We start from the raw sequence: 244,580 nt of genomic DNA, 5'->3' as shown, positions 1-244,580 counted from the left end.
GTAAGAAATTCTCTACTGTGAGAGTGTTGGAACAGGTTGCCCAGAGAAGCTGTGGCTGCCCCATCCCTGGAAGTGTCTAAGGCCAGGTTGGATGGGGCTCAGACTAACCTGGTCTAGTTGAAGGTGTCCCTGCCCACGGCAGGGGGGAGTTGGAAGCAGATGGTCTTTAATGTCCTTCTAACCCAAACCATTCTGTGATTCTATGAAAACCTGTGTCCTGTCTCACAGAGGCAACCCCAGCCCTTTTCCTCCTCCCTGTGCTTCCATCCTGCTTCTGCCTCCCAATGCACCCACAGTGATGAGGGCAAAGCTGAAGGAGGCCTGGCAGACCCCAAAAATAAAAGATGGAGTCTGCCTTTATTTAATTCAAAAAATTACAACCATAGGCTTCTATAAGAAAACCCTGGCCACCCTCCCTGCCATCCCAAGGACTTTAACAGAGACCAGGGAGAGACCCCTTTGCAGGCTATGACCATCTGCAACCTGTCCCTGCAGCTTGTTTGGTCACAGGTTGGACTCAATGACCTCAGAGGTCTTTTCCAACCTGATTGATTCTGATTTTGATTCTGATTTAGCTGCAAGTTGCTCCTCCCCACCATCATCAGCCCCCCTATTAAACTCAGATTATAACCCCTCTTACAGCTCTCCTCTTCTTCAAGACTTCAGCTCCCAGCACAAGTTTTCTTCCCCCGCACTGGAGGGATTTCTCTTGCATGAGCTCTCAGCTTCTTAGTGTTCCTCTTCTCCTCCAGAAGTTCTCTCTGGGTGTCCTCATCTGTCCCAGCAGTGCCAGCAGCCACCCACACCCCACACCAGGAAGGTGCCTCTACCCCTGGTCAGACTCTTCCCACAGAGCTTTTTGCATTTGTCCTGTCTCCATCCTGGGCTCAGAGGAGGCAAAATTTAGGATGGGTTGGGAATGCAGCTTCAAAGGAACCTTGGGAAGTGTTTTAGGACATTTGAAGCAGCTGGGCTGGCATGGGGGAGGTGCCTGGGTGACATGTAGGTGGACACTTCAAGCCAAAAAGGGTTTCCACCCACCAAGCCCCACAAACCTCAACTGCCCTCAGCCTGCAAACCACAAAATGACTCCGGACACTTTGTCGACATAAGATACCCTTTATTAAACATACTCTTAAAACCCAAAACATGCTCAAAGCAAAGTCGTAAGCAGCAATCTGGTTTCCTTCCTTAAATCCCTGACTGGTGGATCACTGGAACAAGGGGCTGCCCCGTGAGACAAGGGGCTGTTCCCTTTCACCCCACACTGCACTGGCAGCTCCTGCCTGTCCCTTGTCCCTTCTGGGGTGTCACCCATGCCCAAATCCCGTCTCTCCTGTGCCACCCAGAGGATGGATTCTTTGCTCACAGCCAGGCAGCAGCACTTTACTGGGCCACAGCATCCTCCTGGCTCCTCTCCATCACCACAGGCTCACTGCCAGCCATGGTCGCTCGAGTGAGGGGCAGTGCCCACCCACAGTGAGGGGTAGTGCCCACCCACAGCCACCCGGGTCTGCAGCCACCCCATGAACTTGCTTGGCCACTCCTGCAGCCTTGGGGACACACAGCTTGGAGCAGCCAGAAAACCCTCCCAGTCAGTCCCAGGACCTGCTTGCTTTGCCCTGACCTGCTGGCAGCCACAAGCACCATCACAGCCCTGTGCCAGGGTGCCAGGCCAGCTCTCCTTGTCCCCTTGGAAACCATGAGGAAAGCTAGGCTTTGGTAGATGAGCCACTCCTGGAGCATCAGCCTGATTTTCCTGCCCCTGACTGTGCTGGAAGGTTATGGAAGACGTGGCCTCCCTGGTTTTCTCAGCTCAGCATGATGGTGAACCTCCAAAGCTCTCCTTGTGCCCAGAACAATACTGGTGGCTCCCTGGGGCTGGGACACCCACACCCAGGTCCCCACAAGGGGGATGCAGCCTGTCCCCAAATGGGACACAGGGCTCGTCCCCACCACTGGAGCCCCCCCTGCTGTTTGCAGCTCCCGTCCCACATCCCACAGGATGGCATTTTGGAGATGTCATTTCACATCAAGTACCCAGCCCTGAGTTCCCAGGGAGGAATCTGGGAGCTATTGAGCTTCCAGGAGGTATGACAGAGTGCCAGTCCAGAGGAGGGAGCAGCAGGATGGCTGACTCCAAACCCACCTCTGGCAGGACCCACATCAGGACGATGGAGTGAGCAGTTCCCTGGCTGTGAGCCAGGCAGAGAAAACACCTCCCAGGCCCCCAAAGGGCTTCTTTCCCCTTTAGGAGCCACAGGCACCAGCACAGCCCATGGTCTGACGTGGGGATTGGCAGTGGGGACCTGCTTCCCACACACTCCCCACAGGGATATTGCTTTCTGTGGATGAACATCTCTGTCCTAAAGTGGCTCTGAACTGCAGCATCCTCCTGCAGAGAGGAGGTGGCCCTTGCTATCACACCTGCACGACAAGACCAAGTGGGGAAAAGGGAGGCTCAGCCTCCTACCCTGGACTGCCCAAAACAGATCCAGAGCTTGGGAGATTGGGTCTGATGCCCCTCAGAGTGGCTTCTGACTGTCCCTGGTGTTCTCTGGAGCGAAGCCTGGCCTCTGCCAACAGCCCCATCAGGTCCCCGAGGTCTGTGGCTTCATCCCTATCCCTTTGCTGTCCCTGTGTGTCTGTCCCCCGGAGCAAAATCTGCTTATGCTGCTGGCCCAACCCTGGCCAGAGGGATGGGGATGGAGGGATGGGGGGGCAGCTCCCGCATCCTCATCCACCCCGTGCTACAAAGTGCGATGGGAAGGGCAGGATGGGTGGGACGAGGGTGACACTTTTGGCACTTGTTCCAGAGAGAGGGCGCAGCCCTGAGCCCTGAGCTCACAGCAGGGCGGAAGACAGTGAGGGTAAGTTAGCAATGTCCCAGGGGCTGGTGACCATGCTGGGGGTGGTACCACGTGCCCTGCCACCCCTGCCACCCTACTCCATCTCCTGGGGAAAAGCAACCTCAAGGGCCAGGCCCTGAAGCCCACGTGCTGCTCAGGAGGAGGGCGGAGGGAAGGGGAACTGGGGGGCACCATCACTGTCAGTGCATTAATGGGGACATCCCATGGCATGGGGACAGCCCACGCCATGGCAGGGGCATGGGCCAGCAAACCTGGGGGGAGGCCAGCCCTCCATGAAGGTCACCAACTCATGCACTGAGGATGCCAATGCCACCACTCACCCTGAACGCACACCCCTGAGCACCATCCTCCCATCATCCCCATCCATCCACACCTCAGGACCCCTTTTGTGGGCTGACCCTGTCCCATCTGCTCCACACGCTGGAGGAGAGGAGCCCGGGGGTGTGAGATGGCCGGGGGCAGGAGGGGACCCCAGCCTGTCCCTGTCAGGGCTGGAGAACGGGAAGGTGCTACTGAGGGGCTCCAAAGTGACATGGCTTTAGCCCCCAAGGAAAAGTCGAGGTTACCGTCCTTTCTTTTGAAAGTCAGTCCTGGTGCAGCCGAGGGGTGGAGGTGGTGACGCCCTTGGCACCCGGACACCAGGGTCCCTCTGGGTGGGTAGGGGGGTCCGTGCCCCCTCACACGGGCAGGGTGGTCGCTGCCTGCTCCAGGTCTCGGGTGCCGGGGGGGCGGCGGGGCCGGGGCGTCTGCTGCAGCCGCACGTTGTTGTTGGTGGCCTCTGGGCCTGGGGGGAGAAAACAGGGGTCAGGGGCTCCCAAAACGCACCGGTGCTCTCAGCTCATCTTTCCACGGGGGATGCAGTTTAGTCTCCCAAGTAACGCCCACCTCCCCAGATCCCCTTTGGGTTTTGGCTGCAGTGAGGGCTGGTGAGTGCCTGCACTTACCTCTCCAGGCTGGGGGGGCCCCTTGAACCCCCGGTTTCTCAGGAATGCCGAGGGCCAAACAGAAATCACAGCGTGACCGTGGCTGGGTTTGAATAACCCAAACGAAGGGGGCTGCCTCTGCCTGCCCTGCCCAGCCAGAGGGCACATGCAGACGCCCTGTGGGGCTGCAGGTTGGGCACGAAGGGATGTCACCGTGGCCTGGACAGTGAGGGGGTTGCCAGCAATGCCGGAACAAGGGGCGCCAACCCAGCGCCAACCCCCCCCAGGGCGATGGGGCGCGAGGCGGGCGCAGGCTCTGGGGGTCTCATACCTATTCCTCAATGTTAATGGGGCAGGAGTCCGGCACGGCGGCTGCGTGGCAGGAGAGACCAGAAGGCACATGGTGAAGGCGGGAGAGGCGGCAGCGGCGCGGGGACATGCACGCGAGAGAGCAAACGGGGGGACCGGGGGGGACTGGGGGTCTCGCCGCCTGCGAACGAGGCAGGGAACTGCCACCGGGCACGGCGTGAGGGGTCCCTCATGCGTGGGGCCTCCTGGGGTTTCGTGTCAAGAAGAACTGAGGGGTGGGCATGCTTATGGTGCGGGGCAGCAGGGTCCCTGCATGACTCCTCTCCGGCTGCAGGCTCCCTCCAGTTCAGGCAGCACCCTCCAGTTGGGGCAGGGTGAGGGCAGAGGCTTGTGTCCCACCACAAACAATCAGGGGCTTAGGAAGCGGGTGCGCCCCTAAAGCAGGGGGCTGCACCCACCAGCGAGGTTAAACCCTGTGCCCAGAGCAGCTCTGAGCCAGGGGGACCGTGTGAGGGCACGTTAAGGCCAAGGGCTGAGGCTTTCCCAGAGGGGGAGCAACAAAATCCTGCTGCCTGCTGATTTATGGGAGGTGACAGCTACCATTTCGACTGGCTTTTCATGGTGAGCTCAGGCTGGAGAGCGAGGCATGTTAAGTCTGCAGATCCCGGAGGGAATGGATAATTAAACAGGACCACATGTACAAGCACACTGAAATCCCATTAAGAGCTTGATATTGCCTAAGTCACTGCAGAGCTTCAGTGCAGAGACCCAGCTCAGTGCACCCTTGGGAGGCTGCTGAGGAGCAGGGTTGAGGCAGCAGGACAGGGTCTGGCCCTGAAGTAGGGTATCAGCCCCATGCCCACCTCTTGGGCTGCAGGAGGGGTTTCCCCTGCCATCAGCAGCCAGCAAACCTGTCCTGGGCAGACCAGCTCCTAAATCCCATCACAGTGAAACCCAGTCAGCTCCCTTGGTCTGCTGTGGGATCACTCAGAGCATCTGTGGCTTTAAATCAGCAAAAGCTCTCAGGGGATTTCAGGTCTTCTGCAGCAGCTCCCCAGCCCTCCCACCTTGGTGCCAACCTTTTCAGCAGGAGCCTTCCCCCAGCTTCTCTTTCCAAAGCTGTTTTTGCCACCCTGTCCCCCAACTGTGGCAACAGCCAAAGGATGCTCTGAGTCCTGTGGACAGCCCCTGTAACTCCCTACACACCCCACGGCTCTGTAGGATCCACTCAGGACACAGATCTGTATGTTTTAGTCAAACCTCATGTCCTAAAATCCCTCAGATGTGGTCTTTTGCCTCCTCCCAAAGCTTTTTCCCACCAGATTGAAATCTGCAGAGATTTCACAACACCTTTGAGGAACCACATCTCCATTACAGAGAAGGCAAAAATATAATTATCAAATCTCAGCATCACTCCATGGGCTTGGAGGCTCTCCTAGACGTGGCCTCTCGAACACCAAGGATCTCAAGGCTAGTGTGTAACTGTCTTCAAAGGTCCCCTAAAATCAGTGAATGGGGTTGTCATGCACTGGGTACAAGACCTTAGAAATTTTATGAACAATACAGCCAAAACAAAACCACAAGATATGGAACACCCCCAGTCTGTCTCACTGTGAACCTAAAGGATTGTAAATTGAAAGATACAAAACTGGTCTTATCTCCTTATGATATAGAATCTGACTGTGTCCTAGAGGGTTTAAGCATACTCTCCATGATTGCCCCCAAAACTACTCCAAAACCTATAAAATTGCTCCTGAATGTTTCACTGGTCAGACCATATGAGGTCAAACTGGTTGGACAACAACAAGCATTGTTTCATCCTGGTTCCTTAAAGAGAATAGAAATGTCCATGCAGACCAATGTTTCTACTATCAGACCAAAATGTTCACCTTTTACAGGCACCTCCTCTACTGGATGGTTTTCCTCACTAAACCAGAGGTCATCACCTCTCACATCTAACCAGTATATTGGGAACTGGAAGAGGGATGTTGAACAATATTGATCTGGAAACTCTGGCTAATAAATTGGGTACAACCATTAATGATTTGAGCACTACAGAGCAACCCTTAAGGTCTTCCTTATCCTCTCTCTGAAACACACAGTGTCACATTCAGCTATCTTTTCTGTCTCAGAAAAATATCAAAATGCTGACAACCAACTGACTGATGCTCTGGGAATTGCTCAAAGCAAAGTGCCTTCAGCACTCAGCTGCATCCCAGCTCAGTTGTGGCTATACTTTATCAATGCTCTGATAATCAGAGAAGGGAAAAATGGACTTTTATTTTGAATTCAACTGAAATTCCAAAGGTAATTTTGGACAATGCCATTGCATTTGAGAGGGAATTTCAATCCTGGTGGTCTTTAATCAGATTTTCTTATCTCCCTGTTGCTAATAAGGCCACAGCTTTTGTCTTAGCAATATGCAATGCTTCAGCCTATACCATACACTCCATTGTTGTGCTCGTAAGGGAACCAGATCCACCAGAACATCAAGCACAGGCTTTTAAAAACAATCATACACACACGGCAAATCATTGATGTGGATGGTTGTGTGGTGAGATAATGACAGGGGTTTATATGTGAAAGTAATACTTTGAAAGCCCAAGATGCCTGTTTGGACACAGAGCTGTGCCTGTCATTTTGAAATGTCTCCTGACACTGATCCTGAATCCATCCCAGCATCCACAGAACAAGGGTGTGTATGTCTAAGAACCCCTTGTGATAATTAAACAGCGGATGACAAAGATACAGCTTTGTAACCACTCAATTCTATATACTTGTAACTTTACCTATGGAGCAGGATGTGACTTCAACTATTCTCTACCAAAAACTGCACCAGAGCATACGTGACAACATCGTGTTACATGACACTTTCCCTCCAACCACTCCTGGGATGGACATTACCCTGGTTAAAATCTGTTGGAACATCCTGATCTATACAAACTGGTACAACATCTGAAAAAGGCAAGTTGTAAAACATTAATCACTGTCCATCGTGATGTGGAAAAAACACATCATGTCCTACAGTGAGTGTAAAGGGATGGAGAACATCACTGGTGTTCTTCCCACCGGCCCCTCTGCCATCCTCGGGGGACCACGGGCAGCCCCAAAGCTCCCACTCTGCACCTCCTCTGCCCCTGGTCCTGGTACGAGTAGCAATTCCCTGCTTTTCCCCGCAAATGCCGAGGCTGGATCGCCCCTCATGCTGGCGGCAGGGCAGCTCCGTGCCGAGGGCTCCAAGCAGCACAGCCGCCGGACACAGGGACACGTGTGGTGGCCAAAGGATGGAGAGCCCATCCTTGGCTGGGCTCGTCCCAGGGGCCAGATCCTGCACTCCAGCCCAGGCTGGGGGCACGGCCAGTGCACTCCTCACAGCAGAGCAAGAATCTGACCCTGTGCTGGAGCCGTTTGGGCTGCAAAGCTCCCCCTTCCTCATCCTCCCCCCAGCACAACCAAGGGGGATGCAGTCAAGGATGGCTTTGGCTGGTGCCACAGCCAAGAGATGCTTTGCCAGGCTCCCCAGCAAGGCAGAGGTGCTGCTGAGATATCCCCCCCAGCTCCCTCCCCAGCCCTTCTGGGCTGGCAGGGCTCGGGCAGCTGCTTCCAGAGGGTGATGGAGGGGACACAGGACTTTTGTGGCAGGAGCCTGTTCCTCCCCAAGAGCCTCAGCTGTGTTTCTCTGGCACAGAAACCACTAGGAACAGGCAAAGCAGCAGGAGAGGAGGCTTTCCCAAAGGAGTAGCGGGGGAAAAAGGATTTCCCTTCCCTCCAGTGGGTTTCACCCACCCTCTCGGCTCTCCAGCACCTGCTGCAGGTCTTGGACCTGCCATAAAGTTAGGCAAAGGGGCAAGGCAAGGGCAGAGTTGCTTTCAGCTTGTCCACAAATGTATTGATGGAGACCCCTTGGAGGGCTTTGCCTTGTTTTTTTGCCCCATTTCTCCACACAAGGCTGAGGAAGGATCCCCAGCCCACTGCTCCCTTTGGCCCGTGCGGGGACCAGGGGTCACCAATACATTTGTCACCTTTGTGCAACTCTGGGCAGGGAGGGGACACAAGCGTGGGTGGAGAAAACCGTGTTGGCACAGAGCGAACATGAACTTTCACACGGACAGAGGAGCCTGGGGGGAAGGAAGAAGAGAAAAAAAGAGATGGAGAGAGGGAGGGAGGAAAAAGAACTGAAAGGAGGGTGGGAGAGAAAGCATGAAGAAATGGGAAAGAGGGATGAATGTGGGGCTCTCTAGAAAGATGACCCGATTTGACATGCCCCATCTCCCTGGCCTTGGAGGAAGAGGAGGAAGAGGCAGGCAGCTCCTGCTGTAAGGCTGGACTGGCTGTGGATCACATCCCAGTGCAAATGCTGCTGCTCCCACCACGAGCCTGGACCAGGCTACAGTTGTGGCACCTCCCCAGGTGCCCCCTGGGGTGCCAGCAGCCCCCTAGCCAAGGGACATAGCATCCCATCAAAGCAGGTCTGCAGCCCCCTGGGGACATTCCAGTGGGGACAGGCCACCCTGACCTATGGGTGGTGACATGCCTGGTGCTCAGCCCTGCAGTGAGGTGGGGGGGGGGGTGCACTGAGAACGACCTGGTGGGGATGGTGGTGCCTGGGATGGTGGGAATGACGGTGATGGGAGAGGAGGGATGGACGCAAAGGGCTGGGGGGATGCAGGGAAGAGTGGGACTGTCCCCCCCCACCCCAAGTTCATGTTCAGCAGATGGCCACTCACCAGGTAAGCAGGCCTCAGAGCACAGTTTATTGTCCAGCGCTTTCACGTGTGCGATGCCCATGTCATTGTTATTGTCACACCTCAGACCGAGGAAAGCGCCTGTCCTCGGGCCTGGAAGGGAGTTAAGGCAGTTAACGGTGCTGGGGCTCCACGCTGCCTTTTAGCACTGGGGGGTGGGCTTTCTGGGGCTTTTCCTCTCCCCTCCCCAGCCTCTTTCAAAAGTAAAAAAAATAGATAAAAACAATGCATCCAGGTGGGAGCGGGTGAAGAGCGGACAATAACTCCTGGGCACAGCCCGAGCTGCTCCTTTCCTCGCACGGGAGGGCAGCGGGACAGCGACGATGCGGCGATGGGCACACGCGGGAACTGCCCAGGGTTCAGCCAAACCTTCCCCCCAGCAGAGCTGAGCGGTCCCTGGTTGGTAGAGCCAGGCCATGGTGGCATCAATCACCTCCTGCCAGAGCCTCTCCAGCACCACCGGTGCGTGTGAGAGCCGCGTGGGTGCCGGGAGGAGGCAGCAGCTGGATGCGTGGGGCAAAAGAAGCCGTAGCCAAGCTTTTGCAGGGAAATGGAGGCTTTTGGGGCTGAGGAAGGTTAACTCTGCTTCTTAGCATCACCTGTACAAGAGATCAGCCCCCAGTTCCTTGCCTGCATCCATTAGATGCAGGCGACTGAACCTCAGGAGGGATGTTCCCAAATAAGCCCCGCTGAGAAGGGGAGCAGGACCATGTCCTAAGGAGAAAGGCCATCCTGCTTCCAGAGTTGTTGGAATGCCTGTGGACATCCACCACAGCCCCTAGTTGTCCCTACGTGTCATATTTGAGTCTCCCCATCAGCAGGAGCCTCTCTTTTGTGGCCTCTCAGGCCACATTTTGGGGATGGGTGTTCCTGCTTTCCAGCTTGGCTCAGTGTCCGGCTTGGATGGGGAAACAATTTTGGCATATTTTTGCTAACAAGAAACTTGCAAATATGTAAAGGGGCACACCATGGGCCTCCTTATTGCCCAAAAGCAATCCAGGGCAGTTGGTGGCTGATGGCACCTCTTTCCTTGGCTATTTGACCTCAAGGGAGGAGGCAAGAGGAGGCCTTAAGGTGCATGTGTTGACTTGTGAAATCACACCGAGGACAGGCCAAAAAACGTGAGGAAAGCATCCTAAGGGGAACAGCTTTGCAGCCTCTTTCCTATGGGAATCAGCCCAGACATTAATCCCTACAGGAGAGGCTTTCAGAGATGCAAGGAAAACCTTGTTGAGGGGGAAAACACAGAGAAGCCTCTTTCTTACTTGGCTCATTGGAAAAACCACTGGATCCTGCACATCAACCATCACCTGCTCCATGTCCTGCACTGAGCTCACTGGGGTCCCCCACAGCCACCTGGCTCCCCCACCCACTGGAGTTCAACCCACCTGTGGGTGACCCTGTTGTGATTGATGTTTCCCTGGCTGTAGTGCCTGTGGAGTCACCCAGGGCTGTCCCTGATGGCAGGGAGGGGAGCTGGGGACAACACAGCACCCGCCACTCATGGCTGCCCACTGGTGACAGCGACCTGAATGTGAAGGGACAACAACAAGCCGGGGCCTTTTACCGTCTTCCTGCGTGGGAGAGGCGTCCTCATCCTCCAGCACATCGTTGCCCTGCAGCACAGGCGAGAGGTAGCGTTAGCCAGGGGTTGCTCCCAGGTGTCCCTGGGGGAATGTCCCCAGCCCCGGGGGTTCCATGGACCAGGAGGATGATCATGGCCAGGGGACAGCCCCACTGCCCCATCCATCCCCAGGGCAGCCCGCAGGGACATGGATGTGTCGGCAGCTCCTTCCCCATCCCAGCCCCAGGGGAATGTGGGGCCAGCTGCTCAGCTTCCCCCTCGGTGGGCACCCGGAGACGGATGCAACTGGGATCCCCCCTCCACACTGGGGGTCACCACAGCTCCCAGTCCCTCATGGGGTGGTTACAGTTACCTCGGCATCGAGCTCCTCGGCAGAGATGCTGACAAAGTTTACATCTGGGGACTCCACAGGCGTTGACTGCGGGAAGAAGGAGGGAAAGATGGAAGGAAAACCAAAAAAAAGTCTGGTGCCAGTGAGTTTGGAGAAGAAGTTACATCCCATGGGAAAGCTCTCCAACCTGGGGATGATGGGCACCATCAACAACCCCCCAGCCCCTACCTCTCCATCAGAGGCTGTGACGCTTGCGGCCGCGGGTGAGGGGAGCATGTCCCCCTCCTCCTCCTCCTCCTCCTCTTCCTCCTCTGTGCCAGGAGCAACGTAGGAGCCAGACATGGAGGACACAGTGTCGGTGCTGAGCTGGGAGTGCTGGCTCTGGGAGGAGGCCATGGACATGACGGACTGTGCCAGGCTGCTGCTGACGGGCTCTGGGGGAGAGCAGGGGCTGAGCGGGGCCGCTGGACCCCCCCAGCCCATCAGTGCAAATCACAGCAGAGCACCTGCTAATTAAAGAGGGGGTTAACGAGGAGGAAGGACTGGCTGCATGCCATGGAGATGGGATAGGTGCAAAGCTGCCAGCAGTGGGTTCTGGGCCTCACAGCCCCCTGTTTCTATGGGGTGACAAAGCAGACGTGATCGGTGCCTCCATCAGCCCCATCTCCAGGTCTACGAGTGACAAAGCAGAGGTGACACCCTGAGACTCCATGCAATGTCCGTGGCAGGGTAGGAAGGGCCACGGCAACCCACTCTGCATCCCCCTGCAGTGGGATGGTCCCAAGACCATGATGCCACTCTCCTGCCTTGCCAGCACCCCCGAGCCCCACTTCTGAGGGAAGGCCCACCTGTACCTTCCGGGGACGAGATGGTGGAGGAGAGGGGTGTCCCAGTGCATGAGGACTGGTCAATGGCTCCTGATGATGACAGGGTGAAGTTTTCGCTCTCTGGTGTCGCGCCACATTCCTGGAAGAGGAGCCCATGGGAAGAGTGGGATAGGAGACATTCAGAGTGGATTAACTGCCTCACCAAGGCATCCTTACAGACGGAGGAAGAGCCAGGAGGGGTAAACCCCAGCCACACCCTCTGGTCCCAAGCCTCCCCAAACCAGCTGTCCTTCCAATGCCTCGACTCACCACCAGCACTCACCTCCTCACACCGGGCTGGGGATCTCCTCCTGGACACCCTCGGCTCCGACTCGGTGCACGACTTCTCATCCTCCTCTTCAGGCAGGATGGAGGAGTTCTGCGAGACGGACCTGACCAGAGAGGGCAAAGCAGAGGGCTTCACCCCTGCCCACAGACCCCCTGAGCCCTCCCAGCCCCCTGTGCCCACACTGGTACTCACTTGGAGATGCTCTTCTTCAGCTTGAGCCCCGGGGGGCCGCAGTCGGGCAGGCGCTGGAGGGGCGAGAGGGCCCTCAGGGCGGGCAGGGGGCCGTCACTGCCATAGGAGGGGAGGGTCCCCATGCCCGGGGGGTCCCCCAGGGCCCGCAGTGGCAGAGCAGCCGGAGAGGGTGTGAGCGGCCCATTGAGGGCCTCCAGCAGCGACACCACCTCATAGCCAGGGGGAATGTTCTCTGAGGACTGATAAGAGGGAAGAGACAGGGTGAGGATCCTCCCTGGGCCATTTCTCTGCATTCCCTTGCTCTCAGCAGGATGAAGATGTCCCAGGGAGAAGATAAACCCAGAGAACAGACACCCAGCCAAACACCCGTTCTTTGTGCAATACCAACCCTGCATTTTGGTCAATTTGCATTAAACAAATAAGCCTTTTCCCTGGAAAGCACATGGATCCCCAGACATTCCCACCCTGATCTCAGCAGGGTGGAAGGGGTGGGAGTCCTGCATTCAGCCAGGCACTGACCGAGTGCTCCTCAGAGTCCGAGGTCTGCGAGGCGATGATGGGATTGAAGCTGGTGGGCGAGAGGGGACCCAGCTTCTTCCTCATGGCTCGGATTTGAAGCAGGGCTCGGAAAGCTGCGGCAGCAGGGGAGAAGGGTGGGGTGAAACCCGGGTGCTGAGACGAGGCCCCTCAAAAAAACGCCACCCCGTTTCCCAAGAGGGGTATCCCCAGTCTGCACGGCGTCACCACACGTGGGGCTGGAGGGACTGCAGAATGAAGGATGGGAGATGCCAGCCCGTCCCCAGAGATACCAGCCTGTCCCCAGAGATGCCAGCCCGTCCCCAGAGATGCCAGCCCGTCCCCAGAGATGCCAGCCCGTCCCCAGAGATGCCAGCCATCCCACCCAAGGCAGCAGCCCCCGGCCCTTACGCAGCCTGCAGATGGGGCAGTTGTTGGCCTGGTAGCGCAGGGTGTCGGCGCAGGTGTTGCAGAGGCAGAGGTGCCGGCAGGGCAGGATGAGGGTGTCACGCACGTCCGACAGGCAGACGACACACTCGGCGCTGTTATCGCTCACCTCGTCCTCGGCCACCTGCCCCGAGGGGAGGATGGGAACTGCTCAGGGCCCTCAGGGTCCCCAGCCCACATGGCACAAGGGTGAGGGGCTCTGAAATACTGCCTGTGCTCAGAGGTGAGGTCCTGCCCGTGTCCATGGGCTGCCTGCTCTTGAAATACACTCCTGGACCTTATTCCTCCCCTGCTGGAGGCTGGGAGATGGGGCAAAAGGAACCCCATAGGAAGATACAACCTTCACCCCAACTTTTACACATATAGAGCAGAGAGTGAGGCACATCCCATGCCTTAAGCCCCACACTCCCTGTCTAAGCCAGCAAGATCTGGCCATCACCTTTCCACACCACAAAGTTTGGGGGGAAAACCTCAATCCTTGAGCTTTCTGCCTCCAGCAGCTTGGATGCCAACACAAAGTGTCCCCAAACACCAGCAGCTCTGTGCTGTGCTGCCAACTCTTGCCCTGAGCATGTTTTAGGGACTGGACCTGTGCTAAAGGAGTGGAAGAGGGTATGAGGGAAGATCCACAGGATGCAGGCTGGGGGATGCAGGGACATACCTTGGAATCCTGTGTGTTGTACTTGTTCTCAATGCCATAGATCTCCTGCAGGAGGTAGCTCACACCATCCACCTGCAATCCCACGGGGAAGGGTGAGGAGCAGAGACATGCATCGATTCTCTTTGCATTGACACACTCAAAATTGTATCCAAAAACCTTCCCCGGAGGCAGGGGCAGGGTAGGGGCAGGCTGCTGCCCACCCCAGGGTTTAGGGCTCCCCAAAAGTCCCTCAACACCTCCTTGCAGGGTGTGCAGGGCACCTCCACTGCCTTGGGGACTTCCAGACACTCACCACTTGCTTCTGCTTGAGGGGTTTCACACAGAAGGTGCCATCACTGTGCTGGAAGGAGGAGAGAACACAGGAGGTGGACTGCTGTGCTGGAGCATCCACCCACCCTGCAGCTGCCACTGCTCCCAGCCAGTCCATCTGGCAGGAATTCTGGCTTTTCCTGACACCCCAGAACCAGGTAGCTGTGGGATGTCACGGGCATTGCAAAGCTGGAGACTTGTTGGAGGAAGGAAGATGGAGTTGAGCCCAAATGCCTCTAAAGTGGGTGCTTAAAATGAGGGAATAGTGCCAGAATTTGAGGAGCAGCCCCAAAACAGCCCCCGCCCAGCAGCACCATCTTGAGCCCCTCAGGGATTCTCCAGGCTCTCACACCTGGTGGGTGAGGGGGTAGGGGGGGAGGATGGCCTCAGCTTGGCACTTACCTTCTCAAAGGTGGCCAGCAGCACATGGCAGTGCCCGATGTGCTCTGCAAGACACAAAGGGACAGGCAGGGCTCAGGTGACAGGCAGAGCCACGGTGGCAGCGAGGAAAAGCAGGAGGCTCTGCCCAGTTGGCATCACAATGCCAGCAACTGGGAAAGCCCATCCCAGCAAGGAACCCCCTTCTCACCCTCTCCTTCATCCACCACCGCCTGCACCACCATGGGATACACCTCCCGGTCCAGGTCGAAGCCCAGCTGGAGAGAGACAGGAGGATTGGTGAGATGGAGGTGGGATGAAGCCTCTGTCACTGCTACATCACTGTACTCAGCCCCACAGTGGATGCTGGGGCTGGGGGGACCCACCTCCTCCTCGCTCCACTCAGAGGGGTCGATGGTGTGGGAGGGCACACAGAACTGCTGGCACACCCCCCGCTTGTAGTGCACTGTCTCCGACTGCAGGCTGTTGTCCCTGGGGATGTAGCTGTCCCATGGAGAGAGGACAGAGTCAGGGCACCACAGCTGTCCCCACACTCCCCTTGGTCCCCCCAGATCATGGAGACATCAGGAAGATGGGAGTGGTGGGGAGGTCCCCTCCCAGATGCTTCTTGAGGCTGAGGTAAGAAGTCCTAAAAAGGGCTAAAATAATCCACAGGGCTAAAATAAACACAGGGCAGCTAACACAGCACAAGAGGGGATTCAACCTGGAGAGGACTGGGAGGGACAATGTTTTCTCCTGGGCTCCGTTTTGACCTGAAGGTAAAAAGAGGGAGCAGGATGGGATGGGGAAGAAGGTGGCAGGAGCTGGCAAGGAGCTGGTGGTGACACCTGAGGGGGAGACAAGGAGCCCCCCCTCCATCCTCAGCACCGCCAGCAGCTGTCTGGTGCCCTGAAGAGGAGAGACGCTCCAGGAAGGAGAGGTTCCAGGCCCAGCAGCCAGGGGCACACACTGGGCTTGGGGGGACACAAGCCAGGCTAGAGGGGAACATGGGCCAGGCTGGTGGCTCCTCACCTGGCCACCCCATTGTGAAACTCCTCGGTTGCCTGGTAGTAGATGGTGATGGCCACGCGGGTGTCCGTGTCGAAGGTGAACTCCACGTTGTAGTGCACCTTGGCTTTGCTGACTTCTTCCCCGGGGGTCTTCACCTCCTCCGAGCACCTGGGGAGCACAGAGTGTCCAGGAGATGGGCACCCCTCAGGAACGGCTCGGGGTGCTCCAGGACCGGCCCCCTCAGCACTGATGGCCTCAAGAAGGGGCTGCTGCCCTCCCTCAGGGGAAACTGAGGCACACCAGGAGCCCAAGGTCAAGCCTACAGGCTGGGAAGTGCCGCAGACAGATTTCAGCCTAATCCCGAACCTCACAGCCCTGCCGCAATCCCCAGCCTCCCTCCAGCAAAGCCTTTGGAAGGTGGGGGAGGAAGAAGCAGCAAAGCACTTCAAAGGCAGCACTAAGCTCCTTTAATCCTGCGGCAGTGCCTGTGCTGGCATGCGGGAACCGGGAGGGGAAGGGCACATTTGGAGAGGCAGGCTCATCCCTTCTATCTGCCCGTGCTGAAACGAGAGCAGCCCCGTGCACATCATCCCCTGGGAGCATCCAAGCAGACCCTTCCCTCCCCGTGGCCGTGGGGTGCCCGGACTCACTTGACGAGGCGCAGGGTGTCCTTGCGGATATTGATTAAGCTCCTGAGGGTCTTCACGGGTTCCTGAGGAGGTGGAGCAGCGTAAGGGAACTAGGATGAGAGAGACACCGGTGAAGGCAGACGCTCATGGGGGGTTAGAGTGGCTGCGGACCCACCAGTGACCCAGACCCAACACCCTGTGGAGGGAATTGGGGTGGGCAGGGGTGCTCCTGCTGGCACAGGCAGCACGGTGACAAGGACATCCCTCGGCAAACAGCAAGCCCAAAACCCCCTGCAGGGACAATTTCGCTGGGGAGGGGTCACACAGAGAGGGGTTGTTCCTTGTCCCTTCAGCTGGAGGGTGAGGAGGATTTAGGGCACAGGCAGGTGGCTGCTGATGGATGGTTAGGCTGCTGGATGAGGCTGGGTAGGGGGAGGCTGAAGCTCCCTCCCTGCCCACCAGCCAAGGAACAGGCACAAATGTTTCTGTTTCCTCCCTGGGATGGATGGGATTTGGGTGGTGGGATCCTTTCCAGCCCCATGCCCAGAGCAGGGAGCCAGTGGGGCAGCTGGGTAGGACAAGGCAGGCAGCAGCATCTGTCCTCCAAGGTGACATAATCCTTCCCAGTCTTTCCTGTCCACCTGCACAGGGGCTACAGAGGAGAGGGGACATAGTGGCACCCAGGGGACACCCTCTCCTTGGCACTACAGCCACCCAAAGGAGACCAAGGGCACTGGGGAGGGGATGCAGGACCCACTTCTCCCCTCTCCATCTCCATCTCCCAGGTGGGTTGAGGTCCAGGAGGGATCAGCCACAGTTAAGGCCCAGCTTGTTGCCTAGCTGTCAGTGCGCCAGGGGACAGCCAGGAGGGTGTCAGGTGCCATCGGGGAGGGCAGATGCCCAAAGAGCCTCAACTGCTGCCTTAGGAGAGGGAATAGTGTTCCATTGTCCCCCCACACCACCCCCAGCCCAGAGAGGAGGGACAGCAGGGCACCCACTGCACCCCAATACTGAGGGGACAAGATCGAATTGCAGGTGGCACGTGGGGGTGGCCTGCAGCGATCCAGGCACCCCTTCCCCATGTCCCTGGTGCCCTCACATGGGAAATCCATAGCCACCTAACCTGTCCCCAAAGCTATCATCTCCTTCCCTGACCCCAAAGCCCTGCAGAACAGGATGGATGGGGCTGAGGAACCCGTGCTGGGCTCAGAGGGACAGGATGGGACAGGCAGCTGGCAGAACCCAGCAGGGCAGGGACAGCTCTGCCCCATCCCTCCTCCACCACCCCAGCATTACAACATCCAACCATCCCACACAGCTCCAATCCCACTGGGGCCATCCGAAGGTGGATTAAGGCCTCGGCTGGATGCAGCGTGGCCGATGGCACCAGAGGCTTTGGAAATGAATTTCCAGCACTGTGGAACTGCGTCCCACTCCTCTGGTCCCCTCCAGGAGGGCAAAAGGGCAGCAGAGCCATTAGCCCAGTGTTAACGAACTTTTTAATGAATCGCTAAACGTGCACCTGCAGAACTGTGCACCTGCAGAGTCCCCCGTGGCAGCTGGAAAGGAGAAAGTGAGAAAAGGCCTCCAGGCTGGAGCTGAGCCATGTCACGACATGTCGTGTTGTGATACATCCCCTGCTATTCAAATTAACAAACTAATTAAATCTTGCTCGCTGGCACCTCTGCCCAGCTGAGCCATACCCAAACCAGCCCTGGCAGGGAAAGCACCCATGGGTGCAAACCCCCTCCTCCTGCAGCACCCCGGGGGTGGGTGGCAGAGGAGGGAGGGGGCAGCTGAGTCCCCTGGGTGCCCCCCCAGGGGCCGTTGGGCTGGGCAGGATGGGGAAGTGACACAGGCAAATTTTGTGCTGCAGAAACTGCTTTGGGCTCTTTCACACCCACGTATGAGCAGCTCTTTTTGGGGGGTGGCTGGATTTTTAATTTTTTTTTTCCCCCCCAAGTTAAATTTTGCAAGCTGGATTTGCACATCAGAAAGGGGCCATTCAGAGGACGTTTTGCATCTCCTCACTTCAAATCAAGTTGAAACACAACAGAAAAAAGTGGGTAACGGTTGTGGTGAAGAACATTATCCACGTGTCTGTAGCAACATTTGTTCCAGGCCAGCTTCTGTTGAAGTGAAAAAAAACCAGCCTCAAAAATCTTTCTTGGGGTTTTTCTACAAGCAGAGCCTGGCAGGTTTGTGTGGGCAGGGAAACCCAGTGTCACGTTTCAACGGTCCCAGGCTTCCCCTGTGCTCTCGGGGTGCCACCAGCAGCTTCTCTGCTCCTCAGTCCCTGCATGGTGGCAGCTACTTAAACTGCAACGCCCTTCCCAGCCCCTCTGGAACCTGTTCACAGCTGGAAAATCCAGATTATCATGCATCCATGGAAAGGAGAAGCTGCACAGCCTCCAGGTGCTCTGCACACCCCTGTGGCAGCAGTGCTGTTCATAGCTCAGACAAAGTGCTTTGCTCAGAGAGGACCTGGGACACAATTTTTCCAAGACCTCCTGGCCCCTGATCCTCAAGGAACCCAAAATAAATCCCCCACAAAAAAAAGCAGTGGCCATCTCCGATGTTTACAGCCCAACCAGGGCTCTCACAGGAGTCCAGAACATGAAAGCATCGCAAGCCAAGAAGCATCAGGACAGGATGCCCAAGCGTTGCCTGGAGATAGGCTTGGACCAGAACCAACATAAATCCTCCCTAACCCCTCCCTGAGCCCCCAAAACTGGCTGACCTGAAAGCCCAGCCCCAAAGCTCTCCCTGCTCCCCAGGCAGAGGGATCCTGGTCCCAGCTCAGCAGCCCAGGGCCACTGGTAATTAAGCCGGAGCAGTGAAATTTAGCTCGTGACGCCGTATTAATTCTCTCTGCTGTTTCCAAGCTGCTCCTTTACCTTCCCTGCTGCTCTGCTGTCGGGGCCACTGACTCAGGAACTGCTCACTGGGCAGTTTAGAGGCTTTTACCGTAATCAAGAGGATTTCTCAGCAGTCACTGCTGCAGAGAGACCCCGAGTGCTGACTTCTCATTTTCCAGCAAAGAATAGAGGATGGAGAAAAAGGCTCTGCCTTTGCCCACCCAATGCTCACGGGATTCGGGGGTGCTCCTGCCCTTGGCTCTGCCAGGATCCCTGCTATGGCATAGCCCAGGGCTGGACACTTCCCCACTGAAGGACTGCACAATGCTGCCAAAATGCTGCCGAAGCCAATTCCGAAGAGGAAACAGGAACCTGGCTGGCAGCAGCCTCGTCAGCCCAACGTGGAATATGCGGCACTTGAGAGCTGAGCCAAAGCATCAGGCAAGTTTATCTCAACTCAACAGAAAAGCTTTAGAGCCTTTTAATTCCCCACCTTGAATTTTTTTTGATGCTTGACCCCCCCACAACTGCTACGGCTGATGCTGGTGAGCTGCTCTGCTGAGATGGAGCCGGGGACATCACTGCCACGGCTGAACCCTGCTCTCATTTCCTCCCTTTCCAAAGGCAGCAAGCTCAAAAAACATCTCCAGGAGTGTGGGTTGCAGGTTCCCCCATGTCCTGAGACCAGCTGGAGCTGGGAGCACCCAGCACTGCAAAACCCATCAGTTCTGCCCACAGCCCTCACCAAACCCCCCCCTTCCTTCCCCCCCTTTTCTTCCCCTTTTTCTGCTAGAGCTTGGGAAATACTTTCACCTTTTCCTGTCCAAGATACTCTACCCTGCACCACGACAGCACTGCTCCAGCATGCTCCCCACCCATGCCCTCTGAGCTGGGATATGGCTCCTGGCTGAGATGGGAAAAGCAAAAGGAAAAGCAGATCTCAGAGAGGGAATCAGAAAGAAGGAGCTGGATTAAATCAGCCCATTCTCCCTCACCACTGGGGGTTAGTCTCCAGTGGATGACAGGCTGCAGCAAGTACCCAACCCTTATATTACACATCAGAGAATCCACTCAGGCCACCCCAAGTGTGCTTGGCTGGCTCTGCCCTTGGAGGGGGACAGTCAGCAGCCTTATACCATGCACCCCATGACACACACAGCCGCTGACATTTTGGGAAGGGGTGTGCCTGTGCTCCAGATCCCCCCCAGCCCCGTGTCCCCTCCAGTACCCACCACCACGGGCCGGTTCCCCAGGAAGTTGAGGTCGCTGTTCTCCCCGAAGAGATACCCCTCGGGGTGTGTGGAGTCGAACTTCTCGCCTCCCATGATGAAGTGGTTCGCAAAGTAGCTCCCTGGAAATGAGAACACAGTGAGTGCCTCAGCAGAGGGGGAGGAGGGGGCTTCAGCCGGGCGATGGAGCGGCACAAAGCCACCGGATCGATGGCTCTGAGGTGACTTTGTCCCCAGGGTCACCTTGCTGGGAGCCTTTCAGGTTGAGCTCACATGCTGACAGCCCCCAGGCAGGCAGAGGCAAAGAGGGAGCTGGCCAAGACTGCCCTGCACCCCCTCTTCTCCCTGCTCACATCAGCAACCACGGCCAAAATCTGGGCAGACAGAGCCAGGATGGGGAGAGGCTGGTGCAGGGGTCTATTCCCATGGCAGCACTGGACCCGGGGGCTCCTCCACCCTGTGGGATTTAACAGGAGCAGATTCACACCCCAGAGCTTTGGCAGCTGCAGCACCTGCTCCCCTTTCCCTTCCCAGGAAATCCCTGGAGCCCCAGCGTGGCCTGAGCCACCCAAGGTCATCCCGACCTTCAGCCATCCCTGCACTGGTAGGGGCAGCCGGATCCTGGTCTGTGAGGAGAATGAGGAGACAGCTCCGGGGTGGCAGAGCCCGAGGGCAGCTCCTTGCTAATCCTTGGCATAAACACCAGCTCATGCCCAGAGGAGGCAGGAGAGGCAGCAGCACAGCCTGACCTGCCAGAGAATCCAGAACCTTGCAAGTCCCAGAGGAGCCAGGCCAGCTCCCACATCCCCAGGGACGCTGCCAGGAAGGGGCAGCATGGACCAGGCACACAGCCCTCAAAACAGGCAGGGTTGATCCTGCCCAGAGCCCGGCAATATGGACCTTGTGTGCCACCCAAGGCAGCATGTCCAGACACAGGCACAAATTTGCTGCAGCTGCCACCAGGAAGGTGGGCAAAGCACAACTGAACCAAGTTCCATCAGTTCTCAGCTTGCAGCCTTCTCTAGGAAGGGCTCACCTGCAGAAAGGAGGATTTGGGGTGGGCTGCAGACCCTCCAGGAGCTCAGCAATGCCCTTACAAAGTGCTCCACGTTGCCCTGATGAACACTGGGCAATGACCAGTGTCCCTTCTTCTCTTGCAGGGTAAACCCGTTCCCTAAGTTGGGAGTAGTCCCCAGGTCAGGCACTTCTCCACTGGAAGAGATTTTCCTCCCAGCCCAGAAAGGAGCTGACTGGTGCCTGCTCCTTGTCCATGAGATCTGGGCTGCATGGGGAAAGCATGTTGTGGTACAGGACCCAGCTGGGCAAGAGGGTCGGGAATTGAGATGGGAAAGGAAGGGAAAGAGGGAGGTGGACAGGGATGGGGCAGCAGCAAGGGGTGAGCACAAGCACCTGGGAGCCAGGAGAGGCAGCGGATGTAGGATGGACACAGTGTCCTGCATCCCAGTGGCCACGGGGACAGGGTCTGGCTTGTAAAAAAACCCAAACCCACCAGCACAGATCCATCCACAGCCCCCCTGGGGACACCCCAAAACTAAACCATTGGGGTCCACAGACAAAGGAGCTCAAGCCTGGGCTGCAGCTCTGCTCGGGGGACTGCAGTCAGAGGCTTCCAGTAGATGCAGGGACTGTCCAGGGCTGGATCAGGCTTTAATGCTGCATTTAAAAACCAAAGCCAAGCCCAAAGCCCAAGGGGAGGAGGAGCAGGGATCCAACACCAGGGCAGGAGGGGTGAGTGGGGCCACAGAGCTTTGTCCCAAGGCCCCGTGGCACTGGGATGCCTGGATGCAGCGTGCCCGTTAGCAAACGTCGACCATCAATTATTGATGCCTGCTGCTTTCAGGTCCCATTTTCCATGTACATAATTTATAGGCAGCTCGACTGGAAGGATGCAGCCACGTGGAAAAAAAACAACCCCAAGAGCAAAGTGCCTTCGGAGCCGCCTGAAACGGCACAGCCGGGGGAGAATGGGGCCATCAGGAGCTTTTGCTGGCGCGGACTTGGGGCAAGAGCAGGAGATGGTAAAAAAAATAATATTTAAACCTGAAGAAAAGTTGCCCCAGCATCAGGAAAAAGCTGGAAAATGGAGCACAAGCTCTCTGTGATGGCCCCAGCCATAGTTTGGTGGGTGCTGGGGGCTCCTGTAGGATGGGCAGAGTGGGCAAGGATCATGCTGCTGTCGCCCAGTCTCCCTGCCAGGGATCGGAAGCATCCCTGCAGGTTCCCAGCACAGCCCCAAGAGGCTTCAGCTCCCCCTTCACAGCAAACAGCACCAGCCCTGCACTCCCTTCCAGGGAAGGTCCTCCAAACCCCTTGTCATTTAACAAAAGCCTTGAGTTGTGCCAGGCTCTTCCAGGGAAGCACCAGGGAAAGCCCAGAGCATTGGCACAGGAGCGTGTCGGTGACTCCACGGGCACTGGCAGGTGGCAGAGGAGGGAAGCACCTTCCCAGGCACAGCCACCTTATTATCAGCTAATTGTAAATCCTTACCCAACGCCTACTCCCGGGGAAGGAGAGCCTGTCAAGGACGGTCACATCTCAGGAAGGGCTGCTGGAAAGGAGGAATAAATCCAAACTGCCTGAGGTTCCTGGCAAAAAAAGTGTGTCCTGCACATCTGCCAGCACCAGCACACAGGACACATCTGGCACCAGCTGCCAAGCCCTTTTCCCCACGAGTGCCAGGGATGCCACCCTGCTCAGGTGCACAGAGAAGGGCGAGAACCCCACAGGCACAGACCCTGGTGTGTGCCATGGCTGTGCCTGTGGCTCTGGAACACAGTGGCACATGTTCTGCACTGTCCCCTGAGCCACCACTGCCCTGATGGGGTCTTGCTTAGCTTTGGTACTGCAAACTCTGGCTCTCCAACGTTACAGGTCCACTCTCCAAAGCAGCTAAAATAGAACAGCTCATTCCCAGCCCATCCACACACTCCCAGGGAGGGAAGGACTGGGTTTGCAGTCAGCCCAGCCGGGTGGCCATGGCACAGTGCTGGCACAGGGATACCCTGCAGCAGTGAGTGCCAGCATAGGGTGCTGTGATGGTTAAAAGGCTCTGGGTGTCCCTGGGCAGCCCATTATTTAATTCAGTGCTCTAAAGCAGGCAAACAGGACCAGCAGCAGCTAGAGGTGATGCCAAACCCTGTCTGCAGCACTGCTGCGTCAGCCCTTGCCCGCCCTGGCAGTGCCACCACTGAGTCCCCCAGGACAGGGGGTGTCACTGACAGGTTAATCCCTGTGCTCCTGTGCCAGCCAGTGCCCTATTCATGCCCCACATGCCCCAGGGGAGCTCGGTGCCAACCACAGCCAGTGACAGGGGCTGCAAGTGGGGGACTTGCCCCACAGCCATCCCACTAGCCAGGCAGTGGGCTCCATAAACAGCCTGTGCTGGCTCTCCCTCCTATTGCCTTTAATAGCCACTGAAGTAAACCCGAGCCTTTGTTTCAAAATTCTGGCCTAATTAATCCCATTTACACCTTGCCTGGAGGGGATGGGACCCCCAGGATGGGGAGATGTTTAACTGGGACAAGACACAGCTGCCCTATTCCCACGGGCTGCACTGGCCGTCCCAAGCGAGCCTGCAGCCCGACGGACAAAGCCACATCCACAGAGAGAGGGAAATGCCCCAGGGTCCATGACATCCCACTCCAGGGCCACGGCTTCCAAAGCCAGCGGCTGTTTCCAGCCGGCATTGGAGGCGTGAGAAGCGCTGCCGCCACGGAGGAATCGGCTCCGCCACCCGGCACATCCCCCCTCTTCAGGCTGCCGGCAGCGCTGAAGGCAAATCCCACTCGGATTAAAGGCAGACCAGCCATAATCTCCCACTGCCACCAGCCTGCCCTCGTCCCAGTGCAGATGGCCATGCCACCTGAACACCTCCTGCCCCTGTCCCCAGCCAGCACCAGGACCATTCCCCGTCTCTGCCCAGGCCCCACCAGTGGGACCAGCCCAGCTGAGCACATCCAGGAGCCCCAGTTTCTCCCTGGAAGCCGGAGTTAAGCATCATCCTGGTGACCTCTGCCAGCTGAGATGAGTTTGGAAGTGCTCAGCTGGGTGCACTTGCTCCCTCAGAACAGGGCACAGGACTTGCAGCCTCCACCCTTTCATACCCAGACATTTCAAGGGCCCCTAAATAAGACACAGTCACAAGGAAAAAACCCTTAATTAATGGAGCCGCAGCCCCTGCAAAGAGCAAACCCATGGATGGGGTGGTCCAGCTTCACCTGGCATCAAGGTGACAGAGGCCTTGAAACCATGTAAAAGACGGAGCTGGAGAAGCCCACCAGGAGGCCAGGCTGCCAAGGACCGGCCATCTCCAGCCAGCTGTGCAACCTATTTTAGGTTAAAATGAAAAAAAAAAAAAAAAAAAAGACAAGCGCAGCTTTCCAGGACAAGCGCAGGGTTGTGTTGGCTGTAATTCTTCCTAAGGAGGTCTTTAGTTGTAATTAGCGAGCAATTTGTCACAGCGCTAACGATCCAAGCATTTACCTTATCCTATTAACTACCAAAATAGTTGCCTATTAATAATATTCAGTGCCGCAAGGATCCTGTGGCAATCCCGACACACACACACACAGGGAGCTCCGGGGCAGCGTTTCGTGACTGCCGGTATTTTTGCGGCTTTGAAGCACTGCCGGACCCCATCGCCTCCCCCCGCCGTGCCCCCCACGTGCCCACCCCCGGATACCCGCTCAGCTGGTCCTTGCAGGGAAAAGTGAGGCATGGAGAGGAGGGACGGATTCTCCAAGGTCACGCACAAGGTTTGAGACAGGGCCAGATTGGGGAGCAGGAGATGCATCATCACCGAGCCTCCAGGCAGGGAGGGGAGCCGGGAAGGCAGAGGCTGGGGTGCTGCTGTGGGGCAGAGCCCTGGGAAGGAGGGATCCCCTCCAATCCCTCCCACCCCAGCCTCCCTCATTCTCCCGGGAATTTAAACCCAGGATTTTCCCGAGCAGCCAGCAACGGATCGACAGGCTATAAACACAAAAAGCGCCTTCAGAGCCCGGTGTCGCAGAACACGGGTACAGAAATAATTACAATAACAATGTCATTAAAGTCGCGCCAACTCAGCCAAGTTTGGGAACCGGGCTGGGCTGGCAAAGGGGCGCCCAGAGTGGGGTGACCCCATCCCTGCTCGCACCCAGGGTGTCCCGGACCAGACCTGGATTTTTAGGGTGCCCCTCCCATGTGTCAGGGTTTGCTTCGGGGTGTGCAGGGACACCCCGGCCCGGAGCAAGGTCGTGCCCCGTGCCCGCCCGGCTCGCTCCCCTCTCCCTCTCCCCCTCCCCATCGGCGGCACCGGCACGCGGGGACCCCCGGGGGGCTCACCGGATTTCGGGGGGTATCTGTAGACGGAATTAGCGGGGATATCCACTTCCTCCACCCCTGCGTTCTGCCGGCTGGTCAGAGCCCCCATGGCCGGGCCGGGGCTCAGCGGGCGGGGGGCGGCGGGGTGTCCTCCCGCCCGGGACCGGCACCGGGACGGGGGCCGGGACCAGGGCTGGCGGCGGCCCCCGCCCGCAGCATCCTCCGCTCCGCTCTGCGCCGCGCCCGGCGCCGCCTCCGCGGCACCGCGGGGCTGCGACACACGGGGCGGGGCCGGGAGCCGCGACACGCCCCGACCCGCCCCGGAGCGGTCCGGCTCGGCCGTGGGGACAGGCGCTGCCCCTGTCCCCCCGATCACCCCGTGTCCCCCCCTCGGGTGCCACTTACCTGTCCCCCGCGGTGGTACACGCGTGCCCACAGTGCCACCCGCCTGCCACCCCCTGTGTCACACAGATGTCTCCAGCACTCCTCAGTGGTCCCCCTCGCCATTACCTGCCGCTCCCAGTCACACCACCCAGGGACCCCTGCCCACCCCAGTATCACCGCCCTCCTTGCCCCCATCCCCACCAGTGACACTGAGCAGCACCCCCAGCCCGGGGACCCCCAGGGACAGTCTGGGCCTCTGAGGCTGGTTCAGGGCATGATCCCTCTGTTCCTGTGCCCCCTGCCGCTGGGGTGGCCCCTGGGAGAAGGACAAGCCCCCCCCTTTTCCCAGCAGGTCACAGGAGGAAGGAGTCGGTGCAGCTGTTGGCACAGGGGCTGATCTCCTCCAGCAGCACCCCAGGGCTGCACAGTGCTGGGGGGTGGAGTGGGGCAGGTTAAAAGCCCCCCTCCAGTGCACACCTCCGTCTTCCCCATCCTTCCCAGCTCCGCTCCGCACCAGGAGCAGCTGCATCTGCCAGGCACAGCCTCTGGAGGCAGGAGCTGCCTGTCCGCTCCAGTGCACCCCAACAGTTCCCCCCAGTTCCCCCAGCATTGTTACTGGGAAGCACTGGGCAATTCCTCATTTTCCCCTTGGAGCTGAAGGGGAAGGATGGACCCTTCGACCGGTTGCTTAAGCCCACCGGTGATTAATTAGCCCGGCAGCACAAGTTAGCGGAGCATCACATGATTTTGATTTGAGTTGATAACACGAGTGCTATAAATATCAGACGGAAGATGTGCAGAGAGGCGGATCAGCTGCCTCGATGGCCTCGGCTGCTCAGTGGTGATGAGCAAAGGCTGTCCCCGGGGCTCCCCCCTTCACCCCCTCCCCACAGAGGGACACACGGATCCCCCTCCCCGACTGCTTCCTACACGCACAGCCCCAAAGGCAGCTGAGAAAAGCCAAAACAAAGAGCAGCCACCCACCATGGGAAGCCCAGGTGCGGCTTTGTACCCCCTTTGTCAGCCTGTCATTGTCACACCGGGAGCCGCAGCCCCAGCAGTGACACCGTGTCCGTGCTGTCACAGGGATGTCACACCTGGGCTGGGTGCCAGTGGGAGCATCGGCCAAAGAAAAGGACTTGGACTCCATGATCTTAAAGGTCTTTTCCAACCTAAGTAGTTCTATGAGGGGCAAAGGGCGACATCAGCACTGGGAGCCTGCTCCAGCTCTCAGTGCTGGCACCCACCCAGGAATCCCGAGACCCCAGGGGCTGATCCCCGCTCACCCCAACACACATTTTGGGGAGCCTGTTCTGGACATGAATCACTTACAAACGCAGCACATCCCTGCACTGCCGAGCTGCCAGCCCCGCTCCCCTGCCTCGCTCCAGCCAGCACTGACAGCGGGAAACACGAGCCTGGGAGAGGGAGCCAGAACATTTCATTACCGGCACACACCAGACTGCAGGGTTTTAGTGCAGACAATAATTCAAAGTTATCCCCGCGCAGATCCACAGCCCAGCAGTCATTACAGGCAGAGCTGCTGCCTGCACGCAGGGCTCGTGTTTTTTTTTCCCAGCGATTACTGCAGCAGAGGATTTTGTAGGACAGTGCCGCAGTGGAGCGCGGGAGCACTGGCAGGAGCTGGGTGGTGATATGGCTTCGAGGGCAGGTTCCCTCCCAGCTCTGCCCAGCCATATTCCCAGATCCCAGCAGACATAAAGCCGGGACAAACCCCAGTGGGGCCAGAGAGGGAACCCAGAAAAAAACAATGTTTAACCCCAAAATGCACCTGCTGCTGGAAAAGAGGCAAGTCTGAAGCTCACACTGCCCTGCTGTGGGGCTTGGGGTGTGCTTTTGGCAGGGAAGGAGGATCCTGCTCCTGCCTCCTTGTGCTGAGAGGGAAACTGAGTTACAGGAGAGCACAGTGGTTAAGGCTGAAGAGAAGAGTGAGCGGCTCATCCACGGCAGCAAACGTCTGTCTGTACACCCAGTCCATTCCCAGTGCACTCCCAGTTCCCCCAGCAGTCACTGACACTTGCTGTGGAGCCACCAAGCCCTCTCCCCCCCCCCCCAGGCTGGCTCTGCTCCCAGCCTGTGCAGCCCTGCAGGAGGCAATGGCTGGGGAGGGGGTGTCCCTTCATTACTGGGTGCTGAGCCCACACGAGGGCTGCTGTGCCCTTTGTTCCCCAGCTCCTGGCTGGGAAGGTGCTGGGAGCCCCCCCTTGCCTGGAGGGGTGACTCCAGACTCCTGGGGATCCCAGCTGGGTAGTGGGGGGATGGAAGAGCATCTGGGTAGGAAGGGGAGACAGCCAATCCTGCCCTTGCTGCAAGTGCTGCCCCAAAAAGGGGGTTCATTTTCGAGGACTGAAGGTCCTGCTGACTTTTCCAAGTGTCAGAAACACTGTTTTGTCACAGCCTTGGATGCCAAGAGCTCACGAGAAGCATTCCCATGGGTTTCCCAGGCAGGCACTACACGAGGCAGGTTCCTCCCAGCTTTGCTAACTCAGCTCAAAGCTGTGCACGAGTGGGTGGTTTTGGCAAGCAGGAGGTTCTGAGAGCTCTCCAGGGCTGCATGCAGGAGGCAGGTGGGTTTGGGATTCTGGCATCTGGAATTGCTCCTCTCACTCCTCCACCTGCCTCAGGGCTGGCTTTGCCCCAGGAGGATGAAGCCACCTCCAAATTCTCACCTGGGCAAGCAGGGCCCTCCATAACCATTGCTGCAACCCGGTGAGTGGGATCCCCCTGAACATCCTGGGATGGTATCCAGCCTGGGGAAACACACACTGGCATTGCTTCTCCATCCCATCCCTGCCTGCTGGACCTCACCTCCATGGGACCACAAGGGCTTTGCAGAAGCCCCACATAGACCCTCACACACCAACTGCTGCTTCAAGTTTCCATCCCTCCACCTCCTATTCCCTCTCCCTTGGCTGGCTGGTCACCACAGCCACATCCAAACTTGCAATGGCTCTCTTCAGCTCAATATATTTTCACACCGTCCATTTGCAAAGTCCCTGGTTTGTTCGTTCGGGGTTTAAATGCCAATTTTCCTTTTTCAATTAAAACACTTCAAGGCACTTATCACACCTGTCCCACTCAGTCCCCAAACCCGGCAGGGGGGAACACCCAGGGGGGGAGCTCACCCTTGCAGGCTGAGACTGAAGCTGAGAGTCATGAGAATTTTAACCATTACCAAAAAATCCCAATGCCCCCAAAACTCGGAGGTTCCCTGAGCCCCTCATGCTGAGGCCTTCACAGGAGAAGGGTAGGGGGATGAGCTGAGGCTAGGTCCTCCCTCCTGCCCCCCAGCATCAGGTTAGGGTCCCTGCCCCGGGGGTAACAGGGAAGGAGGGCAGGGAGGGTGCTGGGAGAGCCTTGTTGAGGGAATGGAGGAGCTTCGCTGGGGGGAGCCAAGCCAGGGGCTTCAGGGAAAGTCCCCACAGGACCAGCCCCTCCTGCCCAGGGTACCCTCAGGGCAGCAGACCCCCCCTTCAATGAACTCCTACCTCAGTGAACCCCCTCCTTAATCAGCCTTCCCTACAGTGAGCCCCCCTCCCCTCAATGAAGCCCCCGCTCAACGAGTCCTCCCTACAATGAAATTCTCCCTCAACGAACCCCCCTCAATGAACCCCCTCTCAGTGAACTTCCCCTACAACGAACCTCCCCCTAAATAATCCCCCTAACAATGAACCCCCACGACAATGAGCCCCCTCCCTTGACAAACCCCCCTCTCAATGAACTTCCCCTACAATGAGACCCCCTCAATGAACCTCCCCCTCAATAACCACCCTTACAATGAACCCCCCACACTGTGACCTCCCCCTACAATGACCACCCCACAATGAACCCCCCCAAAATGAGCCCCCCCCCAATGAATTCCCCTCTCAATGAACCTCCCTCTACAATGAGCCCCCCCCCTCAATGAACTCCCCTCCTAATGAACCTCCCTCTACAATGAGCCCCTCCCTCAATGACCCCTCCTACAATAAGTCCCCTTCCCCTCAATAGGCCCTCCCCTCCATGAACTCCGCTCTCAATGAACCTCCCCCTCAACGAACCCCCTACAATGAATCCACCCTACAAAGAACCCCCCTCCCCTCACTGCCTCCCCCAATGAACGCCCCTCTCAATGAACTTCCCCTACAATGAGACCCCTCTCAGTGAACCTCCCCCTTAAGAACCTCCCCTTTAAGACCTCCCCCAATGAATTCCCCCCTACAATGACCTCTCCTCCCTCCCTCCCCTCTCAATGAACCTCCCCCTCAATAACCCCCTACAATGATCACCCCCCTCAACGAGCCCGTCCCGCGCCTCTCAATGAACGTCCTCAATGAACGTGACGTCACCAACGCCTCACACTCACACACCCCCCCGCTCCCCACGCAGCCAATCAGCGCCCGCGCCGCTCCTTCTCCGCCTCCCGCCGGCCAATGGCGGCGCCGCCCGCAGCCAAAACACAAGCGGCGGCCAATGGGGGGGCGCCGGCGCAGCTGGAAGGTTCGAGCGGGGCACTGGGCGGGGCGCGGGGCCCGGGCCCGGCCAATGGGCGCGGGGGGGCGGGGCCGCGGCGCCCCCCGCTGCCCGCGGTGTCGGCGGGCGGGCGCGGCGGGCGCGGGGCGCTCCGGGCGCTGCGGGGCCGGGCCGGGCCGTGCGGGGCTGGGGCCGCGCCGGGGCCGCCCCCGCCATGTCGGTGAACATGGAGGAGCTGCGGCACCAGGTGATGATCAACCAGTTCGTGCTGGCGGCCGGCTGCGCCGCCGACCAGGCCAAGCAGCTGCTGCAGGCGGCACACTGGCAGTTCGAGGTACGGGGATGGGCCCCCCCCCCCCCAAACTCTGGCACGGATCGGGATATCCCCTACCCTCTCCCCCTGTACCGGGATACCCCAAATCCCGATCCACACAGCGCCGAGCCGCGGGGCGGAAGGAGGGGGAGTCAGGCCGGCCCGGCCGCGGCCCACGGACACGCGTGGCCGGGTTTTGGGGGGTCCTGCCCCCCCCTCCCCCGCACACACGCGGCGGGGGGGACCGGCCCCGACCTCCGCCGGTTCTATTTATATCCAGGCCGTAACCCGAGCTGCGGTCCAGCGCCCCGGCCCCTCCCTCCCCCTCGATCTGGGGGTGGGGGGCCCGCTGGGAGAGGGGGACGTGTAAACAAGGGGGTTAGGGTGTCCCCCCCGCGCGTGGGGAGCCCCGGTGTGAGTGGGACACGATCCCCAGTGGGTCGGCGAAGGGCAGCCCCAGGCTCCCCCTGCCCTGGGCCTGGCGGGGTTGCGGGTGGGGGGCACCCCTGGATGCCCCCCGGGGGGTGTCCCACGGGGTTGGGGTCGAGGAGGGGGCTGCGGGGTGGGCTTTGGGGGGCCCGTGTGTTCCTTCCCCCTTTGTCTCGGGTGGGCTGGATCTGACAGCTTGTCCCCACAGACAGCCCTGAGCGCCTTCTTCCAGGAGACCAACATTCCCAGCAGCCACCACCCCCCCCAGATGGTAAGTGGGACCCCGGCCCCCCTCCTCACCCCTGCACCGCTCCATCCCCTCCCAAACTCCCCCCGTCCCCAAAAAACACCTTTAAACCTTCCCCCAGGGCCAACCAGCCCCCTCAGCCCCCCCCACACCTACGAGCACCACGCGGCTCAGGACCCCCCAGACCAGCAGCCCCCATCCCGGGGCGGCCCCCGAGGGTCGTGCAGCCCCCCGGCCCGCGGAGCTGTCAGCTCCCCTGCCAGCCATATTGCTCTGCGCCCGCAGGAACACGCAGCCGGAGAATGTAAACACGAGCTAAAATGTCTGCCAGGAAATAGTTTGTCTCCGCGAGCATCGCGCTGGAAGTTCGGCTCCCCCAGCCCGGGGGGGCCACGTCTGTCCCCCTCCCCGCCTCCTCCTTCCCCCCAAACACCACTTGACCTTGGCCGAGGGCACATCCCCCTTGGCCGAAGGGAGGAAGTTATTCCCCTCCGGGTGTTTTGTGTTGTGTTTCTTGGGGTTTTTGAATTATTTTTTTTTTTTCTCCCCCCCCCCCGGTGAGGGAACTGAAAGGGCCGTGCGCGGGGGAAGGGGTGGATGTGGGTTAAGCCGAATTTTCCTCCTTTTCTCACGCTGCCAGGGAATCTCCAGCTGGCCAGGCACTGCCGGCAGCGATTGCTCTCTGCCCCTCGGAGAAAGTCATTTTGCTGGCTGGCTCTCACTGAAACCCCCTTTTATTTTAATTCCCCCTCCCCCCTGCACGTTTTATTTGCCACCTCTGGTGTTTTGCAAAGGAGTCGTTTCATGGAAAACCTCGGTTCCCGGTGGGGAAGGGGGGACGGCAGAGCTGCCGGCAGATCCAAGGCCTGGCTGTGTTTTCACACCAAAAGCCTGGTGGGGCGATTCCTGGGCGGCTGCCGGAAGCAGAATGCAAAGCAGCGCTGATGAAACCCATCCCAGCCCTACCCCTGAGCTCCCCAGGGCCGAGTGAGACCCACCACCCACCCCAAACGTGACACCCCCACCCAGCCTAGTACAGAGGGTCCAGAGCTGGCCAACTCTCCCCCTCCCCAGCTGTGTGTTTTCCTAACACCGTGTGCCCCACGTGGTATAAAAATAGCTTTCACCTTCTCCCCAGATACTCCCACTTTTAGGATTTTTTTTTTTTTGACTGTTTGCCACTTTCCCAGCACCCTGATTCCTGCAGTCTGAAAATGCCCCACACGGCTCAGGGCAGGGGTGAGATGAGGAGCTTTGTGCTTGCGGTTTCTATTTCTTTTTCAAGCGTCAGGGAACAAAACTGTGAGAGCAGCAGCCACAGTTCAGAGTGGGGCAGCTCGTCACTGTCACCCCTGTGGAGGGGGGAACTTCCCAAACCCCTGCAGATTCCGGGCTGTGGGACCGGGATTCCCCAGAGCTGTTTGGGGTGTCATTGTGGCTGCTTGTGGTGGGATTGACCCTCAGAGCTCCTATACAAGTGTGGGAGAAAGAAGGCAATAATTACATGACAATTCTTTTTTTTTTTTAATTAATGTTTTAAATTAATCTGGCAAACACCACCCCAGAAGCTCAGAGCTGTGTCCCCCCTCCAGCATCACATCCAACCTCAGTCCAGGGCTGGTAATTGGGGGGTGTGTGTGTATGGCTCTGGTGGTGGTTGGGGTTTTTTCAAAACAGAGTAAATTACATTTTTTTGGTCTTTTTTTTTTTTTTTTTTTTTGCAACAAGTATCTTTTCAGATGCTGCCAAATGTATAGGTTATTTAAAAAAAAAAAAATAGCTGGATCAGCACCACTTCAAGATGAGCTCTGAAATGAGTTCTGTGGAGGAACATCCCTGGTTCACTACAAACCCATTCAGTGGCAGCCTGGCCGTGATTGCATTTTTGGGGTGCCCCAGCTCTGCAGGTTGATGGGAGCTCATCCATCCCACAGCCAGCACAGAGCACCCCAACTTCAAATAGACCAGCAACCAGAGTTTGGCCATTGCTCCTCTGATCCCTGCATCACTAAGGGTGGCCGGGATGGGGATGAGGGTGAACCTATAACAGGGATTTAGATGTTGGCCTGTGCTGGGGAGCATCAGGGGCCTGCTGAGCACCAGCCAGGGGCAAATCCCAGGAAAGGGGAGATGCAGGAGCTATTCACCATCAGAAACTCCCCTCAATCCCCCGTTGCTAAAGCAGATGCTGCCCAAGCCCCTTAACTCTGTTCAAAGTCCCCACAAGCATCTGACAGGAGCTGTGGCTCCCTGAGGGCCACAGGGATTTGGAACTGGTTTAACACAGAGGGGTGAAGCACTCACAATCCCCATGTTCAGTCATCCTCTGGCAGTGCATCCCCTGCCCATGTGTGCCCTCCCTGCCCACACCCCTTCCCTGTGTGTGCAGCCTCATGGGAGTTTGCACACACACCCACATCCCCCTTTTTCACCCCCAGTACTCAATTTAAGAAGTGCTTTGCTGAACTGGGGGTTCCCTGTGCCAGCCCCTGAGCCCCAGTGCTAGGCTGGATCCCACCTGATGGATTTTCCTCAGCTGGGGAGATTGGCTGGAAAAAGGCCCAAATCCATCACTGTCCAGGTGCTAAATTTAGCTGGATACGCAGAAGGCAGGGGCTGTACCAGGAACTGGGGGGGCCTTGAGGGGTACTGCCTGCCTTTTGCTCTCCCTGCTGTAGCAAGGTGCAAAGGGGAAGAGAGGTCAAGGAACTGGGTGAGAGAGAGTCCTGCAGGGCCGGGGGGACCCCAACACCCTCCCCACTCATCACACTGCATCCTTTTGCATCAGCCCTGTCTCTGCTGCTCCCCAAACCTGCCTCATCCCTGGGCTTTTAGCATCCTGGATGGTCCAAAATGTCCTTCCCAGATTCACTAGAGACACTCCCCAGGCAGCTTTGTGGGAGCCACACAGACCCTCAAGGGCCGGATACCCCAGTCCTGGGCTCTGAGCATCCCTGGGATCTGGGGGGTGCCAGGCATGGGATACAGGCAGGATCCCTAGTGGTGGTGAAACACCACGGGTGAAAGGCGATGGCTCTGGCTCCTGTGGGTGGGCTGGGACACCCCCCCCCCCAAAGCCTCTCTGACTGACCTGACACCCACCTTTCTCCCGTGCCCCGCAGATGTGCACCCCCAGCAACACGCCGGCCACGCCGCCCAACTTCCCGGACGCGCTGGCCATGTTCTCCAAGCTGCGGACCTCGGAGAGCCTCCAGAGCAGCAACAGCCCCATCACCTCCATGGCCTGCTCCCCCCCGGGCAGCTTCAGCCCCTTCTGGGCCTCCTCGCCCCCCAGCCACCAGCCCGCCTGGCTGCCCCCGTCCTCGCCCACCACCCACGGCCTCGCCCACCACCTGCACCACCCGCAGCCCTCCTGGCCCCCTGCCCCCCCGCCTGCAGCCCCCCCACAGAAAGCCGTGGCCACCATGGACGGCCAGAGATAAGACTGGGGTTGGAGGAGGGTTGGGGGGAGGGTTTGAGGGAAGGGGGAGGGGGGTCTGGGCCGCCGGGGCGTTGGGAGCAGGGGCTCGCCAAGAAACGCACTGGAATAATTTTCTAGGTTTTATTATTATTTTTAAGGGGGGGGGTTGGAGCATTTGCTGCTGGGGAGGGCACCAGCCTCTGAGTGCCTCTGCAAGAGTCGCTGGCTGGTCTTTTCTCCTCTCCTCCCCCCCTGTTTTTTTTTAAATATATAACTATAATATATAAATATATCTAATGTATATAAATCCAGAGAGAAGGAGTAGCAGTGTGGAGGCAGCTGCTGGGTGTCTGGGGGGACGTTTCCCTATGGCTCTACCCCCACCTGGCATCCCTACATCAGGGCAGGAGAGGGAAGGGGGGGGACAGGAATAACAAAAATGAATGGATGGAGGTGGCTGTCAGCACCCCACATCACGGCCATGGGGACACAGAGCCACTGGACACCCTTCTCCCCCCAGCTCTGGATTTCCTGGACACTTGTCACAGTGCCCAGAGCAAACCAGCCTCTCCTCTGGCTTTGAAATTCAGCCCAGCTTCTTGCACAGACCCCACCTGGACTTCCCCTCAACCCCATCCTTCCTCCTTCCCTCAGCACCCCCAGGGCCTGGGGAATTATCGAGGTGATGCCCCCTCCGTCCCTGCAACTGCCATACATGGCCCTTCCCCAGGGAGAGTTGGGGGGTTGGGGGGGGTTTTTAGTTTTCAAATCAATCTTGCTTAAAAAAAAAAAAAGAAAAGAAAAAAAAGAAAAAAAAAAAAGAAGAAAAAACCAGCAAAAAAACAGGTTGAAGGTTTTTTATTAATTTAAAAATAATAAAAAAAAATTACCAAAACAAAAACAAAATCACTTTTTCAACACTAGCTGTCCCTGCCTTTTGTCTCTCCTGGGAAGGATGTCCCTGGCTGGGCACTGAGAATGGGGGAGAGAACCCCCCCCGTGCTACAGTGTCACCAGTGGGGACTGCCCCCCCCCCCCCCAGGAGCTGCCCCAAGTCCCATGCTCTGCCTTCCCAAACCACTGCTGCCATCCCCAAAGAGGGGGGCAGAGGGAAGGGAGACCCCCAGCACCCCCAAAGCCATGGAGGTACTGTGCCAGCACAGCAAGGACCCCCTGTGTCAGGGGGTACAGCCCAAACCCCATCTTGTCCCCTCACAAAATCTCACAGCCTGCAAACTGCCCCATCCCCACCCATGTGATGAGCCCCCCAGGCCTCAGCACTGTTGGGGACACTCAGGGGCTGCCAGGCTTTTGGGGAAACCCTGTGCTGGGAGTGATGCCCTCTGACTGTCCCCCACTGCAGAATGGCCACACAAGCCCAATGTGTGGGCCCAAGGCCACACAACAAGCAACTAGGGTAACAACCCCCAAAATAGGAACACAGCAGATCTGGAGATGCCAGGAAGGGCTGTGGGGCTCATAGCACAGTGGCAAAGCATCCCCCAGGGATGGAGAGACCCCCCCCAGCATGGCACAACCTCCAAGGAGAAAAGGCAAAAAAAATCCCCCATCTGGGGCTACTCACCTGCTCCAGCAGCACACAGAGCACCCAAGGAGGGATGTGAGGCTGGTGTGTGTTTAGGGGGGTACAGGAGGGTGAGGGTGTTAACAGGGTGCAGATGGGACAGGGGGTGGGAGGTGCTGAGCAGGAGGGATGATGAGTGCCAAAGGGGTCCCCCCAGCTGGGCCCTATCCTGAAAATGCAATTAGTCCCCAGGCTGTTTCTCAGCCTCTCAGCCCCACCCAGGGGTGCAGGATGGTTCTTTGATGGCTCTGCTCTGGTGCCTGGTGGTTTGCTCAGAGTGCTCCCAGTTATCCTACTGGAGGTGGCACTGGGGGGGACCCCAGATCCTGCTGTATCCACCTCAGCACCCCCGAAGCAGGTTTTGAGCATCCAATTTTTCCCCCCTGAAAAAGCAAACCCACCAAGAAAAACACTCGGGGCGGGGGGCTCCCTACGGACTAAGGTGCCTCTGGAGCACAGTAGGGTGGAAGGGATGGAGTCTGTCTGTGTGGCAGAAGGTTTTTGGGCTTCCCCCTGCAGTTTGGGGAGAATATTCACCAGGAGAGCAAGGTTTCCATGGGGCAGCCCCCGGGGACACACCACGGGGGTTGAGGGGATGTTCCCCGTAAGCCCTGGGTCCCCCCTGGCTGCCTCTGGGGTTCCCCTCGGTGTTTCTCACCCTCCCACTCATCCGAGAGGTGCCACCGGCTTTGTGTCCCCCCCTCCCCCGCGTGTCGTTACCTGTGTGCTGTGGGGACAACCCCGGCCATGTGTCCCCAGCCGTGACACCCCCCGGTTCCCCCGGCGCTGGCACGGGAGGGGCTGGGGAAAGCAGCGCTAATCTCTGGGGGTGGCATAAGGGAAAGGAGGGGGCGTGTTCCCCCCAGGGGGGCAGGGACAGGTTACGGTGCTCTCGTCTGGAGGTGGGAAGCAGCGAGGCTCGTGCCTTCCTCTTTCGGTTGATGGCAGCACTGGAGAGGGACAAGGGGCTTCCTTCGCTTGGAGGTAAAGAAAGCAGCCCGGTGATGCTCCTCCCATGGGATAATCGATAGCAAACCAGCGGGCTTGGGGTGGGATTCGCTTTTGACATTAAACCGTGTCCTGCTGCTGCTCTTCCCACTGACACCCCCCTTTCCCACTGCCTCCCTGGAGGCAAAGGAACATCCTCCTTCTGCTGCACCACTCGGCCCCCCCAGACCTCCTTTGAGGCCACAGGGTCCCCTGGCAGAGGCCAGGGGGTGCCAAGGGGAGCGCGGGCTGACACAGACCCTGGGAGGTGCTGTTTTCAGCTCCTCCAGCAGCCCCTCCTTGTTCAAGAAGGAAATATCCTGATCCAAGGCCACTCCACTCAGGAAGCACAGGTGCTTGGCTGCTCGTAGCTCTTTACTGCAGGTTGGAATAGGTTGCTCCTTCCATCCAGGACCCCATAGGAGTCCTCCTGCACTGCCGGCCCCGGTAGACGATTCCATCTTTGCCCACCAGGTCAAACACGCCGGGCTGGGAAGGAGAGGGGGATGGCTGGAACCTCTGGGCTGCATTCAGCATCCCTAAGCCAGCCTCTCTACTCAGCTCTTCCTGGGGGAACTGAGGCACGGATCCCCCCAGGATGCTCAGCATCACCCTCCCTGCCTCGGTTGCCCCAGCCTATATCCCCGTCTTCATCATCCCTACCTTGCTGGGGTCTGGGAGGAGGGGCTCCATCGGCTGCACTGGGCAGATGCTGGTGTGCCGGCCCCCACAGTACATAGGGGATCTGCGGGAATACCCCTCTGCCTGCTCCCTGTGGGGTGGGGCACAGGGATGCTCAGTGCTCAGCACCGTGGCACCCCCTGTTTCACCCTGCTATGCCAGGGAGGGGGGTAGAGGGGGCTCCCTGAGGGCTCCCGGCTACCCTCCAGCTGCTGCAGGACACCCGTGCCCGTCCAGCCCTGCAGGGATCTGCCCTTTCCCCACAGCCCCGGACGGACCCGCGGCCACGGCAGGACCCTGTGCCCTCCGCAGGGGACGCCAGGAGGCAGGAGCTGGGCTGTCCCAGCTGCAGGGCTTGGTTTTGGGAACTCATTCACAGGAGGCACCCGAGCCCCCACCAAGCCTGAGCTCAGGCAGAGACCAGACACAACTCGCCACATGTGGCTTCAGTGCCATCGAGACAAGAGACCTGGGCTAGACAGGGTGGGGCTGTAAAACCTTCTGACCCTCCACAGCCCCTCTCTCCTGCCGGCGCCCCCGGGCCCCTCCGCCCCCACCCAGGGAAGAGCTCTCCTTGCTGGGCAGGGCTCCCCCACACCCCCAGGGCCCACGTCCCGACCTTTGGCCGCGCTCCTGGTACTGTTTGACGATGGGGGGCAGGCGGCCCGTGAGGCCGGGGGACGGCGGCGGCGTGTAGGGGATGATATCGGAGCGCCTGGAGCGGGCAGGAGACCCGGGTGGAGAGAGCCCAGGGAGGGCAGGAGACCCGGGCGGAGAGGGCCTGGAGAGGGCAGGAGACAGGGGTGGGTGACAGGGGCCAAACGAGCCATCCCTGCCACAGCAGGGCACTGCCAGCACCCCCCTGCCCCTGTCCCACCTGCGCATCCCCAGAGGCACCGGTGCCGCTGATACTCACGGGCCAGAAAACTGCATGGTGAAGGGCTGGTCTCTGGGCAAGAAGTCGGGAGAGGACACCTTTAGGAGCTTCCTAAAATGGGGAGAAAAGGGCTGGGTGAGCTCCGGGGGGGATGCAGCCCCGCCTGTGCAGGCAGCAGCCAGTGCCAGGCACCTCGCTGCAGGGAGTTCGGTGTTCGTAGGGGGAATCGCGGGGTGCTGAGCATGGTTTCTACCCCACCCCAGCACAGCCCAACCCACTGGCTGGTTACAAAATAAAGGGGGGCGATAGGGGAGATGGCTTATTTTCCGCGGGAGAAGCTCCAGCTCATACCAGGCAACAGCGAATCTGCAGAGGGAAGCGCCCAAAAGCCTCGGGTCCTGCCGGTGTCTCCAAAGTGCTTGGGCTGCTCGTGGCTGCCCAGGCCAGGCAGGGAGGTGAGGTGGCACCACACCTGCCATCCCAACCGGCCCTCACACCCCTGTCCTCGCTTGGTCAGTGCTCAGGACCCCCCTGAGCCGTGCCAGGAGAGCAGGTCATGCCCAGCTCTGGCACTGTCACAGCCCTGCCTGGGGGGATGACCTGCCATCCTCTGTCCCCTACACTCGTCAGGAAAGCTTTGTACTCACATCCCAGAGGGCTCCATCCTGAAGCTGCCCCTTCCTTGTGCCTCCTTGGCTGTCCGGGACCTGCTGCCACTGGGAGGAGACAGCACAGCTCCATCACCAGCATCCCCACGGTTCGATCAGCAGGTAAATCGGTCTGATGCCAGGGCCCCACATGGGCCCTGTGGAGGAAACAGGGCCAGTGCTGTCCCCAAAGCCATCGCTGTTCCCGTGGCGCTCACCTGTCAGTCCCAGCCACACTCTCAGCTGGGATCCAGAGGCCCTGTGATGCTGGGTGGCCTCGTGCTGCCTTCATTGGGATGGGGGCATGGATGCCAGGGGATCCTGGATGCACTCTCAGGGCAGTGACACTGCCATCCAAACTCTTTGTCTGAGCAAGCAGAGCACTGTTTCAGCCCCAGCTCTTGCCCCCAAAACTCCATCCCCTTTTCTCAGTGAAGCTCCCTGTGCTGCTGTGAGCTTGGGTTTAAGCCAGACCTTGGTCTAAGGGCAGCACAACGGTGGTGCAGATCCCAGGGGAGGGGGCATCCAAGAGGGAGTACCCAGGGGGCTGGGAAGAGTCTACCTTAGAGAAGCTCATCTCAATTTCTTCGTCCTTGATCCGCTCCATGTCATTCATCTCAGGGGGAGAACCCAGGGGGCTGGGAAGAGACTCTGCCTTGGAGATTCTCATCTTGATCTCTTTGTCCTTGATCTGTTCAATATCCTTCATCTCAGGGGGAACATCCAGGAGCCTGGGAAGAGCCTCTACCTTTGAGATGCTTGTCTTGATCTCCTCATCATCCCCGCTCTGATCCACATCATCCCATCCCACGTCACTTTCCACGAAGGACACTCGGGGGCTGCTCGTGACCCCATGCAGCAAGTTCTTCCCTCTGCTCCATGCCCTTGAGCTTCGAAGAGCCGCTCCCTTGGAGATGCCCATCTTGATCTCTTCATCCTGGATCCGTCCCGTGTCATTCCATCCCATATCGCTTTCCACGAAGGAGACTCGGGGGCTGCTCACAGCCCCATGTGGCAAGTTCTTCCCTCTGCTCCATGCCTTGGAGCCGGGAAGAGCTGCTCCCTTGGAGATGCCCATCTGGATCTCTTCGTCCTTGATCGGTCCCATGCTGTTCCGTCCCATGTCATTCCATCCCATGTCACTTGCCATGAAGGAGACTCGGGGGCTGCTCGTGACCCCAGGTGGCAAATCCTTCCCTCTGCTCTGTGCCTCAGCTGTGGATTTTGAGGGCATAGGGCTGGGGGCCCGGGTATCCCGCTGCCTTGGTGAGGTTGCCCTGAACCTGTCCGTGAGGACAACTGGAAGAAGAGAACAGGGGGAACTCTCTGGGGTTGGGGGAGCCCTGGGGAACACAGCTGGGGGAAAACCCAGCAGTCCACAGGCCCCCTACCTGCCCCACTGTGCCCCTCCCATCCACTGGATCCCCTCCCCAGGCCTGCCCAGACGTACTTTCATTGCCGATGACAATCAGCCCCTGGTCCTCCCAAGGGTGTGAGTGCATGCCAGGCCCCTGCTGCCAGTCCGGGGGGACCTGCTGCCAGTCTGGGGGGACCTGTCCGTCCTCATCCATAATGTCCTTCATGGAAGACTGGAAAGGAAAGAGTGGGATGGCTGCAACATGGGGCTACATTCAGTATCCCCAAGCCAGCCTCCCCACCCAGCTTTTCCTGGGGAAACTGAGGTACGGATCCCCCCTAGATGCTCAGCACCACCCTCCCAGCCTTGGCTCCCTCTCAGCCTTCCCAAGGCTGAACAGGCCCAGCTCCCTCAGCCTTTCCTCAGGAGACAGATGTTCCAGGTCCCAAATCATCTTTGTCACCCTCCACGGGATCCAGAGGAGCACGGACCCCCCCAGCATTGCTGCCCATCCCCTGATGTGGGGGGACAGGGTGCACTGGGGGTGCAGCCACATCCTGGAGCAGGACCCGGGTGTGCTCAGGGATGTACCGTGACAGTGTCCATGACAGGGTCTGTCAGCTCGTTGTGGAGGTTCTCTGCCATATCCTCCAAGTTCGCCTGGAGTGGGGCGAGGAGAGGGACAGGAGTCAGAACACGGGAGCAGGATTTAAAAGGAACATCTACAAATTAGCTCAGGCACAGGGCAGAGGGACTCTGGGCAGGGCTGTGCCCAGGGGCTGTGGCTGTATTGCACAGGTGGATCTTTATCTCCCCTCCTTCCCAGCACGCACGTTTCTTTTCTGGTGGCTGTTTAGTTCACAAGTGCTTCAGCATCCCTGGCTGAGGCAGGCAGTGACCTGTACCACTGGTCTGACCTGCAGGCAGAGGTGCCCTTCTGCCCTCCCTGGGGCAGTACTCTGGGGAGGGGGGGGCTCTGGGTGGGTTGGGCTGAGCTCCCACGTTCCACTCTGGGGACACCCTTCCCATTCTTCCCTCCTGGTGCCCTTCACGCTGGGAGCCACCAAGGGCTGTAGAGCAGGGTGGCAGGGCAACACGGTAAGGGGCAGCTCCCAGGGGCACCACTGGCAGCTCACCGTGTCCAGAGTCTCCTGCATCTTCTGCATGTTCTCCTCCATGTGGGACTGCTGCTCCTTCACCTCGTTGATCTCCACACGGAGCTGCTCGCAAAGAGCCCTGACCTAGGAGAGGGGGATGGCAGGGTGAGCCCCAGGGCAGGGTTGCTGGAGAGCAGGTCCTTCCCCCCCACTATGGTCTGCACAGAGCCAGGGGCAGTGCAGGGCACAGGACAGGCTGGCACAGGACACTGCTGGGCCTTCATCACATATTCAGCTGCCAAGAAGGGGCAGCAGCTGCCCAGCAGCACAACAGTGGTGCAGACCCCAGAGGAGGGGGCTGGGAAGAGCCTCTACCTCAGCGATTTCTCTTTCATTGGCTTCTGTTTTCTGCTTTAACTCCTCAAGGTCAGCAGCCATGGAGGCAGCTGGGGGGATTGTCGGGGTCCCCTCCGGGGGTTCCCCGCTCTCCTGGACGACCAGATCCCGCAGGCCCAGGTTCACAAGCATCCCATTCAGCAGGTTGCGCAGTTGCTCGAAGTTGATGGGCTCAGTCTTGGGCATCCCAATGGCCGAATCCAGCATCTGGCCCAGGGTGAGCTCTGCCATGGCTGCTGACCTGTCCAAAAACACAGACCTGCTGTGAGCAACGGCCTTCTGTGCTACTGCTCCAGACAGGAGCAGTGGGATGGCAGGTGATAGGAGGTGTGGCAGGAGGTAGAGCAAAGGTACGCAGCTGACAGGCTCCTCCCCCTGCGGTCTCCCCCTCGTTCCTTGCTGCATGTGGCTCTGTTTATGGTGTCCCCTGTTTCAAGGCGATGGCCCACCCTGGCACAGGTCACCCATTGTTACACAGCAGCAGCCCAGCCCCCTGTGGAACATCCCCATTGTCCCTCACTGCTGGCATGCCCAGGTCCTGGCAGCCGGTGGAATCCATGTGCCGAGGCACCTCCGGCTTTACCATTTTCAGCTCCAAAATGACCCCGGGGATGGCTCACGTTGGGCAGCCCATGCCCCAGGTGCCCCTTGCAGGGAGAGCTGTGCCCTGTGGAGAGAGGTGATCCACGTCCTCACACATGCTGGGCTGTTCTGGAACACTCTGGGAGATCGGGCCCAGAGAGGTCGCACTGCCAGCTCTTCACTTTTTTGAGATCTCAAAAGCATGACATTTTCCCTTCTCCCTTAAATGTGGGAATGGTGGAAGGCTGATGCTGATGGCATCGACACACGGATTTCCAGCACCCTGCTCCAAAGCAGAGAGCCATACAAGCAGGGAAAAGCAGATAAACACATGCTTCCAGACAAGCCTAGGAAGTAAAGCACTTGAACACTGGGAAAAATCTTTTGAACCAGAGTGACCCATCAGACAAGTCCTTACAAAAATCATCAGCAAGAAACTCTCTTATGAACTTGCAGATTCAACCATCAGGCAGTCAGAGTGCTGACATCTCCCTGTTCCATCCAGCAAGGCTCTGGAGCCTTGAGCACAGGAGGGCTGGGTGAGCTCCTGGGGGATCCTGGCTCCTGGGCCAGGCATGTCCTGCAGGGAATTACAGTGTTTGCAGGGGGAATCACAGGGTGCTGAGCCTGGTTTCTCCCCCACCCCATCCCACCCCAGCACAGTCCAACCCACTGGGGGAAATGGGTTACTTGTGTGTTCCTACCTGGGAAAAAGCGCCAGCTCATATTAGGCAACAGTGAATCCATAGAGGGAAGTGCCCAAAACTCACCACCGTGGGAATTCCTCCCAGAGGCACCACAGCAGCCCAGTCCCATGGGAACTGGGGCAGGTGTCAAGGCCAACATGGGGCTGGGTGCTGTGGCTGCAGGAGCTGGGGGGTCTCTGTGGGGTGGGCAGCCTTTGCCTTTGGGCTCTCAGGGGGTACTCGAGTTTGGCTCCATGAGCTCAGGGACGGGGGACAGGCTGAAGGGGCCTGGGTCTGCCCTTGGTGCTGACCAAGCGAGGACACAGGTGTGAGGGCAGGTTGGGATGGCAGGTATGGGTGTCTGTGTCCTTTACATCACACCCCTGCCTGCCCTGGGCAGCCACTGCATTTCAGAGGGGCTCCATCCTGAAGATGCCTCCTTGAGTGTCAGGAACCTGCTACCAGTGGGAGGAGACAGGACAGCTACATGAGCATTCCCAGGGATTGTTTGATGGCTAAATGGGTCTGGTGCCAGGGCACCACACAGTCCCTGGCTAGGACAGCCAGAGGGAACAGCTCCAGTCCTATCCCCATGGCACTCACCTGTCAGTCCCACACTGTTGCCCAGAGGGTCCGTGCTGCTGCGTGGCCTTGTGCTGGCTGCACCCTCGGGATGGAGGTGTGGGTGCTGGGGGATCCTGGATGCAGGACCTGGCACTTGCCTTTGTTGGATCTCAAAAGGTTCCTCCCCAGCCCCAAGGGTTTCAGGTGCCACGCATCCCACAGAGGGGCTGTGGTGGGATGTCAATCCAGGCTGGCCCTCACGGGGCTCCCAGCTCCTGCTGTTTTTCCCACCACCCTGAACAAGGCCCTTTTCTGAGCAGAGGGCACACACTGGACCAGCCAAGGAGCTGCCCTGGCTCTGCCTATGCCAGGTCCTGCCTCCCTGTGGGACGTGCAGGGAAGAGGAGAGCTGAGCAACCTTGGCAGAGGCCCTGGGGTGTGCAGTGGCTAGAGGTGCTGGGGGCTGCCAACAACTTTGTTGAGCTTTCACTTCTGTATTACACCTGCTTTTACCAGTGATTCTGTAAGTGACCTTAAAACATCCATTCACCACAGTGATCCCAGAGACAGCAGCACAACCCTCTGCTCACTGGTGCTGTGGTTCCATGGTTTCTTCCCAAATACAGCCCACTTAAAACAGGCCTGAATGGGCCAACAGCCCTCGATGAGCCCTGGCCTTGCTCCTGGCAGGTCTCATAAGCAGTTTGAAGGGGAGAGAAGAGCAATACCTCTCACATTTTTAACACTGGCTTTCAGGATGGAGATCATGGTCTGGTACTGGCTTGGAACCAGGGGGCACACAGACATCTACAAGGACTTCACATGCTTCAGCTGATCCTTTCAGTACTTGCAGCACAGCAGTGTTACCCCACCAGGCTGAGGAGCCACACTGTGGCCACAGAGTACAGCTGGGATTTGTTTGTGGTACTCTGAAAATGCAGGAAACCCATCAACAGCTTTGAGACCTCATCCAGCCCTGCACACCCCTCGTGGGATGTGGCTTGGAGGTTTAATCCACGCTGATCCAGCCACTCTGTGCTGAGGAACCTTTGTCTGCCTGGTGTTCAAAGCTTGTCCTGCTCAGTCACTGCCAGCCCCTCGGCCCCATACATATTTTAGATGCTGGAGTGGAAGAGAAAGGTGTAGAACAAGGATAAGCAAAACTAAACAGTTCTTAGGCTGTTGAAGCAACTGCTTCCAGCAGCTTTTATTTGTTCCTCACATCAGCAGGCTAGAAAGCGGTGTAGGTTTTACTGGAGTGTGTTTCTCTCATCAAGGGGGAAGATCACAGTTTGGGAATTTATCCTTATATCATCCTGGAGACAAAGCCCTCCACCTGCATCTTGTGCTCCTTCCTCAAGGGTCCCCTCCACCCAAAAATTAGTATCACTCAAGACAGGAGTGATCAGCAAGTCCTACTTCTCTGTGGGAGAAGGCTGCAAGCCAAGTGAGCCTGGTTACACCAACAGCCCCACTGAACACACACAGCAGCTGCTCAGAGGGTACAGCATTCACAGGAAGCACCGAAATTGAAAAACCTTACGCTTTTTATTGCAGGTTTGGTGTTAGTGTTTTGGAGAGCACAGCTGCATTAGAAGCAGATATTGTTCCAACTTCCCTTCCCCACAAGACTCTGCCACAAACTCGTCAGCCCCAGGCAACTCCAAAAATTGTGCCTGGCTTTGCAGTGCAGACAAGCGTTCAAGGGAGGACCAAGACCCTCATGTGACTTGTCACTGAAGAACAATAATGATCCAAAAGCTTGCAAAATGAAAAGGCCAACACATTAACTAGCGTTCCCTGCTCTGCTGGGAGACACGTGAGCTTGTTCCCAGCTCCCTGACACAAGGATGTGAGTAGCCCTGCGAACGGGTTGCCCTAAGCTGTCCCCTTGGGATGTTCCGCTAACTTAGTTCTGATGAAAGTCCTTGCTCTGCTGTGCAGGAGAGGAGAGGCCACTCACTTGGCAAGGAGCTGCTGTGCTGCTCAGCTCTGCCAGCAGAACGTTCCCTTCTGTGCTCTCGGCTGAGCCACAGGCAGAAACAACCCCAAAGGCTGCTCTTGCTTGCCCACACAGCAATGAACAGTCTCTATTCCCTTCTCATAAGCTGACAGCTACTTCTGTTTAGCTTTTCTTTCCACCCCTACAGGGCAAGAGATATAACACGCTAAAAAAAAAAAAAAAAAAAAAAGAAAAAAATCATTAAAGGAACTTAAAAATTCAACACCACCTCTCTTAATTAAGGTGTAACCCTCCCCATTGCCAGTGGCCTCTTCTATTCAACTGTAAAGTGCTGGTCAGGTTGACTTTTTTTTCTATTAGATCTCATGGCTCAAAGACCCTGAAAACCTCCACGCTCCTACAAAAATAAACAGTTGTGTTATGCCTATATTTTATGGTATTGCCTTTTCATGCACATTTCCTTCTCCCGTGGAACCCAGGACGGGGGCAGAGCCAGGTCTAGTCATCCACAGTGATGTTGCGGAAGAGATAAGCCATGGACTCGCCGTTGTGGATCCGCCGGATGGCTTCCGAGAGGATCAAACTGATATCCACAGTCTTTATCTTGGGGCACTGCAGCTTCTGCACCTCGTGAGGAACCGTGTTGGTCACCACCACCTACGGATGGAAAGGAAAGAAAGTTGTGCCACTGAAACGCTCGCTCTCCCCGAGAAGCCACTCTGGATTAGCTCCAGGAGGGGTGTGCCCCTGCTGTTCCACAATTCAGGGGGAGAAATCCTTGTGGGATTGAAATAAATGGTCTCCCCCACATGACAGTCAATCTGTTGAGGGGACCAACATAACCAGCACTCTCCAACAGCCACCTCCACACAGGCTGATGGGTCACTCAGTTCACAGGATCTGACATGTCTGTTACTAAGGGTGAGGTGTGAAATCTTGTCCTCTTGATGTCCCAACAGCCCCTCAGCAGCTGGGGGAGAGGGGCAGGGAGAAGGGCTGCACAGTGAGATGGCAGCCACATACCACCAGCTGCAGTAAGGGAAGTGTCCATGCAGGGATGACTAACACCTGCATTAGGGAGAAAACATACTCAGGGAAGCAGACCTGATCTGAACAAGTATTAATCACACACACTTTTTTTGTTCCACTGAAGAACCAGCTAACTGAAAGCACCTGATTACACTAGTGATTTCAGAGATGAGCTGTGTGGCATGGGAAGAATAAGTTTGTGAGTTTGGATGTCATCAGAGCCAGCCCCTCCTCTGCAGAAAGCAGACTCACCTCGTCGATGGAGGATTCCTCTATGAGACGGGGGGCATCTGCTGACAGGAGCCCATGAGTTGCCATCACAAAGATCTTGTAGGCTCCACGCTCTTTCAGGATCTCTGCAGCAGCTACAAAGCTTTCCACGTCATCAATGATGTCATCCTGAGGAGAAACAGAAGGAACCTCAAAACCAGAAGTTTACAGTGCCTGCAGGGCAGGAGTGGATCTGCAAGGTACTGCAGCTTTGGCCATGCACACAGATGAAAAATATAATCCCTGTCTACTTCAGCTGCTGGTGAGAAGCAAGGACACCCAGGTGCATGACTTTAATCTGCAAATGCCATTTCCCTATTTTAGGGACCCTTTTTCTAGTGTGGAGAACAAATACTGTGTCTTGGAAACAAATCAGTCCCTGCATATGCACACACACACACAGAGCTTATCATCAGCAAGGTGTTTTTTCATGGGGGTAGGAGCTGCATGTTGATTGCTTACACTGCAGCCTGGCACAGCAAGTATGAGAAGCTCAGCAAGTTTTCTTTTTCATTTGTTGGGGTTTTTTATGGGGGTTTTTGTTTGGTTTTTTTTTTTTTAAACACTTCAGGAGTTTATTCTGCATGTCCTGGATTTATTCAGTATTTGCAGACATCTGACATTTGTAGAATTAAGGGAGCAAGGAGATTTTAGGGCTTAAAGTGCTGAAGTACAAAGGGTTTTCAACAGCAAGCTGAAATAATTGAAGCCACCAGCAAAACTGGAGAAAACAGTGTCTAACAATCATGTTCCCACCCCTACACCAGCAATCCCCCTCCTACCCTCAGGGATAGAGCAGCTCAAGGTAAGATGCTGTGAGGAAGCCACCCCCCAACTGCCCCTGTCACACTCATACCACTATGATGGCAATTCTTCCTCCAACGTCTCCAACCACAGTTATTGGTGGTTTCTCCTTGGCCATCATCACTAAAGAAGAGAAAAAAGAACTCCAGGTCAGTCAGGCTTGAATCAAACACCAACAGCTCCACCACACAAGAGGCTGAACCCCTATACATGATCCTGACACCCACCTCAGTGGGAAAGCACTGGTTTAACCATCATCTTCCTCCTTAAATGAACAGCACTGCTGCACAATGAGGAAACTCTCTGTTTCTGTGGGGACCTCATACTGACCTCAGAGACAGCAAGCAAATCCAACAATCTAACAGGTCCCTGTGCAAGGAGAGCTACAAAGCAGCACTTGGTTTATGGGACATGCTGGTGACTTTCTTTTTCCCCCAGAAAAAGATCTGAAAACAGGTCATGTCTGGGAGCAACAAACGGGATTCTCTGAGCAGCACCTCTCAAAGGGCAGGTGCTTTACGAGCTGCAACTTTTCACCTGCTGGACTCAGCAATCCATTTGCAGGATCAGAGACTTGCACTGCAGCTCTTGCTTTCTCACATCAACAAACACACAAGGCTCTTTCAGAGGGTGTAAGAACATTAATACCACCTGCTCAGGCAAAGAAAGCTTAAGGAAGTTTGCAGAAGCAAATTTGCTGATTTTTTTTCTTTTTAAGTGGATTAATGGAAAGAGCAGGACAAAATCCAGTGGAAACACAGTTGTACAAGCTCAGTGCAACCAGCAATTGGATCAAAAGGGTCTGACAAGGTAGCACTGACAAGCTGTGCTACCTGACACAGTGAAGAGATGTACTAGGAAATAAGGTTCCACTCCCTCCTGACTCTGCTTTTGCACTGACATGGTTTATGCCAAACTACATCCTGCCAAACTTCCAGCAGCAGTATATACATAAAGAGATATGAACCAGGATGCACTGAGAGTGTCCAGATGTAACACAGCCTTCAGACTTACATCAAACAGCAACTGGCCTCTGATACAGGCCAGGGACTTGCTGTCCATCAGCCAAACCTGTCACTGCCACAGGGTGCTGGTTTGTACAGAACAAAACCTGCCAGCATGGAAAGGACACTGTGGTGGGCATACAGGTGACAATCTGGACTGATCTAACCACTGAAGCAAAGAGGAACATCCTGCATTTTGTAACACTTACCTGGCCCATCTCCACACACCCCCCTCCCAAATCTGATGCTCTCTATGGGTAGTGCAGCAAAGTGTCCTACCAAGGCACTTGGTACCCCTCCTTTTGCAAGCTCAGGTCTTGCCAGGATTCTGACCACAGAGGCTTCTCAAGTGCTGAGGAGTTTCAGACAACCTACACAGCAAGACTTTTCTGCTTTAAGATAACCTACTTCGATGTAATACCTGAGCAGCAGGAGAACAGAAGCCATTGCCCATCAAAAAGCCTGTCTGAATATTGATTTCTGCCCTCCTGGATCAAAATAGTTCTGCATGAAACTCCTCATCCTGCACAGCAGGCTGATCCAGTAGTATTCCCACATCTCATCAGTGCCTGGGAATGCTTAGAGTGCAAGCACAGCTGAGTGAGTGAGTCACACTGAGGGATGTGATGAAAGCAATTTTAAGGACCACAGCTTTGAAGATTCATGTGTAGAGCTGTTCTTCACATACACAACCTACTCCACAGACTGGTTCTCCATAAACCTACCAAAACTGTATAAAAGGTGTCCAACAGTTCTGTTTTGACCAAAGTTCCATCACTCATTGCCAGGTTTTGCAGTTAAAGTCACAGCTACCTTGGACTGAAGAGTTAATAGCTCTTCATGGCACAGACTCCCCAGCCTCCCTTGCACAGTTATTTGAGTCTCCTATCAAATGCAATGTCACCTCTAATCCTGAAGGAAAAACATTCTTATGAGAAGGATGAGTATTTGCAATAAATGCAGATTAAGCATCACAAGAGATAAGCAGATCATAAATTTCAATTACAGGCACTACCGACCTGCTTAGATTAGTTATTAGTTTATTATCTAGTTTGGACAGTAATAAAGCTCCTGGTGGGAGCTGGGAAGTATCAAAAGGATTCCACCTGGCTGCCATCCCATCCTCCATGTGTATCCACAGATGAGTGCCATCTCTGGTTACAACAGCCAGGTTAGGGGGAATCTTTCTGCACAAATGGTGAACAGAACTAGAGAGCTGAAATTCAACCCTATTTTACTCACAGAAACATGAAGTTTCAGCAAATCAGTATCCTTCTATTCCATAAAGGAAGCAGACACTTGCTATGCTTAAAGGCTAACATGGCAACTAGCAACATTAGCAGTGCTTTGCATCTCTGTTTTTAAAAAGCTGTATTTCGATTTCGTTTTATTTTTAAAGAATGGTAGGCAACGTGTCGACCTACCCGGATCTTAAAGAGATGTTCTCCCTTTTTCTTGTTCAATTTTCTCTGCAAAAAAAACAGAAACAAAAAATTGCAAGCCAAAGATCCACCCACAACCACATCAAATCTCAAGAGAACTGCTCCGACGTGATGAGAGTTTACACAAAGGTTACTGCAGCCAGTTTCTTCTTCCAAATCTTTGGACATATCAAGATGTGCAAGTCAGAACTGCTATGAGAAGGTGGCTTGAAAAGTGATTCAAATAATAAAGAGCATTTTCCCCTCCAGACTGAAAACCTCTGTTTATATGCAGACAAAAGAGGGTAACAGAAATAAGCCACAGTGGTACTTTTGCCTGGCATAACCCCTTGGATCATGTACAAGTTCAGGTTAAAGAGTTGCTGACTTTTTCTGGAGAGTCAGAAAAGATGCTTGTGGTATCTGTAGCTTCGGGGGGGGGGGGAGAGAAGAAATAAAAGAGAAAAAAACAGACCACCATTTTTATAAAACAAGAATATCAAAGAACACTTTAATTCTGATGTGTGTAACATATACTTAAGTACCACATGTTAAAGGCAAGATTATTACTGGCATGAGGAAACAGCATTCCCAGGTGTGTAAACCTGTTGCTGTAATTAAGCAGTTAAAAACGGGTTAAGAAACTCTAAAATAATTCTGTTTGGAGCTGACAGTGTGCATTAAAGTGATAATCACCAAGAACTGCAAAGCTGCATTTACAACAGAGCCTGTGAGCAAAAGGCTGCTCAAAGAATGAACTGTTTTGTGTAGAGATAGCCCTGGAAGGACAGAAAACATCCCTGTGCCCAGCCTAAACACAGGAAAGATGGGGGTAGGGAAGGAGGAATGGACCTATGGTCACTCCAGTTTTCCCCCCCAAACTCTCTTCCTTCATGGCAGTTTGCTGAGCCCCGGGTTTGAACCATCAGCTCTGAATAAAGTACTGAATTCCAGAGCCACTGAAATGATTTAACAGATGGTGTTCCACTCCTTTTCTCTCCAGGATGAGGAGACATGCAAAGAGTCCACATGCATTTAAGGCACAGCCCTGAGCCAGCTGCAAGCTCTGAGACACAAAAGCCCACAATCAAAGGGAATAACCCCGGAGTGAAGTCCTGTCTCAAAGGCTCTGCTTTCAGGAGTGACGTGGGCTGCTGCTGCTGCTCGAGTGCAGCATTTTAAGTGCAATTAGAAGCACTTCTGGCATTTTTCTGTTGTGGCTCCACACGAATCACAATATCACATCAGGCCACACTCACAGGACAATAAATAAGCCATTACACTGCACAGCACTGATTAATTAGAGGCACATGATCTCTCCCAGAACGGGGAGACAAGGTGCATGCCAGGACACAGGAGCCCAGCCAATTCACTAGGAAGCCCATGAGGAATGGCACAAAGCATAAGCCATCGCTGTGGGGCTCTGGGGCTGCTCCCAGACACAGGTTTCACCTCTCTCCTGGCTGTAACACAACTGCCTGGAGCCTGAACTGCCCAGTCTAGGATGCTCCACAATAGTCTGCTTGTAGCCTGGAGCAGGATGCTACACAGTAAGTCTCAGCCACTCTCCAGAAGTATCCCCACCTGCCTGATCCAGGCCAGCGTTCCTAAGCCAGGCAGACCCAGACTGGTTCTTTTTTGACAATTAGAGGGTTTTTGGGACAGTTTTGGTGTAAGGAAGCATCCAGCTCTGGGTGAGCAGCACATGTCTGACCTTTCATACAGGGGCACAGCTTTGCTCTGCCCTCAGAGCTCACACCACCAGGAATGCTGGTGATGCCACATGGCAGGAAGAGCTGATGGAGGATTTGGTGTGATGTGACATTTGAGGTGGGAAGATGCTTTTCAAATGACTGAACTGGACAAGAAAGGAGGCACAGCAGAGAGGGTAAGTACAGACACTCACAGCACTGCCATCCCCAAACCCCATCTGCATTTCCAGCTCTGTCTGGCAGAGCACAGCTCCCTGTCAGAGGCTGACATACAACCAGGATGCACTAGAAGCTTACAGACTGCTTTCAGACAGGAATTACCTCAGAATTCTGCACCTCCAGTAACAGAGCCCAGCTCACTCAAACCCAGGTATTTGTCAGGTTAGAAAACTGGACAGAAAAAAATCAACTTCCTACTGAGAGTTTTGGACAAGTTTGCCCCAAAATCCACCCCACGACTGACAGCTACCAAGCCTCAGCTTGACTGTTTTACATTTGTGCCTTAGGCATGCAGGGAGGTCATTGGTCAAGTGCTGAGTTTGTGCAGGAGATAAAATAAGAAAGTGGTGATACACAGCAAATTAGTTTGTGTTTGGATAGCTGAGGACTGAAAACAATTTTCCCCTGGAATCATAACTAAACTGGACAAGGACACATTTCTGTATGAGCTGCCATTCACAGGGCTCTCCAGCAGCACAAGCTCTCACAGCTGAGCTTCCCTGAAGTGACATATGGTTGGAAATAAAAACACAAAACTATCAATGCCTCGGTAGCAGACAAATGTCAGCTAGTGATATTTTGGAGGACAGCATCCTCTTCAGAGTAGGAGGGGAGGGAAAAAGGTAAGAGCAACCATGCAAATTCCTGTTCCGTTGGAAGGGCATGAAAAAAAATCCCCTTGTCAGAAGGGGGGGCAATCAAGATGAAGTCCCACACTTCATTGCCAAACCCCACCTGGCCCTCAAGGCCCAAGAGGAGTTTCACCAGCAACATAAGCACTGTTTAACTGATTGTATTCTAGTGAGCAAGGACTGGGGTGATGTGAAATGCCTGCAGTTTTACTTGCCTCTCCTCCACAAGCTGCCCACGAACTGGTTGGATGTTCTCCCTAAACTTCAAAAGAGGAGAGGCTTATCAGTAGCCCCAACCTCTGCTGGTGTAATTAAGTCTGGCTGCATGATGGAGAGCTCCTCACCACACACAGCAGCACACAGCCTTTCCCACGGTCACTGATCCCAACTTCTGTCCTACCACCACATACCCAGAAAGCTTAAATCCTCCCGAGAGAGAGAGATGTATTTTAATTCTACTGTTGTTATTGGACTGCTGCAGGAAAACAAGCAATCCTGAAGGTGGCATTTCCAGAACACAGGTTTTGTCCTTTCTCCTTTGCTGTCTGCTCCCAAATCAGCAGCTTATCAATCAGTGGCAGGAGCTCAGGAAACAGCTCAGCAATGCTCCTGGAGAAACTATTCACCACAAACCTCAAAATCTTGTTAAAACAGATGCTGGAACATGATCACCTTGGCTGCCAGGATGAAGAGAATTTCCAGCAGTAACAATGGCTGCAGCAGAAGGGGGAGATAAAGGCCAGCCCTCCCCTCCACAATGGAGCAGCAGCTCCCTTATTACCTGCACTTTTGCATTTCTTTTGTTTCATTAGCTCAGTGAGTTCTGTTGCTGAGTACTGTAAAAGCATCACCTTCATCAGGTTTGTCAGTCTGACACTGTTGAGCAGGCACAGCCAAGGAGAACAATACTGATGCTCTGCATGGCCAGAAGGAGTTAAATAAAAACCTTCCCCTGTGACTTCTCCTACAACTCGCTGATATCAACCTTTCCACGAGAAAAATTCCACTGGTCCCACTGCCATCAGGTTGGTTATAAACCAAGAGAAACTTCCCACCAAACTTCTTTTTTTTTTCCCCCCCAAGGGTAAGCAGAGAAACTTGATCTTACAGGGCAGCTCCAGGCCAGGGTGCACAGTTGCATTTTTGAGCATTGGAGGGGAGTGACGCCCGTCATCCATGTCCTGCTCCGTGCACTGAGCCTCCCCATGGATCACTGCCAGCCCCAGCCGCAGCCTCTCGGCGTAAGACTGAGCCCTGCAAGACAAACAGCCCGTCAGGAAGGAGTTGGGCTGATGCAGCTTCCCAGCCCAGCCCACCAGGTCTCTCCCAGAGCCAACAGCAAGCAAAAGCTGCACCTCTGTGGCTGTTCCCCAGCAAGAAACTTCATTGGAAGTGATTCTTCATTTGTCCTTAATATCCTAAAGTTCACTCTACCCCTTGGCTCCACCTGGGGCCTCCCGTATTCCTCCATATATCTCCATTCTGAGATAGTCAGGCACTGCTGAAACTCAAGCAGCAAGTCTGATCCTAACCCCAGGTGAAGCACTTTGCTCTGCAGCAGCAGAGACCTCCAGAGTTTACTCCCACCCTCCCATACTTTCCCTGGTGTATTTCCCACCAGCTCAGGTATTTTCCAGTTTAATTTTAACCAGCTAGTAAAGCATCCACTTACCTTTTAGCTGCACCAGGAGATTTGGCTACAATAACTGCGTTTCTGTAATCTGGAATCTGGATGTGACAAAAGGTTATTTAATTAAAGAAAGACCTTCTTGCTAGTAACTGGTTTGATATATGGCTAAATAATCACGTCCACCCTCCTCCCCAGACCCAAATCTTCATTCTTCATTTCTCTCTGAAAGAGAGAATGAGGCAGCTGCACTTGCTTTCAACACCAGTATTTGTGTATTCTGCAAAGGTGGGAATGTTCATGGTGTTTAACCCTCTCCATATGGGGAAGCCTTGCTCTCACCATGTGGGAATAAATCATCAACTTCTGCACATGGAGAATGAAACCTCCATGCTCTGCCCCCAGCTCAGCATTCCCAAACTCAGCCCAAGACAAAGTCTATCAATAAATTCAGAGCAGTCAGAAATCCACCACTGCCCAAGGGGTAAGGGGAGGCAGTGGAACAGGATTTTAAATGTGTTTAGAGGCAGGAGCACAAACAGCATCTCTGCAATGGCACTAACTCTACAGAGAGCAAGCTCCTCTCCTGAGAGTGGTGGAGCTCAATTTCCATCCAGGTACAATCATACAGTGTAGCATCTTCCCACTTTCTCCCCTAAGAAAGAATTCCTTAACAGAAGGATTGACCTAGACTGACAAGACCACCTCTACTTAAGGAGAGGCTCAGTGCTGCTGCCATATTAAGATAAGAGAAGTTGATATATACAGAACTAGAGTAACCTCACTTCTTCCTGTATATACTGAAGCAAGAAAGGGGATGCTCTCAGGTTGTCTACTGGAAAGCTGAAGAAGCCTTGGATTTCCTTTTGATGAAGGTCCATAGTGATAATGTGTGTTAAACCTAAAGGGAAAGAGAAGAGAACAGTTTATGGAAAATATTCCCACGTGGCTGGAGTTCCTTGAATATCTCCATTTTCCAGACTGTTTTAGCTGTTACTCAGACTATTGTGCCATGTCATAAAATAATCATAAACAGATGGATGCAGAAAGTTCCAAGGACATAGAGACAAACAGGCAGGCAGTGTCACAACACTGGGCTGACACTGTATTTCACTACAACACTTCTAGGCCACTTCCCCAGGTGTGAGTTACAAAGAAACACAAGAAAGCCGAAGAAAATCAATTCCCCTGAAGTGGCTCAAGAGCTCAGCAGCACATCCCCACATCTAATGGGAGAAGAACTGAAGGACAGATGCCCTCTGGATGCCCCTCCCTGTGACACTCACCTGCCTTGGCCAGCATGGAAGCCAGCAGCTTGCAGACTATAGAGCCCCTCTTCCTCATTTTGCTCTGTTTGCTGTAGGGGAAGTAAGGGATGACCCCGATGATGTTCCTGGCACAGGAAGTCTTCAGTGCATACGCCATTATCAGCAGCTCCATGACAGCAGTATTCACATCTCTAGGACATTTGAAAAACAATTCCAAGTATTAGCAGATGTTCTTCCAATGCAACTCTTTTTCCATTTATACTCAGACCTCTCCTCACCAAAGTTCCAAGGAAATAATGCTACATCTTAGGCTAATGTATGCAAGACCCAGACTGCAGCCATACAGCTCCTTCCACCACGCCACAACACATTACAATCAACTTTTACATGTACAGGACACGACTCCAGCACTCAAGAGCTGGGGGCTGGAATTTGATTTTATATTCTAACATGAGCGAGGTACATGATGATTTCCCTCCATCATCACACAAAAAAAGGGTTTCTTTAAAATTTATCTTGGAACAAATATTGCCTGATACAGTGTATTTTGAAATAAAATAGTCTTTTAAAGAAGCAGCACACATGCAGCCAACACTTCATCCACACTGGATTTATTAGGGTATTTTTCTTTTTTAACAGTGCAAGGCAGGTTATTTTTCCTGCCTTAAGAAATACTGCATTTTGGAGCACACAAATTCCACATGTATCCCTTTGGTGAAGTCAGCATCTCCACACTCTCCAGCTTATCTAGAGATGGAAGGAACAACAGCACAGGAAATGCTAAGGGACTGTTTCTTGAAAGAAAAAGAAAAACAAAACCAAAAAGCAACATAGGCAGAAGAATCACAGAATATGCTGAGTTGGAAGGCACCCACCAGGATCATCCAGTCAAACTCCTGGCCCTGTGCAGGACACCCCAACAACCCCACCATGTGCCTGAGAGTGTTGTCCAAATGCTTCTTGAACTGAGACAGGCTTGGTGCTGTGACCACCGCCCTGGGGACTCTGTTCCAGTGCTCAACCACCCTCTGGGTGAAAAACCTTTCCCTGATATCCAATCTAAATGTCCCCTGACTCAGCTTCACGCTGTTTCCTCGAGTCCTGTCACTGGTCACGAGACTGAAATATCCCATTTTCAGTTTGCTCCACCATGATGACTGGCATGGCCCAGCAGGAGTGAATTCATCTGCATTTTAATTCATTTTAGGAAGGGGAAGAAAACTCCAAGCCTCTTTAGTTCCTTAAAACCAACACCAAGAGACACTGTCTGCATGATCACAGACTGACTTGAGACCATTTGGGAACTAAGAACACACACACACTTCAGACAGTGGGACAGACAATCCTCCTGCAGCACAGACACCCTTGCCTGGGAGTCTGCAGCCTCCAGTGACACACCACATCCCCAGGCTGGTCAGGAGGGCAATGCTGGGGCTGACTGGGCCATCTTTCCACACAGCAGCAGAGGAATAAACAGCACAGAGCAACCTAAAGCTCTGCAGAGCTTTTTTGGACGTTGCCCAGACATTGCTCAGGACCTGTTTTCCTCCTGAGCACCAGAGACAGCTTCTCCCACTGCTCAGAGACACGACCCGTGACAAACCTCTGACCATTTCCACCTCCCCACCGCTCTCCCTTCCTTTGGAAATTAACCTCCACTTGTGCCTCTTCATTTGTGAGGCTCTGGGTCTCTGTTCTCCCGCTGGCCCCACCACAATGCCATGTACACACAGGAAAGCTTTGTTGGCTCTGCAGCACACAGCCAAGAATTACATAAAACACAGCCCCCTGCCACACAGGACAACGAGCAAACAAAGAACTGTTTCTTCCTTTTGGTGTTTTAGCTGTGCCAGTAGGGCCAGGAGAGAAGAAAGAGATGCTACTATCAGTGTCATACAAAAACAAAGTGGTCAAGTTTAAGCCTATTTAAAGTTCATCCAAGAAATTCATTATTTTTCATCACTATTTTTCAACTTACCCCTTAAAAAAAAAAATAAAAATATATATATCTATTCACATGGAAAGCAGATAAAATAACAAGACTGGGAGAAAGGTTTTAAAAGGCACCTGCAGTCCTGGTGCTGCTGTGGGACCGTGGCAGCCCTATTGAAGTTACTCAAGGAGGAGCAATTCTCTCAGTATTCCAGCAGGATTCCATGCTGGGCTCTGGAAAGCTCCTGCAGACCAGCTGGCACAGGCACTAGGCAGAGGTGGGTGTGTCTGTCACTCCAGCAGGGCTCAGGCTGGGTGGCCTGGGGAAGTTGTTGAGGTGATGCTTCATGCTGAGCCATCACACTGCTCTGCTCCTCTGCAAGGGGCACTGACCCCAACCAAGGACAATAACAGGGGGAAATAACATCTGTGGTGGAACCCCAGCCAAAGCATCTCCAAAACAGGGACCAGGAGAGCATCCCAGCCTCCCTGCTGCCCTCCCCACCTCCTGCCTTGCAGCCGTGCTCCCAGTTAGTTACTGCTGGGAAGGCTGAGCCAAGACCTCACATGGGGACTGTCAGCTCATTACCAGGATATTTAGAGCCAGCTCAGCCATCCCCCTCACCCTACTTTCCACCCCTCTCCAGCAGCCTGGAGCCTCCCTTGCTGCTCCCCATCCCTGTCTAGGACATCCCTGGACATTCCTTCCCTGGAGGCTGAGCAAACACCTCATGTGACACTGTCAATGGACTTTGCAACAACCAGCACCAACACTGAGCACTAAAAGGCTCCTTTCACTTTCAGGGTATCACAAAACCACCAACTTCTTCATTTTTCTACCACCTAAACATAAGCTACTTGAATTTCCCCTCATACAAATGCCAGTCCACACACCAACAGTCTTGCATGATACCTGTCTTTGTCACTTTTTTGTTGTGCTCTAGGCTTTCAGGACAGGGAGCCTGTATCAAATATTCAGGTCTCTCTGTTTTCTCTCCTGCATTTAAGATGCAGACTGAATTCACACTGCAGCATAACAAGGTTGTTTCCCCTCTCTCCTCCTTTCCTACCAAGTCCTAATATTTTGTTTTCTTTTCAAACCACTGCTGAGTGTGGAAGTCCTATTCTTAGATTATTCCACACAGTTGCTCTTTTGACTCTCCTGAAAGGCTCCCTGAAACCCACTAGAAAACTGAAATGCCCTTGAACCTGTCCTCTCAAGCAGTGCAGCAAGGCACAGCTGCAGTTTGGGAATAAAAGATGATTTGGCTGCACAACAGTGGCTCCTACCTGGAGGGCCTTGAACATTTTGGCTAAAAAGGGACCAATTTCTTGGCCCACAATGCCAAATTCAAGTTAATGGAAAAACAAGGGGGTCGACAAGTTAAAAGCAGGGGAGATTTTCTCCTCCCAGCACTGTTGCTGTCCCTAATGCTCTGAGTTGCCTCTCTGTGAACACTCAACCTGTTTCATGTTTACACAGCTCTCAGTTACAAGATATTTCTGAGAACTCCTCACAAGGGACAAAAGAATGGCACCATTCACCGGAAAGGTGATCCTACAGCAGGGGATTTTCATCTTGTGGAGATTTAGTTGCTCCCTGGGGGAGAAAACACTTGGAGCATCTCTCTGGAAAGAGATGAGCCCTAGGAAAATGTTCCTGCCTGCAAGAGGAATTCCAGAAGTGAGTAAGCTGACCTAGTAGTCCTACTGATTTCTTTAACAACAGGCCAAGCATTACAAAGAGGAAATGAACTTGAATTCTCAGAGGCTTCTACTCCTTTGGCAAGCAAGGAAAAATTCTGTTTCTAGGTTATTCTGCTCTGCTGCTTATTACTTCTTGGGATCTCCAAAATCTGAGCAGGATTTAGTAACCTGAAAAAAGCTGTCAGAGCAGGAATACTCTTGTTTTGCTAATTGTGCAATAGGCATCCTAACAATACCTTACCTCTGAAAACTATGCCTCCCCTACCCATAGTTGGTTGTTTTGCAGTTACCATTTAATGTCTGGGCTCCTTTCCCACCACACCAGTGCTGTATCAGTAGTCTCTTCCTCAGCCAGGGAGCAGCAAGGTTCCTGGGGTTACAGCTGGTTTTCTAGCCCCCTGGTTACTTGCAGCACTTCTCTTACTCCAAGACTAGAATAGTCCAAAATAAAAACAAAAAAGGCCCACCATCATCAAGAACTGCAAAAATACCAGAGGGAAGCTGCAGGCTTCCACCTGAGCTAAGTTTCACATCACTACAGCGAAAGGGTAAGAATAATCCAGCCTGTAATTAAAGCCATGGCTGCTGTTTGATGCTGGCTCTGCTGCTTGGTAGTTGAGGAAATCAGCCATCCTGGGATGGAAATGCCAGTCAGAAATCACCAAACAACTGAGCCCAAAAGGCCACCACACACAGAGCAGGGATGTTTCACTTGCAGCCATCAGTCACACTTGTTCCTGCCTCAAGTGACACACTGGAGCTATTTGATGGGAAGAGTCTCAGCTTGCTGTGGCACAATAGATCCTCTGGGAATGTCAACAGCTTAACACTATGTGGGGTCTTAGATGTGAGTCAAAGCAATGACAGCACTGGTAGGAGTTCCACTGGTTATCCTGTGAGTAAACCATCCAACCCTCTGCTGACCCAGGTATTCACAGCACATCCTGGGTGTAAAACTGAGCCACGAGTCCCTTACCTGGGGATTGTCTGTATGATGAAGATATCCTGTCCCCGGACAGATTCTTTTATTTCAACTCTTGTTTCTGAAAAGGATTGGAAACAGAGTCAGTTTTGTTTCCAAACATCAGGCTGACAGTGACAACACACCATGTTTTAGCAGCAACCTTGCCCCCTGGTCAGGGCAGATGAGGACTTGCTCCCTTGCCCTTTGTGCACACAGACCCACTAGACACACAGATGAGCAGAGCACATTTTCCAAAGGCTGGTCCTGGGCAGAGCTGGCACGACATACCAGTGAGTTAGCTGTATTTACAAAGCAAAAGCAGGCTGAATAGCTGTTTCTTATGTTTAGAAGACAATTGCCTAATTCTCAATTAGAGATCCTTTTCGCTCCTCCATGGAGTGGTGAAAGCTGTCAACAGAACATTTGTTAGTGAGCAATGAACCACTCAAGGCAGAACAACCTTCAGGACTCACCAAGAAGGTAACTCAGCTCTTTCACAGCTGAGCATGGGATCAGCTCCATGCAAGCTGGACAGCCCAAGGCAACACCAGCAGCACACAGAACTCCCCAGTTTCACTCCCAAGGTCCAGACATTTCAACAGTGACATGAGCTGGAAGTCTGGGTCTCTGCTGAACACCATTGCTACAGTCCCTGACTCAACTGCAAAAGCTGAGCCCCAAGCAGCTCTGCAAAGCCAAAGCAATGACTCCAGGTTTCCCAAGCACCTGCTTAGCCACTCATATCCCACACAGTCATGAATTAGAGGGCAGGGATAAGCAAAAGGAGAGAAATAGCTGCACAGCTATGGAATTCAAAGTCTAATTGCCTGGGCACTGGCAGTAACCTGAAGGGACTCAGCAGAGAGCAGACTGATGTGCTGTGCAGTGATGAAGAACGACTTCAGACCTTGTAGCAAGCAACCTGATTTAAAACCAACCCCAAAGGGCAGCGAGCTCTCACGAACATGAACACACCAGCCAACCCAACCATAACCGCCCATGGTGTGGCCCATTCTGGCTGCAAGAGCAGCAACACTATCATAAATCCTCCATCCCTTCCTCCCACCTGCATCAGCTCTCTGGTTCTAACCTCTCTTGCAAGTAAGGTAATGGAGGTCTTGAAACAGTAAATGTCTCTCAGCCAAGGTCCAAGAGGTACATTACCCAGCACAGCCTTGAATTCTCACTCTTTAAAGCAAGAGAACAAGTCCTTGCTAGGGCAGCTGTAACCTGCCTGTGGCAGGGGAGGGCTGGAGGAAGGGGATAATTTAAAAGTTCACAAGGCAGACACTTAGAAAGCAGGGCATTACTTTTAACCCTGGAGCTGTTCTGCTAAGCATAGGAGCCAGTAAGATTTGGCAGCAGCCAACACCTGAGGTAGGGCTCCAAAGGAGAGTTTGCTGATGGGCAGACAAACAAGATAACAGGGGCAAACAAGGAACACATTTAATTGCTTTGTCCAAGGTCAGACACAAAGGTTTAGCACTGCCAGGAGCAGCTGTAACATCACAGCTGAATCACTGCACTTATTAGACAGGTCTGGCCGATGGAGTTACCCAGTATTTCTAAGATTACCTCAAACAGTAAAGATTTCTCTCACCTCCATTGGTTTCCTGGTACACCACAGATTTCCCCAGCTCAGCACCGAGACGCCTGGAGAGGAAAAAAAAGGAAATAAAAAATGGAGAAACTCAGCAGTTTGTGATCCAAACCAGGGACTGGACCAGACATTACACACCAGTAAAAACACAGTGTTGCCCAGGAGAGAGCTGAGTGAGCCAGCCAGGCTGCTCATCTTCCCCAGGAGTCTCCTTCCCTCTGACATCCCTGGGGAGGGCCCTGGCACACACCACTCTGCAGCAGGTCAGTGCTGTACTCAAAGAGCCAGTCCCTGTACTGACCACAGGCTGTTTCTCCTGCAGAAAAAGGACACCCCGCCAGCCTGTGCAAGGCCACCTTGGGCAGGGTTTGATGTGCAACTGAAGTTGAATGATTTACTCAGACTCAATTAATGGCATCTGAGTCACTTTTTCTTTGACTCCCACTCTCTTTCTTACCTCTCCCCAAACCTTCCTTCTGAAATAACTCAGCTGACTAAAGAGATTTTAACTTCAAAAATTTATTTTTTTAAATTACTCCTTCCTCTTCTCAAATGTCAGTTCTACAACACTCATCACAACAAAGATTAGTCACACCCCTCTTTTTTTTTAAATTTCTTTCTTGCATACTAATGATTCACTTTGAAGAGCATTTTAAAAGGTTCCAGAAGGCAGACTTCTCCCTCAGGTGACACTTCAGTATTTAACTGTGCTGACAAGTAATCCATTAGTAAGTATTCAAAGGCATTTGTGCTTTAACCATGAGCTTCAGCTGCGAGACTCCGCACCAGTGAGACTTTTGGGACAGATGTGCTGCTGAAACTGGGCAGGATGGGGCAGGTAAATCCCTCCTCTCCTAGGATCTGCTCAGTGGCCTTGCTCACACGCTGGATTAGGCAACAGTTTATGCCTGAAAATACCTTTGCTCACCACGCTGACTACAGCCATAGTTTCCTCTCTGCACACATACTGTATTTACCTGGGCACGGGCCAAAATTTGGCATATCAGGACTGACCCTAAATGAAAGTCCACATTCGTTGCTGGCTTTTCCCTGGTTTACAGACTTCTGCAGTCAGGCCCTCTGTATCTCCTTGCCCAGACTCAGCCTTGTACTTCAGTTGTCACCAAGACTGGGTTTTTTTCCAGGATTCAGAGTGAGGCAGCCTGACCCTGGCGTGCTTCTGTCCCACCAGCTACTGCTGGGCTCAGCCATGAGCCAATGCTGGAGGTCCCAGCTGGAAGCTGGCCTGGAGAACGTGCCCAGGACAGCTGTGATAACAGACACTCCAATGCTATGGGATGTGTTTGCTTAGCTGGCTCTAAAGCACGTATTTGGCACGATCACACTCCCCATCGTGTGTCTGGCAGCACGTTTTGCAATGGCTGGGGCTGGTGAGTAAACTCCCACAGCTGAGAACTGTACGTGTGAGGCTGTACCCAGCCTGGCTCGGGTACCAACTGCAGCATCACCAGGGCAGGGAAGCCTCCCAAATCCCTAATTTGGCTTCTCTCAGCCCAGCTGGGTTAAAACTTGCAGCTGCAATGCAAAGAAATCTTCAGTACCTCCAGTATCTTCAAAAAACAGCTGCTCAAGCAAGGCAATCCTGGGCACCTCCAGGACAGACTCACAGTAAAGGTGAGTTTTGCAGGTGGGAGCTCATGCTGCCAGTTGGGATCCTGCTTCCTTCCAACGATAGTCTGGCATTTACAACCACTAAGCTCAGTGCCTTGCTGCCAAGGCATCCAAGTCCAAACAAGCTCAAGAATCGCACACACGCAACACAAGCAGGTGGAGGGGTGAAATGTTTCATGACTCACACTTGCTCCTCCACAACTGCATGGCAAGTCTTGCCTCTGGAGGCACGTGCACCCTGACTTCACTGCAGACAGCACGTTCCAACCTCACTACTGGGGGGAAAAATTCCATTAGTGAGACCATGCAAGTCTCTCAGTCAGCCCTGAATCTCACGGCAGGAAGGAAAGGTTCAAAACCACTCCAGCCAGACACACTGCAGCAAAACACCCCCTGGAAAGTGGCACTTTCAGTGCTAAGTGGTGGCAAACAAAACCAGCAGATTTGTGGTGCTCGAGGGTGAGTTGCACTAGGGAAGGTTTTAGATGGATATTAGGAAAAACTTCTTCCCTGAAAGGGTTGTCAAGCACTGGCTGCCCAGGGAAGTGGTGGAGTCACCATCCCTGAAGGGATTTAAGAGACATGTAGATGTGGCACTTAGGGACATGGTTTAGTGGTGGCTTTGACGGTCCTGGGTTAACAGTTGGACTCAGTTTTAAAGGTCTTTTCCAACTCTATGATTCCATGATGCATCCAGAAAGAAGAAACCAGAGCCCAGTGCTCCCCTGTTCAGGTCCTACAGCAGTAATGCAGTTTCTGTGCTGCTGAAACAAGAAATCCTAAAGGCAAGTTTGCTGCCCCACAGCAACAGGGACACTGAACAACTCAGCTCGTCAATCCTGGGTGCAGAGGGCGGCAGAAGGGACAGCACAGAGCTGCCACCTTGAAGGAATGGGAGGCAGTGGATTGGTCTGGTCAGACAATAAATCCCAGCTCTGCTCCAACTGTTGCCTAAACAAAAGGGGTGGCAGTGGGAAGGGCAGGAGATAAAACTGCCCATGAAAGTCACAGGTCAGCCCCACCTGCAGCTCCGCAGTCCCATGAGCCCCAGGCACAGCAGGACCCACAGGCAGCTCCCCCAGAGCAGTTCAGGTATGTGCACCCCAGGGGCACACCTTCCACTAAACCCCTTCCTGAAGGCTTCGATTAGCTGAGATATCACCGCTGAAGGAGTCTGATAAACACTGATTTGGCCAAGGACAATTAAGAGGGGACTGTTCGGGCAGCTCCTGTTGTAAAGCAACTGAATTCCAGAGCACTTTTTGATAAAAGGGAGATTTGCACAGAAGTCAAGGGCAAGGCATAGCCTTACCCACCACATAGCCTGGGAGCAGCCACAGACTTCAAAGATAAGCTCCTCCTTCCCACCACCTCTCCCTTTTTTTCTTCTTCCATCCCAACTCTTTTCTCTCTAAATTCTCTCCATCCAGAAGCTCCCCGCTGGTCACTGCTTTAGGGGATGGAGGAATTGAACTGACAGCAAGGACTCTGTTTGCATGTGGCTTCAGGACTAACAGCATAACCACATGAAGCTGGGCCACCACAGTTACTGACCACTGTCTGAAGACACAGGACAAAAAAGGTGCCACTGCAGGTAACCCAGAGCACACACCCCCTGCAGAGACACAGCTGCTCCTGGCAAAAATAACATTTTAGGTCCTGTAGATAAATCACATCTCCAAGCAAAACAAGCTGCCATCCTTGCACCACCTCCACCGCTAAAGCAACTCCTCTGGGCATGACAGCATCTAAGAGAATAACATCTCTTTATGGCTTTAAAAATCCTCCTCAGTGCAATTGGCCACTAAAAATTTATATTGATCTGGAATCTCTCTCTCTGTAAACACTGCTCAGAAAAGATGATCTAACTTTCCGCAGTCTCCACACGTGCCAAGAGGATATTAAGCTGTGGATACAAGAGTGTTTATAAAATCTCACTCAAATTCACATCTAAATGCAAACAGCTCAGAAGTGACCTGTAGTTCAATGAGGAAGTGACACACTGCAGTATTTTAGGAAACACTGTGAGGTGGTATTAGATTGTTCTTTAAAATGCTCCTCTAAAGACTATCAAAAACCACTGTACCAGACTCTTGAGACAAAGGACAGTCAATGAGACTTCACATTCAGCTGAATCAAATTTCAAGAGGCAAATGCACTTGCAGTATTTTGTGCCATCAAAACCTGTTTCAGTGCCACTGAGAAAGGCCCTCAGCCCAGTCTGTGCTTCCTCCTCCCCACTGTGACCAGCATCCAAGACATTTGTAAGGTTTTCTCCAAAGGAAGCTTCAGGGGGAAATCTGTATACAAAGCCCTTAATTACGGTATGATTTTACTTTGGCAATATCCTCTTTGCTACAAAACACTTTCACTGGTCTCAGCTCTGCAAACACCCAGCTCTCCCCACACCTAAAGACTCCAAGAACTGCTGCAGACTCCGGAAGGATCTGGAGCAGAGGATCTGTGCCGTGACCAACCGTGGCCAAAGCAAGTCACAGCCTGACTTTGAATTGCTTTTCAAACTTCTGCAAATCTTTATTTAAAGATCAGTCATGGTCCAGCCAGCACAATGGCAGCTCTGCAGTCTATTTCCTAATCTCCCAGTACTTGAACAGCCAGGAAAGGGAAAGGGAATGGCAGCTTCCTGGACACAAGGCAGTCTGTTCAGATATCCTTAAAACTACCTGAGCTCTCCTTTACCACTCTCCATCCACCCAGCACGACTGGGTACCTGAAGAACAGTCCCTATTGCTCATCTGCCACTTGGATCACTTGTTCCAGCCATGCCAAAAGCCATGCAGCCCAACTACTGGCAAATACCAGGCAGATTTTCCTCTCCTCCTACCAGCCTGCTCCTCGAGAAGGAAATTTCCCTAAAGCTGGTGCTGGCCAGCACAGAAAGCTCCACACAAGCCAAATCTCCTCAGCTACATTATGTGCTCCCCCTAAGCTGCACAGAGAATCCCAAAGCCCAACTCCTTCATGCTCACCCTACTCCAGCACTGTTCCCCACCTGAACCCTCTCCAACAGTCCTGCTTTTTAGCTGGTTATTCTTTTCCCTTTCCAAAATCCTCTGATGTACCTTCACCCCAATATCTATTAGCCTCCTGCCACATCTTCTGAGATGGAAAAGAGTTGGTGTCACCTCCCCTCCTCACACAGCTCCACACTGGAGCTGTTTCCAGAAGGCAAGAACGGGGTTTGGGGATGAGTGAGAGCAGCATTCCAAGGTCTCTGTGCTCTGACTCCCCTCTGCCACCCTCTCAGATGCTGGCAAGATGACCTAAAGGGAAGGGGGACATTACTCTTCCTTCATTCTACCAGAAATCCTCCTTCAGCAGAGGGAGGTTGCTGCAAGTCCTCTGGCTATTTTGTCTCACCCAAAAGCAGGGCTCACCTCTTGACCACAGGAAACACCACCCTGGGTTTAGCATCACCCAGTTCCCTGCAACCAGAGATCAGAACACAAATCCCTGTATTTTCCTCCCTACTCCTCGTTGTTTAGGCTCATGGCATTGCTTTATCTTTAGATCACCAGCCTTTTCCATGCTGCAAAGCAAATGAATGTCTGGAATACTCACATCCACAGCTGGCAATGACAGTATCACGTCCCCCATCACGGAGCTGCAGGAGCACTGGGGACACATTAGCAGCTTCAATCAACAATCACCTCCAACCCAAATACATAAGCAGTGAGCAGAATGTAAAATTTGTGCCCTCTGAGCCAAGCACTGCAGTCAGAGGGAGATCTAAATGCATCTGTTGGACTCCGGAGATCAGAAAGACTTGCCAGACCTCCCTCCCCCCAGTAGCACACAGGCCCATTAGGGATCAGCACTGGCCACAGAAATTATCTTTCTCCCCTGCAAATGCAGCTCATAATCAGGTGCCAAGTGTCCTAATTACAGCAGGAATTTTCTTTCCATCTGGGAAAGAATTTTAAAAAAATAATGGTCCCCTCTTGATTTATTAGATACAAGTATATGGTTTAATTTATGTTTCAGTGGTGCCAAATCTAAGGAGCATCTTCATTATTTAAAGTTTCACGAGGTATTTGGTTCTTATAATCCAGTACCATCTCCTCTCCCTGGCAGACACTGATATCAACCACAGCTCTGAAAACCCAAAGTGAAAGTGAGACTGACCATCAGTCACTGTCTCATAACCAGACAAGAATGCTCAATGGGAGTTGTAAAGATCAGAACTGTGCCAGAACATGACACTCAGAACCAGAAACGAAAGCAACTCGGGAAGTTCTGCAATAAACAGAATGAGGAGACTGACCTGATTTATGTCCCATTGCTCCTCTCCAGGCTTGAGGTTTTAAAAAAGGATAAGCCAGGACTACTCATGTATAGAATTTAAGATTATACCTACAGGCAAAGAGCAACAGAGCCCAGATGGACAGGAGTCTCAAGGGGCCCTACTCCTAATATTGCGTGTTGTTTTAAAGTTCTTTTACTGCTTATACTAAAGGTCATAAAAAAACTTTAAAAAGAACGCACAATATTAGAGGACAAACTCACCCTTATAAGATTGCTCCAACTCTACCTCAAGGTGCAACTGACCTCCCCAGCAAAGTACAGGCTGGGATGTGAGACAGGGGGCAAGGCAGCAGCAACCTGGAAAAACAAGGGATGTATTACAGATGTGTTGAAACAGCCCTTGAGCTCCTGGGGGAGGTCAGTGAAAAAGCATCGTAGAAGATGCTGAAAATACCTTTATTTTTGGGACAGTTTTTACTGTGGGCAATTCTGTGCTGTTAATGGTTCCAGATTTTGCACCCACAATGAAGACACATGTCCTTAAGTCTCAGGTAAGCAGCAGCTGTGCTCTTACCACCCGAGCATCCAACATCCCGCTGTGAAAGCCAAGGTAAAGAGCCCACGTCACCCCTATTAGGAATTTACTTGGTGAAAGACAGCTGGGAGGCCACTCTGGATTTGGATCCTGCTGCATTTCTCCCTTGGAGCATCCCTGGGAGCCCACAGAGGGTAACATCAGCACGTCACCCAGCCAGCCGTGCGCGCCATGGCCCGGGGAACCTGCTCCGTGTCTCTTCTCATTACATCTTCAAAAAGAAGGGAGTTATTTTTAAGACAAAAAGCAAAGAATAAGGATTGCCCCTTTGCTCTTTCAGTCCCAAGAACTCAGAGCTTGTCCTCAGGGGACTTGTGTTATGCTGTGTTGACGCAACAGGACAAGCCTTGTAAAACTCTCTCCCATCTGTTGCAGCAAAACTTACTTTTTTATAGAGAGAGGCTTTAGTTTCACAGTTGTATCAGTGAAGGGAAAGTGATACAGAACTGACCAAGCATAGTAAGAATATATGAGCCAAAAAAAAAAGCTTTCTACTCCCAAACACAAGGATTCCCCTCTCTGCCTCACACCCAAAGAAGTCCATCACTATCATCCAACACACATCCCAGCCAAACAGCCAAGTCAGCTCTGTGGAGATAATCTGTGCTAAGGATTCAACACAGTGTTTATTAAGCTAACGGGACGAATAGCAAAGTGTTCTTGCAGTTTAAGGTGGCAGCACACCTGTACTTAGTCATGTTTCCAATGTAAGCATACCCTTGGAGGCAGGAATGGGACAGAAAGGGATAGCAGAGATGTTGTCAGCTGCAGCAGGCAAACAAGCACTGAGTCCCCTCGATTTTGGGTGCAGCTTCATATGAGAAACAGCAGCAAAGAAACCCAAATCCCGCTTCAAGATGACAGCCCAATATACAGATGCCCATCTCAGAAGAGTCCCTTTAGCTGGGAGTGCCCTAGTTTGAAACAAACTAATTCAAAAACAAAAAGGTCAAGTGCTGGGGGAAACCCAGTGCTCCTCTTGTGCACCAGGAGCCCCCTTTTGGAGCCAGCTGTCAAACCCCTCATTCTGAAGGACCCAGCACATCCATCCTGCACCAGACAAGGTCAAACTCTGCCCAAATCGATGGGTGGAAAAAAAAAAGAGGGAGACTTCTACCCTGAACTAAGCTCCCTTTTGTCAGCATGTGCTGCCCACCTCCCCTACCTCCCCAAAATCCACACTGGTCAGTGCAAGGGCAGGTGCTGTGCCCGAGCTGCACATGAACACTCCCCAAGCCCCAGACAGGGAAGCTGTTGGGAAAAACAAGGTCACCAGCCAGAGAAAAGTTTTGAGCGTCTCCCAAACCTGCTAAAAAACGCTCTCCGAGGTTTGCTCAGCCGAGTTTCTCCTCCTGCCTCCCCAAAAGCAACAGCCTTTGCTGCAACCCGGCCTTCCCAACACCAAGATGGGTGTCAGAGGCGCAAGAGGCGGAAAGCAGCGGGTCCATCCCCAGCGCTGGGTCGGGCTGGGATAACCGGCGGGGATGAGGAGCAGCAGGACGTTCAGAGCTGATGGAGATTCCCGGTGCGAATCCTCCGCGGGCAAAGGTGTCGGCAGCAGATGCCCTGGGAAGGCGGGAGGATGCCAGAAGCTTCTCCAGCCGCTCAGGAGGCGCCTGAGGAGCAGCGGGGGGAGAAAGAAACTTGAAAAGAGAGGGAACTTACTCCGTGATCTTCTTCGCCAGCTCGGTGGAGGCTGCCGTGGAGTTGGCCGAGAAGACCCGGTAGCCACTTCTGGCCGCGTTCATCGCCAGAGAGTCATGCAACCCCCGCGGAGCTCGAAAGTGGGAAAAAACAGATTTATAAGGCAACAACAGCTTCCGTGGCATCCTTTTCTTCCTCTCCGCCGCGATCGCCGCCCCTTAAGGGGTGGGGAGGAGGAGGAGGAAAGGGAGGGGGGGGGAGCCCTTCCCGCTACCTATGGACTTGCTGCTGCACTCCTATGCAAGGAGAGGGTGGAAATTATGAATATTACAATAAAACGGAGCAGCAGATGCCTTGGTGGGGCGGGGGGCTTGGAGGGGTGGGCAGACAGCAGCTAACCGCAACCCACACCCACCCCGTGCCCACCCAGTGTCCCCTCACGCACCGGGGGAGGGACGACCCCCAAAATGAGCGGGGGTAGTAAGGCGGAGAGAGGTTGCCTCGGCTGGGGGAGGTGGGGCGAGCTGAGGGGACACAGGGGGTTTGTGTGTGAGGCAGCAGGGCTGGACAGGGGTCTCTGTGGTGGGATAGGGGGTCACTGGGAGGCGGGGGAATCCTTGGAGCGGACGGTCCCCTCCCGCTCCCCTCACCCAGCGCAGCGAGTTCGGCCACACGGCCAGAGCGCCGCTCCCCTCCGCCGCCATCTTATCGGGGGAGAACCCGCCCCCTGCCGCCATCTTAGGTGAGGGCACCGCAGCCGCACTCCCCCCTCACAGCGTCCCCTCACCTACTGCCCCAGCAGCGCCGGTACCTCGGGAGAATAGCGGTGGGAGCTTCCCTCTTCAGGGGACAAATACACCTCCCGCTCCGCGAGGGCGGTTCGCGGCGCGGCCGCCTCGCGCTTCTGCGCGGCGGCGCCGGGCACGGGTTGAAGGCGGGGGTTAAAGTGCCCGTGCCTAAGATGGCGGCGGAGGAAACGGAAGCGCGGCGGCGGCGCTCTGGCCGCGCTCTATGGCGGGCGGGCGGGCGGGAGGACCCGCCCGCCCCGCCGGATCAAGCCCCTGTCCTGCATCGCTTCCCAAGGGAACACTCGCTATCGGGCGCTCCGATGGCTTCTGGGGAATAGGGACAAAGTCCCTCTCAAGTCCAGGGACTAAACGGCTTAGATAAGCAGAAAAGTTCAGCTCCAACCCCCGTCCGGCAGAGCACTGTGCTGACCTTTCCAGGCACTAAGAGTGTGCTTATAAATATAAATATATAAATACAATAATACGTATTATATATTAAAAATATATATTATATATGTATATAATATGTATATCATATGTTATATACGCTATGTTATATATGTTTATAATATATATGTATATAACATGTATGTATAGGAAAGAGGTGAAACTTGGCTGAACATATATATATGTATATATTTTTATATATATATATATATATGAATGATATGTATCTCAGCCTCAGGAGCTGGGAAAGCAAGGGGAAGTGACACCACCATGAGGATCCATCCCCCTATGGTCAGGATGACTCAGAGCACCCGACAAAGCAGCAGAAATGAGGATATCTCACAGAAATTATACATTGCAGGGATGGCAAACAGCATTAATTTCACCACCAGCACCGCCCCCGTTGCTGGGTTCCCCATGGAGGGGAGAGGTTTTTCCTGGCAGTTTCCTAAGTTGCTGTGCAAAATCATCATCCCTTGTCCTGTGTCCTTATAGCTGGGAGCGGGGAAGGAGGAGGAAGCCTGGTGGGCTTCATTCAGGCCACAGAGGATGGACATTCCATGACTCAGTGGCTCCCCGGGCTGCTCTGGCGCGTGGGGCCGGGTGTGTGACGGCAGCAGTGCCTCTGGCAACGACTCCCTGTCACAAACATTTCATGCTCAGCTGGGAGCTGCAGCATTGCCATCGTTCCCCTTCTGCTGAACACTTCATTAAAGGTTGTCCCTCTCCTGTGTCCTCCGTGCAAACGAGGTGGAATTGCCTGCGTCCCCTCCATATGGCACCATTGTGCCGCCCAAGCACCAGGATGGAAAGTTTCATCTCCCTTCACCACATCTGGTGACATGTCACCTGTCCCTGTGGTGTTTCTCTCCCCACATCTCCCTCCTCCTGTGTCCCCTGCGGGTCCTTCATGCCTGGGCAGAGCAGGGGCTATTCCAGCTCGACTCCCACATCCCAGCTTGTCCCCAAGACAAGGCAAGAGCTGACAGCATCAGCTGCCTGAGTTCATTCCGAGGAGGCAGCACAGCCAGGCGTGGGGTTCTGATCGGGCCTTCAGGCTGGAATAATCCTGGGATGAATCTGCACCATCCATTTGCCAGGCACCCCAGATCCCCCCCCAGGGGCACCCCAGGCCAGGTTTCCCCCCATCCCCACACACAGAGGTGTGTTAGCAGCAGCTGCTCACAACAGTCACAGCACCCTCACCACAGCCCCAACCTCCTCACGGGTGGCTGGCTTTGTCCTTCAAAAGGAGCCAAGGAAAAAAATCTGGGGGGAACCAGAACTGTTTTTGTGAGGTAACAAGTGGGCTGCTTCCCTCCTGCACCCACCTGAGAAATGGCAGCCCCCCAGGGGAGTAGGGGCATTCTCCTGCAGGGACACCCAAACAGGAGGAAACAAGGGTGGGAAGGAACCCTGGCACCACCTCTACAAAACACACAACCCCCCAAAAACCTCCTCCTGCCCTTCTCTTTTAAAGCCCTTCCCTCCTGGCTGCCTGGAATCAGGTGTGTGGAGAAGGAAGGGCTGTTTAACCCCTTCCCAGCTGGATCCTCCCTCGGCAGCCTCAGCTCAGGGATGATGCTGTGGCCTCTGAGTGCCCTCAGCCTCTGCTTTGCCCTCCAGGTCCCCGAGCACCCTCCTCCTGCCCTCATTCCTGCTGCCCTGTGGGGTGCTCAGAGCCATCCTGGCCATTGGGGGTGGATCCCGCTGGCATTGTCACTTCCCTGTGCTCTTTCCCAGCTGCTGAGGCTGAGATGCAACAAGTTTATTTGTTCTGCTGCAGGGCAGCCCCCAGCACAGCAAGACACACCTTGGAGGGGCTTGGTGCCCCAAAATCATCCCGCCCTGTGTTCCTGAGATTCCCCCTCGGTGAATCAGCAGCTTTATCCCTGCGGGGGGAAGGCCCAGCAGCCTGGAGGTCCCACCAGGATGGCTGTTGGAAGAGCAGGGTTGGGATCAGCCCCCGAGGAGCCCGGGGAAGGGTGGCGGGCAGAGATCACGCTGTTATCACTGCCACAACCAGCCTTTCTCCTGGAAAAGGGAACGACTCTGATTTCTCTGCGGGCTGAAGGTCACGCTCGGTTTTACAGCCAGGCAAAGGAGAAGAAAGGAGCAATTCTGTTTACTTAGGGAGTAATTAATATCCCAGCTCCTGGCATGTACAGAGGCAGCAGGAACCTCCCCCACAGCGCGGTGGAGAGCGAGGCTGTGCAGCCCTTTATTATTCCATTATGAGCTGGGCAGGATTAGGAGGGCGGGTCAGGGAACAGCGCCGGCTTTGAGCAGGTTTAGCTCCTTTCCAAAGGCTTATCCCGGCTCAGTCTCACTCTCTGGACACCACGCAGTTATTCTCTGCACAGAGGGGTTTGAGCAATGCTGGAGGGGGAGAGTGGGCAGGGGGTCATGGAGCTTTAATAGCCCAGCAGGGAAAACCTGGGAGGTTCCTTTACCAGGAACTCGGTTCATATGTTGAATTTCAGCAACCAGGGAGGGCAGTTCCTCAGCTCTGCCAAGTCCTGCATTGCTCCCCAGGGACAGCCAGGCCTCGGCGCTGCTCTGGGGCAGTTCCGTGGGGTGGGACGGCCAGTGCAGGCAGTTTCCTGCAGAGCCGGATGAGGTTTTGCTCTTTATTCTTAACCAAGTTTCTCCCTGGAGCCCGGGTGGGGTGGCCGGAGCGTGCCTGGCAAGGAAAGAGGAGCCGTGGGAACTGAGGCGGCAAATCCCTCTCCTTCTTTCCCAGGCCAGAAGTTGGGGGCTGCGGTGGGATGCTCTGCCCCTCATAAGTAATTCCACGCTGGGAATGCTGCCCGCAGGCATCCAGCCTCACAGCAGGGATCACCCCTGGATGGGGATCAAGCCTCCCAGGCCAGCCCCAGCCAGGTGGTTCTCATCGGCAGCCTCTGACTCACCTCTCAAAAATTCCTGCACTCCCATCATGGCAGGAAACCGCTACGGGGAAGTGGTGAAAGCCCAGCAAGGGCCTGAAATTTGGCTTCCCCCAGCTGAGGGGGAGATCAAAACGCCGACTTTGGCCTCAATCCCTCTGACGCCAGGGCTTGTCATCGGAGGGGGGGGCGTCTCGGCTGAGTGAGCGGGGTGTGTGGTTCCTCCAGACTCAGCAGCTTTTTGCCGGGTGTTTGGGAGTGTTTTCCCCGAGGAGGCCTGAGCTCAGAAATATTTTTGAGCAAATAATCAGCTGGGAGGAATGATCTCAGCTCGTCGGCATTGTTCAGGCTTCCCGGTGAGCCCTGTGGTCCTGGGCTGTGCCGGCAGCTGTGGAGAGCTTGGCGAAGGGTCAGGGCTGGGGAGCAGCCGCCCAGCAGGTTGCAGAGCCTTGCTGAGATGTAGGAGCTGCCAGAAAACCCCCAGCTCCTTGGAGACTGGGAATCCTCCAGGGCCAAGCCTTGGGCCCTGAGTGAAGCTGGATTGTGGGGGATACCTGCTGCTCCTGGGTCATGGAGGCAGGGAGAGGGTGCAGCCGCTTGCCCAAGTTCTACAGCAAATCAGCAGAGCCCAGACCTGTGTCCCAGCTCGGGTGGGATGTGATCCCAGTCACCCTCCTGCGGGAGATACCTCTGTTAGTTCTGTCCCCTCCTGCTCCATGCTGGTCCCCTGTGTCAGCACCAACCCCAGGGTCAGAGGGCCTGAGCCGCAGTGCCTGGGCTGGCTCTGCACAGAAACGGCTCCGTGTCCGCACCGGCCGCTCCTGCAGGCGCTGCCTGGAAAGTTCCCACTGCTGCAGTCGGTGCCTGTCCCCCTGCCAAGCCTGCAGCCCTGCCAGCCGCGATGCAGCGCCGAGCCGCGCTATTTATGGCTCCACCTTGAGACGTGTACCTTCAGCGGTGGGAACGATGCTAAAAGGGATGGATCCGGGATGAGTGCATCCCCCTCCCGTTCCCGTCCCTGGGCGGCTGCCGGCAGATGTGGCAGAGCAGGCAGGGATCTGGAGGAGCTGCGTGTCTCGAAGGGAAACGCTGCAGCTCATCTTGCAGCAGAGCCATGTCCTCTGCACAACTCCTCCGGGGCTGCGATGAGGGCAGTGGGATCCCAAAATCCAGGCCTGCCCTGACACCGACTGCTCCAGGTCCGTGCTGCAGCTCCTGGGATCCATCAGCGGGGGGCACGAAGGGTTACAGCAGGGTTGGAAAGCCCCAGCCTCTGTGCTTTCTCCCCCCAGCATAAGCTCCCTGTGGGGTCTAGCTCCTCTAGCAGCTGGAGGCAAAAGCAGAGGAGCCTGGGGAGGGTTAATTGCCATATTTAACCCTTGGCTTCTTGCACAACTCAAGACAAACCTTGTCTGCTGCTTCTGCCTCAGTATCCCCAGACTCAGAGCATCCGCCACCTTCTCCAGCAAGCCAGAGCCACGGTGCTTCAAACACACAAGCCTCCTCTCCCAGATGATGTCTGTGGGGCCTGGGATACCCCACAGGCCCTCCCAGTGATCTCAGCGGTCACGGCTGGGCTGGGCACGCTGCTCCGTGGGCGATGAGGAAGGAGGTGGGGGGATTCTCCACCGGCTGTCTCCGCTGGCTCCGGCTCTGTGCTGCATCCCCACGCTCCGTGCTGCATCCCCACGGCATATCCCGGCGCTCCCGCCCACTCACACGGCCTGTGCCGCCACCCGGGCGGGAATGGAGCCGATCAGGACAAACCTGACTGGCAGACACCTGCCCATGGCACGGGAGCCCCGGCTGCTGAGCACTCCTCGGGCTGATGTTGGGGTCGAGGGAGCTCGTTAAGGTTCCCATAATTACGACAGCCCCCAACTGGTTACCAGCACTAAGCGGGGAAGGAGCCGATCCCACTTCCATGTTAGACAGCGCATCCGAAGGCAAACAAGTGGTGTCCATGCAGGACAGGGTCAGATCAGCCTGTGGCTGCAGGGAGCAAAGTGACCTGCATGGGGCTGATGGTGGCCACAGGGCTGGCCATGGCATGGAGTGGGTGTCCAAGAGTGGCACAGCATCGGGATGGGCTCGTGTGAAGTCCCCACAGACCAGCACTAAGATGAATAAGCTGTGCCTGGGTGTCCCCTGCCATCACAGAGGCTGAGTTTATGCTGGTCCCATGCCCCACTGAGAAAAACCTGGCTGCAGTCCCCTCATTTCCCTGCCCTTGGCATCCCTGCCGTGGGCAGCCCTTCCCTAACCCTTCCTGCGCCCTTTGCCATCCTCGACACCTCATGATAAAGCCACTCTCAGCCCCTTTGCCCACAGCAGAGCCTGGATGGGCATTCCGCTCCTATTCCAAGAGCAGGCAGCCAGGGCAAAGGGGGATTCCTGCCACATGGGGCCGTGGACGGATGTAGTGCGGTGAGGACAGAGCCCAAAGCAGCCTCATCTCCCCGTGGCACCTGCCAGGAGCAGTGTGACAGCTGCTCCCACATCCTCCCAAGTGACTCGTGCCTTCCTGAGCGGAAATTGGGAGCGGGTTAGTCACCAAGAAGGGTGAGGGGCAGGTCAGGACGCTGCACTCTCCGGCATCCAGCTATTTCCTCCCATGACACCTTGCTGAGGAACCTCAGGGCTGTTTACAAACGCTGGACTATGTCATGGCAGAGGCCAGGAAAGTGGCCATGCCTGAATCTCACCCAGAATCAGCTGCGAGTGCTGCAGTTCCAGAGCCAAAAGCATCAGGGCTGGGAGCAGGTTTTGCCCCATCTGCCCCTCTGAGCATCCCTTTGTACCCAAAGAACCCAGAGAAGTCTTTCTGGAAAGCGCAGTGCTCCAAAGCATGGCACCTGGACTCTCCTCTTAGGTCACTCTGGGAAAACAAGATTCAACAGCATTATCTGTCCAGCTGATCATCCCATGCCCTCCCTGCAATGTTTTGGCCAGTTCCAGCGGGTATAAGCAGGGACAGAGGGCTGAGGGCTTTCTGCTAATTAAACTGCCCTAAGTGTGAAGAGCGATGCCCCCCTGAGGTGCAAGCTCAAGGTTAGGGCAGAGCTGCATCCACGGGGAATTGGTTGGCAAAAAAATAATCCTTGTTGGGCTGGGCCAGACCCCCTGGAGCCCGACAATCCCTTGGGAGGGTGAGGTCAGTTCTGTCGCCGGTAAAAGCTGCTGTAAGTGATTTTTGCCAGCTGCCACCGGGCACGGAGCAGATCGCAGCCATGCTGGCACCCTCCAGAAAGGTCCCCTAGGCTCTGTCTCCAGCGCTCTGTGCCCCCAGGTGGGGTTCAAAGCACAGCTCACCTCCCTCCACGGGGCTCCGTGGCCATGGCACCCTCCAACCCTCACGGATACCTGATGGCGAGCCACCAGTCACAGGCAGGACATTGTTCCACTCCATCCTCCCTCCTGGAGGTGTCCCGCGCCGGCTGCCCGCTGTCCTCAGCCCTTGCCGTGCCTCGATTTCTCCAGGCCCCCACTCTGCTCCTCTCTCCCTGTGCCAATTGGAGAGATGCAGAAATGGTGTCGAACGCCGTTCAGCCCAGCGTGGGGGCTCGAGGGACCTCTGCCAGCGCCCATCTGTGCCTGGCTAGGAGTGATGTGCAGGAACCGGGGCTGGGGTGGCTGCCCGGCGCCGCTTTGCCGATGCTCTCCCGGCGTGACCGTGGGCCGGTTCCCTGCCCGCCCCAGTACCCGCGGAAGCACCCACGCCAGACACCCGCCCCGGCAGCGCAGAACCACCCGCGGCAAACCCGCGGCGTCGCTTTGCCCCCGCCCGTCTGCAGAGCCGGTTCCCCCCGGAGCCCTGCCCGGAGCGCGGGGAGGCGCTTGGGGAAACTGAGGCAGCTGCCGGGGGGGCGCGGGGGGTGCCGGAGCAGCCCCGGGACGGGCCCCCTCCCCCGGCGGGGGAAGGGGTGGCCGGGGGGGTGGGTGGGTTAAATTTTTATGAATGGGGCCGCCCCGCCTGCCATCGCCGGGCGTCAGCAGCGAGCGGCGGCGGGCGGCGCTCCCCGGTGCCTCCCGCTCCGCTCCGCACCCGCTCCGCCGATGGCCGCCGGCCGCCGCGCTCCCCCGGAGCCCGGTGGGGGCCCGGTGCTCCTCCAAGGCATCTTCGGCGCGGGGCCGGCCCCCGGTGCCGCCGCCTGCTCGCTGTCGCTGACGGCCCGGGAGCTGCAGGTGCGGCGCCCCGGCGGCTCCCCGGGCTGCTCGGCCGGTCCCGACGCCGCGCTCCGCCTGGCCGACTGCGTGGGCTCGGCCGCCTTCCCCGCGGCCGCGGCCGCCGCCTGCTTCTCGCTCGTGTGTTACCCGCTGCGGGGGCCGCGCTGGGGGCCGCCCGCCCGCCAGCGCCTGGAGCGGACCTTCCGCGTCTCCCGGGGGCCCGACGCCGAGGGCAACCTGCGCATCGCCCAGGCCTGGAGCCGCCGCATCCGAGAGCTCGCCGTGCCCGCCGTGCCCGCGCAGGACGGTGAGTGCCGAGCCGACCCCCCTGGGACCCCCTCCCCGCGCCCCCGGGGCTCGCCCCGTCGGGGCTGTGCGGGGGTCGGGGCCGCTCCGCCGCCCGGCCCCACGCGGGACGGCTGCTGCCGAGCCGGGAGCGCTGCGCGGTGTCGGGTTCCACGGGGGGACACACACGGGGTCACCCGGGCCCCCCCCCGCCCCGAGCTTGGAGGGGACGGGGACATCCCCCCGCGCCGGGGGTGGGGGTCTCTCCCCTTTCACCCTCAGTTTCAAGGGGCACCAGGGACGTGGTCGCACCACAGGGGCCCTTTGCACGCAAACACCCCCCCTCCATCGCTCCCGTTCGATAACTCCAAAGCTCCAAAGGGCAGCATGATCCAAGGAAAAAAAGTAATCATTGCTGACGCAGGCAGGACGGGAGCCAGGCACTGTCCCCTGTCCCCAGCAGGTCCCATCCATCACTTGGGATTTGGGGACAGGCAAACGCTCCCCGGGACCCCCCGGGGCCCAGCGGGATCCCAGGGCAGCCCGGAGGGGTCTGGATTTCTGATCCCTCTTCCCCCGGGAGTTGCCACTGTCTGGAAGGGGAGGGTCCGGCTCGGGGGCCGTGTCCCCCAGCTCCCGCAGGCAGGGCAGGGCGTGCTGGCAGATAGTTGAACATCTGAGCAGAGATTCAATTATATGCACTACTTCATTTATTTGGCTGTCCAGTCGCTCTGATCAGACTTGGAAATTAAGAGGCATGCGGTTAGAGGGATCCTGTCAAATCACATTTAGCCCAGCTCTTCCCTGCTCGGATTTTAAAATGCAGCTTTTTTTTTTACGTGACCTGCAGCTACAAAACAACTTTCTGCTCCTCTTCCTTAAGAATAACAACAATAACAAAAAAAAAAAAAAAAATCAGGTGGAATGGGGTGAGGGCAAAACCAGTTCCCCAGCTCTGTATCCAGACTGAACTCTGCAGCTGGAAGTCTCGGAGCGCTTTCCAACCCTCGCCCTATGAGCAGGCGGTGCGAGGGTGCTGGGGCAGGAGGCAGCTCGTGGCAGGCGGGGGCCCCGGGGGAGCCTGAGGAAGGAGGACGGGAGAAGGCGGTGCGGAATTTTACAGTTATTTTTCTCACTGAGGGCCGGCAGGATTTGCAAACCTCCTCCCACAGTTTTGGGACAGGGCTAAAAGTGCCCCTCGCCCACACCCTGCGCTCGCACGTGCCGGCGGGGAGGCCTGTGCGGGCAGATAAGGCCGTGCTGGGGAGGCTGCCTGCGAGTCCGTGCAGAGCAATCCTGCCACCCTGTCCCCACCCAGAGGGGACCTGGGAGCCACTAGTGATCCTGTCCTGGTGTCATCTCAGCTCTGGCATCCTGTGGGATAAAAGCCCTGCGGAATGCTGCAGCAAGGATGAAGCTTCGCCCTTCTTATTTCACCCCAAGGGATAAACAAAAAGTCTCTCTGCAGTTGATAAACCCCAAAGCTGGGGCTGCCCGTGGAGGGCAGGGATGTGTCCCAAACTGCAGCCATCTGGGAGGGAAGAAACTGCCACCAGGCTTGTGTCCTAACAGGGAAATCCAGCCCCAGGGAGCTCAGTCCCAGCCTTATACCAGGCTGGCACACTTGTTCCTTATGCCCAGAGAGTTTCTAGAAGGATGCAGGGACGCAGTGGAGTGGCTGGGGCTGCAGACGGCGGGGCTGTGGCAGCATGGTCCCATGTGACATGGGGGGATGTGGGCAGAGGGACTGGAGCAGAGTTTGTGGACTGCCAGCAGCCAGAGCCCCTTCCTCCTGCTGACTCAGTGTCTGCTCTGCTCAGCATTTGAGGCTGAAAGCGACCGCAGTGTGCCGGGAAGTGGCTCAGCCTTGCTGGGATGCCAGGGACTGGCCGGAGTTGCGCAATGGGAAGGGATGCTCTGAAAGCTGTGTTCCCTCCGAGCATCGCCGCTGCTGGGCTCCAGCTCTGACCCAGCACCTTCCAGTCCCGCCGTGGGGCTGAGCCTGGTGCTGCTGGTATCACTGCTCCCTCACTGGGATCACATCCCGTCGCTATTCACACCCTGATACCAGCAGTTTGCCCCTTTTGATGGAGTCATGGCATCCTTCTGTGCCCTCCAGGCAAGGATTGGGTCCTTGTGGTCCCAGCCATACCCCACTGCCCAGAGGTGGCCACGGGGCAACAGCCACAGGTCCAGGCAGGATTTTCAGGCAAGACCTGACTGCAGCTCCATGTGTGTGTCAGAAATGATGTGCCTGGTTAACAGTGGGGGCAGTTAAAAACTGCATTTATGTTCTTGAAGTGCCTCCTGCTCTTATTCTGCATCTTCCAAGGTTGGCACCTCCTGCTCTTATTCTGCATCTTCCAAGGTTGGAGGGGGAGAAAGAAAGAGAAAAGCCCCCCATCACCTTCCTTCAACAGCTGGGGTTTGAGCCCAAACCCCTGCGTAGGGGCTCGTCTCTGTTTGCCGAGGGGGATTTAGTGGCTGTGAGGGCCAGGGAAGCTCCAGAGGGGAGGGAGCAGGGCAAGCCCAGCCCTGGGGTTACTGCCTGTTATCCCTGACCCGAGTTGGAGTGGCCTCTGCTTTGGGTGCTTCACTGCTGTCCCCGAGGGAAGCCATTCCCCTCTTGTCTGGCGCCTGCTGATAAGGGACCGGGGAGAGCCAGCCCAGAGCCAGCACCCAGAGCCAGGCTCAGCCCCACTGACGGGGCTTTCACATGCAGATCTTGCCTGTGGACTTGTGGCAGGTCCCAAACAGGTGGCAAGGGGACAAGGAGCTGTGCTGGAGGGTGACAGCCTCAGCCCCCATCCATGGGGCAGGAAGTAATCCTGATGGCACTGAAATCAGCAGAGCTCTGTGTGCTCCCAGAGCTGGGATGGGCAAGGAGGTGGGATGCTCCAGTCACATGGAGCTCATGGCCATGACTGATGTGATGCTGGGTGTCACCCAGGGGAGGTGACATGTGGGGACCTCCATCACCCAGGCTCACCTCTCCCCACCACCGTCCCCAGAGTGGGTGGCAGGAGGGGGTTTTAGCTCTAAAACCCCAGCTGGTGTGTTCAAACAGCTCAGATCACCCCAGATGAGGCAGGGGCAGGCAGACACCCCCAGCCCCCTCGAGTGCCTAGAGGGGGTTCCAAGCCCAGGACAATGCTGGCAAATGCCTCTGCTGTCCTGACTCAGCAGCTCTTCCTGCTGAGTCAGCAGATGCGGCCCTCGTGCTGTCCCACAGAGCCCGTGTGCTGGGGTGGGCACTCCCCACCCCCCTGGGGCCATGGCTTAGGGGGCCCAGAGCTGGTGGGGACATCCCCAAACTCCCCAAAACCGGCTTCACCCTGCAGAGCCAGGGATTTCCAGAGGCACTGAGGGAGCCTGAGTTGCACTGCCCTGCTCACTTCAGGGCTTGGGGTGCCCCAGCAGCACCCGGGGGTCCTGCCCTCTTCGTCCTCCCTGTGCTTCCCTCACAGGGCAGCTCAGTGGGCTCTCCCTGTCCCCCTGCATGGGGACCACTGGGCTTGGGGAAGGTGATGCTGGAAGCAAGCGGCGCAGGGGGGGGCAGAAAAATGAGACCCCTGCCAGGCTTGTAATTACAGCCTGACTGAGGCCCTCGCACGCGAAACCTGAGCCCCGTGGGGAGCAGGGGAGGCAGAAGTGTCTGTCTGCCGGCTCAACTGGCTGTCTCCTGGCCCCTCTCCAACTGGGGGGATGTGGGGAATTGGAGCCCTTGTCCTCCTGCTGTGGAATGGCTGGGATGCTGCAGGGCCCCATCCTGGGTGTAAAACATCCCTGCTGATTGTGGGGGAGCTCAAGGTGAGCCCCTGCAGGCCCCCAGGTCCCATCTCTGCTGCTTCCTCAGCATTCCCAGCAGGGACCCTCCATCCCTGCTCACCCCCCATTGCCTCTGGGTAGGGATGCTGCACAGGGAGCTTGTAGGGATCAGGGAGGGGCAGCAGGGTTTTGGCAAAGCCCTCCCTGGGCAGTGCCGTGACCCAGCACCCTGAGCCCCCTCTCCCCCCTGCAGGTGACAGCTATGGGGTGCTGCCCCGGCCCTGCCGTGCTCTGGTGCTGCTGAACCCGCAGAGCGGCTCCGGCCGTGCCCTCGATGACTTCCAGGCCGTGGTGCAGCCCATGCTGGCCGAGGCTGAAATTGCCACCACCATCTTCATCACCGGTGAGTCTGTCAGCAGCTCCCTCCTCCTCCTCCTTTCCTCCTCCTCCTCCTCCTCCTCCTCCTCCTCCTTCTCCTCCTCCTCCTCCTCCCTTCCCTGGGATCTTACCTGGGCTCCTCCGATGGCCTCGTTCCTCCTGCATCACCACAGCTCTGGGTCCTGTGGGTTGGTTGTGCTAAAGAGGGGTGAGAGCCTCGCCTCCTGAACCCCTGGCTGGGGTCACCATCTGGGGGGTGGCAGCAGGCAGACAGAGGGTGATCTCGAATCTCTCCACTTTCCCCTGCAGAAAGACCCCACCACGCGCACGAGAAGGTGCGGGATGAGGACCTGTCTCAGTGGGACACGCTGGTGGTCATGTCTGGGGACGGGCTGCTGTACGAGGTGAGGGGCACCTTGGGGTGTCTGGGCTGGGCAGAGAGCCAGGAGAAGGGGGGTGCCTGGGGCAGGAGCCAACCTCTGGTATGAGAAAGGCAGGCAGGGAATGGCAAAGGAGAGATGGCACCAAGCTTGGAGCAAAGCAGCCACGGCCTTCGTCCTGGCCTGGCCTGGGACACCATGAGCTCTTTTTCCCCTCGGCTGGGCAGGGGCCACTGGATTCCTTGGGTGCCACAAACTCCTTCATCCCTGCAGGTGGTGAACGGGCTCATGGAGCGTCCAGACTGGAAGGACACCATGAAGAAGCCACTGTGCATCCTGCCAGGAGGCTCTGGGAATGCCCTGGCCGCCTCCATCAACTACTATGCAGGGTGAGTCCTGGCCCCGTGGGGCACCTGCTGTCTGCACTGCACTGGCCAGCACACAGGGCTGTGCTGGCACCAGGTGGGGGAAGAGAAAGGCCATGCAGGGCTCTGGCCCAGGGGGAGGGTGCTGGGATGTCCAGGGGTGCCTGTCAGGGTCCTCACCTACCCACAGGCTGGTATAGAACAGCCATGAGCATGGGATTGCATCCTTGTGTACCCACCTCCCCACACTCCCTTTCTCCTCTCTGGGCTCAGACTCTGGTAAAGCTTTACCCTAAAGGATCCACCCCAGGCACAGCCAATCCTGCTGTGGAGTGGAAGGATCAGGATTGCCGTGACTTGGTACCCTCTTTCAGGAACTGGTTTATCCTTTCCACCCCCAGCTAAACCTCTCCCAGCAGCTGTCCCTGAGGGACTCTGTCACCCAGCTGGGGTATGTCCCAACCATGACAATAAGGGTTTGCAGGTGGATGTTGGGACAGCAGGAGGGGCCCTGAGCTCCAAACTCACCCTCTCCATCCCCTCGCAGCTACGATCACGTCGCCAAGAAGAAGCTGCTGACGAATTGCACCTTCATCCTGTGCAAGGGGCTGCACACACAGATGGACCTGGTCTCGCTGAGCACGGCCTCGGGCAAGCGCTTCTTCTCCTTCCTCGGCTTCGGCTGGGGCTTCATCTCGGACGTGGACATCGACAGTGAGAAGTACCGCTGGCTGGGCAGCGCCCGCTTCACCCTGGGCACCCTGCAGTGCCTGGCCAAGCTGCGGGTGTACCAGGGCCGCCTGTCCTACCTGCCCGCTGGCCCCGAGCAGGGCACCTCCCCGGCCCCCAGGGACCCTTCCACGCCTGTCCCCAACGGCCAGGCCGGCCACGTCCTGCCGCCGGCGGGGACGGACGCGCCCGGTTCCCTGCCCAGCGACTCGCTGCTGGCGCCGCTGGGGCAGCCGGTGCCGGCGCACTGGACCGTGGTCCCCGAGGAGGAGTTCGTCCTGGTCTACGCCATCTACCAGTCCCACCTGGGCACCAACCTGCTGATGGCACCGGCGGCCCGGCTGCACGACGGCTGCATCCACCTCTTCTACATGAAGGCCGGCATCAGCCGCGTGGCGCTGCTGAAGCTCTTCCTGGCCATGTCCAGGGGGACCCACCTGGACTTGAACTGTCCCCACCTGTGCTACGTCCCCGTCCGGGCGTTCCGCCTGGAGCCGCGGGTGGCCGCGGGCATCATGACGGTGGACGGCGAGGCCCTGGCGTGCGAGCCCATGCAGGGCCAGATCCACGGCCGCCTCTGCCGCGTCGTCAGCGGCTCCTGAGCTCCGGGCTCGCCCTCCCTGCAGCGCTGAGCTGCCGGCACGGCCCAGCACGAGGGTGGCAGAGCCTTCCTCCCACTCAGGAACCTCCTCCTCCTCCTCCTCCCCCCGTAGCAATAGGTCTTGGGGGCTGCGGGGCTCGTCCCCTCGCTTGCCCCCACGCTTAGCTTTACCCCCTCGGGGCCAGCCATCAGCGCTGTCCCAAAAATGAGCCACGAGCCCCATCAGGTACTCGGTGCCGGCGAGACGCCAGCGTGTTTCATCCTGGTACGAGGTCCCGGTCCAGGCGGCTGCGCCGGCACAGCCCCGTCCCCTCCCTGGCTCGGACGCACACGGTGGCATTGCTCGTGTCCCCGCCCGCCGCGGAGCCAGTGCCACCCCCCCGGGATGGTCAGGACCAATAGATCTAATACAGGAAACCGACTTTTTTTTTAAAGAATGTTTCTACCCAAAGCTTCCTGTTAGAAGCAGAGTTTATTCTTGTGATAAATGCAATAAATGTCTAGCGTTTGCAAAAAAAAAAAAAAAAGAAAAATCTCCCCCGGGTTTTAAATCCGAGCTCATGGCTGGTGTCAGGGGCAGGGCTGTGGTGCCGTCACCCTGGGCTGGGCTCACACGCAGATGTCAGGACGGGTTTAGCTCAGCGCCGTGGCCCTTCTCTCCCTGGCACCCTGGAGCCAAGACCAGCACGGAGCGATGGAACCAGGGGATGCTCCCAAGGGAGATGCCGAGGAGGCAGGACATGGGGCATTGCTGCCACCCGCCCCGATTTTTGGGGTGTGTCGATGCCTCCGGGCTCAGCCTCACGCTGTGTCTGATCGAATCCAGGGAGCTCAGCCCTGCAGTGACACTTGGGGACATCTTGGGGAAGGTCCAGTGCCTCCGAGGGAGAGCAGGGAAAGGCTCATGGAAGAGGTTCAGGGAGGGGGTCGTTGGAGCCGAGGGGTTTGGCTTTCTGCCGGGAGCAGGGGCCCTGTGGGGCGCTCTCAAATCCCCTCTTCTCGGGCAGCTCGGGGCCAGCTGGAACCCTGCGACAGGTCCCTGCCCGGGGGCTCGCCTGGGGGGGATTACTCAGCCTGTTTGGTATAAAATTGCAGTAATTAAACCTCATTTACAGCGCTCAAGTACAAAGTAGAAGAGTAAACAGTGGTGGCTGTTTGCATTTATTCATCTGCAAACTATGCAATTAGGATGGCAGATCCGGGAAAGAAGAGCACGATTGTCCTCCCCCCCCTGGCCCCACTCGCTCCTGGAGAGCCGAGTTCCTGTCCCTGAGCCGGCAGGGCAGGCGGCAGCTGGGAACCACCTCCCAAAATAAAGTTATTTCCCCCGTGGCTTTGGGCCAGGTGTAAAAACAGGCTGAGCGGTAACTCTCTAACCCTCTTGAGCTGCTGGAGGGACAGCCCAGGGCAGGGGACACACTCTGAGCTCTTGGCTGTGTCTGCCAAGTGACACAGCTCAGCAGAGCGGAGCCGTTCAGGCTCACAGCACCTGAAAGGCTCCCTGGAGTCTCCACCGGGAATGGCTGTGTGCCTCACAGCAGCAGGTCGGCTGCGATCACCCTTGCCCTCCCCTTTCCCAGGTTTTGCTGCACGTCTTTTCCATCACCCATCTGCTTCCAAAACCTGTTGGACAGCAGCAACGGGCTGATCCTCCCATCCAGCCCCTCGCTCCCGGCACCCGAGGGAGGTGGCAGAGCTGCCGCCCACCCCTCGAGAGGTTTGAACAACTCCTGCAAAGCCGGGAGTCTCTGAGTCTCAGCACACCAAGACACCGCTCCTGCAGCCAGAGGGGGTGAGGGAGGGCACCCACGGGGGGCAAACACGGCATCCCCCCCAAGCCAGCCCAGAGCCTGGCACAAGGGGTGCTCCGGAGAAGTGCCAGAAACACAGCAGGGGGTGGGAAGGGAAAGAAAGAGACAGCAGTCAGAACTACTCACAGAGGCAAAATTTAATGGCAAGTCATCTTCCCTCCTTTATTACACCTTGGTTAGCCAAACAAACAAAAAAAAAATCTGCAGGTAAAAAAAGTTTTAATGGTCACACAGCACTTTATACATATATTGTAAGCAACCAAGCATCCACATCTGCACGTGAACGACACACCTCTAAGCATGGCCTCAATAGTCAGGTCTGGGTTTTTTTAAATTCATTAAATACTGTACAGAATCAAGGCTACAAACTGATTTTGTAATGCTTCTTCCCCAACCCCAGCACTTAAAACAGTTACAGGCTGCTCTCATTTGTACATCACACAGTCGTGTAGCCAGTTTTAAGGCTAACAATATGCATCATGCTTTGGCTTTTTTTGTGTGTTTTTAAATTTTTTTTTTTAAGGTTTTAGCCTTTTAAATTTTGTTACCCTTAAATATTACATACATACACAAAAAAATTACATAGCTGCAGTGTGCTCACCACCAACCTCATCACCCAGGAGCTTCACATTATCAAAAGCTTTAGAAAATTTGTAAACCTCTGTGCACGCTTGGGTTTGGGACAGCTGCAGAGAGCGAGCGATGCCGGGGGGAGCAGCATCCCAGTCCAGAAGGCCTCACACACCTCCTCGGAGGGAGCCCCAGCAGCCTGTGCAAAAGCTCTTGACTAGGATCAGAGACTTTTCAGGTGAGGGGGAGGACACGCTGCCTGCCCAGCCCCTGCCCTGTGAGATGAGAGGTGCAGAGAGTAAAGGGGGGGGGGCACAGTGGAACCCTACAGCTCCTTCACCCCCAGAGGGTTTCTCCCTCCCTCCCTGTCCGGCAGGGGCTCAGGGCAGCCACAGCCCGGCACTGGGGACAGAGGAGGTAGTGTCTGTGGATCACCAACCGTGGTTTTGCCTGGAAGAGGTTTAATCATTTGTGGAACCAGCCTCTCTGCCTGCCCTTCCCCTGCCCTGGAGCAGCAGCCTCACCCCTCAGCCCTGACACTCTGGAGACGCCCCCGTGCTCCGCTCAAAGGGATCCATTCATTGCAGAACGTGGCTGTGGCTGCAGCTCACACTGCCCTGCCCAGGGCTCTCAGCACCCCTGCACCCCAAAGCCGGGTCTGCCGGACCTCCCACCTGCCAGGCAGGGAGAGCTCCCAGTGCCAGAGCAGGGCCAGAGCTGCTGCACAGGCGATCCACCCACAGATGGGACCTGGAGAGCTCAGCCCAGGTCTGCACTCACAGCCAAGCCCTGTGTCCTCCAGAGCACCGGGAGCAGCCTGCGCCTTCCAAAATCCCAGCAGTGTGGATGGGGACACGGGAAGGGCTTTGTGCAGCCACCCCTGGAGCATCAGGGGGCAGCTGGAAAGCGCAGGGACCTGGGTGGGGGGATTTGGGCTGGTGGGTGCAGCCCTTGGTGTTTGAGGGAGCAGAAAGCACCATGCCAACATGCGGCATTCTCCTGCTGTTCCTTGTTTCTAACCGAGGCCAGACCCTGGCCTGGGGTGAGGGGAGGAGGCCACAGCCATACTGAGCAAGAGCAAAGGAGAGCTTTGGCTCCATCCTTACTTCTGGCAGAGCCATCTGCTCAGCCCAACTGGTCCCCGGGAAGCCTGGCACCACTGTCTCCCTGTGCAGCTGGAAGGACCAACGGACTCTCCCTGACAGATTCTGCTCCACATGGATGCAAAATGGGTGCCTCTCCAATGCCTGAACACTGGACAAAGGCAGTAGTGCTGGAGTGTGACCTCCCAGCTCCAGAAGCGAAGGTAAGTGTGTGCAGACAGGACCAGAGGCCTCGGGAAGGTGTCTTGACCATGGGACTCTGGCAAGTCACTGCTTCAAAAAGTGCTCATGGTCACCAGCTCAGGCTGCTGAGGCACTGCCTGCCCTCACCAGCTGTTTCCCAGAGCGTCCAGCAGCGCTGTGGTTGGGATTAGGGATAGGAGGTGCTGTGCCAACACTACTGCTGAGCAGAGCTGACCCACCACAGGAAATAGCTGGTGAGGGAAGGAGCTGATAACAGCTCACACCAGTGTCTGATGTAACAGCACAGGAACCACCACAAACTGCTGCTGCTGCAAACAGGGCCTCACCACGACGCGGCAGCTCCTTCCCTTGGCTCAAACGGCTCCAGAACACCTCTGCACAGCTGGATGAGGGAGCAGCAGCCATGCCAGGTCCATCCAGACTCCTGCCAGATCTACGACAGGATCACTTACTGCTGCCTGCCCGGATAAGGCTGGGATCCAGGGTGGGTGTAGTGCTGTGTGACAGCCGGGATGGCTGGGAATGAAAGATGTGGATACCTAAGCAAGAAACGAGGGCAGAACCCTGAATCCCATGTATTTCTAGAAGACAGGCATGCATGGTGGGGAAAAGGGAAGTGTGCCTTACTCTGGAGACAAAGAAGTGGGGATGGCTAGACTTGCTTCCAGGAGAACGACTGGAAGTTGCAGAACTGGATGGAAACCCTGCAGCACTACCAGGGCAGCATGAGAGCCAGTGCAGAGCTCTGGCCCTGCCTACCAACCCCAACAAGAAGAACCTTGTAGCTATCAGTGAACAACTAAGACTAGAGCAACTCTGTATGGTGTAGACAACGCCAATGCAACACAATCCAATGTCTAAGTACAGATAAGCTGGGGTAGACTTCGTAGAACCCATGGGAACGCCGAGAAAAATGAAAGACTGGGAGGGCATTGCCCTTCATTTCCAGAAACTACAGCAATCCCTTCTTCTGGCTGGAACCCCACCAGAAAAAACTGCTGGGTGTAGCACTGGGTGGGAAGAGTCCTTGTGTGGAAAGGTGCCCCAAGATGAAAGTGCAGAGGGAACGTGGCTGCAAGACTGCTTCTGTGCAGGTCTCAAATCTTACCATTGCAGGGTCAAACTTGCAAGAAGAGCACGTACATGGGACAGGGGGAAGGAAAAGGGGCTGGGGGCAAAGAGTTATTCATGCTTAGACAAACCTTTCCTCAGAGGAGCAATCAGGCCTACCACCTTCTTTGGAACAAACCAAGCTGAGGAAGAAAAGCTGGAAGGAGAAGCCAGTTGATTGGTAACAGCATTTGCCAATTTACTTTCTGCTGCTTTCCCTTCTCCCCTGCACCTGCCTGTCCCTATCCTGATGGTTTATTTGTCCTCTGTCCACTCTGGGATGTTGGCCCCTGCTAAGGCAGCCCGGTACTGCTGCAAGACACCGCGGATGCTTTTAATGAACCCCTTGGACAAAGGGAAGAGGGGGAACCCAATATCAGGGTAACCGCTCTTCTCCGGCAGGAAACTCCTGTAGCTCTTTCTCCGTTTCTTTGGTTTCACGCTGGGCTGCGCGGCAGAGTCCTGGGCAGCCTTCCCCTCGTCCGTTCGGTCTCTGGCCAGGTCCCCCCTGGCTTGGCCTGTGCTCTCCGAGTCTGAGTACTGTTGGAGGTCACCGGCGTTGGGCGTCGGGGTCGTGAACTCCAACTCGTCCAGCTCCTCCTTCCCGTCGAGCGCCGAGTCGGACAGTTCGGCGGCCGCCCCCTGCTCCGAGCTGCTGCCGTACTCCGCCAGCGATCCCGCAGCGTCTCCGGGGCTCTCGGCCAGGGCGGCACCGGCGGGGAGGGGGGAGGCTGAATACGCCCCGTTGGCCTGTTCGTGGCTGCGCTCCACCAGCTCGTTGGTCTCCAGCCAGGACTCGATGCGGGACACCAGGCGCCAGCCGTGGCAGCGGAAGTGCTCCCGGATCTCGTGCTCAAAGACCTCCACGGGCCGGCGCAGCAGCTGCATCATGGACTGCACCACCCGGATCAGCGTCATCTCGTTGTAGCAGCGGCTGTTCTCGTAGCCCTCCTGCAGCCCCCGGTCGCTGTCAAAGCCCGCCTCGTTGTAGTAGGGCTCGTTCACCAGGATGAGACCTGCCGGGACAAAGGGACACCGGGGCGTTAAGGGAGGAACACCACTGGGAATTGCCATCCTAGGCAGGCACTGCTGGGCCACGATTGCTGCCAAGGCAGCAGAGAGCAAGGATCAGGCAGGCAGCAGAGGCCAGGCTGAACAACCAGAACCTGCAGGATGCAAAGGACTGGTGTCGCAAGAGGAGCCTCGCGTGATGTGGTGGGGACCTTGGACACTACAGGGAGTGGCATCCAAGATCCTTGGCTGGCAAGAACAGTCCTCTACCAGCATGATGCAGAGGGCACACAACAGCAGAGGTCAAAAGGGCAGCAGGGGAGAGGTTTCAGAGTTCCTTTTCCTTCCCTCCCACTCCTCTCCTTTAAAAAAAACCCACAAACACACCCAAAGCTTTTTTTTCCTCCTCCTCCTCTTAATCAGAACAAAGGCCAATCTTCAGTAACAGGCTTTGAGCTGGCCAGGTCCTGCCCTGTCCAGCACAGTCCCTTCAGACAGTGGAGTTCTGAGACAGAGAATACTGTGACAAGTCACTCATACCAAGATGTCTCTTGCTTGTTTCTGGTCTAATGAAATTACATGTATGTAGCAATGGCACAGGTGCTGCCAGGCTGCTGGCAGCCTGCCACAAACTGCATTAGAGCTGGAGGAGGTGAGATCATAAGTCTCCCAAAGCCCAGGCAGCACGAGAGCAGGTCTTTCTCTAGCACCAAGTTGCTCCAGTAAAACATTTAGTATTTAATTTTCTAAATTTGGATCCTTGGCTTTGTAAATGAGAAAAGGCTTTTCTTGTGGTGTGCTTCCCCCACAGGAGGATACAGGTGGACTGTGGGGGTTCAGGGAGCAGGATTTGCCTGCTGACTCGAGGCAGAAACTCCTGCTCTGTGTCAAAGGTTTCACATCACAGGGCTCCCCTGAACAGAAAGTTGTCCATGAGGAAGCTCTGTGATTTAGTCTGTCTGCTCTCAAATTGGATAGGGCAGAGCAAAGGCCCATGGCAGGAAGCCCTGGGGCTCGTCTAGGCACACCCCTGATTATTCTCTGCTTTGGAAGGAGCATAAACACCAGCATCATGTGCAAAACATGCCCCATGTAGGATGGGCGGGTGACTCAGTGGGGATAAAAAAAAGTCCTGCAAACGAGGCCCAGTTTAGCAACTTCAACTAACTTTGGTAACTGGCTGAGGACACAGTGGTTCACCTTTGTCAGCTCAGAGCAACAAGTAGACCAGCTCTGTGCTTGGCTGCTGCAGTGAGAAGAAGGGAAGGCATTGTGTCAGAGCCCTGGGATGCAGCCAAAACTCTGGGCATGAGAAAAGCTGGCACCTGCTTCCACTGCTCAAGTGGAGAGATAAGGACACTGCTTTGTCCACCAAGGTGAGAGCAGAAGGCAGCACTAATCTGACTGGGGTGGCAGATCCCAACTGTGTGCCCCCCCCCAGCCAACATCCCCTCCTCCCACCACCTCTTCCTGTCCCACAGGCTCAGCAGGAGCATTTACCTTGGATGGAGATGAGTACTTGAAGGAGACTGGATTTACTGGTCCACCTTTCTGTCCCCTGAAATGCACACACAAATGTGTTAAAGGGCTGAAGCACCACCAGTTTGCCCTGTGACAATGGTCAGATGAAGTGAGGCCCCAGTTCCTCTGCATTCCTGTTGCTGACAGCCTGTGGCTCACAGCAGGAACAAGGAACTGACTCCACAAGCACGTGATGTACTGGTGTCCCATCTCAACAAACCATCTCTCCGTTATTCTTTTTTCCAGCACCACACCCCATCGGGCCAGTTCTGCCTGGAACAGTGTGACCCTACACACCAGGCATCAGCTCCAACCCCTCCCCAGCTGCCCTGTCCATCTACCTGCTCATAACACATAATGTCCCTGGCTCCCTGTTTATTCCAAGTTTTCAGCTGGACTTTGTACCATGCTACAGGATTTGTCCACAGTGTGGGAGACAGGGACCTAAGCAACAGGATACCCCCCATGCTGGTGTTGGCATCTCTGCTATGGCACAGCCTGGCTTCTGACCACAGGCTTCTCATTGAGGAAGAACAGGCAAGCCAAATACAGATCCAGAAAAAGCCAAACTATAGCAGTTACCTGCTCCAGGCACCTAAAACAGAGCCCAAAACCACCCGCAGCTCAAGCATCACCCGAGACCAGAAGTCACTCAGGTCTGGTAGGAAGTGACTTGTTCCAAAAGCAGCTCAGCACAACCCCTGCTCCCCACAGACAGGTGGATGACAGCATTACCTTGCCTATCCACGTCCCCAGGAGGCTGACACACACTTTGCCATTGTCATACAGGTTGGGATTCAGTCTCCCACTGCACTGGGAGAGGTAGCGGAAGAGAGGTGGGACCGCGGGGTAGATGTTGGGGAGCTGGATGTCGAAGAGAAAGAGTCCATCTTCATAGGGCGTGCGTGTGGGCCCTTTGATAAGTGCTGAGAAGAGATCCTGTGGGGAGAGGCAGCAGGTCAGATACTGGGAAACATTCTCTTACCTTGCAAGGGCTGTATTTATGCACAGGGAGAGAAGGGATGTGATTAATTCAGGCCTCGTAAGAGTCAGCTCAAGCAACACATCTCAGGGCACCTTCCCCCTAGAAACTGCACTCAAGCCTTTGGATCTGCAGCAGGGCTTCAGGGATGGCCAAAATCCCCAAGCTGCTCACTGCTGACACCAGCCCCTTGTTGGCTGCCTGCCTGTCTTCCTGCTCAGCACCCGGAACCGGCTCCCTGCAACCAGGAGCTCCTTGTTTGGCCACCCTGACTCTGGGAATGCAAAAGCAGCCGTTTTGGGTAATTACAGCCCTGTTTCACATGCTGCACACATTCCTGCAGCTCTAATGCACTGGATTAAGGCTAAGCAGGGAATTCCAAAGAAAGTGATCATCCGGATGCTGAGCCCAGCACTAACACAGAGGCATTTGAGAGCAGGCACTTGCCATTCGATCCTCAAAGGTTTTAACCATGATGCCATCGGGCAGGGAGGTGGCCAGGAGGGCCATCTCCTTCCGCACGGTGCTGAAGAACTTCTTTGCTTCTGGGGGCTGGAACTCCATTTTCTTGAAGGCATGGGAATCTGTGGGGCAAGGAAGAGAACAGGATTACAGCCTGCCTTTGGAAACTGCCACAGGTTCCTCGTGAAGGTAGATCTGATCATGTGTAATGTGCATCGTGAGGAAGAGAGGAGTTAACTTGCTTTGGTGCTGAGCCAGGAGGCAGGAGAGATTATTTGATGTTTCCCACACGGTACAGCAGCCACAACCTGCATCTCCTGTTCTCAGAGTCCTAACACAATGCTGTCCCTATGCCCACAGCCAGGATAATCCCACAAAGAGATGACTTTTTCTCTGCCAAACCGAAGCACAGCTCTCCTTTTTCCTTTACACACACTGCAGGTTCAGAACAGTTTGTCCACCTTTCTCTTTCAAGTCTGGCCTGGCTGTATTGTGAGCACCTTGGGCTCTGCTGTCACCAATGTTCCATACAACCAGATGCTATTTGTTATTTCTGGCCATTAACATTGGCACCACTCACCGACCAAGGACATCCAGCCCAAGAACACCAGCTGTCCCTGCTCTGCTTCTCAGCCAACTCAACCAAAAAAGCCTAAACAAACCCTGCAACTTTCAAGGAAGTCTCTGAAATGGGAAGTGACTGATCTCTGCAGCCCTCCTACATTAGTTACCAGTGTGGAAAAGAGGGAAGCACACTTCTGAGGCTTGAGGAGGTGCAACAGAGCCTAGAGACACCATGACACAAGAGACAGACACCTAGGGACACTAAAAGCCAGGTTTGGGTCCCAGAGCACACTGTGCAACAGAAGTTGTGGTAATTTCTCATCCCTGGTTAATGAGCTGTGGAAACAACCAGGAAGAAAAAAACAATCCAAAAAGCCTTGAAGCAAAGGTTTTGGAGAAAGAAACACTGCAGGACAGCAACGAAGGACAGAGAATCCCACACTCACCTGGAGCATATTCCAACACAGAGAACACTTCTCCCTTGGCACTGGTGAAGGTGACTCCAGGCTTGCCTCCACTCTGCTGGCAGAGCACTGGTGTCTCACTGGGCCACTCTGACCTCACCGGTGTCTGTGCCTCTGCTTTTTCTTCCTTCTTCTCTGTCTCCACCATGGCTTCCATCTTTTCCTCCTCAGCAATAGCCACATTATCCAAGGTCTTCTTGAGATTTTCCTGCAGCTTTTTAATATCGTCCAAGAACTTCTTCTCCCGGGTGGGTTTTTCCAGCTCCACAGTTGGGGAGGTGGGAGAGCCAGTCAGCAGCTGCTCCACAGTCATGTTTTTCAGGCTTTCCAAGATCTTGATGGCCTCCTTTAGCTCCCGGAAGCTCTTTGGGGCTCCATCCTTGCCACCTTTCTCTGTAGCAAGATCTGCAACTGCCATAGCCACAGCTCCCTGGACTTGCTCCTCTACTTTTTTCACCTCCTCTGCTGCTGGCTCCTCAGGCTCAAAGTCCTCAATTTTCGGGTGGTCGTCATCCATGAGGCCATTGTCTGTCTCCCAGCTGTCACTCTCATCCTCCCACTCCGAGGATGCCCCGCTGGTGCTGCCATCCACAGAATCATAGTCCGACTCCTCGATTTCTGATTCGATGTTGTACAAGTGCTAAAGGAGAGCAGAGTTACGTGAGACTAAGGGTGAGGCACAGAGTTTTAGTTGTTTTTAAAAGCAAGCCATGAAAAAGAAGCTTCCATCTGGGATTGGCTGGGCTGTTTCAAACCCTTCCATCTATAAAGGGCTGACTTGCACAGATTATGAAACCACACAGCCCCACTGTTCAAAGTACTGGGGGGTTACTAGGGCAAGTTTTCAGTGGGCTGTAGCCATCCTAGTGTCTGGGATCCAGTCAGGGACAACAGACAGGTGCCAAAAAACTATCTGGATGCCCCAGGGTTTCTGAACACAGAGTTAGTTCAGAAGGTATTTGGTATCATATAAGGAGTTAGTATTTCTGGTCCTGCTTTTGCACCAGGAACTGTGTTGGCATAGAGCCCTAGTTTGGCTGCCACTCCATCCTTCCACAGAGACAATGCTGGAACTAGGAACGCATTCCCATACCAGCTTTCCTTTTCTGTGGCACACACTACTTGCTGTCAGAGCCTTGCTACGCTCCTTTAGCTGTTATATGTGGCTACTGCTTAAAATTCAGCTGGGACAATGAAGCCTCACCCAAGCTGCTGAATAAGCTCTTACATAAAATGTTCTCTTCCCCTTCACTACTGGAAGCTGAACCCATCCCCACTCCATCCAGCCTCACCTTCTACAACCTGCTTTTGCACATGCTATGTCTCTCACAAGGTCCTGCTGCAGAGGCTTTCAGGTAGGAGCACCAACACAGAACCAGGGGAGCAAGAGCACCTTTACAGGGCTGTGTTTGGAGTTACAAGATGGGAGCATTTTATCCACACACTTTTAACACTTGAGTGACAGCCCAAAAATCCTCTTAATGTGGCAAGATATGACCCCAGAGGCTAAAGCACATGGACACTCAGTCATCTTGTCAAAGCCTTCAACTGAACCAGCACTGTTGAGCCAGTCCTGTGCCAGTCAGAGACAGGCAGCCAGTAGAGGTTAGTTGGGTTCAACACAAGTGACTGCAGGCAGGAAAAGCCATCAAAACTCACTGCCCTCAAAGCTAATCCAAATCTGAATTGGAAAGTTAATTAGCCAGTTATGCCATCTTTATTTTTAGAGCCGAGAAAAAGCACCCAGACAGCTTGTCTCTGGGCACATGGTCAGGCATTGATAAATCACGGTTTTACCAACTGATAATTCCTGCTCCTGACATTTCCCTGACTCCCATAATTACGCAGACGAGCAGAATCGAAGGGACTGGCGTGACACAGCAGGAGCTGCTGCAGAGCCCCGGCACCGCAGTGTGAGAACAGCCCTTTGTGGAGCACACATCAGACCTCTGATTGTGCCTGTGATCCAAGCACATGTGACAACAGGGGGAAGGGAGACAGCAGCCTGCTTTGTATGGCTCCAGTCCACTGCCATAGTGCGGGCATTGACTATTCTACTGTAATTAATGCAGAGCTGCTTGGTTTAAAAAGAAATCTTGATCAAGTGCTTTGTACTCGCAAAAGGCATCTCTGCAGCGCAGGCAGTGGTGTCACTGCCACAGTGATGGAGATGGGACCCTACAGATACAGGTCGGCTCCTATCTTTAGGCTGTCTGCCTTAATCCAAGGAAACAAGGAGACAAGACAAGGGATGAAACTGTATGGGGAATAGTGAGTACAATTACAAGACAGTACAACAAAAAACTCAGAGCAATGCAGAAACCACAGGGGTGCAGTGGATTAGCAGTGTGGCTGTATCTGTATTTTTAAGCTTGCACTCAACCCTTTTCCCCTCCCTGCCCTGGGATAGGATTGGGGTCTGATCCCTAGGTTAGCTAAGGTGACAACTTGTGGCTCTAGCCCAGCCCCTGGAGGAGCTTCTTTAGCCAAAAAAACCCACTATGGTGCCATTTCACAAGCAAGACAGAACATGCAACAGTCTTTCAGCAGTGCCTTGGTTGGGCAATGCACCAACCCAGGCTCCAGTCAGAACAGATGATCCCTGAGCTCTGCAGAGCAGTAGGTGCTGGAGGCTAAGAACAGGGCTGTGGGCAGAGCTGTGAGCATGCAGTGCATGTGTGAAGGCAAAACTAGCCTACCCAGGCCTTCCTGTTCTCTAAATTCAAGAGCAGTGATGACCAATTAGTTGCCCAGACCTCCTGACAGCAGATGGATTTTCCTGTGCTAACAGAACTGGGAAGCTGCCCTACCGTATGGGAATGCAGCAATCAACAGAGCAAGATTCGCTTAGCCAATAAAGCTCTCTACATCCAGGATTTAAATCCAAGAGTCGTCACTCAGCTAAAAATTACAGGGATATTGTGAGCTGGAACAGGACCTCACCTGAGGCAGAATGATAGTCTTGGAGTTATCTGCCCACACCACTTCCACCTTACTGCTGACATCCACACGAGCCACCTGTCCAACGGAAGGCTGTGGAGACAAGAGTGGTTTGTCAGTCCCTTTTCTTTCCCAGGCACTTCATGCACAAGCAGGAAGGTTTTAACCAACACATACTCCCTAGCTGGAGAACCACTTAAAGCAACACTTGCATCCTACACATAGAAACCACACAACACTGCCACGGAGATGGGGAAAGTTCCCCTCAAGGAGCAGGGCACCAGCAGGGCTGGTCTGGCAGGAGATCCTGATCTGTGATCAGGACCAGTGGCCTTTCGGCAGGCAGCAGGGCTGGGGCTGTGCCAGCAAGGGACAGGAATTTCATGGAATGGGGGTGCCCTCTAGTGGGGTGCCCTCAGTTCCCCCCTCCCCAGCACCGGGAGCTCCCCACAGAGCACAGGCATGAACAGACAAGTTGCAGCTGCTCAGGGTGTGCACAGTAAGGAGCACCTTGCCCTGGCAGCAGGTTATTTAGGTCAGCTGAGCAGGCTGGGATGTTGTTTCACAGCTGCTGAAACTAGAACTGCAGTAAGGGCTGCACTGTACCTTTTAACCCTTTTTTAGGGCAGCAGGCTCAAAAGCTGGAGGTCTCCCTCCACAGTAAGGGTGTTTCCTAGCAAAGGGTGTATTCTCTACAATGTAAACTGTTCCCTCTTCCTCCCCAGAAGATCCCTCAGCTCAACAAAATTAACATGTACATAACTCAGGTGAAACCCAGAACTCCAGTCTTCTGTTGCCAAGTGAAACTGGTTGCATGACAAATCCACCTTCACTCAGAGCCCATAGAATATCCTTTTATTACAAGTTACTCTGAAATCCTAAGCAAGAGCTTGATTAAAAGCCCTCAGGCTTATGTTCAGTTCTTGTCTCAACTTCACTCTTGCTCTGCTGTAGACTGTCATCAAGGTCAAAGGATTTCAAGGTTACATCTCTCCAGACAGACAGAGATCTGATGTGTTACTCATGACAGCAGGGGACACTGATACGAAATTAGCAAGCTAGGGAGTTTAGGATGCCCCTGTGGGGCCTAAAGCCCTCCTACTGACTCTTTTAAGTGTCTCCACCAATACTTGGTGACAATGTGGTCAGCTAACTGTGCCCAGGACCCACCTCGTCTTCCTTAGCCGTGGCTCCATCCGAATTGCCGATCCGGATCACGATGTCAGTCGTGCGGAAGTGAAAGTCCGGATGATCAGCAATGTCATACACACTCACATCCTCCTCCTCCCCGATCAGCTGCACCGGAGACAGAATGATGTGTCAGCCCCAGGATGCTGCACTGACCCCCACAGCACACCTTCAGCACTTCAAAATACTTTGTGTTATATTTTGTCCATTTTCAGCTGCTCCAACAGCCTGCAAGGAGCTGCTCCTGTCCCTTCCTGTCACCTCATCCTTGCAGCACGTCAATCAAGGCACAACAATGAAAGGAAGCAGATATTCTGTCTCATCTGCTCACCTCACCTTTACTTCAGGTTCCACATCACCATGAAGATGAGACATGCAAGCACAGTGTTTTATTCCCTTCCAAACACCCAGATTTCTCAAAGCAGTTTGCTGGGGCCCAAAGGGTCAGAGTTTACTTTTGAAACGATCCAAAGCAATAGGAAGTATATGACAAAAAACTTGTCACTTAATGGGAAACATCTTTCCTTTGATTTCTCCCGGAGGAAGAGAGCTACGAGCTCACAAATAATGAGAAATGGGTAAAGAGGAGCACAACCCCAGGCCAGATTGATGTTCTGCTTCTGGATGTGAAGGCCCTGCTCAGCTATGACAATAGGGTCCTAGCCTAAGGCAGAAAGCAGAACACCAGTTTTGTTCAAGTCCCCCTCTCATCTCCAGCTGAAGTCTGTTAAGACTCTGGAAAACAGTGTTCCTACAAACCCCAAGAAAAAGGCATTAGGCTGACTATGGGCAATGGCACTTGGCAGAGGTAAGCATGACAACATGCAATAGATTAATCCCCTTTCAGTGAACTAGCAAGGACACGGGAAGGAAAAATTCTTAGAGTGAACTCAAGAAATCAACTGCCCATGAAAGCTTCAGGAAAAAAAAAAAATCTTCATCCATACCAGAGCCTGATGGTTACCACTGGATGTAAACTCTCTGCTTGCTCTTCACTGCCTTGCAGGCATCTATGAAGTGACATCACTCTAGCTAAGCCTCTCAGTCCCAAAAGCACATTGCTGTTCTCATCCTCAAGGACACACTCCAGTACAGAACTGATTCCCACACTTATCTGTGTTTATCTGTGAAGCTTGTGCTTTTTTGTGGCTGCTTTTCTCTTAGCTGGTTCGAGCAGGCACTCACCTCCACATCATCTCCACTGGATTTCAGCTTGAACCACTTCACCACACAGGTACGGCCAATATGGTCCCCAGACTGCACCACTCCATATAACCCGGGGTCCTGGGAGCTCTGACCTTTGGGTCACAAGGGTGGAGAAGAAAACAGACAAATCAGGGAAAGGAGCATGGGCTTTGCTCAGTGACTGAGGCTGTCAGCTCCCAGGCTCTCATGGCTGATGCCTTCCATTTGTGAATGGCACGAGGAAAAACAGTTCTTCCTACACAGTCAAAATTGTTGCCAAACTAGATCGGTAGAGCTGGAGCTGATGGGTAACTTCAGTTTCCTCAGACTACGTCCAACCCAGAAGACCAGTCAGAGTATTACTCATGGGAAATGGCCACGAAAAACAGCCTCTGTTTTTGCTAAGCCAGCTTTCCTGCTCCCCAACCTGACAGTATCTTCTACCCCCACTAGAAAAGGAGTTGAGAGCCAGAATATGTGTCACCAGTATTTCATATCCAAAAGTTCTAAGTCTCCTTGAACTTGTGACCTTCACTAGCATCAACAATCCGTTTGGTGAAGAGAAGGGATTCAAGAAGCTGCCTCTGGATCCCAAAACACCTCATGAAAAAAAATGGGAGAGTCATGATAAACCAGTCACACAGAGAAAGCAGCCTGAGGTGAGCTGTTCATTTCTCCCCTCATTCTGTGAGAGAGCTCAGAGCTATTGGCACTTTCAAGGAGAAGGTGGGCCACCCCTGCTCTGCAGAAATACTGAAAATCCTAGCTTGGCTCCTTGGCATTTACTCTTTCCACATCTTGCCTGCTGTGACAGTTCAACTTTGGTATGTAAATAAAGGCTCTCTGCTGCCATTCATGTTAAGTCAGCTGAATCACTGCCACCCTGGTAGGTGCCCACCTCAAGTGAGCACTAACAGCTACTTAAAAAGAGTGACTGTACACGAGGGGATCCAGACTGAACAACACTTTGCAATTAAAAGCACGTTTGTTCCCCAGGAGCGTTGTTTGGACACCCAATACCTCTTTTGTCCACCACGAAATCGCCGGGGCAGAACTCGTTGTTGTCCAGATGATGGACCGGGATGAGCTCGTTGGAGCGGATGTTTGTCTCCACGGTGCCATCCTGCCACATCACGTCAGCTGAAGTCATCGTGGTCACCACTTCCACAGCAACCCTGGGAACACAGAAAGGCAACGAGTTACCAAAGGGAACGTGATGCTGCCAACATCTCAGCAACGCAAAGGTACACGGATCAGCAAGTCAGGAAAACCCATCTAGGCCCCGTGGAAGCAGCTACACAGCAGGCTTTGTTTTGATGGGTTCTCAATCCCTGCTGCAAGTCTATACTGAAGGAGGACTGACTTTCCAGGGAGCTGATGCTGAGCTCTCTTTTGTTCCTTGTGGAGTTAATTAATATCTACCAGTACCCACTTTCTAGCCCTGGCAGAGGCACAACAGAACATTCAAATACTTTGAGAGTTAAGATCTTCTCCACTGGACCATCTTCCAGCCTGGCAGCTCTGAGGAGTCTTTGAAGCTAGAAGAGCATGGGACTGGAAAGATAAAGCATCACAGCCCTTCCAGAGAGAACAAACAAAACAAAGAAAATAGGGAACACATTGAATATGGGTAAAGTAAAAGGATTTTGTTTAAAAAGAGAAAAGTGTCCTTCCCAGCTGTTCAAACACATACATATGTCTCTGCAGCTCAGAAATTAAACCCAAACATGCCACAATGGACCACATGCTGGTTTTCTGCTGTGGGGCTTCACAGGGATTCTTGAGGAGGCAAAGCGCTTGGGGCAGGAGGGACAGAGCTGCAGCCTAGCTGGACAGACTCTTCTCATGAGCCCTCTGCTATTTTCATCTCTCCTACAGCACAGAACAAACCAAATCCCATGCTGACTTTAAATCTCGCCTTTATTTTGTTGGCCAGGCCTTCCAGAATAACACAAGTGCTGGATTTATGTTGGTTTCAAGTCAAACCGTAAAGACGACACAATAGGCACACAGCTGTTTGCTCCCAGCCCTGCTTTTATGAATGTCAGAGAAATATTTTTAAAGTGGAAATATGAAGTTTCTAGTAGGGCCAGCACTCAACAGCAGAAATTATCAGAGAAGGGTCTGTAACAGGCCAAGTGTGGTGGGTGATATGCCAACAACATGGTTCCTTGGGGGACAGAGCAGCTGAGGGTGGGAGTGGAAAGGCAGGCTAAGCAAGGAAATGACACAGTCCTGTCTGCAGCACAAAAAAAAAAATCACAGCTTGACATTAATAAAAATCCCTGTATGTCCTCACTAAAAGATATCCAGTGGTCCGTGTGCTGCCCAGAGAGCTGCAGCAGGTCACCCAATGATGGCAAAGCCACATGCTGAGCTGGCCCCTGCAGTCAGAGCTCCAGGAGCTGACACATCAGATCTGGTGACTAACTGCAGGCAGCCCATCCACCCTGCATTTCTCAGCAGTGCCTGGCAGCACATCTCCGATGGCCTCACCAGCCTCATCAGAATATTCAAACAGCAACGACCCCTCACACTGAGCTGTGACCAGCTGCCACATATGCCCTTGAAAGTGTCAGCTGGAGGCTCACTGTGTTGAGTTGAAAAAGCCTCTATTTCTTTCTCTGTGACATGGTCATCTCTGCATTTCCTTGTAGGGAGCTGCCCAGATCCAGCACAGGAATCTCTTGGTGGTGCCACAGGGATTTCTCCCCACTGCCTGAATGGTGCAGAGAGCCACCAGGTTCTCTAGCTAAGCTCTCCTTAGCAAAACCTTCAGTAAAACAGAGACACTCTGTGGGGGAGTGAGATGTGAAAAGTGAACCAAGAATCCGTTCCCAGGAACTCTGGCACACACTCCAGTTTTTTAATTTCACTGGAATACTGCTCTGCTGAGCTTTGCGACCTTCACACCTAATTTCTCCAAAACCCACAAGGACTCAAGGAACAGCTCTCCTTACATATAGGCAAAGCTAAAATACCTGCACAAAATGCCAATGAAGTTCATGGCATTCTCAAACTACAGGGTCCCTTCAACACTCAAAGTCACTTTCCTGGGAGAGTTCTCACATGTTCTCCTGCACCAGCTCATTTCTGATGCAGGATCTGTACATAACTAAGTAGCCCAGGGAAGCAGCAGACAGGCAGGCCAGTTGTCAGATGTCTTTGCATCCCACGAAAACACTTCAAACATTCTCAAGTGTGGTGGGGGGAAACAGTTTTCCCCCTGCAGTTATAAAATGGTAAAACCATTGGAATTGGATTTTGGGGCTCTCAAACCATGACATCAAGTTAGGTAAAAGGCAAAAGCCGCTGAGATCCAGCTTTATCTAGAAATGGGCATATATATGCAATGCTCCCTCCTGCAAGCTACTGTAATTCCTCCAAGGCTCTTGAGGAGTGAGTGCACTCAGTTCACTAAAAAACAGCTAATATTTAAAAGTATGCTGTTGGCAAAAGCTGCAGGTCTCGGTGCAGAGGAGGTAAGGATAACAGAGACCACCACAGCACACCCCTCGGCCAGCCCAGACCTCCGTGCTGCTCTGGAGACAGCTCTCTAGGATAAGCTGTCCATTCCTAGCACAGTCTATCCTCAGTGTCTCTGCAGAAGCTGCCAATAAGGTAACCAATTAGTGTCATGTTTAAGCTGTATGATCTTTATTCACCTCTTGCCCAGCACAGATATGCTGTCGATGCCCTGAGGCACAGCTGAAGTAGAATAGCATCAGTGTCACGTCACGTGGCCCCCGTTTCATCAGGAGCTGGACTGAGCCCAAGCTGATTCCACACAGGCCACTGCACAGTCATCACAAGATAATTGCTGGTGGTTACTACCAAGTGCTGTCCTAACTCATCCTCCACCTCCACGAGGTGGTGTTTTACATCTGAGAACTTTGATAAGGGAGATTCTGGCAATTATACGTGCGTTTGGAAACCCAACTCACCTGTCTCCTGGCTTAAACTCTCGTGAAACCTTGGTCTTCTTCTTCTTGTGCTTCCTCTTCAGGTTTTTGATGGAAAGGGGGATGCTTTTCTTGCGGCAAGTGCCGCTGCCGCTCTGGGACGAGGCAGTGGAACTCGCAGAGGAGGTGACAGAGCTCGTGTCGTCAGTGTCATCAGCTGCCTCATCGTCAGCATCCTGCTCCATGGACTGGAGCCGGTAGTCGGACAATCCTTCATCCTTCAGCAGAAAGGGAGGTTGCTGCTGTCGTGCTGCTGCTCCCCCTTTCTCCTTCCCTGTTTCTTCAGGCTGCTCCTCCTTTCCCTCCCCAGGACTCGGTGCATTGTTGGAAGAGTCATCCAGCTCACATTTTGATTCAGGCTTAAGCTCTTCTGATTTTTGGTCAGCAGCTGCAGCAGATTCTTTGTCAGGGGCTTCAGTGGTGCCCTGAGACTCCGGGGAGCAAGACATGATCTTCACTATCTGCTTCTTCAGCAGCCGCCTCACCTGGAGAAAGCAGATGTGGGTCAGAGCCATGCCTGGACACTCAGCAAACTGCCAGCCAGCCTGGGGAACACTCAGCTTTGTGCAAAGCAGCACCCATGGGCCTCTGCACATTTCACCTGCACCATAGTACTCTGCAAACAGGCATCTCACCACTACTCTGCTCTGCAGCAGCACTCACTAGTCCAAGGAAGGTGAGCTTTGCTCCTTAAGGTTATTTTAAGCGTGTTTTGAACTGTTTTGTTATGGAAGGTCACAAGAGGATGCCTAAGTTAATCTGTGTAACAGACACAGCTATGCAGGGAGGTCACCATCCACACTGGTGATATCCTGTTATTCTAGAACACCGTGGCTCTGCAGTCAGCACGTACAAATCATAGCATGACTCACTTGGCCTAGCAAGCAAAGACAACTTTCTTGTCTCACTGTAGCAAAGATTTAACTGAACAGTTCAGCTCCATGAGAAACCTGAGGTCATGCTAAATGAAAAGAATATGTTTTTAAGTCCAGGCTGTCAGAGCACACCTTGACCCCTTCAAGGTGACACCTCTGTGCACAAGGTCCTGTTCATGTTCCCTCACTGTGCTAGCTGCATGCTTCACCCAGTGCAGTCAGACTGCTCTACAAGGTGACTTCCCTGCTGGCAACAACAGGCCATTACTCTTTACAACCATTTCAGGAGTCACATTTCAGACCACATGACTACCAGGAAGATCTCTGCTTTAAAAGCCACAGTGACCAGAAATGCTTAGAGAAGTAAACGCCTCCCCTCCACCCCTCACTCACCTTTTTGGCAACTGATCCTTCACCCAGCACACAGTTCCTCTCAGGGCATTCACAGGTGATTTTTGCAGGTTCCACTTTGTCCGGGAACACATAGAGGCACCTTTCCCCAAGCTGCCTTTGGGCATGGTCAAAGCACCCCAGACGCTTCACCCTGTCAAAACAGAAGGACAGTCATGAACAGAGAGCAAAACAGAACAGAAGCCAGCAGTGATCAGGGCCTTCACAAGGCTGGCGTGACCTCAGGTTGACAGTGCTTCTTCTGGGGTGGCAGAACACCACTCCAAATCATTTCCAGACACACAATTCTAAAGCAGGAGTGGGAATCTCACCAGGGACTGGGTGGGACACTAGTCACTCCCCTCCCTCCAGCTCCCCATCCCAGAGAGAGCTACCAAGAGACATTTGGGGTTTTTTTTGCTGTCATTCGAGAGCTGCTCTCCTCCAGCACATAAGCTCCAGGTAGGACCCACTGCACTGTGTTACTGCTCATCTGACCTTTCTTTTGAGCTTGTGCAGCTTATTCTGGCAGCTGCAGCCTGCAGAGGGCACCAGTTGCTGCCTCAGCACCAGCGTGGTCGGAGCTCCACACCTGAGCTCCACACCTGAAACCCTGGGTTAGGAGATGCAGTCTGCTCCAGGCCGGAGGGAAGGGACAGACACCACTTTCCTCTATGCACTTCTCAGCTGGAGAGTACTTGGAGGGGATTGGCAGGACACCAACCCTTGTGCTAGTAACTCAAAGTGTCTGCTAAACTAATTTGGAAGTTATTCTCTCAGTTTTGAAGCTCTGGAATGTGCAGGCATACAACAAGGTTAACCCACTGGAAACAGCAGCATTGTGTCTAATCAGTTGGTAGGCATATCACCCTTAGTCTGTGCAGGCCCTGGGTGCTGGGAGTGGAAAGAGGTTTTCAAGGGAATCTCACCTGGACAGCTTATCCTGGCTGATTATGGAAGGAGGAGGGCTCACACTGTCAGTACCTCCAGGACAGAAGCTTTTAGTGATCCAAGTGACCTTTAGCTCTACCACCTGTACCTACAGTGCAAAGACAGAAATGGCAATTTCATATTTCAGAGGCCTTCCTAGACCAGTGTCTCAGATCTGAATGCTTACACACAGGAAAGCTGCAAACCTGCTTTTATCATTTAAGATGGCCAAGTGCAGTTTCACCACATCCAGGACCACTACAGTGTTCCCATACCATGGCTGCTGGCCACACGAGAGCTTCTACAGCTTTTAGCTCCAAGAAAAGGCTTGGGAAAGAAGCTACAGTACATACAGATCAGCAGTCCAATGTCACAAAGAGACATGCTAATGGACTTGGAGCTGCTCCCTCTTTCAGCAGTCAGCAATATTTCTCCCTTTTTGGACAGCATGCAACACTAAGTTTCAATAGATGTGCCTCTACTACCCTAATGATCAGCAGTACTGGTCTCCAAATGCACTGGCACACTGTCACCTTACAGGGACCCTTGGTAGGAAAAGCCAAACCACACTCAAAAGTCTTGTCAGTCCACAATGAGAAATTTGTCACCTCAGGACACCACAGCCACAGTGCACTTGTTCTTGGGAGGTTACCATGGCAAGCTGACTCTGCTCCAAACAGCCAGCCAGGACCATGCTGTGCAGAAGGTGGACATGTGTCAGGCTGTCAGTCCTTACCTCTTCCACCACCACTCTGAACTTGCTCTTTGTGCTCAGAACAGGCTTCACACCCGAGAGCCACTGCACGCTAGAGAAGACTTTGGAAGGCCCGATGAGGACTTGCCCAGGATAAAAGCCATATGAATCATCAAAGAAGAGACCCTGTGGGGGGAAAGGGAGGAGGAAAAAACAACATAAAGGACTCAAGATTCCAGCATTTCTCTCCTTTGTGATCAGTAAGATTAATCATAAAGGTAAAGTCTGCAAGATGCCCATCTCCTAAAGCTCGTTCTCTCCTGAAGTCAGCCCAGCAGTTCCTATAGCAACTCACTCTGTCACACATCCAAATGGGACTATGACTTGCTGGGGGAGAAGCAAAGGCACTTGCAAGGAACAAAAGATGCATATTTCCACACAAAGGTTCTCAGTAATAAGGTAGCCAAGGTAGGTTGAGTCCTGGGCAAGGACATCCATCTCTTTTCCATGCTCTAATTCAAGCACCTACAGCTTTCAGAGCCAGAGGATGTTTGCCTTCACTCCTCTGCTTGTCAAATTAAGTGTGTAAGTATTATTCCTGTCTTAGGTGGATTAGCTAATATGACAAGTTCTTTGAAAACAAAACAGGACAGTAAACACAACAATTGCTTTTCTAGAGCTCCTTCCCACTGCTATTCAGATTCAGAGTGTGGGGGCGGACAGAGCAGTTTATGGTAGATAAAATACTGAGCACAAAACTGTATCAAGTCTTGTACTTTGTCAGAAAGGATAAGAGCAGTGTGACAAGATCTAAGTCAGGGAAGTATCTAACACAAAGCAATTCTGAGCACAGGATCAAGAGTAACACTGGAGACAACTCATGTTTCAGACCAAACCACAAGTCCCCAGAGGACTATGTACATTTTAAAGGCAGCCTGACTCGAAACAAGCCATCTCAAAATTGGGTAACCAGAAGCTGAATGTTGCCACAACATCTATTTAGCAAGCAGAAGACATACTGCACAACTCAAAGTAGCAGAGATGAAGGTACCGGAGAATATCGAGCGACAGACCACTCCTTTTCTGTACAGAACAAGAAAACCACAACAGCACATCCTATTGAACTGATATTCCATTTACTGTTCAAGAAACAGGCATCAAATTTTAGAAGTGCAGTTTTAGATCAAAGGGATCTTTGCTTTGAAGGTTGGGAAGGATAAGAGCTGACTGCATTGTTAGTTCCTAAGAATTATGCACCATCCTCTGTCAACTCCCACCGCTGCTCCCAACACAACCAGGCCCTACTGATGTCCTTTGGAAGAACGAGTCAGCTGTCATCAGCCTTAGAAGGTGAGAGAGGTTAGATCCCATCACACAAAGTGTGTTTTACCCAAAAGCCAGCAAAACCTTCCCTGCCATTGTGATTTGGAAAATGCCAGTATGGTGGAGGGTCTCCATTCAGAGAATGCCATGGACTACAACAGACAGTATTGTATGTGACCTGGGAACACACCTGTTAAACAAAATGCCTTTTTCCAGAAGAACAGTTTTGAAAGCAGTAAATGGAGTAAGAGTCTTTTGAAGTATGTGCTGATAGAACAAGCAGTGAGTGAACTGCCTTGACACCAACAATCTGACAGCAGGTTATACAAGTTGTTTACAAAGAAAGTAGCTGGATATATTAATTGTAATACCCCTTCAAAACCTGCTCATTACTAACATTACCTTTAAACTATATCCTGTTACTCTTACTTCAAGTGAAGATTAAGTGAAGCTTTTTTCAGCTGTTTAATTTTTAGGATTAATAAATGCCTATGAATTTTGCCTCCTCCCTCCCTCCTGTATAAAAAGTTTAGAAGACAAAGTTGATCAAGAAGACTCTCAGGAGAGCCAGGAGCTCACCGAGTCACTGACGTGAGGACAGACGTCATACAGCTTGGCTCCATCTTCTGTGCTCATGGAACACCTGGAAAGCAGACAAGAGACACACAGTCACATTTCCAGAGCCATCCTCCTCAAAAGCAAAATGCACCCAAGGATCTGCCACTGCCTGAGCAAGTCTGCCCATACACCCAGTGGTGTATCACTAAGCTTTTATGGTTCAGAGCAAAAACTAGTTATAGACAAACTATAAAAGCACTAAAGGTACCTAAGGGTCCCATTTGGCATGCAAAAATCCCCAAACTAATGACAGGCAGGGTGCTGGCAAGATCTGTCTGCTGCAAATTTGCTAGTCACACCACGCTGGAACCTAAAGGCAATTTGGGTATACTTATTTCAGTAATAGCTTCATTTCCAGAGTGAGTTCTGGTGGGATTTCAAAGGATTCATTAGAAAGAGATTTTGCAAACAGTTACCTCATTTTACACAGCTATGCAGGAGCTGGTAACAGATTCCAAGCAAGGTTTTAAACTGCACCAATAACTGCAGGCATTACAGAGAGAGACGTGTGGTTATTTTTCACTCCCAGTTTAACACACACGTAAGAGCTTTCCAGCCTGTGTTAACTGAACACTAAAACAATCAAACTCACAGATGCATCCACCAATCATCTGCTACAGCTCTTGCATTACTCACTTCTCTTAGAGCTGGCTGCAGGACTGTGATTTGATTGCTGTTTTTTAAACATCAATGTCAACACTCAATTTACAAGACAGATGGGTTATTCCCCAGCTGCCAGGCCCATATGCCTCTTGGCCCTCCACTGGTTCCTTCCTTCCCTTGCATCAATAAAAAAAGTTTGTTGGACAAAACAGGCCTCACTAACAGAGTCAATGTAGTGAACTCCTAAGGGTTAGCACACAAGGAACTGTCCAACATGCACAAGGAGGAGAATTTGGATCCTTCTGCTGGCTATGCAGAAATAAGTTCACCAGATATTTCTTTCAACATCTCTGGTTAAATCTCTCTCTAGAGATATGAATTTGGATTATGTCTTCATTGGAAAAAAATCCTAATACAGTTGCAAATAACAGGGAAAAAGCAAAGCTGCTCAAGCTTGGGCTGTTTTTTCATTTTTGATTATAAACCACCAGCCTGCAAGTTTCCACACTTTCATAGACCCTTTTTTAAGGTAAGAATTCTCTCTGCATCTCAGTGAAATTATGCTCTCCCACTGAGAGAAGGTCTGGAATAACCACTCATCTTAAATGGTTACTTCTGCAGAGGAGAAGCACAGTTTAAAGACCAATGTGCTTTAGTTCTGGAGCAGTGATCTGCTGGAATTGAACAAAACTGTCACCTCTCAGAGAACACCCTTTATAGAGGGTGACCAACGAATCTCAATGTTTTCAGAGAAAGATGTATTCTGTTACTCTACATCCAATGATTATGCAAACAGATAAGTTATCAGCATATGAATAAAGCCCAAGCTGCTTCTAGATCTCATAAAATAGATCAGGATTGTGAAAGCCAGGGGGACAGTCTTCCACAGAAATGAGAGAAGTACCTGGCTCCATTGGACAGCTTGAGGATGACCTGGTTCTTCAAATCATAGACCTTGCCCAACCAGCAGTCATAGGCTATGTAGTCACCATACATGAAAGGCTGGGATGAAAACAGGAAACAAAACACTATAAATATCAACCCTTGTACTTGGAGCTAATTTTTATCACTGAGACTAATTTTCCATCCCAGAGGAGCTCATATCCCACTGTCTTCCCACAGGCTACGAATTCAGAAGGGTTGTGACACTCCTGCTCTTCACTCCCAAATTACCTTTATTTCAGAGGAAAAAGAATGATGAAATCCTATTCCACCTGGTCTCTGGAAATCACCTACCCACTCAAGAGAAAACCAAATATGTTTGAGACTGTTCCAGCTTAACAGAAAGATGCTGGACTCATCTCAGCATTTTTATAGCCTGTTTAAGCAGTAATGATACTGCAGCTCATCAGCTCTGGGCCACTGCCACGGGCTGCCCCAGTCAGGTTGTCACACCAGCCCATCTCAGCACAGGAGTTCTCACACAATTTAATGCCAGTCCAGCCCTTCAACACAATTTGGTCTCAGCAATGTGATCAGAAACACAGAACAGATGGAGAAATGAGGAGATGTTGCACCATCTTCTTCCAGGGAGGATGCTTGCAGCAAATTTAAAATAAAACCAAACTGCAGATGCACAATATGGATGCTTTGCCTTCAAGAGTGACTTCAAGTACAGCAGCATCCCTCCAAATCACCCAGATCTGGCTCCCACATGTACTTTGGCTGTGTTCTCACCCAGATATGTTGCAGGTCTTTGCTGTTGACAGGGTAAAGGATGCAGTTGGTTCCTACCAGCTTCACAGCACACTCTATGTTGACATCAATTACAGTTCCACATTGACTGTCCTAAAAACACAAAAGAGAAAAAGGGTTTATCATCAAGGGGAGGTCCTACATACACAGGTACATGTACAAGTCATAAATGCAGAGACAAGTAAATTTTAAGGCTAAACCCCCTCTTTACCCTTCAGACCTTGTTCTGCAGAGGCATTTCACATGACACTGAGACAGCTCTGAAAGTGAGTTCACTATTACAGACCTGTACTGTTTTATTCCCAGTTAGAATCTGCAATGGCTGTCAAAGCAGGAGGACAGACACTCCTGTATCTGGTCAAATAAGACCACACTATGTCGGGTGATGAGTATTTACTGCCTTTAAAATCTGCCTGGCTCCTTGGTCTGTTCAACTGAGTGGATCTCTGCAGCTCCACAGGACCATCCTTGAGTCAGCAAAGGCAGTGGTAGATCAGGAACAAAATATTCTTGAAAGCTACTGTGACTTTATCTCATATAATTTTGCGGGAGGTTATAAACGGTCTTCATTTTCTGTCCTACTGAAAAAATATAAATCTGGCACCTTTAGTGAGATTTAAGGTTTCCAGACAGATCATTTACAGTTGGCCCAATTAAGAGATGGTCTGTCATTATCTCCCTCACTTTTTAAAAAAGTTTTAATCATTTTTGTCCCCAGGAAAATAATGCATGCTGTCAGGATCCTTCTGGGGATAGTTTGGCAGGGAGCACACGACGTGAACATTGCCCACATATGGTGGGGGCCTGCAAGGAAGGGCTGTTAACCCAAACACTCACACACAGCAGCTGCCCCGGCCTCCTGACAGCTGGGACAATCGATATTCTTATTTATTAAAGACCACAAGTCCATTATAAAAGCTGACTGACGGCCAGCATGACAAATGCCCTGAGATCAGCAACTTCTGAAGCTGTCCTTATCCCAAACATCAAGGTCTCTGCTCCAGAAGGACTTGAGCACAACACCCAAAGGGCTTATACCCTGTGAGAAGTGGATTTGTTTGCTCAGCCCACTTATAAACACGCTGCTCTTTGTAGCACATGAAATGTTTACTCAAGGCTTTCACTCAGAGCCCTGGGCAGCCCTTGTGGGACTTCAGGAGTTTGCTGGTGCTCAACTCATTCAGTCTCATCTTGAGGACTGGTAGAGCAAAGATACCCCATGGTCCAGGATAATTCCTAGGCAGATTGTTCAGCCCTTTTGGCTGCCTTGCTTTCCACCTGCCTGCTGCGAGTCCTCTCCTCACACCACACCAGCCCTGTGCTCCACAGCCCCTGCTCCCAAGGCAGCAGTGATGAGGAGAGTGGGAACTGCCCCACACAGAGCCCATCCAGAGCTGTGCCAGCACAGCCAGGAGGGCTGGGAGAGCCAGGCTGGCAGACCCCAAAGCAGCAGGGGCTCATTCCCTCCAGCTGCTCCACATTTCTTTCCAGAAAGGTTGGGAAGTAAAGGGAGCCTTTCTCAGCTACAGCTCCACAATGACAGGCCATAGCTGAGCCTAAGGCAGCCTCCTGCCACCACAGGCTGCCAGGGAAGGGCCCTGCAGAGCTGTACCATAACTTTCACCTGAAAAGGGCTGGCCACAACTACCTCAGGTTCACAACAACTGCTGCCAGAGTGATTTGAGCTATAGGATGAGTGAAGCCTGCTCAGGAGTGGCACATGCTCAACACACCCACAGCTTCTGCAGGCTACAGCACAGCCCCCTGCCCTCCAGATTAAGCTAAATTAAGTATGCCCAGTCCACCCTCCGCTGGTGCTTTTACAGTTCAGGTCCTGTGTTTTAGATTGCTTAGTAATCAGAACTAAAAAAACCCCCAAGAAACAAATTTTTTGCCCTAACACTGCACATTTCAGAATTATTTTTTCCTTTATCAGCAGCCAACATGACAGCAGCTCTGAGACATGGTACAATCCAACACCTGTGCTGTTTGTGGATCATCTTCTCTCTCAGCCTAAACTCCCTCTTTTATGGATGATGAAAGAATAACAAGCAATAAAAACCAGGACTGATGCACACCAACACCCCCTGCCCATTCTCTGAGTGAGTTTCCCCATGGAAAAGGTACCTGTACAACCCTAAAGTTAGCCTCCCACCTAACACACTTGGGTGTTATTAATCATGGACAACAGCACCAGGTTTAGCTCAGCTTGCTCCTCCTTCCAGTTGTAAAATGCTTGAGCAAGGGTAGAGCCCTGTCTGTGGTTAAAAAAGCAGAGATCAATGTATGAGCAGGCCCTGGAGCTACAGGGCTGTTGAGTTACAGCTCTCTTCCCTCACCTACCTCTGAATCTGCCTTTATTATGAGTTTATTTATTTCACTGTCACATGAAACCTTAGCCTGTGACAGGGGAGGCAGATTTGCAGGCTGAGGGGTTCTGCTGAATCACTCTGGGATTATAGCAGTGCTCAGCAATGCAGTCCCAGAGAGACACCGCCAACTCATCTCATCCTCTGGTCTACAGCCGGGGCACAGCTCTGCACCAGCCTGCTCAAACACACCCACCCTTTCACTAGATGATCCCATCAAAGGAGGGGCCAAATGAAACGAGCTGACATTTCACAATTCTGTTACAAAAACCAATTTCTATCAACCCCGAGAGCAGAACTGGAAAAGGGAGGTGACTGAACTGCATTAGGAGAGCTGATGGGTTCAAGCCCCACTCACTCCAGAACTAAATGCATTCCCTAGACCTTCCTCCTGCTTCTCCTGGTACCCCAACAGTATGTACCACACTGGAGATACTGTGTATTTAAGCAGTGGATGGATTCCTTCCCCATCAGAGACAAGGCCTTAAGGCAGACTAGCAAAATCTCATCTAAGAGCAGCATCTCTGCAACCACAGGCTTCAGTCTCACATCTTCTACCTCCCATCCTTCTACTCTTTCCCTCAGTACTCTCTTTTCTAATAAGAGGATCTTCACTCCACCCTTATTCCTTCATTTAAGAGGGACAGCATAGCCCAGCATCCTTTGAGGCAACAAAATCCAGATATCTGACAGATTACAGACCTACTTCTAATCTTTCCCCCAAATTAGCTATCACCTGGAAAAATGAACACCACCACTTTTACTGCCTCTCATTCAGCTGCATTAGATTTAGAGGCCCAAGTGCATTCAGTGAAAATGATCTCATTTTATGCATTTCCCCCTGAAGCAGTCTTTCCCCACACTCAGTGCTCGATGAGAAGGACATGAATTTGAGTCAGCTCTCCTCTCTTGAGGAACAGAGGATTTCGAGTCCTTCCCGTTCAAGGTTAAAAACGAGCCCTAAGAGAGTGTGGTGAATACAGAATAAGTTCCACACTGTGCATTTGCCAGGCCAACTGGTGCAGGGCAACCATCCCACATCCTGAATTTGGCACGCTGACACTTGCAGGTTTTCTATTTTAAATGCTGCTGTAATTTTTGGAATATATCTGGTTAGCAAGTGAAGGTTTTCTTTGGGATAAAAGGAGTTTACTGTTTAATTTACCATTGACATTTAAAACATCTGAGAAGATGAAGTATAAGGCGTCTTCAGACTTGTTATGCTTTTTCATAGAAGGAAGAAGTTGAGTTATAACCTCACCATTCCATCAATTAAAAAAAAAAATGAAGTTATGGGCCACTGGTACAAATGGTCAAGCAAATGCCATTATTTAAACATGCAAACAGACAATAAATGAGTGTGCAAGACAACTGCTGGGTATGTATCTACCAAAACACATGCAGCAAGCCTGGGGAGCCAATTTCTGCTCAAATGAGTACGGAAATTGCAAACAAAAGCAGCACATCCATGTTTGCCAACAGGAGAACAACCTGCTGTCCTGAAAGCTTAAAATGACTTTAAAAAGCACTGGAGAACAAACAGTTGAGAGACAGGACTCAAAGTATCCCTCTGAGCAAGAAGAATATATTGCAGACTCCAGCTGTGCCAGGTACAACAGTGTGAACAGCTGATATTTCCATTTTCTACCTGTTCATTGTTTTGGATTAAAATATTGCAGTTTTAGTAAGGTATGTAGACTCCAATTTTCCATTTCAAACAACCACTAAGTTTCCTAAGGAAATATTTTGTTTCAGAAAGTTTCAAATTACCCCTCAAATTCTTCCTTCCCTTTTTTCACTCCCTGAAATATTCTGCGAAAAAGGGGTGGGTTTATTTTTATTAATTGAGAAAAAAAGACTTTTTAATAAAGAAAAAAAACAAGGCACCCAAGTTCAGAGAATGGCCTTCCCCACCCCTGCACCAGGCTGCACACCATGTGGTGCCACTGCAGCAGTTAGTGGCCAGCTGCCTCCTTCATCACAGCCTTGGTAGCCACATTGCTGGAAGCAAGTCAAGAGAAGAGAGGCAAGCACATGGCAGCCCATATGGCTCGGGGTTATAGGTTAGCTGGGAGCCACAGCAAGAAACTGCCAACCCAGCTCAGCCCCTAAAGAGAGCACATCCCATCTGATAATCCATACTCAACAATCTCCCCAGCATTTCCTACACAAAACCCAAATCCACACATCTCTGATAAGCACAACTGCTGCACAACTGGAACAGAGTGACTGGGACATAGAATAATCTCCATAAAGAGGAAAGGGAACGATTATCAGCTGCTGATTAAGAACCAGCTTGCTTTCTGTCAACCTAGCTGTGTTGGATGCTCCAGCAGTGTTGGGATTTGCTGCATTTCTGGGAGAAACTGGACAAGATGCTGCTCACTGTAAATTGAGAGGTTTCTCTGAAAATATTCCCTCCAAATTCTCTACCAGAGCACACCAAAAGGCAAAGGCAAGCAGTGGTACAGGGATTTGCCTCCACTCCAGCCTGTTAGTCAGGGAGAGCAGGTCCACAGACCCCACATCTCAGAATGGACTAATTTAAAACTTTAAGGATGGCAGAATAATCAGGTTTCTTGTCTCATTCCCTGACCATTACCAGGCTTGCTTGCCCAGGAGACCTCTTGCAGCAGCCTTAGCAGCACTTCATTTTCACTGGATGCAGCTAGGTCTATCCAGCACTCTAAAAATAGAACATGCTCAAAGCATTACTGCTCCATTCAGGCAATTTGGCAAGTCCTAGAAATCCATGCAACAGTATCACAATCAAAAAGGGGCAAAGGAAAAAAGCACTTACGCTGGAGCTCATGTGTCTGACCACATCTCGAGGGACCACAGAGCGATCTTCAAGCTTCAGCTAAGGAGAGAGACAGAGAGAGACTGACTTTAGTGACCCCAGATGATTCTTAGTCAGAAATAACATGAGAATATACAAATAACATGACAAATATAAATGCACAGTGTCCCAACCCTCTGGACTGAGGAGGTTTTCAGCAGAGGATGCCAAGGCACTTCCATACACACAGTAAACTCCCTTGGCACATTCACAAAATCCAGCTGACAGATCCGAAATACAGCAACCAGGTGATCCATCCACGACTGTGCTCTAAGTCAGCAGATACCTAAAAAGGGTGCAGACATTGACTCATTCTTCACCTCAAGTCTCCCTCTCCCCCCTTCCTCCATCTGCACGACGCATTATTTCCTACCCACATCCAGTCTATGTACTAGAGAAGACAGAAGACACATGAAGGAGCACATCACACCACAGTTCTGTCTCACCCCACACGCTTTTCACCCAAGATACCCCCAAATATCTGTGGAAATCCTGTCTGGCCTGGAACATTTTAACCAAGGTAAGGTACTGTACAGTCTTAGCTGGCAGGGGAATAGGTGACAAATTCACTGCAGCAAGCACTTGCCTTGAAAAAAAATAAGGAAAAGAAATGGCTGCTGCTGCACTTAAAAGCTCTCGGGTCCATGCAGGTAACACAAAACATCAATAAGAGCATGGATTAAGTCAAAGCACTGCTCATTCCAGCTCCTGCTAAAGCACTTGTTGGCAAAGAGCTCATGCTGGCAATAAAAGATGTGGCTGGACCATCCTTATATACTCTACATCAGCTCACGCAGAGTTGTGGGCACCAGGAGTCGTTACTGGAAAGGGAAGTATCACTTGATGAATCTCCAGTGATTAACCAAGTGATGTCCTTCCAAAAGTGGCCCTTCATCCAGCTATTTCAGCTATCTCAATGACTACTTGAAAGCTATTTCATTACTGTTTTCAACAAGCTCAAACCTACAAACTGCAGTTGCAATCCAATACACTAAAACACTACAAGAGGTGTAACATCCCCAGGGTACTAACAGGGAGGCCACAAGACCAAACTCCAATTTCAGGCTTGCTCAGCCTCCCACTAACTCAGCTAAAATTTCCTGCTGTTGAAGAGGGAGAAATCTCATCTGCATTTCAGTGGTCAAGATGATATTTGCATTGGTACCTCACTCTGAGTGAGCCCTGCAGACACACTGATTACACACCACGTGCTTTGGGAAGCACCACATGAACTCAGCATCAGGGACAGAGGCTCTTTCACATCTCACTTTCAGAGTCCACCTCGTCACTACTGCTGCATTTGTGGCTTTGCCTTGTTCATCTCCAGCCCTAAATCCACTGTGCTTTGTCAGCATTTCATTCCACCCCATTCCCTGGCTTACAGCCTGTTTTACTAAACTAGGCATAAATCTAGAATCCAAGGACAGGATCCGGAATCAAACCAAAGTACCTGAATATTTATCATCTTCTTGATTGTGTGTTTCAGTAAGAGGGGAAGAAAGCCAGCCAGGCTTTTAGACCCAACTTCTGGAGTCAGAACCACACTGGAGTGGGAAACCTGAAGCCCACAGCCCATTTCCAGACTGCTGAAGTGATTTCATTGCCTCCCACATCCCATGGGGTATATAGATAGACATCAATTTTTATACAGCTTTCTAAAATTATTTGTTAAAGTAAGTACTCCACAGGCAGCCTCTTAACATCCAGAGTTAGGCTGCAACATTCACATTCCAGTAAGTATTCAAGCATGAGCAGCAGTTTGGGTGTTGTAACTGAAGTTCTCTCACTGCAGAGCACCAAGTGTATGATGATACTTTCAACATGCATTAGGGTTTAAGTTGATGAATTATGTTTCAACATATCACTGAGCCACAGTGCTCCATTCCCTATGATACAGCATCTGAAGAACCCAGACTATCAAGATGATCTGATGCTACCCAGCAGCAGCAGCAATATCTGTGTTTTAGTCAACACTGCTAAATCAGAAGTTGTAAATGAGTAGCATTCCCATTTTCTGATCCTTCCTCAAGAATATCATCACACAAATACTTCCCAAGGCAAGACATAAAACCTTCTCAGTACAGACTATATTTAAACTATTTTCAGGTCTCTCTTAAGGTAGCACAACTATTTTCAGCTTCATATGCCAGACCCACCTGCCTCAGTTACTAAGATAAGCAAGCCAAGGAGTAGGCAGAATGCCAGCATAAACAATAAATACTTCACAGGTCTGCCACTGAACAAAGACTGTGAAAACCCCCAAGAAACCCAACTAGAGGAAGCTGGAATGAACAACAGTTCAGTCATTACTCCTCTCCACTGTTATACCCAGAGCAATTCAATCATTGATGGACAGACAACCCCCTCCCTCAGCAGTGAGGGAACTCTGTTGGAAAAGCACATTTAAAACAGGTCCTCACAGCTCAGTTGCTGTATTTACCTCTGTGGAAGTCAGGACTAACACGACTGGTTTTATGCTCCACACGTGCTGCAGGAACAGCCCAAAAACTGAGAAATACAAGTTTCCCAGAGATGCCCTCAGGAGTCCTACACTCCTGTATGCCAAGCTGGGCTCAGTACCCTCCTCAAATGCAGGATGTGTTTTGTGTTGCCTTTTTAAAAAATAAGTTCACTATTATCTACGTTAAATCAGATAAACCAAAGACATTCATTCCTGCACACACATTTCATGCAGGTGAAAAGGGATGACATCTACCCACCCAATCTGGGGTCAGTTCTGTTCCTCAGTGCCTCAGTTGCAGAAAGAAGTGGCAGAATAGCTCTGGCCCCTGATTATTTCCTTCCCAATCCAGATGTTCTCTTGGTGCTCAGCACTGAATCAGTGCCTGAGCTCCACAGCTAACCTACTCATCAAAAGCTGCACTCTGGAAAACATCTGATACTTCACCAGGGTTGATGATGCTCTCAAACCACACACAGCAGGAGGGCTACACAAATTCTGATTTTTTGCATAGAGAACAAGCACCAACAGGAGCATGTCCCCTTCTAAGCTGAGTCATCTCACCTCAAATTCATAAGGGAGCCATCACAGCTCGCACCTGGAACTGGGCAGACTGGGAGAGGACAGACATTTCTGCTGAGCATTAACTCAGGAAGTCTTGGGAACTTTCTGCTTCAAATCCTTTGCCTAATTTCTTATCACCAACTTGTCATTTGAAGTAAAACCTTTTGTGGGTTGGGTTTTTTGTTTCTTTAAATTAACAGCAGAGGTTGGGAGGTATGTCTGTGACAGAAAACTGGATCCTTGCTTTAACAAACAATTTGGCAGTGAGGTGTAAACAGCAGGGGTGGGCTAAACTCCCCCTGTAACTCTCTGGGTTTAATCTCTGAACTCCATAAAACAAATGGGAGACACAAGGCAAATTTTCCTCTCCAGCAACCAGTGTCACCATCCACCCAGATGTTTTATCCAACAAAGGACAATGCACTCATGCCTTCTGCCAGCACACCCCTTCCTTTCCTATTCCCACACAGTTTCCTTTCTGCACGGGGCTGAAGTCTTGACATTTTACATTTGGAGAAATAAAAGGTAATTCTGCCTGCAAATAGTATTTTGGTTTTGCTCCAAGTAGGCAATGTTGTCACAGGATGTCACAGTAATTACAGATAAGCCATCCCCTGCTCCAAACATCCCAAGAACAGAAGCTGGGGACAAGTTTAAACACAGAAGGGAACCCGAAAGCATCGACACGCAGTCCCTGGTTGTTCAATGTCAAACATGGACACACTTTTTGCACAGGTTCCCTCACCTGCCTTCAGAGGAGCTGACTATGCTGTGTTGCAAATTTAACCCACACCTGGACATCAGGAAGGACAGGAGACCTTGGCACTGGGACTCATCACCACCCAAGGCTGAGTTTCAGATCACAGGTCCTTATCTTCTACTCCCAGCTACACATGGATTTGGGAGCACACCTTTCACCTGGATCAGCCATGGTTTTACAGCTGCATTTCTGCTCAGCTGCCCGTCAATAGAGTCCACCTTGGCTCTGGAACAGGACACCTGATCCAGTACGAAACTTGCCAATGGCAACTCAAATTGTTAAAGTTCACGCTCGGTCAGAGCTGTCTCAGATGTCTGGGGCACAAGTGCTCTGAGGAGCAGCTGAGGGAGCTGAGGAGGCTGAGGGGGGACCTTATCACTCTCAACTATCTGAAAGGAGTTTGTAACAAGTGGAGGCCAGTCTCTTCTCCTGAGCAACAACTGGTAGGACAAGAGGAAACAGCCTCACATTATGCCAGAGGCTTAGATTGGGTATTAGGAAAAAATTCTTCACCAAAAGGGCTGTCAAGCATTGGAACAGGCTGCCCAGGGCAGTGGTGGAGTCCCCTTCCCTGCAGGGATTTAAAAGGTGTGCAGATGTGGCACTGCACTTAACTTTGACCAGCACAGAGCTGACACCACTACTCAGTTTGGGCTACTTGTTCATCCGGCACCTCCCAGCACGCCCTTCATACTTATCTTGTGTAACTGATCTAATTTAAACCACTTTTTCCCAGACTCTGCTCCTACATTTAGTAAGCAAAAAAGTAAAAAAGAAATTACTTGCAGTTTTATAAATGTTGTTTTGTAATAGGGATGGTGAGTTCTCATCCAAAATGCCTTTGGGATGTATTACTATTTTGTGGCCTCCTTTTTAGTCAAGCCAAGGTTTTATACACAGAAAACCTATCACACTCATCTTTTTGTGACAAGGGACAAATGTTGTGATGGAGGAGAGATGAACTAGATATCCCTTTTCTGTCCAACATTAACAGTTAGGATTTCAGACTCACGCATATTGAGGTTTTTTTAAACTGCACTGGAAAGTGCTCCTGGCAAGTCAGTGTCCAAATCTGTTCTGGAGTTAAAAATTTATATCCTCCCTAGGACAACCCTCAAGATCATCAACTCTGACTGCCAGCGTCCTACAACCCCCATATTAGTGTTTTTGTTTTGAAGGGACAGCACCTAAGTGGTAGCTTGGAAGTTGCCATGGAAACTTGTAACATCGGTGCTCACAAGATAAAAGAAAAACCACAGGAAAAGCAGCTACTGCAGCAACAGGTAACAAGGCATTGAAGAGCTCTCCAAACCCCAGGACACACCTCAGAACCAGTTAAAGTTAAATCCAAGGGCCTGGTGCTGGGAAAAGATACCACCTTGCTTAATTCAGCTGCCAGACAGGCTCCTCATGGGCATTTTGAATGACCTGGCCAGTGTCTCAGCACCTCAGGTGCCACCTGAAGCAGGACATGATGTGCCATATTTCCCCTCCTGGTTTCTAAACCTGACAGCAATTGGGTCCTTCTCTGCAACGGTGAAGCTGTGACTTGGAAAACTACACCAGACAGCACTGGTTTGTGACTGGGATCACTGCAGGGCTCTTACTGGAGGTTGAGGGAAACTTCCTCACTACGTGCAGCAGCTCCTGGACACCACCAGCTCCAGTCTCAGGCACTAAGAGAAGACAAAGCAGCTCCACAGCAGTTGTGGGATGGATGCTCTTGGAAGTGGACAGGAGGGAGCACAGCTGGCAGCAGCCAACCCAACCCAGCATCCCCCAATTATTATTATTTTACACTCCCAAATTTACTTCAGCTAAAACAGTAGTGTAGCAATCAACACAAGCTGTTTTTATTTTAAATCTAAATGCGGTGTCTAAAAAAGCAAGTCAGTAGTCCAAATATAGCATGGATACATTGAGTTAGATGACAAAGGTTCAGAAATTCAAAGACCCGGAAGATCTGAAGCCAAGATATTTTTAATATCATTTCAGTATCAACACATTACCAGTGGCATCACATACTACTCTTGGAAAAATATGTTCCACATCCAGAGTTCACTTCCCATGAAAGACTTGTGTTACATTGATCATATTGCACTGCACATTAACAGCCTAAAAAGCAGGAGGAGGATAAAGCAAAAGTACAGAATCCCATGGAATCTCAGATTTAATTCACACTGTGACATTTAAAGTGGCACATGTTGCTTCACTTCTAACAACTGGAAGTTTCCAATCACGCTGGGTTTTTATGGGGAACAAAGATGGGAGAATGGGGCATCAGAAAGACTACTAGAAACTTAAGACTCCTGAGAACCAAAGCTCTACTACCCAGAACAGCTGAACAATGAGCTACACAATACAGAGGGTTTTAAAAACAACCCTTGAGGGATGCAGCTGCAAAACTATGAAAAGAAATTTTCTGCACCCACTGGCACACAAGTTCTGCTTGTGACAGCTCCTGGCTACTCCTACATGGCAAGCCAAGTAGTCTGTGGGTCCTCCAGACAAAAAGTTCAAAATCTGTTTGAACAGGAGGTTGTAGAGACTCCCTGCATTACTTACAGAAGAATTACACCCTTCCAGGACAAGGTCTAGGCTTCTGCCTGCTCAAGTAGTAGATGTCAGAGTGGCACATGGCTTCCAACACCAATGTAAAACAGAACTAGTCACTGCTCTGCCACGTAACTAATGCCTTTAGATCACTGAATTATCATCATAGAATAGTCTGGCTTGGAAACAACCTTAAGAGATCATCCAGGCCAACCCCCCTGCCATGGGCAGGGACACCTTCCACTAGACCAGATTACTCCAAGCCCTGTCCAACCTAGACTTGAACACTTCCAGGGATGGGGCAGCCACAGCTTCTCTGGGCAACCTGTAGATGCCTTTAGGTTTTTAGCTATTTTGCTTTAAGATCATTCTGCATTTTCATAATATCATGATATTGCTTGTCATCTCAAAGCACTCAAAGAACCACAAAAGGAGAAAATTAGAGTTACTTAGAAATTGCATCAGGAGACTAAAACAAATTGTTCCACATAACTTGTATCGAACAAATTCTCAAAAACCTTTAGTGGTTCAGGAACACGCAGCTCCCATTTGGATTGGTCAAAGGGGGGGAAGGACAGAGAGCAGGATCTTTGTTTCCTATATTCAGTGCAAGAGTCCAAAAGCTTGTTCATGAGGCTGCTCTGGGCAGTGCAAAACACCCCTCTGTGAAAGGTCAGGTTGATGATTAACTGCAGGAGCAGGAAGAACAGAACAGAGGTAGGCAGGGGTGTGCTAAAATGCTCCTCCAAACTGAAATAAATGCTTTAAAACACTTCACAGGGGCTAAGATGAAACCAAGACAGCTTTGCATCACAGCAGCACTACCTGCAGGCAGTCACCTGATCACATATTACAATTCTTTTGTTCATGCAATCAGCAGCCCTGAATCTGCCAATCATCCAACATTCAGCACATTCACACCAGTACAAACTAAGATTCACCACTAAGCCAAGCCCAAGTAGCTCCTGCTACCTGCAAACTGTTGTGGATTGATTGTACAGTTTGGACACGACATTTTTCCAGAAAACAAGAAAAAGGCACGACCTAAAGTAGAATTTCCTGATTAGCTCACGAGGATCTCACCAGTGGTAGGGATGAACACAGCAGTTTCCAGCCCCAGGCCACCATACATTGCTCTAAAATACACTTCCCTGTCAACAGTTGAATGTCTACAAAGCTCTAAAAACCCTGTACTAAGGGGATGTGATTTTTTTATCAAATTACACAGCAGCTGTACACAGGACTGGCTGAGTTAGGCAGCACCTGTGATCATGTAGAGTCACTGAGGAAACACCAGGCAGGTGAATGTGTGGAAGGCAGCAGAGAAGCCTCTACAACACCCACAGGAGACCAGGCAACCTGCAAAACCCAGAACCAAATCACCAGCTCCACGTCGCTGTTCCCTCTGAACACCGAGGGAAGGCTTGTAACACAGGCAGCTCCAAAATCCAGCTGTGTCATTAGTTCTGATAATCTCCCAATGCTGCAAAAGCCTCCCTGGGGACCTGCAGCTCTCTTAAGACAAACTGACAGCTCTGCAATTTGTCTTTATGACATATTATGGAGACACAGAAACCTGAAGTTGTGCTGCTCAGTTGCATTCCTCCAAACTTCAGGCTGAAGCTCCCTTGAGCCTACCCTATTTTCACATCTACCTGCAATGGACTTGTAGATACTTTTGTCTCTGTCCATACTTCTGACCACCAAACCTATTGTGGGTTTTTTTATTTTTATCCTCCACATTACTTTTGGGTAATAAAGTCTTTTTGGTGGCAGTACAAAACTCCTTCTACAGCACAGTTCAGGTGCTTTAGTCACAGCCAAATGATACAGGATCTTGCCCTCCTCCCAACAAATATACCTTTATGCCTCCTGGCAGAAAGGCTCTGAAAGGCTCTACTTTCCCTTTTCAAGAAGTGGATTTTTAGCTAAAGTCCGAACAAACCATTGGATGAAACAAAAATTCAGTTTAATTATAACATAGGTAAATGCTGTGCTTTGGAGCAGTGGGATCTGGCTTTAACAGAAATCTTTTGCTCAGCCAAAGTAAATTTTTTACTGGGACCTCCCTTGTCCAAGACTGTCAAATATTATTTATTATACTGGCAACAGATCACTTCTGTGGCTCTGCAAATTTACATGACATTTTGGAAAACACTACAAAGATTCCCTGGCCTGGTGAATGCACCACTCTGAAAACAAAGTACAAGGCAATAATTCAAGGGAAGAAAGATAAGACAACAGGAAGGTTACTGGGTTATTATTTAAAGGAAAAGAAGTATGTTTGGAAGCATTTCCCAGAAGAGGCAGCAGCGTGGCTGGGAGAGAAGAGGATCCTAGAAGTAGAACAAGGAGAGCTGCACAAACAACAGCAACTCTCAGCTTTTCAGCATCCTCAGTATCACATCTCTACCTCGTGTGTAAATGCTGAGCACCACCACACACTACTAAGGAGAACCCACATGTGAGCCTGGGTTAGATGTCTGAAGAAATGGTAAAGCAGCAAAGACAACCTGATACCTAAAGAAAAGTTACAGAGGAGTTTGACTTTGTCCAACCTTGTCATCAAGTGATGTTTTTCAAACAAGTTTACATTCCATATACCTCACTTCCTTAAATCAATAACCAGGACTTTCATCTGGGAGTGCAACGTGAACCCTGTGCATGCAAAAAGGTTTACAAAACCTTAGAGGAAATAAAAATGATAAAATAATAAAATAAAAAATAAAAAAAATTCAGAAAGCATGAACATAATCCTTAGTATAAAGATGTGGAAGGGTAAAGTTTAAAAGTACGTGACTATGACTACAAAATATGGAAAGATCTTGTAAGAAAAGATTTAGTGACTCAGAAGTCACTTAGAGTCCTGTGAGGAATCTTTCAAAGATGTCCCCAGTTACAGGATTTAATCTAAATGCTGGATTTTAATCCTTAGCAGCAGTTTATAGTAAAAGATACGATCTCCCTTCTCAGTGTTCATAGTTCTTGCCTTGTGTACCCACTCTTCTGGGTATAGCAGTTCTGGGAATGTGAGTTGTTAAATACAAAAGACAAGTCGGCCTAAAGGATCTCCTCCAGCTGCAATGTCCCAAAAGTATGGATTATTACAGGACAACCCCACTCCCAACAGTAAGATGGCTGATTCATAGCCATACTGCCCTACTACCTCTGCCCAAGAATTTGAGAAAAGCTTGACCAAGAGCAGTGCTCCAGCACCAGATGGCACTGTTACCTGAGAAACCCACAGGAGACCGCAGTTACAGGCACAGGAGAAGCTGGCGGGAAGCAGAAAGCAGAAAAATGGACAACACTTGGTCTGTACATCAGCCAGCACTTCTCACAACCAGGCTGCCTCAAGACCTGTCAGTAAAGCTTTACCTGAAGCACAGGCCAGAGCCAGCAATCCCAGAGAAAACTGCTGTGAGGAGCAGAGCAGCCCCACAGACCCCCGAGCCCAGAGATGCCCAGTTCCAACAGGACCTAAGGGAATGGCTGCAGAGACCTTGGTGAATGCCTGACCCTCCAGGGTGAAAGCAATGGTCATGCTGGTTTTTGGCAGGATCTGATAAGGTCTAAGGGAAACACACTTGACTGCTAGAAGTGACTCCCCTAAGGAAAAACTCACCTGGATGCTGACACCATACAGCGTGACAGGAAGAGCAGAAGCCCATTTCAGCCACCAGTCTGGATTCCTGGGATGCCCAACAGCCCACTGTTTCAGCTTGCCCATTAATAGTTGTTCCTCCTTGTGTGCAAAAATAGTCTGTCCAGTAGCTCTTTCCTTTGCCTGGAGCAAAAGAATTCCTCAAACTGTTGCCTTGGGAGTTAATTATGCAACAGGTTTTCCAGGTTCTTGCTGGACCGTGCTGGGGATGCCATCTGGACAGTACCAGTGCCATAAAAATTAGTCACTCGCCACTCTGAACAGCATTTGGGGCACACTGCCAGGTCTGGAGGGAAGAGTGGGGCTGCTCAGACCTCCATCTGCCTTTCCAGAAGATAAAAAGGATGCTGTGAGGAAATCTGTGTGACTGTTGCTGACCATTTCACTCCTGAAGCACAATAAGTGCACCTCACCTTTCTACGTCTTTGGGAGTAGGAGTAAAGAGTGTATCCATGAAAAATATTCCTTTGCTCCATTTCTGGAGCAAGTCAGGATGGGCTTTTTTGCTGAGCTCAACTGGACTCTGCTGGGTTGGTGGTAACTGTGCTGGGGCACAAAGCACCCTCCCTCCCCTTGTAAATCAAGTCAACAGCGTGCAGGAGGAACTCCTCATTAGCCCACAGCAAAAATCCACCTTGCAAAAACTGCCAGGGAACAACAAGAGGGAAACACATCAACAGAAAATCACCGTGTCTGCTTTCCAGCTGGTTAGCTCATTTGCTGCTGCTGCGAATACAAACCAGCCATTTAAATTAGCTTCTAATTGTTCACAATTATTCAGACACAGCATAACCTGCAAGCAGTAAGACGTCAGGCAAGTAGGAGAGAAAGAATGGTTTAAGATGCCTTAACAAGATTCACATATTCATGCCTTGCAAGTCTCACAGCCACTGCCTCTCTAACAGACCCCCCCCAGATGTATGTTTGGCACTGCAGAGGAAGAAGATAATCCACGGGTGTTTCTACACTTCAGGTTTCTACTCTTTCTTGCTCCCATTTTTGGGTTGGTTCAAAAATTACATCAATAATATTTTGGTCTACCCCAGTCGTTCACAGTCTCTGCACACACAGGCAGTTTGAGCAACACTATTTATAAAGCTGCTTAAAATTCTGGACACAGGCGGAGCTCTTTGATAGGATGTCAGCCATGCGACACCCGAACGTAGGAGGTTGACACAGGATGGTTAGTGTAATACAGCCCACTCTTCTTTCCCTTTCTTTCACCCAGAGCCTCCAATACCACCCTCACAGGAGTCCCTTCCCCCACAGACAGCAATGTTTCACAATTGCTCCTAGGAAAGAGGGAAGATATTAGCCTGTTATCCTTAAATTCCTACTGTGCCCATTTTAGTTCACATATGAGATTCAATGCAAATCCAGTCTGTAGGTCAAATTACTTCAGAGGACTGAATCCAGGCATACTTTAAAGAAAAAATTCCCTTGCATTCAGCCATGTTTGGACCCAGAGGTAGAGCATTATCACAGAGCCAAAACACTCATCCAGGTCTGGGAACTTTAGCAAATCTAATAAATTTGAGCAAGATTATTTTATCAAGTAAAGAATCTCCTAGAGGAGATAAAATAACCCTGAAAAGCAATGTATAAACAGCTGTAGCTGAAAGCACAGCAAATGCTGTGTCATACCACACTCCTAAGTCAGTCCTGAGCAGTGAGTGCATGGAGTTGCCCGGTCCCTCTTCAACCTTCTCCGAGTTTCCTGCCTGCTCTGAAATGAGAGCATCTCCCTGGAGAAATATTCCTGGTTGATCTCACATGCAGAACACACTCCCCAAACACGCTGCAGTGCTTTAGTGCTCTGCTACATAGGAGGAATGCTGCACGGACAGACAGGTTGCCTGGAGCCCAAGCAGAAGAGGCAGAGCAATGGATTCCACAGGCAGATCAGGACCTGGCTGGCTTAGCTGAGAAATACAGGATGCTCAGGCTGGCTATGGGAGTAGTTTCCACAGCTAGTGATTAAGAGCACCCTGGGGACACTCTAATTTAGCTGACATGGAAACCAGTAGCACTGTCTCCTCGTTGGGACAGAGCCAGGGCAGAGGTCGGGGTCACATCTCAGTCCCTCCTGGCACAGAGTGAAGGTGCTGCTTTAAGAGGCACATTGGCCAAGGCTTGTTGCTTCAAGGTAGAGCAAACATTCTGCAAAGGCTTCCTGTTAAATAACACGCCTTCTGAGCCAGCTGTATCCACAGTTAACTCACATATTGGTTAAAAAAAAAATAATCAAAGCCTTTACACCCAGTTCAAGTAACCTCTGGAATGCTAAAGAGAATCCACCCAAAATTCAGTGGCAGTGTGGGGACCCTGTACATGCATTTATTTCTGATAAACAGCAAAGCCACTCCCCCAGCTCACACTGCAGAAGAGTGTGTGAATGCTACTGGGACAATGCAGCACAGTTGCATCATTGCCCAAAAAACCTCAGCTGCATTTTCTATTCACTGAAAGAGTTTCAATTATCCTCCCCATACATAAATGCTGTATTGGCCATTACAAAAAGAAGGAGCAGCCCCTACTTAATCCATACACCAGGCTACAGAAGCCCAGTTATTTAATGACTGGATTTGTGCAACCCCTGCACTGTGAAGACCCCTTTTTGTGAGGGGTGAATCCACCACCTGCAGAACGGCTGGGGGAAGACTAAAACATCTCCCAGCCACAGCAGGTTTAATTCATTGTCTCCTGTTTGTGCACACTATAACACAAAAGCTACCAACCTTCAATTCCCTTCAATAAATGTGAGAAAATCTCACCAGGATGGGTGACAGTTATGATACAATAGGGACAGAAGTATAAAAGCCCTGCAGAGTCTGTCTTAATACCCCTAGAGCTAAAGCCTTGGTTCAACCTCACTGCACAGGTAAGTCTAGTGGACTGAATTTTCCTTCCCATCTCAGCCAGAGCACAAAGCTTTCAAACAGGATATTTAAAACTCATCAATGCCACCATAACAACACTGCTATATCATTTTGCCTTTGGGTGTTTTCTAGGCTGACTTCTAAACCATTTACCATAAGCTCTCCAGATTTATGCCAGTGAAGTGAGACAACACAGAGTTTGCCCAGCAGAACATCCAAAATCCACATGGAAACACTGCCCTCCTCCCCAGGTTACTCTGCAGGTATCCATTCAGTTACTCAGCAGCATACTTGATGTGACAGTAATTCAAGGTTATAGCTCAGGGATCTTCTTTTCTCCCCATCTCCTCCTTGGGAGCTGAACAACCAAACAGTACATCTAGAGATGGCTCATGAACTCACTGAGCCACTGGTGTAAGTAAACACAGCAATGGCACAGGAACCAGAGGAGTGATAAAGCCAGACATTCCCTGGTTTTGTGTGATGTACACACAGTTCCCATTCTAAACCTGCTTAAAGGCAGATTATTAAGTGCCTCTCTACACAGGTTTTAAGGGCAAAATCCTGTCCACCTCCATTAATCCTTCCTAGCCTGGTTTTCTTCTAGTCATAGCACACAGACAACAGTAAACTTGCTGCAGGAGAACATCTTTATGCTCCTCTGCTCTGCACAGGCTCTACAGCCCAACAGCTGTACAGCAATCACAGATTACTGGGAAAAAAGTATTTCCCAAGATGCTCGAATCCAGTTTTCAAGAAAGGCTTAGGTGTTTAGGAGACTCAGCATCAGAAGAGTCCCCAGGGGAGTAACATACTTCTAGGCGAACCAGGAAACCGTGAAATCTTCCATTTTTAACAAGATGAGCATCTCAGAGAAACCTGGAGTGGCCCCTTCACTAGAACATTTCTAAAAGGTCATCTCTTGTAGGCAAGCAAGGGGAGACTGACTGTTAACAGAACTCATCTCAGAGCTGAATATTTTCCCACAAATGTCAAATACTAAAGCCTCAGAATTTTCCAAACTGGAATTTAAAACTGTTTTAAGGGATGCACTACTGCATCCTTCACCTCTGCACACAGATCAGGAAGCTGCTCCTAGCAGGTTCTTTAAAAAGCCTTCTCTGAATTTGTACCCTTTCAGCAGGAACACGGGAACATGTATTTAAGTCTCTTGGCCCAGTGTGAGAAACATCACACAGTAAGATTACCTGTAAGATATTTCAATGCAGAGCTGGTTAGAGAAGATGCTAAAATAGCATTGGGGGATGTCACGTCTGACTCAGCATCTCTGTCAAATGTTGCACACTCATAAAAGTGCATTTGTTCCCCTCCTGTCCTTCCCACCCCTCCTTCAGACGTGCTAGCTCAGCCTAAGGTCTGAGATGAGCTGAGGTCTTTCATCTTAAGCACCTTTACTGCCTCTGTGGACTCTCTCAGGTGTAATCTGACTGGATATAAGCAGCTCTGCTGAGGATGCCCTCAGAGGAATAAATGCTCACTTGAGACAGCATGAGCAAAAAGCAGTAAAAGTCTGTTTGCCCCAAGTCAGCAGTTCTGCCTCCAAATGAACACATGGCCAGGCAGTGAGAAGCATTTTTTTTCCCCTTTAAAGAAAACATTCACCTTTCAGAGAAGAAACACACTAGATCCTAGCACAGGTGCAAGTCTTGCACTGCACCTGTACTAACAGCAAATACCTTAACCAAGAAGAAAAAATGCTAAGGACAAATGATGCAGCTAATCCATTACAAAGCCACTGATCCCTGTCCCTGCAGTGGCATGACTCCAAGTGTGTGCTTTGTATATCTGGATGTCTTTGCATCTGCATACCAAAGAATAAACAGTCTGGTGAACAACTAATCAATAGTGCTGTCTGCAAAATAAATTTTACCTTCTTAAACCCAGTCAGTTATCCTTGTCAGGGAGCCTCATATTTCCTGGAACTGCAACTCACTTCATGCCTACTTCCTAAAATGAGGATATATTGCTATATTTTTGAGGATCTATTGCTATGCACATATGCAGCAGGTAAGTGGGTATTTTGCTTTAACATCAGGCTCTGTTATGTGCCACATACATAACACGTTCTTTGCTTTAATGACTTCAGCTATAATAGAGGGATTTCAGTCCATCACAACCCCAGTGAAACATTGAGCCATAAACACGACTAGAGCAGGTTTGCAAACACTATAAAAATACTCTCCCAAGATGATTGACAGCGCTCTGCTCCCAATAGTTGAAGCAGTGCTCTGGCTTCTTCCTCCTTCTCCTCTTCCCTGATTCCAGCAAAATGAAGGTTAACTGAACTCTGCCTTTGAGCAGCACTGCCAAAATGCCATGGTGAGGGCTGTCCTGAAAAAACCCTTGAAAGGGGGACAGAGCTGCAGGCCTCTGACTGAGGAAAGGAATGACTGGACAGCAGATTTCAGAGTTGCTGAAAAGCCACATGGCATGAACTGAACAGCATTAGCACAAACAACATTAGCAGAACTGCTCTAAGGTGCTGAGCCCCATGTTCTGGGAAGGATCCATGGGTTGATAAGCCTTAGGCTGCATTACATGGCCTGTCATTCCTAATTAAACACAAACTAAGTTCTTCCTTAAAACTGCCCCTACTCATTAACTGCCAGTGTACACTCCTCAGATCTGGCAGACTCCTGAACAGGGTGTGCAAACTCCAGCAGCAGCACAAAGCAAGTCAGGCGAGGCACTACCAGGACACTCCTATGCTTACAACAGCGATTTCCACTTGAAAAGGTTCCCCAGCTTTGCAGGTTGTGCATATGCAAAGGTACTGTGCCATCAGCCACTGAAATGCAGCAGTGCTGAGGCTGAACATGGTACCTATGAGAAACCAGGTGCATTAAACTGGGGACAATTATATGCCAAGAACATGGCACTTCTCCATGGGAAGGTGAACACTCCACATATACTCAAGTATGCATGCACTCAAGATACTGTCAAGACTAAAACCTCTGTTAAAAATACAGGCAATGTCACAGAAATGGCACTTTTCCTAGGAATATGAAATGACCACTGTGTTTTTAAACTCAAAAATCCAGAAAGCACCTGATGCAGTAGAATCCTTGGTGAAAGGTCCTCAGCCATGAACATCTGCATACCATAACCACCAGCCTTAGGCTCGCTGTTGACAGGCATTCCTTGTCTTCCTGTCAGATTGTTTTTGGGATACACCCCTCATCAGGTGTGCATTAGGTGGTCTGCATATTACAACACATGCCTTTGCAACAGAGTCACGCAGTGAACACAGAGCCCCTCCCTCCCCACACAGAGCCAGCTTCCATCCCACTTAATTCATCCATTCGGATTCATTCCTCATTACCCAGGAGCGCTGTGCCAGCTCAGAGAGCCACGGATGCAACATTACCTTTATCCTATCAGGTACTTAATGGTGCCTCACACCTCGCTGCTCTCCTTCTTTACCCTTGCCTTGGGCACTGAAGCCTGACAATTATGATTTGGAGAGGGAAAACGTGGCACAAAGGAGGATGCACTGGTCAGGATGCCAACCCTAAAGCCTTAAGGATCACCATGTGCCATGCTATTTAGCAGGGCTGAAGCTGCTATTTAATTAGGCTTGTTTAATGAGTCATATTAAACAGCATATATGTAAGAACAGGTTTCTATTAGTGCAAGGACCTCACTGGATTATGTAGGTGAAACACTGCCACTACAATGGAGTCTTTTTTCATTTTATATACTTAACCATGACCTACATTCTTTTGCTCAAAGGAGCCCCATCTCCAGAGGGAATGTGCCTCTTTAATCAGCTCCAGGATTTTTTCAGGGTTCAGCAGGGATGGATGGATGCCTCTTCAGCTAACCCAGAGCTTGCAGAAGCTTCAGGAGACAGTGGTAGAAAAGCCATCACGCTCAAATGAGGGCAGGCAGTACTCACAGCCTGATCCAATGGACCCCTCTGCTCCAGAGACCACTGGGATTGAGGCACACCAAAGCTTCCATGTGCCCCTTGTGAGCCTGGCTGGCTGCTTTACCTTGCTGGACAATGGGCTGTCTCCTGGAGAAACTGCAGTCAAGATTGGATTTGAGGAGGAACACAAATTCAGGAGAGGTCTTTGGGGCAGTCATCAACCTCAACTCTTGTCTCCACAGGAGAGAAGTCTGTGAGCCATTAGTGAAGAGAACAGAGACTCATGGGCTGCACTAAAATGCAAAAAGGGAGCAGCAATTCCCATGTAAGGATTACACCTAACCCTTGTTTCCCAAAAGTTTTGGGAGATTCAAGCTGGTTCCAAGATACAGCCTCTCCTCTGTACTAATGCAGAGCTAGCAAAAAAACAACCCCCCCAAACACATATCCTCAACCCACCCTAAGAAAGCCCCAAAGAAACTAAAAAGGAACCACAGAAAGCTCAAAAGAGAAGGAATTTGTGTAAAGTTGCTCTGGGGCAGCATGTCCAGGGAGCCAGGCTCGTCCCTCAGGGCTACAGCCTGAGCTGATCAGAGCTTCCCCTGGGCACACCAGGGACATTGGACACAGTTTGTAAGCAGGGCATCAGGGACAACAGCTCACACTGAGGGTATCAAGGATGTAATAGGAACTGAGAACAGCTGGAAAAAGCAGTGACAGAGTAACACGCCTCACTGCCAGAGGCTTTGGAAAACACTCATTTGATCAACGCATTCTCCTCATCAGATGTGTTTCAGCTTTACAGTTTTTCAATCCTGCATCAGTATTTAAAAGCTCAACAGTTTTTACAAGCCGAACCACATCATTTTCCTGCCCTCTCCATCACCACCAGCAGCACAGATCCCTGATCCCCCCCAAGGCTGTTCGCTTTGTTGATGTGCGATGCAGAACAGGATACGCCCAGTGCTGCAAAGCTCAACACCATTGACAGCAGTAAAAATAACTCCTGCTTTGGTACACACTAAGCAGTTAAGATCAGGAGATGCACAGGGAATGTGCATACAATAAGCTGTCAAAAAACAATGAGGATTATGTTGCACAGAAATAGGCCTGAGATATAAAGAGATAGGAGATCAGCTCGGGCGGGGTAAGAAAGCTACAGACGAAGAAAATCCCACGATTTTTCCTTTTGTTCATATCACCCCAAACAGAACAAAGTAAGGAGAGATCAGGCTTCAAGTTCCCTCTAACTGGAAGGAAACAAGCACGTTCTCTCTGCTATTTGAACTCTTTTCCTCCTCAAGGCAACTCTGCTGAGACACGGCTGGTGGGTGTCAGTGAAAAGGATGTTGCACCAAGGCAGTGGTCAGACAGCTCTGGCAGCCAGACCACATCCAGATCCAGGCTCCCTGTGGCAGGCCCAAGCCTCCCACTGTAGCAGGACCCACCACCACAGACACCATTTCTACTATGCCCTACCCTTTCAAATGCAGCACTGGCACTTCTCAAGTTCCTGGTGCTGCTCAGCATTGCACCTTCTCCTGAACTTCTCCATCCCAGGTACCAGACTTGGGGAAATGAAACAAATCTCAAACCCAGATGTGTGCAAACAGGCACTCTCTGTACAACATAGATGCTGTTTCAGCCCCAAATTCAGAGTTCTCCCTAGCTTTCAGTCTGGTCAACAACCCAAGTTGAGATGGTAACACAAAAATGGCAATTATTGAAAATTATTTATACAGAGGTGTGGTACACACTTGTCCATCAAGCTTGAGTCTTCCACCACAGCTGTGCTCCAGATCCTTTTCAGGATTATATTGTCCCAATACCACCACCACTCACAAGCACCTGCACTAAAAGCCTCCTTGACAGAGGAGCAGGGCAGTGCACAGACAACTTTCATGGGCTTCAGGTATCCAAATTCTCCAGTCAGGTGCTCAGAAGCCTCAAGTACCTCAGTGCTGAAGCATTTAAGGGTCATGCACCTTTTAAACAGGAACGGCCCAAAGATCTGGCGTCGGCTTAAAAGTCAAAGCCCATAATTCAAAAGTCACAAATCTATTTTATCTAGGAAAGATGTTTTTGACACAGTAGCTTTATAAAAATATGTCAGTGAAGTTTAAAAAGAAGCTGCTGCTCTCATCTCAAGGGTAAGTGATGACTGGTAGAGTTCATCTCAGAAAGTGATCGTAATAATGGCAATTTGCAACTGAACCCTACTTTTCTTCTGCCACATGCACCGATCTCAGACCTCCCCACAAAGCTCAAGTAATGCTCCAGGGTTGAATGGATCAAGACAAACTGCAATTTTTGTCTTGCAGAAAGCCTCAGTGTCAGAAGGCAAGTCCCACAGCAGCACTGCAAGGGATAAATATTTCAATGGGAAGTCACCACGGCTCACTCTTTCAGAGGACAATTATAAAAAGAGAATTGTGAAGATACTTGAACACTGCACCAAAAAGCGTATTGCCAGATGTTACAAAGAGTCTGGGCACTCAAACAACACTTCTATTCATAATAATGGGGGAAAAAAATAACCCCTTGTGATGGGCACAAAAATAGGAACTGAAAAAGTGTAGTTTCCTGAAAAAGAAAATCACTTATGGTGGGGGAATAAGGTGGGCTAAAAACAATACATATATATGAGTGTGACATTTTAACAACAGCAGCAGCTTTTCTGAATGGAGCAGGGAGATGATTCAAGGAAATATTAGAGTTTCAAAACACTTCAAAGAGGAGCTCTGATCGATATCTATCTCACCATTACAACATCTCTTGGCAGAGACACACAGATCTCAATACATCTGATGAAGACAATGCTTCTCCCCGCTCCGTGACACACACAACACATCACTCAGATTTCACCCAAGTGACATTTCAGTAGCACCTGCCCCCAGTGAAAACAGCTATTTATAGCAAGGTGGGTGTTGAGAAGGGTGATTTCACCCATCACTTAAGGCCTGGGTGCAAATCACACACTGTATGTTGTCATTTCTGATTAAAAACTCTTCCTGGTCTCTCATGGAGATTTGCCACTTTGCTAAATCACAGTGTAGCTGAATGTGGCAGGTGCCTCGTTTTCCTGGAAGCACAAGATAAACTCAAAGGCACTGTTTGGATGAGGCCAAGCTGAAGTAGCAGCACTAGTTACTCACACAGCACATACCAACCTTGTAATGTTCCTACCAGGGGCTCATTTCCATCTGGGAACACAAGAAACATGTTTTATGCTTCTCCAGAACACAGATCATCCTGTTTCATTTGCAATATCCTAAAGCAATTCAGTGGTAAAAAAAAAAAGAAAAAGTCCTTTTGGTTCACACAGCAGCATCATTCACTATCAGGAAAACCTAAAAGCCCAGCTCAACATCACTCCTCAGTTCAGATGAAACACTCCCAGGTTAGGTCATACTTAACTAATTAAGCATTTTGGAAACATCCAGGGATTTTTTGCTGATGAACCTGGAAAATTGAGATGTAAACAGATGACCTGCCAGACAGGAAGGTAAAGCATTGGACAGATCTGCCACTATCCAGAGCAGGAGAGGGACCACTCTCAACAGAAGTGAACATGCTACTGCCCTGAATAACAACTCTCAGAGAACAATGAAAATAGCAAAGATAGGGATGTGAGGATAAATGGGTGGGGGGAAAAGGGTCATTGAGGCACCAGATATCCAAGTGTGAGGAGAAAACTAAACCTAACCAAAGGGCACGAATACTTCAGGGCCTCTGAAGCAGCAAAATGGTATAAAAATGAAAGAAAGAGCTATGAAAAAACAACCTGCTACCACAACAAACTTTTGTGTGCAGCAGGAATACCCAATCCTCTACATCACAGCAGGAAGCAGCTGAGCTAAGAGCCCAGCTTGCAAATACTTAAGAAGTGCAATTTGGAGTATTTTCTACCACGCTCAGTAGCACACACAGGTTGGAAATTGATGCTCTGAATGTCATTCTGCATCTAATCCTTGATCTTTTGTTTTAAGGCTTCATTCAAGCGTTGCCAGCACTGCAGATCAGAGGCAGGCAATCCGAACCGGGCTAAGTAAGCAGCACTAACAAAAACAACCAGCATTTTATAAAGATTCCTTAGGCTGCCTTCCAGAACAAGTATCATAGACTCCCCAGCTCCTGGGGTGTTCGGTTCACTGCCACCAACAATTCCTCCAGCAGCAAGGAGAAGCAGAAAGGAGCCACACAGCAGATTTTCAGGATTGCTGACAAATGCTTCTACAAAATGGCTTGCTAGCCCAAACAGTATCAAGAAGTCATAAAAATCCCAGTTCTGGAAAGGAAGAACTCTTCACCCCGAGTTTGTTCCCCCCTCCACAGGCTCCCCCTCAGCAGCACAACACTCATTCAGAGAAGCAGGCACAGGAGCACAGAGATGGGAATCTGCCCTACAAACACCACCTTTAAAAGCTGATTTTTCAGTCCCTTCATTTCTCATCGCAGCTCTCCTGACAGCAAGCATTTATCACTGCCAGATTAGAAGAGATTATCACAAGAGAAAGTTAAGGTTCATGTCAGTCACCAGGACACTAAAATGCACTCGCTGGTAACTTCTCAGAGGTAGGGTGGGTGATGAGACTGCTCCACCCAACTATGGCCAAGGTCAAACAGTTTGTCAGACCCAACAGGGAGGGATTCTAACACCATCAGTTTCGAACCATTTCCACAACCACTAAAGGGAATGAAAATAGCTTTTGCAGCTCCCTGTTTGCAGCGCTCACTTTACAGCGAGTATGGCAGCTTTGGGAGTTCTCAGATAAGAGTATTTCCTCCCCAGAGCTGCCTCGCCTGCACGGCTGTACTTATGCTAATCAGAGACTGCTGTAAGCTGAAGAGAAAGCAACTGCGTGGGGCAGGAACAAAAGAAACCAAAGCATCCCTGTGAGAGAGACATTAGGTGTGAATACACATGGTGTGTTTGCACCTGAATGCCAATTAGAGAGCAGAATACACAGAATTACTTCGACGCACACTCAGGCATTCACTACGCTAAGGTAAGAAAAAATTCAAATCACAATTATTTTGACCATTGTCAAAATGTGCATGAGCAGGTAGATTCCAAATGGTAACCAGTATCTATGGATGGTGATTTGGTACTAAATTATGTTACTGTGAATAGAAAAGAAAAAAAGAATACAAGATACGATTAAGAGGAAGCCAGGAACTTAGCCTGGATTTCTTCCAAAGCTCCAAGTGTCAACACTGAAAAAACCCAGAAAGCCTCCTCTAACTAAAGAGTTTACACAGTGACCACAGCAATTACCATATCGGTGATATTTATTTCCTATAAATTAATCTCTTTCTAAGATCCCCAACAAAACAAGAAATACGAGCAGATCACATCATACTCCTATGAAATACAAAGAGTGTTTGATATGGGAAGTGTGAAGTTTTCATCTAACACTTGGGCTCTGATAAAGGCAGGCTCGGGAAAGAAACATTAACAGCATTCAACAAGGTACTTACTTACTCGAGGCTGATCAGGGCAGCCAGAGTCAATTCTGATCAAGAAAGTGTGGTGTGAGCTGGAATAGGTGCAGACAAGGGCTGCAGGAAAAGAGCCTAAATGGGAGGAGTGATCCACAAACTGAGGGTGAAAAGGCAGAAAATAATTGTGCTTCACCGCATAATAGCACATTTATAAAGACAAGCAGCTACTTAGGAGCCAGATTTGTTTTTAACAATAAGAGATGGGTGTAAACTGTTTGCATGCTTATGCTGGAAATTACAACTTTTATCATCAAGATTGGGACAGGTTCCTAATTCAAGGAATCAGAGCAAAGACTTAACTCTTTTAAGGACAGACTTTCCCTGAGGGACACACGAGCAGGCTGCTGCTGCAGTGATGCCCTCCCCAGCACCAGCCTGGAGGGCTCACAGGGAGCTCCTGCCCAGCACACATGTTGTTACAGCACAGTCACCCCGCACTTTGCTCTATCATTACAGGGCAGATTTCGTTTTGTGAACTAAATGACATTTCTCTGTCATGTACCAGCACAATCCCCAACACCTCACAAAACTAAAGAGAGGAAGTTTCTAGTCCCAGAGTCAAAAGGGTCAATGAGCTTATTCAGCTACGTGGGTCAGATGCCCTGGGTGAAAAAATAGTTACTGAGCCAATGACACACTCGGAATCTGACTGTCCAATTTTAACACAAAGTGAGATCCCACAACACTGATAAAAATATCAATTAACGAATTAAAAAAAAAATAATCCTGAAGTTTCTTCCTAGTCTAAGCAGCCAGCCAGGAATCCTGGTGTTTCCTGTACAGTGTCACCTTACCTGCTGTGTCATTCCACAGGGTGCTCTCTTCTTTCATGTATTTCAGGAATGTACTGAGATGCATAGCTGAGGAAGTTCTATGATTACATACTACTACACCTCCTTAGGAAAAGCCTCCCAACCTCTCTGGAATACACCCAAAATGTTGGCCAGCCCAACTCTAAGAGGAAGCGAATGAATCACCCACATTTGCAGACTTCAGAAAAACCAAAAAACACAAACCCACAAGTTTTCCGGGAAGGACGGAGATTCCTCCTCCCTCTTCCCTGCTCCCACTTTCTGGTTTAAACTGAACCCACAGACAATACACTAAGACAAGGTTGTACCCTAGTGTGGGAAACCAGAGCAACTTCAACAACCTGTAGCACAAGGACAGAGAAAAGGCTTCTGACAGAAGTCATATGTGGTGAGGACAAAACAAGCACAAAGAGGCTGTTCATGATGTATCATTTCCAGCCTGTTATCCAACTGCCTAGTAACTCTAAATTTAGAAAATGTGGCTATTTTGTCTCAAAACTAATGTTGTTTCAAGAAACTTGGACTCAGAGGCTGAACAGAAGCATGAACATTGCTTGCAACAGTCATGAGAATTATTCACTTGGATTAGATACGTAACCCAGCTTCCAAGAGGAAAAACACCCCACAACTTTTATCTTCAAAAGCAGAAAGAAGGGCAAAACCAAAAGACAAACAGGGCCTTGCTGGAAATCTGATGAACTCTCAACAAAAATATTAAGCAGTGCTCCATGGACACCTCAAATAGTGAAAAGTAAAGGTGTGAGGGCACTTGGGATGGGCAGAAGCCCCAACTGCTGTAGGGCTGACACCTCAGACCCCTCTCCAGCAGCAGGTTAAGACATAATGACCATTTTAGTGGCACGTGGAGTAGGGCTGGATGAAGGAAAATACAAAGGCTCCTTGGTGATCAGAGTGCTACTCAAGCTCCAACTGTGCTTCAGTACAGCTGCTGCCAACAATTTCACTGAGGACTGAGATCTAGGACCAGTCCTTTAACAACAGATCATGAGCCAAGAGGCTTGAAACATCCACTTAATTCTAGAAACACCACCACAGACTAAATTAACAGCCTATATCTGGGCTGCTCTTCACTGACTACCTTTCTAATCCAGCCTTGCAAAATCCTCAGATCATGAGATTTACACCTAAACTAACTTTTAAAAACGCTGGGTTATTCAGACCAGCTCCTCACACGAGTATAACCAACTCAAACTCGAGTTTCACAATACCAAGTGGTACAGTAAGTCATCAAATTCCCAAGCATCCCATTTCACACATATGCCAAATAACCCATGCACTGTGGTTCTGGGGGAGAATAATTTACCCAGACAGAAATCCGTAGCTGTAACTGAACTGAGGAACATCAGAAGTTTTTCCACCAAGCAGACAACTCACTTTCTCCAGCCCTGGAAAGGGTGAAATAGAGAAGGCATTGAGCACACACCAGGAAAACACCACCTGGCAGCACTAACTCTGGCTGTCTTACCCAGAGTCACCTGAGGGGAAAGTTTTTGTCACCTTTCCAACACTGCACTGCCACATCAGAGCCCAGAAAATGCTTTGAAGATGAAAAGTGCTACTTATTTGCTAAGTATCCTTATCAGCAGAAAAGCAGGACCGTTTCTTACAACCAAAATGATTCACATGCAAAATTCGTTTATTCTCAAAGAAGTTATATCCTTTCAAAAGCAGGTAAAAAAATAAATCAGCCATGATGGAACTAATTCCAGCTCACAGTATTAGTGTATTTCACTAAGCAGAAGGTTCATCATCCACTGACAAATGAAAACTATCCAGTCACTTCCACAGGAATGATGCACCAGGAACTCCCAGCTTTGGGCTAAAAAAAAAACCAGTTAAAAGTCTTAAGCTCCTGATCCTTCCAGCTGGTGATTAAATAGCCCTCTTCACTTGTCGGTCTCCAAACCCCTCCCTCACAAGTAGAAAAGCTGAAGGCTTCACAGGCAGTGGTAAGAACAAACCACAGAGGCTGTGTCTGATGTGTGCAGAATACAGAACCACATGTTACCACTGCTGCAATTTTATTGTACAAAACCCACCCTGCTTAATGGACCAGGGGCATGGCTGTGCAGCTTCTCTTCAACTCAAGAGGCTGTGAAGTGATACCACTGCAAATGCAGGCTGAGCAGGGTTTCCTTGTTCCTAATGTGCTCCTGTGAATTTAAGTTTTCCTGGCCTGGAAGCTACAGTAAGATACCAAGTGCTCCTGTCCTCTCCTGCAAGTCCTTGGTCTCACCTCCCACCAACAGCCTCCACAATGACCATCCTTTCACACAGAGAGCTGCAGCACCAGCTGTTGAGGAAAGAAACAGAGGTCACAATTTTAAAGGAAATGGCAAAAGCATGGGAAAAAACTCAGCTTTGTAATCCCAAAGAAGCACCTATCTAGAGCATTCAACATACATCAGCAGGTTGTTCAAATCCTTTGAAAAACTGGACAGACTATTTAAAGGTGTAGCTTGTTATGTCCCACTTCCAAGACCTCAGCATATGTGCACAAAAAGCATTTTCTGTCTTGGCTTCCACCTGCTCCCCCTGTATACTCAAGCAACTCCTACCCCATGACAGCAGCTAACAGAGGGAGCAAGTCAAAAAAAACCACCAAAACTAGAGGGTCTCATCAAGACACTGCTCTAGACACCACTTCCACACATTAACTATTCATTTGTTAAATTTTAGACCAGCAGGTACACGGTGTACATTTCAAGCTTACAACATACAGGCATCAATGCTATTTAGTTTAAATCTTGTCTGTAACCTGAACTGCCACCTGCACCTGACCATTGGAGAAGGCTGAACAAAGCACGAAAATGATGTAATTTCTTTTCAAAACAATCCAAAACGTCTGGTGTACAGAGGCACAGATTTCTTAGTCTGAAAATCTGATTACTCTCAACCCACGATTTCGGCCTCGATCTACAGGTCACGTTCTGAGAGAGGGAGGAATTCCATCTGCAGGTGGCTTATTGAATCTGTCTCCCCATTCAGTCACTTTAAACCCTAACAGCAGTGGCAGAAAACAAAGGTAACACGACCTGTACTTCCCCTCACCTCTCCTGCACAGGCACACATCCAACATACAGTTATCAAGTCCACATCCACCTCCAATATGTTTGTTCCCATCTACACCAGACTACGAAGATTTCAGCCCAGTAAGTGTTCACCATTCCCACCTGAGTCACTTCCACAGCCCAGTCCAGGCTCTCCCAAGGGCTGGGGCAGAAAGCACAGCCGACACACAACTCCATACCTTTCTTTTTGCCAGATGTGCAGTCAAATGCCTGAGGCTGGTAAAACTAACCCTGAAATGCACAGTAAGAGATGTTTTCTATCCAAAACACACCTGAGCCCGTAACACACCAAACTGCACGAAATTGGGCTGTGTGTGCTCTGCAGGGACAGGATTCTCTCTGCAATTCAGTCTGCACAGACTGCAAACAGCATTAAAGCTAAAAGGACACCTGTCAACTTGAAACTCAGGCACATCTGCCCATGCTGCAGCTATTACAGTAATCAGCAATTTTCACCACCTCTACTGTGAAAACCACACGTTTTTCATCGTATTTGATGTTTGAAATCACCTCTTACAATCATTACCGCTCTACCCCCCACGTAGTCTGCTCCCTTCACAGGAACATTTAACATTCAGAACGAAAAAATCCTATCAGTATCTGTCAAAGAGAAACCTCTGCAAAGTTCCAGGGCACTGCCATTAAGAGAAACTTGCTTTAGCTTAAGTTAACTTCATAAATTCCAGTTAGCAGAATATTTTGGTTTCAGTCACAAACATGCACACTTATATTTAGCTGCAAGGGCAAATGGAAGAAAGCTCAAATATTACCATACAGTCTCCCTAGGGGTTTTTTTTTTTGTTCCAGGAGTTAGCATTCTCCTACCTTGCCACAGATATAAAGATCTCAGGAGTGGAACACACCAGCTACACAATGAAGAGCCTGATCTGAGTTACAGGTCAAGTGCTCTGGAGCACTACACAAAAAGCAGAAAGCCAAGCTATCAGCTCACATCTCTCAGTTCCAGGAAAATCAGGATTGACAACCTCAAAAGCAAATGCAAAGGCTTCATCTTAAAGTATCAGCTCCTGTGATTAGGACTACCCAAGCAGAGGTGTGTTTGGGCAAAGACCCTGCACATGATGGGAGGTAACAGTGGAGTGGAAACAACGAGGCAGGTTTTTCCTAAGCAGCATTTAGGAAGGTGTCATCACCTTCTGAGCTTTGAAATCCCCCAAGTAATTAAACAGTCAAAGGAGAAGAGGCTTTTAGCTTTGCAAACACCAATTATTTCCCAGCACCAACACAGATGTTGAACATTAAAAATAATGTCTTTTCTCTGAAGACAGGGGAGGAGCTGAGGGCAGCTGCCATGGGCAAGCAAGACCTTGCCCTGAAAACTATCTGTCAAACCTTCTGTCATTTAACTCCAATGAAGAATCTTCAGCCAAATAAGAAACTTTTTAAAATTGCTTTAAGTCACTTTTTTTGTAGAAGTCTGCACTGGAGCTGCATCACATCAGCAAAGAAAGAACTTGTATGTGAACGCTGCAGCAAAATGTCTCACTCACACAGGTATTTCAAAGCCTGTCACAGGCATTGATTGATTTCTTCTAAAGCTTTTAGTGCACATTAGTTTGTTTACTAGTCCTAAAAGCATTACTAATTTAGTTAGGGTTTTTTAAGCTACGCCAGCATGTTGGAAGGGAGTGCACCTTGGGAGAAAGTGTGTCACAAAAACTGCCTGCTGGGGGCCAGGCTCCATCCATTTTAAAAATAACACTCCTGTCTACATTTGGAATAATTATAATAAATGGCTTAGCCCAGATGGCCACTTGCAACTCCTGAAATACCAATTCACTGTGCAAACTGTACACAAAGCAGTAACAGTGTACACTATTTAGTACTCCTGAGACTTCCACACTGCCAGTTGTGCCGGATTCCACTTTTGCAGTAAAATATTAATGATGATCCCCAAGTCTACATCACAAGAGCCAAACAAATCAAAGTGAAACGGGGAATTGACTCAAGGGTACCTAACCTTGCAATGGATACTCACAGGATGGAAAGGTCACGCATTAATCGGTTCTATTTTACGCAGAACTGTAAAAATTCCCCGTAAGCCTTTTCTGTCTCTAACAGCTACAAACATCAGGTGGTTTCAAAGAACCCCCCTGGGAGACTAACTGAAATGTCAGATGCATGAGGAGGGTTAGATACAGCTTCCTCACGCAGTAAAACCCACTATTAATAGATTTATGGGCATGGAATTCGTTTGCTGCCACAAAACTAGAGTTCTGCACCGTGGCAGCATTTCCTCACAGCTCCTGAGCAGGATCCTGCTGTCCCTCTTCACCTGCTGCAACGTACCCACGCTGCATCACAGCACTTCCAGACAGCCAATGTTTTACCAGGTTTGAAGATGGAAGATTTTTAAGGCTGTTTTCATCCCTCAGTTGCAAGTAGGTTCCATGGAGTCACTAACTAGGATTAACATCTGAAGAGTACACACTGGAGGGCTGAGATCTCAGCAGTGAGGGCTGAGTGGCTGTGAAGGGACAGAGGGAAAACCTAGACCTTCAGGATCTTCAGAAACTTCTTCTGCAGCCTTATATGAATATCTGAGGTCAAGAAATTATAGCAGCAAAGGGTGGAAAGGAACAGAAGGTCTGCGTGGGATGAAGCAGAGCTGAATTCATAGAGAGTCCTTTGGAGATAACATCAAAATAATTTCCAGGCAATGAGTTTATGAGCCACTGGGTCTGAGGAGTCCTGAGAGTTTGAATCTGTTTCCGAAGCAAAGATGAATGTGGTAAGAAAGTCATCCAAACCCAACTGTATTCTGGATCTTACAAAAAAGGCTTCTAAAAACCGTAAAAAGAATTGCACCTTGACTCTCAAGGCAAACCTCCACGGTCCCTACACGCCCATCAACCAGCACTGCCTGTGTACCACAGCATCACACCAAGCCCTGGCTCCCAGAGGCAGGCACAGAGCTGGAGGCAGGGAACTGGGAGCTGAAGGCCTTCAGATAAGGTGCTGAAACACAACACCTGCACTTTCCATTTCCCCCAGCTGCCTCACCCAGGCTTTGTGAAAATGAAAGGTGGCAGAGAGCTCTGGGGTTCTCAGGTGAGAGGCAGGAGGAAGGGCAGCAGCGTTTCAAAGTCCCCAAAGCTGACTAATACCTAATATGTTCGAACACTTCCGTGAAGTTCCCAAAGGCAGCTCAAGTGTGCAGCAGGAATGCTAAACTACAGCTGAGAAACCCTGAAATTAAAATTCAGCTGGGTCTCAAGTACTCCTGCTAATTTGTCACAAAAAATCATCAGGGGTTAACACCAGTTCACAGTACTTTTACAGTCTGCATTCCAAATTACATTTGAGCATTCAAACAGTACCATGAGAGAAGAGATATGGCTTTAGCCAGCCAGAGAAACTGCTCTGCAGGTTTGTTGGGTCAGGCAAGACATGGATGGCAAATATATTTGGAAAGGAAAGCTTTCTCCTTCCAGGTCTGCTTGGGTTTTACAATATTCAGCAACAGTGTTTTAAATGGTCATGGAAAGCAGGAAAGGGGCATGAGGAGCCAGAGGGTAAGAAATCCTGGCTCTTCTGTTATTCACATCATTGTTGTGATACTGCTAATGACCATCAACAGGGGAACTAAAGGCAGGAATGTGCTCAGATATACAATTATTGCAGGAGCTGGTGGGGCTTTGTACCAACTGCTAAGCTCTATTTCAAGAGAAAGTTTCTATTACTGATTAACATCAGTGATTGTGTGCCCGGGGTTTAAGTGGCATCCTGCCTACCATTCCCAACAGGAAAGAGCAACAGCAAGTGTTAAACTTCCATAAGCAAAAGCAAAAGTGACTGGCCAACCTATTCCCTGGCCAAAAAAAAAATAAAATAACTGTCCATCATTTAAAGAAAAGACAGGAAAGCTCAAGGATTATAACTGGGTACAGAAAGCTGCTTTTCACCTTTGCACTGGGAGCCGAAGGTGCAATTTCACCAGCCTCAAAATTTGCAACAACTTCTATTTGTCCCTCAGTTACAACACTCACTCTATCCAATGCATGCACCAGGGTTTGTAGATCTCGAAGCACCTGACAAACAGGAGGTGGAAAGGCACCTTCCACACAGAAGCAGGACCTAATACACAAAATAGGCACACGAAAGCTCAGCCCCCATGAGCACTTTTACCCTCTGCTCATTTCAGAATTAAGAGTTCAGGGAAATAAAATGGTAAAACAAGCACCCTCTGGAGCCCACGGTTTAGCTGTGACCAGGACAGGTTAATATTTAAGGACATCAAAGAAGAATCTCACAGCCAAAGATGCCAGAGAGTCAGTCACAGCCAAAAGATATATCTTCAGGCAACAGCACCCAAAAGCCAACAAACTTTAGACCCAGGACAACCACAGCTTATGTTTTTTACCCCTCCCAGCATGGACAGTGACAAGCATGCCAGGTTTACCTGGCTGGTTCTCACACAGTGGTGTAACCCCAAAAGGGCTGGGTCAGCAGAGAGCTAAAAAACCCGATTGTAACGACGAAACCACAATCGGTCCAACTGCATGTTCCAAATGGTGTCAGGTTTGTTTTTAGCAAGCCCAAGCTGCAGTGCAGACTGTACACAATGCCTCTCAATTTTGTTAGTGGGCAGCTTTTCAAATGAAAAAATCAATAGCAGCACACCTAAATTTCTCAAGCACTCAGGAAACTTCTCCCCGGGGTCCATTACCTGAGCAGTAAAAGCAACTACACCAGAGCAGGACCACGAAAAGGAAAGATAGACAGTTTATTTACATAACTGTCTTTGATTTCTGATCCTCCCCAGTCCAGCTTTTTCTACCACTGCAAAGGGTACAGGTACCAAGTGACTGAAGTCAGAGCTAATGCTTCTGGAATTGGGAACCCAAAAGCAACAACTAAATCTGTGTTTACTCACCCAAATCGAGGCAGCTTTGTTTAGATGCTGAAAACCACACTCGGGACAAATTTTTGCTGCAACAGCACACAGAGATTTTATTGGAAAGGAGCAGTGATTGAATCGTGGGATCTTTTGGAGAAAATAAGCTTTTTTGTTGTTGTTGTAAGGTAGAAATAAGTCACGTAGCAGTATCTTTTCTGAATACCTGTTTTCATTTTCCTTATCTCCAACTGGTCACGTGCCTAATGACACTACCACCTAAATTTAGCTCATTCTGCCAGCACTGGCAATCCTAGCGATGCCTGTAAGACTGCAACACACCTTTCTTCCTCTCAGTCTCTCCTCTCTCCTGTGGTGTACGGGGCCACTTCTGAAACAGCAAAGCAGACGGGTCTCCAGAAGGCTCCTGCCTCCCTCTGCCACCCCAGAGGGGCAGAGGGACCCTGCAGGGACAGTGCAGGCGCCCGGTTCTGCTCGATGCAACGCCCATCCCTGGCAGCCCCTTTGTGCTCCATTACAGTGCCCCCCTCGCCTGCTTTTGTCTCCAAACTGTCAGTCAGCCTGTGCTAAAACCCCACGCCAGACCAACTTTGGGAAGTGGGAATAGTCCAACGCAGACCTACACCCCGTGGCTCGTCAGATATAATTAAGAGGTCACAGATTTACATATGCCTCATCAGCAAGGGGTGAGGGCTCACATAAACAAGGGCAGATCCAAACCATGGTTGCTTCCTGCCGAAATCCTTATCCAGTGGAGGTTTCCCCTGCTCGGCTGCTGACTCCCCTAGAACAGGCGATGACGACACCGTGCAATAAAGGCAGACACTGGCCAACATCCCCCAGCAAGTAAGACGGGTCTGGAAGCTCGCTCAAATCACCTTCACAGCCAGGCTTCTCCTTATGCCATGAAGCCCCAGTAAAGCACACACAGCAGCAGCATCCATGCCGGGCTGCCAGAAGGAGGGTGATGAAGGGAGCGAACAGGATTTCACCCTCTGGAGGACAGCGGGCAAGGACGGGGGTCACGGGGGGGGGGGAAAGAGGGAGCAACCACCCCCTTTTCTCGGGAGCCTCCGGAGCACCCGCCACCGCACCCGGCCCCGCACCCGCAGGCCGCGCAGGCCCTGCCCCGGGAGGCCTCCGAGGCGGCGGACGGACCCAGGGGACGGGGGGGACCCAGGGGACGGACCCAGGGCCGCGGGGGTCGCCCTCCCCCCCGGTTACCTTGGTCTCCTTGACGTGCTGCTTGATGCCCTCCGGGTACCACTGCACCCGCACGTAGCCCCGCCGCAGCGGGCTGGCTCGGCCCTCCTCGCCGCCGCCGCCGCCGGGGCCCCCCGACTCGGAGCCGCCCGAGCTGGCGGCCCCGCCGGCCGCGGCCCCGCGCCCGCCCTCCTCCGAGTCCTCCTCCGAGTCCTCGCCGTGGATGAGCCGCACCAGGCCGAACCGCACCGAGCCGCGGTAGCGGCCCGACACAAGGTCGTGCGAGAAGAGCAGGCGCTGGGAGCCGCCGGGCGCGGCCGAGAGGGGCAGGGCGGCGGGGGGAGCGGCGGCCGGCGGGGCCGGGGCCGGCGGGGCCCCCTCGTCGGGCTGTTCCGCCATGGCGCCGGGGAGCGGGGAGCGCGCGGCCGGCAGAGGGGAGGGCAGGGGAGGGGCCGCAAGTAACGGCCCGGGGGCGGGGCCACGGCGAGGGGCACGCCCACCGCGGGACAGGAGACACGCCCACCGCGGGGCAAGGGACACGCCCACCGCGGGACAGGAGACACGCCCATCGCGGGACAGGAGACACGCCCACCGCGGGACAGGGGACACGCCCACCGCGGGACAGGGGACACGCCCACCGGGAGGGAGGGGCGGGAGGGGAGGGGGGGATGATCCATCGCCGACCCCTGGGATGGGAGGGATAGCGACATCAGCGACCATCGACCCCAGGGGTGGGAGGCTGAGCTGTATCATCGACCATCGACCCCAGGGATGGAAGGGAGAGCGACATCACCGACCATCGACCCCAGGGGTGGGGGGCTGAGCTGTATCACCGACCCCAGGGATGAGGGAGCTGGGGGGTTGCTGTGCTACATCACCTGCCCCAGGGATGGGGGGCTGCGCTGCATCGTCCTCTGATCCCCAGGAATGGGGGGGCTGCGCTGCATCACCGACCATCATCCCCAGGGATGGGGGGGCTCCACTGTATTGTCCCCTGATCCCCAGGGATGGGGGACTGCATTATCCTGTGATCCTGCATTATCCTGTGATCCTGCATCATCCTGTGATCCCAAGGGATAGGGGAGCTCTGCTGCATCGTACCCTGATCCCCAAGGATGGGGAGGCTGCACTGTATCATCCCTAGTGATGGGGGGGATCTGCTCTGCATCGTTCCCAGGGATAGGGGGGCTGTGCTGCATCACCCCACAGACCCCAGTGTTGGGGGAGTCTCTGCATTGCATCATCCCCTGATCCCGGGGATTGGAGGGCTGAACTGCATCAACCCCTGGCCCCAATGATGAGGGGGCTGCACTGTATCATCTCCCACTCCCCAGGGATGGGGGGCTGCACAGCTTCATCCATCTCCCTGAGCACAGGTGGGGGCCCATCCTGGCACTGGGCACTGCTCTTTGCTGGGAGCTGCTCTCCAGCTAACATCAAAGCCTGGTCTTGCTTTTTATGGCTCCTAGAAGCCCTCATTAGGGTGTGCAAATGAGCTGAATATTTGGCTTCACTGACTCTAAAGGTTTTCTGCTCTGTCTGCAAAGATTTTGTAAATAGAAAAGTTTTTTGAGCAGGTCCCGCTGCTCTGACAAGTGAATAACTAAAGGAATCTGAAATAGCCTTCACTGCCTGTCCTCTATCCCAACATATCCTGCTTCTTCGTTCCCTAGATCTCCCTGCTGGTGCAGTGCTGGCTGGAGTATCAAGGAAATGCCTGAAATCCTCAGCCTGACTTGTGCTGTTGCAGGAAAACTCCCAGGAGCAGCAGAGCAGCTATTTCCCTCTTGCCCTCTCCCTCTCTCCAACGCCAGACTGCTCTGCCCCAGCTCGATCAACCCCTTCCAAGGTCTCTCCTTTATCCAGCCAGGATAAAGGTCTACCCATGCCCGCCTCTGAAATTCTGGACCCCCCTCCTCAGGCCTGCTGGGATTTTCCAACCTTGTAAATGGCCCTAAACCCCTGGGAAGCAGCTGGGAAGAGGTTGGGGCAGAGGTTGTGTGTTGGTGTGGGATGCACTGGGAGCTCTGCCTGGCTCCTTGGCTGTCCGGAGCTGTGGGTGGCAGGACAGCAGGATGCTCCAAGTGAGGTGAACTACAGACTATCCCCATCCTGCCTCCAAATCAGGGAGCTGCAGGCAGTGAGGCACTCCAGCACCTGCCTTCCCACAGGCCAGCCTGACCACACCAGCATTTAGTCACTCTCTACACCATCACTTTAACCAGAAGGGCAGCGTGTTCGTGTGATTCCTTGCTGGAGCATTTCTCGGCTTCAACCTCAGGGATAAGGAACAGAATAGAGCTAAAAGGGACCATTGGGTAGGAAAATAGTGGCATACCCTTGGGAAAAGGCTATTTAAATATCCATTCAGTGGCTTTACAGCAGTTTCCAGGGATGTGCTTCTGGGAATACAGACCTGTGTCCACAAGCCCTGACCTCTGTGAAGTGGACAAGGTGGAGGGTTGAAAGGCAGCACTCAGCACTTGCTGAACACATAAGTGCCTCTGGCACAGGATTTCACCCTCTGACCATTGCTGTGCTGTAGGGGAGAGCGTGGCACATCTCCCCAGGGCAGTGGAGCTGTGGGTAAGGTGTCCAGCCCACCTGGAGCTGTGGATAAGATACCAACCCCTCTCCCTCTGTAGCCAGGGAGAGTTGTGTCTTTGTGAGAGCAGAATCAGGCCTTTGGAGGGGGAGACGGTGCCCTCTGGCTCCATTTGAACTGGCGCCATGTTCTTCTCGAGGTTTCAAAGCAGAGCTCTCTCCAGCACGGTGATGCTCCTCATCGTCTCCTTAATGTACATTGTAACAGCCGCTAATAAAATATAGATACACGTAATGGGCACGACCGTGTGTGGAAATGGAAACTGTCCCTCTGCAGGGCAATTACGTGCTGCAGAGCAGTGCTGGGGGTTCAGGTAGCCACAAACAGCCACGCAAACAATCACATTATACAACTGGCTGGGCTCACAGCAGGGGGATTATAACAGGGACAAGTCAGGGCTGTTTGCTGGTTAGCGGGAGTTGAGCCGGGTGTGTTTTTGCCCTGTGATCCCAGCTGGAGCTCTGATGTGCTTCCGTTGGGAAGTGGCACTGAAGGAGGACTCGATGCTTCTCAGGGGAACAACAGCCCAGGGCCTGGGCTGCCACAGCACTGACGGGCTTCGGGTTTTGCAGTCCCTGGGTGTCAAAAAGAGCATCTCTCGCTCGACGTGCCAGGGGACCTCTGCAAGTCCCACCCAGCAAAACACGCAAGATGTCTGTGAAGTGACACATGTCAAGCAGCCCCATGCCCAGTTTAGGGGCAATTCTTGCTATTTAGTCTGTCTTGGAAAGTGATGGCCTTCACTCTGCAGGATCCCTGGAAGCAAAATGCCCATGTGATCTAACCACCTTATGGTAGTTAGGTTAGATCACCAGTGTCTCCCTGTTGAGATACTGGTGCCCAGAGGGTGTCAGGATGCCAGGAGGGTGCCAGAATACCCAGAGGGTGCCAAGATGCCCATAGCACGTGCTGGGATGCCCATAGAATGCTGGGATACCCTGGATACCCATTATCTCCCTGTAGAGATAGTGGTGAAAGGCAAGCCCTGTCCTTCCTCCTTGGGACTCCGCTGGCACTGGATGCATCTCTCACAGGGCATCTCGGCACAGGCCTTTCAGGCCTTAAGGGGCAGATGTTGGGATGCCAGCAGAGTACCTAGATGCCCACAGGGTGCTGGGTTGCCTGCCAGGTACTGGAGATACCCACAGGACAGCAGGATGCGTGGCAGTTGGGTCGCCAGCAGGGTGCCAGGATGTCTGCTGGGTGTTGGGGATGTCTGCCAGGTTCTGGGGTGCCCACAGGGTACTGGAATGGCCACTGGGTTGCCGTACTGTCCACCGGGGATTCCCGGAGAGTGCCAGGACGCCCCGAGGGTGCCGGGATGCCCTCCCTGTGCCGGTCGCGGGCTGTGGCGGGGCTCTGGTGCCACCTCGTGGGCTGTCGCCTCCCGGCGGCTCCGGTCTGGCGGGGGGAGCGGGCGGCACCGGCCCGTGGGTCCCCAGGAGCAGCAGCTCCGCTCGGAGCCCCGGGGCTGCAGCCGGGCTCTGTCCGCCGGGCTGGGGGGCTCCGAGCCCAGGGGCAGGTGAGCCCTCAACCCTCGTCTGCTCTGCTCCACAACCTCTCCTCGGCCAACCCTCCCAATATTTTCCTCTTTTGCTGCTTCCCTGATGCACAGAGTCCCTGTCCTTCGGGAAAGGCAATTCAGTGCAAAGCTCGCTGCTCGGGTCACGGGGAATGCCTTCAGACCCTCCCACAGGGATAGCTGGGAGTTTATTACCATCAGGCAGACAAGCAGCTCAGCAGGAATCCCTGAGTCCTGATCACATCAGGGAAAAGAAATACTAGCAAATGATGCAGCATATGGCAATCCTTCATCCTGTCTTAGTGAGCCCAGTAAACCTCCGGGGGCTGGGTGGGCAGGGAATGCTGCTCCCCTGGGAGAGAGGACACTGTCGGTGCCTGGTGCCCCATTTGAGGCCAGGTTGGATGGGGCTTGGAGCAACCTTGTCTAGTGGAAGGTGTCCCAATAGGGTTGGAACAAGATGGTCTTTAAGGTTCCTTCCAACACAAGCCACTCTGTGATTCCATGATTCTACGATCCTGCATGGGATTACCCAGCCCTTCCCTCCTTGCTCGTGCTGCCCTGACCAAACACCACTGGCTCTCCCCACAAATGGCTCAGAGCAGTGTCACCTTGTACATGTACAGCTCGATGTGACCATGATCCTCCTCCGCTCCCTCCTCTCACCCTCTTTGCTGAAACCAAGACCTTACAAATCCCCTGAAGGGGCTGGTCCAGGCTCAGCCTTGCTCTCCAGGGTTTTTCTTCCCCGTAGGTGGCATCTGGTCTCCAGTCATCTCCAGGGCTGCCAACAGCAGTGTGCCAGGGGCTGGAGCTGCACCAAGGGCAGGAGAGCTCCTGTGAGAAGCAGGAGAAACAATAATCACCAGAACTGCCTATTCCTAAAGTCAGAGCTGGATCTAAACTGCTTGGAGGTCTGGAACTGGAGGATAGGGACTCTCTGCAAAGCCCCTTCCCATCTGCCTGGCCTTCTCCTCCCAGAGTGGCTCCTGCAGCCTCTGGTGAACCCCATCTTCCTTCCTCCCAGGGACTGTGACATGAGTGGCCCTGACCTAGTTATAAACCCCAGCCCTGCAGAGAGGAGGAGAGGAGGTTAATCGCCACCAGTGCTGTGCTCCAGGGAGGGGATAAAAGATATCCTGGCTGGGTCCTTGGCTCTGGCTCCTGCCTTTGGCTGAGATTGCCATAGCTGAGCAGACATAGTGAAACTGTCCCTCAAACTTGTTTGTTCTCTTTCCTCAAAGGCCCATGGAGAGGAGTAACAAGATACACCAGCCCTGAGAAGGCAGGTGTTTAAATACTGCAGGTCTAAGCCAAAGTCTACAGCCTATTTCCCCTGAATCCAAATAAGCTGTGAAGTAGCATCCTTTCATCCCTTCATCCCTTCCCCAGCTCCCTGTGACTGACTGGAGAGAACCAGCCCTGCACCCTCACAGAAGGGCATCAGCTGCACAGATGGGCCAAAAGGAATATGCCAGAGGAAAAGCATATACATATGTATTTGCATGTTATGTATATTATATATATATATATTAACATTTCAGAGCACAGAGCACAACCAGCTCCTCCAGGGCCTATTTAGAGCCTGGGGCTGGGGGCTTGCCACCCTCCAGAGGAGCCCTGTATTGCTATTTTGGAAGAGCAGCACCTTGCAGGTTCCTAAGCCACATGGAATATCCTGCTCCAGCAGAGGCTGGAGGCAGGCTGGCTTCTAAGGACCTGTTGGTGAACTAAAACCACTCTTGACAGCATGAGAGGGAGCACTGGGGGATAAAAGCAGCAGGTAGGCAGCCTGGCAGGTGCTGAGGATACCGACTACGTCCAAAGAGCCACATCCTGCTGGGAAGTTACAGCAATGACGAGCACCAGCACAAGTGATGGAAAGGCAGGAGACAAGGGAGAGTGAATTCAGAGCCCACAGTTGACCTTGTAGTGATGCCAAACTGCAGATCCCTGCTGCCACCCCTGCTGGGTCATTGCCAGGAGAAAAGCGTCACCTTCTTGGAAATGTAGGTCCCCGTGGCTAAGCCAGGGGAAGGTGTTAAACAGGGATGTGAACAGTGTCCAGCACGGGAATTATGTGAGTCTGGGAGAGAGACCTCTCTGATGGCGTCACACAGGGGAGGATCCTGATGCCATCTGTATCCCCTGAGACGGCAGACACTGCCCCTGAAAGCCAGGGTTGCAGCCGCCAAAAGCAGCTTAATCCCGCTGAGCACCGGGATAATGGGGCACGGCCGGGATGGAGGCAGAGCACGGCACAGCTGAGGAGCCTCTGAGCTGCGTGTGCGTGGCTTCATTGCCAGGCCCTGGCGGAGGGGGGGGCGAGTCGTGATTCATCTGCCTCCCACACGTCGCCCCTCGCTGCAAATCCTCCCCGGAGATAATTGCTGTCTTCCTGAGTGGGTACTCCAACAGAGGGACCAGCCCGGCTGTGGGGCCGCAGTGACAGCTCGGGGCTCTTTGAAGATGCTGAGAGAGCTGCTAAATATGTAAATCTCGGCACACTGCTGTGGCGCTCATTTAATGGAGTTGTTGACCGACCCTCCGCAGCTGTGTGGGAGCAGGAAGAGGCAGACCCAACTAAAACTGTGGAATGCAGCATCCCTGCTTGACTATTCCAGCCACGGGCCAGCCTCTGCTCTACCAGGCTCTTTTAATGGCTGAGAGCTGCTCTGAAATGCCATTTCTGAAAAGCAGAGAGCTGCTGGGTCATACTTCTGCTTTGATTCCATGAAAACAACTTAAAAGAGAGAGATAAGGGCATAGCCCCAGGTCACTTTGCTCATGGCTGGAAACTAAAGCAGGTCCTGAGCTGCTCTGGGAATGTCCCCAGTGGAGCAAAGCCAGCTCTGCTTCCTGCTCCAGGCTTCTTTCAGGGCTGCATCTGGTTCACGATGATAATGATGGTTCCAACATGATGCTCACGCCTGGGATAATCCCCCTTTTATTCCATGTGTCCTGATGGGGACAAATACTGCCTGTTCTGCCCGTCCAGTTTATTATGTAACAGCTCTCAGGGACTGAGGGCTGCGTGGGAGGGAGATGCTTGATTTTTGGAGTAAGCTCCTTGGGGAAGAAACCTTATATCTGACTCCACCATTCCACAAGGAGCCAGCTGATTCCCCTGAGAAACTCCCCACCGCTCAAGCCCAAGCGCTGATCACACCTGGCACAACCAGCAGTCTCACCACAAAGAAAGCTCATCCACTCTGGGCAGGGCTGCCTTTAGTTCCTGCTGGCTGCCAGTGCTGTTGGAGACGTCTGGATCAGGCACAGGACACTGCTCTTCTTTCCTGGCTAAGTCCCCTGCTCTCCCTGCAGAGCAGATCAATCAGCTAAATGCTTTATCCCTCTGCAGCCAGTCACGCCGGGGGAGGGGGGGAAAAAAAGCCTAATGGGATCCTTGTGCTGGCCTGTCACCTTAAAGCCTCTCACCTCTCCCTGTCTTTCATCGGAGTTATAAACTCCTTAGGATGTCATCACGTGCTCCATAAATAACAAATATATATAAGCAGGGAATGCAGGGGATGCAGCAGCCAGAGGAGGGGAGGCAAAACCCCAGATCCTCCTCTTCTGCCAGCGGTGAGACAGCACCACCAGAGCCAGGCGGGCAGAGGAGCAGCGTGGGGTCCCTGTCGGGTAAGCACCCCCATTTCTGTCCCATCCCTGGTGGCACTGGCAGCCTTGGGGACAGCTGCTGGTCCCCTGGCCACTGTCACTTGCCTCTGTATCCCAGAATGGGAGGAATTGCCCCACAGAGGAGGGAGGTTGGTGCATGGAGCTTAGCTTGCTGAGAGTGATTTTGGTGTAGGGAAGGGTGTGACTCTCATCCCAGCCCATGTCCCATCTCTACACTTCCAACACATGCTACCAAAACTCAGCTGTAGGGACTCTTCTCACTGAAACCCTCAGTGTTCTGGGTGTGGGAAGAACTCAAGCTCTTTTGCACAGAATATTTGACTTCAGAACTGGGTGAATAACTCCTTAGTATCAACTAACTTAGAAAATCTAGCTTCAAAGCCAGGCAGACATTCATAACTTAATAAAAGGATGCTGTCAGAGGGGCACTGTGGACTTGCCTGTCAATTTACACGTGAGCATCTCTCTGGACCACGCAGATGGCCTGAGCTCTGGTGCACAAAAACAAGGGGTGGGGGAGGAATTTACAGAGCAGGATCTCGGTTTGCTGCTATGACACACAAATGTGGGCTCATCTCAGGCAGATCTGGCAAGAAGTTACAGCACAAAATTCAGCCTGGGGTATAAGTGACTTGAACAAATACAGGAGGCTGTGTTGGAGCACTGGAACACAGATGTCTTGAGCCAGGGAGAGAAATTTTCCTCATCACTCTGGCTCTCACTTACTGTGTGACTTGGGATGAGTTTCCTTCACCTCTGCAGGTTGGATGCTCCCCAGTGTCCCAGCAGTGCTGGTGCTCCCATGGCAGTGCAGGGCCTGGGGTTGTCTCTGGGGATGGGGAGCATGGCTGGTTCCTCTGTGCTCTGCAGGTTTGTGTACCCCTGCCTCCCCAGAGGACCTTTGCACCTGCAGGGAGCTGAGAAGCAGAGCAAGAAATTAATTTCCAAAAAAACCAAACACAGTTATATCAGCCCTCTAGCTGTATAACATGGGTTGCCAGGAATAAAGTGCTGGAGGGGAAAAAATACAAGAAAAACAAGCCGAGGAGCAGCCTTTCCCCATCACCAACTACTGCTCCAGGCTGTTGGTGGTTGGGGTCTCAGGAAATTTCTGGAATTAGCTGGACGGATCTGATTGCCCTTTCCCAGTTATCTCTAATGGGAATGGAGCAGCCACTTACACAAGAAGTCTTGAACCCCTCAGCTCTGTGAATGTCCCTGTAGAGACTTTCCATGATTCAGTTGTTCCCTTCATTTGCTCTGGGATAAAGTCTTGCTCTTGGACAGTGAGCACTGAATGGTGGCTATTGGTGAGCAAACATCCTTGAGGAATCTGATCGAGTGGATGGTGTCCCTTCTTATTGCAGGGGGGTGAACCTTTAAGGGTCCCTTCCAACACAAACCATTCTATGATTCCATAATCCAGCTCCATAATTCCCATGGCAGCTGAAACACCAGCTCTGCCTGAGGCCATACTCAACTGACCTCTGTGCCCTGCCATCCCTGCACAGCCATCCCAGGCCTGATCCAGCAGCATCCCCAGAACTTGCCCCAGGCACTCAGCACCACCCAGGATCAAACCACCGTTGCATTTTCTAGGTCCATCGAGCCTACCCTCTTGCCTGCTCTGGGATTTATCCGTGTAGATGAGCTCCCAATCCAATTAGCAGGATGAGGAGTTCCAGAAGATTTGATAATAAACTCTACAAATACTACAACACACCCCCCCCAGTACCCTACTCTCCCCTCCAGCTCACCCCTTTTACTTGCTTCCTGCAAGAGTATGAATCACTCATTTCCAGCACCAGTTCAGTCAGCCCTTGTTTACTAAAATGAGCACTGGGAATGCTAAATAATTCTCGTGCCAAGGAAACCCCCTTTCCCTAATGGATCTGATCCCCTAGATACACATCCACTGCCAAAACAGCAATTCACTGAAAATAAATCCCAACACCACGCTGTCTCACCACGGACTGGATAAGACTGGCATTTCAAGCACCCAGCCCTCGGCATTTCAGGATGGAAAATTCCCAGCTTGCGCCAGTTCTGCCCTGTGCAATGTTTGTGCTGGTAATGCTTCTGTTTCCATAAATCCTATTAGCTGGAGGCAAGCCTATAATTAGCAGGGAAAGCCGGCACCTCTGAAACATTAATCAAGAATGACCTGGCTTTGCTACAAATTACTTGAATATTGGGCTGAGCAGGGATGGATGGATGGATGGATGGATGGGTCTGGGAGACATTCCCACTGTTTCTGCCAGTGGGAGGCATGTGCTTAGTAAAGTTATTCACTCAGTTTTTGGTTCTCTCTGAGTTTACTTAGTTCACTCACGTGTGAAAGCAGAGGCAGATTGAAGCTCCAGACTCTGATCCAGGTTGAGGGATTTGTCTGTGCTGTGCAGGATGGGTGCTGCTGGATGAACTCGGGTGCTGGTGACCCTCTGGGGGTAACCCAGTGGTCTGGGGTCCCGTGTCACTGGTGGAGTGTCCTGGCATGGGCTGTGTCTGATGAGATTATGCTACCCAAAGCTCCTGGGGCAGGGGGTGAAGCCCGGGGGCACCTCACCAGGGAGGACACCCGAGGCTCACAGCCTCAGGCACCCGCTTGGTCCTGCCACAGACCCATGTCTGTGAGTGTGGATGTGACCTAAGAGCCCAACAGAGGTTAAGCTGTGTCACTTATCTGCTGAGTGAGCTGGTGGAGGGCGTAGATCCTGTCAGGTCATGCTGTTTGGAGGACGTGGCTCTGGGTGCCTCACGTGTGTCCGTGCCAGGGCACCTCAGTGCACACTCAGTGGCCTGGCCCTGACCTCTTGCTCAGGCACAGCTGTGCTGCTCCACAAATGCAAGAGCATCACAGGGAGCTTATTTTTGGAGCCTCTTAGCTTCCTGCAGCCCCATCCCACTCTGCCTGTCCCCAGGGCAGCAGCTGAACTTGCCCCAGGACCCTCCTACCTGATGCTGCCATGGACTGGGAGATGCTGGGCAGGATGCTCAGCTCCACATCTGCTCCAACTCGAACAGCCCCAGCCCCTCTCCCTGCTCTATCCCATCACCTGGATCACGGGGCTTTTGTCCCTCTGTTCCCTGGGGTTTGCTCAGCCCACAGCCGGTGCCAGCCTCCCATTCCCCAGCTCACAGCGAGGCCAGGCAGGGTCACTGTGGGTGGGTATTTGCTGTATACACACACATGCATATATATGTGTAGGAAAAGCAGGACAAGCAGCCTAACCCTGTCTGTGATCCACAGGTATTTCTGGCATCTAAGAGTGCTGGAGGAGCTTGGCTGGAATAAAGGGCGCCCGTGCCGCCGGGTCTGGGAGCCGGTAGAGGCTGCCCCGAGCAGAGCAGCGGGAAGCAAGGCAGCAGCAGGAGAAAGAGGAGGAGGAGGATGCCGGCGCTCAGCGCGTTGCCTTTCCTGAAGCCCGTTCACCTGAGGTCGCCCGGCAGGTCGCCCGGGGGCCAGCGCCGGCACACGCTGCCAGCCAGCGAGTTCCGCTGCCTCAGCCCCGAGGACGCCGTGAGCGTGTTCGAGATCGAGCGGGAAGGTAACGGGGTGCCCGCGGGAGCTCCGTCTGCTGGACACGACCCATCCCTTTCCTCCACCGGTCCCTCGTGCTCCTTCAGGGCACGCTGTGGTGTGTACCCTCGTGGGAGGGATACAGCAGCCATGACTTGTGTCCAGGCCACCACGGGCTTCCTAATGAGGTGGGGGAGCTTTGTTTAATGAGCTGGAGAACCACAGCCGTAACTCAGCCTGGGGTGGGGATGGTAGGAGGTGATGCCCCAGGCTCAGTAGGACCAGGTGAGTGGGGAGCAGCTCTCCCAAAACAGTCCTGTGAGAGCCAGAGGGCAGGATAGGAGAGGGAGAAGTGGGAGGAAGGATATCGTGTTGTCTCCTATTGTATAGGAGCACTTTGAGATGCACTCCCTGCAACCTTCCCTCTATCCCAGGAATCCCAGCTTCCCTCACCCAGACTAACCCAGCTCATTTCTCCCTCCTCTCCAAGGCCAAGGGCAGCTGGAGAGGTGCCAGGAGGGAGTGTTCAACTCAGCACTCACTGCTCTAGCTCTGGAATTAGCAGTGAGAGCAGAGAGCTGGTCACTGGGCCATGGAGGCTGCCTCTGGAGGAGCTGCTCCCTGAAACCATCCATGTCCCCTAGAACTCCTTTAAACCTAGCAGACAGCAGGACACACACCATCTCTCTCCATCACATCCTGCTTTCCCTCCTCTACATTGGTGCTGGGAGGTTTTCTGAGTCTGAGTGTCCTTGGTCCCCCTCACTGAGCTCACCATTGTCCCCCTCCAGCCTTTATATCCGTCTCTGGGGACTGTCCCCTCCACCTGGATGAGATCCGCCACTTTCTGAACCTGTGCCCGGAGCTGTCCCTCGGCTGGTTTGAGGAAGGGCGGCTCGTGGCATTCATCATTGGCTCCCTCTGGGATCAGGAGAGGCTCAGCCAGGTAAGACCCTGTTCTTCTCACCTTGTGCACTGGTAGAGGCACTGCCAGAGCCTGGGGATCAAGAGAAGCTCCCTGGGGTCCCGAGGCTACTCACCAAGTCTTCTCCCAGAACCAACTACTACAGGGCTGCTCTGGTGAAAATGAACCTTCTCATTAATTAACTTGAACAATGCTGTTAAAAAAATCTGCCAAGTAATGCCCCTCAACATTCATTTTAAAATTAAAAACCCTCCAAGGACGACGGGCGGGGGGGGGGAGGGGGAGGCAAAGTGGGATGGCACAGGGACCCTTCTCCCTTTGGGGTCACTGGGGTGGGGAACCAGCCTGAAGCAGGATGGTCCCACTAACCCCTGCCTCCCCCCCTCGGCAGGCAGCGCTGACCCTGCACAAGGTGCAGGGCACGGCCGTGCACATCCACGTGCTGGCCGTGCACCGCACCTTCCGGCAGCAGGGCAAGGGCTCCATCCTCATGTGGCGGTACCTGCAGTACCTGCGGTGCCTGCCCTTCGCCCGCCGGGCCCTGCTCATGTGCGAAGATTTCCTCGTGCCCTTCTACCAGAAGTGCGGGTTCGAGGCGCTGGGTCCCTGCGAGGTGACGGTGGGGGGCCTGGCCTTCATCGAGATGCAGCATTCGGTGCGGGGACACGCCTTCGTGCGCAGGAACAGCGGCTGCTGAGTCCCCTCCGCTCCGTCCCGGCTTGGGAGAGAGGCTGGGGTGGGATAAGAGGCTGCAATCCCTCTCCGTCCCCACCACATCCATCTTCCCCGGCTGGCCCTGGCTACAGCTACTCCCTCTGCCGCATCTGCCTTCCAGCCACATCAGCCCGGCCCCGTCACATCCCTGCAGGGCTGGGCACAGAAATTCCTGTGCCTGAGCCTGCTGGAAGCAGCTCTCTGGGCTCTGCTGATGAGCCTCGGTGGGTTGCAGGGCCACGAGCCCCCTGGGATGGAAAGGCTCTGCCCTGGGAACAGCTGGGGGCTCTAGTGGTTTAGAGGCACTTACACCCACCACGGTTTGCTGACACACCCAGCAGAGCCCCTACAGAGCCCCAGCCCTGCACCCCCTCCCACCACCACAAGTGGAGCACACCCTGTCCAAGCTCTTCCTGAGCAGCCCCCAGACCAGCCTCTGATCACAGACATATTTCCAGACCCCTTGGAGCACACCCCCAGACCAGGCAGGGGTCCTGGCAGCCACCTCCCCCCCTGCCCACAGACATCTTTCCAGACCCCTTGGAACACGTGGCCATGGCCCATGGCCACTCCCAGCTGCATGTTGAGGAGCCTTCCCAGGAAGCCAGTCCAAACCATTTGGTTCTCCCTGTCCCAGACCCGGCTCAGGAGAAGCCTTCTGCAAACACCTCAGGCTGTTGGGAAGCAGCAAATAAAGATGTGGCAGTGATTTTCTATACAGCCCATGTGTGTTCCTGTCCTTCTCTGACAATCACCCTGCCACGAGGCCAGAGGAGGAGCACCAGCTGGCCCAAGGGGAGCTATCCAGCATCCTTTGGGGCACTTCAGCCTCAAGGGAGAAGGGGCAAATCCAGCCTCGGGTCATTCAGTAAAGGGTGAGATAGAGGCAGGGGTGGGTCTGCCCATGGGCAGGGTCAGGAGGGTCCATGGATGCGGGTGTTTGACTTCTCCTTCTGCTCAAGACCCTCCAAATCCTGTCCCCTCCCAGGGAGGGGTTTGAGGAGCACACCAGGGCACAAGCCCCAGGCACTGCCCACTCATCCTCCCTCCTTGCCACACCAACCATCACCAAAACAACCATCACCACCCAAAAGTGCCACATCCCCAGGCCCGAAAAGGGAGAAGAGGCCTCGTGCGTCTCATTAAATACAGGTAGAAATTTATTAAGGGGGGGGGGAAACCCACAGCTTTTAGAAAAAGTATCAAAAAGAGACAAATGAGGTGAAGTGTCTGTCTTTGGCTGGAGCAGCAACTGGAGGGACTGAGCAGGGCTGAAAACTGGCCCCGGGTGGAGGGAGGGATGCAGGTGCCACAGGCTCCTGGGATCACCTGGCCAGTGGTTGTGGAAAGGGAGCCAAGCTCCCAGCCCTTCAATACTCATCCCAGGACATCCTAACTGGGGGATTTCCACCTGCCCCCATTTAAAAGCACTGAGGCCTCCAGCACCAAAGCAACATATAACAGGGGAGACATCCTGGCACCAACCTGGGTCCAAACCAGCCCAGAGGGATCACCTGGACCCCAGGAAGGACCTGCCTTCGTGCCATGGCTGATGGGAAGGCAGAGGAGATGGAGGCAGGAAAGGGGGAAGGCAACTGCCCCATCCTGCACTTCTCCATCTGACCAGCACTGTTTCAGGAAGGGAGAGTTACCTGGGTCTGTAGGCTTTGAAGAAGGGAAAAGAGTAACAGCAGGGACTCAAGGCAGAAGGTGGAAGCACCAACAGCTTCTTGAGAGGTCTGTGGGCTTCAGGAGCAGCCACACAAACCCCCCAGGGTGTTTTTCTCTGTGCCTGCCTACTTCACCATGGCACTACAAACATGGTCTGTGCCACCTCTCCCCTTCCAAAAAGGGAATTTCACTGAAATAAGGGGAAGATAAGGCCCCCTGTCTCAAGTCCTGCCTCTCCATCCAGTGAGGAGTCAGGTGGGGAGGCACAAGCCTCCTTCAGGACCTCAGGGGGAACGAGACTGAAAAATACCTTTGAAGCTCAGCTCTGAACATCTCAGAGCAATGACAGAGACTCTAGGGAGCCCGAAGTGGGGAAACCCTGGGCCTAAGGAGCTGCGGATAAAAGGAAGTGCCCCTGCAAAAAGGGGGTCGTGTTCACAGTATGAGCTGCAGCGCCCAGAGGCACCGAGGTGGGACAGGGCCCAGGAAGGCAGGGACACAGGCTGGAGACCTTGGCAGCTTCACCCCCGGGCTGGGAGTCCAGCCTGGCTGTGGATACACCAAAATCCCACATCCTTCAGCCCTTTCCCCATGCAGGAGTCGGTCCCCAAACCAGTTATGGCTTTTCAGCACCAGGAGGCAGCCCAAAGGGGTGCAAGGCAGGGCTGGCTCAGGCCTGCTCCCCACTGCATCCCCAGCACTGAGCAGGACCCCAAACCCACCATCCCTGAGGATGAAGCTGTGCCCAGGGCCTGCCCCATCCTGGAGCAGCTGCTGCTGTCTCCCCCACAGAAAACATCCTCTCCCAGCCCTGTCCCCGCCGGCAGGGTCAGTGCAGGACCTGCTCCAGCTCGTACTTCTCGCAGAACTTGCTGGTGAAGGGCAGGCAGGTGAGATACTCCACCCAGCGCCAGTTCACCGGGTAGGCGTAGAGCCAGACCACCAGCGAGGCAAAGAGCCCCACGAAGACCAGCAGGGACACGATGATCATGGCCCTCTTGCGGTACTTGTCCATCGTGCCGAAGGTGATGTAGGGCAGGAAGGCGAAGGAGAGCAGGAGGCCACTGAGGAAGCCGAAGAGGTGGGCGATGTTGTCGATCCAGGGCAAGAGGCCGCAGATGAAGAGGAAGAGGACGATGCCAGAGAGGTTGAGGAAGGCTTTCCAGGGTTTCTCCAGCACTTGCCAGCTCTGGAAGAGCTCCACGAAGAGGCAGGCCAGGAGGCCAAACTGGGACCCAGCAGGGCCCACCTGCAGGGATGGGGAGAGTCATGGCTGGACCCTGCACATGTCACCCTAGACACATCCCCATGTCCCCAGGGATCATCTCCTCTCCTTGCAAAAGTCATTTGGCTTCTGCATCCCTGTGCAGGCTCCTGTGTGGGGCTCAGGGGTGGGAGCCCTGACACAGGAGGGAGAGGAAGGGAGCACATCAGGGCCGTTTTGGCAGAGCTGATATTTTCTGTGACTCAGCAGCCAGGAAGCATCACCTCCTCCCAGACCACAGCCCCCCTCAGCCCCATCCTGACGCACCCCCGGGGGGATTAGGGCGCTTGGCGTGATCTCATTTAAAGCCTGAGAGGGTTTGGCTGGCAGCAGATTAGCCATCTGCCTGCCCAGGGACCCGGCACACACAGGGACACGTGGCGACGTGTGGCACACACGGCATGTGCGAACACCACACGTGGGGCAGAGACACCGTCTCCCCCTGGCACCAGAGTGCCAGCCTCTCACCCTCCCTGCAGCAAAACCTGCCAGAGGATGTGAGCCCTGTGCTCCAGCCCCTTCCCCAAATTCCTGCCAGAACAGGGATGGGGAAGGATGTCCTTTAGTCCCCAGGGAGCTGGCTGGGTTCAAGGTGATGTGGACAGAGCCCCCCCAGGCCTCACCTCCGCCCTGTAGGGCAGGAAGATGGCACTGGCCAGATTTCCCGTGATGCCACTGAGGATGAAAATGATGGAGATGCGATGCCAGCCCGCCAGCTTCTCCAGGTCCCGCAGCACTGTCATCTGGAAGGTCACCGACACCAGGCAGTGGAGGATGCTGAGGGACAGACCCTGTGTTAGAGACCCCTGGCCAGCCCTCCCACCCACTGCCCAGGGTACAAGACACCTTACAAAGCACCCTCCACAGATAGCACGTGTCACCACAGTGTGGGGGTGCACTTCCCTCTTTCCCACCCCACCAGGGGTCCCAGACCATCCCAATGGACACTCCCATCCCCATTTCCCCCACCCCTGCGGGTGCAGGGGGCTGTGGCTCACCCGGCGTGCAGGAACAGGGACAGCCACAGGCGGTAGAACTGGTCAGGGACCTCTGGGTTGAGGAAGGGCAGGAGCCCACAGACCTCATCCAGGCAGTGCACCTGCAAAGGGAGAGGGTTGGGGGGGTGGTGAGGGCTCAGCCCCAACCCCAGAGCCACAGGGAGCAAAGGATGGATCACAGGGATGTGCAGCCAGTGATGCCGAGTGCCAACTGTGGGGGGACCCTGGGTGGTGTGGGGCACCTGCATTGCCCAGATGCTGGAAAAGGAGCAGCTGAGCATCCCCAGTGCCCGAGGAGATGCTGAAGGGCTGTTTTCTTGCCCAGGATGTGACTTTCCCAAGGACACCAGCGCTGCCCAGGTGAGGCTGGCTCAAGCCCTACATTTCCTCCTGCACCACACCAGCAGGAGCCCAACCAATAGCTGGGGCAAGCCCCTGTACTTTGCATCCCTCCTGCTCACACCCATCCCAACCGTGTCCCGTTCCTGAGAGGATACTCTGGCAGCAGCATGGTTGCTGGCATCGCATCCCAGATCCACGGCTGTGCCTCCCTGGCCCTGCTCACCTGCGAGCAGAGCGTTGCCTCCTCGTGGAAGTAGCCGTGCATGAACTCGCAGTACTCCCGCGTCGTGATCTCGCAGCTGGCAGAGGGCAGGCAGGGGGCTCGCTCGGGGCAGGGCACACTCCCTGCTCCCCTGAGCATCCCCCTCTGCTCCCAGTAGCTGGTCCTGCTGCCTCCATGCTTCCCACCCCGCAAGGCTCCATAATCTCCCTCCCTACCCTGCCACAAGTCTGGACACTGATGGGACAACATGAGGCAGGAGGGCAGAGGAGGGGGCTGGGCCGGGTGCCCCCATCGCTGTGACCCACCTGCCCTTGGTGCCGATGCAGCAGGGCCTGCCCTTGATCTCACAGTCCAGGTGGGCGAAGCCTGTGTGGTTGGTTTTGGTCTCGTAGGTGCAGATCTAGAAGCAGGAGGGGGAGGAGCCCTGGTCAGGGTCCAGCCCCATGCTCTGCCTGGAGCCCCCTGCCTGCTGATTGCCTGCTGCCACTATGGAGTCACCAGCTCATGGTGGCACTGGGCTCTTACCGGCCACTTGGTGATGTCATCCGGCCACACGTGGGGTGGGTTGGATGCTGGCTCCTCGCACGTCCTGGTGGAAGCAGGTGGGTGAGTCAGGTGAGTTCCCCTAAGACATCCCTCCCTGCAGACTAGCAATGCCCTCAGACACACAAACACAGCCCTGGGACCTGTCCCTTTCCCTGGCTCGGGAGGGATCCTGCCCACCAAGGGGTGTCCTAAAACACCCCACAGCAGCTCCTTCCGCAGGTGAACCCCACAGCACTCACTCCCACTGATGCCCTGCCCAGCATCACCCATCCCAGCAGAACAGGGACCAGCCAACACAACAGTGTCACCCATTGCTGCTTGCATTTAGGACAGACCCCACCCCAGTTTCTCTACTGATTCCCTCTTCCTTCTCACTCTCCTACAGTGTGCAAGAGCCCCTTGGACAAGAGGATTCAAGGCATCCAAACTGGAAAGGCAGCCCTGGGCAGCCCCTCTGCCATGTCCTGCACGCAGCCAGGTGATTGTGCCACCTCTGCCCAGCTGCCACTTCTACCTGGGGTCCTGGTGACACACAGCTCCTGATGTCCTCTTCTCCCCCGAGCCCATGGCCGGTGCGTTGCTGCCCGGCCACTTGATGAACGTCGCCAGTGTCTCCTGTGGGAAGGATGGAGAGACTGAGGGAATGCACACTCTGACCCCACATGTACCGTGCCCTGGTGCTGTGCAGGGCAGAGATGTTTTCCCCCTTTTCCCCAGGGATCTCCAGCAGTTCCCAGTGCCCACGGCAGCAGCACGCACCGAACAGTCCTGCGGCAGGGTCTGGATGCAGCCTGAGTTGTCGTTCTGGACGCAGCAGCCGGAGCCGCGCTCCCGGTCCCGCTCCCGCTGGATGAGCCGCTCCACCTGCCGATCCTTCCGGATGCAGGGGGAGAACTTGGCTCCTAGGTGGATCAGGTCAATCTGGGAGGGAGATGCCGGTCTAGCGGATGCTCTGTCTGCACATCTCCCTTCCCTCCAGCTGCCCCCTGGGAGAGCTCAGCAGGGGCAGGGGGTCTCCACAGGCAATAGACACAGGTCTCTGTTACCCCAATGGGGGGAAGGCAGGTGGGAAGGGGATGGGGTCCCTTCTGACCACCCCACTGTGATGCTGCAGGTCCCAGAGGGATGGGGGCACTGAGGGACCAGAGCAGCAGGCTGAAATGATGTGGTCAAGCTCTCCCCCCCAGGGAGAGGAGCACCTCAGAGAATCCCCTCAGCTCAGGGCAAGAGGAGCAGAGGGCAGAGCCTGGAATCAAGGGGCAAGGGTCTGGCAGCGTCCTTACCGAGCTGGGCCCAATCCAGAAGTTTTCCTGCTGGATGTACTTGACACTCTCATAGACCCCCTTGTTCCTCAGTACCTGCCAAGAGAGGCCAGGATCAGTTCCCAGAGGGGAAACAGGAGGTATGGGGGGGCATCCCCCTCTCCCTCCACTCCTGAGAGGCTGAGCAGCCCCCTTCATCCAAGGGGAAGGGCTGCTGGGTCCCACCAGCAAGGCTGGAGGGAGAACAGCTCCGCTCCCCACCACACATGCTGCTGCAACATGCTGCTGCTCATCCTCCTGCCCTGGCTATTTCATGGAGCCTCTCAAACAGCAGGAGCTCTCCAGGGTGCTCCCACCTCTTGCAGGGAACATGAAACCCTGGGACACTGGTGGTCACAGTCCCCCCAGGAAGATGGCTCTTAAGCTTACCAAGTCTGTCGTCACGTGCTGGGCGAAGCCGATGGGGGCGATGCCGTAGGTGCCGATGACCAGCAAGGTGATGAGGATGTGCACAAAGGTGATCCAGTACGTGAAATACGGCCTGCAGGGGACAGGACCCAACATCCGAGCAGCTCAAGGATGGCTGGGCAAAGGGACACTGCAGCCCCCCAAGCCCTGGTCCCCATGCAGTGAGGGGGACACACATCTGGGTTAGAGTCAGGGTGTCCCGCGCCCATCCCCGAGCCCTCAGTCCCCCTCACCGGTGGCTGTCGGTGATCTCCAGCTGTGACTGCACCATGCTGCTCAGGCTGCGGCGGTACGTCCTGTTCAGCCACTTGCCCACCACCCCCAGCCCGTAGTAGCGTTTCTTGCGGTCGAAGGCAAAGTGTTTCACCTTGGAGGCGATGCGCCTGCCTCGCCGGGGGGCCGCGCCCGCGCCGCCGGACACGGAGGCGAGCCGGGCACCCTCCCGCCTGCGGAGAGAGGAGAAACCCATCACAGCTGCCAAAAGGGACCAGCTGAGAAATACCCCGTGGCCGCAGGGATACCCTGGGATAACGGCTGGGAGCATCTCCTGGTTTCACCTTCCCAGGAGCACACTGAAGTGCCCGGTGCCCTGTGGCAGGGATGGCTGGGGACATTGGCCTGCCTGCAGCAGGGCAGCGCCTGCTGAGAGCTGGTACTCACGAGGTGGGCTGCTCCACCTCAGGGGACACCCTGGCATCCTCCCCCACATGGTGCATGCGTAAGTACGTGGCTGATAGAGGTGGTGACTCGAAGACATCATCGGGCATGGAGTATGTCTCGTCGTGCATGTCCATCTGGAAGGAGAAGGGATATGTGTTCTTGGATGTGTGCCATGGGTCAGAAGCCTCCCCCTGACCGAGCATCTGCCAGGTCAGGGGGAGAGGGTGACATCTCATTAACTGCACATCACAGGGCGTGAAATGGTGTCACCCGTGATGGTGACAGCACTTCCTGGCACCCCCAAGGAGCATTGCCAAGACTGGGGCACAGCAGCCACCGATGCCCTGGCTCGTGGGGCGGGGTGAAGCATTGACACAGGGGTCCTTGTGAGAGCCCTGCTCCACATCCAGCCCCCCTTCAGGGGCACTGAGACAGCCCCCCACCCCGTTGGCTGGCATGGAACGTCGCTTGCCTTACTGAAGAAGGATGAGTCCAGGGTATCAGCAGCATCCACCATGTCCTCATCCATGAAGCTGGGGTACACAAAGCTCCTCTTGTTGCTCCTCCGCTTGGGAGCCAGTGGCTCCAGGACAGAGCGTCCCTTTGGCAGGGGAAGCAAATGAGGGTAAGAAGCCAGAAGGCCCTCAGGTTTCACAGCACCAAGGGTTTCTCATAGCTTCCCTCCCCAAAGCCAAGGGGCAAGGATTAAATCCCAGTCAGCCACCATATTCTCCTGTGTGGGAAGGGCTGGCAGCAGGAGCTGGCAGCAGGTGCTGCCTTTCGCTTGTCAGAGCCAGCACTGGGCCACGGCCATGTTAGTCAGCATGACAAGTGACCTCTGAATCTGTCTTGTCTCAGTCCCACAAACCCGTCCCCAAGGCTTGCCCAGGGCTCATCAGGAGCAAGAAGGTTGCTGAGAAGCTTCCTGGCTCCTCAGCGATGGAACCCAGAAGCTGCTTTTTTCTAAGATTGTCCAATTTTCGCCAAAACCCTTTTTAAGTGGAGCTCAGGTTAAAAACCACCAATCTCGCCTCTCAAACCCACCCTGGAGAGGCAGCGGTGTCCACGTAAAGCCAACAGCCAGGAAGCAAAGGTGATGGGCAAGGGACAGAGCTGAAACCTGGCTCAGGAAGAAGATGATGCTGCCCCAGGCTCCCAAAACTCACGCGGAGAAGGGCTGCGGCCGCCTTGAAGCTCATGTGGGCGACAGACTCCCTCTTCCTGCGCGGCAGGCGGGCGTGGCCGGAGCGGATGCTGTTGAAGGACGCCAAGGAGACAACGCCGGGAGTGAGCGGGGGCAGGACGTGGTGGGGCGTGTGGGGACGGTCGGTCTCGTCGGGGTGGCGGAAGGGACGGCCCCTGGCCAGAGGGTCCACGATCTGCAGGAGGGAAGAGGTGTCAGTGCTGGGAGAGCAAGGCTTGGGAGCAGGACCCCCCCTCTCCCGAGCTCTACCTTGGGCATCTTGGCAGGCTTGGGCGACTCGGTGCCTTGGAAGGAGGGCACCTCCTGGCTGGGCAGCTCCATGTCGCGATAGGCAGGCTTCAGCTTGCCATACCTCATGCTGCAGTGCTGCAGGCTCTTGCGCTGCCACTGCTGGCGCTTCCCCTCCCAGTCGCTGCTGACACCAAACCATTCCGCTGTGCCCCTGGACACAAGGTGGGCACATCTGTCACACAGTTGGTCCCCTCACTCCAACACCACCATTCCACCCGGGCATCCCCTCTAGCAGGTGGTCTGGGTTGGGGTGTCTCAGCCCAGCCTGCAGCAGGGCAGTTTTGACCTGGTAGGGAGATGAAGGGAAGTGGGGGAAAGTCCTTCTCGCATTCCCTTCTGAGACACGACTCTCCATTCCCATCCCAAGCCCTCTGCCAGTACTCACAACAACCTGACAGGGGCCCCTCCAAGTGACCCAGCCACTGCTGGAGCCCACCCTGCCCTCACTTGCGGATGCTCTGGGACAGGGAAGTCTGCCGGCGGAATCCATGCTGGCGTTCCAGGCGGGGCTCCTGCAGGCTCTTGCTCTTTCGGTAGATGGGGACCTTGGAGGGCTGGAAGGCAGAGCAGGGTGTTAGGGACAGGGGGGCATGGGGGGTCCCTCAGGGACAGCAGCCCCTCAAACTCAGCATGGGACAGATGCAGCTCCATCACTCACCTCCTTGGGGGCACCATCCTCCTCCGCCTCCCGGGGCGGGATGACGATGGAGAGGTTGGGGGGCTTCTTGCTCTGCAGGCGGCTGCTGCTGGAGCGGCTGCCCCCGTTCTTGTCACCGCCTGACATCTCGGGCCGGCGGCAGTCGGCAGGCTGGGAGGGTGCAGGGAGGCAGTGAGAGGGGAGGAAATACCTCCCCAGGAGCTCATGTGGGGGGAAAAGCTGGGTCCCAGTGGGAGTTGGAGCCTCACCAGTGGGAGGTCACCAGACTCAGCCCCCTGTGCCATTGGCTGTGCTGGTGAGACCTTGCCACCATCAGTCCAGTTGCTGCATCCCCAAAACCCAGGGGACAGACAACGCCTGAAAATACTCAATCCACATCCCCAGAGGCACCACAGTTCCCACATGGACCCACCACGTGTTTGGGTGCCCCATGGGAGGGGAGATGCAGGACATTCCCCTCTGGCATGTGCACACACATGCCAGGCTGGGAGACTGAATCCTCCCTGGCACCACGTGCAAGGAGGGGGAAGCTTAACAGCCAAGAGGTGGTTAATTCCTCAAGCAATCCCCTCCCAAGGGCCCCTGCAGTTGGCTCTATCAGGCAGGAGTTTGCAGGAAAAGTAATTCCATTCAAGCACAAGAGAGTGAGTCCCAGATCCTATTAGGGGCTATTGGGGTAATCAAAGGGAGGCACAACCCCCTTTGACCTCTTCCTGTCCCCCTGACCATGTGCCAGTGCACAGGGGACTCACACAGGTCTCAGAAGCATCCCTTGTCCCCACGGGACAGCCATGGTCATGGGGATGGTGTCACCTGCTGTGCTTGCCCAGTGCCACTTGCTGCGAAATGCCAGCTCAATCCACAAACCTGGTTCCTCTCCCTGCACGAGATCCCAATAATCAGCCTTCCGTGGCTCCACTCTCCTTAGGAAATATCATTTGAGCAACCAGCTGAGTGACTGGGATCCCACCAGCCCCCTCTGCAACTGGATCCCATCAGCAGCCCATTCCCAAAGCAAGAGTCAGGCACAGGGACACGTTTGCAGCTCCCCCAGCACTTGGACTCCTGAACACAATCCTCCCCTTTAAACTCCACCACAAGCAAAGCCTAGCTTTAGGAACGTGGGGTGCCCATGGGATCAGGTCCATGGGAATGTGGAAGTCCAGAACCAGCTCCCTGGGGACGGAGAAGCCTGGAGCTGGCGGCACCACTGGGAATTGCTGCCCTCCTGGGCCAGGTGGTGGCCTGCTGTCCCTGCGTTAAAAAGGGTGCTGGGCTCCTTCTCCAGCACCAAAGCTGGGAGTAACCAACTCCCAAATTTCCCCTGGGGACTCAGACGGGGCTGCTTCCCGCCAGGGTTTCCTTACCTCATAAGAGGGATCCTGTGCAGTGTGTCTTGATGGCAAACGCCCACGGCAGCCTTGCTCTTCCTCTGTCCTTCACGCACGGGAGCCCTGGGACACGGCTGAATTCCTCCCCCCTCGCCTGTGGGGAGAGAGGCTGTGATGAAAAGCCACACATGGGAAAGCAGGAGAGGGTTGCAGGAGCATCTTGGGATAGGGAGAGCTGAGCTCAGTGCTCCCTGGACCATGGGGACAGGGCTGCAGGTAGCTGGACACCACGGACATGGATCAGCCTCTGGCACAGAGCGGCAGGAAGATGAAAAGCCCCCATTTACAGCAATGCTCTGTGGTAGGGAACAGCATTGGGCAGGCAGGGAGGTTTCCCCTGTTGCTGCCACGCAAAGCTCTTGGGAAGCAAGACACCCAGGAAGAGTGGGCATGAAACACAAGTGCCATGCTCACTGTTTCATAGCTGCTGAACTGGGAGAACGCCAGCCCCAGCAAACAAAACTTTCCGTCCTGCTGGTGAGCTGGAGACACTGTTTGTTTTCCTCCCAGGGCAGCCAGCAATGAGCCTGGGATGCCAGCTGCTCCAGAGAGCTGGGAATGGGAACACGCTGTGGTCAGAGCAATCCTTGGGACACCCTTATCCTCCTCCAGCTCTGGGGAATGGCTCTCAGTGGTGAGAGCCAGCAGAGCCAGAAGCACCGAAACCAGAGCCAGATTCTTACACAGCCCCATTCTTACACCCCAACCCCAAAACCCCACCCCCAATTGCCCCCATCACACCCCAGACAGCCCTTGGCCAGGCTTCCCAGCAGAGCAGGTTTGTAGCACGTTTAAAATCCTGGTCTCGCTCCCCAGCAGCTCCCCAGGCAGGGGGGGTGCAGGGGCAGTCCTGGCCTGCCCCGAGGTGACACAGCTCCCGGGGGAGCTGGCACAGCCCGGCGGGCACCTGCTGTCCGGTCACGCGGCGCGGCCGGAGCGGCTTTCACGGCTCGGGGCATTAGGGCAACATTTGGCACTGGGCAAGAGGGGGGAGGAGGGCAGCAGCCCACGAGGGCTCAAGTCTCCTTTTCCACATGGGCTGCGGGCAGCAGCCACCCCCCCAAGCACAGGCTCTGAGCCACAAGAAGTCTCACCCTGTGCCAGGCAGAGAAATCCCTCGGGGATGGTGGTGGGCAGGTGTTTTCCAGCTCCCCACGTGTTTGGTGCTGGCACCCAACTCTCCAGAGCTGGCATGCTCAGCATGAGAACGGGCCAGCCGGCGCCTCCATCCAGAGCCAGCCTGCCATAAGCTTGGCTGTCTGGATCCCCACGGTCCTGGGCCCCTGTCACCCTCACAGCCCCAGGATGGAGGGCTATGCCACCAGGAACACGGCTCCCTGCCTGGCAGACCTGGCAGCAGCAGTGCTGTGGGTCCCCAGGGAGCCTCAGCTCAGTCCCTGGGTGCTCGGGGTGGATGTGGTGGCTCTGTCCTGGGGACAGAAAAGGGAAGTGAGAGGGGACGTGCTGAGCTGACACAGGGGGATGGCTGAGCAAACACTCTAACACAGGGACAAGGTGGGTGACAGCAGTGGAGGGTGACAGACATGGGACTCAGCACCCACGAACATGTCCTGAGTTTGGTAGGAACTGTGCTTTGGGCTGGAAGAAGGGTCCTGGGGCAGCATGATGTCACTTCAGGCTGTAAAAGATATCCATGCCCTGGGGATGCTGCCATTACCCATGGGAAGTGATAAACGGGCAGGGGGTGGAAGGGGGGTCACCTAGTCTGGTCAATAAGAAGAAATCCCCCACCATCACCACCTTCCCTCCCAGAGCTCTTGCCCACTGAAGCTCACCAAAGCCTGACATCCAGCCACGATGGACAGAGCCCGTGTTCCAGCAGCAGCAGGGGATGAAGCCCTCATGCCCCCTCAAGAGGGCAGGTGTGTTGGGGTCACTGGGGAGCAACTGGGATGAGGTTTTAGTCTTCAACCAGGCAAGGCACAAGGAAGGTGACCAGGACTGGCTCCCAGCCCCGGGGTGAATCACAGCAAATGCTGACCCAAGGAAGCACACCCAAGGAAGAAAGTGATGGAAAACATGATGTGGCTCATACAAGGCGTCACCACAGGACACGCTGGGATGGTCTGAGCAACACAAAGGGACCATCAGCAAAGCCAGGTGAGCAGAACTGGGACACCCAAGCACAGTTGTTGTATGAGACACTGGAGACAACTCTGCAGAGCAGCCCTGGTCAGAGGGGGGGTGTATGCAGCACAGGGTTCATAGATGCTTGGAGAAGGATTAGGGTCTCTCTCCCTGAGCCTGTTGGTGTGGGGGGAAGCAAGATTACCAGTGCTGGAATAACAGTGCATCAGGCTAATGCAACTAAGCTGGAGGAGAAAGCAGCTCTGAGCCACCCAAGGGTGCGGGGACAGGAGTGGGACGCCCACAAGCACCCATCACACCCATCACTCAGAGAATGAGGAGCCCTTGCTCTTCCCTCTCCATCTCCACAGGGGAGTGAGAAAGGGGTCAGCAATACCACAAAGCCCCCAAACACACCCACAACCTGCACTGCCGCTCACACCCAAGAGTCCATCAGGCAGAACTGCTGCTGCTGCCCATAAATGATTCACAAGCACGTTAAAGTCCTCTCTCAAGGCTGGAGCTGCGTTAAAAGGTGCTCCTACAGTTATTAAGAGCTCTGGATAGGAAACTCGATTGGTGTGATTGCTCTGAGCATTGAGCCCCTGTGGACTCACACCCGAGGACTGTGTGAGAACCCACTGCCCAGAACCTTCCCCCATCCTGCTCCCTTTTGAAGAGCTTTAGACCATTTTCCAGTCTCAAGTTTCAGATCTGGAGAGAAGCAGCCTAGCACAAACAGCTCTTGAAATGAAAAAATATTATTGGGGGAAGTAAAAAGGAAAAATATTCCATCTTCTCCCCACGTGTTCCAGCCCTGTTGCAATGGACTCAGTCAGCAAAACACGCAGGGTTTCACTCTGAGTCTCCAGAGAGGTCCTCTGTGCTTCAGGGGGTATTTTAAGCTGCCTTCTCCCTCATCACTGAGCCACATGGTCAGCATGGGCACCCACAGGGGCTTAAGTCCCCATCTATGTGATGGCAGGGGTGGGAAGACGGAGTACAGGTGCCCAGTGGGTGCTGGGATCCCTTCCAGTCCCTGAGGTGTGCAGGCAGCCAGCACACACCTCGCCCACGCTGCCATTAGAACATCCTCTCCCATTATTCTGCGTCGGGCAGGACATTGGGCAACGGCAGCAGGTTTGCTGAGCCCGGGCGGGCTGGGAGCACGGCACGCCCCGGGAGGAAGGAAAGCGGCCGGGGAGATAGAGCGTGGCAGCGGGGGGGCTGTGCTGGACCCGCTGATAAGGGCAGAGCCCTGCCCGCGGGCAGGGGAGGGGGGGCCGGGGGCAGCTCAGCTGCTCACCCCATTGCACACAGCAGCCACGCACTGGGCTGCCCTGCCGGGAGGGCTGGAGTGCTGGGAGTGTGGTCCTGGACCCTCCAGCAGACCTGGGTGATGCCATCGTACTGGCATGGAGAGGGAAGGATTTGCCTGCAAAGTCTGGAAAGAGCCATGTGGAGGATTTCCCACGTCCCGGCCAGAGCCCATTTCCCACCCTCGTTAATTTTTACCAGTGCAACGACCCCCACCCACCCCAGCAGAGAGAGTGCCGGCACCCAAAGGCTTCCCAGCCCACAGCCCCGGTGAGCTGGGGTCCCTCTGTGCCACTGGCCACCCACCCCACACCTCCCCACTCCCATTCCCAGGGTGACCACACACCCTCACAGCAGAACAACCCAAAACAGGTGGCCCTGCACAAACCCACCCTCTGCTTCCCGCGGTGCAGACGCGCTGTTGGGGCGGTGGGTGCTGCTGGAGGGGCCTTGGCTGCGCAAGGGGACTCCCAGCCCACGGGTCCTTTCTTCAGGCAGGAGCCCAAGCCAAGTGAGGAACGAGCACGTGGAGGCTTTGAGTCACCCCAACGGCTTCGGGAAGAGCAAAGGGCGAAAGTCTCCAGCAGCAGCGAGGGAAGCGCGGTGGCTCCACCAGGGAACGTGCAGAGGGGTCGGCTGCTCCTCAGCAGCACTGAGGGCAGGGGCACAGCACCCTCCAGACCCAAGGAAAGCCCTTTTCCAGGATCTGCACAGATCAACCCTACCAGGATTGATTTAACTTGGTTTTATCTAAGAACTGATTAATTACTCAGAACTACTCTGATTCCTCATTAGCTTGGCTTAAGCACAGAGTGCACAGACGTGATGGTGCAAGTGCTTGAGGCCTGGCTGCACCTTCTGGAAGGGGCTGAGGGGTCACAGGTTGGTATTTACCCAGGGGAAGGGGTGCCTACAGGCCTCTGCCTGCCATCCCCACGCTGCAGGTCATTACTGAGTTCATTTTCACTTCCCTTCTTAAAGCAAAATTCTTGGTGTGAAAGGACAATGAGGACGGGGGGGGACAGTTCTCCCTATGGTTCCACTGCAAAACACTAATTTTGTCAGCAGCTCTTGGTGCCAGGGCTCAGCCTGGGCTTGCAGACTTCCCCAGTCCCCCACTCCTATCTTGGAGCACACTGAGCCACATAAAGCAGCACTGGACTGACAAAAATGCCCCTTACTTGCAGTGTCCCCTCGCTACGAGCTCTGAGCATCCCCATGCCATGTGGGATGCAGCAGTGGGAGGTGGTGCTTAGCCCTGCACAGGAATTCAGCTCATCCCAGGGACAAGATGATCCCTGGGCTGGCAGCAGGACGAGCCCCCTTGGCTGCAGCTTCCCTATCTCTGGGAACAGACTCCTTATCTCAACGCAGCCATTTCAAGGCTTGTACAATGTGCTGCTCGCCCTGCCAGCCCCCATGCAAAGGGGGAGCCCTGGGTGGACACCTACAGCTTCCTTCGTTCCCCTTCCAGGGCCAGCAGTTCTCTTGGCTCCCCCCCTTCTCCGACAACCCCTCCCGCCCATCACTCCCTCCTCCCAACCACCAGCAGCCGAACGTGGGTGGGTCACTCCTCAGCTTCCTTCCTTTCACTCCTGATTACCACCAGGCCAGAAGCACCCAGGTCCCCACCCTGCAATGGAGAGCCCAGCTGGGAACAGCTCATCCCCATCCCACACGGTGCAAGCCTGGCACGGGGAATCCTACACTCACCAGTGCCTATGGAATGTGATGCTCTCCCCACTGCAGCATCACCATGGACCTGTGCCAGCAACGCACTTTGCAGCCTCTCAGCTGCCAAGAGCTGGTGATGGGGTCTCCCCCACCATCCTCATGCTCTTCCTGCCTGCCATCCCATCCCATCCCATCCCATCCCTGGGATGGTACACCCACAGGGAAGCCACACAGTTCAGTGCAGGGGCTGGAAACACTGATTTTTAAGGAGCCACCGCCGTGTCCTCCCCAGGAGCACTTGGACTGGGTGCCACCAAGTGCATGAGCGGACTTCACCCTGGTTATGGCATCACCTTTGGATAAACCTTATGCCAGCAGCACAGTGCTGGCCCCAGCAAGACTTCCCTGCTTATGCCATGGAGGAGCTGAGGGACAGGCAGGACACACCAACGCCGAGTCTCAGGGATTCACCGGTGAGCACACTGTGCAGCCTTCAGGCTCACACGTAGCGGGAGGTTACTCCCAGCCCTGCCCTGGCATTCCTGTAGCCTGGCAAATTACAGGGATAACTCTGTCAAACCCTCAGCACAAGCTGCAGCATGACACTCAGGGAGTGAAGCCATCTCCATGGCATGGAAGGAGGCACATTGGGCATCCCAGGGGCACCAGCCACATCTCCCCTACCCTGGATGGGTCCATGAGACCAGAGGAATGCATCAGGAATTATTACTTTTAAGCAATAAATAAATAAAACACAAGCTGACAGAGACTGCTAGAAGGAGGGCCCCCATTGTCCTGGGAGCTGCAGGAGCCCAAAAAGGAGGCTGTGGATGGGAGGGATGGTCCTGTGGGATGGCTGGGCATGTGAGCATCCCACTGAGGAGTGACCACACACCACCCATCTGAACGGGTCTCCACAGGGCTGGACATGCAGCACAAAGCCCATGTGCCCTCCACACTGGTGGATTTCTTCCTCCCATCCAATGGTAGCAGCCTGGGAAAGGCCAAGGAGCATCCCTGGGCACTGCCCTGCTCCCTCCCTGCCCCACTGCAGCCTCCAGCACCACATCGAGTGAGTCGGTTTGCACCCGCGCTCTCCCCTCTTGGGGTATGGCCACAGCATCAACCCTGCTCTGGTGGCTGCACAACCCCCCCCCCCCCAGAGGTGACAAGCAGCTGTTTCACAGGACACCTTTGTGCTTTATGACTCATTTGTGGTATTTCAGAAGTGGGGAAACTGAGGCACCACAACACAGTAAGACTGCCCTGGCTTCCCACCCCCCCGCTGCACCACAGGCACGTAGCTGGTCCCTTCTCCATCAAAGTCCACACAGCTCCCCCAGATTTCAGTTCCTGGAGGACAAGGGTGGAAGGGGAAGCCCTCACATGGAAACCCCATAAATATTTGATTTCCATAAACGGTGCAGGCTGCTCCCCTGCCCTCCCAGAGCAGTTATTTGGGGGTTGCCCCTGCCCCATGCTCAGCTAACAAGACCAGCACCCCATGATATTAGCCCTCAGGGTGCAGGTTCCCAAAGATGAGGGGGACACGGGGATCCTGTGTGGTGGGCAAGCAGAGAGCAGAGTTGTTTTGGGGCCACCCAGCACATGGCCATTCCCAAGGCACCCTCCCTCAGTTCATTCTCCACCCTAAATGCCTCATTAAGAGAGCAACCACCAAACAACTGCCTTTTTGTTGCCTTTTTTTTTCTTAAGAAATGGGGATTAAGTGAGAAAAAAGGGGGTACCAGTGCCAAGGATTTATTCCATATCCGCCATCACACACACAGCTTTCCATGCTCACTTGGAGGCCAGGAAATGACCATAAAACTCAAAGCACCACATGCTCCCAAATGACCACAACTCCTGGATCCTTGTAATTAAAAGGGACCGTGCCCACTGGAGGCTTGTCACATTACCAGTCAACTCACAGCCCAGCAGGACAGTGGAAACCAGAAGTCATTAGATAAAAAGCTCCTCAAGAGGAGAGTTCATGATCCCATCACTTGTGGGCTCATAGAGATTTAAGTAATTAATTTTCAGCCTTCACCAGTTGACTCCTTCGGTACCAAGCCCACACTCACTCCTCCAGTCCCTGCAGGGCTCCCAGTGCCCATGGGAAATGTGGAAATGCCTTGGGAGCCCTGTGTCAGCCTGGGCAGCTCTGCAACCCCCCCAGCCATCTGATTCTCCATCACCTGTCCCCTACTTTCTTTGGCAACAAGCAATCTTCTGACTCTCAGCTCATCCCAGGGGCTGTTTTCAGGTCGAGAACAACCTATGGGAAGGAATAAGGATGTGCTTGGGGGATCCCTCAGCTTCACTGCAAGACTTGAACGGGAGCAGTATCCAGGAACAAAACACAGACCCAGAGGACAGCCACGTGCTTGTCTTTCAGCCCAGCCCAGCCAAACACAGCCCAATTTCCCCAGGTCCCACAGCACACCCCAAGGAGTGCAGCCCACCCAAGAGAGACAATGCAGGCGGCCCCTTCCCCACTGGATTCACGCCCCCGTGCTTTGCATCCCCGGCCCCCTGAGCTGCTCTCCCAGCATCCACAGGCATCTATTGTTCCTGCTGCCGGCATCCCTGCTCCAGCAACACATGCAGAGTGCTCGCACATGCCCCTGAGAGCAACACCAGGCTCAGCTCCATCTTAAACCAGGGCTCTGTTTCGGTGTCAAACACCACTCTGTGGTTTACCCTTTCTCACTTGCAGCACCTCCAGGTGCACCAATGCAGCTGCAGTGGTGCCAGAGAACCCCCCACCAGGGGAAGCAGTAGCTGGTCACCTGCTTTCCAGCAAACAGGAGCAGGGCAGGCAGAAGCTGCCCTCCAAATGAGCAAGCAGCAAAAGGTGTCTATCGCTCCATTAATTGAGAAGGAGCTGGGAGAGGCAGAGCCTGGGCGCAGCAGCTGGGAGCCCAGGGAGCCATGTGTGAAGCCAGTGGTGACTGGGGCAGCAGAGGCAGCTTTGGTTTGCCCCAGACACAGCTGCAACTGAACCATCCAGTTCATTTTGGAGGCAGGACAATTCCAAGCTGGTTATTTCCCACCTGGGAAAAGGAAAGGAGCCAAAGGATGCTCCTTCAGAGGGCATGAAGGAGGGAGCCAAGTGGGCAGTATTTCCCTGCTCAGGACATCCACAGGACTGTGGTGGGGTGCATTTCCCAACCCTCCAGCCAGGCTGGAGGCTGAGAGTCCAGGACAGTGGCGATATGATGGGAGTGACCATGCAGGGATTTGGAACACACAGGCAGGAGAATGTCCCAGCTCCCCGTGGTGAGAGGGATGACGCCACACTGGGGAAGAAGGTGGACACTTCCTCTTGCCACAGGGACCCAGCAGTGGCCATGTAGCCTCTCAGGTCCCTTTCCCCCTGTGTAAATGGGCATGGGGAGCTGAGTGAGAGCTGCAGAGTCCCAGACCACGGTGGGCACCTCCATCCAACTGTGGGCAAGCCTGGAATAATGGCCTCTGCCCCGTCCTGATGGCCTGGCAGCAAGGCAGGGCAGGATGGGGTAGCGCTCAGCCTCACCCCTCTGTCCCAGACCTGGAGGGCCAACAGCAAAAATCCAACTGGCTAAAACACCCGCACACAGCATCCCTCTGCTCCCGGCGGGATACACCTATGGATGGAGGATAACCGGGTCCTTCTGCTCTGGGAGGGTTTTGCTGCCTGCGAAGGGCTGGTGGCAGCACTCGCCACTCCAGGCAGCACGTGCGAGTCTTTAACCAAACCTCAAACCAGCTACAACAACAAAGCCCCGGCGGCACCGGAGGATGCTCGGGGGGCAGGGACCCGGCCCGCTCCCCTGCCCACCTGCCCTCGCCCGCGGCGTCGAGGCTGCTCGCCCGGGGAGGGGGAAAACCAGCAAACACAAACAAAACCACACGCCCGCCTGGTTATCGGGCCATCGGCGCCAGAAAGTAGGTTAGGGCTTTCCTCCCTTGCTTTGGCCGGGGATTGGGCAGGGTTTTTCCCTCCGGCTGGGTCACTCCGCCGGGACACGCATCCACTTCCCCCCGCGATGAAGAGGAGGAGGAAGAGCCCGTCCCCCGCCATCCGTCCGGAGGCAGCGGGCAGGGAGCGGGGCACGGCCGCAGCCCGGGCAGGGGGACCCCCGGCCGCGGTGAAGGGCCGGCGGTGGGCCGGGGCAGCGCCCACCCCGCAGTGCCGCGGGGCCGGGGCCGGGGCCGCGCCGGGCCGGGCGGGACGCGCGGGGCGGAGGAGGAAGCTGGCGGGACGCGGCGGTCACAAAGCGGCAACAACCCGGGCGGCCGCGAAACGAGGCACCGGGACCCCCCGCCCTGCCCCTCCCTGCCCTGCTCCTCCCTGCCCTGCTCCGCTCCTCGACCCCGCTCACCTCGGCCCGGTGCTGAGTCCGGTCCCGGTCCCAACCCCGGCCCCGGTCCCGCCGCCGCCTCCACCTGGGCCGGGCGGGGCTGTGGGCGGGGCCGGGGGCGGGGGAGGGGCGGGTCACGGGGCGGGGTCTCGGCCCCACGCGTGGGGTTCCGTGGGCGCTCCGTCCCGCCCGCCCCTCACCGGCCGCGTCCCAGCGGGATCCGTCACGGGGGGCTCAGCCCCTGCCGCCTCCCCCGGGCCCCTGCCCCGCGGCACCGGGCACGTGGAGCTGGGCACCGCCACCGGGGGACCGGCGGTGCCACGGCAGGGTGCAGCTGGGACCGGGCGCTATCAGGACTGGCCACTGTTAGGATCAGGCTCTGTTAGGACTGGTCGCTATCGGGACTGGGCACTATCAGGACCGGCCACTATAAGGACTGATCACCAGTAGGACCACTCACAGTCAGGACTGTTCAGCATTAGGATTGGCCAGTATTAGGGCTGGTCACCATTAGGACCGGTCACCATCAGTACCAGTCACTATTAGGACTGGTCACCATTAGGACCGGCCACTATTAGGACCAGTCAACATCAGGACTGATCAATATTAGGACCATTCAGTATTAAGACCAGTCAGTAATAGGATCAGTCACCATTAGGACTGGTCACCATTAGGACCAGTCACTCTTAGGACTGGTCAGTATTAGGACTGGTCACCATTAGAACCAGTAACCATTAGGACCAGTCAGTATTAGGGCCGGTCACCATTAGGACTGGTCACTCTTAGGATTGGTCACCATTCAGACCCACAGGCACAGCCCCCTGGCCCCAGTTCCAAGCACTGGGCACCCCCGGGGTGCCGGCCAGCGTGGCGGGCACGGTGCAGGCTGGCACAGCCCCGAGGGCTCCGCAGGCCCAGGCACATCCCAGTGGCCGGGTGCGGGTGACGTAGGCGGGGCTGGGGCAGTGGGCAGCGGCCGCGGGGCCAGTCTTTACAGTGACTCATCCAGGGGCTGGCAAAGCTGAGCCCCCCAGAGGCTGCCACTGCTCCACCACCATCAGTGCTGGGTCGCTCTTCTTCCACAACAGCCTCACATTCAGCTTCCTCCCATCCCAGGAGGAGGCTAGGCGCCAGCAGGATGCGGGGGGGATGAGGAGAGGCCTTTGCAGTTCCAAGGTATTGCTGAGGCCTCTATACAGGACAATATGCCCTGGATTTTGCCACACAATAAACTCTTGATTCACAAGTTGCAGCAGGTCTCAGGTGAGCACTGACTGAGTTTACAACCACGACCAGGAATTTTATGCCTCGCTATCCAAAGTTGCAATTGTCCTTTATGTTTCTCTGACCCGCAAACCCACTGTGCTAAAAGTGTCCTCAGGTCCAGCTTGGAATCTCTGATGCCTAGTAGGGCATTGAGCTTGTGCTCCCAGCACCACTCCACCTTCCACTTCCATGGCTCAGCAAATCTGCTCCCGGTTCCTGGCAGAAAAAAGGGTGGGGAAAGGTTTTGGTTCCTGCCAGTTCTTTTGAAGTTGTGATTTGAAGCGGGTGGAGAAAGGGAGAGCCCGGCAGGTGCCAGGATGGGTGTCTGGGCACGGACACCCCAACATGGGCTGTGCCATGGGGTGGGTGAGTGCTCCCCATCCGTGACTCAGGGGTGAGGGAAGGGTGAGGTGGCGGTGGCAAGTGGGGACCTGTGCCAAGATGGCATGGACTTCTCCCTGTGTTTGGGAAGGGACAGAACAACCTTTGGGTGAGACAAACAAAGGCTGACAAAAAAAAATCACTGCTGTGGCCCTGCCTGCATCCTGCTCCAAGGCTTGTGTCCTGTGGGATGAGTCTTTCCATGGAGGCAAAGCCCACAGAGGGAAAGAGAGGAGGGTATCTGCCACCTGTGCCAGCCCTACCGAGCATTGGGCAATAAGGAAGCAAAAGAAATGGCTGAAAAAACCCCAAGGGAGCAACGACAGGGTGTTGCGTCACTGCTGGGGAGATGCTCAGCAGAGCCCTTCCCTCTGTGGAGCAAACCACCCACAGCCTGGCCAGGAATGTTCTGGCTGGCCTGTCTCCAAAGGAAAGCAGGGAGGGGACACAGTGCTGTGCACCCTGGCGTTGGGAGCCCCCATAGCAATGTGCCAGGCCCAGGGCTGGGACATCTCAGCAAGAGACATTCCTCCTCCTTATGCCATGAAACCCCCCAGGGTGGAATCCATTCCCAGCAGCCTGGGGCCAGGCAAGGTCCTGCTGCTCACTGCCCACCCAAGGCTCAAGGCAGGGGGCTGCTGCCAGGGCAGGTCCTGTCCATGGGTATGGGGGCACATTGCAGGAGATCTCAGCAACATCAGGCTTCACCACAAACCACAGCTGAGAGGGTTTCAGGGGATTTTAAAGAGGATTTTCAGGGGCCAGCTCAGCCCTGCTCCCCTCAGCCTTGGTATCCTGTAGCAGCAGATGAGCCTTACAGTCCCTTCCAATCCAAACCATTCCATGATTCTGTGATAATTCAGGGATGTTGAAGGAAGGCATTTGCTCCCATGGCAGCTGCAGTTTTTCCTGCCAAAGATGCTGGTACACAAACCTGGATGCCGGTCGGGCTGTGACAAGTGACATAAGCCCAGTTGTCCTGCTTTGGGAGAGCTGGCAGAGCTGGGAGGCTGCTCCCTGCTCCCTGGGGAAAAGGAGCCCTGCACCCCATGAGTTTGACCTTCCCTCTAGCCAGGTACCTCCAGCTCCGGCTGGGGGACACAGGTGAACAGTGTTATGGGATGTGCTGGATCTGGGTGTAACTGGGGAATGGCCTTTTGGGTGGGCCCCTGCCGTGGAGGGGCTCCAGGAGCCTGGTGTCAGCTCCAGTGACACAGGGGGACAAAAGATCCTGGTTTTCACAACCTCGGAGTTTCGGTGTTGTGAAAACCCCACACTGCCATCCCAAGGCTGCAGCCCAAAGTTTCCTTGTTTCTCCAACTGCTTCCTAGAATGTCCAGGTTCTCCAGGATTTTTCCCCATTGTTGGCTCTTTACGAGCCCCACATCCAGGTGTGAAATCCCCCCAGTTGCTCCCACACACAGACAGATGGGTTTGGTTTGTGTCCCCACATCCCCTCATCCCCTGGTCTCTCAGGACACAACCTGGGGAAAAGATCTGCATGGAGGGGACACATCTTGCACCAGCCCTCGCCACCGGTTTGGCCCCCGCCGTGTCCCACTCTCACGCTGTCTTACCTCCCTCAGGGTTACAAAATGCCCGTCCCCGCTGCCACCATCCCCCGGGCCCGCTAGGAGCCAGCAGAGCCCCTGGCAGGCTGTGCCAGCGCCGGGTGCTGCAGCTGGATCCTGCTGCGCTGCCGTTCCCGGTGTGAACGGCAGAGGCCAGACCGTGGCCGCGCTCCGAGCGGGGTGGAAGCTGTTCCAGCAGCAGCAGAGTATGCTCAGCCTCTGCCATCGCTCAGCACTCCCTTCCCTTTCACCTCCATCCCACCAGTGTCTGCTGCCCCATCCCCGCTGGTGTCACAGCTGTCACCCCCTGCCCAGTCCCCGAGGGACACGGGACACCCTGGGACCATCTGGTTCTTGGTGCTTCACGCAAAGACAGGAGAAGTTTTTTCCTGTCATGCAAACTGGGAACTCAGGTCTGGTTCTGTGAGGGCAGGGCATGCAGAAAAGCCCCTCTAAGCCTTTCCCACTGGCATCACAGTGTTGGCGGCAACGGTGCCACCCAGCTGTGTGGCAGATGGAGCTTGTCATGTCATCCTTGCCTGCCTGTCCCTGCTGCTCCTCTGCCCCAGCCATCGAGGGGCTGGGAGGTGGGGACCATCCATCACTCACCAGTACAGTGCTCTGCAGCTGCCCTGAGCTTGGTCACCTTTGCAGACACGGGGATGCTCCTGCTCATCCCTGAGTCCACAGCCTGGGGAGCTGGGGGACCCCGATACCTGTCCTCAAAGGCACTGTCATCCTCAGAGCCTGACTGAGCCCCTCTCAGCACACAGACCCCTCCAGACACAGATATTAATGGGAAAATTTGTATTTTTACCCCTTTCGAGCACTGTTTCCTCCTGCTCTCCTGCCCTCCCTCCCTCCTCAGGCAGCTTGCAGTGGGAAAGCATTAAGGAATAAAACAATATCAAATGTAATCAAAGGCAGGCTAGTGGGAGTTTGTCTTCTGAAGTTTCCTCTTCTTTTATTGCTTTCTCAAAGAATAAGCATTTGGAAGGACTCTAGAGTGATTTAGTGGAGCAGGAAAGGGCAGGAGGCTGAGAGCTGCCTGCTCCCTTTGATGGTCCAGCCTTGGGGATTTTCTGCCCAGTCAGATGATAAGGCTGGGAAAAGCTTGACTTGATGGGGACCTGCTTCACCCCCCAGCACTTGGGCCGGGGTCAGCAGGAGCTGCTGGGACAGGGGCTGGGGCAGAGGATGCTGCTGCAGAGGGAAGGATAGACCGAAGCGGGCGAATTCACAGCAATTCAGAGGAAATGGTGACCTTTGAGAAGCAATGTTCCTTGCCCCCTGCTATTTATCCAGCATTCCCAGTGGCTCCTTCTGCCAAGCCTGACCCTGTGCTGGGCTCGGTGGATCCATGCCTGGCTGAGCAGATGCTGCAGTGTGGTGTTTACCAGCATTCAGCTTTACAGAGGTTCCCTGCCTGCCACCAGTGCCGAGCCAAGCTGTATCCAGCAGCTGGTTTGGTGTGGGAAACAGAGCTCCATCAGCCCTGGTCTCTCTTGGCTGGGGAAGAGCTGGGGCCAAGGATGCTTCAACACCTCTCGATGCAGCATCCCAGGGCAGGTGGGGGCTTGGTGGAGAGCAAGGCTGGACTGCCAAAACAGGCACTTCCCCAGCACCCCGTCACCAGCACCCACCTCTCTGCTGGCACCTCATCTCTCCACAGGCACCCCAGTGCCTGCAGGCACAACACCTCTGCAGACACGCCAACCCTTCAGGCAGCCCTCTCTGTCATCACCCCAAACCCTCTGCCAGCCTCTGGTCCCAAAGTGAACCATGACATGGGTGGGTTGTCACAGAGTGGGGGACAACCACTGTCTCACTGAGCCCCTACTCAGCCATCATCAGCAGCATTATTTTTAAATCAGATTCCCAAAGCTGACAGTACCATTTCCAGGACCTGCTTCCTGCCTTTTGCACTCTCTCATCACCTCCAGAGTCAGTGCAGATGTCACTCAGTGCTCTGGCAGGCACAGGCCGTTAGATGTAGGTAGATATAAAATAGATTATTAAATCCTGAGTAAAACCATAATCTGCTGTTAGTAGAGTCTCGAGTGATGCACAGCTCTTGGCAGAGAGATGGGCTTTCCTAAGTTTAAAATAAACCAATTTACCTTCATGCACTGCTGGGCTTTTTGTCCAGCCAATCCTCTACCAAGAAATCAATAAAAATAAGTGAAAGTATTTGTGGTTATTTACTGAAATATCTAAAGAAAGTAAATGAAAACCACCCTGTTGCTTAGAAAAGTACCCTCAAACCAAATCCCTCTGCTATATAAACATAAACCAAAGCAATGTGGCAGAGCCTGATGATTATTTTATTTTAGGAGCTGTTTGAAACATCAGCCTTGAAAAAACAGCATCTGCGGGGCAGTTTTCTAAAGCCTTCCCTTAAAGCAAATATACTTGTCAATTAATGAAAAGGGGTTTGTAATAAACAGCAGTAGATGTCCCACCTTTTTGGGGCTGGGAGTCCTCCCAGCAGCAAAGTCCTTGGGTGATCTCACTGTGTTTAGTGCGAATACGGGAATATTCGATGGGAATGTGCTTTTTGGCGGTTTGCTCCCCAAGGAGAGGGCAGTGGGGGGATGGGAGTGTCCCCCCAGGCCAGTGCAAGTGGAGAGCAGAGGGGGTTCCTCTCCCTGCATGGTGCCGGCTGTCGGGGCTCAGGTGTCCGGGAGCACCTCGGTGCCTTCGGCGCTGCTTCCTCCACCAGCGCCCGAGGGATCCTGCAAAACCAGAGGGGGATTGGGGTGGGCTGGGGGCTGCGGGCCGTGGGCCCCACCAGCCGCAGTGTCCCTGTCACCGTGGGGCACGCGGGGCAAGCGTGGGTTGCCAGTCATCCGCCCTCCCTTGGGTCCCAGCCTTCCGCTCCAGGAGTCCTCCTCCTCCTCCTCCTCCTGTTCCTCTCCCCCACCTTCCCTCTGCCCCCGGCTTTGCTCTTTCTCTCAAGAGTGCCTGGGAGAAGAGAAACCTGGCTGTAAATTAACCGGGAGGATTTTTCAGTCTGAGATGTGCACTTCTCCCCCTCCCGCTCCCCCCTCCCGCAGCGCTGTTATTTCATCTCTCGGCTGCCAAACTCCCGGGAATTAATCCCGGCCGGCGCTGACAGCGTTTACATTCGGCGCTGCTCAGATAAACCATATCAGCCGGCGCAGCTGAAGAGGAGCCGGGCGCGGAAGGAAGGGCTGGCTCCTGCTTAGTGTCAGCCCCACCGGGCTGGGAGAATATTTTCCTGCCTTTTTTTTTTTTCTTCTCCTTTCCCCTCTTCTCTGAGCAAGGAGCCACCAAAACCACCGCACTGGTGAGGGTGGCCATGGGAGGGGTGGGGGGGTGGGGGGTGTCATGCAGAGAAGCCTGAAGCTCCTGGCTCTTATCTTGGTGCAGATAAAGGAGAGGAAAAAGGGACACGTCCTTCAAGCTGGTGGGAGCTTGCAAGCTCTGTCTCTTGAGGCTTCTCACCCTGTGCCACCCAGCACACACAGGAGCACTTCTCACTACCAGCTCCTGTGGGAGCAGTCATATTTCTGCCTGTCCCTCACAGTGACCTCCTGGCTCTCCCCTCTGCTGTCACGGGGGGCCAGCAGAACACAGACACAGGGTGCAGTTGTGCCACCTCTGATCCCACATCAGCACCAGGCTGGTAGAGCCATTGTTCCTCCGGCTTGTGGCAGTCACTGGGCAGGGAGCACTGGACCCTGTGGCCAGTGGTGTGGGGTGCAGGGTCTATCCTGGGGCTGGAGCATGAGAGACAGGCTGGGAGCACATCCCTTGCTACGCCTTCGCTATCAAATTCCTCTCTCCCTCCATCTCCCAGGCCATAAAACATCACTGGGGCCACGAAGGTGATTTCTCAGAGCTGGACCTCCACCAGCTCCCTTGGGCAAGGGATCCCTCCCTCCAGGCTAGGACGCTTGGAAACAAGGTTGTTTTAGCACTCCACGGGCACAGGGCAGCCAGAGGGTGTGAGTCCATCACCCTGGTGCCTGGGCCAATTTTCCAGAGGGCTGTGAGCCTCAGCCTGCCACCCTGTCTCCTTTTCCACCAGCACTTGCAGAGCACTGGCATGGCCACAGGGTCCAGGTCACGGCATGATCGTCACAGCCACCCTGACGTGATGGGATCTGGGGGTAAATATTAGTATGAAGCAAAGGGCTGTGTACATATTTTTCCCTGCAAGGTAATGCTGAAATTCCCGGCTCCTTTTCAACAAGCTGTTGGAAAAACCAGCCCCGTGTCAGCGCCCTCCAGGCCACTGCTGGTCCTGGGTAGTCTCAGCTCAGCATGCAAAGGTCTAAGAGCTTCAGGTCCCCACTGTAGCCTCCCCACTCTGGAGCAGGCCAGTCCTTTTGCCCGTGGTTTCCAAGCCGACGTTTCCCATCTGGAGCACAGCAGCGTGCAGGCTTTGCTGACTGTTTTCTTCCGCCTGGAAGTGTATACAGGATGCAGCAGAGACTCCAAGGATGGCTTATTAATCACATGAACAACACCAAGTGGTTTTTTCCCCCCACAAAAAAAGGCACAGCGGGAGAAGACAGATTGAACCAGGCAGTTATTCCTCTCCCCATGTAGGTTGGCCTCTGGTTTCCTCCTCCATGGCTATGGTTGGTGAAGCTGTAGGGAAAGAAATAGGTTCCCCTTGCATGGACACCCCAGTTGCTGTAGCGTGGGGACCCCAGCTCAAGTGCCTGCCCATGCAAAATCTACTCCACCACGTGCAGGGCTGGAGAGCATCACCAATGCCCTCAGCCCAACAGGAGACAAGTCACCATCAGGCTCCCCACGACCCTGGGCAGCCTCCAAGACACCAATCCCTGCTCTCCTTCCTCTCAGAACTCACTGATTCCCCCCTCAGTCTCAGTCCTAAACTGGGATTGCTCCCCTTAAATTGCTTGTGGCCAGGTGCTGGTGCTTTCTGCCACCCTGGTGGGGTGGGTTTTCCCCTTCCCTGAAAGCCTGTTCTGTTCTTGGAGTAAAGAGGAGCACGATAAACAGGATTTCTTTTCCAGCCTTGTGTTCCAGGGAAATTGGGCTTATGGGATCATAGCACGCGTCTGTCTGTCTGTCCATCCATCCGTCCTCTGCCAACAACTTTGGAAAGGTTGGCCAGTGTCAACTGAATTTGACAGAGGTCTCATATACGTCATGGGCCTGTTTTGCAAACGAGGGAGCTGCAAAGCCCCATGGGGGGAAAACCACAACGTGACCCAACCGTGCTGGGATCCATCCCACTGCAAACGTGATCCAAACCCAGCGAGAGGCACCGGAGGAGCTGCAAGGGACAGAGACATGGAAAATGGGGCTCCTGCTGCTCAGGGAGCTGTTTGTTATTTTTACAGGCTGAGAACTATCTCATAGCCCTCAGTGGTTGTGGTCATTGCATCTTGTGGCCATCAGCACACATTTTGGCCTGGCTGGGCTGGCGAAGGCACAGGAACAGCTCCTGATCCAAGGAGAGACCCTGGAGGTTTGCACAATGTACCTGGAAGCCAAGTGAAGAGCCCAGAGGAGGAGCAGACCTTCCCCTTCTCACCTGTGCTGGTAAGATGCCTCCAGCCACCTCCCCAACCCTCGTTGCAGAGGACAGGGAAGGGCACATCCCCTCCCTTTGCTGCTGCTTTCCAGCCACAAAGCTCCCTCACCATTCCCTCAGAGTCAGCAGGAACCCCCAGACCCATCTGGCCAAGGGGCAGCCCCCCGACAACCCCTCACCTTGCAGCCACCCCACCAGAAAGAAACCAAGCAGAGCTGGAGGGGGTTTGATTGATTTATCCACTGAAGATACAAGTTTCAGTTTAATAACACCATTTTGTCCGGTTACAAACATACTAAAAACCTACAAAAAGAAAAACAAGTTACACCCATCGTACACGGAACGGCCAAGTATAAAACCAGCACGGAAGCGCCGAGAAACACGAACATGAACAGTATCTGCAGCAGGAACAGGAAAGACACGGAGTTACATCAGACCACGCCAGCTCATGTCTGTGGGTCACGCTGGGACTGGTTAAGACATACTAACAATTAGAGACAACTTCAGCTATGGAAAATAATTAGCGCCGCAGCCTGTCGGAGAGGTCAGACCCAGGCGGGTAGTTTTATCCCTCCCTTTCCCTAAGTTGGTCCAAGGTTAGCACATGGGTTTCCCTCCCATCCATCTGTCTGGTTTCACTGGTGCTGGACCCAAGCAGCCCTCGCACTGGCATCTCTGCACCAGGGCAGCTTCCCCACAGCAAGGGGCAGGGAAGGCTGAGCTCTGGCACCAGAGTCCAGCCAGACAAAATCTGGTCCCCACTGAAGTCACTGGGCACCCCCAGAGACTGGGGAGACACTGGGATCCCCTTTACTGGGACAAAGTGGAGCAAAGTGGCAGGGATGCAGAGGACTCCCGTGGGAGAGCCCGCGGCTCAGCTGCCTTGGGGATTTGTCTCACCACAAGAGAAGATGAGGGTGGTGGCACAAGGTCCCTAAGGGTTGTGGTGGTGCTGGGGTGTCTCTCCAGCTGTTCAGGTGCCTGTGGAGCTAAACCTGCCATGAATGTTGGCCACAGGGAGGGAGTGATGGGTGGACAGGATCTATGTCCCATTCCAACCCAACACTTCCCATTCCCTCCAGCACTCAACTCCCTCTGACCAAACATTGAACTTGAGGTGGGGCGACAAAAGTTGGTTGATATGAGTGGGTGTCCCCAAAGAGAGCCAGGATGAGGTGCTTGGGGGGAAAAACCTGCCCTAGGGACACCAAATCCCCCCCTCACTCATCATCCATCTGCCTCTGGCAGGGGGCACAAAGGTTTTCCCATCCCAATCACAGGTACAAGCCCAGCCCTGATGACAGTGGCAATGTGCTGAGCCATGGGTTGGACAGGGCTGGGGGACACAGGGATCCTCCCCAGGGCAGGAGAGAGAGCAGCATGTGCTGGCATCATGCCCTGAGCCCCAACTTCTTACCTGTGAATTTTGGGGGAAGGACTTTGCAAGCTGGTCCCTACCTGCCACCACCAAGGAGAGCAAAACCAAACCTAAAGTGCCCTAAGCTCAGCCTAAGAGTGCCAGGAGGTGAAACATCAAGCCCCAGAGAGTTAGACCTGATGGAAAGGGGGGATAAGGGGGTCCCCAGTCAGCTGTGGAGGGTTCAGGGATGGGGGTGGATGGGGCTGGCAGTAACAGGGAACGACTGTGCGTGTGTGTGTGTGCTGGAGAGCCACGCACAGAGCCGGGACCCGGCCTCCCTTTCTGCTCTTCCACTCGGCATTTATCAGCCCTGTCACTCTGGAATGGTATTTTTTTTTTCCCTTTTTCTGTTCATTTTCATCTCTCCCCAGATGAGAATTTTTCCCGGTTTAAGCAATACCTCCTCTGCTGCGGGCGGCAAAGAGGGGGCGTTCGCTTTATCTCCATCTCCTCCCCCCCGGAGCTTTGCCCTGGCTGCCCTCCTGCTTCATGTTACTTCCTACGAAACTGGTAAAAATAAACATGTTTTTGTTTGCATCTATTGGACTGGCCTGCAATTTGGCTGATGGGGGGCGGGGGGAGAGGGCGCTCCTCGAGGGACAGCAGCTGCACACATCTGGATTTGCTTTAGGAAAACGTTCCTGGAAAAAAACTCAAGCCCAGCACACACATGCGTGGGCACACGAGGCCGTGGGTCAGGTTTTTTAATGGAGATGTAAAAAAAGAAAGGAGAAACCAAGTGGGAGGACCTCCCTGCTGCTCCCCCAAAACCAAGGCACTCGGGTGGGTCAGGTACAAACATGGGGACTTTCCAGCCACCCCAAAGTGGCTTCCCTGTGGACTGGGAGCTCAGTTTTGGTTGTGGGAAGGGAAGGGCTTGCACTGCAAAAATAAAATTCCCACCTGGACAATATTAACCTTGAAGGTTAATGTGCAAATTTTGTCTGAAGATGAAACATCCCTCTACAGAAACACCCCTGGCCCAGCATCTGCAGGGCACAGGGAGTACATGAACTCATCAAAAACATGTGCTGCTGGCCTCAAGGTTTTGGCAGGAACCGGGGAAGCTGTGCTTGTGAGAGTCCTCTGATGTGCACACACAAAAATATAATCTAACAGTCTTGTCCAAGCAATTGCTCTCCAGTTCTGCACTGGAGCAAAGTCAATGCTGAACGGGCTTTTCCCATCCATTCCTGACCCAGGCAGCAGCAGCTGCTTGAAGGATGCTGACAGGAGGGATGAGCAGCTGCTTTGACACTCTGATGGGAGCCAGAGGCAGCAGCTGCTGGCACCCTCACCAGTGCAGGCTGATGGGCTGAATTTCGGGGGTGTTGGCTCTAAATGGTAGCCCACCTCATGAGCAAAGGCAGCATCACCTGCCACCCTGTGCCTTCTTTTTCAACCCCTTGATCTCACACCCTGCCATGCCAAGGACAGCTGTGCCCTGAGCCATAACTTCCACCCAATGGACACCCAGGATGTGCCATCACTCCAGGTGCCATTGCTCCATCAGTTTTACTGTGGGATGTAGGAAGGAAAGAACTGCAAGGCCAGACTGGCTGTAGTGACATTATTGAAGCCCTGGAGCTATTCTGGGACTAACTCTGCTCCTCTGGCTCTGCAGGAAGGTAAGGGAACACTGGGGAATGCAGCCAAGAGGTTTAGAACCTTCTCCAAATCCACTTTGCCCAGAGCCAGGGCACTGGGTGATGGCACAAACTCCTGGCTGCATCCAACAGAGCCCTCCAAGGAGGGGCACATTCACCCAGACACACCTGCCCTGCTGCTCTGAGCAGCAGTCCTGGGGTTGCTCCCCAGCCACGGGCAGTGCTGACACCTTGACACAGTGGAAAGGGCAGGGCTGGGGTCCGTGTCTCCACGGCAGGGGGATGTCCCCAAGGTGGCTGTGGGGATCCCAGTAGGAACCATGGGCTCTCTGCCTATCCAGCTGGCATCCAGGAGAGGAGCTGGTCTCTCTCAGGAAACTGCCAGCTCTCCAGGACAAGTAGTGGAGTGAGGCCAGAGGAAATCTTGGAAGGGAACCCCCTTCCACTTCAACAGATAACATTGCCCTTAGTGCTAGAGCTCTAAAAATAAGAGACCTTTAGGGAAATACTGGATGACAAGGATTCCAAAGCTTCCCAGCACATCTGACACATCCTCAACCCTTTGCCAATCAGTTCCCAGAAATCCTATAAATCCAACCACTTGTGGGCAGGAGGCAACGGGGCTGCTCCTCCTCCCTTTTTCCTGTAACTGCAGGGGAAACTGAGGCACAAACCAAGCAGACTCACCCAGAGGCTCAGTAGGAGTTGGTGTTGGAGGCAGGATGAGTTCTGTGAGCCCTGCAACCACTTTTTGGGGGGCGGGGGAGAAGCCTTTGTCAGGCACAGACAGGAGCACTGCCGTCCCCGGGCAGGGGACACGGCTCCTGCACGGGCTGATTTCTACCAGGCACTTTATTTGAAGGGACCCAGTGTCACCAAGAGGGCAGGAATATGTAAATATACAAGTTATTTATTAATTTTAACAGAGAAGGGACCTTTCTTCACACCTAGGAATCCCTCCTGCTGTGTCCATACCATCTTTCCCCTGCTGGTCACAGCCCAAACCCCCCTTCTCACCGTGCAGGGCAGAGCTGGACAGACAGACCTACACACACCAGCTCCCAGGGCAATGGCACAACATGTGCCACCCAAGCTCATCCTCAGGGAGCTGAAGGGCAGTGGGTGGACTCACCAGCTCCCTACATATGACACAGGGATCCCACCTACACACCATGCTCCGAGCCACGAGGGGAGGCAGCCCAAAGACATCCCCTCCTTCCCCACTCTCTCACGATGCAGGAGCACGTCTCTCCCCCCCCCCCTCCACCTCACTCACTGTATTACCTTCCTCTCCCCTCCCTCCTCATCCCTCCAGCCACGTCAGCCCCAGGGGGGTTTGCAGCAACCAGCCAAGGAGAGGGACTGTGGGTGACGGGAGAGTGACAGCTGCAGCCAGCCCAGAGTGCAGGGTGACTGCAGCCAGCCCAGAGTGCAGGGTGACGGGCACCGAGAGCGCTGTGGGCACAGCTGACAGCTCTGCCACCCTGCCAGGGGACACACAAAGTGCAAAGCAAAGCGTTTTCGGTGCCAGCTGGGCAGCTGGACGTCTCCATAAGCACTGTGCCCCCCAAAGCTGGGCCTAACCCAGGGGCTTTGCACGGAAAATGAGGGTTGTGTTGTTCATCATCGAACGGGGCGGCAGCGCTTGTGCAAGGGACTTTGAGATGGCGCAAGTGAGGTGCAGGATTTGGGAGGTGGTGGACAGGCCAGGACAGTAAGATGGAGCCAACAACCAGTGCTCTCCCCTCACCCTCTGCATCCCCTTCCAGCGTCCCCTGCAACTGCTTCACCCCGACCCACCCACACCCTTCGTGGTTCTATAGATTTTTTTTGGCTTATTTCTTTTGTTTTTAAACCCCATGGAGATCAAATTGTGACTTGGCAGCTGACAGAGCTGGCCCTACCAGGCTCCCCAGACTGAGCAAAGATCTTGAGAAGAGACCAGAGTGAAGTCCTGGGGTGAGTGAAGCCCTCCCTGCCCCTCGCCTGGCCCCGCTGGCCGCTCACAGGGTGGCAGTGGGGTACTGAGCCCAGCCCACCTCCTTGTACGCCGCCGTCACGTGGGTGTAGATGAGGGTCTTCATCTTGGTCCAGGCACCGTGAGCCTCCGGGGTGAAGTCGTTGGGGTATTCCTCGGCAATGACCTCCAGCAGGACACCGGTGAGTTTCTGGAAGGAGGAGGACAGCAAGGGGTTAATAACTCTGCAGGGAGAAGCTAACAGCACATTTTGCTTTTTCCTAGGGAAAGCCATTGAATCCTCCTGCTGATTTCTGGGAATGAGACCTTCTGTGGGACAGACGGATGTCCTGAAGGTCTGTTGACACTCCTGGGAACAGACAGGGCAGGTAACCAGAGACCAAGGCATGGTGGGGTGCCCCAATTTGGACACCTCAGATTATTTAGTCCCGACTGTGATGCTTGATTTCTAAAAGAAGGGACATAAGCCACGAACACACTGGTGGGGCTGCGAGCAGGACACAGGTAGGCAGGATCTCCTGGGCAGGGGAATGTACTGGATGCTCCAGTGACTGTGTGTGGGAAGGGTGGTCTGCATGGGACAGTGTCACAGTGGAACACTTCAGCTACATGAGGAGCAACCCCCACATCCAGCCAAGCTCCTCTGGGCGAGGACAGGCAGCACCAGCTCCCCACAGCTCCCTCTCTCCCGCCCTCTTCCTAATTTCTAAAGCACCCCAAAGATTACTTTGATCCAATCCTTTACCTTAAAGTAGATGGGCTCCACTTTGTGCTTGAGGGCATGGGCTTTGCCCACCAGGGCCAGGACGGAGGAGACCTTTTCGGAGTCATTGAGGTTCTCCACCACAGTGTTGATGGCCCCCATGACCCGCCGGGCGTGCTTACGCAGCTGCAAGCTCCTCTCCATCTCCAGGGGGTCCTCCATGTGCTTGAACTGGCTGAAGTACTGCTTGGCCGAGGGGAAGTTCACAAAAAACCTTCAAGAAAGAATCGACACGAAATACCATCAGGAGGGCGAGAGCAGGCTGAGGGGTTAAAGCAAAGCACGGAGTGGTGGAGCCACCTCCTGCATCTGACACAGCCAGGGCTGGTTTTCCTGCTGAAATTCCCCAGAATTCAGCTGCCTGAAAACCAGCAGGTTGATGCCTTTCTCCCAAACCTTCCCCATCTGCTACACGGGCATCACAGCTGGGTATTCATCTACAAAGCAGAGGCAAGACTGAGTTCTTGATGCCCAGAGATTCCACCCAGGTGCCAGATGCTGTATTCATGCCCACATACATCAAAACATGCCTCAGAGAGCTGGAGATGAGCATGAAAACCTCTCTTTATCTCAGCCAGCCTCTCCCTGCCCCTCTTCCTCAGTCTCACAGCAGCTTCCTGGCCCCGTGGGCTTTATTCCTGTATTGCCACCCCAAACAGTTTCCCCCTACCCAGGTTACCCCCAGCTTTCACAGATCAGTCTCCTGCTGCATCTCAGCCCTGAGCTCACATCGTTGCTTTTCTGTGCCAGGAGACATTTCCTCCAGCACAAGGACACCCCAAACCAGCCCCTCTGAGGGGGACTGGGGACCCTCTTTTCTGCAGGATTAAATCAACCCCACCCAAACGCAGCTGAAAGAAGTTAAGGTGTGGTTGCAGCTGATGTGCTCCCCTGGGAGATGGAGGGATGGAGGGGGCTGGGGGCTGAAAGGGACAAGGTGACAGGGTGCAGGGATGCCAACACCACCCATGCCAGCAGTGCAGCTGGTCGCTCTCAACAGCTGGGGCTGACACTTGAGTCACATTAACCACCCCCTTCCACCCAATTTATGCAAAAGAAAACCACGTCAGTGTTTGCTCCCTGATTTCACCCAGCTCTCTCCCTCCTACTGGGCTCTCCCTGCCTCCTGGACCAGAGGAGGATGCTCAGAAAGTGGCAGAGGGCTCCCAAGCTGTCCCCCATCATCCCTGGGTCCAGACAGACTCCCTCTCTAGCCGCCTTCCTAAGCACCATCCCAAACCATGTGAACCTGAACCCATCCCACCACTTTTTCCAACCATCACTACTTCCCTCCAGAACCAGGTGGGATCCTCTTCCCCACTCACCACTCCATGAATAATCGCAATATTGAGTACCAGGCTCCTTACCACTCTGCCATCCTCCTTTTCCCCCCCCTCCCTTCCTTCCCCCGCTCCCTTGGCTTGTGAAAGCTTGGGGGCATTGCCAAGGAAGCAGAGTGAAGCAGTGCCTGGAGTGCACCACCGCTTCTGTTGCTTCCCAAGGCATCTGGGATTCATCAGATGGCCCAAAATAGGTATTGGAGGTGTGAAGAGTGTGTGGCGGAAAGGAGGGGGGGAGGAAGGAAGGTGGAAGGAAGGGGGAGACAAGGTGTTGCTTTTAAAACTCAGAAGGGACCCATGACAAAACTCCCCTTGTTATTGTGCAGCCTCCTGCCCCTAGTAGAGCTCCTCCTGACACATCTGGTGCCTGCTGGGAGAAATCATTCCCAGGCCTGGCTGTCTCCAGCTCCTGTCACCACAGAGATGCTCAGCCAGGCTCTTTCAGCAGAAGGGGAACAGCAAGGGGGGGGATTGACCCCTGCATCACCAGGAATCTCAGCGTGTCCCTGCCAAGAGAAGGACCAAAAGGAGCCACTGGGATCATCGCCTCCACCTCTCCCCCACTTTTGGCCAGATACACCAGAGACAAAGACTGATTAAACCCCCAAAAGTCCCCAACCTGAGTGAGACCAGGCCAGTGAAGGATGCAAATATTTGGTTTCCAGCCTTTCCCCACTTCACAGACCTCAAGGTGATGCCCCCATGGGAGCTGAGCCCAGCAGCTTTCCCAAGGGACCTGGCATCAGGAGGGCACTGGTGCTGGAAGATGTAAAACCAGCAAACCCTCAGCTCATGTGCTCCATCCTGGGTCTGCTGGCTGTCTTTGGTGGAGACCTGAAACAGAGGAGCCCAAGCCATCTTTCCTTCAAGTTGAAAAGCAAATCCATGGCCGCCCAGACCTGCAGCCACCTCTCCTTGGAGAGCAGCAGGCGCCTGAGGCAAGAACCTCCGGCCTCGGGCAAATGTTTGAGCTGTCAAAGCACAAAGAAGAGGGAGGCTCACTCAGGGTTAGTTGTTAATAAACAGAGAAGATTAATTTAACACAAAGGTTAAATATAACTAGAGGAAAGGAAGGGGAAAAAAGTAAGAAATAAAATAACTCAAACAATGGCGAGTTAGAAGAGGTGTCAGTTGGGGTTTTTCCATCTACAGAACATTTTGAGAGTTCAAACATCGCAGGCTCTGCAATTTTGTTGGATCATTATGCATGTGTGTGTGTGTGGCTTGGGCTCTTTTTCTTCATCAGAGTCATTAAAAAGATGATATTTACCATTGCATATCACACAAAATGATGATTGATAGGAACCAGATGCCTGCATACCGATCTCATTAAATTTCTTTTTAAGCGATTCCATTCTGCACCCGCTAATTTGTACTCTGCGAGCTACATCTGGACCCAGTGGACAGGATGTCAGGATTGCTTTTCCTCTCTCTTTTGCCCTTTTAACAACTTTAAGGACACAACCATTCCCAGTAGCAGAGCCAAAGGAAATAATTAAGGTGCAAACCCACTGCAGTTACTGGAAACCTGTTTTCTGTTAGGGAGGAGATGCCACTTCTCCTCTCATCTCCCCCATCTTCCTCCCTCTCCCCAGACTGTGAAGAGCAAACCCTGCATGGAGGAAATCTCCAAGCCCAGCCACCTCTTTCCCTCCCCAGCTGAACAGAGGACACATGGGTGCTACTCACTCAGTCCCCCCAAGCACCTAAACCCTTAATGCTTCACTTACCCTGTTTGTAAACTGAGAGTAAAATGCTACTGAGCCCTCAGAGCTGCTGGGAGGCTTCAGCTGAACCCCCAGCCAGCACTTGGAGACTTATTTTCTAGATTTCCATAGAATCATTTAGGTTGGAAGGGGCCTTTAAGATCACCGAGCCCAACTCTCAACCCAGCACTGCCAAGCCCACCACCAAAACACGTCCCCAAGTGCCACAGCCACATATCTTTTAAATCCCTCCAGGGCTGGTGACTCAACCTATCGATGCTTTCATGTTTTCTCTCGCCTCGTCCCTCTACGTGGGAGAAGCTCTAAGGCAGCCTGGAGCCTCTCCCCGTCCCTTTTCAAACCTCTCCCTCTGCTCGGGTGCCTACAAAGCAGCTGATAATGGGTAGGCAGGTGGTGTGTGATGCTGCTATTTATTATGCCGAGGGCTGTCTCACCGCTTCGCCTGCACCTTCCCCCCTGCTCCTCCCAGCCACCTGTAGTCTATCATCCATCTTCAGGCTGGGGCAAGGATGCTCCCAGCATTTACAGCTCCCAGCCTAAGGTGAGAAAGGTCTCAGACGTGTCAATGCCACAGCCCAGCAAGACAGAAAAAGGGGAAGCAAATAGGAGTGAGAACGGGATGGTGCCTGCTTGCTCCTGTGTCCTCTCTCTGAAAGCTCATAGGCAGGTGGAGGTGGTGGTGGGCAACGTCTCCAGCTCTGGCACAGGAGGGCTGGAGGGAAAAGGGCCAAGCCCCCCATCCACACACTGATGCTAAATTCAACTTCTTCTGCAGCTGAGGGAGAAGTGCTGTAGCTGGCCTTCCTCCAGGTGAAGCCCACATCCCGCTGCACAGCCTTGGGAGCAGAATCCAGCACAACACTGAGGTTTGCTCAGAGGCTGTAATGTCCCCCTGCCCAAGGGCAGAGGGACCAGGACACCCCAGGGAGGCTGGGAGTGGACCCAGCAGCAAAGACGTCACCAAATACACTTGGGCATGAGCTATCAACCCCCAGGGGCATGTCCTGCTCACTTGAGCGTGCACAACTCACACCTCCAAGTCCTCATGGCTGCTGTCTTTCCCTACCACTTATGTAGATTCAGCCCAAAGCCTCCTGGCTGCATGGATGAACCTTTAGGGCAGGGATAAGGACAGCTTTCATCAGTAAGTGAATTAACAGCTCCAAAGTGGCTTTCCCACACACCTCTGCCTTCCTACTTCCCTTGCAATCCCTATTGCTCAATGCTTTCATGCACAGCATCCTCCTCAGCCCCTCTACATTTGTGTCCCTGTCCCTCTCCACTGCTAAACTGTTGTCCCTGCCCACTGGATGCAAGCAACACACAGGGATGGAACACATCAGGCTCCTCCACCCCACCACCAGCATCTCCCCTTGCACCCAGCATCCTTCCTACAGCCCTACGAGGCCCAGCAGGGTCTATGGGTGTCAGGAAACGATGTGAAAACAATACTCTTGCCTCCCAGGCAAACACACAGTAAGGATGGAGCTTTCTGGAGGTAAGCTGCAAGTCTCTGACCCCCAGGGACTGCAGAGGGGTTTGGAGCTGGAAGAAACCCCCTGGCCAGGTAGAGAGGGGAGCAACAAAAACTCACAAGGATGTGGTTTGTGTGCTGGGCCCCGCCATCCGTCCAGCAAAATCGGGAACCTGCGTTTTGCCGGTGTCCACCACCACACGTCTACAATCCGATGCTCCCACGGGGATTTCCAGCAGCCCCGGCTGAGCGCTCGCCCCCGGCGCCGTGCTCCAGCAGGATCGCCAGCCAGCCGGCACCCTGCGTTCCCCAGCCGCGCTCAGCGCCTGCCAGCCTGCCGAGGGCTGTCCTGACATTTCCCTGCCTTTAATGAGCCCTGAAACTCCGCAGGCGGGCGCTCGCCCAGCCGCGTCCGGGTGCAGCCCCGCTCCGCTGCTGCTGCAGCCTCATTAACGGAGCGGGTTGGCAGAGCGGAGACTTGGCCCTCGCCGCCTGCTCTGGAGGAGGGATTGTCAGGGCTGGTACCAACGCATCCAGCATGTCCTTAGCCACAGACAGGGAAACCGTCCGGGGAAACCGCTCATCCCCCGTGCCTTTGCTTCCCTTGGACAGGGACGTCCTCGCAGCTCTCGGGGGGTCAAGTGGGATCTTTGTACCCCTGCGTGGTTCACAAGCAATGCAAGGGCAGCCCTGGGACAGGGGACATGGGAAAGGCTCTTCTTGGGTCACCCCGAGAGCTGCTGACAGCCTTGAGGCTGTGCCTGGGGCAGGATGTGCCACAGGGATCCCCACACAGCCACCTTGGCCATGAGGCAGGTGAAAGGGCTGGTGATGAGAGAGACAACACAGTCATAGGAAAAAAGGGGCTGTTTCAAGACTGACCTTATTAAACCCACACTCACCCCTTCACCACTCATGGAAAGGCTGTTGGGTTGGGAAATGTTCCTCGTGCATGTCCTTGTCAGCAGAACAGTGTCCTGCTGCTCTCTGGCTCTCCCTGTCCCTGGAAAAACATCTCCCCAGCTTGACCACAATGACTTGTGAGCATGGGACAATCCATGGGACAGGGACATTGCCGCTGGTCCTTTCACTGGGCCCTTTTCAAAGCGAGATATTGCATCTCTCTGAGCTGCTCTGCTCTGAAATGTGCCCTTCAACAGCCAGGAATGGAGCCCTATAGACGCCTCCACAAAACACATGTTGGCTTTGGGGGTAGTTGCAAAATCATTTCTTTAAATGCCATTTTTGCGTGGATTCAACCCATATTTTTTAGATTCAGCTAAAAAAAAAAAAAAAAGTTTTCTGCATTGCCAGACCCATTACTCAGACTTTTTCCTATTTTAACCTAAAACTTCCAATAATGTCTGGCATCCAAGGACTGCTTTCATATTTCAAAGCTCTTTGCAAACTGTCTGAATCCAGGTGTGTTTGCTCAGGCTAAGCAGACCCAGACTGTTGAAATCCGGGGGCCTGATCCTGCACTGACAAACCTTTTGCTTTCCCTCCTATACCTCCTGAGGGGGAAAGAGCACGTCAGAAGTGATGGAGAAGGTAACAACGTTGGAAATTCAGAAAGCTGATGGGCCTGGAGTGGAAATGCAGGGAACAGTGACGGAGAAGCCCTGTGAAGGTGGCACAGCCTGTGGTGGCTGTGGCAGGTTGCGTCGCCTGCTCTTGGTGCAGCATTAACATTTGGTACAGATTTTCCTGGGATCTAATAGAAACTATTCCTGGGTTTTATCCCCCGATGGGATCCATAAAGTTTTGTGGTCCCACATCTGTGACCGTGGTACGTGTGTGTGGGTGTGGGAGCGAGTGTGTGTGTGCTGGTCGGGACAGGCTGCAGTTTTAGCCATGGAATCCTGGGCTTAGTCAGGGTCTGCAAAGGACTGAGGGTGCCAATCCCCCACTGATGCTCCCCCATGGGTGCTCCCAGCCCCTGTGTGCCACGGAGTGCTGAGCCACCAGGGTGTTTGCATCCCCCAGCCCAGTCTCAGAGTGTGGGGTACCGGCAATCAACCATTGGGAGGGAAAAGGGTGACCTTGGGGGGTGATGGCCATGTTCTGGGGGGCTCCTGCACTGCACAGCGAGGGCTAATGCAGGTGCCAGAGGGGCTGAGGGCTGCCCTGTTCCCCTGGCACACTTGGGCTCCCCACTGCGAGCTCTGGAGTGAGGGGGGTTCAAGAAGGACTGATTCCTAAATTACAGATGGGGAAACTGAGGTACAGCAACGAGCCTGGGGGCATGGGGAGGCTACGGGTGAGCTGCAGCCAAGGGCTCCCATCTGTGCCAGCCAGCATGCCCACTTGGGAGTGACCCAGCCAGTACACATGGCCCTGGATGAGCAGCTCCAGGCTCCAGCTGCAGCTCCAGAGCCAGCTCCAGCTCCAGCAAGGGTTAAGGCAGCTGTGAGAAGGAGCTGCAGAGGCCCCTGAGCTCCCAGGGAGGAAGATGAGTGAGGCAAGGAGACTGTGCTTCCTCCGGCTGGAGGCTCCCCACTGAGGAAATTGTCAATTAGCGACATAGTTTTAACCACAGAGCGCAGATTCCCAGGATCCGGTGGCTGCTCAGCCGTATTCCCCATTATTTGTGTTTGTGTCCCCCAGGACCCCAGAGCCCTGTGAGATCAGGGACCCACCATGCTGGGGGCAGGACCCCAGGGGTTTGCTGTGGCTTCAAGCACTAACAGCAGCCACGGGAGATGGGAACACGATGCCCAGCTCTGAGCCTCAGTCTCCCCATCAGCAAAGCATGGAAGGGCTGGGGGTGGATGGGTGGGATGCTGGTTGGGGCAGAGGGAGCTGGGCTGGGTTTCTGCAGGATGCCAGCACTGCAGCCCTGCCTTTTGCAGGGGCATTGCTGCCTCCCTGCCCCCACCCTCGGGGCACAGGATCAGACCCCAGATTAATGTCAACTTTTTATGTCCAGAAAAGTAATTCCCTGCCCTAAGCAGCTCTGAAGAGATGGAGAGGGGATGGAGCAGGAAAGAATGGAAAGATCCTCTGCCACCAGATACAGTCAATTCCCTGGTCACAACACCAAGAACAGGAGTTGCACCAAATGGGACACCACAGCCGTGCATCCCCCTCCCCTCTCCCTGACCACACCTGTGCACATCCCTTTCTGCCTCAGTTTCCCCAGCAAGGTGGGGAGGAACACTGGCCCAGCACTGGTGAAGCAGGGAGACTGACTGGGCAGCGCTCAGCCCCCAGCACGTCCTGTGGGTGCCCACCCAAAGTCTGCCGGCCAGGTCACCTCCCACCAACCCCCACCAGCGTCTGCCCACTGCCCCCTCCCCAGCCCCGACCTCTGGAGCTGCTGAATCATGTCTTGGGAAGTGGCTGCCGCCGGCCCGCGCCGCCCGTGCTCCCGGCGGCCTCCACGCATGACCCACTTCTCCCGGCAGCTGATGCCATCTGGGAAAGGCAGCCGGGAGAGCAGCAGCCGCCGGTGCTCCAGCCCTGGCCAGGGCTGCCCTCCTTTTGCCCGGCACGTGCTTCCCCAGGGAGCTCAGGTGGAGCCTGTCGGAGCTCATGGGGGGAGTGGAGCTCAGGGCAGCAGCACGAAACCCTCGTTGGGGACAGGGTGTGTGACCAGGGGGACAGCTCAGCTGCTGTGGCTGTGGCACAGGGATGCAGGCAGGTGTGCTGCTCCAACCAGTGCTGCTGGAGGGGATGGCACCACTTCCAAATTACATCACTGTCCCCGGGGACATGCACTAAAAGTCCAGACCTCACTTACAGCATCCAAGGGAAGCTCTGGCTGAGAGAGCAGGTGGCAGGTTTAGCTGGGATGTGCCAGGGCATGTGCCATGACTAAGGACGTAAAGGCTCCTAAGGAGCTGGGGTTCACCCTAGGAGGCAGCTCTGAACTGCCCTGTTGTCACAGCAGGGGAAAACCTTCACCTCAGTGCCACAACTATGCCCGGAATAAAAGAACAACAAACTGGACAAAAAACTTCTACTGGGAAAGTTTGAGTCAGGGCCAGAGCTTGGCCACATGGTCCCTGCTGCCACACCTCGATGCCCCTCATGCCCAATGTCATTTTGGAATCTGCAAAGGGGTCTTTGTAGGAAAATCATATTGCAGTGCTGGCAGCAAGCCTGAAGGGAAATCAACTCTGCTTACCAGCATGGCCAGGGAGGCTCCACTCCCTGCAGACCCTACGGGCTTGGGGCATCAGCTCACAGGCTATTGGAAAACTTTGGAATGATTATTAGTAAACAGCAAATCCATCCAAGGAGTTCTCCACGCACCCAGAGTCCCCTACTGCAGGAGCGAAATGGGAAGGACACAACCCAGTCTCCCATTTCCAAACTGGGAAGCCTGGCGTTGGGTCCAGGTGGGAGCCTGACCAGGGACATCCCAGCACTACTGATCCCTGGGATGAATGGTGGGAGCTTTGGCTCTCTGGAAAGTATCTTTGCTGTTTAACAAGAGGTCAGTGTGGGCATCTTGTCTGCCCCTCTCCTCATCCTGCCCATCCTCTTTTCCCCTCTTAAATAAGGGAAACAGCCTGCTGGTGCTGCACCCCACTGACACCCCAAAGTCACAGAGTCCATGTGACCCTGTGGGATTCCTGCTCGATGCTTTCCTGGGGTACCAGGACATGGTTGCACCTGCAGACAACACAAGAACCCCCACCTGCCTCTGCTCCCCACCTCAAGAGCATCTCCCTTGTTCTGGTTTCAGGTACAGACCTGAGACTTGGAGCTGCCCGTCTGTGCTGCACAGCCCCACGCCATCGGGCGATGCTCTGCACCCCGATCCCGGGACTGCAGGGTCCCTGTGCCCCCACAGCCCCCATCTCCTGCCTGTGCCCCCCACGCCCCCCTTCCACGGCCAACTTCTGTGCCCTCCTTACCACCGACGCTGCCGCCGGAGGGACAGATGGTGCCCTCGGAGACACACCTGCTTGGGTTTTATCTTGGCTCCCAACTTGCATTATTTCACCCGCCAGCCTACTACGTACCCGTGCCATCCGCACGCAGCTCACTGGGGGGGTGTAAAAACCCAGACCCCCAACCCACCCAAACCCGGCGCTGAGCTCCCCCCGCCTCCGCCACCCCCCCAGCCCTGTCCACGGGGTAAGGTGACCTTTGCATGGAAGCAGCTTCCCCCAAAGTCCCCGGCAAGGCTGCCCCCTCTCCCCCCGCCGCTGCCACCCAGCTCAAAGGTGTGGGAATCCGAGGAGCGCTGTGAAACCCTCCCTGCTCTCCCAGGCAGTGAATACACCCAGCCAGCTCCCCACTCACTGTCATTCATCTCTGCTCAGTTCTATATATTGTTCTGCCTCTTCCTCAGCTATAAAGAGATTTAGTTGGATTTGCTGCTTCCTTTTTTCGGTTTGTTTTTTAAATACCTGATGAGTATGGAGACCCCAACGTCCTCGCAGTTCGCATATACTCTGCTCCATATCTCTTGAATAACCTTTTTTTCTGCGTCTGAGATCTCTTCACTTCTTTCCCATCTCTCAATCTCCATTTCTCCCTGGACTTTCTCCATGAAAAACAGCCGGCAGGATCCTCCGGGAAGCCAGGAGGAGATAAAGAGAGATGTGTGTGAGCGGGTATATCCTGCGAGAGGAGACAAGGTGTTTGCTCAGCGGCCGTGCGGGTGCTGGCGGCTCTGTGATGTGTGGATGTGTATGAGAGTGTGTGTGTGTGTGTGTGTGTGTGTGTGTGTGTGGAGCTTGGCTGCCTGTCGGCGTGTTTATATATGTAATTTAAAAAATATCCCGGAGGTATGATGCGTGCAGTCAGATCTCAGATCTCCCAGTGCTGTCCATGGCTGTAGTTAGCTTCAGCTCGCCTCGGATGTGTGTGGCTGACTGATGAGGAACTGCCTAAAAGTAAAATATTCAAAGGCATTGCAAGACCAGCCTCTTCACCAATGTGTGAACGTGAGCTCACTTTCTCCCTCTCTCCTCCTCTCTCCCACTCCTCCCTCCTTCTCTTTTTTTTTTTTTTTCCCTCCACGAAAGGGAGGGATGAGAGCGATGTTCTGGGCAACATCAGGACGGTGCTGGCGGGGGGAGGTAGGGCTGGAAGTTTTTTTTTTCCCAGCCCTTCGTAAACAGCTCAGAGGAAATTCAGAATCCAAAGTGCTGAGTTAAAGTTAGCCCAACCTCTGGCTGCTCCAAGTTCTGCCTTGGTTCTCCTCTTTGCCCTCCCTGATTTTGCAGGAGGTGATATTTGGAAGGACAGACCCACACTCCCCTCTGATTCTTGGGGCGAGAGGGGAACACAAGGCACCCCCACTGTGAGCATCTCTTTGCCCCCCCAAAAGAGATTGTGGTCAGTCCCATAGGGACTTTTTCAACGCCGAGAATTTGCTCTCCCTTCTCGTGGCAGGACCCACGAGATCCTGAAAGGGATCTGGAGTTAAGACACTTGTGAAATTAAGGTATTACTGTCGTTCTGAGATTGTATCGCTCCTGGCAGCGCCTTGTCAGGGAACACCTCCACTCCAGGCTTCCCGCCGCCTTCGTGGGTGTGCTTTTGGGCTGTTTTTTACCCAAATGCCATCTCCAGCTCCTTGGCAATCCGGCATATTAAACCCGCAGCACAGTCCATTTGCACAGCGAGCAGGAAAATCCTACGGAGACTTGTAATAACCGGCAGTCCCCCAGAGGGGGATCAGAGACAAGGGAAGCAGCGGGTGAGCGGAGCCGCCTCCCGCACCCGCTGCGCACCCTCGCAGGGCAGACAGGCAGACGGACGGACAGACGGGCTGCGGGTGTGCTCTGACACCCGAGCAGGCAGGCTGGGGGGTGGCCGAGCCCCTTGGGGATCTGGAGCTTTGTTATTGCAGATCTGTCGAGGCTTTTTGCCTTGTATTTCTCCTCCAAACCATCGCTGGCCACCTCCCCGTTAGCAGCCGCCAGACTGGCGGTGTCAGCAAATTTGCTCTTGCAGAGCTAATGAGAGCTGGTGGAGAACACGCCGCCCGCAGATCCCCCACTGTGGGTCCCCCCGTGAATATGTGCTGGGACAGACCGGGAGCCCCAGGCACCCGTGAATCCCTCGGGTACAAAGTACAAAGCTCAGCTGGGAGCTGCCAAAACCACGGGTGTGACAACACAGCAGCGTGGCCAATTTGACCTGGCCAGAGGTCGGGAATTTTTCAATAACACCATCACCAGCTGCTGAATCACCAGATTTTCACCAAGTTTTTGGATTTGCCTTCTGCCCATTGGCCACTGGGATTAGTGTCCATGAGCCTCTGCTCAAACACTAACTGCAATGTCCCCAGGTGGTCACTATGCAGCAGAGAAACCCCTCTGGTTCAAGGATGGCATGGCCAAGCTTATTGCCTGCCCTTAAAGTGCAGGGGAAGAGGTGCTTTAGACTTAGCTTAAACACAGAGAGACCCAGCTTAAAACCAGAGCAAAACAGCAATGAAGGGCAAGCACTTTCAAAAAGGGGAAACGACCAAATTCTGACCAGTATGAACAGTGGGGCAATAATCCAAGTGGAGCACTGTTTATCACTTGCTGTGTGTTTAAAGAAGAGGACTCTTTGAAGCTTTTGTACCTGGTGTCCTCATCCACACCGGCACCTGGTTCCATGGTGAGCCTGGGCACAGTGGGTGCATTGCCTTGCTCCCTGGCACCAGGAGTTGAAGGGTCTCTGCTCAAGAATCTCCATTTAGAAATATTAAAATATTAGAAAAATTAGAAAAGTAAGTGAGAAGTCTCCCAGCCTTTTCCAGATTTCTGCCTCCCCCTCTGGGGTCATCACATCTGGCCCTGGCAGGAGCCCAGCCCTGTTCCCATGTGCCATCCCACCCCGCAGAGAGGAGAGGGAGAGTAAAGTGGTTGTGATGCTCTGCTGCCTCAAAATCCCAAACGATCCCAACAGCCCTTCACTTCTGTGTCTTGTCCCAGACATGGGACATAAATCAGGGGAGGAGTGCAGGCACACTCTGTCACGTGCCTGCTGCCCGTTTCCATGGTTTCCCACGAGTGTTGCTCTCAAGGGCTTGGGGTTAGGAGGTGACTTGCTCCAGAAGGAGAAAGATGCTGCCTTGACACCACTGCAGCCTGCTGTCCCAGAAGGGATCTCAGCACAGTGCCTGCTGCCAAGGCAGGGAAGTCTGGGGCCATGGGGTTCAGGGTGGGGGACAGAGAACCTGGTCCCCATGGCCAGTAGGGAGGCTGGATCAGCCTGGGTGCTCCATATTGAAGAAATCGCTCCATCTCTCTCAGATCCCGATTCATTTCAACACCCTGATCCCTCTCGCCTCACCAATTGAGCATTGCAGCCCTCCTGCTTTCCACCTCCAACTCATATGGACCTGTCCCCACGATCAGGTGACACTGTGGTGCCCTGTCCCTCCTGAGCCTGAGTCTGCTTCTCCCAGAGCTTCTGCACAACAGGGAGAGATCAAAGCCATCCTCCACCCCGGCTGCAGAGGGTGGGGATGGATTTCCAGGCCCTCCAAACCTCTGCTTGTGGTGTATCGTGTTCCTGCGGGGTCTGTACCTGCCTGCCCACAGCTTCTCCCACTCCCCCTGTGCCCTCCCACATTGCCTCTCCTCCTCCCATGCACTGGGTGCAATGAGAAATGTACTTGGCTCCCGATCCTCGAGTGGGAGGTGAAGGCAAAAAATCCCAAGACTTCAGCTCCACAGTGTGTGGGATGTGGATGATGGCAGATCCCCACCCTTGACTCCTCCACTGTCTCTGGGGTGAAGGCAAACACCCGAAATCCAGACCCTCGGGGCTGAGCCCACCTTCTCTCATGCCTGGGTTCAGCCTCATGATTTGGTTCCTGGAGGAAAGTGGGTGACTTCTTGTGTCCCCTGCAATGTCAGCTCCCTGGGACCTTTGGACACTCACCATTAGTTGGGGTGGCCCTGGGAAGACACCCTGTGAACTCCCTCAGGGAGCACTTTGGGAAAGAGCTGCAGGAGCTGCCCCAAGCCCTTACTGCAGGGGTTCAGCAAGGATCCCTTCTCCAGGCCAGAACAGGAGCAGTCCTGGGATTTTAAGTGAAATAAGGCTGAAGACAAGAGTGTGGTGCATGCCACACTGGGTGTTGCACCTTCATCCTCCTCCCGGAGGCACTCTGGGCTGCTTTGATACCGGACGTGGTGACATTGGACTTGTCACCCTGAACTTTGCTGAAGCAAAGCCCCTGTTTGCCAGCCTGGCTCACCCAGCAATGCCCTCAGCATGCCATGCCTCTCTCTCCCTCTTCCTAATCCAGCCCTGCTGCCGACTGCAAAGTCCTGGCCTGAAAAGGAATAACAAGACTTTAGGAAACAGCTTTGCAGTGCTGCTACCCGGAGAGGGAAGGATTTAGCCTAAAGCCTGTACAAATGCTCTGTGCTTATTGCAGGTTTCCTTCCCCCAGCTTCTCTGATCCCATGAGACCTGTGTGCAATCCTAATGCTCCAGTGCTGTGCCAGCAGTGCCGGTGGTCTGCGAGCACTGTGGGATCAGGCTGGAGCACAACATACCCCCCTTACCAGGGGGTTCAAAGGGGCTACAGCCAGCAGGACCCCCCTGGTCCAGCTGGGATTGCATCGCTGTCTCAGTCTCCATCCCGTGGTGAGCCCACATGGGATCCCAGTTTAATCAGGCAGTCTTTGTCCATGTTGCTGGAACGCTTGGTCACCAGTTTACTTGTAAAGATTGGTGGTGTCGAGAAACTGGGATTCCCCCAGTTCTATGTCCTCAACTCAGCTGGGAAGAGCTGGGACAGGGAAGTGGTGATGTAGGGAGCTGCTGTCCCCTCCCAGCCCCAGGCAGCCCTGGGAAGTGATACCCAAGCTGCTGGTGCAGGGCAAAGCTGGGAGCAGACATTCCTCTGCTGATGGAATCCAGACCGCAGGCAGCACTGCCAGAGCTGTGGGGAATATGCTTAAACCAAACCAGCCCAGACTGTCCTTCTAACATGGAAATAGGGTTTGTCTGCTCTGGGGTCCAAGTGCAACAATGCAATGTGTGCAGAGACCGAGGTGTCACTGATGGAAACCCCCCAGTGGGTCTCTGCCCTGAGCCCCCAGCTCCCAGAGGAGACCTCAACCCCTGCAGCCACTCTGACCTGCAGCTCACCACCCCCACATGTTGGAGGAGGATGGTGTGGGATGCTGGGCATGCTGGTCTGGGGACTGGGACAGCAGCAGCACTGGGGTGATGCCTGGAAAGGGAGCATGGGATGGAGACTCTTGGCAGCAGCAGACAGAGGGGAGGTGGTGGGTGCAATGGGGACAGCAAAACCTCCCCATGACCGTAATCCTTATGTCAGCTTTCCACCTCCCTCCCCAAAAAATCCCTACCAACCCACACAATCTAAAAATCCCCAAGGATTACAACATCCAGGGGAATAGGAAGCAGAGGAGCCTTGGGAGTGGGGCTGAATGCTGCCCAGTGCTCACAGGCAGGGCAGGGCATGGCGAGAAGCTGCCAAGGCAGTCCTGGAGAACACTTCAAACCCAGACCAACCTGTTCCTCGTCTGGGAATGTTGCAAAAACCCACAGTCCCACACTGGGATTTGAGGAAACTGAAACCTTGTGATGCAACTGGGAGAGATGGAGCAAGAGACACTCAGGAAGCAGATGACAGATTCAGCACCACAGGGCTTCATGGACAAGGCATCAGCCAGCTGCTAAACTTCCTCAGACCCTGAACAGCCTCTGGTGTCACCACCTTCCCCTTCACCCCCTGTGCCCAGCTCTCCCCGTGGGAGTGTGGCCCCTGTCACAGCCAGACCCTTCAGTGGTAACTGGGGATGACAGGGTTAGTGGGACACAAGCTGACACTTCCAAACAGATTCTCTTTGCTGCTCTTTTCCTTCCTGAAGCTGATCTGAGCTTGGCAGGGATTGCTCAGGAAAGCCAGTAAGGTAATATATTCATGTCATCTCACATTTGGTGCCAGGACATGAAGTAAACACCATCAGGGACCTCGCTCTGATTCAAAGACAAGCCCTGATTCTTATTCCGGTCACATTATCCATGGTCCTTGTACAGCTTCATTGATTCATATCTTAAAAAGAAAAGCCTTCAAAACCCATTAAGTCTGCCCTGCCATTCCAGCCCTGCTCTCAAGGGCCAGGGCAAGAAGCATTAACTAATCTGCTCACATTACCTTGCCTTTGAACCGAGCACCTCTCGGCATCAATCAAGGGTGTTTGGAAGTGATACGCTGCCACACGGGTTGAGTTTTGGCTGCCAAGGTCACCAATTACCTCAGTGCCAAAGTCATTCAATTCCAGAAGATGTGTTTTGCATTGCAAAGGTCACCCAAGTGAGTGGAGGGACCAGCACTTAGGCACTGCCCCCTGCACCGGGTTCCCTTCTGCACCCAGGGTTCACGTGCCCACAGAGGGATGGTGGGGCAACCCAGGTGCCCTGTTTGGTTATGGAGGCTGTATGGGTATAACAAGTCTCCAAAGCAGCAAGCTCATGGCCTCAGGCAGCACCTGGGATGCAAGAGTGGGGACTCTGCTGGTGTCAGCTTGGCTGGGTCTCGGCAAGGGGAGAAGGGTTTACAAGCAGGATGTCCTCTCAGGGATTACGAAAGCCAGGCTGCCTATTGCCAGGGAAAAGAAGGTCCTTCCAGCCTCTTGGGCTTCAGCTCAGCCAGAAGCTGCTGTTTATTTGGCTTCAGTGAGTTCACAGCATACCGAAACGTGCTCCTGGGGGCCCAGCATGCTCCAGAGAGGCTGGACAGGACATTGGGCTTGGCCGCCCCACGCGCTCCCCGGTGCCTTGCATAAGGCAGCTCCGCACCCTCCGTCCGGCCTGACTTGCGCTCAGGAAGAAATTATTCACTCTTGCCTCCATCTGGCTGCAGGACACACTTGGGATGTTTCTTCCACTACTCTCACAAAGGCTTCCCATCCTGCCGGTGCCAGTAACAAGGCCAGATCCATCCCCTTTGCTCCCGGCTGACCCCCAAGTTCAGGAACAGAGACTGGATGGCCTTAGAGGAATTTGGTTTTACTTGACATTTCAAGTGCTGCTTGAGACTGTTGTTTTCAGGGCTTGGAGTACTTTGGGAGGACACGTCTGCCAGGAGGGGATTAACCACAGCTGTCCCAGGCCCCTGCCGTGGCTGGATTTGGGAGGGGGAATCTTTGGCCCTGGATGGATGGGGATGGAAAACCAGGCTTCCTGGAAAGCTCCATTTTGATTTCTTTCAGACCCAACCACTCGCTGAACCAACCTGGACCCATGTAGGTTGCTTGGATTCAGTTGTGGTTTCAAAACCCCTTTTACAGGGGGAAGCTGTTTTCCATCTGAGTGCCCAGCCTGGGGCTTTTCTCAGCTGTCCTGCTGCAGCCAACACCCATCCCATGTCACAGCCCCAGGGCCAAAATGCAGCAGGGGCATTGGGAGAAGCTGCAGGGTTGTGTGCACAGCCCCAAAGGGAGGCACGTCCCAACTTTGGTGAGCACCAGAGTTAGACCCTTGAGTGTCTCCACAGCTCAGAGCCCACTGCCCAGTGTCCATGTGGGGCAGGCAGTGCTGGGGGTGTAGGCAGAGAGCATTTACCAGAGGAACCTCATGGAAAAACCTCACCTGGGGTCAAAACCCTACATGTGCCCAGGAAGCCACTGCCTGCAGCTCCCTGCTTTGCTCCAGGGCTCTTCTCCAGGTCAGGGCCATGACCACCATTAAGCCTTACATGTATGTGTGTCCACAGGTTTGCATGTGCACACACGACGGTTTACCCTCACCCTCTTTCTTCCAGAGGTGTTTTCCCAGTTGTCCTCTTTAACCTAAACCCACAAAGTCACTCCAGAAGACGTGTTCTGCATTGCAAAGGGCTGTGCAAAGGCATTTCACTGCCTGTGGAAGTGATAGTGGAGGGAAAGGCTTCCCTGGCAAGACAATGGAACGGGCACGGAGATCTGGAGGAGACTGTAGGGCCAGTGTCATTCTGTGGAGAAAGGTATGTGTGCTGCTGAGTGATGGGAGAGTGGGAAGGAGGAGGCAAACCCAGCCCGGGCGAGGGAAGGATGCAGACAAGGTCTTGGGATCAGCTGGCTGAGACATGTCCACAGGGAATTACAGGCAGGTCTGAGCCTGTCAGATTACTGGAGCCAGGAAGGGGGGAGTGGGTTGAGGCAGGTCTGGCAGGCAGAGGGATAGAGGAGCTGGAGGAAAAGAGAGGAACGGGGGAAGGTGGGCAAAGAGGGGAGGGAGGTACACGGGAAAGGGGTGAGCAGAAGAGGGTACCCAGCCCTGGTGGTGTGGGGCTGGTGGGGGCAGGAAGACAGACTGGGGGTGCCATAGCGTGGATGGGGTGGGAACGGGCTTGGTCCATGACACGTCACCCCCAGCACCCACCTGGCCAAGGTGTGGGGCCGGGACCAGCCAGGGCAGCTGCACCACATGCCAAAACCAATTAAGTGCTCAGTGGGTCACAGACCAACTGCTGGGGTCCCTCCCGTCCGAGGTCAGGGGAGAGCGTCCTCATTTGCTGCCTCTTAATTACATCTGATCCTGCCTTAAATCCTCCTAAAACCTTCCCTGAGAGCTTTCAGGTGGCTGCTGGGGAAAGGTGCCCACGAGCCAGGGGTGACAGGCCATCCAGGCACGGGTGGCAGCCCTGGGCTGAGCGGTGGCTCCGGGAGGGATGTGAGGGGCTGTTGGCACTGCGTGGTGATGGAGGAAGCGCCATGTGCACCACAATCCTGGTCCTCGGTCCACTGCTCCTGTTGCTGCGGCGCCGCTTCTGCAACAAAGTCGAACCGTAAGTCCTCTCCCATCCCTTTCCTGCCCCCTTGGGGCCCTGGGGGTGGGGACGGGAGAGTGAGGGGTGGCCTTGGGGTGGAGGGTCTCTAAACTCAGCCGATGATCTATTCTTGGAAGTATTTGGGTTCCTTCTGGTTTCACTTCTCTGGGTGACACCAGGAGACATTCCCTCGAGCTGGGCAGAGGGGAGCCCTCTGTGATGTGCTGTCACCTCCTCTCCAATGCACCAGTGAGAGCAAGGAGGAAATGCAAGATTGGTCCTCCTGCCTTTCTGGTGCAAAGGGCCAGGGCTGAACTCCTGGGATGGTTTTACATGAACCAAACAAGGTGCATTTCCCAAATGGAGCAGTCCAGACCCTGCCATCCATCCTGGCAAGCAGCCTGGATGCCTGTGTGTGCTCATGCCTCAGCCTGGGAGGAGACTGAGCAGTAATCTCAGCTGTGGGGACATCACCAGGCTACCAGTGACACTCAGCAGCACTCAGCTGGTGTAAAACAGCCCCAGGGAGATCCTGCTCCATCCTTGGGGTGCCAGGAGTGTCTGGGTACGTGGGATGCTTGAGAGCATCGGCTGAACGTTGGCTCTCAGCAGAGTCAGCAGCCACCACCCTGCAGCCGTGGCCCTGTTGCACTGTGCTCTGTGTTCACACACACGCTCACGCTCCTCCTGGCTCTGAGGCAATGGCAGGGAGCAGATGGGAAGGGACTTGCTGCAGTCCCACACCGAGGCAATGACAAAGCTGCGACAGGAGGGCAGGGTCACCTCCTGCTCGGTGCCTCCCCGCTGCGCCACGGGCACGGTGCCGGCGGCTGCGGCTTCCACTACCTGCAGCTCCCCCGTGCCTTTTGGGAGGGAGTTTTGTTCCCGTTCAGCTCTCGCTTGGCTTCAGCTCGGTGGCAGCAGGGCCGTGCTCTCGGCGAGGCCGAGCATCGCCCTCGCTTGCTGTGCAGCCGCCTGCTCCAACACCAGGCTCAGCCCGGGGAGGTTTCCGCTGGAGACGCACAAATCTATTTACCGCTGGAGACTGGAGACATCTGAAAGTGTGGAGGTCAAATTGGCACTTAATGAGCCAATTAAGTCAGGGCAGGGAGAAACAAGACTCAAAGCAGGGAAGGCATCTCCTGGCCTGCATGCCCCCAGCCCTCCCCGTGCTACCTGCAGCACAGCACCGGCGGAATTCAACATTCATTAAGTGCCTGAGCAGAGGTGGGGGCTGTCTCTGGGCAGGGGGTATTAGGGTGGCTGGCAAGGCTGGCAACCTGCAGGTCCGTCCCTTTGGAAGCTGCAGGACAATTGGGCAGCGCTGCCCACACATGGGGCAGGTAGTAGCTGGGGGACAGGTCACCTGGAGCACTGAAGGCACAGTGTGCAGACAGTGCAGTGCCCTGGTCCTGGGAAGGCAGATCCAACTGCAGCACAAGCCCTGCCCATGGGAGCAGTGTGAGAGGGCAGCTCTTAGGGAGCAAGCAGTGGGAAAGCACAAATCCATGCAGGAGAAGACAGGAAGGAGCCTGGAGCTGAAAAAGCTGGGGCTGGGAGGGACACTGGTGCTGCCCTTCCTGCACATGGCAGGATCAGTGCTCCTTCCACCACATCTAAACTGGGGCCCTGCAGCCTGGTCAGTCCTAGCACCCACCTGGTTTCACCATGACCACCATCATCATCATCAATGAGTGGCCAGCGAGACAGCAACACAGCCCACAGAGAAGCCACATGCCTCTGGATTAGTTCTTTTGGTGATTAATTGCTCTCACCATTAACTACCAGTGCCTATTAAGAGATTTTCTACTTGCTCTATTTTGGACATTCATCTACTTGCCTTGCTGTGTGCTGGCATCAATCAGAGCCATTCTGGTCTATACCAGGAGAGATTCTGTCTCCAGCCTTTCATATCCTGGAAAAGAGAAGTAGCAAAAGCAAGAGAAAAGTCCTCCAGGGACTGGGGAGAAGTGGTACAGGACACCAAGGCAGAGCGGACCAAGGCTTCAGAGGAGATGGTGGAGGGCAGGCAGCATTCTCAGGACCAGGACTAGACCTGTGGCACCAGAGCCCCAGTACAGTTTTGATCCAACTGAGTTTTGGTGAGCTAGAGGACCAGGCTCAGTCTGGTCAGGCACCGGGACCCCACACAGTGACAAAGACCAGGATTTTCCATATGTGCACTGCTGTGGATGACAACTGAATTAAAGACATCCCTGAAAAAACAGTACATAATGAAGAAAAAGTCAGGAGCCCACATGTTCCACAGGATAAACCTGGCTCGGTGCAGGATCAACCCTCTGTCTCTGACGTCCCCGTGCACGAAGCAGGGCGTGCGTCCTGGGCAAAGGACACAAATGAACAACACAGGCAAGATCAGATTATGTGAAATCCTCTGCTCACTTGACCTCCTTCACGTCCCTGTCTTCTATTTATATACCTTGGGGCTGCCAGGGATGGTGCAGGTTGTCCTTGGCCCACACTCGCAGGGCTGGGGGGCTCAGCCGGGGGTCTGTGGGGTTAAGGTTGGCCCCTGGAGCTGGCTGCCATCATCTCCAGTGGAGAGGTTTGAAGAGTTTCCTCCCAGCATCCTGGCCATGGGTTCTGTTATCCCCCACCTCGCTGGAGTTGAAAAGCAAACTGGAACTAACTAAAAAGCTACCCTGGACTAACATCCCATCAAGGGACAGGAAGGTCAAGAGGGACTCCTTGGGCTTCAGTGCTTGGATTACCTCAACAAGCAGTGATTTATCCTTTGTTGTATGTGATATTTAATGAGGAGGTCCTGGCCAGGGGCCAGGGCTGGTTGTGGATGTCTGTTCTGTTTGCCTTTCTCATGTTCCTCCCCTCCTGTCCCTTCCTGGCTGGAGCTGCTCCTGGTTTTGGGGAGGTAGAAATGATGCTGGCATGGAACCCAGGGCTGGGTTTTGGTACCAATCCAGCAATGGAGGATGCAGGGCACTAAGCACCCAAGGGAGTACAGGAGCACTCAAAGGAGCACAGGAGCACCCACAGAAGCCTACTGGGAAGGGTCACATCTGTGAGGGGAGATGTGCTCCACGGAGAGCTCTTGGAGATGGATCAGGCTTGGTGGGGCAGTGCTGGACTATGGCAAAGCAAAGGAGGCTCTTTGGAGAAGTGAAACGTGTATTTACCTTGCTGCTGTTTTCTTAGCCCATCCCAATAGGCTGGACATGAATTCCCCAGGCCCCAGAGGGGTTATTTTCCTAGGACTGGGAGCCAGGGCCATGGAGAGAGGAAGCATTTAGTGCCTGTGGCGATCTCTCCCCCCACGAGAACACCTTTGTCACACCCCACACACGGTGCTGCAAGGCAAGAACAGACCCTCTGCACCCCAGGCTGGAGAAAACAGAGCCAGCAGTTTGGCATCATCTAGATTAACCTTCCAGCTTATTTCCCTCTGGAAAGCAGGACGTGACCTCCTCATTTCCACCGCCCAGGCACGGCTGGCAGCCGGCAGCGGTGGCACGCGGCTCTGCATCTCCAGGCTGGAGCAATCAGCGCGCAGCAGGCAGGCACAGACAAGTGTCAGCTGAATTTCTGTGAGACTTTAAATACATTAGCAAGGCCACAAACACTGCTCCAAAGTGCTGCAGGCACAGCCGAGACGATAAATAACCCCCAAACCCCCCGGCAAGAAAACACCCCTCCTCTTTCCGTGGGAGACAAGGCTCAGCATCGCTTTCCCCCCTCACGTCTGCACAGCAGCGGAGCAGATCCGCTCCCTCCCTTGCTGTGTTCAATCCAGTACCAGAAGGGTCAATTCTGTGCCACTTCTGCGGAGTCATTATCCTGTCGGTTATATAAATGTCTGGGCATGCACAAAAGGCAGTGCTGATACAGTGGCTCCGACACCAACTCTCTCCAACACCTGCTTTTCAGCTGGGGAGAGAGCTGAGCACAAGAACATCTCGAGAGCTGTCACACAGAAGGCTGCTGTCTTTCAAGCTGAATGGAGGTCTAAATAGCTCTCACTTCTCCTTTAGAATCTCATTTCTAAATGCAATTAATACTGGCATATGCATAATGAGAGACTGACGAGTGAATACAGACTCCAGCAATAAAGAAGCCAGCCCCAAGTGCTATGTAAATATTACAAATCCTCACTAGGAGCTGACCCGGGGAAGACAGCTTTCTGATGATTAAACCCAAGTGACAATGCGACTGGATTCCTACATCTGTCACAATACTACCTGCTGATACATAATGAGCTACTCTAAAAGAACTCGTTCTTGCTGCTCTTCAGTGCAGATAAAATGTCTATTTGTAGAATGTAATTAATCTCTTCTTCAAAATCAGGAACCTTAGTGTCCTTGGTAACAACATGCCAGTGACTCAGAGAGCATCTCTGGTTTTTCCTCTGATTTCGGAGTGAGGTATTGAAAGTGACCCCAAATTCCAGCACTGCAAAGGAGCTGTGCTTCTCAAGTGGAAAAGCCAGCTGTGTATCTGGAGGTGGGGATGGGTTTTACCCACCTCTCTGGGCTCTGCAGGGCTCCTTTGACAGCCCAAGGAGATCCCTGGACTTGTTTCAGCTACGTTCCCTATGATGACACACGCTCTGTCCCAAGACCTGGTCCCCAACCCATAGAGCACAAATTCCCTTTTACCATAGGGTGTAACCAGGCAGAGCAAGGCCAAAATTACAGGATGAAGCTGCTCCCCCTTTTGCCTGGTTTCCCCAGCAGGAAGTGCTGCTCTCTGTGTGTGTCCATGCACACACATGTGTCTGCTCCCCCAGATGGCTTTCAAGCCTGCTGGCTTATTTCAGCCAAGTTTGGCAGGGGATGGAAGTTCAAAGACATCCAGTCCCCACCAGGTAATGAAGATGCAAAACCATGACCCCCAACATGGCAGTGGGATGCAGGGAAGCGCTGCTGGCAGAGCCCCTGGTCCCTTTGAGGGTTTGCTTGGGCATCATCTGCTCCTCCAGCCACTCTGGGCTGGCTGAGATTCGTGCTGGAAAGGCAAAGTCACTCCAAAGCACCAGGGGCCATATCTGCTTTCTATGAATTTCAGTGGGAAGCAGCCACTGCTGGATGTTGCTCACTGACCCAGTTCCAAAGCCCAGGGGAAGGATGGGCCGTGATACGGGGACAGCTGGTTGGAGAGAATGATGGAGAACTTTCATGATTTATTTATTACCTAGCAAAAAAAAAAAAAAAAAAAGCATTGTTGGAGAAAATTAGCATATTCCAGGCTAAACTGTGCTGCAGAAATTCCTTGTGGGACTTGAGCTGAGGAGCCTGGTCCCCCTGCAAGGGACATTTACCCTGCTGCTGCACACTGCTTTGGAGAGCTGTAGGGACATGGGGAAAGGGGGGGTTTGCTGTTACAGACTTACACTTTCCTTTTGAAAGGGGCTGCAATTGGCAGTGCTGCCCACAGCTCATCCCATCTCCTCTGTCCCCAGGCACTCCGAGGGAGAGGAAGAGACCAGGACTGAGGCCAACTCTGACTCAAACACCACGTGACACCACTTTGGAGTAAAAGCCAGGTGGGATGTAGCAGTTATCTGGGATGGTGCAGATTTGGGGAAACTGTGAAAAGGAAGTGCTGGCTTGGGGTAAAAAACCTGGTCACATTTTAATGATGTTTTTCTCTTGTTTCACCCAGGATTTCTAGGTCTTCCTGCCTACTGGTGAGCCTGTGAAGTCCCAAGAAAAGTGTCTCGCTCTAGGGAAAGGAAGGTAGAGCCTGGAACTGCCAGATTGGAAGGAAAAACTCCGTTTTTCCAATTACTTTCAATAGCAGCTCAGTTCCCAGGTGAGGGCACATCCAGCTCTTTCTCTGTGGCCTCCCACCCACTGTCTGGATGCCAAGACCATCTTGTAGGGACAGAAAAGGCAGCAGAGCCAGTGGTAATCCATCTGGGATGGGGTGCAGGTTTCCCAGAGAAGCTGTGGGTGCCCTTCCAAACCAAACAATTCTGTGGTTCTGTGTTGAATTTGTGACTGACGTGGCTTTGTGTCCTGTTCATTGACCCCAAGGAGTGAGGGCTGGCTCTGGGGTGTCTGTCTGTGGCTCCCAGAAAAGGTAGGGCAACTCACAGGCTTTGGCCCTGGGAAGGGAACCTTTGGTGTTGAGGGTGAGGGGGCACATCTATGGGGTTCTGGGGGCAAATTGAGGCCAGGGCTCATTCCTAATCCCCCTGGAGGTGCTGAATGCCCGGAGCAGCTCAGGGACTCGCCTTGCCCTGCCTTTCCTTTGGCAGATCCCCCAGTCTTCTAGCCTTGTCTGTCCCAGCTCTGAACATACAACTGATGATTCCTTCTCCTCCTGCAGCTCCCCCATGCCCTGCAGGCAGCACCCAGCCCATCCCGGCCTCGGCACACACCGAAACCCTCTGCAGACCAACCCACGACACTGAACACTGATGAACCCACATCTCCCAGCTGCCCTCCCACGGCTCAGGGAGAGCCAGGCTCTGGCTTAAACACTGGGGCAGGAAAGAACTTTGCCTGTCTAAGGCTGAGCCCTGGGTTGGGTTGTGTCCAGCAGCCCCAGCCGTAGCGCAGCCCGCGGGTACGGGGTGATCGGGGGCCCTGCCCCGCAGCTTTCCCATCGCTATAAAAACATTAATAAAAGATCAGTTTGCAGACACAGCTTGCTGTAGATGACAGCATTAGAGGCACATCTGTTTCTCCTAAGCACCAGTCTCATGCTGGGTTTATCTGGTCCATTTGTGGCAGGGAAAAGTTGCTTTCGGCGTTCAGAGATGTCTCGTGTCTGGGAGAAGTGGGGGGAGGGTGGGGGGGAGGTATATTTTTGGCTCTATTTAGCCACAAAAATTTGGTATTAGAATAAAGAAAAATATTCCTGTTTTCTGTTTGCTGCCAAACTGAGGCAGAGGATTTCTTGTGCAAGCCTTCATTTGTTTCAGGACTCGGTGTCCTGTTGGAAAAATAAATGCTCTGAAGGGAAAAGTCTATCTGATCAGTCACTGGGAATGGTGGGCTCGCAAACATCAGCTTCAACTAACTGAAAAAGCACTTCCTGAAGCTTTTGCCAATAGATATTAGACAGAAGGAGATAAGTCTTGGTTTGTTTTTTTTCTTATGAGTGGAGTAGTTACAAGCTGAATCCCCTTCTGTGGGCACAATTGTGTCGACCTCACCAGCAGAGCTGGCGTGAATTTTCACTGGCAACTACACCCTGTTTGCACCCAAAATAGGCTGTTTGCTCCTTCTGAGAGCCAACCACTGCAGATAGCCACAGCAGGACACAGCATTGGAGGAAGGAGAGTGGCTGAGCAGTGATGGTGGGGAAGAAGCCTTGGATGCAGCTCCTCTCCAGGATGCTCCTGGCTGATGGCAGCACCCTCTCCCCATCCTGGGGCTGTAGGGTCACCTCCCTGCCATGGAGGTAAGGCCATAGATATCAACAAGAGCTCCCAGCAGCTTGATTCTCCACAGTGAGAATTTCACAAAAGTCTGTAGAGTTTTCCCTGCAGTTTTTTTCCCCCGTTAAGTTTTTTAATTAAGCCTTTTCAACTTCAACTCATGTTAAACAATTTTTTTTCTTCTTTTTGGCAAAAGAAATATTATGATCAGGAAGAATAGAACTGCTTTTACCTGAAGCTGCCTTCATTTTATAGGAGATTAAAACCAAGATAGAGAGTCAATAATGCCAGGGAGGGAGGTCAGGGGATGAATGCAATACTGTGCTGAAGGCAGCGCAGAAGAGATTGGGAGCTGAAAAGACAAAAGCTTACCAGGACTGAGCCTCAAAAGCAGAATCAGCTCTTCACAAATCACCTGGATTCCCCTGACATGCTGGTGTTGCTGTAGCATGGCTTTTAGGTATTGATTTAAGGGAAAATAAAGGTCAAGAGCTTAGCTGCAGAGGAGGCATCAGGGTGGAGGCTCTTCAGCTCTAGGTGGGCAGAGAGGAGCAACAAGGAGGATCTGCAAGGTCAGAAACAGGATGGAGAAGAGCCCCAAGAAATATGGGTGTGTGCTGGAGCTATGAGAGCCCCAAAGATTAGGAGCAGAGCCTCTCTGAGGGGAGGCCACTGGAGCCCTAATCTGCAGGGTTAGCACAGGCACAGTCATCCCGGGCTTAGGGAAGTCCAGATTTTAGTCTGGACCTTCCATCAATAACTCTGACCTTTCCCCCCATTTGGACAAGCACACAAAAACTCCCAGAAAGTACAAGGGGGCCAGATGGAAACGGTGCCTGCAAATGTCACGGTGCTGCCGGGAACGGGGTCAGTGCACTGCAAACCTGGGTGTGCAAACATCGCTTGCTAAATCAACTGCAGCACGGGGCTGTGGTAGATTTGGGGGATAAAGGTTTCCTGAGCCATGGAAAGGCCAGCTCTCCGCCTGGGGACCTCCAAGAGGGTGGATTTCGTGAGAAATGTTCTTTATTTACTCAGTCAGCCGCAGCCAGCAGCTGAGCTCAGAGCAGGCGAGCCTGCCTGTAGCCAGGAGCTGCGCAAGGCTTGCTGGCCATGACGGGGTGTTTGTGGTCTGCATGGAGATTTGGGATGGTCCCGGAAGGCCCCGGATGGGTGGGAGTGGGAATTTGCTTAACCTCGTTCGTTGTGTTCTCTCTGCCGGCCAAAACCACTCTCCATTTTACAAGAAACACAGAAGGGGTCGTGGCAGCCTCCACGGGGCAGGCAGGGTGTCACCAGCACTTCTCCAAAGGACGCTGAAGGTCTCCTCCAGGTCAGGAGGCTGATGGACACGGTCACACCATCGTGGTCACATTGTTGTTATCCCACTGAGATGACGTTTGTTTAAGGAGGAAGGAAGAATTGTGACATCTCTGCTCTTCTTTCCATCTCTGTCCCCACTAAAATACAGCGTAGGAAAAACAAAAAGGGAAATGAAAGGCGAGTGGGCTACCCCCAGCTGGAGGGGTGGAGGTGGAGCGGGACCCGCAGTCCCGCACAGCCTTGGAGGAGGGGGTGAGGCTGGGGGGCTGGGCCCAGCTCCCCGGGGTTTATCTGACTGTCTGTTTTCGTCATTGCCCTGTGAGAAGGGAAATGGACCACACAGCAGCAGAAGGTCCTGGAAATCTGCGAGGGAGACCGTTCCCAGCACCCTTCCCTCTGCCCTCGCCCCTGTATACAGTTGGCTATGGAGGATGCGTGGCTGTGTATTGCTCCAACTCAGTGAGATAATGCCTCGGAATTCGATTCCTTCTCAATTAAATTCCTAATCACAGCCAGCCAGTGCACTTTTCCAGCTCTGGCCCTCCTGTCTCAGTTGCACACGTGGCCTCTCTGACAGACCAAGTGGACCAGGGCTGGGGTCACCTCATCGTGACTGGCCTGGCTGCTCCATCCCCTTCACATCAGACCCTGCTGTCTCTCCTCTGCTCCCACTTCTGAGGCATCCTAAAAGCTGTGTGTGGCCTACAACTTTTCCTTTTCTCAAAGAAAAAAAAAAAGAAAAAAAATCCACCAAAAAACTAGAGTAGAAGCAAGGAGAGGAAATTGCTTCAAGTTTCTTAACTATCTCATGGAACAAAAATGCTTCATAAGGCTGTTCAGGGAAAGAGAGGGTCAAATGTCCCTCATTAACACTGATTTACTGAGAAGGCTGGAAAGTGGAAGAGGGAGACAGTCCAGCTGCCTGTCTCAGTGCACAAGGAGCCTGGTCTGGATTCCAGGCTGGGAGGTGAGGGCTGGACCCCCAACAGGAGACCGGGGTGGTGGGTTTAGCAGCAGAAGGCACAGAGGGGTGCAGGCTGCTGTGTACCCATGCTGGGCTGTCAGCATCCCCGAGCAGGCGTGACCCTCACTAGCACGGCAGAGAGGTAGGGGCAGAGCTCCCTCAGCTCGTGTAGCAGTTTGGAAATTTGGTGGCTTTCTGCAGAAAAAAGCAGAATTTGAGTCCATTCAACCCAATTAAAACTCCAGAGGAAGTGCAGAGAGGCAGGATGTAATTACCCGTGCTGGAATCCCAGTTCGGAACAGGAGGCAGAGCTCTCCGGATCAAATTAATCCCTGGTGTAACTCTGCCGAAGTTACACCGGGGCTATAATTGGCCTGAAACATTTTAACTATCTCATTTAATGTTATTCATGCTCTGCTGGAGATGAGAATGTTTATCCTAAATGAGAGACTCTAATGCTCTGTAGCAGTAATAGAGTGTGAGGCTTATGCGGCTTCTCATTTACAAGGATGCTGGGGAGGCCAGATTGTCACAGAAGATGCAGGAGATCTGGATTCCCCAAATCTTTAACCATTTCCATGGCTCCTGTGGTGGCTGGTTGTCCCATTGTCCTTCCTCCAGTGTGCTCACCCTCCCCACGCCCAGGCTACTTTTCCATCTCTTGGAGATGATAGGGGCTTTTATTCCAAACCCAGCCAGAGGCAGGAGTAGGGGGAGATGTAAAGTGGTACAAGAAGGAATGGAAAGCACTGAGAGAGGCCCTCCACAATTAAAGCTTCTACAAATCAGCACAAATGAGATTTTCCAGCAACAGACTTGCCTCTCAGTGATGCTAAAAGACAGGATTTTCATCAATGGAGGCTGGCTCCCTGAGTAATTCCAGGGAAGCTGCCCCCAGGTTGCTGAGGAAGGAGCAGGGTCAGTGCTGCAGCAAGCTTGCTCAGCAAGCACAAGGAGCACCACAGTCCCTGCTGCCAGCTGGACACCCCATGGACAGCATTTCCAGGTGCCAGCCCTGGGTTATCCACCAGGCTCAGAGGATGATCCCAGGATCATTTGAACTCCCACACCAGAGGAGATCTGAGCACGTTCCCCGCAGTGACAGGCAGCAAGGCACTGTCACCCTCCAGGAGGAACATCCCCCAGGAACCAGGGCCTGTCTTGTTCCCCTTCCCATGGCAGTGCCATTGGCCAGCCCAAGCACACATCCTGACACTTGGAAAGCAGAGCCTGCAGGTTACATTCCCCCCTGCCCCAGCTGTACTCTGGCTGGTGACACCCTGACAAGGGATGGCATTGAGCCCCACACCTCCACTGCAAACCTGCATCCCCCCTGAGTCAGCCCTGGCAGGTACTGCTTGCTGTGGGCTCTGCATCGCCAGTACCAGGCGTTTGGAGGATTATAGTTATCTGCCTCTAAATCACACTTCCAATCCCCAGGCTGCTTTTAAGTCAGACCCCTGGTCTTTCCCTCTGCTCTCCTGCCAGTTGAAACCGCAGGAATGGCAGATTTGTTTGTTCCAAAGCAATTTTTAATGCCCTGTAGCTTAGTAAAGGCTCAAGCATTACAATTCATTCCATCTCTCTCTGCTCCACAGAGGATATTAGATCCTTCTCTTGATACTTCCTCACTCTTTGTAGATGTTACCCTAGTTTTAATTTTCAGGGCTTCCAGACTGCTTTTAACAATGCTGAGCTTTCAAGTTGCTTCCTTCAAACTTTCTCCAGCCATGCTTTCCCAGAGCATAAATAGCTTTGATTATTCCCAGATGTTTTTGGTTTTTTAATCCCAGAACAGTGTTGTGTAATGGCTTGGAAAGAAGACTGGCAGCAGGCATCCTGAGTTCTCTTTCCTGGTTCACCAAATCACTTCCCGAGCAGAACATCTATGGGATTTAGCTTAAAAAGAGGAATACTATTAGCAGCAGGTTATTTTGCTGTAGAGAACATGACTGGAGGTGGCTGAAATCCTCTTGCTGATAAAGATTACCCTCTGAAGGCATGGCTCATTGTCTTCACTCAGTTTCTCCTTATCCTCTGTGCTGAGACTTCCAAGCAGGATGACACATTGAGCAACAAACCCGCAGGGATGGCTTTGAGCAGGCACCCCTGAGGCTGCCAGGCAGCACTTGATGGAAAAGACATTGCTCACCTCCAGGCCAAGCTGGACTCAAGCTGTGGCCATCCCTACCCACCAGCCACCCAGCCAACAGCAGTCCTGCTGGGGCCAAATTTTCCTTGGCCCGGGAGGATGTGTGCACATATCCTGACAGGCCAAAGTGTGGGGAGTGAGGAGTCTTACACAACTGCCTGACCTCCTAAAAAACCTCTACGGCCTTCCTGACTCCAGCAACCCTGCCACTCCCATATTTCAGCCATTGCATTGCTAAATACTCACAAAAAACATCCCCATTCCCACTAGAAGAGAGCCAGGGTGTATCCGATCTGGCAGGAGACACGAGTCTTTTCAACCATCCATAAATCTTCCCAGGATCACCCCAAACTCCCCATATTTCTTGGTGCCTCCACCCACCCTGCTGGATCCTTCCACTTCACTTTCTCAGCCCAGTGCTCAGCTCTGCAAAGCCCAAGGTTACTGGGGCGGATGTGAATGCATCCCAGAGTGTCTGCCTCCCATATGGGGAGGACCACACCTAGGCAGGGCAAGGAACAACAAAGAAGGAGGAAAACAAGATGGGAAAATGAATAAAAGCATCAAGAGAGAATAGTTTTTCAGCAGAGGCACATCCCCATGACAGTGGTGTGGCACCCAGCCTTGCCAGCCTGTACCAGCTGCAGCTGGGAAAGCAGGTGAGATAATCCAGCAGCATTCGGCCCTTGCACAGCCAAACTGACCTGCTGTAGGAAGACCCTGTCCCAAGGAAAAGATCCATGCCTCTGCATGGGACACAGGGGACACAGAGTGTCCCAAACACCCAGCACAGCTGGGCACAGTGTGGTGCTGAGCAGATGTGCCTCAGGCCAGCTCTGTGTGAGCTGGTCTGACCAGGGCTGCACCCAGAGGTGCTCAGGAGAGCAGGGAGGAGGGAGGGGGAGGAGAATCAGCAAGACAAGCTGTGAGTGAAGAGTGTCAATGCTTGGAAAGCGCAACCAATTTGCTTTTAGTACAGTTCATGCCTCTCCAACAGTGCCTAGAATAACAAATTCCTTCCACCCTCCAAGCCTGAATGCTGGAGGAAGCTGCTGAGAAACTTAATTGATTAGCTGGATGCGTGCACAGAAAAAAATTGCTCAGCATCAAGGAAATCACTGTCTTGACAGTTAATGCAGACACTGGTGGGAGATTAGATAGACCAGCTGCAGCTTTTTATCACACAGCCCCTTCTTTTAGTATGGGAACAAGGCAAGGTCTGTTTTGATGGGGCGACCCATTTTGCAGCAGCATCGAGGGGTTGGAACACTGGGGCTGTGCCCACTCTGTGCTCACCCAGGGGGAACCCCGCTGGACAGGGATGGCCCCACCCTCAATCCTGGCACCTTCAGCCATTGGAGGGCAAGGAGACAAGTTTTGGGTTCCTGCATCTCTCACCCCCACCCTCCAGCCCCAGGGGTTCCTATTGGCCCTGGCAGTCCTTGAGCAGGAGGAAGAGATGCCCTGAGAGCAACTTCAGCGTCCAGGGTGCAGTGGACAGAGCTGAGCACATCGGAGATGAGTTTCCAGATGCTTCACAGCATCCTCCCAAAGAAAGATGTGCCCAGCTTCCCTAGTCCCTGCAGAGCATCTCTCCCCCTCCCAGCCCCTGCCTGGGCTTTCTACTTTGCTCTCAGCATCTCCAGCTCTGCCCTGCCTGCCACAAGGTCACCACCTGCGACTCTGTCACCGCGCAGGACTGTTTTCCCCGTTTGGCACAAGAAAACAGGAAGCCAAGGCCTGCAGGGGCTGTGAACCTGCCTGTCATGTTCTCTGACAGTATCAAAACCTTTTGCTGCTTGTGTTTTTCCCAAACTGTCACTGCCTCGTCACACCCCTTGTTTAATCCTCTGATCCCGAAAGCTTTCCTGAGCCTTGTGCAAAACAAGCGGAAAGAGAGCGGTCTGTTCTCCAAAGGGATCAGACACCACCTCAAAACCAACTAGACTGACAGTGTCAGAGCTCCCCAGAGCAGGCACAGGCAGAGCCAAGTGTGCATGTCTGTGCTCCGCGGCTGCCAGAGGTGGGAGGAAGCAGCCTGCCAACCCCCAGCTTCCACCTCTCCCTCAAACTGCTCACCTCCTGCTTTTGGCTCAGGGAAGGATGAAAGGGAAATGAAAGGGCTTGGCCCTTCTGTTTGCTCTCTACAGATCAGAAGTGTTCTCCTGTCCCCCATTTCCCCTATTGCTGCAATTTGCTATTTGACCTGAGCAGCCCAGAGGAGTTTTAGTCAGAGTGCATTCCTAGCACAGCATCAGTTTTCTAGAGCAAAACGGAAACAGCTGCCAAAAAATAAATCTTCCCCTGATGCCTGGCACTTCTCATGGGTGGAACAAAACTTCTCGAAACCCCGGGGGGAAAACCACCAGAGCTCAGCTGCAGCAAACCCCATCCCACTCCAGCCTGTCCCCTCCAGGGATTTTGCAACATGAGAGGGCTCAGGCAGAGACTAATGAACATCATGATTGCATCCATACGGCACCGACTTGAGAGCTTTGAGTGAAAGAAGAGGTAAAGAGAGATCTGATCTTTAGCTGAAGGCAATGCTGAGGGGAAGAGTGGACTCTGGCTGAACCCTCCAGCGTCCAAGTCCAGCTGTGCCCAGTGTCCTCCTACCTGCCCAGGCCTGTTGTGCCTGTTGTAACTGAGGAGGGTAGAGGCAGGTAGATGGTGCTGGTATGGAACACATTAAGTTCACACATGGCTTGCTGTGAAAGAGCTTCTGAGGCTTGTCAGGGCTAAGTGAGGTTTGTTTCCAAGCACTGTGAGAAAGCCTGGTGCTATCAGAGTCAGGCTGGCGAGGAAATATGTACACAGGGCTGAGCTGGCTCTCGGATTTCAGGTGGTGTGTGTGTCCATGGGATTGCTGCATGCTTGAATAGCAGAGCTGACAGATGCACGTAGCCCCTCTCCTCGTGCAGGTAAACGTCTCCCCCGGTATTAACCAAATGTGGGACTGAGCCTGCAATAGTCTCCCTGCCACACTAATCAGCTTCTTCACAGATTGCTGTGGTTTGGTGGGGTTTGCATGGCAGGCTGCTTGGGAACAGGGAGATGCTCAGACAGCCAAAATGGAATTGGGAAAAGAGTTTCTGGAGGCTTGGGACTAGCTGAGACATGCAAACAGCATCAGAGCACATGGCTTCTTGGCCTTTCCTGCTGAAGGAGCAACACTTGCTCTGTATTCACTCATGTCTTGAATGTGATAGATAGAATCAGGTCAGAAATATTGGTAACCCAGTTTCTTGGAGGGCTTATGCCAGCTGACACCTGGTTCTTGATGGTAACCAGATTCTACCCTCAGTCATGGTGCAGAAGGCAGCCTCCAGACGATATCAAGGCAATATGCTTTTTCTTATTCACCCTGATTGAGACTGAGGTTTATCTTGAAAGCATCCACTGCAGTTCGTGCTCAGCAGTCTCAGTCTGACAGCAATGGGCCTGATGGAGGTTCAGCTTCACCCTCCCCATGATCATTTTAGCAGGATATGCAGGAACAGGCTCAGTCAGCAGCAGTTCCAGCCATAACTCACACCGTCTCAGTGGTTCACTCAAGTCAGGGCACTGTTCCTCCGACCGTGAGGGTTTTCAGGCATGAAGCATGCAGAGTTCACAGCTAGGACAGATGCAGCACCGACGTGCTAAAGCCTAAGGCAGCGACACCAGGTTAACCCCAGTTAAGATGCATTTAGGCTTTCTGTGAAGGTAACATGAAGTTCACATTGTGACACACATCACCTCCTTGCTCACCGCGGGTCCCAGGAGAGTGCCGGGAACACTGCAGAGGGGCTGGAGCTACTGACTGCAGGCAAGTCATGACAGTGCTTTAGCTCGTAAGTTGGAGATGGCAGAAAAGCCTGATCCTTGAAAAAACAAGAGCTCCTTTGTGATGCAGCCTTTCAGGCCGGGTTTACACAGCAAGCCGGTCCCAGCAAGCCCAGCCTGCAGCTTCTGTTTCTGTTTCTCGGCCAGCCCAGGCCGTTCTGCTTTAACCACACAAGCAAAGTCCATTGTCACAAACACCATCTGCTGAAGAGGAGGAAGGTTTCACACTGTGTCAGTCTCTTTTATCTCAGTGTAGGTTCTGCATAGGATCTGGCTGAAGTTAGAAAAGCAGAGGAGACCCCAGCAACAGCTTTTGCTGGTGCTGTCTGTGGGCAGTTATTGATTTGAGTAGAACAGGACTCCAGAGAGGCAGGACAGCACACAAGCAGCTGGTCCCTCACATCACTCTTCAGGCTTTGGTTGAAAATAGTATCAGAGTTTTCCCCCTCCTCCCCCCCCAAACTACACAGAGCCCCAGGCAACAGGAGCAGCCCTGCTCAAGAGCTAACCCTTCCCTGGCTGGGCAGGAGCAGAGCAGGCAGGACTGGGCAGAAATTAGCCCTGACTGGGAACTGGGGACCAGGTGAGACCCCTGGCAAGTTGGTGGGGAGTACAGTCCTCTGATCCCCAGGGACCTGGTTCTCATGTGTTCCTCGTGGATGATCCCTCATTTTCCCAGCCCAAAGTCTCCCTCATGCTGAGTAGGATGCCCCCTTCTCCATGAGAGCCCAAATAATTGCTGGTTCTCCTCCAGGACTGATGCTCCAGGGTTTGGGATCTGGGACACGGAGCATCAGATCTGGATGGAGGCTGGAGAGCAGCCACCGATCTCCAGCAGCCTGCAATGCTCAGGGCTTCAGATCAATTCCCTCTCAGCCTGGAGCCAAACCAGGATACAGCTCCAGCTCTTCAACAGCAAAAAGCTGAATTAGTTGAAGTCATGCTGCCAGCTGTGTATTTGAACAGGAATTACATAGGGTTTCTGCTGTGGTAATGCAGCAGGTGCTGGCAGTTGTACTGAGACAGATGAGGAAGGAAAGGCAGCAAGCTGAGAACTGGGAGAGGTGCTAAAGGAAGAGAGGGGCTCCTGATTCTTGCCTTGCTCACGTGTAGGAAAGCTACCCCAGCAGTCAGCCAGCCCGCAGAATCTTGCTCCTTTGAGCTCCCTGGCTCCTGCTGAGCTTTGACCATCATGAGACTGACTTAGGTCTGGGAAAGAAAAACATCATTGGGAGCGAGCACTCAGAGCCACTGACTCCTGGCATAGGTGCCCTGGCCATGAACTGGGATGCTACAGCACAGGGCACTACCCAAACACAGACACTAAGGGTGGTACCTGTGCCAAAGTGCAGCCTCTTGGAGGAAGATGTTTGGGAAGTGATTATGAATCTGGAGCCTCCCAAAGCATGCTAGCAGCTAGATCCTCTGGATGAATAAAACCCTGCCAAAAAAATAAGATCTGTTTCTGCAAAGCTGAAACAGCAAACTTGTTTGTCTTTCCTCCTTCCCCTCCCAACCACGTTGTTTTAAACATTTACAGAGACCTTTATACTGTTTAAATAACGATTGGGGAGGAGGGGGGCTTGCTTCCAGTTTTTTTGCCAGCTGCTCCAAGTCAGCAGCGCTTCACATGCAACTTTGTGGCAAACCAGGTGCTGTGGTTTGTTGCAGTACCACCCACGCTGTCCTGGTTCCCCCTGCCTCACCTTGCCTGCCCACCTCATCCTCAGTCGTGCCCCCTCCAGCTGCTGGGGGAGGGGGTTACCCTGAGATCTGCTGTCTCAGGGAGCAGTTCCCTCCCCTCTGCAGTGTGTGGGCAAGTGGAACCCCTGGTTTGGTACATAAAGGGGTGCACGTCCAGCTCTCACCATACAGCCCCACACAGCCCCCAGCAGGACTCCCCAGGTCGCAGAGCTGGTGCACACGCGTGTGCCGGGCAGCCACGGCGGGGTTTTCTCCCCCTGGCACCGGGAGGGAGAGGAGCTGGAGGAGGATGCCAGAGCAGCTGAGTTCTCCCATCCCTGAGCACAAGCGCTACGGAGGATTAGCCATCTCCCGCGGTGCCTGTTCTCCCGCCCACCTCCCTCAGCAGCGAGGAGATGACAGCTGAGGGAAGAGAGCAGAGCACTCGAGGCGTGCAGGGGAGAGATGGCTGAAGACAGACCGACCTTTCTGCAGCAGCAGCGCAGCAGGACGTGTGTTGGTAGTTCGATCAGAAGGGAAAGGCACGTGAGTCTCTCCCCTGCAGGCAGGTCTCCAGGAATCTGGGGGGTTGCGCTGGGCTTGATTGAGTTTTATTTGCAACCTGTGGGGAAAGGCAGTGAGGAAGGCTGTCAAGGAAAGCTGGAGGCTTTCTGCAGGATGTTTGGACTGAGTGAAAGGACAGAGAAGTGAGTACGAGCCATGCTGTGGAAGCAGGATGTGGGATAGAGAAAATGTTTATACAGTCAAGCACAGGGTAATCCATGGGAGGCTTTAGAGACCATAAAAGCCATCTGCAAGTGGATAGATCACATTCTAGAGGAAAACAGTGGTTTAAAACAACACTACCCTCACTCTTTGATCTGTTCTGAAGACATCACACCTGTGAGCCTGAAGAGAAGGGGAGGATAAGTAGAACCATAAGTTCTGCCTGCGCAGTGAGAGAGTGGGGAGGAATTCTCCATTTATGGTCTCTTCCTGTACAAGAACTTGGGGCCACCAAGCAAAACAAGCAGGAGCCAGACACAGAACAAAGGAAAGAAAGGAAGCTGGTCTCTCTCCTCCCCACAGGAGGGAATGGCTGTTACAGGTTCAAAAGGGGACTGGGCAAGTTCACGGAAAAGAATGTTACTGAAATCTCCATTCCAGAGAAAACCCATTAGCAGAGTGAGTGAAATGACTTCTGGCTCTCACGTGTCACACCCCTCAAATGGTTGGTGGCAGGGAAGTTTCTGGGAGCTGTACCATTTGTAATAGTGCTGCTCCTTCATTCCCTAGGCATTCATTTTGGACATCTCTTGGAAAAAATTACATTAGTCTTGGTGGCCCTTGGTCTGATGCCCTGCAGCAGGGCTCCTTCAAGCAGATGTCATTGGGAGACTGTCCTCAACAAACCATTTTAGAAATAGCAGAAGGAATAACCAGTGGCCTTTAACCAGCTGCCCTGTCACTTTGTGAGGCCTCAGTTTACCGCTTCAGATTTGGCCTGCTTTCCCTCCACAAGGGCAAGAAAAATGACCTGAAAGGTCCTGAAATAACGTGACCTTCCATCATTTAAATATGTTCTTTCCCATTAAGCAACGAAAGCAGCAGAGATGCTGTTCTCAAAAGCACCTCAAAACAATTACCTCCTTCCTCTGGAATAAACGATGGGAAGCAAGGGGTGAGCTGGAGATATGGCATTTGCAATTCTCCATTTTCCATCTGCAGGAGGAGGAAATGTTGATTTGCATTGTGCTCCGACACAACCGCTTGACCTCAGTGCAGTTTATGCTAATTACTTGCAAGAATATGCTTGTTTGCTCCGTGCGTACCCAGCATATTTCTTGTATCTGAGCCTGATAGATGAAATATTGCTTACAGGACAGTGCAGGTTGGGTTGGCTGAACCAAGTGCTGGGTGGCCGAGTAATCCAAGCAAACAGAAAACACTGTTTGTGATAAAAGAGGACCTGAGAAGTTTCTCATTAATATTGCCCAGATATTTTTATACCAACTCACTCCCTTTCTGCTTACCGTGCTGTAATCTCTCAGGCTGACACAGAAAATAGAGAGGATCCATCTCTTTGCCCAAAGCAAGGACAACTCTCCTTTCCTTGCTCATCTAACTTGGCCTAAAAGGAAATCTTTCTCCCATCTCACTAGCTTTACAGTGTTAAGGTTTTCTTTCTGGTTTTGAGGGCATTTTTGTAGCTGTACACATCTTCTATCGCCAGGTATGCTCTGAGGGTATGTATTTTAATTAAACATGCTTGTCCATGGAGAAACTGGATTCCTACTGCTACTATTGCACCAGTGCATCTGTCTGGCCCCAGGATTTATCTGTGCACTCCCTGCCACTGGAACATTTTGTGGTGGGCTCTCTGTTCCGCTGGGCTCCTTCAAGGAATGGAGCTGGGAATGCATTCTGGCTCACTCACACAAAGATGGTCACTTTGCCCAGCTGGGACACAGACCTGAAGGTGTCAAGTCACTGATCAGCTTGACTCCATTCCCAACATGGTCTCCTCGAGCTCCTTTCTGTGTTGCAGTTGAAGACAGTACCCTGAGACTGCTTTTTGTTGTACTGTACCCAAAATTCAGTTGAGAAGAAGGGGCAGAAGCAGGAGCAAGAGTTGAGTGGCTGAAGCTGCCATTTCTTTTGCATTATTGGGAGAAAGGGCAATCTTTTCTTTTCTCTACCTGCAGAATCCATGTCTTAGCCCTGCCTGTAGATCCTACCGTGCTCCCAGAAAAGCCATCCCTTCATTGCACAGATATTCTGTAAGGAAAAAGCTCTTTATTATTCAGTGCACAGGCTTTCTGATAGGCCCCAGTTACAGCAGAGCATTCCTGAGTCTGCTAAATTTCTACATAAGCATGCAAGACATGCTGAGGAGGAATGGGTTTAGGTTTAAACGTGTATTTAACATTAAATGAAGGCTTAAGAGCTTTGCTGCCGGGAGCAGGGAAGGATGTTTTGTTAGCAGTGTGCCTTGTCCTGTGTGGGAAGATGTTGCTTTGCTGCTGAGGCTCCAAGGAGCCTGTCTGCCATTTCTTGGGACTAATTTGAAGCAGCAGACACCAGGATCTGAGACCTTGTGGAAGGCTTTTCTTAACAGTGCAGATCTTTTCTCTCAGAAGTCCGGTACCTGAAATACCAGCAAGTAATCTCCAGCCTTAGCCCAAGGGACTGTTCTTTGTGCACTGCTGTGCACCCACCATTTCTAGCAGAGACAAACATCAATGCAGCTACCCCCTGCACCAGCCAGATGCAGTTGGTAATGGGGGAACTGGCTTTGTAATGGGTTCGAGTACCCTGTCTGCTTCCCCCCAGCCATGTGTCAAAGATAACCACAGCAGGGCACCCCTGAAAGCACAGATGGGTGGGACCTGGACAGGCAGAGGGGGAAATCAAGAGGAAATCAAACTGGTGTCAGTAAGCATGAAGAGTTTCTCCCTTGAGGGGTTTACAGGCAACTAAGACAGGAAATGAGTGGAAAACTGCAAGATCTTGTCCTTCAATTCAAGCATGGGATCAAAGCCCAGCTGAAGTTGGAGCAGTTCTGTCATTAATTTCCATTTTTCTTTCCATCCTTCCTTCCCCTATCACATATTCTGCCCATTCTCCTATTATCTGCTTTAGGGGTAACCAAACACCTCAGAGCAAAGCCCAGACTTCTTTAGAGAGGGTAATGCTGTACCTTTGAAGGACAGATACTGAAGCACCTTGAGAAATCAGAAAGATGGGGCTCAATGTCTCATATGATTTGCTGGAAGAAGCAATGCCCCCCTCATCCTCTGTGGGGAAGTTGAGAGCAGCCCTCAAAAGCTCATGTGTGGATCTCCATGCCCTTTTTACAGCTTTCCTTGCTTGCTCAACCTTTCAAAGACTGGAATAACAAAATACCATAACTGATGGAGATTAGCCACAGGAAATCTATCTAAATTATGTCCAAATTGCCCTTGGGAGCAGCATTGCAGCTGCCTGAGGAAGGAGAATATGTTCAAACAGAACTGTCCAGACCAGACTAACTTCCTTCACATCTCTAGGAAGGTTCACAGACCCTCAGAAGAGCCACCATGGCCCGCTGACCTCGGGGAGGCTCTGCCTTGTCCTGCAGCTCCCGCTGGTGAAGGTTCCATGCCGGAGATCTGTGGGACATGATCGCCCTCTAAAGGGAAAAGCTGAGAAAACGTGATTAATTCCCAAAAGCGAAATTGCAGAGAATTAGAAGGGCATTGGCATGGGCAAGGCAGTGACCGTCTCTCTTCGTCCAGAGTCTTTGTTCCGACTCCAAGATATCCTTGGAAACATTATCCGTGCACTACAGCCATGAATAATTGCAGCCAATCAACTCCACACTTAGCTCATGCCGTTCTCCTGAGCTTTTAATTGTTGAGTCCATTAGTTACTTGGTACCTGGCAGAGCTTATCCATTTTTAGGCACACACAGACTGTGGGCTGAGCAGCTTTCACCCGAAAATCAAGACGGTGGCAAATCCCTCTGCGCATCCAAGTCTACGTCTTCTCTCCCGGGATCTGAACTCTGCACAAGAGGGGATTTTAGTTGTTTTGTTTTTAAAAACTTACGTCCCTTGGGGACTTAAATGGCTAATTCTAGTTGTGATGGGTCATATTTGCTTATTTGGGAAGCTAAAAGCAGCCAGGCAGATTGCCAACCCCATCTTCACAGAGCAAAGGCCACTGCAACAAGGGCTGAGTTAATTATTGCTGTTCTGTATCATCATCTGCCTTCCTACCAGGCCAGACACTCGTGCCACAGTCTCCTGTGGGGCAGGAAGGCACGGAATCTCTTGTGTCCTCAAGCCAGAGCATAGGACTCACCAAAAGCTGCTTCCCCCAGGTCCTGCCCATCCGACCAGGGCAGCTTGTGAGGCTTTCTGCAGCTATCAGAGGGCACAGAGGGCTGGGGAACACCTCACAGCCAGCTGCTTAATTTGGAAGCAACTTATTTTTAGCACCACCTTGGTATCTGTTTACAGCCTTCTTGGACCACTTAAAAAAAAAGAGTTCCTTTTGCAGCCCGTTGGCTTTTTAAGAGGGATTTAAGAAACAACATGGGCCATTCTGGAGAGTAAAGGACTTGTGAGTTGGGTTAAATCTGTGCTCTGGAATAAATTAAAAAAAAAAAATCAGGTTCTAAAATAGGAGCAAGGCCAGGAGGATCCAGGCACTAAAAATAAACATGAAGTCACGCTGTCTTTTCCTGGGAACTCAACTGCCTTGCCTGGAGAAGGGGCTCCCAGAGGAGGCAGCAGCATGGAACCATCTCTGTGAGGATGGGGAGGTCCTGCCACAGGTTGCCCAGAGAAGCTGTGGCTACCCCATCCCTGGAAGTGTCCAAGGCCAGGTTGGATGGGGATTGGAGCAACTTGGGCTAGTGGAAGGTGTCCCTGCCCGTGGCAGGGGCAATGGATCTTTGAGGTCCCTTCTAACCCAAACCACTCTCTGATTCTGTGATCATCCTGCTGTCAGAGGGGATCCAGGAGCAGAGAGACAACCCCTCAGCTCTCAGACATTTCAGAGGTGACTCTGGGCTTGTCACCTGTACTCAGATTTTGCTGCTTTCAGACTCCAGTTTGACTGCTTTCCATTCCCAATCACTGGAGCTTTTCTCCACAAGGGTGGATGTACCTCTGTGGCAAGAAAGTGATATTGGCAGTTCTTATTTTTCCTCCCCTTGGTTATGTTCACACTGTGTTATTGTTAATACAGGCTTCATATATAATGTAAATAGGATCATATAGAGTTTCATATGGAAGTTATAATTTCATTTATAGTTTCATATGTAAGCCAGACAGGATCCTGTGGGTTTTGTGACAGGTTTTCACAGAGAAGGACAATCACAGCACATCCTGGAAGCGTCGCTTATTCAAAGCACGGCACATACATTTACTAACTAATCTCTGACTAATCCCTGATCTCTGGCTAATTAGCCCCTTCCTCCACGAGCTAATGCTTATTCAGCCTTTTGAAGCATTTAGCGCGCTAAGCACAATCACGCACATCTCCTTAGCGTGCCGGGGACGTGAAGAATTAATAAATAATTAATAAATGCCGTTAACGAGCGGGATGGGGGGGGTCAATGGATCCCGGGGGAGCGGGACTACATTTCCCATCAGCCCTCGCGCCCCGAGACGGGGGCTGGGCTGGACTACACCTCCCATGAGCCCCCGCGCGCGGCCCCGCCCTCCCCGCGGTGCACGGGACCAGCATGGCGGCGCAGCTGTGTGCGGTGAGCGGGACCGGCCAGCGCTATCCGGCGCCATCCGCGGGCACGGCGGCCCCGAAGGGCGCGGGGACGGCGGGAGGGTGTGCAGGGGACTCCCGTGCACCGCCGGGACCGCTTGTAGGGCTGCTGCGAGGGCTCGATGGCTGCGCGGGGGGACGCGTAATAGTGCCCCCCCCCCCGGCGTGGTGGATGGAGGGAGCGAGGCCGGGCGCGCTGCGGGATCCTCAGCTCGCGGGGTTTGGCTCCGCTTGTGCCGGCTCTTCCCCACAGCGCCTGTGGGAGAGTATTTTATAGCCAGCGGGTGTAGCTCAGCCTGAGCGCTGCCGCCGGGGGTGTCTCCGAGCTCCCCGGAGCGGTGGGTCAGGGCAGCCACGCGTGCCCGCGGGTGTCGGTGCTGCCTCGGCTGAGGAGCCACGAGGGCAAGAACAGTCCCAAGGTTTTGAGGCCCCGCGGTTTGTCTGTTCTGGGAGCTGAGCTAGTGATGATAAAGGTTATCCCTGTCTGAAACTGATCTTTTCCTCTGTGGAAGTATCACTCTGAGGCTCGGCGTTAAAGACGCAAAGGTAAAGGAATGGTTTGCTACATGAACTAACTCTGTCCTGTTCCTCCCTTTCAGAGCCTGGCACGATGTCAGGAAAGGATTAAAACACTCATCTGGCTGGGGACCTGATTTATCTACTGGACTAACAGCACAGCTGCACAATGGTGAGAAACATCAGCATTTCTCTTGCCATAGTCTTAATTTTCTACTCCTTTTGCTGGACTACGGAAATAAGACTCATTTTTCAGTGTCAGATGATATCCTTGTGTGTCTGGGGCTCCTGGGAGGGGATATCAAAGCCCCGTGGCTTGATTAATGTAATTAAGCCAGTCAAGGCTGTGGCTTTGTTGCAGCTGCCACTCGAGTGTGCTGCCCTTTGCTACCATGGAGCATAAGCTGAAAGGCAGCACGGAATGAATGGGAATTTTACTGGTGTTGGTGCCCAGCAGAGCACCTGCTTGTCAGCGTGATCAAAGATGAGCCAGAGCAGAAGGGATTAGAGGTAGGAGGGATTGGATGTCAGCCCATTATGGAGACACTTGACACAGCTCATCTCATAACTGTGTCTGTCACAGAAATAGACAGTAGTGAAAGAATAATTGCTCTGTTTGCCTTCCTGGAGGTGCCCTGGGAGAGTTTCAGACTTGCATCAGGTTGCTGGGGGTGGGGACGTGCCCCAAAGGGTCATCCTAGAAAGGACACAACCTGAAGAATCCTTCCCCTGAGGGGATGTGTCTGTCTTAGGTCTGATGATTGCATTTCTCAGGGTAAACTCACAGACAGATTACACGCTGGATGGATGGATTATTCTTGTGTGCATGGAGTGAGTTGGATTAAGATGTTTGTGGAGGAGGATGAGGAGGAGGATGTCAGCTTGAAACAGCTTAAAAGGGTCCAAACTACCAATGTCTGAGAGCTGGTGGTTTTCTTTTCCTAAGCAGGGATTTAAATAACATCCACCTCCCAAAGTTTCTTGTCTGCGAGTGAGACAGCCCACTGGCAATCATGCTCCTCTGTGTCTGAGGGACAGGATTCTGCTGTGCTGAGTTTGTGAGACAAAAATTGCTGTCTCTGAATGGAGAGTTTCTGTCTCTAATTCTTGCTCAGTGACCCAGGGCTGGGTTTTTCTTGGAAGGGGTGGAAAGGAAATGAGCGGAGGACAAACTTTATTTAAAGTACTTTTGTTGACAGTTCTCGTTGTAACTTGTATTTAGGAGGAAACGGTCCTGCAGAGTCCTGGGGCTGCTGTTGCCCAAACACAGCTTTGGCAAGAGGGCAGCTGCTAAGCTGGGCTTAAGCTGGTAAGAGAATTTTTCAGTACTGTGTGTTGCTTGTTTTAAATTCATTAATTATATGCCAGATGTTTAGGCAGCATGACTCATGTGCTGATCAGAGTACCTAATCTTTGGAGACTTTACCAGGAGCAGTACCAGGAAGAGCACTGGCCATCAGCACGGTGGCACCTGGGTGTCTGTGCTGTGCGTGGCTCTGTGGGACTTGAGGGGGTTGTGTGGCCAAGGGCAGGAGAGAAACTGAGCCTGTGATGTGCTGTTATCCCTGTCTGACTCCTCTGTGAGGAAAAAACTCCACTGAGGCTCATGTGCTTCCCTTGGTGGGGTCTCCTTGCAAAGACTCCACGGACACGAGTGGCACTGGTGGGGCACTGTGCCCTGTCCTCCCACCCTGTGACAAGTGGCACCAGCACAATTGCTGTCCCAGACCCAGCTCCCTGCAGCCCAGGCCTGGCTCTGGAGCTGAGCATGAGCTGCTGTTGTCATAGCACAGTTTAGAGCTACAAAGAGCTTTTAAGTTCCTTTTAAGCAAACAGTGACAGGTTGAAGGGCAAATAATAAATGCGTTTTTTTTTATCTTTGCTTGATGTACAGTCATTGAATACACAGGCTGTAACAGCACTTTGTCTCCAGGCAGCTGACAGCTGCATTCTGCTAAATGGTTTTACGCTTTATTTAACAGAATTCCTTTGCTGCAGAAGGTCAATAACAATTTCCGACGGGCTGAGCCGGCAAAGTTGATGACAGGGAATGTCTTAAGAAATCAAGGTTGATGTGTGAAAGGGGAGGGAAGGAATGGCCCCACAAACCACCAGTCACACTGGGTGCTCTGGCAATACAGCTGTGTTCCAAGCAGGATCAGCCACTGGGGCTTTTGGTTTCCAAGGAGTAAGGGGAGAAAAGGTGAAGAGGCAGCCTGATGATAAATGGGAAAAGTAAAAGCTACTCAGTGCTTTGAGATTAGAGGGGCAAGAATTGTTTCAGAGCAGACTTCTTTAAGGAAACAGTTACAGCCTTGCTTAGTGGTGTCTTCCAGCTCTAGAAGCAACAGAATAAAGATTGTTTTGGACTGAGTGTCACAGATGGTCACTGATAAGTGACTCGTGTAACCACAGGCTCCTCCTCGCTGCTCAGGGGTTGCTGCAACCACACCATAGGTAAGTTACCACTAAAGCCAAAGAGGATTTGGGTGCTGATGCCACTGGCTCGGGTGGGAGCAAGTTGTTCTCTCCTGAGATGTGTACTCTAGATTAAATAGTGCAGATCAGGAACTTCACAGCTGACAGTTGCTTTGCTCTGACACTGTCTTTTTTTTTTTTTCCACTAGGATCTGACCTACAGGTGGCTGGATGAAAAAGTGATTCCCTGGTTTCTTCTGTTCCAGAATAAAATAAATTATGGGAAATCTTGTGAGTGGAAGTTGTTTTTTGTTTAGTTATTTTTGTAAAGGTTGGACCCAATGCTCTTAGAGGTCTTTTCCAACCTTAGCGATTCTATGATTCTACTTGGACAGAAATGGTTTTGTGCAGGTAGGAAGGATTTTAGATTGAAACACTTCCTGAAATTCAAGCAGTTGTGAGCTTACCCTTCCTAGCAAACCTGATACCCAAAGACTTCAGTGTGTGCACATGCTGAAAGTTGAAGAAAAGCAATTCCTGGGGACAAAACTACTCATGGCTAAGCCAGGTCTGGTGACAGAAACGGTTCTTGTGGTCTGCTTGGGAGCTCAGAGATAAGGGTGTGAGAGGCAGTAGTAGAGTCACTAGGTTCATCTGATGGTAAGTCCTTAAAACTCCAGTGTTAGGCTCCACCCTGGGCTGGGAAACCTCCCTTTTTTGAGAAGGGAGAGGAAGGTGCATGGTGTGGTTCTGATGTGCACAAACAGCTCTGCCCATGAGCTGGGTGATTCCAGGCAGGATGCTGCCCTGGGACAGCACTTCCCTCTAAACCCTGCTCTTCCTGCCCTGTGTCTCAAGGTGCTGCTGATGTCACCTGAGGTTTGGCCAGAGCTGGTTTGAGGAGGTTTTGGAGCGTCTTGGGCAGGTGATGTGAGGATCAGGCTCATTCTTGTCATGAAAGAGGTTTTTGCTGAGTGCTTGTGAACACAAAACAGGCCTAACAGGCTGCTGTGGTACCAGTGTGAGGTGGCTCTGATGGGAACAAAGGTTAATTTGAGACGTGGGAACACAAGGTGGGCCCCAAGCTAGAGATTACATCTGAAGCAGACTTGGAGCCTAACCTTCTGTAGCTGAACCAGCTGGAAACAGCCTGCTTGGGAGCTTGAGGGGGTTTGGAGGTTCCCTGGCTCCTGGCCAGGGTATCTTTTGCCATCTCTATACAGCAACCTCATACAGCAAATAGCATTCCAAGTGGAAAAGGGCCATGCTCTGAGCTACCAGGGGCTCCCTGCCAGCCCAGATCTTCATGATTAAACCTGCCCCCATCCCCATCAGCCTCTGGAGCTGTTCCCCAGTCAAGTGTTCACTCTACTACCTGCTACTGCTCTGCTGCAGGAGGGAGGGAGGGGGGGGGTCTCACCCCCACCCACTTCATCAAAACAACAGAAATAGGCATTAAAGAAAACATCCATTCAACATTTATGTAATTACACAAAGTGGAGAAGTGTCTTGGCTTACTCTGCTCTGTATCCACCCTGCAGCTGGAGGGGTGTCCCCAGTGGGTCTCCCTGAGCAGAGCTGGTTCAGGACCTTGACCTCCCTGGGGGCTTTAGGGAGAAAATTAAAAACAGTGATGATCACTTGTGGCTCACCTGGCATGGGACTGCCTCTCAAAGCACTCAGAGGGCACCACAAGCCCTGGGTCCCTGTGCAAGAAAGGCCCAACAAACTCAGTGCCACACGTGTGGCTTCAGTCCAGTATCACCTCCAGGCTGCTCAGGGGCCGGACACATTCCTGGTGGCCCAGCTGAGCTGAGCTGACTGTGACCCTACTCTTAGCTGATGGCTTTTAAAACCCTTCCTTGTCTGAAAACACCAGACCTAGAGAAGGGGTCAGTGACGGGGCACGCTGTGCGTCTGTCACAGGAGAGGGCAGCCACACTCCTGTCTGTGCTGCTGATCACAGAGACAAACGGATCCTTCTGGAAGGCAGCACACCCCGACAGAGCTGGCTGCAGCTGGGGCTTTCTGCAGTCTAGGAGAGGTGCTCTCCAAACACACCACCTTCTCATCAGCTGGACGATCTGGTCTCTAGTCCACAGATTCATCCTGCCTGTTGTGCCACCATGGTGACGAGCATTTGAGCTGGAACATGATGGTGAGGTGTTTTCCAGCAACTCCAGCATCCTCTTCCAGCACCATCCTGCCCCTCCTGGGCTCCACAGGGGCCACTGCTGCCCCACAGCCCTGTTCATGGGGCTGGCAGGTCACAGCCATGTGCCGTGGTGCTTCTTGATGCCCCAAAGGCCACGTTCAATCACACTGAGCCTTGAAACATTTCAGGAGATCCCTGAGGAAAGGCAACATTTCTCTACCAGCTTCAGCTTCCCCCTTACTCTCACACCACTGCCAGCTGCAGTGTGGTAGGTATGCTCCACAGGCTGGCTGACCAGCTGGGGAGAGCCCTCGGGAGAGAGAAGAGCCACAGGAGTCCTCAGACTTGCCCCTGTGGGCAACCTCCCGGCCTCACCGCTGGTAGAGGGTGATGATCCCGGCCCGGTGGAGGCTCCTCCACAGCGCTGCCTCCAGCATCATGTCATGGTTGGCATAAAACACCAGAGGTTTCTTCTCCACCTCGTAATAGTGGTCTGAAAACTGCTCATAGTTGGCAGTGATGAACCCGTAGGCACTGACCTGTGGGGAGGGACAAAGGATGGGGTCAGGGCTCTACTTGAGGTGGTCCATTCACCACTGCCCCCCACCCCCCCCTTCCAGGGGGCATGTAGGACAGCCACCAGGACAGGCTGGTCCCCACCAGGAGCCCCACAGCAGCCAAAGGGAGGGGAATCCCCTTGTCTCCAGCAGGAAGGTGATCCCGTGGCCTCTTACCTGGTCGCAGGTGTGGAGCGCCGTGAGGAGCATGAGGGCACCTGTGCTGGGCATGTAGAGGGAGCTGTACTGGGTGTTCAGGATCTCTGATCGCAGGAACCTGGCAGTGGACACGGCAGGGATGGG

At 53.4% G+C, this 244,580-nt stretch overlaps 10 protein-coding genes, 1 long non-coding RNA gene and 1 other non-coding gene across 39 annotated transcripts in view; 5 read left to right on the top strand and 7 right to left on the bottom strand.

Moving 5' to 3' along the window:
• Window positions 1-1,103: 1,103 nt before the first annotated feature.
• RNF157 (ring finger protein 157) lies at window positions 1,104-25,653 on the bottom strand. 10 transcript variants are annotated; one of them, XM_032706823.1, is made up of 21 exons: window positions 25,492-25,653; window positions 20,152-20,270; window positions 16,083-16,171; window positions 15,454-15,600; window positions 14,808-14,925; window positions 14,633-14,699; window positions 14,446-14,489; window positions 14,027-14,074; window positions 13,735-13,806; window positions 13,038-13,197; window positions 12,630-12,742; window positions 12,111-12,349; window positions 11,913-12,021; window positions 11,612-11,729; window positions 10,992-11,197; window positions 10,785-10,850; window positions 10,415-10,463; window positions 8,830-8,940; window positions 8,125-8,220; window positions 4,125-4,165; window positions 3,553-3,654 (listed from the first exon to the last, which is right to left on the bottom strand). In XM_032706823.1, exons 1-20 carry the CDS (start codon window positions 25,577-25,579, stop codon window positions 4,125-4,127), a joined length of 2,100 nt encoding a protein of 699 aa, XP_032562714.1. In that variant the 5' UTR covers window positions 25,580-25,653; the 3' UTR covers window positions 3,553-3,654. The 10 variants fall into 10 exon arrangements, 9 of the variants coding, with proteins under 9 accessions (XP_032562715.1, XP_032562716.1, XP_032562714.1 ...); XR_004360318.1 differs by having other exon boundaries at window positions 3,614-3,654; window positions 7,007-8,220; XM_032706826.1 differs by lacking the exon at window positions 8,125-8,220.
• A 4,823-nt stretch (window positions 25,654-30,476) lies between these two features.
• On the top strand, window positions 30,477-35,531 carry UBALD2 (UBA like domain containing 2). The gene is made up of 3 exons (XM_032706481.1): window positions 30,477-30,661; window positions 31,278-31,340; window positions 34,439-35,531. Exons 1-3 carry the CDS (start codon window positions 30,542-30,544, stop codon window positions 34,757-34,759), a joined length of 504 nt encoding a protein of 167 aa, XP_032562372.1. The 5' UTR covers window positions 30,477-30,541; the 3' UTR covers window positions 34,760-35,531.
• Window positions 35,532-37,663: 2,132 nt separating this feature from the next.
• On the bottom strand, window positions 37,664-42,927 carry LOC116796123. 4 transcript variants are annotated; one of them, XM_032706470.1, is made up of 12 exons: window positions 42,719-42,927; window positions 42,344-42,605; window positions 42,008-42,112; window positions 41,463-41,531; window positions 40,965-41,103; window positions 40,077-40,813; window positions 39,733-39,881; window positions 39,515-39,583; window positions 38,907-38,978; window positions 38,610-38,771; window positions 37,973-38,081; window positions 37,664-37,798 (listed from the first exon to the last, which is right to left on the bottom strand). In XM_032706470.1, exons 2-12 carry the CDS (start codon window positions 42,593-42,595, stop codon window positions 37,685-37,687), a joined length of 1,977 nt encoding a protein of 658 aa, XP_032562361.1. In that variant the 5' UTR covers window positions 42,596-42,605; window positions 42,719-42,927; the 3' UTR covers window positions 37,664-37,684. The 4 variants fall into 4 exon arrangements, with proteins under 4 accessions (XP_032562361.1, XP_032562360.1, XP_032562359.1 ...); XM_032706469.1 differs by having other exon boundaries at window positions 42,724-42,926; XM_032706468.1 differs by having other exon boundaries at window positions 42,728-42,925.
• A 2,795-nt stretch (window positions 42,928-45,722) lies between these two features.
• Window positions 45,723-71,450, bottom strand: PRPSAP1 (phosphoribosyl pyrophosphate synthetase associated protein 1). 9 transcript variants are annotated; one of them, XM_032706479.1, is made up of 11 exons: window positions 71,277-71,450; window positions 70,507-70,618; window positions 62,349-62,401; window positions 60,761-60,827; window positions 56,164-56,336; window positions 55,663-55,778; window positions 54,923-54,978; window positions 54,359-54,504; window positions 48,315-48,385; window positions 47,441-47,587; window positions 46,326-46,816 (listed from the first exon to the last, which is right to left on the bottom strand). In XM_032706479.1, exons 2-11 carry the CDS (start codon window positions 70,587-70,589, stop codon window positions 46,658-46,660), a joined length of 1,071 nt encoding a protein of 356 aa, XP_032562370.1. In that variant the 5' UTR covers window positions 70,590-70,618; window positions 71,277-71,450; the 3' UTR covers window positions 46,326-46,657. The 9 variants fall into 9 exon arrangements, with proteins under 9 accessions (XP_032562362.1, XP_032562370.1, XP_032562363.1 ...); XM_032706472.1 differs by having other exon boundaries at window positions 71,273-71,432; XM_032706475.1 differs by having other exon boundaries at window positions 71,297-71,431.
• Window positions 71,451-78,664: 7,214 nt separating this feature from the next.
• Window positions 78,665-85,758, top strand: SPHK1 (sphingosine kinase 1). Its single transcript, XM_032706587.1, has 5 exons — window positions 78,665-79,082; window positions 83,082-83,231; window positions 83,516-83,610; window positions 83,860-83,975; window positions 84,499-85,758. The coding sequence occupies exons 1-5, from the start codon at window positions 78,665-78,667 to the stop codon at window positions 85,280-85,282; spliced, it is 1,563 nt and encodes a 520-aa protein (XP_032562478.1). The 3' UTR covers window positions 85,283-85,758.
• Window positions 85,759-87,211: 1,453 nt separating this feature from the next.
• Window positions 87,212-149,357, bottom strand: UBE2O (ubiquitin conjugating enzyme E2 O). Its single transcript, XM_032706586.1, has 18 exons — window positions 148,980-149,357; window positions 116,656-116,715; window positions 111,469-111,579; window positions 110,696-110,793; window positions 109,150-109,213; window positions 107,290-107,433; window positions 106,553-106,662; window positions 105,627-105,777; window positions 104,341-104,843; window positions 101,417-101,571; window positions 100,397-100,509; window positions 99,194-99,319; window positions 98,027-98,116; window positions 95,066-95,723; window positions 94,041-94,177; window positions 93,347-93,550; window positions 92,591-92,648; window positions 87,212-91,095 (listed from the first exon to the last, which is right to left on the bottom strand). Exons 1-18 carry the CDS (start codon window positions 149,355-149,357, stop codon window positions 90,335-90,337), a joined length of 3,921 nt encoding a protein of 1,306 aa, XP_032562477.1. The 3' UTR covers window positions 87,212-90,334.
• A 7,276-nt stretch (window positions 149,358-156,633) lies between these two features.
• On the top strand, window positions 156,634-161,869 carry AANAT (aralkylamine N-acetyltransferase). Its single transcript, XM_032706788.1, has 4 exons — window positions 156,634-156,727; window positions 159,978-160,275; window positions 161,039-161,193; window positions 161,564-161,869. The coding sequence occupies exons 2-4, from the start codon at window positions 160,119-160,121 to the stop codon at window positions 161,867-161,869; spliced, it is 618 nt and encodes a 205-aa protein (XP_032562679.1). The 5' UTR covers window positions 156,634-156,727; window positions 159,978-160,118.
• Window positions 161,870-164,386: 2,517 nt separating this feature from the next.
• RHBDF2 (rhomboid 5 homolog 2) lies at window positions 164,387-171,599 on the bottom strand. The gene is made up of 17 exons (XM_032707029.1): window positions 171,474-171,599; window positions 171,263-171,369; window positions 170,774-170,966; window positions 170,487-170,699; window positions 169,793-169,921; window positions 169,321-169,454; window positions 168,894-169,106; window positions 168,622-168,733; window positions 168,214-168,288; window positions 167,690-167,851; window positions 167,445-167,545; window positions 166,910-166,973; window positions 166,690-166,784; window positions 166,385-166,460; window positions 165,820-165,920; window positions 165,445-165,598; window positions 164,387-164,806 (listed from the first exon to the last, which is right to left on the bottom strand). Exons 1-17 carry the CDS (start codon window positions 171,597-171,599, stop codon window positions 164,387-164,389), a joined length of 2,475 nt encoding a protein of 824 aa, XP_032562920.1.
• Window positions 171,600-187,810: 16,211 nt separating this feature from the next.
• Window positions 187,811-207,349, bottom strand: CYGB (cytoglobin). Of its 2 annotated transcripts, XM_032706810.1 has the most exons (4): window positions 206,719-207,349; window positions 196,797-197,028; window positions 196,113-196,241; window positions 187,811-188,242 (listed from the first exon to the last, which is right to left on the bottom strand). In XM_032706810.1, the coding sequence occupies exons 1-4, from the start codon at window positions 206,859-206,861 to the stop codon at window positions 188,180-188,182; spliced, it is 567 nt and encodes a 188-aa protein (XP_032562701.1). In that variant the 5' UTR covers window positions 206,862-207,349; the 3' UTR covers window positions 187,811-188,179. The 2 variants fall into 2 exon arrangements, with proteins under 2 accessions (XP_032562701.1, XP_032562702.1); XM_032706811.1 differs by lacking the exon at window positions 187,811-188,242 and having other exon boundaries at window positions 195,401-196,241; window positions 206,719-207,342.
• Window positions 207,350-232,466: 25,117 nt separating this feature from the next.
• Window positions 232,467-241,862, top strand: LOC116796384. 7 transcript variants are annotated; one of them, XR_004360340.1, is made up of 5 exons: window positions 232,467-232,907; window positions 239,231-239,319; window positions 240,370-240,456; window positions 241,484-241,604; window positions 241,775-241,862. It is a non-coding gene; the product is annotated as an uncharacterized LOC116796384 (long non-coding RNA). The 7 variants fall into 7 exon arrangements; XR_004360339.1 differs by lacking the exon at window positions 232,467-232,907 and adding an exon at window positions 238,557-238,617; XR_004360342.1 differs by lacking the exon at window positions 232,467-232,907 and adding an exon at window positions 238,587-238,610.
• Window positions 239,085-239,161, top strand: LOC116796479. Its single transcript, XR_004360380.1, has one exon. It is a non-coding gene; the product is annotated as a small nucleolar RNA R38 (small nucleolar RNA).
• A 1,158-nt stretch (window positions 241,863-243,020) lies between the features above and the next one.
• ST6GALNAC2 (ST6 N-acetylgalactosaminide alpha-2,6-sialyltransferase 2) overlaps window positions 243,021-244,580 on the bottom strand; it is a 10,844-nt gene continuing 9,284 nt past the window's right edge. The window contains exons 9-10 of the mRNA XM_032706958.1: window positions 244,455-244,554; window positions 243,021-244,259 (exon numbers count right to left, since the gene is read on the bottom strand). Of these exons, the coding sequence (XP_032562849.1) occupies window positions 244,092-244,259; window positions 244,455-244,554 (268 nt within the window). The 3' untranslated portion in view covers window positions 243,021-244,091. The remainder of the gene's footprint in view (window positions 244,260-244,454; window positions 244,555-244,580) is intronic.

Source organism: Chiroxiphia lanceolata, chromosome 19 (assembly GCF_009829145.1).
Source record: "Chiroxiphia lanceolata isolate bChiLan1 chromosome 19, bChiLan1.pri, whole genome shotgun sequence".
Lineage (NCBI taxonomy): Eukaryota > Metazoa > Chordata > Aves > Passeriformes > Pipridae > Chiroxiphia > Chiroxiphia lanceolata.
This window is presented reverse-complemented; position numbering and strand designations above follow the sequence as displayed.

Excerpts from the sequence above, each read along its gene's own strand:
- RNF157 (XM_032706819.1), bottom strand. The coding sequence starts at position 25,579 with ATGGGGGCTCTGACCAGCCGGCAGAACGCAGGGGTGGAGGAAGTGGAT. Across the intron at positions 20,271-25,491 it reads CAGATACCCCCCGAAATCCG|GGAGCTACTTTGCGAACCAC; the intron begins GTGAGCCCCCCG and ends TCTCATTTCCAG. Across the intron at positions 14,490-14,632 it reads GGTGGTGGATGAAGGAGAGG|AGCACATCGGGCACTGCCAT; the intron begins GTGAGAAGGGGG and ends TGTGTCTTGCAG.
- UBALD2 (XM_032706481.1), top strand. The coding sequence starts at position 30,542 with ATGTCGGTGAACATGGAGGAGCTGCGGCACCAGGTGATGATCAACCAG. Across the intron at positions 30,662-31,277 it reads CGGCACACTGGCAGTTCGAG|ACAGCCCTGAGCGCCTTCTT; the intron begins GTACGGGGATGG and ends TTGTCCCCACAG. Across the intron at positions 31,341-34,438 it reads GCCACCACCCCCCCCAGATG|ATGTGCACCCCCAGCAACAC; the intron begins GTAAGTGGGACC and ends CGTGCCCCGCAG.
- LOC116796123 (XM_032706467.1), bottom strand. The coding sequence starts at position 42,769 with ATGCAGCAAGGAACGAGGGGGAGACCGCAGGGGGAGGAGCCTGTCAGC. Across the intron at positions 39,584-39,732 it reads AGTGTGGCTGGGACTGACAG|TGGCAGCAGGTCCCGGACAG; the intron begins GTGAGCGCCACG and ends GTCTCCTCCCAG. Across the intron at positions 37,799-37,972 it reads TCCTCCCAGACCCCAGCAAG|CCCGGCGTGTTTGACCTGGT; the intron begins GTAGGGATGATG and ends TCTCCTTCCCAG.
- PRPSAP1 (XM_032706471.1), bottom strand. The coding sequence starts at position 70,670 with ATGCCACGGAAGCTGTTGTTGCCTTATAAATCTGTTTTTTCCCACTTT. Across the intron at positions 54,979-55,662 it reads TTCAGTATATACAGGAAGAA|ATTCCAGATTACAGAAACGC; the intron begins GTGAGGTTACTC and ends TGTCACATCCAG. Across the intron at positions 47,588-48,314 it reads GAAGAATTGCCATCATAGTG|GATGACATCATTGATGACGT; the intron begins GTATGAGTGTGA and ends GTTTCTCCTCAG.
- SPHK1 (XM_032706587.1), top strand. The coding sequence starts at position 78,665 with ATGGCCGCCGGCCGCCGCGCTCCCCCGGAGCCCGGTGGGGGCCCGGTG. Across the intron at positions 79,083-83,081 it reads CGCCGTGCCCGCGCAGGACG|GTGACAGCTATGGGGTGCTG; the intron begins GTGAGTGCCGAG and ends TCCCCCCTGCAG. Across the intron at positions 83,976-84,498 it reads TCCATCAACTACTATGCAGG|CTACGATCACGTCGCCAAGA; the intron begins GTGAGTCCTGGC and ends ATCCCCTCGCAG.
- UBE2O (XM_032706586.1), bottom strand. The coding sequence starts at position 149,357 with ATGGCGGAACAGCCCGACGAGGGGGCCCCGCCGGCCCCGGCCCCGCCG. Across the intron at positions 100,510-101,416 it reads TTTCGTGGTGGACAAAAGAG|GTCAGAGCTCCCAGGACCCC; the intron begins GTATTGGGTGTC and ends TGTGACCCAAAG. Across the intron at positions 91,096-92,590 it reads AGTACTCATCTCCATCCAAG|GTCTCATCCTGGTGAACGAG; the intron begins GTAAATGCTCCT and ends TTGTCCCGGCAG.
- AANAT (XM_032706788.1), top strand. The coding sequence starts at position 160,119 with ATGCCGGCGCTCAGCGCGTTGCCTTTCCTGAAGCCCGTTCACCTGAGG. Across the intron at positions 160,276-161,038 it reads GTTCGAGATCGAGCGGGAAG|CCTTTATATCCGTCTCTGGG; the intron begins GTAACGGGGTGC and ends GTCCCCCTCCAG. Across the intron at positions 161,194-161,563 it reads ATCAGGAGAGGCTCAGCCAG|GCAGCGCTGACCCTGCACAA; the intron begins GTAAGACCCTGT and ends CCCCCTCGGCAG.
- RHBDF2 (XM_032707029.1), bottom strand. The coding sequence starts at position 171,599 with ATGTCAGGCGGTGACAAGAACGGGGGCAGCCGCTCCAGCAGCAGCCGC. Across the intron at positions 168,734-168,893 it reads GAGATCACCGACAGCCACCG|GCCGTATTTCACGTACTGGA; the intron begins GTGAGGGGGACT and ends TGTCCCCTGCAG. Across the intron at positions 166,785-166,909 it reads ATGACATCACCAAGTGGCCG|ATCTGCACCTACGAGACCAA; the intron begins GTAAGAGCCCAG and ends TCCTGCTTCTAG.
- CYGB (XM_032706810.1), bottom strand. The coding sequence starts at position 206,861 with ATGGAGAAAGTCCAGGGAGAAATGGAGATTGAGAGATGGGAAAGAAGT. Across the intron at positions 196,242-196,796 it reads TGGAGCCCATCTACTTTAAG|AAACTCACCGGTGTCCTGCT; the intron begins GTAAAGGATTGG and ends TCCTCCTTCCAG. Across the intron at positions 188,243-196,112 it reads TGACGGCGGCGTACAAGGAG|GATCCCTCGGGCGCTGGTGG; the intron begins GTGGGCTGGGCT and ends CTGGTTTTGCAG.